The following is a 262500-nucleotide window of genomic DNA, read 5'->3' on the forward strand; positions in this document are numbered from 1 at the left end:
CACTGACTGTAACGTTACCTGGGATGAAGACATTTCACACGCGCCGCCAGAAGAACTCGAAATCCTCTTGCAGTGTTCAGGGGAACTGTTAGTGCTGCACCGACCCGCAGCGCCACTTTTATGAAGTTATTTGGCCGGCACCGCACCACTGTATATATTTTTACAACCCGCCGCGCACCCGCGACCATTAAATAGACATACGGGGTCCGCGGGTTATGAGACGAGCCACGCATCACTAGTTCAGGGCTATCAGGGTTGTCATGTCAACAAATGCACGCGCGATGGCATCCCCTGTTGTAGGATTACAGCGCTTACGACAGTAGTTGAGGACATTATTTTTTCCAAACTGTAGGGGGACCCCGAGAGCAAAAGTAGCCAAGTGGGGCTTTAAGACTCTTGTGATGATAAATCGACTTACAATAGGTTGAATGACACGTCTGCCATAGCCTGATGGGGTCTGTATCGTTTTTAATCGTACTTTTAAACTTCGGGTTTCAGTTAGTAACCTGAGAACAAAAAGAACTACAAAATTCAACTGCTTTACGGCATATACGTCACTTCCACCAACACACACACTTCCTTACATTCGGACGTGCAAGCCCAACTTTGTTCGTCGGATAATATAGTCATGTCCGAAGCAGCAGAGACAAATAAGAAAGAAAAGGTTTTGTTGGAGGAAAGCAATAAGAGGAAATGAGAAAGTGATGTGATTAAAGGCAGGACGAGGATCAACATGTGACCAGCGTTTGCTCGTCGGCGTGAGCTGAAGGAGGCGTGCCCGACCGATGCTGTCATGCTTGTTACGGTGAGCTACCACTCAAACATTGAACTCAAGTATCATAGATTCTGTTAAACGCTAACCAATAGACTACTATAATGACGCTGGCTTGTAAACGTGAGCATCGTGATTATTTGGCGTTTGAAAAAAATAAAACCCATGAAATTATAATCATAAGACATGCTGAAACATATGCCACTGACTGTAACGTTACCTGGGATGAAGACATTTCACACACACCGCCAGAAGAACTTTGAACTCCTCCTGCAGTGTTCAGGGGAACTAGTGCTGCACCAACCCGCAGCGCCACTTTTATGAAGTTATTTGGCCCGGACTGCACCACTGTATATATTTTTACAACCCGCCCGGCACCCGCGACCATTAAATAGACATACGGGGTCCGCGGGTTATGAGACGACCCGCGCATCACTAGTTCAGGGCTATCAGGGTTGTCATGTCAACAAATGCACGCGCGATGGCATCCCCTGTTGTAGGATGACAGCTCTTACGACAGTAGTTGAGGACATTATTTTTTCCAAACTGTAGGGGGACCCCGAGAGCAAAAGTAGCCAAGTGCGGCTTTAATATTTACACCTGAGCAGATGAAACTTGCAATTATGGTAAGGGGCATTTCCTGAACATGCGCTGAGTGGTGCCAATCACAACACACTGGGCCAGCTAACCAATCACAGCATTTTGTTTTTTCAGAAGGACGGGTTTCATCAAAACAGGAACTACATGGCACATTTGATTCAGCCCGGGGAGAGAGAGAGGAGTTGTAAAAATGTAAAATATGTGAAAAAATATGCATGGAAGCATATTGTAAGATACCCCAAAAACTAAATCAAGTCTTACAAAAAATACATTTTTATACATAGTATTTTAAACATTATTAATAGTAATTTGTGTACTATGCATTAGAAACTGCATAAAAGCCTCACATAAATACTTGTAGGCTTATTTCACATGCTCCAATTCCTGTGTGACCACACCTTTATTATTAGAGGGACTACTGGAGAAAAAAAGAAAGAAAGAAGAAACCCAGAAGGAATTTGTACAGTTCATTTTTCCTTGAGATAATTTTGAAATTGATGTTGTTTTATGCGTAGGCTCTGATTCAAACATCAAAAACACCTAGACTCCTTCTGGATTAAACAAGCTACAATGGGCTCCAGTCTTAGACAAAATATACCCATTTTCTTCTCCACTAAGCAACGCTGTGGAACTCCACTGCCCAAGCATTTGACACCCTGCTGCTTGACGCCCAAATCAACACGGCAAGATATACGGCTGGAGGCCAGTGCAAATTTGCATGGAACATCTCTGACTACTTAATTCTGCTTTGATCTCTGTTTCCTGAAGAGGGGATTGTCTGCTCTACTGTGTGGAAACACTTTTGTGTGAGTCAGTGTGCTTTACATCATTCACCCTATGAAGAATCCCAGGCTTTGCCTCTTTTTAGTCACTCTCTTTCCTCCCTCTGCTGCTCTCTTTCACTCGCCTTTCTGCCTCTCACTTTCTCGCTCTTTGACTCCAGCGAGCTTTAATGCCTTTTCTTCAAGGACAAGCATCTACTGCACATCATCTGAATAAGACTTTGAGTCAGCATGCCCTCCTGGGGCTTAAGTCCAGCCAAATGCCCCCGAGGCCTGTTTAAACACCAGGCTACTTTTGTCAATAAATATTAATATTGGAATCAAGTACATCCAGTCCTGCAGCCACATCCATTGAGCTCCTTTCTTGCTGTGACTATGGGAAAAGGCAGTGGCATGGCAATGTCATTTTGTGGCAGTGATAGCAACATTCTCGCATTTAGAAAACGAGTGAACAGTCACTGAAAAAATGTTGCTACACTTTTTTGTCGCTGGAACCATGTTCCACCTTTTTAATTAAAAATGTTGGTTCCACTTTTTTATTAGGCGGCCTTAACTACCATGTACTAACATTAAAATTAATCATTTGATACAATGCACTAATTGTGTACATACATGTTTTTACACTGTACTTATATTTTAAAAAATATCTTCATGTAATTACTTCGGTAATTCATTTCTGTAATAACATTTATAATTACAGTGTTGACACTTCCCTTACACCTAACCCTACCCTTAAACTGACCCATCCCACCCCACATGTCCATAACTTTACCTGTCTCCCACCTCAATATCAGCAAAATTGTTTTGCAATACAATATGAACACAATAAGTACATTGCACTTATTTGTTCGATGTAAGTACATAGCAGTTAAGGCAACTTAATATAACGTGGGACCAAAAGTTTAAAAGTTAAAATGTATCATAATGCTTTCAGTTCATTTTAAGTTATATCAGTTTGGGGGTTTAATGTAATTTATGTTAATCCAGGTTTCAACTTGGCCTGTTGCTGCTACATCACACAATAGCTAACAATAAAAATTATGACTGTAAGAAATATGTTGTTTAACCAAATCACAATTGTGCACTTGCATTTTCAAGTCCACACACTATAATAAAATGCTCAACAATAACACCTATCTAAACAACTAGGCATATTTTAGACATATGTACTATTTTCATTAGCAGTACTTTGATATGCTTTCATAATAAAAATAATAAAAAAAGTACATCAAAAGTTCATTTTATTTTTATTTTTTCATTTTATTTCAAAAGTACATGAATGAAAAAAGGATTACCTTGATTCAGTCAATGATTACCTCCATGTCATTGGCCAGAGTTATTTAACTGGTTGAACGGATTCAAAAAACTTGAGAGTCTGATTCAGTTCAATTTAAAAACTGGTTCAAATCCATTAATGGGTTAGTTCATCCAAAAACTAAAATTCTGTCATTAATTACTTACCCTAATGTCGTTCGACACCTGTAAGACCTCGCACAAAGTTTTGAACCGTTATGAATCAGCGTATTGATTCATGATTCGGATCGCGTGTCAAACTGCCAAACTGCTGAAATCAAGTGACACTGGCGATCCGAATCCTGAATCGCTACACTGATTCATAACCGTTTGAATCTTTGTTTTAAAATCGGCCCATCACTATATAAGTCGTTATTAAGTTGTTGTTTTTTGCACACAAAAACTATTCTCGTCGCTTCATAACATTATTGTAGAGCCACTGTAGTGAGATTGTCTTTGTACCAACGTCTTTAGTGTCTTTTATGGGTCTTGAGAGAGGAAATAACATTGGTGTCAATGGAGGCCTGTCTGAGCCATCGGATTTCAACGAAAATATCTTCATTTGTGTTCCGAAGATGAGCGGAGGTCTTACGGGTGTCAAATGACATTAGGGTAAGTAATTAATGGCAGAATTTTCATTTTTGGGTAAACTAACCCTTTAAGAAGAACCAATCATAATTTTCCCTCACCAATGAGAAATCAAATTGCTCAAAAAGGCTATACAGTGCACCCATTTAAAGGAGGATTTTGATGCTGATACTGATTATGGGTATATGGATTATGGATAAATCGAAGTTAGCACATATACATTTTCCTCAGAGACAACTAGTAGGAATAGTGCCCAAAACATACAAAAAATACACACAGGCAGTGTAGGACAAAGAAAAGCATTAGCGATAATACAAAAAAAAAAAAAAAACACAGAGAGCAGGCACAGATGACACATTACATGAGGAATCAGCCGCTAGCCAGTAAACAAGTGGCCAGTTAGCATCCCTCTCAACCGAGGCACACCTGAGACAGAGCAGCCTCACTGTTCAGCAAGCTGTGGCTGCTGTCCCGGGTCCTGTTTCAGTCTGCTCTCTGAGCCAGATTCATTACCACTTGCAGCAGGGGTATTAAGATATGGCTGTATTAACAAAGTTGTCCAGTATCTTAATTGAATCTATCCCTGCTGCACAGCATCTGGATTATGTTTACCTGAAATATAAGCAGCTCGGCACTGGAACATGGGCCTGCTGATAAAACACTGGGTTATTCGTTCCAATCCTAATCCCAACTATAATTTGTTCCCGCTAAATGTATCAGCTCAGTGTATAAGCTGCCGTTTCGTTTCAGAATGGAAGTATTTGCAGGTAGGTTAATATATTATAAGCTTTGTTTTCTTTTTTTTTCCTTGAGTGTAGATCATTTTCTTCCCACAGACAGAGCAGGTGCTAAAAGACTATATCAAAGGACTACAAAAGGCAACATTGTACCGTCTAGAATGTGTAGGATATGCATTATGTACACAAACACACTTAATAGTGTAAGCAATTTACAATTTCTATAATGTTTTTGTGCACAGGGACCATTTTCAGCAATTCAACTCATTGAGCTGAGCTGTTATGCTGCTTAGATCTGGATATAAGCACCTTGCTCAAGGGCATAGCCCCCCAGGATCTGCACCTATCACCCCTCAAACAGGACCTTTGAGCTGAAGCTGGACTGGGGTGAATGTTCAGGTGCTATTCAAGATGGGGAGGGGGTCTGCATGAAAGATGGCTTTGTGGTGGCTGGGTGTATGGGCTCAGGGCACTGCAATTTTGTCCTTCACGGGGTGACATCCCCTCGCTCAAGATATCTTGTGGAGGGTGGTGCTTATTTCCTATCGGTTGAAGGCTGACGGCTAGTCATGTATTAGGGATTGAACTAAATATGCTATTGTGTGTGGGTCTACCTGCTGTGCCACCACTCTTGAGAACATTTCAGTCAGCAAGTCCTCATGTGTGTCATAAATCATGCCTCAGCAGCCAAGGACACAGTCCTTGCGTGTCACAAGCACACACACAGGCACCATTGAGTTCTTTAGTTTTTTATATTGTGCCAGTAATATTTTGATCCCTAAAACCAAGGGTTTTCAAACAAGGGTGTTCTACATAAAAATAAAAATGTATTGAAATATTTACACATATAATTCTATTATATATGGACTTTATTCATAAAAAAAGGAAAATAACACATACAATATAACACAGGGGATTTCAAACTAGGACCCCTAAATATGATGCACCTTTATGGGGGACCAACCTAGAAAATCATCTATATATTTTTATACATGAAAAAACATTTAAACTGTTAGATAAATAGTAAGTGTGACATTTTAAATACAACCTTGTTTCCAAATTTAAATTGGATATACTTAATGTTGGACGTATAAACCTGAAGAAGGTGTTCAATTAAAAATCACTTTCACAACTTTCACAATAAGTGTATGTAGCGGTAAGCAGCTTACGTACCATATTAAGAATTCTGCTCTATGAACCCAGTGACAGTGCGCATGATAAAGGGGACTATAGTGAGAAAAATTCACTAGCAAGATACAAAGCAAACATATACAATTCTGAAAGGTATGTAGATGCCAAACAAGGTGAGAAACATTTAGAAATTAAAGAGTTAGATTGTTCAGTAGACTTTATCTATTTTTGCTTTGTCTTTTAATTATCTGAATTTTTTCTGGGGACCCCTTAGAACCTTCTGGAGGACCCCTGGGGGTCCCCGGACCCCAGTTTGAAAACCCATGCTATAACACATACACACATAACTCCTTGCTGTCACTCAAAGACCAGTGGACAAATAAATGATGTGATTATGCTCCCTCTCTGTCACTTTCTGTCCCTCTGCTTCTAAACTGAGTTCATATATGCACAGGAAGGCATGTGTGTGTGTGTGTATATCTGTGTTTGAGTGTGTGTGTGTGTGTGTGTGCGGAGTTGCTCGACGGACATGTTCGCTCAGTGCTAGCAGCCTTGCGGTTCTCTCTCTCCCTTTGCCCCGGTTCCCCGGGAACAGATGCCAGGAGTGTGGCATGCGTGTGTGCTGGGGGAGTGGGTTAATTGGGGTAGTAGTGGGGGTTAATTTCAATTAAAATTTCAACTAATGGAGGTCAGGCAAGTGTCTGCAAACACCTGATTAAAACAAATGGTCCTGCCAGTCAAAACTTTATCTTGGTCACCCCCCGGCAGAGCGTCCCAGCAAGGTGGATGCAAGAGAAAGAGATGACTAATGTTGAACGAACGGTGGGGCACTTGTTAGCGTAGCATCTGCTGGTAGCATCTCCGAAAGAGAGAAAGAGAGCGATAATGTGTGTGCGTGTAAGAGGAAGAGATGAGTTTGCAGGGGGGACACGCTTTCATTCCTATCTGATCGTAGGCTTGCTGTGCTGACTGCTGCCGCCATGCTTCTCCATGCGTGCCACAGCAGCTCCTAACATCTGGCAGGGCCCTGGAGGTGTGCACCCGGCCCGGCACCCCGCCGATGCTAAATATGGCGCGGGGTTAACTCAGAGCTCCCTAATCACTTAGCCACTGTCTGGCAGCTCTGCCACCACTGCTTCTTACTCAACTACAGACATCTGTGGCGCCGCCAGCCATTCTCTCACTCGCTTTTACTGTGTTTTCATTCTGTACACTTGAACGTTTGGCTATGGTAGGTTAAGCGTGTTGTGTTAAGGTTGGTGCAATACTTGAAAAGTAAAACAGTAACACTTTACAATAAGGTTTCTTTTGTTAACAATAGTTAATTTATTAACTAACACGAACTGACCATGAGCAATACATTTGTTACTGTTTTTGTTAAAGCAGCAGTCTGTAACTTGGCGCACTAGAGGCTAATAAACAGAACTGCATGGGTCTTGAGAAATAACATTGTAGCCGTATAGCTACTTCTCTATGTTTATGTCTATGGCGAGTTTATGTCTATAACTCCGCAGCGGTGCGATTTGAACCGGACTAAAATAGTCCCAATATAAAACACTTATTATAGGTGTACCGTAGTGATTCATGATAAAACAAAAACATGGTTTGGAAAATGGATTCATGATGTACTCTCTCATTATATGAATTTTGTAAATTAAACCAAAAAAAAAAAAAAAAATACAGCTGTTCATTGTTTGTTCATGTTAGTTCGCAGTGCATTTATGTTAACCAATACACCTTTTGATTTGAATAGTGTATTAGTAAATGTTGAATTTAACATTAACAAAGATTAAATAAATTAGGAAGAAGTGGTTGAATTTTAGTTCAAGTTAACTAATGTAGTTAGCTAATGAAACCTTATTTTAAATTGTTATCAGTAAAACTATGCTATGAGATGAGATAGATGAGATGAGATGAGATGATAAGATGAGATGATAAGATGAGATGAGATAGATGAGATGAGATATATGAGATGATGATAAGATGAGATGATAAGATGAGATGATGAGTTGATGATGAGATGAGATGATGAGATGATGATGAGATGAGATGATGATGAGATGAGGATAAGATGAGATGATGATGAGATGATGATGCGATGAGATGATGAGATGAGATGATGATGAGATGATGATGCGATGAGATGATGATGAGATAATGATGAGATGAGATGAGATGATGATGAGATGAGGATAAGATGAGATGATGATGAGATGATGATGCGATGATGAGATGAGATGATGATGAGATGATGATGCGATGAGATGATGATGAGATGATGATGCGATGAGATGATGAGATGAGATGATGATGAGATGATAATGAGATGATGATGAGATGATGAGGAGATGAGATGATGATGCGATGATGATGAGATGATGATGAGATGATGAGGAGATGAGATGATGATGCGATGATGATGAGATGATGAGATAAGATGATGATGAGATGATAATGAGATGATGATGAGATGATGATAAGATGAGATGATGATGAGATGATGATAAGATGAGATGATGATGAGATGATGATAAGACGATGATGAGATGATGATGAGATGATGATGAGATGATGATGAGATGATGATGAGATGATGATAAGACGATGATGAGATGATAAGATGAGATGATGATGAGATGATGAGATGATGATAAGATTCGATGATGATGAGATGATAAAATGATTATATGATGATGAGATGATGATAAGATTCGATGATGATGAGATGATGATAAGATGATGATAAGATGAGATGATGATAAGATGCGATGATGATGAGATGATGATAAGATGAAATGATGATGAGATGAGATGATGATAAGATGAGATGATAAGATGAGATGAGATGATGATAAGATGATGATAAGATGAGATGATGATGAGATGATGATGAGATGATAAAATGAGATGATGATAAAATGAGATGATGAGATGATGATGATGATGAGATGAGATGATGATGAGATGATGATAAGATGAGATGATGATGAGATGATGATAAGATGATGATGAGATGATGATGAAATGAGATGATGAAATGAGATGATGATAAAATGAGATGATGATGAGATGAGGATGAGATGAGATGATGATAAAATGAGATGATGATGAGATGATGATGAGATGATGATAAGATGAGATGAGATGAGATGAGGATGAGATGAGGATGAGATGAGATGATGATGAGATGAGATGATAAAATGAGATGATGATGAAATGAGATGATGATAAGATGAGATGATGATGAGATGAGGATGAGATGATGATGAGATGATGATGAGATGAGATGATGATGAAATGATGATGATGAGATGATGATGATGAGATGATGATGAGATGAGATGAGATGAGATGAGATGAGATGAGATGAGATGAGATGAGATGAGATGAGATGAGATGAGGATGAGATGATGATGAGATGAGATGAGATGAGATGAGGATGAGATGATGATAAGATGAGATGATGATAAGATGAGATGATGATGAGATGATGATGAGATGATGATAAGATGATGATGATGATGAGATGATGATGAGATGATGATAAGATGATGATGATGATGAGATGAGATGATGATGAAATGATGATGATGAGATGATGATGATGAGATGATGATGATGAGATGATGAGATGAGATGAGATGAGATGAGATGAGGATGAGATGATGATGATGATGATGATGATGAGGAGATGATGATAAGATAAGATGAGATGATGATGATGATGAGATGATGATGAGATGATGATGAGATGAGATGAGATGTGATGAGATGATAAGATGAGATGATGATGAGCTTTCCTGTAGCTCAACCAGTAGAGCGTGGCGCTAGCAACGCCAAGGTCATGGGTTCGATTCCCAGGGAAAGCAAGAACTGATAATAATGTAAAATGTGTACCTTGAATGCAATGTAAGTCGCTTTTGGATAAAAGCGTCTGCCAAATGCATAAATGTAAATGTAAAAAAATGTATGATAAGATGATAATAATATGAGATTATAAAATGAGATGATGATTAGAGGATGATAAGATGATGATGAGATGATGATGAGATGAGATGATGATGTGATGAGATGAGATGATGATAAGATGAGATGATGATGAGATGATGATGAGATATGATGATGAGATGATGATGATGAGATGATGATGAGATGATGATAAAATGAGATGAGGATAAGATGAGATGATGATTAGATGACGATGAGATGCGATGATGATAAAATGAGATGATGAGATGAGATGATGATGAGATGATGACGAGACGATGACGAGACGAGACGAGACAAGATCTGACAGACTTGACGACAGGGCTGGCCACGACCTTAGGGAGCTGGATGGTCTGGGTGATCTTGGTGGAACTGGGTGAGAAGGATCCAGGACGTCATCTCAAGATACCCACGAGTGTTATTTGGGACCATACCCTTCCCAGTCAAATAAGTACTCAAGGTTGGCACCCCAGTCTAAGAAGGTGTGGACTCGGTACTCTAGGTCCTCATCAGCGATATCTGGAGGAGGTACTTTGTCCGTGGTGGCTTCTGTGGAAAAAGAGGACAGAGGTTTGATAGTGAGGTGGAAGGTGATAGTGGAAAATTGAGTCGGCAGGTGATTTTTTTGACCTGCTTCTGCACTGTGTGGGACCAATATAGCGGGGACTCAGCTTGCAACACGGCAGGCGCAGACCCTTTGTCCCTTTGGCTTCAGCTCTTTGGACATCCACTTGCCGTTGATGTCTTCGCACTGCCCGCTGGAAATTCACGTGTGCTGAGTCAGTTCTCCTTAAACCAGGGACTGACGGCTGGAACCTCCAAAGGTTCTCTAGACCAGGCGAAAAGAGGAAGTTGGTAGCCAAAGATACACTGGAACGGAGTAAAGACGAAGCAGTACTCCCAGAACACTTCATTCATATACCCCTGAAATACGGAGGGTGAGTTGGACAGGCCAAACGGCATCACCTGGTACTCGTAGTGGCCTGCCGGACTGAAGAACGGTGTCTTCTATTCATCACCCTTGTGTATGAGGTTATAAGCGATCTGCAGGTCCAGCTCGGAGAAGATGCAAGCCCCACAGAGCTGTTCCAATGCAGCCGGGACCAAATGATAACTGTGCTTAACAATCTGAGGATTCAAGGCACGGTAATCGATACATGGCAGCAAGCTTCCGTCCTTCTTGGCCACGAAGAAGCTAGATGTGGCAGGGGATGTAGACGGATGGATGGAGCATTGGTTGAGAGCCTCCTGAATGGTTGACTGGTGATTATATGATAATTAGGGATGTGACTGTTTAGCTGACTCTTGTCTATTCATAATAAAATAGTAGTTTTAAATAAATTGTATGATATTTATGATGTTTAAATAAATGTCTTTGCTTCCATGTTTAATACCGTATATATATGAAGGAATTTTCCGTATAGTTTTTATTTTTACAGGTTTTTTACCTGTATTTTGAATTACACATTACACATTGCACACAGTATTAATAACTAATAACCGGATAATGTACTGGCAGAAAATTACCAGTACATTTTCTGTTTTTTAGTGTGTGTGTATATATATATATATATATATATATATATATATATATATATATATATATATATATATATATATATATATATATATATATATATATATATATATATATATATATATATATAAAACATGGAAGCAAAGACATGTAGTGTGACCAACAAAATCACCATCCAACTAACATGCAGAAACTTTACTGACCCAGATGCTTTTATCCAAAACAACTTTTAGATGTTAACCAAAAAAAAAAAAAAAAACATATGCAATTGGTAACATGGGAATGGCACCATTTTTGTGAACATCTAGACATTCTTGTGGATATGAAAAAAAAATTATCTCTATAAATGTCCCTTAAAAGTCTTTATAGTTTGATGTGAGGCAAATGCAATTAGCAAAAACACAACTAAAAGAGATATGCGAGGTGATTTCAAGCTGATGCATTAACTGCGAGTCGATGCCATGTGTTTGTACATGTGTGCAGGTGTACTTCCAGGTCCCTGCGCTCATGTGTGGCGGCTGAGCTGTGGTCCCTGCAGAGAGCAGCGAGCCGGGCTCCATGAGAAACCAGAGCTTTATTGTGCTTGGCCCCAGGCAACCCTGTTTACCAAGCCTGCCACACGTCAGCTTTACAATGGCGCAGATGTGTGTAGCAGCGGATTTGGAGCTTGTATTTAGCTGCCAGGAGTGACGGTGATGAAGTAGCAGTGATAAACTGATAGATTGGCTGCCACTGAAATTTTGGGAATGGGTCAGATAAACATGGCAGAGGAAAAGCTCTCTGTGTTCTGGTGATAATAAACTTGTCGTTCTACGGGTGCATTAGATTCCAGACCTGAAGAAATTACAGGAGAAAGAGAGAGGTAGAGGCTGAGAGACAGCAAGAAAAAACAGTAGCCGTTGAAAAAGCGAGAGGGTGAGATAGAAAAAGAGAGAGAGAATGCAATAGCGACTCTGCTTGGAATTACAGCGGCCTGCCAACACTAGGTTTTAAGGGTAGCCCTGCAGACTGATGGGATTTCAGATTGTTGGCTCACAAATCATTAGCTGTTGTCACTGTATAGTGTAGATATGTTTGAGAAACTCTCTCACCTTCAAAATATACAGCGGGGTAGAGGAAGTATGCAGTCCACAGTCGGCTATGAAATAAGGAATGGTAATTTAGACCATGAAGCTAAGTAAAAACAAACACAAAGATTTATTTCTCTGTTTTTCCCCCCAAAAATTAAAAATTCTTGGGTATTATCCACATTGTATTTCCAGCATTATTTTGTCATGATTGGATATTCATCACTGAATGTGTAGTAAATCGCTAATGCTTAAGACGAGAGCAAGAATCCTCCCTAATCTCCGTACGCCTGCATTTCCGATGGCGCGTTCTGTAAGAATAAACACAAGTGTTTGTTCACACCTTCCTCTCCTCAGAGAGCTCCCAAAACAAAAGTGAGAACAGAACCAGATATATCGGCTTCACCTCCTCCGCCCACTTCCCGCCTCTACCCAGCAGCGCCGTAGGCTAAACACCCAAATATAGTAGAACTTATGCAGGCTGGAAGAGGTCACGGGGATGGATAGCATTTGAGGAGAGAGATTTGTTATAAATCAGCTCTATATTTGAAAGAAAACTATGTGTTACCATCTTTATCTGGCCATCAGGCTGTTAATGATATCAGGGCTCTGATAGGGAAAGGAAGTGATTCCTGCATCTTTCCTGTATGAGCAGATTTTTTGGATTCAGATCAGTTCCAAGCTTTTGATTCTATTCGATTCTGATTCCTTTCGACAAATTTCAATTATAATGTTCATTTTAGAAAATTACAAAAAATATTAAAAGGATAGTTCACCAAAAAAAAAATGTAAATAAATATTTACTCACCCTGGTGTTATAATGCCGTATGACCTTTTTCAGGTCACAAAAGGAAAACAAAAACAAAACAAAAAGTCCTGCTCACTCTTGTCTACAATGCAAAAGTATCACAAAGATCCCATGCAAATGTTGTATTTTCCAAGTGTTCTGAGGGCATAAGATAGGGTTTGTAAAACCAAACCAAACCAAAATTATTCTTTAGCAAAAAATCCTGACATTTGCCATTTACTTTGGTTCACCCACACACCATTTTGAGAAATCAAGATTAATCAAATGCAATGCCCAGAATATGCAACTGAACTGCATAGTTGACAGCCAAAAACTGTTCTGTGAACTTTAAATTGCATGTCCTGTGTAAAACTTTGCACAGTGTTCTGTTGATTCACTAAAAAGATCTGATTTAAACAAATCATCACATATCGGACTACATGCACTATATATTTTTGATTTACTAAAAATAGCTGGTTTAAAATAATTAGTGAATCAGACTGTACTGCTCATGTGCAGTCTCAATAGAACTTAACTCAGTAGAAAGACGCAATTTCTTGCCAATACTTTGTGGTATACAGTCTTGTAGGAAACGCTACATCAAGTAAAAAATTGATCTTGGGATTTTAAGAATCTAGATTGTTCAAATCAAGATCGTGAATAATCGGAAAGTTGATATTTTTACATGGCGAGTCGCGTCCTATGCTCGAAACTGCATGGCCACAAAGCTTGACATTAATTTGACAAATACAATTTCAGTTCAGTGTATTAAAATGCATTTTATTCAGCTCAACAGATTATACTGATCTAGGTAGGGGAATGACAGAATGGGAAAACAGTTTATTACTACTCACGCTGTACAGTCAGTCACACATGCGATGGAGAGAAAATGAAGTTGTTCATTTATTAGGAGCGCCAGATAAACACGAGCTGCTAACACTTTATGTACGTTTAATTAAAGGGTAAGCATTGCCACTCAAGGTGAGAAAGAACATTTAAATTCTTTTCCCACGAGCAAGAATTGCTCTTTTAATTTCCCCATCTGAAAGGTCACAGGCAGTGTTCTTGTTTTCCTCCTTAATTGATTCTTAGAATGCATCGCAGTGAATGATGAAGAGTTCAGCAGCTGTGAATCAGGCCCCTTTACCACAAAGGTAAAAGTTGAACGAATCACTAATTGCTGTTACGCAGTTGGGCTACCTTATGAATAATGTTGTTTTGCGGGGGCTCTATGATGTTTCATATGTATGGGAACACGCTTTTATCTTATCAAAGGCTTGGTCACATAAATATCTCTACCCAGCCCTTTAGCAACACTGTTTGTGCACAGATAGGCTACTTAAAGGTTGCATCAGCAAGGGCTGCTATTTTGCCACAAAGTCTGCAAGTATTTGCCATTAATTTCTTGCTCTACCATCACACACAGACATGACCTGATGACACCAATTATGTAAAAAATGATTGGCTGCTATTGCCAACAAGTCTTCAAAAGAAGGTGTAAGAAGTAAACTCTATGGAAAAGTTCTAAGTCAAACTCACATATTAGGCACAATAAGCTATTGGCAATTACTTATATTGGCAATTCCTTCAACAAAAAAATCCAAGCAAAGCCACAACAGAACATGTATCCTACAACACAGTGGTATTCCTGAATGAATCAGTGTTTTAAATGAATAGGTTGAGCAAATCAATAAATCAATCAGGTGAGCAAATGATTCACTCACTAAAAAGACATTTCTTTTTTTTATTTGTGCATTCTTGTTTCCTTTCCTTGTGTCTCAGCTCCACCCCCGTAGGATGCGAGGGAAGGATGCAAGGAAAGCAAATGAGTACGGTGGAATCGAAGGAAAACTGTTTTGTGTATTGGAATATTCTTGATCACTTAAGCCTCACTTAAAAGTGCCATTATTTGCACTCAAGGGATCTGTATATTTGTGATGTTGAAGTTTGGTTATTTAAGAAATTCATAATAATCCTAAAGCAAGAATGCCCTGTTGAAATATGTGAGATGTATGATTTATTTATAGGTAAAAGCAGAGGTGGGTAGAGTAGCCAAAATCTTTACTCAAGTAAAAGTACAAGTACTTACGGAAATATTTACTCAAGTAAAAGTAAAAGTAACAATCGTAATAGTTACTTGAGTAAGAGTAAAAAAGTATTAGATGAAAAAACTACTCAAGTACTTAGTTACTAGTTACTTTCGATCTGATTGATAAGATCCAAAAACCCTGAATTTCAGACTACTTAGAGAGCTTTCACACACCTCCATATATATATATATATATATATATATATATATATATATATATATATATATATATATATATATATATATATGTGTGTGTGTGTGTGTGTGTGTGTGTGTGTGTGTGTGTGTGTGTGTGTGTGTGTGTGTGTGTGTGTGTGTGTGTGTGTGTGTGTGTGTGTGTGTGTGTGTGTGTGTGTGTGTGTGTGTGTGTTTAATGGTTAAACCGTGTAAATTAATGGTGTGCTGGGCTAACCACAGCTCTTTTTAAAACATACTTTGTTCTTATATTTTTATAAGTATATGCATTCTTAAAAATACAGTCCCATTTTTAAATGTATGTATATACTGCAGACTGTTGTCTGTCCGGATATGTGTATAAATGCAAGATGTCACATTAGGCTATTCAATTTGTTTCGTTTTTAGCCTGATCTCATCAGTACCTATGGCAACGTTTATGCAAACCACAAAGTATGTACCAATATGTACATATTGCGACAGTTTCAAAGTGAAATGTCCACTGGGTGGCGCTAAAAGCTTATTTTTTTCCAGAACAGATTTGCGTGAATCTGACATGTTTTGTTACGTTGTGTTTTTAACGTACACCCAAACTAAACCTACCCGAAAGTGTTAACAACAGCAAATGTGACAAAAATAAAATTGTGTCCATGTATTTTTAGCTAGTGTTTAGAACTTGTCTTTGAGCTCTTTTATCATGACTCGTTCTTCATGGGGTTCGTTCTCAAGCTTTTCGCATTGTAAATACAAATCTGTATCAGCTGAGCTATCGAGCAAATCTGGTGAATCAGAAAAGCAGAACATGGAGCTGTGACGCAAAATTCAAAATGTTTTAGTTTACAAACCAGACTAAAAAATGCAGTTTTTCTGCCTATAGTGTTCATTTCTGTTGGAATTCCTGCAGTGTGTATTGGTGCGTATTTTGTGGTTTGCAAAAACATTGCCACAGGTACATTTTGCCAATGAGGTTGCTCGTTTTATATTTAAAAAAAAAAAAGATATGTAAATGTGCAGATGTGAACGTTTGTTTGTGGACGTGTGTTCGGAGGATTCAAACGATTTGTCAATGCTTGCACAAGGGCGCATATGAGGAAAACACTCGGACAGTGTGTGAAATAGTATTACAATAAAGGAAAAGTGCCCATAGTTACCAAATTACCATTAATAGTGTTCAAATATAGGCATCATTGTTACACTTACCGCTGTTTTTTCAGGTTGGAGCTGGAATTATTGTATGCTGAGATGTCAGTTCGTTTTGGTGAACACAGCATGCATTAAATTATGAAACTGTTCTTTTTGACATCTTGGACTGAAAACAGGCTGAACTTGAGGCCACGTACGGGTGATCTGCCGTAGCTCACACATCTCCCTCTGCTTCGGCCATCATCTTCTGACTAAACGCGCGCTTATTTTATGCGGGTGACAATATCCACCTCTCGCGAAGCAGACTCTCCAACGTTTCGCGAGACTTGCGAACAAGTCATAACTTATTTTAAAATATATTAATTATTACCATTGACAGTAGCGGAGGAACGCCACCGAATGTAACGAAGTAAAAGTACAGTTTTTTCACAAGAAATGTACTTGAGTAAAAGTAAAAGTACCCATTTTTAAATATACTCTAAAAGTACAAGTTACCCAAAAAATTTACTCAAGTAAATGTAACGAAGTAAATGTAATTCGTTACTACCCACCTCTGGGTAAAAGCATACAAATTGTATGTGCATTAAGTTTTTCGACAAGAAAGACTTATGCATATGATAAACCTGTGCACCCTCGCTCATCCTCATTTCCGGGTCACAGGCTGGAGGTTGGAGGAGCAAGGAAATGAGGAAGCATCAATTTAAGTATTGAGAGGCATCCTGTTTTTTCCTAGCCTGGATGGCAGTCGAACTCAGCCCTGCCCACAACATTTGAGCTCGGGCAGTTCCGTCTGGACTTGATCCATAGAGGAGTAATTATGCCTGCACAGAAACTGTTCGGACCAATGAAATCATCAGGGCGAGCTTTAGACGATGACGGACAGATGATAAACAGTAACGTCATGCACGTCATCAGAGGCACTTGATTGAATTTGTTCAAATCCTAAACAGAAAACTTATTTGTACATTCGCCTTCACTATTTCTCTCTGAAATGATGATCATGTTGGTAAGTAACTGTGTATTCTTAAAATCTTTTTTTTACAACACCGGCAAAGATTGTTTATTCCATCACACATGCAGACAGTGTTGCCAAGTTTTTACAACAAAACCCGCCAACTACTAGCCCAAAACAATAGCTTCTGGGGTGGGGGGTGGGGGCGTTCTCCGGGAAAATGTGTTATTTTGACAAGGTTACCTGCTAAAATTTGCATTCCTGGGTCTATATATCACATAATTGAGGTCGCTTCAACCCGCGGACATGTTAAACAACCCGTGTAAAAAAAAAAAACGCAGACTTGGCAACAGTGCAGTTGAGTTCTGTTGACATTTGACAACTAACATTATGTATTGCTTCATTGCTTTGTTTGGTTGTAGGTCTATCCAATTGATGTCTTTCCTGGTTCGGTTGAAACTCGAACCATTCTTATATGCTGGGGAGCACCTTGCAATGCACTGTGTCATCCATTAAATGGAATTTGTGCCTCAAGCAACAGGTTCCACGAGGGTGCGTCCCCATAGCGTCAACAGCTGACGCAGCGTAGAAGCTCCCTCAAAAGGGAATCCAAAGTATCCTTGAAGTTACCCAATACAACTGCAGTGACCCCGTTAACAATGTTACTATATACGTTTAAGTGTAATATAAAACACCCAAAAAGTAAATTGTTTCCTGTCAAGAATGAATGCTGTCCATTAGCCCCTTTTCATCTGAAACAGAAACTTCGACGGCAGCTACAGTATGAACTCCCCCTTAGACTCGAGACACTGGAGCTGCACTTCCTGACCAGAGCGGCATGAAGGATAACGGCCGGCGTGAAAGGGATTAATACCGTTCATCAGGCATTCCACCTGCCCCTCTCTTCCACTGACCCATTCCTCAGCCTTCCATCTCTTATCAGATCACCATTCTTCAGTGCTGTCAGTGCTCTGTCACCGCCTCGGTTCACTGTAATTTTTTATACCCCAAAAGATGTCTCTCTATATACTGTACGCTCATTGCTCTGACCCCTCCCTTCCCAGAGTGGACGTGCCTGTTTGTATCTAGGCATGAAGTCAGTGTGCAACTTAGTGGACTCCACAAAATCACCATAGAGGCATATGGATAGTTTTTGTTCTTGAGGATTTCTGCCACTGTTATACCTTACAGGTGAAGGGTACTTATATAATACAAATACCTATGAGCTAATAACCTACATCACAATCAGTGCATGTTTCCTATTCACTATTTTGTTTCTTTCTGGATATAAGAATATTATACAAGAGAGGAAATAATTAAAATCAAAACAGACCTTGTATATAGATGATTTGATTTCGCCAAGAGCCATTGCATTTAGATCAGAGATGAACCTACAACAACACTGTAAGTGGAGTGCAGAAAAGGAACAGTGTCTCTTCATCTGTTACAAAGGAGTCTTGTCTAGAGTCTCTTGTGTTAAGTCTCTATTTCTTCATTTTGGCATCTTATACTGAAAAAAACAACAACTTAAAATCTCTTTTGGGTTTGTTTTCAATCCGCAAACAAAGATTAGAACGGTTATGAATCAGCGGATTGATTCATGATTCGGTTTGGCCAATATCACGTGATTTCAGCAGTTTGATACCCGATCTAAATCATGAATCAATACGCTGATTCATAACCATTCAAATATTTGTTTGAGGATTGAAAACAAACAGTTAATGTTATTTTTGGACCAAAATGTATTTTCGATGCTTCAAGAGATTCCAATTAACCAACTGATGTCACATATGGACTACTTTGAAGATGTTTTTATTACCTTTCTGGAAAGAGACAGTATACCGTACATACATTCAACAGAGGAACAGAAAGCTCTTGGTCTGAATAAAAAATATCTTAAACTGTGTTCCGAAGATGAACGGAGGCCTTACAGGTGTCAAACGACATTAGGTTAAGTTATCGACAGTTTTTTATTTTTGGGTGAACTAACCCTTTAAGACTGGTCAGACTAAGAGACTAGCTAACTAGAACACCAGCCTGGTAAAGCTAAACCAAAAATCCAGAACAATGTTTTAGACTGGTTCAAAACATGCCTTTTGTCAGCCTGGCTATCACAGATGTACCCAACAAAAACAGAAATGAAGGTGCTCAAATCAGTGGCCAATCATTATAGGATTTTCTGTGACAGATTCCTAAAATGTTCTCACATGGTTCTAGTTACCATGTTTGAAGCAATAGTCGTCCATGGGGATGTTTTATAACAAACATGATTTACAGAATTCCAATTAGCCCTGTAATATATTCATAAATCATAGCTGTTGGCATGGCTTTTAATTCACTTTGATTAATAATGACATGTGGTGGAGATAGGCAGCAGTGTTTTGAGGTCTCCTTTTGTCTTGGGTGGCTCAGATGATTTCCAGGGAAATCATACCGGAGGATATGAGAGTATCACGCTAATGGATAGGGTTCTCTGAGCATACTTAAAGACAAACAAATGCACCTGGACACACATGCAGTGCTTAGCTGAACACCTGGACCTCCTTGCTCCACATTCCTCCTTCAGTTATGATACTCTAGAAAAGCTACTAAATTTGTATTTCGTGCCATTCAACCAAACAACAGATACATATTTCCTGCTTTAATGGAGGCTTTTGAGTGGGCGGCTCCACAAAACAGGAAATTCTCTCAAGTGGACTTTTGTTCAAACAAGCACCTCTCATCAGTCTTTCAGGTCCATTGAAAACAGTGTCAGATGTGGTATCATCGCACTCTAACATATAAAGGATCTGTCACGAGCAGTGTGCATTTATAGAGAGAAAACAGGGGGAAATGGACTGAGTGTTTTTCACATGTGCGAGAGAGTTCTGAAATGACTAGAGCATAAAGCTTGCTAGTGTTGACTTAACATAAAACGAAAATAAATATTTTTCTCCACCTGATGAACGTAATAGTCCATTTCGTGCATTGATGTGAATACACTTGGTTGGAGGTTTATTGACGGAGCTATACCAAGTTTCCTCCTGCACAAAAGCTGACAAATTGACAAGTCGCCTTGAACAGTAATATTATATGATTAGAATCAATCATTAATTGTAGGGACAAAACTTTTGCATTCTATGTGAATGCTGATGAGTGATGCTCTAAAAAGTTATATCTGATCCAGATTGCATTATTTATTTTGACATGAATGATGACGAGGCTGATGTTTTTTGTCCACTGAACATTTGAGGACACCCAACTGCATCATTTAAACTTTACAATATTATAATATCGGATTTCATAGTATTGTAATTAATCAAGCAAAATGTAGCAGAAATTCAACCTCTTTCCAGTTATACACTTTATGTAAGGTATATGCACATATATTTTGATATGAATGTTATGCATACAAATTGATACAACTTAAAGGATTAGTATGTCGGATCGTGAAACTTTGAAACTCCATTGATTTGGACCTTCAACCGGTTGCCCTTTAAGTCCATTATATGAAGAAAAATCCTGGAATGTTTTCCTAAAAAAAAAAAAAACGTAATTTCTTTTAGACTCCAGAAAGATAGACAAGAACATCTTGGATGAGACTGGGGTTAGTAAATTACCAGGAAATTTTCATTTTGAAGTGAACATCCTTTAAACAGCTGATTTGCCTTAAAACAAACTATTTTAAATAGACTTTTATATTATTTGGTCTGTCAATACATTGAAAACATCACAATTAATTTAATGTTTTGGTAACATTAACTACATACAAATAATGACATTATAAAATTATTATGATGACTTAATGTAATCTACCCCTTGATGTAAATATGGTTCCATGGAAACCTTTCCTTTTAAAATCCATGGAGCCTTCCCTTTGGAATAAAGATTCTTCTGGGGAATAAAAAGGTTGTGAGGACAAAAAGGTGTAAGTTTTCTCAATATTCTTTATGGTAAAGAAATGTTTTTGTTCTTTTGAAGGGCCAAAACGGTTCTCCTATAGCTTTGCTGTGAAAACCTTATAGAGACAGCCTTATAGCCATGATTTCGCTCTTGTCAAATGAAATATGTCATCTATTCTGACTAAGGTCTATGGTGCCACTACAGCTAACACACATAAATCATTATTGCAAACTTCCTGTCAATGGAAGCAGTTAAGAGATTATGTTATATCCATGCGTGGAACAGAGGATAATGAAGCCGAGGTCTAGGACAGAAAAGTCTTGACTTCAAGATGGAGGGCCACACAAAACAAAAGGCAATAGTTTCAAATTGCCGTGTGATTGATTGAAGTGGGCAGGGGACATTGGTGGCAGACAGTGCCCAGTGCCATGGCAGTAGAGATGGAGTGTTGTTCCCACTGCCTGTGCCCTCTCAGCCAGGCATCTGCTGAGAACAGCACCGACAGGAAATCAACTTCTCTCACACTGCCAGAGCCACTGCGACTTACCACAGAGCCAAAAGATATTTTACACTAGTGGAGCTCATTTACAACAAAAAAAAGGAACAACAAAAAAACCAACAATACCTGTTAAATGACTAGATATATGAGGAAACCGAAGGTAAGGTAATTAGCAACGTAATATATTTTATGTTTATAAAAAGTAAAGATACATTATGTGCATCTTTAAAGTCACCTTATTTTTTATGCAGTATTACAGTTTTGTAATATTTGTATTTAGTATAAAGGATTTATCTTTGTACATCTTTTATTATTATTTTTATGTGCCCTCATAATCTTTAATCAAAATATCTCAGACATGGCAAAATTAATGACTTTCAGTTCAGTAAGTGAGTCAGATTACTTAACTTGAACTGATTCAAAAGGGTTTGTGAATCACTAAAAATAACTGGCGGGGAATTGAACTTCACTAGTCACATGGCATGCTTTTGATACAGACACACAAAAAAAAAACTGGTTCATTTAAGTAATTAGCTTGAAATTAGACTTCACAGACATGCTTCTGAATTTGTATACATAAAAAAAATCTGGTTGATTTGAGTCTTTAGCTTGAGAGTCTGGATTCACTGGCTGTCCTGTAGCCTATACGGTGTATAGGTGATTATCTAAAAAACAACTTATATGAATCATAAGGCCCTAGAAGTGATCTGAGTCACACTGTTTTTGATTCACTAAAAAGAACTGGCTCATAATATAAATTTACTGAAAAATAAGACATCACTAGTCGCGATGCACATCACTGAATAGTTTATTCAGAATATTTTAGTATGAGTAATTTAGAACGCATGCCTGAAAATTTAGAGGAACCGAATGTCATGAAAATCTGGATTTTTTTTAACAGATTCATCAAAATCGTTTCAAAGGCGAAAGCTGTTTGTTGTCCACAAACCTAAATGTAATTATTCAGTATCATTATATATCAATCTACCATTATTACAATCCACCTCTAATGTAAAAGTTGTTAAAGGCAAAGTTATGCCAGACACAAAAAAAAAAAAAAAAAAAAAACAAGAGCTACAGAAGCATGCACTGATAACAATCTCCCTCTATTATGATCTAAGAGATACTGAGCAATATAAATATTAAGCAGAAACAATGCGCCCTGACCTAAAAGATCTTAATCACTGTTTGCATGAACAAATGTGAGATTTCAGCGTCAATGTGTTTGAAGAGCTAAACTGGGAGGCGATAACCCACGTTCAGCATGCAGGGAGGGTGCGAAGCGCTCGCTAACCTCCCTCACTGATCCATGCACAAGGTTAGCCTCATCTGCATACGATCAATACACTACAGTAATAATTGTGATCTATTGCGTAAATATTGCAGCGGTCATTGAACTGTCTGAGTAAGAGCCGGAGCGGGTGACCTGCGGGGTAGCAGCTGGAACCTCTCAGCACAACTCAATGGGAGACGGCATGGAGAATGACACGGCCTACTGGCTCTATGAATGCTAATGTCCAGCCAGGGGACAGGGGACGAGGACACCCAGAGGAGCCTGTGGGATTGCACGGCGAGGAGGTGATGTTCCACCTGGTTGCCGCATGCATACACAAACACGCACACACATAGATGCTCATGCATGAAATACCTCTATCATAGCTCCTCTTTTCTGAACGTGTCAGATATTTGACAGATCGCACTCTCTGTGTCGTGTGCCTCTGGTTGCTGTGGGATCTGAGGACAAGATACAGGAAGAGATTGGGGATGTGAGGATGCCAGTGCTTTGGCCTGAAGGAACATGTCAGTGGGAAAGAAGCCCTAAGTCTATCTGTTTGTCTCTCTTCTTCCTTCAGTCTTTCTCTCTCCTCTTTGATGTGGCCCTCCCTGTCTCCTTCCTCCAGCTCTGTATTCGGGTGGCGGTATGGGGCACTCTGTTGGAATAAGAATGCATGAATTATTTGATAATCAGAGTTTATTGTAATCCTTGACCCTGGCCCTGCATTTCAAACAGGGATTGAGGATTAGATGCATGCTGGCTGGTCCTGACAGCCTGACTCCTGTCTCCTCAGGGCAGCTCTCCTGAGTGTGTGTGTGTGTGTGTGTGTGTGTGTGTGTGTGTGTGTGTGTGTGTGTGTGTGCGCTTGTGTGTGTGATGGCAGGTCTCTTCTGCTTTGAAGTAGCTGACCATAGCACACTGTATTAAAGAGGAAAAACACTGTCCGCTGTGAGTATTTTTATGTCACATATCATTTACAGTGTGTATTTCATATGTTCACATACAGCCTCTTTTTCCATGCAATTCTACAGCCTATGTGCATGAATAATTCAAGTTCAAAGCTACTTGTATGGATAAAACAGGATTCTTGAGGTAAATGCCTTGACACTAGAGAATCACATCACTTAATTGTCTTTAAGACAGTGTCTATAACCTTTGGACACAGCATTAGGAAGGATACATTCAATAAATTACTAATTCAAAATTATAAGATAAGGAGGTGATCTGTGCGCTCTTTTATTATACAATCGATCATAGGTTATTATTTTATATACATAAATATATGGATACAGTGTAATGATGGGTATTTAGCTGCATGCAACAAAAAAAAATCTACAACAAAAACACACATGCAAAGATCTGTCTGTCTTCTTATAGTTTATATGCCTAGTAAAAATATTTAGAAATATATAGATTTAGAAATATATAGATTCTAAATATATTTAGAAATTATAAATGAAGGAAGATGATATGTGCGCTCTTTCATTATACAATCAAATTCAGATCCTAAAAAGGTTATTTAGACAGAGCTAAAGAATATTGTGGATCTTTAGTTCCTTGCAAAAATACAACAACAACAACAATTATTTTTTTAAAATGTTCAATTATATAGACGTTTTATGAAGACTATTATGACATTAATTAAAAAACAATCTTAAGCTACACTGTGTAACTTTTTTAGTTTATTCTTAGCTAAAAACACTTAGTTATTTCAAAAGAACTAAGATATGTGCTCATTAATGTATATTTGCTTCTTTCAAGTAATAAAGTATTCTCATAAGTTTATAATATGCCATTGAAAATACATAAGAGTGAGGGGTTTGAATGCAGGTCGCCATGTTGCCCCTCCATCTTGAAAGTACATTAGCCAAAGAGGGACATACCCGTAAATTCAAGCTTCGCTTTTCACGTTTTAACACTCGATGGCAGTCATGAACGAGGTCGAACTGGAAGCCATGTTAATCTTGGACTAAATAGGCCACCGTAGGAGTTAAAACAAAATCGGAATTGAGAGGAACAGAAACTAATATTCACTGGATTGTCATATATCTTTACACCGCTACATGGGGGAAAATATCACACAGTGTAGCTTTAAGATATATTTGATGTATCTACTTTATCTTCTCATCTTGTACATCCATTTAACTAACAGTAGCTATATCATGTCATATCAAGAGAATGTTAGATTTTGACAATTTTGTAGAAAAACTTTGTTTAAAAACCAGATTAAACCACGTTGGTTTTCTGGTTTTATTTGGTCTCCTGCAGTTTTAGAGAGATCTGGTGCCAGTTGCCCAGCTAAAATAGCTGTGAAGAGATGGCCAGGCTGAGCAGACCAGGGTTTATTTTTTATTTTTTTTAACCCCAGCATATTAACTCACCACCAAGTGGCTGGGATGTTGTGGGTGGTTGCCATGGTGTTGCTATGCAGTTTCTAAGGTGCTTGAGTGGTTTCTATGGCACTGCTAAGGGGGTTGAGTGGTTTTAAGGTGGCTGCTTACTGAAGAAATCTCAAAAGATTCCTCCTATATAGAAAAATATATGGGATTTTTTAAATAAAAGTTTTATCGTCTACTAAACAAAAAAAGAGTTTGATTGTGATTGGGGGGGGGGGCACCTTAGGACATGGGATATGGTGGGGAAAAATACAGCACCTCAGGACATGGAATAAGGTATATATAAAAATAAAGACGACGAAAACCTACTATAGATGCGAAGAGAGGCAGTGAAAGAGTGCTGAAGAGGTGGGTTTGTACTTGTAGTGGAGAATTACAAAGAGCTGTACTAGCCATCGGCTGCTGAGCTGCAGTCTGAGTAGGGTCACTGGGCTCTGGGTGTTATTTAAACCTCAGGCCTGAGCAAGCTGAATAGGCCTGAAAGCCCTTCATCTGACCTCTACTGTGCACAATGTGAGCTAGAGACAACAGAGCAAAAAACAAAGACAGACGGATGGAGAGAAAAAGAAAGAGATCAAGGGAGCCATGCAAGGGAGAGGAAAGCAAAGGCACCTAGAAGAATACCAAGGTCTTAGGTGTTAGCATGCTTTTGTAGTTCAAACGTCTATGTATTTCATTCAAACCTAAACATTTGGGCCACAAAACTTGAGCAGTGCAGCTGCATCAGTGTAACACAATACATAAATAGACAATAAAAGTATTTTTATTAGTTCATGTTATCTGAACAATAGAAGTGTCTGAGAACAGCATTCTCTAATTTGTCTCTCTCCTTTCTCTCTCGCTGCCCATTTGTCTGACATTAATGACTTAAATTATGAAATTCCAATGACTGTTTCGTTTCCACGTCACAGCAGGAGTTTAGTGAAACTCACTCATAAAAACAAATGAGTGTGAAAAGAGCCTTTAAGGCACGCCGGTGTTAATGAGAGCGGCTGAAATATACTTTAACACGTAGAATGAATGTTATATCTATTAACACAAGCCATTTACAGGTTCTTTTATTTTGTGAGAAGAACCCTGTGGCCATGCAGTATAGAATACTTACACGCAGACAAAAGGACCGGGGTTTACAATGCATTAAAAAATTCAGGTGATGAGAACAGCTAAATATTTTCAGTGTTTTTCATTGTCAGTGTATTCATTTGTCTGGACAAAATCACTAATTCAAAATAAGATAAGGAGATAAGGATTTGATTTATGTGCTCTCAAAAATTTCCAAGAAGCCATTTTCTAAGCACAAATAACAAAGCTAGATTAAAGCTGCGAGCAGCGATGACGGGCCCAAGCCGGGGGCACCGCCACCCCGGTGGCATCAGCTTAACTGTGCACAGCAGGCCAATAGGCATTTAATTTGGGAAAAAATAAATAAAGGGACTATGTCAAAGTCAATTGAATTCACCTCATTAACTGCAGCAACTGGTGCTGCTATGACCAGGAACCACAACAGTCACATCTCTGAGATCAATTACATTTTATTATTTAATTTTATGTCAGATAATGTCAAATGTCAATTTCAAATGAGTGCAGAATACTGTCCAAATGCTGAAGTTGTATTATCCTTACACTTCTCTTAAAAATAAATTAAGCCAAATCACAGAGACCGCAACAATGATTTTAATATCAGTGTCAGGTAAGAGTAATATGCGTGCATATAATTTATGGAAGTTTATTATAAACAGCCACTTTAATAAGATCATGTGAAATTAACTTTTTTTATCCATTTGAATTCTATCAATAAATAATTAGTTTAAAGAGGTGTCATCCGTGATCTTTGCAAACACAGCACATGACCTTCTTTAAAGCCCATGTTATAGAAAACAATTAAAAGTATTGGGACATCACTTTCAATTATGTGCAAATATATTTTTTGCAGCTCAAAATTTTGTAAGTTCAGAAGACCAGTATTTAATTAAAGATATAATATATGTTTTAGTTTTTTACTTATTTTTCACAATAAAGTGATAGATATTTGTGATAGCCTATGATATGAAAGGGTTAAATTATGAAAACACAAGAGAAAAGGTGACACACACACAGAGTGAGAGAGACCCCCTCCACACACACACACACACACACAGTGATCCTAAGAGAGGGAGAGGGAGGGGGGAGGGGGAATGACAGACACAAAATCTAAACAGTGAGCGAACATTGTTTTTATTTCACTGTCTGAAAACACTGTTTTGCAATAACAACAATAGTTTTATCTTCAAAACAGTGTTCCCTAGGACATATCCAACCTGGTTACTAAATAAGGCTACACTTCCACCTTCTGGTTATTCTATATACCGGTAGCTCATTGGTTATCATTTTTGTCCTTAAACATTAATCTTCTCATTTTTAAGTTACACACACCAATTACTTTTTGTTGAAAAAGACAATTAAATGTGTTTTTTCCTTTGTTAGTAATTTTTTAAAAATATTTATGTTTTATTAATAATTATTGGTATTAACACAATTATTTAACTAATTATATAAAACAATATTGTCAATGCCCTACAAATAAACTGGTTTTATACATTTATTTTTTTATTCAAACCCAGAATATGTTTTATCATTTAATGCAGGCCAAAGCACAGCATTGAGAGGTAATCTTTTTAGCGCACACGCACACACACACACACACACACACACACACACACACACACACACACACACACACACACACACACACACACACACACACACACACACACACACACACACACACACACACTCATGTCTGGTTCACTATCTTTCTGGGGACTCATAGACGTAATGGTTTTTATGCTTTACAAACCATATATTCTGTCCTCCTGCCCCTACCCCTAAACCTACCCATTTCACAAAACTTTCTGCATTTTTACATTTTCAAAATAACTCATTCTGTATGATTTATAAGCTTTTGTACCCATTGGGACCTCAATTTAGGCCCCTACAGTGACATGTGTCCCCATGAGTCTGTGTGCATTCAGGTTGAAGTCCCCACCAGGCTAGAACAACACACACACACACACACACACACACACACACACACACACACACACACACAGTAGTAATGCTGAAGTATGCTGCAGGCAACTCAAATCAGCTCAGCCCATCCCCCCATCCACAACACCCCCCTTCACCCCCCCGCCCCTGCCCCTCACACACACACACACACACACACACACACACACACACACACACACACACACTCATGTCTGGTTCACTATCTTTTTCTGGGGACTCACCATAGATGTAATGGTTTTTATGCTGTACAAACCATATATTCTGTCCTCATACACTGCTCCTACCCCTAAACCTACCCATCACACAACTTTCTGCATTTTCACCTTTTCAAAGTAACTCATTCTGTTTGATTTATAAGCTTTTGTACCCATTGGGAAGTCCCCATGAGTCTGTGTGCATTCAGGTTTAAGTCCCCACCAGGCTAGAAAACCATTCACACACACACACAGAGGTAAGGTTTTTTTGCTTGAAAACTTATACAATATTGCCCTCTACTGGTCATTTAAGTGAGAGCATAAGTGTTGAAAAAAAACAAAAAAAAAAACAGTGTGCTATATAGAATAACCAGCAGGTGGGAGTATAGCCTTATTTATGAACCAGTTACTTGTGTCTCTCTTTTGTCTTTTTTAGCCTTTTGCTAAGGGAAAACCGTTTGAGATATCCAATAACCGTTCACATTTTAGCATCTTCTGTATATTTGATTCATGTTGTCCGAGTTTGGAGGAGATTGAATGAATCGCTTTTGAGGAGAAGGTAAAAACTCAGAGCTCGCTTTCGACTTCTTGTTATCTTCCAACCAAATTATCTGACTTCCTGTTGGTCAGAGCTAATGACAGTAAATTAGAAAGTTGTCCGGCTCAAAATGTACAATATATATACCGAGTTTGGTGAATGTAGATAAAACTAACCCCCCGCTTTGGACAAAAGATGGCGCTACTGAGCCCCTCTACCACGCCCGTTTCTGAATCTTTGCTTGCATCTTCTGGACAGCATGTCTGATGTGTGTGTTGAGTTTCATGCAATTTCAAGCATGTGAAGAGTCTCAAAAACACCAAAAAAGATTATTGGACTTTGACACATTGCCATGACAACAGTTTTTCTAGAATCAGGAATCCATTCATATGTCTATATCTGCCATGTTTTGACATTATACTGATGAAGTTTGAAGTAAATCGGGTGAAAATAAGATGGGGATTTAAAGCAATTTTGAAAGTGACACACTTCCTGCTGCCAGTTGGTGGCGCTATAACTTTGTCTCACAAAAGTCATATCCATGTGATCGGCCTCTTACAACGAACACACAGCTGAAGTTTCATCAAAATGAATTAATGTATGCAAAAGTTATAACACACTTCCTGTTTCCTTTTTCTCGCCATAAATTCGTCTCTTCGCCACGGCCAAACCGTTTGAGAAATCAGAAAGTTGCTCGCAATTTGGCATCCTCAGTGTCTTGACTTCATGCTGACTGAGTTTGGTGCTGATCGGGTGAATCGTCTAGGAGGAGTATCGCAAATTCCACAGCATGCGTTTTCCGAACAACCCATAATAGCTCACTTCCTGTTGGGCTGACGCATAACTTAGAGCACGAAAGTTGTTCGGCCCGATGAGCTCTATATGTGTACCGAGTTTCATATATGTACGTGCAAGTTGGTTTGATTTATAGACCATGTTTTCAGACCCCACTTTAGGGGGCGCTGTCGAGCCCCCCTGCCACGCCCGGGTCCCAGCCTCAGCCCGGCCCTGATGGCCGCGCAATCTGATGCGTGTGCAAAGTTTCAAGAGTTTTCGAGCATGGGAAGGGCCCCAAAAATGCCCAAATAGTCGCGTAAAAAAATAATAATAATAATAATAATAATAATAATAACAAATAATCCTTAGAAGAACAATAGGGCTCTGCGCCCTTTCAGGGCTTGGGCCCTAATAATAATGCTTGGTCTACCACCAAAAAAAAAGGAAAGAAGAAACACAAATGTCATCAATAATATTAGTTTTTATGAAGGACTTTTGTGACACTGTAAGCTTATTAATGCAAATATATAGAAAATGTATCTGTTTCAATGTTTTAGATTGTGCTTTCAAATGCATCAATAGCAACTTAATAATTTAACAATAATAATATAAATGCATATGTGTAAATAATAATAAATTATTAAAAACATAAAAATACTAATACATAGAAAAATAAAATCAATAATGTAATAGTGTGTGTATCTGATATATGTATCTTAAATGTGCCTGGTATTCACAAACATTTGTTTATATTAACAATATGACAGTAATGGTGGAGCTGTGAGAGCACGTGTGCAACACTGCCATCTAGTGTTCCGATAACAGAGCAAAACTGGTGTTTTGCTCAACAGGGCTTCATTGAGCCTCAGGACACACTATGCACATGCCACAAAGTCTGAGTTTGTTCACATACATGACTGCATACTGTAAGTGCAAGCAGTCTAATTTTAGTATGACATTCATAAGGACAGGTGGTTACCTCTACAACACAGCTATACCATAGGAACAAATATGGTGGGCATTTAGTTTTACCTTTCCGTGGGCAAACTGCAGGTGAGGGATGTCAAGCCCACTGAGACGACTGGAGGTCCAGTGGATTAAAGCAGTGTCACAACATGAGCCACTGACCCGGGCTCAGACAGCCAAATGAAGCCGCCTCTGGACTCTCTGCAGCTGTGGCCATTAGGCAAAATGCTCAGAAAGTTTTAATTAAACGCTCTGTGGACTTTCAACTGACCCAACATCCTAGCACTTTGCTGCTACCTGCTGTGCGTGTGTGTACGAGCGAGTGTGTGTATGCTGGGTTAATTAGGGAGAATGGCCAGGCCGCTGATCTTTGACTTGTGACTAATACTGAGCAAAGAGAGAGAGCGAGTTAATGGGATTTGGTGAAGGTTTCAGAACGAGGAAGTGTCAGCGTGCACCCACAGTCTCGAGACTTTTCTAAAAGCCAAACTGTGAACATTCATTTTTTTTGTTTTACATTCGAAATGTACATGTCCACTTTGAATCAAAGCTGAAAATGCATATTTGCCCTTACTTTAAATTATTTGTTAAGAGTCAAACTGACTGAAGATGCCCCCCTTTAATACATTATAAAGTATGTTATGCTTTCTGTCAATCTTAAACTGTAACGTCACTGATTTCCCACCCGATCTATATTATTACAATGTCAGTATTGTATGTAAATGAACAAAGTTTACTCTCTACTGGACTAAGAAATTCACATTAATTTGTCAGCCAAAGCCATCTGAAAGCTCCAGGGCTAGCCTAAAAACTACAGATTGTAAATTTTTGTATCCCCGCCCACGGATAGTCAGATCGACAGAGGGTTATTAAAAGAACAGTTATTGTAAGCGTAGGCTTATCACTGAAAATTGTATCGTACTATGTCTACTCTTTACTCCCAATATTATATTTCTGCACTCCTGGAGGCTCCAGTTTCAGGACCCTAGTTTTTTTAGGCAATTCCACACCAACATAAGAGACCTGATTAATACTTCAAAAGATGCAAAGACTAGACCATTGGAAATTATAGAAATGTTTTAATTATCTTTCAACCATATACTTTTAACATAAGATTGAGGCTTGTGTCAGCAGTCTCCCGTTATTATATAGCCATGCAAAAACATTTGCTGCTGGATGTTGTAAACTGGTATATGTTTTCAAATATTTTTTATTTATTAAAGTACTAATAAAAACACTAGTTTGTAGTGCAATTGTTTTAACGTTTACCACACTTTGTTAAGTGTGTCACATCAGACGTGAAGCACCATGATGTGCTGCTGCTAATAAATTAAAGTATCCTACTGAAAATAGTCTTTCTTTCCAAGAAAACTGAATTTAAAAACCAGAATTTAAAAACCAGAATAAAATTTGCTGATATATTGAAACAAATTAGTTTAAATATTTCTACCAACAGGTATGTTTAGGGGTTAGGGGATTGGTTAGAATAATATATCAATTACATTTTTACAACTAAACAACTAAGTCTTCCTGAAAAATAATAATAAAAATACAGCATTGAATAGTAAGTGCTATAAAATAGTAGGGCTGTGTATTGTCACAAATTTCCCAATACAATCAATTTTGATTCACAAGCTTGCAATTTGATTCAATTACGATTCGATTCAATGTCGATTATTTTGGATATATATCAGGAACAATACATGGCAAATGTATATTTCTCAAGGAATACAATTCTCTTAAGTAATGCTGTAAACTATGGGAGTCAGTTGTGCTACATTAGCCTACTAGAATACTGAAGGTAAAAATGAACAGATTTCTGTACAAACACTTAAATGACACTCAACAATGTTGTTTTAATAATAATAAAGTTATAAGATTACATAATCCTATTTCTACTCTAATTTGATTTTTTTAATATGTACATTTAAATGGTGGCTGTCATAAAACGGGATTTATTCATACATGCATTAAATATTGAAGAACATTAAAAATGATAATGAATATCTAATATGGTGCATATATTTAGCAAAATGCTCCTCTCTAAAGTATTTTTTCTAGCTGAGTTCATGGACACATTCTGAGGTTTTCTGAGGTAAATGTGACGTTGCATGACATTGTTTACAAACTGTTCTGTTTAGGTCTTTTCCCGGTTGAAACACTGATTGAGGGATTCTATGTGACATGACACGGATTTCGGTAAGTTGTACTGTATCTTTTAACACTCTTTTATTCATGTTTATTTCATGCTGTAACTGGTATTAGGCAGAAGAGAAGATGCCGCTTCTCTTAAGTTTAGCTGTGCCAGAGCGATCTCACGCCACAGCGCCAAAACTGTATTGTTTTGGAATTTCATAATAAAATTGACGTAATTTGAAATCTGAGACTTTGTTTTATATCAATTGTAACAAAGCGCAAAGATTATTTTGGATGGGAGGCGCGTTCATTCATTAAGTACAAACAGCATGACTAATTGATTGATTAATTGTGAAATCTATATTTTTTACCCAGCTGTATAAAAAGCATAAACTGCTACTATATAGGCCTACAAAAAAGCTCGGGTCCTAGAAATGCGAACCTACAGAACTTCAGGATTGCAGGAATACCCTACTCATTTAAATATCTTTATAGTAAAAATGGAACATAGTTATAGTAACTCACTCCTTCTAAATGTTTACTCTTTGTATTACAATTTGAATACAAGTTGAGATAATTATCGATAAAAGTTTGCTAAGTAGGATTTACTACTAAAGTAAGGGGGTATTTGACTTTAAGCGTATATAGCAGACTGGTGGGAGTGACCTTGGACGGCAACTAGCCTAGTGCATTTGGGTATTGAAGTTTTCTTATACCTAGGGAAGACAACCGTGTATTTTTTCTCTGTTATCTCTAGTCAGGTAGCACCAATTATTTTTTTCCACCTTTCTATATAGGCGGGCAAGTTTTATTGAAAGCCCATTTTGCCAGCGGTGAACTACCTCTTTAATGATTTTTCTGCAGTCATTATAGTTGAACAGATTTAACAATAGGCCAGCATGCATGCTTTGCCATAAATTAAGCTACTCATATTATGAATAGTCACTAACAGTGGATGACGAGTAAAAATTCTTAGTGAAATCAAGCTGTTCTATACAGTTTAAATCTCATTTTAAATACTGACACAGATTAAACACAGAACACTGTTTCTGTGTAAGAGACAACAGCCCGATTGTAGACAAAGTAGCAATGCTATAATTTACACCATAATGTTCTAGTGTACTCTTATACACTGATCAGGCATAAATTTATGACCGTATTATACCTAATATTGTGTTGGTCCCCCTTTTTGCTGCCAAAACAGCCCTGACCCACTGGCATGGCACTAGACCTCTGAAGGTGTGCTGTGGTATCTGGCAGCAAGATGTGAACAGCAGATTAAGTCATTTAAGACCCAGTTGCGAGGTGGGGCCTCCATTGATTGGACTTGGGTTTGTTCAGCACATCCCACAGATGCTCGCTTGGATGGAGATCTGGGGAATTTAGATGCTAAGTCAACAACTCAAACTTGTTGTTGTGCTCTTCAAACCATTCCTGAACCATTTTTGCTTTGTGGCAGGGCACATTATTCTGCTGAAAGAGGCCACAGCCACCATCGTTGCAGTAGTCTGGAACGATGCTTAGGTAGGTGGTATATGTCAAAGTAACATCCACATGGATAGCAGGACCCAAAGTTTCCCAGCAAAACATTGCCCAAAGCATCACACTGCCTTTCCGACAGCTGTGTTCCCTAGGAAAGTGACGAACACGCACTCTGCCATCCATGTGATGTAAAAGAAAACATGATTCATCAGACCACCTTCTTCCATTGCTCCATAGTCCAGTTCGGATGCTCACATGTCCACTTTTGCACTTTCGGCAGTGGACAGGGGTCAGCAGGAGTGCATCACAGTTCGTTGTGTATGGGGCTGCTCAGAAGACCAGTCAGGTGCCCAAAGCACTGTGTATTCTGACACCTTTCTATCAGAACCATCATTAACTTCTTGAGCAACAGCTCATCTGTTTAAATGGACCACATGGACCAGTCATCACTCCCCACGTGCATCAATGAGCCTTGGCTGCACATGAACCTGTCGCTGGTTCACCACTGATCCTTCCTTGGACCACTTTTGATAGATACTGACCACTGCAAACCGGGAACACCCCACAAAAGCTGCAGTTTTGGAGATGATCTGAACCAGTCGTCTGGCCATTACAATCTGGCCCTTGTCAAACTCACTCAAATCCTTTCACTTGCCCATTTTTCCTGCTTCTCACATATACTTTTAGGACAAAACTTTGAGGAAAAACTGTAATTCAATTCACTTGTCAGTAGGGCTGGGCGATATGACGAAATATATCGTCTGGACGATAGAAAATGTCTATCGTTTTATATTAGGCTCTATCGCTTACGCCACGATAAGGCGTTTATGGCAGAATTTTACGTCAAGATGCACCTCACGCCACGGCATGCCCATGCAATACATAAACGCGCTCCCTCTGTCTCTCTCTCGCTCTCTCACTCACACACACACACGCGCTGCAGCCTCCCTTCCACTCACGTCACTTTTTAAAAATCCCCCACAGCGCGAAACACGAGTCCCGCAAACGCGCCGCAGAGGAGCTTGTTTGTAATCAGAGGACAAATGGCTCCTTAGTTTCGAAATGGTTTGGGTACAAGGGGATCGCGTTGAAAATAAAGGCGTTTGTCCAGCTTTAGAAGCTCATTTGAATCATTGCCGCGGCTCATTTAAGAAAATGACAGCTCCGAAGAGACGTCGCTTTAGTTCGAGGTAGTGCTAACAATAATAAAGAAAGACGATCAACACCTTATGTGTTACCACTGAAATGAAGATGTAATATATTTCCAAATGTAAGCCCATCTTAAGCGAAATGCACGCTTCATACTGTCGTCTGCTCTGGCTCTAACCTCGAGTGTTTACTTTTTGCAAACCTTGTGAGCGCACAAACCCAAACGCTGTGACCTCGCGCCAAATGTTTTTATTGGTTTATTAAGTACAAACAGGCGAGTTATGAAAAATTGAGTGCAATCACACAAAAAGATTTTGGAATGAGACGGCCAACTGTAGTAGCGTTTAGTCCACTGTCTATAATAGCCTAATTTAGAGATCACTTTTTTATTTATTTTAACCGACAACTTTGATCGGTTAACGTTGATACGGTCAGCCATCGGTCAAACGGTCATCGGTTAACATCCCTAGGCAGGTGTTAACTTACTAACAGTCTTGCTTTAAAAAAGGGTTCTAAATAAAATAAAAATGTAGTCCATACTACCTTTATTTGTTTTGTATATCATTTCAAACTGCATTTCCACATTGCAATTCTGTATAGACTATTCATAAACTGAATTAACAGAAAGGTTGCTATATCGTTATGTATATCGTTATCGGGATATTAAATGAGCTATATCGGGATATGAAATTTTGGCCATATCGCCCAGCCCTACTTGTCAGTGGTCATGATGTTATGCCTGTTCGGTGTGTGTGTGTGTATGTTTGTATGTTAGATATCTTTCCCTGATAATCACAGAAAAAAAAAAAAAAAAAAAAAAACTACAGTTAAAATGAGAACATTTACGTGTTAAGTGATATTTTGGTGTTTTTGAAAAAGAATGAATATTTTCATGTTTTTTTCATGCTGGGATTTCAAATGTTGTTTCTGGCATTCACAAAAAAAGTCTTCTCATTCCTGTACTTGTTGGGTTACTAAGTCACTGGGTTACTCACTCTCATGTATGTAAGTATTTCTTCTGAGTGAGTTTTTCTTCTGCAGAACAGTGAAAAACAAAAAAAAATTGTCCATTCAGTTTCAAAATAACTTCTTTTGTGTTCTGCAGAAGAAAGAAAATCATACAGGTTTGGAACAAAATTAGGGTGATATTGAGGACAGAATTTTCATTTTCAGCTGATCTATCCCTTTTATAAACCACAAACTACTTTCGTGAAAATTCCTCCTGATTAAAATAACTTCATGTATGGCAGGCAGGAAAAGTAGAAGTATTTAGAAATAAACATTACTCCCTGTGAAATGATGTGCTGCCGGGGCCTGACGATGCCCTATCTGAATCCATATTTCCCTGCTTTTATCATGGTCTGACACTTGTGCAGCTTGGGTAATCAGAGAGCCCGTCCGCCATAAAGGAAGCCTGCATTCTAATCTCAACTGTTGCATATCTAATACTAATTAGAATCCTGCAACTGGGTCACTGTCATTGTTTTTCAAGTACTGTCAAGTCGAGGGAAACATATGAAACTGAATGATACCCTGCATGGCGGAGGCGACTGATTGAATCCTCTCTCTACCACTGATGTGCTCTCATCCATCCTATTAAAATATTCAATCTGCTGTCCCCCATTCTGAAGGGCTGAGCTGGGAAGGGCAGCTGCCAAAAGCCCCGTCTCTTTCTCTCTCTGTAGCTCACAACTGCACCAGTGTTCATAGCAGAACCCCACTCCAAAAATCAGGGTGCTTTTTCCTGTCATCTTGGGTCTGATTTTAATTAACGATTCAATCCGTGCACAGACAGATTTGATTCCTTATGTTTGTTTATGCACTTTTGTAGCCCATCTCTCCCAGGGCAATCAGATTACAGATTAAGGAGGGTTGTTTTTCCCTCCCAGGTCCCATCAGCATACATGCGAGCAATTGCACACATACATGCCATTTAATCCACGTTAAAGTTCTGATATGAAGAGAATAGTCTGATGTTTAGCAGCGGTCAGTAATTTTCTTATAGAACACTATGTACATTGTAGGCTACATTTACAAATACCATTTTAAAAACATAAAAACACAAACCGTAAGCAAAACATATATAAAAAAAAGAAAAACGAAAAAGAAAGAAAAGAAGAGCATTTGAGAAGAGAATTATTTCTTTGCAAATGCCCCTTGGTTTGATATTTTGTATCCAGTGCAATTTCAGAAATCTTTAAGTGTGATTTAAGTGTCTAAATACTTTTTTGAGGCCACTGTATGCCTCTGTTGCCATGATATATGGAAGTATATAGGCCTATAAAGCTGCGGATTACGTAGTGACAAGTCAATATGATATTAATGTTTGTTCAATCAGAGTGCACTGATCTGATGTTGGTGATTTAAAGCTGGCTGCAAAACTCTTTAATAAGGTCTCTGATGGGCAGGAGTTATGATGGGACTGCTTGGCCAATTTGCCCACAAATTGAGAGGGAACGCCAGCCAGTGAGTGTAATGTCATATAATGTGATGTCTTCGGAAAATGTCAGATTATAAGAGCATTTTGCATATACATATCAAGATCACGCATGGCTTAAGTGTGCCATTCTCAAATATTTTGTTTACTAAATATTTTAGTTTGGGGTCAGTGAGATTATTTAATGCTTTTAAAAAAGTCAATATATTCAGTTGATCAAAAATACAGTAACAGCAGTTTGTGAATAACACTGTGGAATATTATTACAATTTCAAATAAGTTTTCTATTTCAATATACACTATATTGCCAACAGTTTTGGGACGCCTGCTTTTACATGCATATGAACTTTACTGACATCCCATTCTTAATCCGCAGGGTTTAATATGGAGTTCCACAGTGTTTAGGAGTGTGTTTATGGGAATTTTTGACCATTCTTCTAGAAGCAACCCTGATTTTGGATAAAAGGGCCTGACTCACCTTCTCATTCTAATTCTAGTCTCCTATCTAATTTTTTACCAAAGGTGTTCTTTCGGGTGGAGGTCAGGGCTCTGTGCAGGCCAGTCAAGTTCCTCCATACCAAACCCACTCAGCATGTCTTTATGGACCTTGCTTTGTGCACTGGTGCGCAATCATGTTGTAGCATGAAGGGGCCATCCCAAAACTGTTACCACAAAGTTGGGAGCATGAAATTGTCCAAAATGTCTTGGTATGCTGAAGTATTAAGAAATCCTTTTATGCTGAAGTATTAAGAAAAACCACCCCACAACATAACCCCTCCTCCACCAAACTTTACACTTGTCAAAATGCAGTCAAGCAAGTACCATTCTCCAGGCAACTGCCAAACCCAGACTCTTCCATCAGATTGCCAGACAGAAAAGCGTAATTCATTACTCAAGAGAACATGTCTCCACTGTTTTAGAGTCCAGTGGTGGTGTGCTTTACACCACTGCATCCCACAATTTGCATTGCACTTGGTGATGTAAGGCTTTGATGCAACTGCACGGCCATGGAAACCCATTTCATGAAGCTCTCTACGCACTGTTTTTGAGCTAACCTGAAGGCCACACAAAGTCTGGAGGTCTGTAGCTATTGACTCTGCAGAAAGTTGCCAAATTTTGCGCTCAGTGTGCCTCAGCATGCGCTGACCCCACTCAGTGATTTTACGTGGCCTACCACTTTGTGGCTAAGTTGGTGTTGTTCCTATTGCTTCCACTTTGATATAATACCAGTAACAGATGACTGTAGAATATTTAGTAGTGAGAAAAATATTCACAAATGCACAGGTGGCAACCTATCACAATACCTCACTTGAATTCACTGAGCTCCTTTATTTTTTATACATCCTTTTTATTTTATACATCCCTTGATGAATATAATGTTCAAAAGAATATATTTTATATAAATACATTTTAATATTATAAATGTCTTTACTATCACGTTTGATTACTTGGAAAAGCACTTCTTTCAAAAAAATCTGACCCCAAACTTTTGAGCAGTATTAACATTTTGCATACTGCTGACTTTTCTGAGAACTTTACATGTATACACACATAATAATTAGCTTCATTGCTTTTACAAAAATATGTAAGTATTAATATTAAAATAAACTATAAATAAACTATAGCACATTACTAATATTATTATTCCAAAAAAATATAAATGATGATAAAACGGTCAGCACTTCATGTCTGATAATTACAAAAAGAAACAGATAGACCAAAATGTCCACTATCAAACCATCATTACCATTATTGAATTTCTTTGAAACTACAATAACAAACAAGAAATTGCACAAAAGACACAAACAAACGTGACCACACACACTTTTTTTAGTCTATCTCAGCATGGCCTCTGTTCTTCTCAACACTGAAAATGGTATTTGGAGACAAACAACTTCATTCTGCTGTGCGTCTGTAATTAGCTGTGGAATTAGCGGCACTGACGTGCCTCCGTAGATCAGCAGGGCCCTCCAGGGAGGCTGCCGGGACCGAGCAAGCCGCATTTCCAATTATTGTGTTGAATTGCTAATTTAGTTATTGTGCCTCCCGTAATTGTGATGGGTATTGGGTGTGCGATTCAATTTGTTTTAAATATTTGTGGGCTGGTGGATTGGTAATAGAGCTGACCTATCTAGCGGCCCAGTATAAAAGTAAGAGAGGAAAAACAAAGGGAAGAGACTACAAAGATATTCTCCCTCTCCCCTTCTCTCTCTCATTCTCTTTTTTTTCCTCTCTCATCGTCTTAGTTTGATCTGCCTCATCCCTCTTAAGACCGTTGAAGTTAAAAAGCTTGAAATTTAGAAAATAGTACTTTGATCAGTTGTAGGAGGGAAGCATCAGGCATTAGAGGACAGAACATTGAGGGCTCTGGTTTGAAGATAAGCAGGGAATGCCTGGCTCCCTAAATATTGCGGCAGGAGCTTTTTGTGTGGAGCGCGTGGAGGTACAGCCAGTGCCCGGGCAGGATTAGGCGAGAGGTTTATGCAGCTCTCGGGACGCAAACTCCTGATATACCATGTCACTGCCATGCTCTCATTTCACACCATGGTCTTGCCACAACCTGTATGGCATATTAAATAACGGGGAAAAAAATCTGCTGCAGCACTCAGATAATGATAATGATGCTAAAGTGACAACAAATGCAAATCCAGACATATAATTATTATTTACATATAAAGACAAAACTCCACTAAATTAGTGACAGAGATACAGGTCGGTGAAAAGGAAAATACAGAAGAACCCATGCATTAAATAACACAGCAGTCTATCTACTTTAGACTGTTTCCTGGATTCTCTCTAATAAGCTCATAGAAGCAAATCAGAGACTTTCTTAAACAAAGAAATTGGGAAAACAACGCACATTCCAACAGACTTTTACTAACATTTCATAGACTCTATAAATATGACCTTTTTTTCATACACAGCAATTTATAAATACTTAAACTGTAACTTACTCCCTTACCATAACAGAAAACTCTTTATTATAAATTATCACTGAGTACATCCCCAAAAGGATGTCTCTCACACACACACACACACACACACACACACACACACACACACACACACACACACACACACACACACACACACACACACACACACACACACACACACATTTTGCTAAATAGCTTCAAAAATTTAGATTTTCTTCATAAAATAAAGCATGTAAATCTGATGTGTTTTGAGAAAAAAGCACAAACAAGTCTCACTCACTAATACACTAGAATTTACAGAAAACAAATAAATTAATGACTCAACCTAATGTCGTTCCACACCCGTAACACCTCTGTTCATCTTCGGAACACAGTTTAAGATATTTTATATTTAGTCTTAGAGTGTATGAAAGTGCATGCACACTGTACTGTCCATGTCCAGAAAGGGAATAAAAACATCATCAAAGTAGTCCATATGTGACATCAGTTGGTTGATTAGAGTCTCTTGAAGCATTGAAAATACATTTATGGTCAAAAAATAACAAAAACCACGACTTTATTCAGCATTGTCTTTCGGGTTTGTTTTCAATCCGCAATCAATTGTTATTTTTCAATCAATTGTTATTTTTCAATCAATTGTTATTTTTCAATCAATTGTTATTTTTGGACCAAAATTTATTTTTGATGCTTCAAGAGATTCCAATTAACCAACTGATGTCACATACGGACTACTTTGATGATGTTTTAATTCCCTTTCTGGACATGGACAGTAAAGTGTGCATACTTGCATATGCTCTCGGACTAAATATAAAATATCTTAAACTGTGTTCCGAAGATGAACGGAGGTGTTATGGGTGTGGAGTCATTAATGACATAATTTTCATTTTTGGGGAAACTAACCCTTTTACTAATAATGAACTGCATTTTAACAGCATTTAGTAATCTTTTTAAATGTTAATTTCAACATTTACTAATACATTATAAATTATACAAATCTAAAGTTGTTTTTGATAACATTAGTTAAGGTAACATGAACAATGAACAACTATATTTATATTTACTAACATTAAAGGTGCACTATGTAGTATTTTTGCAGTAAAATATCCAAAAACCACTAGGCCGGTGTTATATATTTTGTTCAGTTGAGTTCTTACAATATCCCAGATGTTTTCAACTATTTGTAAATTGTGAGAAAATTGCTATTTTAACTAAGGACCGGGACATTTCAGCATAGCGTCTGAGGAAGTCGCCTGTCAATTGCGTCATATCTGTGCTACCCTCGGTTTCGGGTTTTATTTGGCAGGAGCGCTTTACTCCTAGCAGTAAATATTGTCAGTTTTGGGTCAGTTATGACTCTGTGTAAACATTGTTTGCATACATAATTTCTGACACTATATGTAATGGTATAATGGAAAAATACACATTTGGAGGTGAAACTGAATAGTACAAAACATTACATGTAAAATTGGTCCAGCACATCCTGCATTTAATTTGGCCGCAATTTTCTTTTATTGTGATGTGCACATTTAAACAAACCACAAAATGTGTTTGTGGAAGGGCAATTTTGTCTCATCTTGGTCCACCAATTGCTATATTTGAACATGTGCAAATGTGTTTTGTGTGCATGTTCGTTGAATGAGGGTGAGTGGGGAGGTGAGAGGTGTCTGTGTGTGTGATTTCAGCCTTTCATGTCTGTTTTGCAGGGTGTGTGTACAGTTGTCCAGTTTTGACCCCAGGGTCATTTTGAAAGGCTTTGCCCTGAATGAGGCCTCTTAAGTTCCTCTCTGTGCTTTGATAGCTCTCACCGTTGCTCACACGCGCACACAAACACTCACACTCGCTCTGAAGCGTGCATGCAACAGCTATTTACACCTGCCGCGTTTGATCATCAATTAAGTACTCCTTCTGAAGATGTTTGAATCCCCCCGCACGCTTCAACCCCCAATCCACAACCCCTGATCAATCCACTGCACTTATTGATGTCTAGATTGCTAACGGCACTCTGAAAGCTGAGCACTTTCTGATAGATGTGAAATGCAATCGCTTCTATCTCGCCCATCTGCACAGTTTGGTCATCGGTGTGAGTTGATTATAAACTTTCTAGTCCATGATATTCCTCCAATGCTGCTAGCCAAAGTTACTCATGAATGTCAAACTTATAATGAGGTTCAATAAGAAGTGCTAAATATTATTTGCATAATAATTTGTTATATAATATGTAATGTTATATCATTTTGTTATATAAAGTACACTTACCTAAAAGATTATTAGTAACACCTGTTCAATTTCTCATTATTTGCAATTATCTAATCAACCAATCACAAGGCAGTTGCTTTAATGCATTTAGGGGTGTGGTCCTGGTGAAGACAATCTCCTGAACTCCAAACTGAATGTCAGAATGGGAAAGAAAGGTGATTTAAGCAATTTTGAGCGTGGCATGGCAGTTGGTGCCAGACAGGACAGTCTGAATATTTCACAATCTGCTCAGTTACTGGGATTTTCATGCACAACCATTTTTGGGTTTACAAAGAATGGTGTGAAAAGGGAAAAACATCCAGTGTGCTGCAGTCCTGTGAGCGAAAAGGCCTTGTTGATGCTGGAGGTCAGAGGAGAATGAGCCGACTGATTCAAGCTGATAGAAGAGCAACTTTGACTGAAATAACCACTCATTACAACCGAGGTATGCAGCAAAGCATTTGTGAAGCAACAACATGCACAACCTTGAGGCGGATGGGCTACAACAGCAGAAGACCCCACCGGGTACCACTCATCTCCACTACAAATAGGAAAAAGAGGCTACAATTTGCAAAAGCTCACCACAATTGGACAGTTGAAGACTGGAAAAAAATTTCCTGGTCTGATGAGTCTCAATTTCTGTTGAGACATTCAGATAGTAGAGTCAGAATTTGGCGTAAACAGAATGAGAACATGGATCCATCATGCCTTGTTACCACTGTGCGGGCTGGTGATGGTGGCCTAAAGTGTGGGGGATGTTTTCTTGGCACACTTTAGGCTACTTAGTGCCAATTGGGCATCATTTAAATGCCACGGCCTACAATGGCATTGTTTCTGACCATGTCTATCCCTTTATGACTTCCAGTAGGATGATGCACCATGTCACAAAGCTCGAATCATTTCAAATTAGTTTCTTGAACATGACAATGAGTTCACTGTACTAAAATGGCCGCCACAGTCACCAGATCTCAACCCAATAGAGCATCTTTGAGATTTGGTGGAACGGGAGCTTCATGCCCTGGATGTGCATCCCACGAATCTCCATCAACTGCAAGATGCTATAATATCAATATGGGCCAACATTTCTAAAGAATGCTTTCAGCACTTTGTTGAAGGCAGTTCTGAAGGCGAAAGGGGGTCAAACACAGTATTAGTATGGGTGTTCCTAATAATACTTTAGGTGAGTGTATATTATAATACAACTGTAATTGTTAAAGAAACACTTGTGAGAAAGTTCATCAAAATATTCTGTCATCATTTACTTTCCTCATGTCAACATAAATTCACAGTATGTCTGTTCATCAGATAAAGCTGTCATATGGCTTCAGAAAAAATGTTTTGAATATACAGTCGTAAATCACTCATGTGGACTTTTGTGATAATTTATTGTGCTTTCTATCCCCTTTGAGGGTTGAAAGGCTATTGTTTTCCACAGAAGAAAGAGCATCATACGACAATTTTCATTTCATTTTCAAGTGAACTATTCCTTTAAGTCTTATATTCAATACAATTCACTACAAATGACTCTCTGGTCTGTAGAGAGGAAGTCTGCCATAGCCATCTGTGTCCCTGGCCTGTGGATCACCTTGAACTTAAAAGGCTGTAAAGCTATATACCAATGGGTGATCCATGTGTTGATATCTGTCATATGGCGGAGCCATTGGAAGAGCACGTGGTTCAAAGAGAGGGTGAGTTCCAGTCCCAGGCAGTAATAATGGAGGGTGAGGATTGGCCCAATGAATGCCCAAACATTCCTTTTCAATGGTGCTGTACCCAGTCTCTCTATTGTAAATCTTTCGACTCAGATACAGCACTGGCTGTTACTCTCCTCCAACCACCTGGGACAGGACAGTCCAGAGCCCCCTGTCCAACACGTCTGTCTGCAACACAAAGGGGAGATCAAATTTAGGAAAATGCAAGGGCAGCCCACCACACAGAGCAGCTTTCACTTTGGTTAGAGCCTGTTGGCACTACTGGACCGGATCCGGTGATTCAGTCGGCGGGTTGGTGAGCTCTGAATAATTAGGCACAAACTATAGTATCCTGCCAGCCCCAGGAACTGTCTAACCTCCATTTTGGTCTTAGGACTTGAGAAGGGTAATAAATTGGTGTAATTGGAACGGCATTGTGAAAGCTGTTCTTTCTTTAGATGGCGATAAGGGGATCTGTTCAGGTTGGAATAAAAGCGAGCCGAATATAACCGATCAAGCAGCTCGTCTACTAGAGGCATTGGATAAGCAAATTTAGACAGGAATCAATGCGGAAATGGATTGAAACGCCTGTTTTGGGTACCAAAACAAGTTTTGCTTTTGACTAATCCTGTACCACCTTTTTGTGTTAAGGTAAACGATAAGGTAGGCTATGCACCACCACCTCTCACTGTAAAAAATGTAGGTATCCAATTGAAAATTGGATCTAAAAATAAAAAAAATGTTGGCTTAATTGATTTTCTGTTAATTAAATTGCATTCATTCACAGAAATTCAATTTAGCCAACTGAAAAATTTAGATGTGATCAGTCACTAGAATTTTTTTTGTTTTGTTTTTTTACAGTTCTGGGACCACATCATAAGGTGCTGTATGAGGTCCGTGCGGTCAAGCAGGGGCTAAAACACATCTGTAAAATCTGTCTGCACCTTGGCTACATCAGTAAGATGAGCCGGCGTGAGGTTATCTCCCCGGGTACTAGCACGAGCAGATTGACTGGTCCGAGATCATCTTGGACCGAAACGGCTGCCGTTAGCTCAACCTCATTCCAGTGTTTTAGGAGGTTGAGGTGATAAAGTTGACGTGTACTGCCCTGTCCACTCGTATCTCATAATCAAAATTCCTGACTCTTCATGTAACCACAAAGGGTCCTTGTCACTTTGCGAGTAATTTATAACTGGATGTTGGAAGTAATACAAGTACTTTGTTTTCCGGTGTGAAATGATGCTGCCCCGTACCTCTGCTGTACAGTCAACTTTGTCCTGTGCCTGGAACAAATTCTCCAAGTAGAGCGCACCAATGTGTGGAGATTTGCTTGGATGTCCAGGACATACTAAATTTCACCACAGCAGTTTGAAGGTCACACATTCCAAGCACTGCTTCCGGATATCGTGCTACATAGTCCACTAGAACTAATGCAAAAAGTCGGCCATGGGACCTTCCTGAGTGGTAATGGATGCAACAGCACTTTTTAACAGTGACAGTATTCAGTGCTGTTAACAGTGAATACTGTTAACAGTGACAGTTAACAGTATTCACCAGCTGACATTCACAACAAGCCACACATCACCGGCAGACATTTAGAAAAATTTAGATGTGATCAGTCACTAGAAAATTTTCAATTGGAGACCTGCATTTTTTTGTGTGTACATTAAACACTTGTTTCTTTGGATAAAAGCGTCCGCCAAATGCATAAATGTAATAGGGGTGTGCACGAATATTCGAATAGTCGAATATTCGATCTGTAATTAACATTCGAAAACTAAAAATACTATTCGAATTTTATTTTGTTAATTGGCTGGCAGTAAATGCAGTTGTAGCAGATATCAAGTGGTACCCTCAGGACAGAAGGACAGCCAAACATGGATGAGATGAAGGACGTGCATTTATTTACTTTAAAGAAAAACTAGGTTGGAGCAAAATTAGTAAACACACACACACTGGAAGGCCTACTGTTTCACTCCGCACTTCCCCCGCTGCATTCAGTCAGACTGAGCGCGAACGCTTAAAGGGGAAGCGGATAACGCATCCTAAGGTGCGCCACTAATTAAGGCCCCACCTACAACAATTGGTAGGAACTCCCGACTGGAACCATTGAAAATTAAACATAAATAACAATGAAAGGGTAACATTAAGTTGTGATGAAGTTAAAACATTTACAAAAATATTTATTTCAACACAAATAAGTTAAGGTAAAATAAAATAATAAAAGTAGGATGACATAAAATAAAAAGTCACAAGCAACTGGCTACACAGTGCATCCATGAGAAATCCCTCTAAATCTCGCAGTTATATCTCAATCCACTGGGTGGCGTTGTGGAGCAGGTTAATAATTTAAGTGCATTTGATCACAATGTCGTCGTCTGCCTCGCAATGTTTGGAATTAACGTTACTTCGATGAAAATTGAAAATGCTGTTTGCACTATGATGAAAATGCACAAAATGGAGTTACTTTTGATGAAATCAATTACTGAAACTGAGTTATAATGATATCACCACCACAAACGAGAATCACATGAAATCCAAACACCAGTGGAATGAGCGATCACTGCTCAGGAGTGCAGGTAAGCTCATCTGTAGCTAAGTTACCCCGAGTGCGAGTGAGAACTTATGATAGCAAAATGATCTCGAGACAAATGCTTCCTTTAAAGTTCTTTGAGGGTTTATGAACAGAAAATACAAAGTTCTTCACTCAGACTTCACTTAACCGATATCTTTGTCTCCGCAACGCCTGTCAGTGGCGCATTTTCTCACCCGAGAATAATATCATAATCCAATAATATTATAGTTTATCCCTACATGAAAATGTGAAACAATACAAAGTAAACACATCAGCCATATCAAACACACGCACACACAGGTCGGTAGGCTATAGCCTATTGACGTTTGTGTGTGTGTGTGTGTGTATACGTCACGCTAACTGACGCGCTCTGCGCTCGTGCTCCTTGAGCTTATAATGCTTTTGTTCTTTAGGCATTTTTTTACACACTGTTTAATGTTTTAAAAACCTTAAGATATAACGTAAGCGTGTTGTGTACATTGCCTAATCATAAGCTTGTTCAGAAATGGTGACGACATGTTTAGAGAAAAAAAGAAAGAAACATCTCTCATTTTCTCAAAATACCTAATTTAAATAAACGAATATTCGAATATTCGATTTTTATGAGCCCAAATATTCGAATACAATATTTTGGGAAAATGCCCATCCCTAAAATGTAATACTAAGAAGGTAGTTAAGAAACAGACATAACAACAAAATATTTTTACTTTGGGTGTGCAGCTGCCATGAAAGTATGTAGGCCAGATTGACCTAAATATAATTTTTTATGGCCATTCCACATCACATTAGTGTGTCAACATTTTCTAGGAATGATCATCTCCATACATGAGAAAAAGTGAGAACAGACAACTTCAAACTGAAGTCTTTATTTAGTCTTGATTTTTTGTTATTCTCTTTTGTGTGTTTTTGTCAAATGAGAGGGAAACAAGACTAGATTGAGATCTGAGTCGGGGCAGGACCTGACAAGACAAAAACTATTGAGTATGCACAGACAGTAATATCTCCAAAACTCCATCCTTACTGGACATGAAAATTCTTCTCCAGATCCACACTGGACAAGCTTGGGCATGCTACCCTTCAGCTCCAGCCAGGCCACGCATGAAGCTGCTTTCATTAAGAACCCCTCTGTTTCATCACACACACATTCACACACACGCGTCTGAACACGCCTCTCAGCCGCAGCCCCCCGTCCATGTGTGTCCATCATTAATCTACAGATGATTGATGACTGGCATTGAAGAGAGAACAAGCTGTGAAGGAGTGAACGCATGAACACCTCCTTCTCACCCCGCCCCCCTCCTTTATGATTTCAAACTTCCTTATAATTCATCAGCTCCTCATTTTTTTCTTTTCCTCACCTTTACTTTCCTTACAAACTAAATTGCGGCTGATAGGAACATAGTCGCTTGGATGAGGAATCCTGAGGGACACCAAGCGGGGAAGAGAGGCTGGAACGGACGGCCGCCGCAGCACACGGGTGACACAAAATGAAATCAATTTGAAAAGCACTCGGGTAATTGGTTTCTAAACAGAATTCTGTCATGACCGTCTGCTACCTGTTTCTATTTGGCACCCGAGTGAAAATAACTCCCGGTACAGAGATGACAATAAAATCAGCTTGTTCATAATTCCTCGGTCCTTTCCCCAATCAGCTGCCTCATACAACAGCACCAGGGGGGATGTGATTTGCATGTCTACACACGCACCCACATAAACTGCATCCACACAAACAAACAAACACGCATATACTTAGTTGCCTACAATCAACAGGATCAAAACACATAAACCCTCAGGTTCTGCAGAAATCGACTTTCTTGGGGTCACAGAAAACATTTCAAAGTAATTTGGAATTCAAACTAATATTTTGTATCAATTTGTCTCTGACTTCAAAATAAAAACTAAATCGTTTGGCATTTTTAACTACCACAGCCAGCAGTGAAAGGGTGCAAAGAGTGTGAAATTCATTACATTTTCATAATTTTGTGGATTTCCTATGAGTCATAAGAGTTTATTAATATTCAGTTTGCAGTTATTATATTTTTTTCAAAGCCCATTTTCAGTGGTCCAATTTCATTAAACACATTTTTGAAAGCCTATCACTGATACACACAGTGTATGCTTGATGTCTGTGTCATTTTATTAAATCCAATCTGCAGAACGCTACATCTTTGTGTACGGCGGCAACATTCTCAGACACACAGCAAACACGCAGACACATATGTGAACGCATGACAACACGGACACGCACAGATACACACATCCCTCCCGAGCCTCCCGCCGTGTGCGGGGCACCTGGTGAGGAGCAGGTTAATGAAGCAGACGGGTTATAAAAGAAATGCAAAAAAATGTCCATATCAAAAGTCAACAAGTTCCACAGTCACCAAACGCCACACCGATGCCTTTTTGACTCGCTGTGATAGAGAAATGCATATGCATGAGGTAAGCAACTTTTGATCCCAAACAAAGTAAAGCTCTGGCTTATGAAGATTGTGAGAGCGTTAATGACTTCTTCGTTTTAAGCCCGCATAAGAAAGGCAGATTCCCCATGCTTGTAGTCCATGAGAATATTTAATACCGTTATTAATCATTTTTAATCCGTTTGCTTTTAATTAAGAAACAGCATGTTGCTGTCCTATCAGCGCGTGCCAGGGTGCAGATTAATTGTAGCTTAAGATAGCTTGCCGTGATTGGTGTAATGTATTAGCTAACAAGACGCCGGCTTCTAAAGATACTTGTACACTACCTTGGGAACTTGGCTCCACTCCAGGGCTTCTCTCTCTCTCCCTCCTTTTTTCCCCCATTCTCCCCTCCTCCCATCATATCTCCTTTCTAGCGCGGCTCCCATTTGAAGGCGAGTCTGGAGTGCTGGGGACGCTTCTATCATCTCAGTGTGCTGCTTTATTTGTGCTTTCATTACCACGCTGCCAGTCACCGCTCCCAAAGTGAGAGCTGGTACCAAGGAAAAGGATTTTTTTTGCTGACAGACAAGTGGGGTGGACCTAGCCAGGTTGGGTTCAGCCCTACCGAGGCCCCTGGGGTGGGACACCTATGGGGATGAGTAGCTGGAGTTCATCTGAGGTGTCAAATCCATCAGTCATTCATCTACACCTCCATAGGGGGTGGGGCTACAGATCTGCAGCCTTAGGGTATGGTGTTAGGGGCTGGTGGGCATCAGCATGATATGTCTGCTGGAGTTAAGAGGCTCCAAGACAGACGGGATAAGGTGCCATGGGTAGAGCTGACTCTCAGGGAGAAGAGAAGGGTCTGTATATGGGGCTAAGAGGCAACTGTTTGCTCTCAGTATAATTTGAAAGTAATGGTTCAATGCACACATTAATTAATCAAGAGCTTTTAAGGAATGTCATTAACACTTATGAGAATGTTTTACATTTCCGGGAGGCATTTACATGATACAGCAGGCAACGTATACTGTAAAGACAGTAAAGGATTGTATCATTATACCACCATACCAATGTATGTTACTGCAGGTATTCAGACAAACAGCAAGATTCCAAACATAATATTGCTTTCATATAACAGTTCAACGAACAAGAGTAATTACTGATTTTACATACAATGGTGCTATTGAGTTTCTCTATTTTTGCTACATCAAACTAAATCAAAGTAGGATCAAATGCCATACTTCTCCAAGCAACAAACAGTGTTCCTGAATGAATCTGCATTTTTGAACAAATCACTTAAGTGAATGATTCAATGACTTATTATTAAAGACTTGATATTCTAATTTCAAAGGTGAAATGCGACTTTGTCAGCTGAATACGGTATGTCAGAGGTTGTCTAAATTTAGTGAAATGAGACAGCCTCAATGACACATTCAGCTGAAAAATGCAATCATTGGAGGATGCAGCCTTCATAAATGAGACAGCAATCTTTAAATCTAAGATCATGTTTGTTGATATTGTGATTTTTGTATATCTGTACATGCCTTGTTGATAACACACACTAAAAGGTCACCAGAGATAACAATCATTCACTATCATCACACCTCTAATAGTTTAAAGATTAATTTACAATATTGTCACAAGGTAGATTGCAAGTTATGATCAACATTTAGAGTCAAGCTAAGATTATTTTCCTCATGTAACAAAGTGCAACAAGTTGTGTAACACTATTGGTGTAGAAAGTGAATTAAAATTAAATAAAAGTCAAAGGTCTCAATTAAAGGAAACATTAATTATTATAATGGTGAACTCTTGGGACAATTATCCTACATTGCAGCATAGTGTTATATTTTTACAGAAATTTTTCTGATAAAAAAAATCTATCTAGCATGTTTTGACGTCAAGGTAAAATTCTAAGCTGTAAGAAGCTACTATAAAATTCTGGCAGTATTTTACAGTGAATACAGTTGGAATCTATAAGCATGTCTGTTTATGTAACACTTGCATCGTCCTCCTTGCAGTTTAGTTTTCATGCCAGCCTCTTCTCTGGAACGTATTCAGGTCAATCTGTGTCGCTCCTACTTCTTACTCCTCCAAAAAAAAGAAGAGTGCAAAGCAGATTTAATGCTCCTTTAAGATGATTGAGGGAGCAAAGAAAAAAAAACATCAGAGCAGTCTATCCCTGTATGCAGACACAGAAAAACAGACAACTAGATGAACACAACACACTTGACTATTCCAAAGCTAAAGTTTGAGTCCAGTAAGGTTCGAGCCTCTGTGATAAATTGAGGTACAATAACCTTGCTTGCCCATACATTCATTTACACTCAAAATTACCCATCTATAGGCCGGTCCCTAGCGAGATCTCTATTGCTTTGGGCAGGCGATGTATCCCTATCACTCTGATCAATCAGAGAGTAAAAGGGCTCGATGAACGCAGACAGGAGGGGGGCCTGTAATTTGGTATATGAATGAATAAATAGATGGATATTTCCAGCGCTAATCTCTCAGATGACTAAAATACTTCTCTCGTCTGAAGAAGCCCATTGTGTGTGATGAGAGTTTGATTGGATGTCTCCCCTGGGGTGCGCTCTCCATTAGCTAAGGTGATATAACAGGTAATCAGGAGATAATTAAAAGGCTTCACTAGTGTGCACGCGGTTGGGAGGTTCAGAGTTTGCCGGGGAGCAAGAATTGCATGATGCGCTCTCAGTGACAGGTCCTGAACCATGGTCTAGAGAACAGAAAACACCCTCTACAAGCTATTTACCAGCTTCTTTAACATACGCTGTTAACGGAGTGTTTTAAGCTACATACTTCATGAATACAATCTCACATAAATACACACTAAAAGGTACAGAACTGGGTGAGCTAAAGTCATGATCACCTTATAGTTGAAGGATGGCAGAAAGACCAGGTTTGGGCTAAAGTAAACTGGATTTGAATGGAATGACAAGATAAATGTATGAATTGCTGTTCACATCCATTCAACCATCCATCTGTCTATGCATCCATAGATACCCAAACATTTTAAACAATCATTTGCTATGTTAGTTTAACCTGAATTCAAATTCAGAAACTGAATTGGAATTCGAAAGTTATTCTCAATACAATTCCAAACAGAGAAAACATCATGAAAGAAGCAAGTAGGGTATAGTCAAGCAGAAACAGGCACAGTTATCATATCTGATGCACAGGACATAAGCTAGGAGGCTGTTTGATTTTGACAAGAGATTTATACAGACATGGGCATAAATACCATGTGATCATGGCCTGATCACTCCAATGATAGTTCATCAGACGAGTCTGACCGATCGAGCCCGTCTGACTGATCAGTCAGATTTTCATCATCTCAGCTCAGTTTACATCATCTCAGCTGCAAAGATTGCCTGTGCTTCTCATGAGGCACAAGTACACACACTTAAGAATGAGAAGCAGCAGGAAAAGCAGGGGGGATTTGTGTGTGTGTGGGGGGTGTTTTAGTGACATAAGAGGACATGCATGTGTATAATGACATGGGTATGACATAGGAATTACAAGGAGAGGGTGAAATATGAGGACATTGGTCATGTCCCCACTTTTCAAAATGCTTATAAATCAAACAGGATGAGTTTTTTTAGAAAGTAAAAATGCAGAATGTTTCCTGTGGGGCAGTGTAAGGGGGATAGAAAATACGGTTTGTACTATATAAAAACCATTACGCCTATGGAATGTCCCCATATGTCAAAAAAGAAAGTAAAACCTAAATTCCTCTACTGTACACTACAGTGTGGAGAGCAGTCATGATTCTCATTAAGAAAATCTCTCAATAAACATACTAAAAATATCTTAATTGCAATCTAAAAATGCAAACATGATTCTGGGTTAGGGAAAGAACATATTTTTGTCTCAATATGAAACAATGTTTTAAATAATAAAAAATAAGTAAATGAAAAGTCTCCATGAAGTATAGTCAGGGGGCACAATATTCATTTGGGCAATATTCACAAATATAAATAAATATGTAAAAAATGATTTAATACAAAATCAGTGTATTGTTAAGAACCCTAAAGGTGTAGAGATGCCTCTTCAGCTATGTAGGCTAACCCATGTTCGTCCAACCAAACACTCCCCTTGGGTTTGAGGCATGTAAGATACTTAAATGCCCTTTAAGTATCTAATCGGCTCAGTAATTACTTAAATGACCCCAGGCCTGAGGATCACTTGAAATAATTATGAATTAGGAGGCAGGAAGAGGGCCCTTCATTGGGGAGATCTTCTAGTTGGAGGCAGTCCTTCACATGGCCCCACTGGGGCCCAGAAGAGCACACAGCCATACTGTCACACAAAACTCTGCTCTCTCTCTTTCAGTGGGTTCGTTTGGTTATGATACAGTGTCTTTGAGCTGTGCTTTATGGTGTGGACACAACACACATGATTTAGACAGTGTTTGTACTGAAAGGCATTGCACAAGCATGTGCATGAGGGGGGTGGGTGGGAAGAAAAAGTGTACTATCAGTAACAGCGTGTGTGTATGTTTGCTATCAGCATTGGTGTCGATGAGGCCGTCTCGCTGTTATGCGGAGCAGGCTGTCAGCTCCCAGAATCCCTGGCCCATCAGCTGTGAGATTGATCTCTGTCAAAAGCAATCCGTCAGCCCGCACACAGTCCGTCGTACACACAGGCCTGACAGCAGATGCCTATTTTCAGCTGAGAATAAAATCAATTGCTGGAGAATGAAGAGCATAATCAGCCGCTGATTGATCTGCGGACGATGAGATTGACATGCTTCCCCGGGGAAGGACCTCTAAAGGGTTACAGACACCACATGGAGGAGATGAGCCAGTTCAAGCCATACACACACACACACACACACACACACACACACACACACACACACACACACACACACACACACACACACACACACACACACACACACACACACACACACACACACACAAAGATACTGTCTCATATATGTATACTGTTTAACGATTATATTGTTTAAAGATGATACAAATTAGTTTTTAAGGCTTAAGCCAAGCATGAGCTGTTTTAAATGAAAGTAACTTGAATTGGTATATCTTAAAATATGTCTGTGCCATTGTTTTGCCTCAAAATGCGCACCAGTTATGTTTTTTTTTTCTAAAGCATGTTTATAAAAGCTACTTAAATGTCGTATTTGAACTAAGGCCTAATCCTAGCTTAATCTAAGCCCTGTGTCTGAAACCGGGCCATTGTGTATTGTATAGTTAACTAATGGTAACAAATGAAACCACTCCAAATATCTTTAATATTTAAAATATTCTCCATGAAAATGTTGTTTTGTTACAATTACATAATACAAAAGCAAACTATTGTTATTTACATGGGACAAAAACACACCAAAAATGTCATTAATACAAAAAAATGGTATCCTCACAAGCGCTTCTCGGTTTGGCTCTCAGTGGCATGCGGAGCTCTGCTAAACTAATCTAAATAAGTCGCAGTGTGTCCATTTAAAGACCTTCACTTGCCTCTGGGTGTGTGGTTACCGGTGGACTGTTTGTGTGCATGCGCTTGTGTATGTGTCTTTGCAATGATAGTGTTTGTTGGGGGAGATGCTAGCGGGATGCTGTTGGAGATGGGAGGGTTAACCTGGTGAGGCCCTCTCTAATGAGTAAGCATTCAGCGGCCGGGGCAAGATAAATGGAGCCGAGGCTCTTCTGCAGCAGTCAGCAGGAACCAGGGCCTGCGGCTTGTTTGTAGCAAATGGAGTGCGCAAAATATCAAAGGCCAGCGATCCAGAAGACGCCCTGGTTTGACAAATTTTAAATTAGCCAGAAAGAGTTGGGGAGGGTTGTAAGAGAGAGAAAACGAGGGAGAAGGGAGAGATGGAGGTAAATGGAGAGAGGAAGAAAAGGGTCCAAATTATGCAATGCTTTGTGTTGCGCGACACAAGTGAAATCTATACTCTCTCTGCCTCCCCCCTATCCCAACCCCGTGTTTTTCCTCCTCTATCTTTTGTAATTGTCTGCTATTATCGCCATTATGAAAACTGTTATTATTCCGACTGCCTAGATACAAGAATTGCTGTGGGTGGCGACGGGACTCTGGGATCACTGGATGTTTACCCCTTCAACTGCTCTGGAAAACATGAACCCTTTTCAGCAGTCCGCCAACACGACCCTTTAGAAAGAGGAAGAAAATGGCAACGGGAGGGAGTTTTGACCATCCTCGCTGCTTGTGCCTACTTCTTTCACTGCGAGAAGCCTTGGTCTTACATAGTCTGTCATAGCATTCATTACCAGAGTTGCTGCTGGCACAGTCGCTTTTCAAGAGATTAAAGCAAACAGAAATTTTCAGTAACGACGGAGCCCAGTGTGGAAACGGTAATGACTGTGGCAAAGCGTCTGCCCTGGAGCCTCTCTTCCTCACATACATGCAGCTCAAATCTTGAACATTTTACACACAATTTCTCTCACAGTCCAACCGCTCGAAACCACACACATTAACCCTCTCAAAACCTTATTGTTCCTCTATCAGGAATGGTCAGACAGATGTTACGATATTCTAGACCAGGGGGTTTCAAACTTTTTTATGCCAAGGATGCTCAAACACTTGCTTCGGACCTTGATAAATGTTTCCATGTTTCATTTAAAATGTGCAAGGAAAAAAAGCAACATATTTCTTCTAAAATTAAATAATTAGCCATACTGACATTACATAAAGTCAAACAAAGTTAAAATTATATCTGGAAAGTATACTTACAACAGTCATGATTAATCTCATGACCAATCTTTAGAAAGCATGACAATACAATAATAAATGTCAAAATCTGTAAGTATTAAACATGAATCTATAGCTCTGTTTCAGAAATGTTGACTATAAAGAGCTAAGAGCGTATACTTCACTCAACATGGAATAGTATTAATTTAAAAAAAAGTCAATGTAATGATTTCAAATTACTGTATTTATTATACCCAACTTTTCAAAGAAGTGTATCTAATGTTTTTAGATTATTGATGTAGTTTTGAAAAAATTCACAGTTTCCAACGGCACAACGGCATTCATTAACCGTATTTTCTATCCCCTTACACTGCTCCTGCCCCTAAACCTACCCATCACAGGAAACATTCTGCATTTTTACTTTCTAAAAAACTCATCCTGTACGATTTATAAGCATTTTAAAAAATGGGGACATGGCCAATGTCCTCATATTTCACCCTCTCCTTGTAATACCTATGTCATACCCATGCCATTTCTTCCAACTTGGGTTGTTTTTAACCCAGCATTTTTTAGAGTATGTGACACTGAAGAGTGGAATAATGATTAAAAATTTAAATAGAAAACAATTATTTAAAATTGTATTAACATTTCATAATATTAGTTTTACTGTATCTTAATCTATGTAATGACTTGTAAAATGTATCTATTTATGCTTAGAATATTATAATGTTAGCTCTGTGTAATTTGTGTAATGACTTGTAATATGTATCTATTTCTGCTTAGAATATTATAAGGTTAGCCAAGCAGTATGTTATTGCCAAACATCTTTTGTGTTTGCCATGATTTAAACTATTTTCTACAGACATAGAGTGTTCCAAATCAGTCAGTTATGAGGTTATATCTTAGCAGTGCTCGTGTAGGCTGTAGACAACTAGGCAACTCACTGGGTTTTGGAACAGAGCTTACTGTTCATCTCTTTCTATAAATACTTTTAGTCAGACACTGAATGTTGAAAACACAATGGGAGAGGAAGTCAATGCACCATGACGCAGTGAGCAGAGCACCTGTGCAGCGGTGCTCAGTTTAAAGCACTTGCAGCGGCCCCATGCAGGGACCTGGGTGTTCATTTCCACTGCATTTCATGCATGACTTCTCCTCTGTTTGGGTCACAGGCAGAGGCAACCCTCACAAATAACACCATGCCAAAACAACACAACAATCTGCTCCTCTCCACGGCTAATCTAATTCCGCATTATGCCGAATAACTTCGTAATAAGATGGAAGTAAAGTCAAGACAAGACACGTTGCATCTAAATTGCACACTCTTTTTTTGTGCATGTTTGTTTTCCCCCTTATTTTCTTTTTTTTTAAGGCTTATTTCCTTTTACCCTCTCTTCTTATGGACTAAATTAGCGCTCCGAGCCCGCCTGGTAAAGAGTTTTCTTTTACTAATGTCAATTTACAGGCTAGCAAGAGCTGCGTCTAATCTTTTCCTACTCATTACACACAATTTCCAAGTCGTTTGGCCGACACAGCGATTGGCTCCTCATGGTGTGTGCAGTGAGGGGTGCTGTGATTGTTTATTATTTATTTACCCCACACCTCCCCTCCCCACTTTCACAAGCCCCCCCAATACAATTTTCTATGAATAATCAAACAGCGCTAGAGAAACCAGATCTTGTAGTCTGTTCCGTCTCCATGCAAATACCGACACAGCGCGAAAACACACACAAACAGAATACGATGTGGCTTTGGTACACTTGCAAACACACACACACGTTTGTTTTTGTGACATATGGGGACATTCCATAGGCATAATGGCTTTTGTACAAACCGTAATTTCTCCCCCCTTACACTGCCCCTACCCCTAAACCTACCCATCACAGGAAATATTCTGCACTTTTACTTTCTAAAAAATTGTATCCTGTATGATTTATAAGCATTTTGAAAAGTGGGGACGTGGCCAATGTCCTCATATTTCACCCTCTCTTTGTAATACCCATGTCATACCCGTGTCATTATACACATTCGTGTCCTCACGTCACAAAAACATGCCCACACACACACACACACACACACACACACACACACACACACACACACACACACACACACACACACACACACATTTGTTTTTGTGACATATGGGGACATTGCATAGACGTAATGTTTTTTATACAGTACAAACCGTATTTTCTATCCCCTTACACTGCCCCTGCCCCTAAACCTACCCGTCACAGGAAACATTCTGCATTTTTACTTTCTAAAAAAACTCATCCTGTAGGGTTTATAAGCATTTTGATGGGGACATGGCCAATGTCCTCATATTTCACCCTCTCCTTGTAATACCTATGTCATACCCATGTCATTATAGCCCCCCCCCCCCCCCAACACACACACACACACACACACACAAACACAAAGTGCACCTGCATCCACTGAGCGCAAACAGGTTACAACTGCACACACAAACAATTCAGCGCTGCATCATAAAGCACAAATATGCACTATAGGATGCACTAGGTCATGCGTGCTTGCCCTCATAAAATAACGCCACAAAATATGCACACACACAGAGTTGCATGAAAAATATTGCAATGCATACACATACAAATATCAAAGTGGCATCTACAAATAAATTATGCCTTTTTGTAGTAATTTTGTGTGTTGTTTTTGATGTATTTGAGACAGTTTCATGACATGAACTCTCACTCTGCGGGTTATTTTCTGCACTAGGAAGGCCGTGACCCTGCAGACAGCACCATTCCCAGTATGCAACAGTTCTACCTTCATTCTGTCTTTTCTACACAACGGGAAGACCCGGCAGCCCGTGACTATCAAAAGCCGCACAGGACAAACAAAATTAATTAAACAGTGGCATGTTTGACACCTAGCTGTCTCCGTTTAAAAAGCCATTAAAGCGTGATCTGACACGCTGTCTCAAAACACACACACTCACACACAATTTCTTTCTCTTCATGTGCCGTCGTCACACCACTGTCCAAAACGCATACGAAGTGAAGGGGAGAGAAAAAGCAGACAACAGGAGCGAGGAAAAATTTCCATGAATATGGCACAATGTCATATTTTATGCGTTGGTATTTTATTTACATTTTATTTTATGATTGTATTATATAGATTTAGTTTGTTTGTTTGTTTTTACATTTCATTTTTGATGTTTAGTTTAATTTTGAATGACAGCTTCATTTAGGATACATTTACAACAATGTTGCCCAGTCTGGTATTTTATTTTGTTAACAAATTGCTATGTTTTCTGATAGAAAATTACACCAAACTGTACAAAATACACAAATCAGGTTTTTATGATGGATTTTGATAACAGGTTTGCAAGCCTAATATGAAGTAGAAAATAAAATCGATAGATTAATATTTGCTGTGACACATCCATGCAGGTTTAGGCCGTATTTTGACCCCATTAATGGAAAGTGTCATTTATGCATAACCTTCAACCTACAAAGGCTGATGAAGATGGTCTGATCCTGGTATTAAGATGCATTTTAGTCGATCGGATCCCGATTAGACAAGGGAGACACATTCCCATTTACATCTGGTGTTTAAATCTGTATCTTCTGTCCACTTTCAACCACTTCTGTCCTGATTTTTTTCAAGGCGAGCTATATAGGTGGATAAATGTACTGGCTTCAGATCTTTTGTTCTAATTACATATGAACGCGAAAGGAGACACGCGAAAAACATACGGAGAGCAGCAGCTTTTATTTCAGCTCTGGCAGCCGCAAGACCACAGCAAACACGTGTTAGAAATCAGGAATGGTGAGAAAACATTGTGCTTGGTAATCAAACCAAAACCAAACTTAGACATTCAGTCGACAAAGTTTAAATCCCATCTGGCTGACGCACTTCCCATGATGTTTATTCATTAGGTCAGTAGATGGAGTGTAGGTGGTGTTTTGTGTCTACACTACAAAAGCGTTTTCAAATACTTTAGGAAGTGGTCAAACGTGAACAAGCTCAAAACGTTTTAGACCCCATTTGACAACAAAAAGACAACAAATAAGCCATTACTCTGGGGTGTTTTGGGGGCTATACAAAGCAGTATCTATCCAGAAGTCTCTTCTTGACCATCTCTTTATGTTCTCGCCATTATTTACAGCACCTGAACACTGCTTCTATACCTATAAGAGGAAAAGGTCAAACTAAAGTCAGAGGGTCCTTAAGAAGTCCATTACAGTGATGCAAAGTGGCAATGCATTACAAAGGAGGTTAGAGTGGCCCCTGCAGCCAGGGTCAGCTGAGACTGATGACTGAAGCGTCAACAAATCTGGTATCCATGGCAACAACATCATGGAGAATTTCAGCGAACCTTAAGATGATGAACACAAGAGTATGATTAGCTCTGTTTCAAAATCCAATGAGCTGCCTGCATAGGAAGCACTTAAAGTTGCCATTAGGTGCAATTCTAATGCAAAGGCTGTTCATAATTATACCACATCTGGGCCAAATTCACAGATAGTATTGTGTGTATCATTCACAGAAAAGGTTATCCCAAAATCCACAAGTGAGAGAAATGTTAAAGGAATGTGAAATGATACACTACCAATCAAAAGTTTGGTGTAATTTTTTTTTATTTAAACAAAAGATTTCTATTTTAGAAATTTTTCTTGAAATGCTTCACCAAATTACTAAATTAAAATGATTTCTGAAGGACCTTAACACAGGATTACTGGACACTAAAGACTGGATTATTGGCTGATGGTAATCAATTATATTTAATTACATTTTAAATTATATTCATTTTACATCAAAGTTGTTTTGTTTTGTAATAATATTTCACAATATTACAGTTTTACTGCACTATAAGGGGAGCATAAAATATTTTTTATTAAAAAATTACCACCCTCAAACTTTTGAACAGTATTGAAATTGCATTCTTATAAGATAGGGTAAGTAGGGTACAATGGGGCTAAAGGCACACATTTAGAAAAAAAAATACTTTATTCCCATAGTGTAAGGTTGCAGAACAAATATACATGTATTGAATGGAGCAACAGATTTTATGTGAAAATAAATCATAAAAGTGGTTCATTTTGTTTCTCTTATATGAGGTGGGCTTTTACCCCACACACCGGGTAATCCAGCATGGGGTAAAAGGCACAATGATACAAATACTTTAATGGTCTTTTAATAATGACTACGGTAATACTTGTTCAAAAAAAGCATTTTAGCAAAGTTTGTACTAGTTTCTCATCATTTCTCATCATCTCATCAAAATCATTTGAGATCCCATAATTTAATATAAATGTACAGTAGTAACATTAAACTATATTTTATTATTAATATATGTTTAGTATGGAGATTATAACTTGGACACCTAACTTGATATCCTCCCAACAGCAGGGGCGCCTTTTACCCAAGAAAACATACTTTTACATATTCTTCGGTTGTTGAAAAATGTTGCTTTAAATAGCTTGAACAAAACTGAAAATCATCAAGAAGACTTTTGTTTTAAAATATATTCAATCAGTTTAACAATTTCCATTCACTACTTAAAGTGTTAGTTCACCCAAAAATGACATTTATGTCATTAATGACTCCTAATGTTGTTCCACACCCGAAAGACATTTTTTTTTTCTTCGATATTTGATATTTAGTCCAACAGCGTGTCTAAGTGTATGCACACTATACTGTCCATGTCCAGAAAGTTAATAAAAACATCATGAAAGTATCATCATCATCAGTTGGTTGATTAGAATCTCATCAATACGCTGATTTATGACCGTTTAAATCTTTATTTGAGGTTTGAAAACAAACGCGGAAGAGAAGACAATGCTGAATAGTCGTAGTTTTTGTTATTTGTGGACCAAAATGTATTTCCGATGCTTCAAGAGATTCTAATCAACCAACTGATGTCACATATGGACTACTTTGATGATGTTTTTAGTCCCTTTCTGGACATGGTAAGTACAGTGTGCATAGACTGCACATGCTCTCGGACTAAAATATAAAATATCTTAAACTGTGTTCCGAAAATGAACAGAGGTCTTATGAGTGTGGAACGACATTAGGGTGAGACATTAATTACATATATTGCATTTTTGGGTGATCTAACCCCTTAAATCTAAATCTAAATGGTTTAAAGGGGAAAAACCCCAAAGGTGCCGACACATTTAGCCTTGTTACCCTATCAATAATTCCAGTATCATATTATTAGTCTAGTAAAGCTAAAGACAAACTGCATTGAAATGAACTAAATTGATTCTCGTATGTGAATCTCATTAAGTATTTCTAGCATTTTTCGACTAAATTCTTATTTTCTGAATGCATTAATAACGGCTTCTGCCATATAGGCCATTCTAAATTGTTCAATACAGGGTTGCATTGAGTGAGCAGGGCAGCGAGGGAGCTCCTATACGTCTCTGTAACAGCCATAGTCACACTTTTAAAATCACTTCTTTAAATTGTTCTACCCATTGCGATGCTAAAAAGAGAGACAAATACAAACATACAGAAGTGGCAATTTTGGTTAAATAAGCAAAGAAACCAATTTGAACCATTTTAAATGAAACAACAAATACTTTTTTCTGACTTTTGAGTTTAAATAGAATTGTCTTAACCAGTTCCTTACAAAAAAGAGACAGAGTCCACCTCTACCCTACCCTACCTTACTAAAAAAAATCATTACCTCAACCAATTCTGAGGGCTATTCAGAGCATTGAGGTAATTGTTGTGTTTTTCATTAAAGGGAAATGAGTATCCGGAGATTAAATGAAATTGGCTCATCAAGACCAGTGAAGTGTTTGTGCTGAGCCAGGACAGTGTCTATGTATGTGTACACACACACACACGCACGCGCACGCACACGCACACGCACACGCACACACACACACACACACACAAATATCCCATACAGGACTAAATTGTCCCTGTTGCTATAACTGCAGGCTCTCCCTTCTGCTATTATGGCAGAACATTGGAAAAGAAACTGTCTGGGAAAGAAAGAAATAGATTATGGGATAAAGGGGGAAAAATGAAGAGACAGGAGATGAAGAAAATGAAAGAGAGGAAGATTCTAAAACGAGGGCTATGATGAGTCTTCAATCCATTCAGTTCGACTGCGAGTAGAAAATAGGAGTGTGGGACGAGTGAAAATACATAGAGAAAGAGGAAGAGAGGCAAGGGGAAATGAGGACATTGAGGGTTGTTGTTTGTGCAGTCCAGGCCAGTGGTCTGATGCGGAAGGGGGACGGAAGGTCACTGGTGTCCAAGTGTGGGGTTCTGGGGCAGATGAGGTGGTGTCAGGAGACAGTGTTGTGGAGTGGAAGACCGAGCTTTACAGGGTCATTTCAGCTGTGGCTGTGAGAGTTTAGTGTTTGGACTAAAAAAAATTGAAGAGATAAAAAGGGGGGGAAAAGGTACAAACTCTGGCCTTCATCAAGAGTCTTTTAAAGGAGTCATTCATCTCTGAAAAGAGAAACATATTTTTTATATTAATATTTTACTTTTACATTTGAAATATATCAGTATGTGTGTATAACACATACTGATATAAATATGTGTTTCACAATTCAGACCACAGGTGCTGGTCATATAATTAAAATATCATCAAAAAGTTGATTTATTTCACTAATTCCATTCAAAAAGTTAAACTTGCAAATTATATTCCTTCATTTCACACATAATGATATATTTTCAAATTTATTTAAATTTTGATGATTTTAACTGACAAAATGAAATCCCAAAATTCAGTATCTCAGAAAATTTGAATATTACTTAAGACCAATACAAAGAAAGGATTTTTAGAAATCTTGGCCAACTGAAAAGTATGAACATGAAAAGTATGAGCATGTACTGCACTCAATACTGGGGCTCATTTTGCCTGAATTACTGCATCAGTGTGGCATGATTGATCACTCTGTGGCACTGCTCAGGTGTTATGAGAGCCCAGGTTGCTCTGATAGAGGCCTTCAGCTCTTATGCATTGTTGTTTTTGGCATATCGCATCTTCCTCTTCACAATACCCCATGGATTTTCTATGGGATTAAGGTCAGGTAAGTTTGCTGGCCAATTAAGAACAGGGATACCACGGTCCTTAAACCAGGTTGCTTTGGCACTGTGTGCAGGTGCCAAGTCCTGTTGGAAAATTAAATCTGCATCTCCATAAAGTTGGTCAGCAGCAGGAAGCATGAAGTGTACTGAAACTTCCTGGTATACGGCAGTGGACCAACAGCAGCAGATGATGGCATCCCAAACCATCACTGACTGTGAAAACTTTACACTGGACCTCAAGCAACGTGGATTGTGTGCCTCTCCTCTCTTCCTCCAGACTCTGGGACCCTGATTTCCAAAGGAAATGCAAAATTGACTTTCATCAGAGGACATAACTTTGGACCGCTCAGCAGCAGTCCAGTCCTTTTTGTCTTTAGCCCAGGCGTTCAAGAGTGGCTTGACACAAGGAATGTGACAGCTGAAACCCATGTCTTGTATACGTCTATGCGTAGTGGTTCTCGAAGCACTGACTACAGTAGCAGTCCACTCTTTGTGAATCTCCCCCACATTTTTGAAAGGGTTTTGTTTCACAATCCTCTCCAGGGTATCCTCTCCCTCTTTTTCAATGACCTTTTGTGTCTTGCCTTGTGTAAGGTGTCAGTGGTTGTCATTTGGAAAACTGTCAAGTCAGCAGTCATGATTGTGTAGCCAACAGAACTAGACTGAGAGACCATTTAAAGGCCTTTGCAGGTGTTTTTAGTTAAATAGCTGATTAAAGTGTGGCACCAGATGTCTTCAATATTGAACCTTTTCTCAATATTCAAATTTTCTGAGATACTAAATTTGGGATTTTCATTAGTTGTCCGTTATAATCATCGAAATTAAAATAAATAAACATTTGAAATATATCAGTCTGTGTGCAATGAATGGATATAATATACAAGTTTCACATTTCGAATGGAATTACTGAAATAAATAAACTTTTTGGTGATATTTATATATAAATATATTTGGTTTTTGGGTCACCAAGTCTTTTAAGTTCACCAAGGCTGTATTTATTTAATAAAAATTTGATGTTTTTTTTTTTTTTTTTTTTCAAGATTCATTGATGAATAAAAGAACAGCTTTTATTTGAAATAGAACTAATAAATAAATTATAAATATACAATAAATAAATAAATAAACAATAAATGTGTGTCATGTTTGATCATTTTAATTTGCACTTGCTAAATAATAATATTTAAAAAAGACTGACCTCAAACAGGTGACATATTTTCAAGATGGCAAAGTAAATCAACTTTGATCGGATATTGATCAATTGTGATTTGTTTTGATATTAGTTTTATATGAATTACAATATGTCAGCAAACACAAACAAAGTTTTATATGTCACTGTTGATGTGCAGACTGCAGAGCAGGCCCGCGCTTTATCAGACACATGGGCAGCACAAGACAAGCAAACAGATGAGTGAACCTCCTCAAAAGCCATGCTCAGCACTTCTCATCTCTCTCTCTCTCACTCTTTCTCTCATGGCTGCGTTAGCACAACACTTCCAGAGGTTACCATTCAATTAAGCTGCCTGCTTGTCTAAGGCCAGACAAAGACCTTTCATCCCCCCTCCCCCCACACCTTTCTTCACATCTCTACCCTCCACCAAACTTGTAATTACAATGTTCAACACTCTGCTCTGCCACGACCCACTGTAAAATATGACCATCAATTCTGCCATTATCTCTGCATCCGGATTCCAGGCCGATGGCCGTGATTGGGCGGCCCGTGCCGGGCGTCCGAATGAAGAATATCACACCACTATCTGCCGTAATGAATTACTTTAACTTTTAACCTCGTGGATCTGTGCTTGAACTTATCACCACAAATCATCACCTTTTTACTCCCCCTCCCCCATTCTTACTCTCTCCCTCACACACACTTTTAACAGCTCACGCTAAATTAAAATATGAAGTCACTCCATAGGAAGATGCTGCTGCAGCATTTGTCTGATGGGTAATATGGATTATGTAGGTAAAATTGGGCAGACATAATAAAAATCATGATAAAAAAAAAAGCCTATACCCTTGAAAAAACAGAAAATTAATAAGAGCTAGGAGATTTTAGGATGTTCAATGCTGCCTGCGAAGAGCACATACATCAAAATTGTGTGTGTACGAGGTCCATTGTGAAAGAATGTGCATGCGAGTCTGAAATCCTTGACCGTGGCTGATTTTTTCCCCTCATCATAAAACAATATGAAGGCATGCTGAGAGGACTGACCATTACTGAAGGTCATTCAGATGGACGTGCAGTATTGTTCAACACATATTCTCCTGCGCCCATGTCCTTGGATCTACACTGCATCCCTAAGAGCTTTAGAGTCATGCATTTAGCAGCTGGAATGCTCACAGATCCCAGGAGTGAGTCGGTCTGAAGCGGCACTTTTTTCTCCCTGTGTAAGCCATATTCTGGATCCTTTTGTTTGCAACAATTTTCTATCCTTGAATGAGCTGACAAGCATTTTAATGGCATGGTAAAAATGCAAGGGCCAGGAGGGTGGCGAGGCCCCCGAATGGAGAGTGATGAATGGGCAGTGGGGCCGGTTGAGCTGCTGGACAGCATCATGACCAGGGCGCTCTGCCAGCACCTGCAGTAAGTTGTACGGTACCTTAGTAGGCACAAATTCTAGCAGACACTTATTAGGGTCTTTGGCATAAGCGATTGGCAGCGGCACGTCTGAACAATTTTGACTTGGACTTGGAAACGCTTTTTACTGAACCATAAAAGATCATTTAAAAGGAGAGTTTACCCCAAAATAAATAACAAATTATAATTATTTTATTATGTCATTCTAAACCTGTGAGACTTTATTTTGTCTGTGGAACACAATGATATTTTGTAAATTGTTTTTGTCCATACACTGTACAAAAATTTTAATGGAAATTGTCAATTAAAAACCATGGAACTCATTATAGAACTATTCAATTATTAAGTTATGAAACTCATTACCTGCATCTAGTAATGCTACATCTCAGACACATCTTTCAAGCTTTTAATTTATAATTTATTGCTGTGTATTTTGCGATATGATGCATTTTTGCTTTGACTGATTAATTTTGTATTGTACATGTTTTAGCGCTTTGAGAAAGGCGCACTACAAATAAAATGTATTAATATTATTTCTTAGATTTTTCTTATCAGTTATGCACATTGGTTTTATGTTGTATCTTATGTTGTTAAATTAATGTTTATTAGTATATAGTATATATATTAGTATGGTGTGTGTCAGCATGATGATTTGTGTTTATGACACCATGCACGTTTTGAATATATTACGATTTACCTCAACTTATGCTACTTATGATGAACTTTGTTCAGTTTTTAAGGTGGTTTTCATTATATTATATAGGTTAAAACAGATGAGTAATTTGGCATATTTACCTTATTTCAGTTAATGAAATATGTTTTTGTTTTTTTTTACAGCAATATGAAGTGCCATCTGTAAAACTTAAAGGAACACACCGACTTTTGGGGTCTTCATTCATTGTTTCTCCCAGAGTTATTAGGTAAGTCCATACCATTCTCATCTCTGTGTGTGCCACTCTGAACTGTTTCTACCTTATTTTATGGTAAAGTTCTGTAAACCATATTTTTCCAGCAATTTCACAGATTTTCTTTTTTACAGTGTAAAATCTAAAACAACCACTGAAATATAGGGGAGAGCGGGGCAACACCTAACGCTTTTTGACTTTCTCAGTTAAATTCACTTGTGGTTCAGAGTATTTATTTTGTCCCACATTAATTTCATTTATTTCTACTACAATTAAGCGGTATTGTTTCATTAAAAAATGTGTATACTTTTTTCTTGATTTCCCCCGAAAGAATAAGTGAAATCTGACAACATGCACCATAGGTGGGTTACATTGTAACATGTGAATGGGCACATTGTAACATGACAGCTTAAAATGTTATCTGATATAATAAACTAAAATATCCATGACAAACTAAAGTATTTTTTAGCATCATTAATATTTACTTTTGTATCATAAAAAAATGTATCATTAAAAATACACTTATTTTTGAGTTTGACAACAAACACATCGCTAAATACTGCTATAGGCTACAGCATAGTTCAAAACGTAATAATAAAAAATAATTTCTGAACATTGACTCTCGGGCATTTACCCTTTTCTCATGGTTTCTCAAAATAATTAATACAAGCATAGAATTAATAGTGCAGTTCTAATAGGGGCTCATTGTAACGCAGTGTTACAACACACCCCATCTGCGCAACTGAGATTTAAACCGGGCTCGTGTCTTCTGCTGGTAAGATCAGCATTAAAGAACAATCTCAACTGTTAAATAACAGATATAGGATTACAATTATATCATATTTGTCTTATAAACACAACAAACAGAGATGGAAAAATTAACTTAAGTAAGAAATGCACTTTTGCTATGGTTAAATAAATGTTCAGTAATATCTTTTACAGAAAAAAAAATATTTTAACTAGTAAATACACAAAGTTTCGTCATGCTGGCATCTGTGAAAAGTTTAAAACCATGAGAGTTACAACTAACCCTGAGTTAGGTTGTACCCTGCACTCCCCTATACATTTTTTTATGGCCATAAATAAACTCAAAAAACACCAAGACATTTTCCAACTAGAAAAGAAAGTAAGCCATACATGTTTTGTATACATGCCATACAAACAACATGTTTTGAGGGTAAGAACTGGATGAACTATGCCTTTAATTATCAGTCAAAGTTATTTATTCTTTCTTGGTGGCACTGAGACTATGGAAGTTATGAGAAAGAGATGCCACACAGGCTTCAAATCGGAAGGGTGACGCTCTCTGGTGGGGTCATTGGGATGGTGGTGGTGTGTGATGGTGGTGTTAGTGCCCCAGTGCCCTCTCAGTGCCGCCCTGAGAGCACAGCTGCTCGGACATGCAGCCTCCATATGCCTGCAGCAGTGGGGAGCCACACACCATCAGCACAGCCAATCAATCACATCAAGAGTTAAGTCCAAACTTTCCAGCTCAGCTCGTGCCCTTAGAGCATGAGGGTTGATGCCATGCCAATCCAAGCAGATGCATTTATAAGATAAGGAAAACGTCACTATTTCCAAGATTGCTGCTTTAAACGACAGCAGATTGGCACCACATTATAATAATAAATAACTAAGAAACACTAAGAAGGAAGTTGTAACATTACAACAATAACATTTAAACATTTTAAGAAAGTCATAACATTATGAGATGAATTAATCTTGAAAATAACATCTGACTGATGAGAATACATTTGTATTATGAAATTAAAGTTATTTAAGTAAAAATAAAAAAAGTTGCAGCATTATGAGATTAAATAAAATCTAAATTATGAAAAACTCATAGCATTATAAGAATAAACTAAAAATAATGAGAAAAAGCTGCAGAATTGTGAGATTAAATAAAATCAAAATTATGAAAATGTAGCCTTTTAAGATTGAAGTTGTATTCAAATATTAATTACAATATTTTTAATATTCATAGAATTTAGTAAAATAGTAATATTTCGCTTAAGTCAAAATTGTAAGAAATAAAGTCATAAAGCAAAGTAAAATTCAAGTCTAGAAACATTTAATGTGAAAAAACTAATAAAGGCCAATGATATTATTCTCAAAACATTGAAACTACACTGATTTTTTTCTTTTCTTCGGATTTACATGATTTAGTCTGTCCCACATGAATCAATTAAGTTATAGAAACATAATTTGTTCATGTAACTTCAACGACTTCAGCAATAGCACATATTAGCATCTTAAGCATTAAACGCTCCTTCAGCTAAGCAGTTTTAGTTGTATTAGTCCACAGCCTAAGCAAATGCTCCACTCTTCCCCACAATGGTAAGTTAAAATTTTAATTGTTCTAATAATTCCAACATAATTAAATATTAAACACAATAGTCTCCCTCACTCATCTTGCTCAAAATACATAAAATAACAACATTTACACTCTCTTGATTTATAGCCATATGCAAAAGCATGCTGGGTACTAACAAACCCTGCCCAGTTTCAGTTAATGCAACACAAATCATTCATGTAACAATACAAACAGATTGCGTTTGACTTCCATTTGGCATACATGTAAGTGGATTGAACACAATCAAATTAAGTTAGAAAAAAATTCATAGCAATTGTGTTGCTTTAGCTCATTTTAATTAAGCAATTTGAACAAGCTGATACATTTTTTTTCAGTCTATAGTTTATTCTCGAAATCTCATGTTTCTTATTGTAAAATAGCTTTAAAACACTGTTGTAGCTTATCAAGGCTGGTGTCAAATTTAAAACTGCAGCTTCCTCTCTTTCTTTCATTAACTCAGCAAGCTATTTTGGATCAAGCAAACCTAACCCAAAACCCAAACCTTCGGGAGCTCACATCAACATTCTACATACTGTAGGCCTGCATCAGGTAATTAGAGATCTTACGCCATCAGTTCCAGAGTGCAACCAGGTGTGTTGGTGCTTGAAATTGAACAAATATATATTGTATGGAGACAGACCTCTGGAGACAGATTTATAAGCAACCAACCCATGTACAGTAGCACAATAAAGAAACTCCCTGTGTCCGAAAAGCCCACCTTCCTATACAGCATCTGAAAAATTGAGTATTATGACTAAATATGCAGTATTTATAAAACAGCAGGCTTATATTGTTCCTTTTCTGTTGATTTACAACATATCATCACTTAAAAAGCCCTCTAATTAGAGCCATGGCGCTTTGGTTGAGCTTATGTAGATGACGCAGGTTTGAGTTTGACTGTGACGCCTCACTCTCCCTAGACTGTCTGATCAATAAATCAAAACCTCAAAAATAACAGGGAAAAGAAGACATCTAATCAAACAGGAAGTCATGCTTGCAGGAGGATCACAATATCACATGTTCATCAGATGAGGTAGTGTGTTGCCCTGCTGGGCACGCTATCTGCCCCCTGTGTTGTAATCCCCTTCTTAATCTGTCTATTATGGAGCAGTGAAACTGTGCATGTCAACAGGGCCTGGGTCTCAGGTCTCTGGATCAATAAAATCATACACAGTGGGTGGTTCCGCAAGCTCTGTGGGCCTCTGTTGGGGAGGGGACGGGGGACGTCGATACTGTCGATTGGGTATTAAAGAGCACTCTGTCAGCTGGCGGTCACAGAGGGCCCCAGTACACAAGGCCCGGGGGGGTGCTGGGTAACCTCCAGTGTGTATTAATACTGGGACCCTTCCTAGCTTGACACACCATCCCTCCTGAGTATCGACAGGTGAGGTGACAAAGAACCTGCAGAGACACAGTGCTAAAGGAAAAGGAGAAAAGGAGACTCACAAGCGAGATTTCCTACACCAAACTCCACTTCTATAGCTCAGAAATGAAGTTGCATTTTGCCTGTCCTTTGTGTCTATAAACTGGCCTAATTACAGCAGTTTAACTGGGCTGTCGGATCGTCTTTATGCACTGCATCCATGAAACATCATGGATTGCCTTAATATACTGTACGTTGAAAATGTTTGGCTATAGGAGGAAAATATATCATCATAGCCAACATCTGTGCATTCAATTAAAAAACTTTTGTCCAAAATGGAAACAAAAAATTATGGACGTTAATAATATGGTATGTGTCTTAATAACAATTAACCTCATTGTTCTTATTATTGAAGTGGTTACACTTGCTCTTACTAAGGGGCATTACTACCATAACATCTAGACTCTAACAATTTAAGTGACACTAAATGAATTTTTTTTTTTTTTTATTAAATAAATTTTTTTTTTAAATTAACGAGCGTGTAACCATTTTTGCAATATGGACAGAAAACTATGCTAAATTACTGATTTGACAATCACAATCTAAATTGACCCCATTCACTTTCTAAATAAAATATCATTGGTCTAGTTATACATTTTGGTAACACTTTAGTTTAGGGTTAAATTCTGACTATTAAGTAGTTGCTTATTAGCATGCATATTAGAATATTGGTAATATTGGTTTATTAATAAAGCACATATTAATAACTTATTCTGCATGACCATATTCTACATCCCTTAATCCTACCCAATACCTAAACTTAACAACTACCTTGCGGCAAAAGTCGTGTTTAGTAGTTAGTTAACAGTGAGAATTACACCATAAAACTAAAGTGTGACCACATTTTTTACTGTTAAAGCAAGTAAACAAATACATTTTTAAAATACTGCAAAACTCTATAGATACAACAAAGGACAAATGCATATTTGAAAAATTAAAAAGTCATAATTTTACTCATTGGCTCAGATATTGCATGAGATGTTTCGCTAAACAGTCTCTGCACAAGCCCTCTTTTCTGGGTACTTACAACTAGGAAACATATCTCTTGTGGGGAAAATGTCTGTGCATTTCTACAACATTCGCTTTGAAGCCTGTCTAAAATCACTATGGCTCTGTTAATGAAGTTGCTGTGTGTGTGCTATCTGAGGGATGTAAGTAAATGCTAGTGAGTGTGTGTGTGCAAGTGAGGTGAGAAAGGTCTGTGAATGATAGCGCTGAGCATGGCTAACTCATTTCCACTCCTGCGTTGACCCCATGGCCTCCAGGGCTCATTAACCCTCTCTTCCCATCATGCCATGCAGCAGAGGCCAAAGGCAGAGTGGCTGGAGGGGGGTGTGGGATGTTGAATGAGGGGAATCTGTGTGGTAAAAGCAGCGGAGGTGGCCATCTCACCCCTTGTTTTAACCTCTTCAACCATCATTTATTCTTTTATTACCTCCATTGGTTATGTGCATGGCTACAAATCTCCGACACGCTCCTAAAGCTGTCAGGGCAGCCCCGGGCCTGTGGCAGCCAGCACGGTCACCTTGACACAAGGGAGCTAGGGCCAGAAGAGACAACACACATTCGGTCACACACAAGAATGCAGATGCACAGGCATGTACTGACACTCACACTCAGGAAACGCATTAATATTCTGACGCATAGAGGAGGGGAAGTGAACCCCTTCATTCTCTTTTGCCTTTAGGACATCTTGTTCTGCTAATCATAAAGTGGTTGTACTGTATGATTAGCTACTGTCATTTCTACAAGTGGATGAAGTCTACCACCCCGGCAGGCTCCCTTATTCCCGGGTGCTATATGCTAGGTATCTGAGAGATGCTGTGATGCTCGTGGGCATAGAAGGGAGAACCTTTGTGTGAGGAGGCAAGGAAGTGGGTATCTTGTCTACCCCAAGAGAGCCTGATGGAGGTATGCACTCCGGTTCATTAGCTCAATGAGACTGACACAAGGTAATGGGCATATTTCCTAATTCAGAGGTGTGTGAAGCATTTCAGAAAACTAACGTTATAATAATTTAATGTTAATGTTTAATTTAAAAAAATAGGAAAGGCAAAAACATCTTATATAGCTCAATATGGTGGCTGAAGTAAAGTTAAAAGTCAAGACTTTTTTGATAAAAGTTTTCAATAGTGCAACGTTCCATATAGTGTAACAATGCCCACCTACTTCTTCAGCCTCCTTAGTTCCAGAAGAGTTCTTCCCATAATTGTTTTCCATAGGGATCTTTAACAAAGTATTTGTTTCAGTCCCATGTCCTTGGTCAGGCATTTACAATAAAACAAATGCTAGATCAATGAATAAAAATGCTCTGTTTCTCTGAATACTGAAGCCTGATTGGATCACGTCCGTGAACCTGCATAGACAAATGGCATTTCAGCCCGCCAAAGCAAGAATCAGAATCTTTCTCCTTCATGTGCTATTAACCTTCCAGACTCAGAATAAGTCCTGCCCATGGCGCTTGGATGTAAGATCAAAGCCAGCCACCCCTCTAAGCCATGCAGAGCCACATAGGCCCTTATAGCCAGAGTATACGCTGTGGCTGGGCAAGTTGGGTGCACTCTACATTAAAATGCCGGTCCTCCAAGTTTACCAAACCAAATTCCTCTGCTCCATGGATGAGCCTGGACCTGACCTGACAGGCTTTAAAGAGCTATGATGCGCAATCAACCTAGCCCTGCACACTATTAAGTCCACAGACCAGGCAATCGGATGAGCAATGGCCAATCTGGTGGTCCTTTAGTGCGTCCTTTGGTTGAATTTAAAGGAAATCAAGGATGCTGACAAGACAGCCCTCATTGACTCCCGTTTCCCCAGCAGGCCTGTTTGGTTCTGCGGTGACTGGCTTCGGTGATAATTTACAGTGTTCCAGAAATCATTTCAAGCCATGCGCCACTTCCTCCTGAAGAGTGCTAGTTCTGCTGCTGCCTCCAGTCGCCCCAAGCTGCCACCAACACACACAGAGCTAAGCTCTACCCTTTTCCAATGTGCCAGGGACCCCGTCCTAAGATAGTGCTGGACCCTGAGCAGCAACATAAGCAGCCCAGATACATCAGGCACAAAGAGTATAAGGCTGAGTACTGCCAAGGTCGGACCACCTAACAAGCGATGGTGTGTTCACCTTCCAACCCCCAGTTCAGTTCCGGAAATTTGGGGCGCTGTGTTGGTTGCCAATGCTGAGTCCGGCCCACCAACAGTGTGCAAACCCAAGCGCCTCACCACTGTTATAGCGAGTCAAAATATAAAACAAACACCTTCACAAAAAGAGCACTTCTCCTCGTTCTTGCACAATCACAATTGTAAGCTCCCCACCACAGCCCAGTGACCGGTCACTCACGACTTTCTAGTCTCTTGCCACCCAAATCCAGGTGTGCATAGCCATTCCGGGTGTTCCATTCCTACTCGCTCCAGTTCTCTTGCTGGGCCCCCAACTTCGGGGGCGAGATTCATGCTTTTGTCTCAGACAACGAGGCTCATGTCATCTGATCTGAAATACACACCTTGCTTGCAAAGGAAGCAGTAGAGAAAGTTCCCATGGCTCACAGAGATACACTAATTCCTCGACCCTGTTCATGCCGTATGGGATGCTTCAATCTTAGGGTGACCCACAGTTGTATCAAGGCCCTGGTTCTGTACCAGTTAGGTGTGGATCAGGGCTTGGTTTCCAAAAGGAATGTAGTTGTGATGGATGCCTCCAAATTGGGTCGGGAAGGGCCTGTACGATGGCAGGCCAGTGTTTGACCTTGTAGATGGGAACGATGCTAAACTGGCACCATGTCCTGGTCCAATCAGACAACATGACAGTGATGGCCTTCATAAATACCTGAGATAATGGGAATGAGCATTGCATAGTTAACGCTTGCTGCTCCTCAGTCAAAAGATTCTGATGATATGGCATCCAGTGCCGATTTATATATGAAATGCCAGGTGCACACACGTGATCCAATTAGGTTTCAAAATTCAGAGAAACAGTTTCCCCATATACTGACGTAATGCTTGTTCCCATTATCTCAGGGAACTGAGGTTACATTAGTAACCAAAATTTTTGTTGTTGTTGTTGGAGTAACATGTTTCGACACTGTGCTGCGTGCTGACACTGTGCATGTTTTGAAACATGCTTTGACACTGTTCACACTGTGAAACATGATTATTTAAGAAAAAATTAAAATAATTAAAAGTTAAAATAATGCGAGTTGATGGGCTCAACCAATGCATAAACCACCAAATAACAACCTTGCAGATTACATTAGGTCTGTCTTTAATGATTTTATAAATAATTATTAAAAGTCCATTTCCCTATGTAGAAAATCTATGGGATTTTTACTTCCAGAACCTAACTATTGTAACTTATGGCATTGGCAAAAATAGAAGTCCCGCCTTACAGCGAAAATAACCAATTGCCTATGTTTACTCTAGAAAGTGTGCACACATTAGTGTGTGTCCGTACGTGCATATGTATGTGTTTTTTCATGAATTAGCTTAATGTTGCGCTGAAACAGAAATAGCAGCAGATTATTTCTTCTGTATTTTGGCATTTAACCAAGTGTAACAAATTATTTAAAAAATATGAACATTTGAATAAAAGTTTGATATCTGCCAAAGGAGAGTCTCTCCTTCTTGTCTTTGTTTCTATCTTACTCTCCCTGTTATTGTCCTCTCTACATAATGGTGCAGGACAGGTCTTGCTGTTGGGTCCTGCTGCGTACAGTGGGGTGTTAGCAGGCTGGATGGCACAAGCGTGCTGATCAAGTGCCAGCAGGTCAGAGGTAGACACTGGCACTGTCTTGGCACGGCGCCCCATGCCCTGTCTAACCATATCAGCCACGCCACTGCTCAAATGCCCAGCATCAGCCCTGCTGGCACAGAAGGAGAAAGTCACACAATGCCAAGGGCACTCTGAGAGAGAGGAGCCACAACATGATAATACGCAAAAACAATCCCACTGATAGAGAAATACTCTGAAAATATTCTAATGTTTATCAGTACAAATATTAACCAACTGATTTCCTAAAACATCCACAAAAAAAGCTATAGACCTTATGAGTCAGAGTACAAGGCATACTTAATGTAATGATGGTCACTATACAGTACAGTCAATATGTTAATATGATTTTTATTAAATAAAAAAAGTAATAAATAAATAAATAAAGTGTAACCGTTGAATTTTCAACCTAAATCACTTTATTAACAGCTCCAGGGCTTTCATTAAAACTACAGATTATACAGCTGCATTTTTGTATCACCGCCCACGGACAGGATTAATAACAAAAAGTTATTGTAAGAGTAAAAATGGAACACTATGCAGCTTTTTTACCTGTATGCGACAGCCTTTTACTTTGAAGAGGTTGGGCCGAACTGACAGAATGGCAGTTTCAGACCCTGTGTCATTTATGGTTTAAAAGTTGATTACAAACAAAGAGCTTTTTCAGATTTTTCCCGTTATTTGCGGGATTCTATCCAAATTTGCAATTCTTTACATCCTTTAGCCACTGTTTACAACGCACAGGATCCTTTACTGGAAACCCACCGCTAAATGTAACAATAAAAATATTCAAGTTTACACCATTATGAAAAACGTTTGTTAAGAAGTTCTTCCTACTAAGAAACGGTGGTATTTGACTCTGGTAAGCATATCTATAACAGACAGGTGGGAGTGGCCTTGGATAGCAACATGGATTATGGGTGTTGAAGTTTGTCCTGTACCTATTTGTCAAAAGGGAAGACAACAGCCTTTCTTTTTTCCCCTTTTTTTAAAAATTCCATTTTGCCAGCAGTGAAGTACCCTTTAAAATCTCTTCATTTATTTTGATGTTTAAATATTTCCACTGGAAAACAAGACAAATATTAAGAAAAAAAATGTTTTTTTTACACTTCTGTTCCTCAACTCTCATTCACAAAAAAAGGTAAAATGTTTTAAGCAAACAATAAAAAATAGAATGGGTTCAAGGCTCTGCTCTTCCTTGATCCTCTGCTCTGTAAAGTAAACTTTGGTGAGAGAAATTTCAGCTATACACAATAAGCCTGTGACCCTAGAGCAGCCGCTGGGTTATTTGGTTTATGTTGTATTTGTGCGTGCGTCTGCATACCAAAACTTTGCGGCCCGTTAACAAAAGCTGAGTACAGTCCACACACACAGTTTTCCTTTCCACAGATCTGTCCTCATTCTGAACCCTTGCTGGGACCGTCGAATAGCCACCCGAATAAAAGCTCTGGCTCATGATGAAGTCTCCGGCCAGCCTGGGCTTTGTCATGCACACAATGGGGAGAAGACTGCACATCCCAGCCCACCGCAGCAGCCTCGCCATTCAGCACGGCCACCACACGCACTTCTATTAGAGCCCGCAAATTGAAATTTACATGTTATTGCATCCTGGCATGCAACGATTTGCGATGTGTCATCTAATTTTATATCGAGCCGCGTTAATTCACCATGGGGGAAAGAGAAGATGGGAGGTGGCAGCGGGGTGTAGTGAAGACTGTATGGGGAGGGGGGTTTATACTGAAGAAAAAGGGGGGGGAAAAATCTCTGCCTCAGCAAAAGTTTTCATTAAAATTTTAGACAAATGATCTCTGTGTCCTTCTCCCAAGCTGCCTGGGGCGTCATGCTATTTCTATGCAAATAACAACCTCACGCCTTCCTCCTATCATTTCTACTGGTGCTGCTGTAACATGACCTAAGAGAGAGAGCGAGAGAGAGCGAGAGAGAGAGAGACTGCACAGGAGAGGAAAGCGAGCAAGACGGAGGGAGAGATATGTTGCAAGCAAGAGCGAGCGAGACAGAGAGTGAGATAGAACAGGAGAAAAGGAGTGACAGAGAGCGAGCATAGCACACAAGAGAAATGAAGTGTGAGAGAGAGAGAGAGAGAGAGAGAGAGAGAGAGAGAGAGAGAGAGAGAGAGAGAGAGAGAGAGAGAGAGAGAGAGAGAGAGAGAGAGAGAGAGAGAGCATGGGGAGGATTCACTGAAGTGTGAAAATATATAACACTAAGAGTGTGAGAGAGAGACAAGAACAACACAAAGACACTGGGATAATTTGTTTCTCTCTGCCTCCCCTTTAATATATTACAGCCCTCCTCCAGCAGGCTGGTTCAGAGACTACTGCTGTTTAACCACTCACACTTTCAACCCCATCAGCCTCCATCTCCTCCACTGCAGTAATTACACACATACACACATATACACACAAATCAAACAAATTTGTTTCCTCCTTGTTGTTGTTAAAGGCAACTAAAGACTGAGTATTGCGCATTCTACTCAGCCAATTGGAAACTCTTAGCCACACCAATACAACAGCATACGTTTTTTGTTGTTTTTTTTTTTACAAAAAATAAGACCAATGGAAGTTCAATAGAACTTTTCAGAGGAAAACGTAAGATTTCACAATTATATATGAGGTTTAAAACTCAAGACCCTGTATTGTCATGTGTAAACAGAAGGGTCATTTTTACAAATCACAAATTAGTTTGCATGATGACATTTATACAGCATATGCAAGTTGCATCAGAGAAAAGAAATCATGATTATATTTTTTAGAGAAATTGAGTTGGAGATGATAGCCTCATAAGAACCTCTCCAAAGTGCAGCGGAACTGCGTTTAAGGTGACCTATGTTTGAATCCCGTCAAATGGTCCTTTCCTGATCCCTCCCACTTTGCTTCCTGTCCTCTCTTTCTCTTCAACTGTACTATGTAACTGTATCTAATTAAAAAATAATAAAAATAAAACATAATAATAATATATATAAATATATAAATATAAACATAAATATATATATATAAATATATATATATATATATATATATATAGAGAGAGAGAGAGAGAGAGAGAGAGAGAGAGAGAGAGAGAGAGAGAGAGAGAGAGAGAGAGAGAGAGAGAGAGAGATTTTGATTTTTAAAAAATCTTTATTTACATCAAATCAAAACAACAAACATCTTTTTACACAAACATCCTAAAAAAATCTATTTTATATATAAAGTGCAAAGTGCAGTTCATTTTCTACAACAGAACATAAAGCACCTCTATGGCACCATATTTCTTCAAACACTGCTACTGAATTCATAGTTTTGTAAAAAAGAAAATCAATTGACAGTCTTGCTTTAATCAAAGCGGCAAATACCTTTTCCACATTACATTCTCTATTGTGCTCAATTTTATCTCTTCTACTGACATAAATAGACATTTTGGCTTGACCTAAAATAAAATTAATCACCTGACATTCTTGCTTTCTTTTTTGTACATATTTAAAACCCAAAATAAAAGTTTGTACAGAAAATTCCTCATTAAAACAATTTAACAGACTTTGTAAAACATAAAACAGAGGCTTCAGTCTTGAACATTGCATAAAAGTGTGAAAAACAGTCTCTCTTTCAAAACAAAAAGGACACTCTTGGCTAACATTTGGATTTAAAACAGAAATAAAAGCATTAACCGCAATAATACCATGAAGAATTCGCCACTGTAAATCTCCAACTCGTTTGGCTAACGGTGGCTTATAAAGTGCTCTCCACTCTGGTTTAACATCTTTACTCATTTTAAAAACATCACGCCAAGGTGAATCAACTCTTCCATGTAAGCCCTTTTTATTAAAAGATTTTACACAAGCTTTATACCATTTTTTACCATTATTTTCACACAGCTCCATATCTGTCAATTTTTCAATGTCCAAAAAAAATCCCATTGTTTCCTCCAACTTGGGTGAAAGAAGCAAGTTTGGAAAAGAGTCTTTTTCATCTGGGATTAACTCCCCTTTCCAAAAACTTTGAAGCATGATTTTTTCCTCTGTTGTAAAAAACGACTGTAATTTTTGAAGTACCTGTGCAACAACTCGACACGATTTAACATTTAACCCATTAGCAACATCATTGACATTTACAAAACTTGGTCCAGCCACTTCCATTAAACATTCAAGTGTTACAATTTTGGCTTTAATAAATGTTGCAGTCATTGCTCCGCATTCGCCCAGAATGTCCAAACGTGAGCCATAGATCAAAGGCTCTTTCAAAAACCAGAATAGAGAGATTTCAGTGTCATCTCTTTTCACGTCAAAAAGGTTCCATACTTTAAAAAGATTTCTGTAGAAGTCTGGCATCCCGGATGTATTTAACTTTCCGGGATCCAACAAGAACAATGATTTGTCCAAACATAGTCCTTCAGCAGTCCTCAAAATCATACAAGCCAAGGGCCTCCAACATAAATTGTCCGGTCCAACAATAAAACGTTGGATAAAATGCAATCTAAAAGCAGCAGTCCGACTTTGCAAATGTATAAGCCCTTGCCCACCTTCTTCTTTAGGCAAATACAAGACATTATGAGGAATCCAATGCATTTTTTCCCAAAAAAAATCAACTAAAAGAGACTGAATTTTTGAAATTAACCAAACAGGCGGATCCATACAAGCCAATCGATGCCACAGTAAAGAGGCTACTAAGTTATTAGTAATCAAAGTACGTCCTCTATATGATAGACTTTTTACAATCCATTTCCACTTCAAGAGACGACTTTTAACTTTTTCAATTAGTCCTTCCCAGTTTTTTTGAACAATTGTATCTTCCCCTAAAAACACTCCCAAATATTTTAAACCATCTCTTTTCCAACTTAAGCCATTTGGGAGTAAAGGTATTTCTCTTTCCCATTTTCCAACCAGCACTGCTTCACTTTTACCCCAGTTAATTCTTGCTGAAGAAATAATTTCGAAGTCACTCAATGTCTTTGATAATAAATGCACATCATTTTGTTTTTTAAGTATTATAATGACGTCGTCCGCGTAGGCTGATAAACAAAAATGACTGGCTTGTAAGGATACCCCTTCTAAAACTCTTCTTAAATTATTTAAAAGTGGTTCTATTGACAATGTATAAAGTATTCCTGATAAAGAACACCCCTGTCTCACACCACGACATACTTTAAAAGGAGCACATAAGCCACCGTTAATTTTCAGTACACTTTCAATATCATTATATAGCGTTTTAACATAACCTATAAAATCAGAATTAAAACCAAAAGCATCTAAGGTCTTCCACAAATAGCCATGTTCTACGCGGTCAAACGCTTTCTCCTGATCTAGGGAAATCAAACCCATATCTACACCCATTAATTTAGAAACATTAAACAAATCTCTTATTAAATGAATGTTGTCAAAAATTGATCTGCCGGGTACACAGTACGACTGACCGGGGTGAATTACTTCCTCCAAAACTCTTCCTAGTCTAGTAGCTAACACTTTTGATAGCACTTTGTAGTCACAGCACAATAAGGACACAGGTCGCCAGTTTTTAATGTCTCTCACGTCACCTTTTTTTGGCAAAAGGGTGAGGACCGCTCTCCTACAGCTCAGCGGCAGAAGTCCTCCGACTAGACTGTCACTGAGAACTGCTAGCAGATCCTCCCCTAACACAGGCCAAAAGACTTTATAGAACTCTACTGGGATTCCATCTATCCCAGGAGCCTTGCCATTCTCCATACTTTGGAGAGCTTCATGCAGTTCACTCAGGCCTATAGCTCTCTTGAGTGTTGCATTAACGTTTTCAGAGACTTTTGGTAGCCCTTCATAAAAAAACTGCTCAACAACCTGATCTTCCTTGTGCTCACAACTATACAGCTCTTCATAAAAACTGATTGCTCTTTTCCGAATTCCAGTAGGATCTGATACAAGAGAACCGGTCTCAGAAAATAAAGAATGAATAAAGCGTTTTTGACCGTTCTTTTTTTCTAGACTAAAGAAGAATTTTGATGGAATATCCATCTGGTCTATATCTTTAAAACGAGATCGAACTAGTGCACCCTGTGCTTTCACTCTTTGTATGTCAGACAACACAGATTTTTTAAAAAAAAGGGATTCAATATGTGTTTGATTTTCACTTGACTGTGCTACTTCTTGAAAATTCAAAATTTCATCTTCTAAAACTTTTATAGATTTAATCATATCTTTTGTGACATTGTAAGTGTACTGTTGACATAATTGCTTTATTTGTACTTTACCAAACTCCCACCACTTTTGTAAAGACTGAAACTGATCTTTTTCCCTCTTAAAGTTGTCCCAAAAAAAATTAAAAGTATCTTTAAAATGTGCGTCACTTAGTAAATTTGTATTAAAATGCCAATAAGCACTTTTTGGCTTTACAGAGTTTAAAGTTACTGTACATATAACAAGACTATGATCAGAAAACCCAATTGGGGTTATGAAACAATTCTTAAAAATACTTAGCTGATGTTTAAAACAATAGAAACGATCCAGTCTTGCCAAAGACAATGTGTTATCACGGGCATGTGCCCATGTGTACTGCTTTAAATTCCCATTTAAACTCCTCCATACATCACATAAATCATTTGTTCCAATCATTTGAATAAGTCGTTTACGAGAAAGTAAATGTGGTTCTACATGATTTCTGTCCATATCACTTTCAACACAATTAAAATCTCCACCTAAAAATAAATGTTCTTCAGACTTACATTTTAACAATGTTTCACACAGAGTATCCAGAAAAACCATTCGTTCTGCTGCTAGAGTTGGCGTATACACACAAATAAAAACAAAGATATGGTTCTCAAACTGGGCTCGAATCTTTAGCAGTCTACCTTTTACAACCTCTTCCATATCACAAGAAAAAGGAGTAAAACTACTTGCAAATAAAATAGCAACACCTCCACTAAGTGAGGTTTTATGACTTAAAAAAGAGAGCCCTTTAAATTCTTTAGTCCATTCAATAGAATTTGTTATATCACTGTGTGTCTCTTGCACAAACAAAACATCAATTTTCTTTTGATTCATGATTTCATATAGAGCAGCACGTTTTATAGAATCTCTGGCTCCATTTACATTCAGAGATGCTATGCGAATGTCACCCATATGAAAAAGAAAAAAAAATAAACTATAAAGAAAAAAGCAGCCAATAAGGGCTAGTGATTTTGGCCAGTTTACTGCCATAAAACATTCAATTGTTGTTGAAGTTTGGTTACAATTTTTTTCAAACGATATACTTCTTTGTTTGAAAAGCATCCCTCACTCATGAAAGTCCTACTGTTTTCTACAAAGCGTTTAATGTCTGGGAAGTATTCAGCTACTTGTACACCCCTCAGGTTTTTTGTCAGTTTTAAAAACTTCTTGATTTCCTCAGTGTCATAATCTTGACATGTCCATTCATTTTGAGAAGAACTAGATGCCCCAGAGTCAGAAAAATCACTGTCATTGCCAATATCATCCATATCAGACTCCTTTTCATTTTCTGTTTTTCTAGCTTGTTTTGATTCTGAAACTTTGTCCTTCTTTTTTCTCTTTAATGGTGTTTTAAAAACGGCCTGCTCTAGATCCATCGTCAAATTATTACTTAGACAAACACTCTCTGAAGGAGACTGTGTGTCTGACACTACTGGGACATGTAAAACATCCATACCCTCCTCAGGTCTGGACTCGTCTCTAACACTGACAGGGACAGCTACCTCAATCTGCCCATTACTTCCAGACATGGTCTGATTTACCTTTTCTGTCTGTAAATCAAGAAATACATCAGATAAGTCACTAGTGGATGGCCCAGGTTCAGTTTGAGAATGTTCCAGAACATTATCTGTTCCTCCACCCACGACTTGCACACCGTTCTCAGCTGAGACCCCCTGCGTGTTTGTGCCGTTACTGTCTGGACACGCACGCACTAAATGGCCAGTTTTGCCGCACGCAAAGCACTTCATTACATCCGTAGACACAAAGACGGTGTAATCAAATTCATCAATCCTGAATTTCAAATTCAGATTAAGTTCAGAACGATTATCCTTCAGAATCATATAAATAAATCTCCTGAAAGACACTACATGTTTAATCAAACCTGATTTACTACCTAGAGCGATTTTTTTCATAGGACTTACTACCTTTCCAAAACGTGACAGTTCTTGTACTAACATTTCGTCTTTAATAAACGGTGGAACATTAGACAAAGTAACTTTTTTCGCGGGGGTAGAAAGAGGAAGCACTGGGGTAAACAAACCACTAATCACTATTCCTTTCTCCACTACTTCGTTTGCTTTTTCAACCGAATTTAAAAACAAAACCATAGCGTTGTTCATTCTCGATGCCGCTAAAACGCACTCATGGCCGACAACATCTCCAACAGCTAGTATACACTCTTCCACATTCACCGCGGACACCACTTTCACTCCGTGGCGCCGTGTGAGAGAATCCAAACAGGTGTTTGTGGTTTGGGCTGCCATGCTTCCAGTGATTCACTGGTTGCCGACACCCGAAAACCCCTCAATGAAAACCTGTTTCACTACACCTCAAAAAAACAAACAACACAAAAAAGAAAAAGGGATAGAAAAGATTTGAAAGAGAAAAACAAATGTTTCAGCCACAGCGGGCCACTCGCACTCACCACGCGCTTCTCGCACTCAATCACACTCACGCATGCGCAGAGAGAGAGAGAGAGAGAGAGAGAGAGAGAGAGAGAGACTCTCTCATTACACTGTTTTACCTTGCCTTATTTTAATGCAATAAGATTAAAAATGCTAATGTGTCATTGCCACTTAGCCACAAGATTTTATCATGGTTTCACACTCATTTTCAGTGTGTGTTACAGTCTCATCCTTTGCTCATGTTGTTTCCTATGACTTTCTCTCTTCTTTGAAAAATAAAAGATACAAATATTAAAAGGTGAAAATAAATGTGGCGAGTTTTAATGGTGTCTACTGCTGTTCCACAGAAGAAAGTCACAGAGTATTGGAACTACAAAGGTGTAAGTTAAAAATGACAGAATTGTAAATTTTGGATGACCTATCATTTAAACATAAGCTAATTACATTTACTATTGAGTAAATAAACATTTGGACATACATCATGAAATAAAACATAAATGTGCATCTTTTTTCTATACTGTACATATTTATTGAAGTAAAAATTTTATAATTAGATTTTTAATATTTAGTATATAAATTAAGCAATTTTTCCTTACAGTCACATCCAGTATTCTTTTTCAACCAGGTTTCCAAACAGGTTTCAGTATTCTTGAGGGGACATTTGATCCCTCCACACACACGCTCTACAATGTTAAAAGCAAACTGTACCAGTTAGTCAAAACAGTAGCCTGGTTAGTGGCTAATTGCAGCCAATTCCATATGGAGGAAAATCAGCACAGACAGCATGAATGGGACTTGCACAGGCAGGTTCAAGTCCAAACACTACAGTGCCGAGGACAGCTCATGACACGACTTCAGTTGTGATCAATCTGTGTGCAAGGCGTAAACAGAAGACCTGCAAATACCCCCCATAGCCAGTACCCTGTCACCTGTCTCGCACACACACAGTCACATCCAGCCCCTCCTTCAAGATTCATTGGGGCCAAGGCGACGGCACTCAATCCATCTGCTCCACATTGTCATTTGCATTTCATGCCTCCCGGCTTTTTTTGAAGTGGCAATACTTTGATGCAGTCAGAGGGACACATTATCATTATTTCAATTTCCGTGGCAACACAACGCAGCATTGTGGAAAGCATCAGAGGGTCCGTGTGACATTGCTGGTGTCTACAGATGCATTGACTGGCAATGGAATCTACACATACGCTACTCACACTGTCCACAAATCTGTGTGCCACAATTCTGTAAAAAACTCTGTGCCATAATGTATGCATGTCTGGAGGCCAGTGTGAGCAAATATGTAGAATTCAAAGAATAGAATATTGCTGTTATGTTAAACAAAATATTGCTCAGGAGTTTGTTTAATGCAGAAATATAATCCACTCAACACACTCGCATGGCAATTTGTAACTATTTTATGTTTTGGCGAATTAGTGGCTGAATCATACAATCTGCTTATTCCCAACTGACAGATTAGTTTAGGGGTGTAACTTAATGTTTTTCCCCCCTGACATTCTAAGAAAATAATAATTCTAACAACTAAAATAGCAATATTTTCTTTTGATATCGGTTTGATATCATTGATATCACCACTAATAAGAAGCCATTTTTCAGCTAAAACACACACACACACACACACACACACACACACACACACACACACACACACACACACACACACACACACACACACACACACACACACACACACACACACACACACACACACACACACACACACACACACACACACACACACACACACACACACACACACACACACACACACACACATGAGGATGGGATCCAAGCTAGAATAGCTTGGACAGGTAGACAATTTTAAACCATCTAAGTCCCGAAAACCAGCTTAGGCTGGTTTAAGAGGTTTCTTCTTTTTTCAAGGGGTGATATTATCTAACTAATTAAAAGCCCAGCAAGCAATTTTGCATTTAAAAGACATTTACTAGTCATCGAAACACAGCCCTGCATCTAGTTTAACACAAGGCAAAATTTGGGCTGTCAGTGAAAATGTAATAGAAGTCTAACCAACTAAATTGAAACAAATACCCTGTAATCACTGTTGAATTTGCTTACATGATGAAATCTCGCAAGTTATTTTGTTATTTAATGTAACCAAATTAAAGGTTATTTTCGCTAGAAGTGGGTCACTCATAGTCTTAGCCTCTGCAGACTGATGCATCTGATGCATATGGCACACTTATCCGGAGTTAAAAACACTTCAGGAGTTTCAAAAGTCATCATGTTCAATTCTACATGATGTCCGTGAGATGTGTGAATTGCGTTCTTTAATGGTCCAACTGGAAACAAAAGCTGTGATGCCAAACTCCCTCATTGAAGAATAACTTTTTATGCCCCTAAACATGACGCGGGACAAAATTTACTTTTCTGACGTTACATGTCAAACATCCTCTTGGGCGGTTCTTGACCAATGAAAGCTGCGATAGAGTCTAGACCTTCTGCCGTCAGTCTGAAGGTCTGGCTAGGAGTAGTTTGACCATATTTTGGGTCTATAGTTAACCGAGACGGTGAAATGACGGTTATTGCTTTCTGGGAAATCTTTTCATAAGCTAACTGAAAGCACAAAGAAAGAGATATATAAGGTTTAATGTGATCATCAAAGTTTAAAATTAACCACTGGCACCACATCTGTTGGTGGCACCGAATTAAGACTCCGGAGGCTGTTCAAAATCTATTTTTGGTGTGATATATCTGAGAGATGCATGAGAAACACAAGAAAGGGAATTATTTTGATGTGCCTCTTTAACATCACTAATATGTGATATATGACATATTTTAAAAGACGTTAAAGGTGCACTATGCAACTTTCCGTCCACTGGAGGGCGCCCATTCAAAACAAATGCTTAGTTTGACGACGCAAAGTTTGAGCGCAGAATCTTGGGACATGTGGTCTTCACCTCACAGCCGGTAGAAAATAGGACTTGGGCAGAAATCACGTTCATGCATGCGGTTATTACATTACAGTAGTGTAAAGTGTTGTGGAGCTGAGCACAGTTGCTGGAGAGATTTTTAAACACATACCCGCCTCGCGAACACCGGGACTTTTATTATGACGGGACACAGTCTCCAGGTGCCTGCACTGATCCGCTCTTCCGGGTATGATTATGAGTTAATGCAGCTCTGTTTATTATAATAGATACATTTAAGTGTGCTGAAAATGATGTTATGACATTGCTCCGTGCGTTCACTTGTTCACACTGCTAAGAGTAAAGCGATCCTGCCAAATAAAACCCGAAACCGAGGGTAGCGCAGATATGACGCAAACGCTATGCTCAAACGCTATGCTGAAACGTCCCCGTCCTTAGTTAAAATAGCAATTTTCTCACAATTTACAAATAATTGGAAACATTTGGGATATTGTAGGTACTCAATTGAACAAAATATATAACACCGGCCTAGTGGTTTTTGGATATTTTACTGCAAAAATACTACATAGTGCACCTTTAATTAACTGATACATTTTCATGATTGGGAATAAATGCAAAATAATCAATTAATTTAGACACAGAATAGAGAACATTTAAAAGGTTTTTGCAATGCATGGGTTTCAAGTGGGAGAGGTCTTGGCATCAGGATATGATTTGCATGACATGGGCACAAGTCACTAGTAGCACCTTAGTGGCTACCCATCCCATTTCCTGAAGAATCTTCTCAGCCAGAGCCTTACACATCTGTACCATCTTAAACCTGCTTCAGTGCCAGGGATAGAAAAGAGCTGTCAAAGTGATTAAAAGGTTTCTTAGGGCTGATTAGCAGGAAAAGATGGCGAGAACATTGGGATCTGCTGATATATCTCACCCAGTCTGTTCCTCAGCTTCTACATTGAGTTTGGTGCTGACACTCACTAAAAGGAGACACATGTACTTGAATTCTGAAGGAGAGACTGCAGGAGGGGGCGGGCATAATAGGACAGATGAGAAGCTTCTTGCCAAAGCAATGCATCAGGAGCACTCGTGTCTTCCCCCCTGCATAAATCCACTCTTCTGAGATAAGCCTGGGCAACCCGCTGCACTCCGCCCACCCTATGTGAAGACTTTGCCACCTTGCCAGGGTTCAGAGGGCATCTGGGCAGCTTCCAGGAGCAAAGCAGCTGACTGGCTGCAGGACAGAATCTGCTATCCCGTCCACCTATGTAATTGGAAAACTGCACAATAGCAGCGCTACTAGGTACTACTGCAGGAGAAGAGGAGGCTGAACTAATTCTTACTCACCTCAGAAAGGAAGAAGAAGTCCAGAAACACAACAGATTCCTTACTGAGGCTCTCCTCTCTAAAAGGGAGAGTTCCCCATAAAATCATAATTTAATCACCCTCATGTCATTCCAAAACCTGTTTCTTCTGTGGAACACGAAATACTTTTTTTTTCTTCTTCCATACGATGGAAGTCAATGGGTGCCAATGTTGTTTTTGATATGATTGATCTGTATTACATGGAAAAAAAACGTTGACATTATTCAGAATATAATTTTTTCTTGGACTTTGAACATTTAAATTAGCCTGTCAATCAGCATGCCATGGAGAAAGAGGACAGGATGGTGCAATGTAGAGTGGAATCAAAAAATGTTGCAAGCCAATTTCAAACTTGTTTTGCCCACAAGAGCACCAAGGCTCAGTGTGTTAAGTCATGTGAACGAACAGTTATACTATGGCCCTAACTGCCACGTGCTGGCTTGATTTGATTATCCACAGCAATGAGGCTTGACGCAGATGAGCTATTAAATAACATTTAAAAAAAAAAAAAAAAACAGTGATGCATACCAGCACAAAACGTTAACACAAGACAAAGCACAGAAGACAACTGAGGGTTTAAATGCACAGTAAGTGTTGTAGTCAAGCCCACCTAAACTGAGACCAAGTCGAGACCAAGACCAGCATATGCCGATACCAAGACAAGACCAAGAATTAGTGGGGTTGAGACCAATACAAGACCAAGACCGGGCGAGACCGAGTCAAGACCAAGACCAGACCAGCACTTCTTAAATTCATCTAAAAGATCCATATTTACTGTCCGAGAAATGACTTAGGTATAGTTAATATATGTAATTGGAATAGTAAGACACTATAGAGCTGTAACCAATCAAACCACTAACAATAAAATGAATGGCACAGAAGTTGCATCTGAATTACACCTTCATAAATAATGTTAAGATTAATTTAACATTGAAACATTATTTAACATTATTTAACATTCACAGAATCATTTATTCAACCAATTTGTTCAAAGCAGCTGATTCATTTAATAACGAAATATTGCTGAATTATCAAAGACAGTTTATTTAATGTGTCATTAAATATTAACTTCTTGTTTATTGAACATCTGTATGAATCAATATCATTTGCAATCGAGCTTATATTCATGAATTATATTCATGAATGTGATACTGCTTAATTATATTCTATTTTAAAAGGTCCTATTCTTTGCGATTCCATCTTTCAAACTTTAGTTAGTGTGTAATGTTGCTGTTAGAGCATAAATAATACCTGTAAAATTATAAAGCTCAACGTTCAATGCCAAGCGAGATATTTTATTTAACAGAAGTTCCCTTTCAAAGCCTACAGCGAACGGCCGGTTTGGACTACAGCAGGAAGTGCAGGGATGTAATGACGTCACTAGAACCGTTTGTTGACTAACCCTCCGCCCACAAGCACACACAAAAAAGGGGGCGTGGTTTTGCTGCTCTCCCACGTGGAGAAGAGCACGCATTCAGCGCTTGCATCTCCCCGTTATGGTAAGAGGCGGGACCTTTCCGGGCGAAGTGCACTAAGCTGCTGTCCAATCACAACACGGGAAGGCCCAATCGAAACTCGTTACGTATTTCTAAAGGAGGGACTACATAGAACAAGGAAATCATCAGGCCGTTTTTAGGACAGAGCTGTACAGATAAGTAAATTGTGTGAAAAATACTGTGTTTTTTTACACGCGAAACATGAACTCATGTTATATTGCACACTGTAAACATAATCAAGGCTTCGACAACATGCGAAGAATGGGGACCTTTAAAAAAAACTACATCTCAGAATTTGTTGGTCATTTATAAAAACTTTAGACATTTTTGATGCATTGCTTTTGAATCCGCCAGCACAGTAACAAAAGAAATCCCATTACAAAGATGTTATTGATTGCATTTTAAACAGTACGTTTTGTGTCAAATCACATTAATGATGTTAAATCAGACAATGCACCAGCAATTCGTTGATATCCTTGCAGTTTTGGTCTTGAGATAAAATCCCGACATTACATTTTGGTCCAAAAATAACAAAAACTACGACTTTATTCAGCATTGTCTTCTCTTCCGGGTTTGTTTTAAAGCCTCAAATAAAGATTTGAACGGTTATGAATCAGTATACTGATTCATGATTCGGATCGCCAATGTCACGTGATTTCAGCAGTTTGACACGGGATCCAAATCACGAACCAATACACTGATTCATGACCGTTCAAATCTTTATTTGAGGATTGAAAACAAACACAGAAGAGAACACAATGCTGAATAAAGTCGTAGCTTTTGTTATTTTTGGACCAAAATGTATTTCCGATGCTTCAAGAGATTCTAACTAACCAACTGATGTCAGAGAAAACAGCTCTGTTTTCTGTTCACCATCAGCTCTGTTTCTGTTCAGTTTTCTGTGTTGGTTGATTGTTTGTAGTATTCTATATTTTTTTCTATATTTTGTTGCACTTTGAGATTTGTTATATTGTTATTATTATTATTAATTAATTAAACAATTAATAACTATGAGAGCCAAGGAAACAGGAACTAAACCGGAAAAGGGAAACTAGGCAAAGTCACAAAACAGACCAAAAACAGCATCTTCAAAAAAAATAAAAAAATTGCAAAAAATAAAAACAGCATGTACATGAAGGTTAAAGCTCCACAAAAACAAAAATAACATTTTATGCCAGTAAGTGTCCTATATAGGCCTGAGCATAATCAACTGAGATGTAGAGGTAAGCTGTTATTTATTATAACTGTCTCGAATCCATTAAAGTGCACAGGATTAACCTTCTGCCATCCCCTCTCACTTTCTGGGGTTAATGTTAATGATGGCCATAAAGAGACGTCCCCTGTTCAATTCTACATTACTTTGCTCTGGGTCTGCAGAATACATTATAGTAAATACAGCTGTGTGTGTCCAGACATAGTGGCAACAGCAATCACCATCAGAGAGAGAAGATGCACTGCTAAACATTAACATACGCTTGTAACATCCTCCAAATTTCAGCTCTCCGCCCAGACGTTGTATTACACCTGTACAGCCTCGCAATTTACCAGAAAATGAGAGCCGCTCGCATCAGTGGACAGACGCGTGCGAGAACGTGCAAGATTGCTCTCATGCACAAGGGACATTATTATGGCCGCCTGTATTTTTTTGTGGCTCACGCCGCCAGATCTCATAGTCCAAAGGGTCTGTGTGCTGAATGACTATAGAGATGGGCTCTGTGCTTTGTAAGATACAGGTTTTCTATTTTCAGAGGAAAAGTGCCGAGGGACTGATACAGTGCAACACTAGGGAAGAAAAAGAGAGACACCTGTGGGTCAGTTTGCAGCACTACATGGAGAGCGCTTTCAGACCTGTTCATCATTCCTCGGGTAAAGGATATAATTGGAATACACAATTAATTCTCAAATGCATTCACTTTTATATTTGGATATGGCAACATATTGCAGGTAAAAGTTAACACTTAATTTAACAGCCAAGGCATTTTACCTGAATGTAATGTTCATTTTGTATTATTAAGCATGTTTACGGTTAAAAAAGGCAAGTACACCTGGTCAGGTGGGAGAAATCAGGAGCAGAAAAATTATATGAAATATAAACACATTCACACATTTCATCCACATCACCACCAAAAAAGGACAATTGCCTTGAACAGTTGGAAGAGTTTATCACTAAATTACACCCATAAAAATGTAATACATTATTTATTTGCATGTAATTCTATTTTTGGTCTTATTAAAATAAAAAATAAAATGTATTTAAATAAAAAGAAGAAGATTTAATCCATTGAAATAATATTTATTTAATTTTTTAAGCTGTTGTAAATTACTCAGACCATACCACAACCATGAGATAAACTTCTGAAATCCAAAAAGACAGAAGTTCTTTCACTCGCACAAGTTACGTAAAAAGAAAGCGTGAAAAAGACTTTTTGACTAGGGAAAAAGGCATCATTGTCCATAAATCCTGCATCCGTAATGGTTCTATTATACAGAGGCAAGAATGAGCTTGCCTTATATCTACTGTGGTAAGTGTTAATTAAGGAGGGTGAATACAGTGCACTGCAACTGCATCCTTATTTAATGCTGTCTGGCAACTCTAAATAGGAAGAAAATGAAATCCTCCCTCTCCTCCCCACCTCCCGCTACAGCCACTTTTCTCTTTATAGAACCAGAATTACAAAATCACATTCCTTTTTCCAAATGCAAATGTGTTATTTTGTAAATGTGATGGCTGTCTGAAATTACACGTGATAACTATATATATGAACTACAAAAGAAAAGCGCAAAAAAGGTGAAAAATAAATGCTGATATCCTTGAGTGTCTTTGTCATAAAACTTGCAAGTAACTTATATTGAGAACCACCTTGAGTATTCTTTAGCATGTAAAAAAAAAACACATGCAGAGTCACCGATCATGATTAGCACCATTTTAAAAGTTGGTTCTGGTGAAGGTTTGACTCACCACATGATATATAACAGCCCATAAAAAGAGAGACCCAAACGGTCACTTCAGAGTGTCTCTTCCTTCTGATACAAGATGGATATTGACTGTTTGAAGGATAAGGAGTTTATTGAGATGGAAAATGGCCACAAGTGGAGCGCCCAGGCCAAGTAAATGAAATAAAGGCCAATCACATCTTATTAAATGGGACTCATTCCTCTTAGCGAGGCAAAGTAATTATAAAGTTCATTACAGTAATGAGTTAGGCTATTCTGGAGGAGCAAACGAAGGCCAAGAAGGAGAGAAAAGCTGCCATTGATCAAAACATCAGGCCACTCAAACTCGCTGAGGCCAAGAAAAGCCTTGGGCAGGATAGTTGAAAGAATGATATTAGGAAGGAAATGACATCCCCTAACACTTTATTTGCATTTTAACACCAAAATTAGAGCTACCTACAGTATGTCCTCAAATGAAAGGCCTTGCTGAATGCAAGTACAGTTTTGATGCACTGTTTCTGATGTGACCTGAAAAGTAGATGTGTCGTGTATGAATTTCTAGCCACTCTAGTTTATACAAATATCTATAATCTTCCATCAGAAAGAACAAATTCAAAAAACTATAGCTGATGATATTGGAACGAAGAAATTAATACACCTTTTAAAATAACTGACACACTTTCTCTCTTCTATTTATTTTTTACCACTAATTTCATTCTCATTACTAATAGACACTTTAAAAAGAAAGTAGGGGAGAAAGACAGAGAGAGCAAGAATGAGAGAAGGAATGAGTGCACCAGGGCAAGTGGGCCCCGCTGGGCAATAATCTGATCAGCGTTATGGAAACAATCACAATAATTCCCTTAAATTAGCCCAATGCGGCACCCCGCCAACCAGGAGATTGGAAAGTGATCGCAGAGAGACTCATCCTAATATGAGCGCTAACTACCCAGCTAGGGCAGAAAATTGGGTGTCTAACAGTGGTGAGTTCCTAATTGGCAAACACACAGAGCACAAATAAAGCACTGTAAATACAAGGGGTGATCTAGCGGAGACCCCCAAAAGATTTTCTTTGTGTGTATGTGTCTTATTTGGCCTAATATGCATTGAAGTGAAGATAATTTTATATAATGTGACACTTTTCATTCATTACTCATGTTAATTCATTACCCATGACAAGAAAACTGCAACTAGTCCATTTTAGAAAATTGTAACAATGCTTTTTTTTTTTTTAAAGTACTCAAATAAAAAAAATTGTTTATATATATATATATATATATATATATATATATATATATATATATATATATATATATATATATATATATATATATATATATAGTCATACATTTACTCTTGAGTGATAGCAGAGAGAAAAGCAACATGCGATTTAAAACTGCATGATTATAAATGATTGGGGATTGGGAAAATTTCTCAGTAACTGGAAGCACAGCTCCTCCCATTTTCTACAGTGATACCAGATTAACTGTGCCGACTAACAGGCGAACTTCATGTTTCTTGTCGGAACGGCAGCAATTGAACTTAAATATGTGGGGTATCCCTGGCACTTTAGGGTCTGTGGCTTTAGGGTCTTGATTTGACAGCACTACAGCAATAACACACTGCAATTTTCATTAGCATGACAAATTCTCTGTTACAAACCCTGTGCATGGACGCCAGCCAATCAACACTTAAAATCCTGCCAAATGTGCGAGGTGTACGAACCCTTTTATTTCTGACTGGCAACAAAATGTGGAGGAGGGGAGGAAAACATAATCCACTTTTCACTCATGGAGGAGGCATATACAGCTAGAATCTTTACACAAGCCAAACAAAAACAACTGCATGGGAGAGTGAAGGCTAATTTAATAGGATTTAATTCAGAAAGAGAGGTGGCAAGGGGAGGGAGGCGAGGGGCAATTGAAGACTGCACCTTTTCTGTGTGCGGCAGGAAGACCTTACAATTGCAGAAGGAGGGACACAATGATGCTGGTGATTACCTTTGAGAGCCACAAAACAAATCTGCCTTTTCGCAATCAAGGCCCAGGGTTGTCTAATCAAATGAAGGCGAAAGGCAGTAATCCTAACATTAAAGAGGGAAAATGAGTCGGTGTTGTCATCCATCCAGATCCATATAGGAGAGCATGAGTAGTACATGTACTCAATGATCCTCCAACAAACGCACACAAATAAGTACCTGCACATGTACATGCTGGCTGAAGCTTACAAACACCTATTTTTTCTGTCTTAGGAAAGAACACACTGACAAAAAAACAACTGAAAAAAGTTAATATACTCTATTCATATGTGTGTGTGTTTGTGTGTGTGTGTGTGTGTGTGTGTGTGTGTGTGTGTGTGTGTGTGTGTATACTGATCAAGCATAACATTATGACTGACAGACAAAGTGAATAACACTGATTTTCTCTTCATCACAGCACCTGTTAGTGGGTGGAATTTATTAGGCAGCAAGTGAAAATTTTTTCCTCAATGTTGATGTGTTAGAAGCAGGAAAAATAAGCAAGCGTAAGGATTTTAGCGAGTTTGACAAGGGCCAAATTGTGATGGCTAGACTACTGGGTCAGAGCATCTCCAAAACTGCAGCTTCTTCGGGGTGTTCCCGGTCTGCAGTGGTCAGTATCTATCAAAAGTGGTCCAAGGAAGGAACAGTGGAGAACCAGCGACAAGGTCATGGGTGGCCAACGCTCACTGATGCATGTGAGGAGTGAAGGCTAGTCCATGTGGTCCGATCAAACAGACAAGCTACTGTAGTTCAAATTGCTCAAGAAGTTAATGCTGGTTCTGATAGAAAGGTGTCAGAATACACAGTGCATTACAGTTTGCTGCGTATGGAACTACATAGCCACATATTTCAATCCAATTGAGCATCTGTGGAATGTGCTGAACAAACAAGTCAAATTCATGGAGGCCCCACCTCACAACTTGCAGGGCTTAAAGGATCTGCTGCTAACATCTTAGTGCCAGATACCACAGCACACCTTCAGGGGTCTAGTGGAGTCCATGCCCTGAGAGGTCAGGGCTGTTTGGGCAGCAAAAGAGGGAACAACATAATGTTGCAATATTAGGGGGGTGGTATTATATAATGTAAGGCATATATAATGTTAATGTTATGTCTGGTCAGTGTATATATACATACACACATATATGCATTATTCATATGTGCATGTTATCCCTTATTCCAAAGAATTCATAATATTTCCACAAATTATTCAAAACAACTTTCCTTTTGGTGTTATGAAAGGAAAACATTCTAATAATTCAAAATGCTCTCTAGGGTGAACTTGACTTTCAGCTTCCAAGTCCCAGTCAATAAGCCTTTCTAGGTGGGTGATGCCAGTGTTTCAGGAGGGCAGACACCTTTTATTCTGGTATGGAATACCAGGAGTAAAATGGGTTGAAAATGTGGTTTAATTTCATGAGGGCGAGTAAACGATGGCAGGATTTTCTTTTTAAGAGTAGCTATTGCTTTAAACCTTTGCTTTTTTAGTTGTGTACTGTGGCAGGAATGCACCCAGAGAGAGGTGTCACCATGAAAGGTGGATGTGTAAGAGAAACATAATAAAGGTAAACTGAATTTGCTCTAAAGGTGTGCTTCAACACTGTGTAGAGGAGTGTTGCAAAGTGGACCACATACGAAGACAAATGCACTGTGAGCATTGACAGGGCCTGCTGTGTTCTTCTAGAGATAATATGGTTCATATAACTGTGAGTGACTCCCTTAGTGTCGTAGCAGACGTAGGATGGGATGGCAACACTGCAGGTAGCTGATGACCTAATCTGGCCCTCAGAACCCAGCCCTTGCTTTCTGAATCAGACACAGATGATAACAACAGGAGAAGACAACCACAGATATATAATAATCAGCCTATTATTGTGTCTTTGTCTACATGCTAACTACAGCTGCAAGTGTAAACTATTTCAATTAATCAGCTTTTCCATTTTCAAAAACTCAAATTCATTTTTTAAGTCAAAATGTACCCACGTGACTCAAAAGGAGAGAAATTGGCTCTTTGGAACGCCCAAATTAAAATTGGATTCTAATATGATTTAGGGCTCTATTTTTACTACTATTACTAATGTTGAAAACAGTGCTGATTATTATTTTTTTGGAATCCATACACTCTCAGAAAATAGGTACAGTGCTGTCACTGGGGCGGTACCCTAAGCTAGGATATAAAAGTGAAAAATGGTAAATGGTACATATTAGTACCTTTACGGTTTTGTACCTTCGGGTACTGCCCCAGTGACAAGCAGCAATGTAGCTTTTTTTCGGACAGTGTATGGTACATATATTTTTTAGGATTCTTTGATAAACAGAAAGAAAAGTATTCAAATACAAATAAATGTATTTGAAATGTATTTGTCTTTTTTATCTGTACTGTCACTTTTTATCAATTTAATGCATCCATGCTGAATAAGAGTATTCTTTTTTTTTTTTTTTTTTTTTTTAAATCTTACTAAAAACAAACTTTTAAATAGTGCATAAAAAAGGCCATTATCATGTTCAAACTTGTGTGCACATGCAGAAGATTCGGCCAAGTCAACTAGATCACAATGTCTGAAAAATACGAGCTGAAGGCATGATTAAAATTCCCAAATGTGTAAACGTTTTTAAGAGGCTGAGACTCCATGATAAAGCGTGATATGTGCTTCTGGAGGAGACACGGACGAGAAAAACACACACAGACTTTGTCAAATTTGGTCCCTTCAGGATGTTCCGGGCAGGGATATACCTTCGGTTTGACTGTTTTCCTTTTTCAGCTGCTGGTAAGCCTTCAATTAAATGACGGCTACCTTTTTCATGTTAGTAATCCTCTTAACATAAAGCCTACCCTTTGCCATGTGCAGTTTCAGCTCCTTGCAGAAAGACATAAACTCTGAGAGCCAAATCATCCTTCTCTGCTTCCTACAGGGTCAAAGCAGGGCCACACATCCATGTGCAACTGCAGACTCAGCACCCAACACACAGATACATAGATACTAACACTGGACATAATGACCCAGGAAACACAGAAACATATCTACTGTATAAAAAATAAAAAAACTTTTGGTTGAACCACAATCTCATACATAACAGACATAAAGGACATATACAGACCAAAACATCACATATACTCTGATGTAAAGCCCCAAAGACATTAAAATGAAAAGAGTGTGTGGGCTATGACTGAAGGGTTTGATGATTGTAAGACAAGTTCACTTGACCATGTTCGGCTTGTGTCATTCGTTTCCTCTTAAAACTATTTCAGTGCCCATCTGCCTCCACTCGAAAGCAGAAAAAGGCCAACCTAAGACTAAATCTCAGCATGCCTGATTGGGAGGGCTCCTGTACTCTGCTTCCCCATTAAATTGCTCCTCCAGCTCCTCTACAATTTAGCAAATTTGAGTAAGGAAAATTACCATTGTTAAATATTTCATTTCCTTCAGTGTTCCAGTCCAAAATTTGGTTCCATTTCCATCTCAAATTCGATTCACAATGGGAAATGGGTGGGACGCAGAAATTACATCAAAACTATACACATGCATCTTTATGTTCTTGAAAATAATGGGGTTTTATCCATGCTGGTCAGGGGCAATCAAGTGGACTTCAGAAATTAAGGAGATAGAATGAGATTGGGTGGCAGAAAAAAACTTTAACCCCCTGTAGTCCAAGAAAGATTTTAGTGAATCGGGGAGAACATGGACAAAACCTCATAACTGTTCCCTCTAAAAAGGGTTTACAAATTGGAGCTCGCAAACTCTGGGGGGTTCATGACCGTGAGGGAACTGCAGGCATTTCGTAAGTTGATGAAAAGCTAATAATTAAAGGTGCACTAAGTAGTATTTTTGCAGTAAAATATCCAAAAACCAGTGTTATATATTTTGTTCAGTTGAGTTCTTACAATATCCTAAATGTTTCCAGCTATTTGTAAATTGTGAGAAAATTGCTATTTTAACCAAGGAGCCGGGACGTCTGAGGGAGTCGCCTGTCAAATGTGTCATATCTGCGTTTCCCTCAGTTTCTGGTTTTATTTGGCAGAAACGCTTTACTCTTAGCAGTGTGAGCAAGTGTCACAGCAGCCGCTGAGCGAACGCAAAGTTACGTCAGAACATCATTGTAAAGACACTTAAATGTATCTAATATGATAAACAAAACTGTATTACCTCATACTCATGCCCGGAAAAGAGGAAATAGTGCCCACAATGGTGTCCCATCATAATAAAAGTCCCGATGATTGCGAGCCGTGTGTTGCTCAACAATCGCTCCAGCGACCTTGCTCAGCTCCTTTAACATTCGGTCCTGCTGTGCTTCATACTAAAGTAATGTTAATAATCGCATTCATGAACATGATTTCTGCCCGAGGTCTATCTCGATTCTTTTCCACCGGCTGTGAGGTGAAGACGTGTCACAAGATTCATCAAACTATGCCTTTGTTTTGAATGGGCGCCCCCTAACCGACGGAAAAATTATAGTGCAGCTTTAAATCCTAAAAAAAATCTTAACATTAAAATAAAATAAAATTTGACATAAAGATATGAAGATACATTAGATTAGGGTCCAATTCTCACTTTTGACTAACTATTAAATATGACTTTTGCCTCAAATGCCTAATTATTGCTTATTAATAATAATAGTTAGTAAGGTTAAGTCTAGGTATTGGGTAGGATTAAGGGATGTAGAATATGGTCATGCAGAATAAGACATTAATATGGGCTTCAAAAGTTCTAATAAATAGCCAATATCCTAATGTTTTGGCTCAAAATATTGGGAATTCCTGATCTAAAGTAAGACAACACAATAAAAAAGGGAGAAAAATCAGATTTATAATGAAAGATAGACGGGCGGGCGGGCGGACGGACGGACGGACGGACGGACGGACGGACGGACGGACGGACGGACGGACGGACGGACGGACGGACGGACGGACGGACGGACGGACGGACGGACGGACGGACGGACAGACAGACAGACAGACAGACAGACAGACAGACAGACAGACAGACAGACAGACAGACAGACAGACAGACAGACAGACAGATAGATAGATAGATAGATAGATAGATAGATAGATAGATAGATAGATAGATAGATAGATAGATAGATAGATATAATTTACTGTTATTATGTAGTAACATGAAACTACGTCACCTTACAATAAAGTGTTACCATAGATGGATAGACAGATAGACAGATCTTATAAACAGTGTCTCTGGATTTACATGACCACATAACGCTCTTGTCTGTTCCTAGGTGTTGATGTCTGACCAAAGGAAGCACCGTAGCATCTACTGTCTTCTCAAAAAATGACTTCTTAAATAAGTTCTGATTGCTACCTTGTCCTGTTTTTGTCAGAAAAAAGACACCACTACAGACATTACCTTCAGACATGTCACTATTGTCCTAGAATCCTGCCAAACTGAGAGCGAGGAGAGCATCTGAAGACTAAATCACTGCAATATTGCCATTGCGAAATGGGCCAAACCACAGTGCCGGCGTGAAGGGGGTGGGACAGGTTAGAGCCGGAGCAACTGATGTACACTATAATCAAAAAACATTTATGCCTTTAGAAAGTTTAGACTTTGTGACAGGCAGGTAGACAAATAAAATCAAATATACTGAAATACTTATGTCCTTTCCATCACAGTGATTGACAGAGAGTGAAAAGAAGGAAGTGGGGGGGTTAAGGAAGTGTGAAAGAGTGTAAATAACAGTAACCAGTGACCTGTGCACATGTGGGAGTGGGGGAACTAGAGATGAAGATTTGAGCAGTGACACCTTCCCAGAACTCCCATTTCCCTCTCAGTGAAGGGCCAAAAAAAAACCCCACTAATGATAAAGGTGATAAAAAAACATCTTCCTGAAAAATAAACCAGCAAATTGTGAATAATGGAAAAGTGATTTCAGAAAATAAACCAATTATTTCAAAAAACATAAGTCTTTACTGCATAGATGACAATGGATATTGGAGGATAATAAAAATAAAGGCTCTGAACGAACCAATCAAGAGAGAAGAAAGCCATTATCAGCCAATATTACTCTCCCTCATGTGCCAGAACAAATATCTTAGAATTTTCTAAATCACTTTTCATTTTCTACATTCCACATATGTATCATTCGAACATGCAGCACATGATTAACACACAACTGCTGTTGCAATTGTTTGCAGTTCACGCATCAGAATCAGCAAAGGACATAACCGCAGACAGATTATGTATACAACTCATTCCCAGCTGTCCACTTTTAATCAAAATCTTATAATAGGGTTGAGATGAGCGTCTCCTTATTTGTTGTGCTAAATCACCTCTGGCCGATACAAATTTAAGTCATAACTCTGGTTTGACTACACAGCAAATACAGCCGAAAAATTACACACATCCATCAAAGTAATCAAATGGAAATAGGCCAGTATTGATTGAATTTAGGCAAGAAATGTTTTTTTAAAAAGCCTCAACTTCTACATAAACTAACTAAAAGGGACTCAAATGCTGCAAACAAAGCAGATTTTCATTTTACCTGTTGACTTAGGAGGATGTAAAAATGACTTAGGAGATGCCATTTAAGCCCATGGCTGTGCTCAATTTACATTAGCACTGTGCATGGAAATTATTAATGTAGTCCCAATGCAAATGGGAAAAGCGAACTGGATGCAATGAAATTGTTACAAAATGCTCAGAATGTATAGCCTAGAAATCTAGACGCACCCTAGCGGCAGCAAATGTAATCTGCCCGCGAGCGTCGTCTAGCAACTCTCAATAAACTTCTAAGCTGTAAACGCCAAGCTCTTGACGGGCTAATCACATCGTGTATAGAGTCGGTGGGCGGGGCTTAACATAATGATGCCAGAGTTGCGCTTGCGTGCTTCTAGTAAACACAGAAACTGGCGAACGGCGGTCTTTAGAATCAGCTTTGGAAGACTTGGAGTTATAGCCTAGAAATCTAGACGCACCCTAGCGGCAGCAAATTTAATCTGCCCGCAAGTGTCTTCTAGGAACTCTCAATACCCTTCTGAGCTGTATTCCTCACAATCTGGACGGGCCAATCACATCGTGTATAGAGTCGGTGGGGCGGGGCCATAATGACGACGGCCGAGTTGCGTTTGCGTGCTTCTGTTGTCTAGTAAATACAGAAACTGGCGAAAGGCGGCGGTCTTTCGAATCAGCTTTGACTGCGATTCTGGAAGACTTGGAGTTAAGCTTTTCTCTGAGAAAAGAACAAAGAACGGCACTGAAGTCATTCTTAAAAAGGGGAAGATGTGTTCGGAGTTTAGCCGACTAGATACGGTGAATGTTTACTCTATCAACAAGCTCTGTTTCACCTTCGTTGCTCTGGTTGGTTGTAGCGCTATCCTATCGTTTGCAGAGGGAGTTTGAAAGACAACTGTTTATCCCGCCCCGCTGATTGAGCCCTGTCTATGGTGAGTTCCCAGACTAAACATCTTGATGTGGGTCTGGCTTGTCAGGCTATTGGAGTTAAGCTTTTCTCTGAGAAAAGGACAAAGAACGGCACTGAAGTCATTCTTAAAAAGGGAAGATGTGTTCAGAGTTTAGCCGACCGGATATGGCGAAAGTTTAATCTTTCAACTAGCTCTGCTTCACCTTCGTTGCTCTGGTTGGTGTAGCGCTATCCTATCGCGTGCAGAGGGAGTTTGAAAGACAACCGTTTATTCCACCCCTTGGATTGAGCCCTGTCTATGGTGAGTTTCCAGACCAAACATCTTGATGTGTGTCTGGCTTGTCAGGCTACAAAATGTATATATTTTACAGTAAACAAAACACCTATTTTTAAAGGTATTACTTCTGTCATCTCTTAAGTATCTGTAATAATTATCCTTAAAGGGATAGTTTATGCCAAAATAAAAATTCTGTTATTAATTACTCAACCTCAAGTCGCTCCAAACCTTTAAGACTTTTATTCATCTTCGAATACAAATTAAGATATTTTTAATAAAATCTGAGAGCTTTCGGTCCAGCTACGCAACTACCACTTTGAAGCTTCCTAGAGAGATGGTAAAACTGATCCTTATGCATCAAGCGGGTTCGTCCAAATTTCCTGAAAGGACACAACCCCTTTATATGATGAACAGATTCAATTTAGGCTTTTATTCACATATAAACACTGACCAGCAAACATAAGAGGCTCAACCGAACTTCATTGGTTCTGGCAAAAGCTCAAACGTGCTGCGTAACACACAATAAAGAACTTCATTTGTTCTTGCAAAAGCTCAAACGTGCTGTGTAACACACAATAATGAACTTCATTTGTACTTGCAAAAGCTCAAACATGCTGTGTAACACACAATAATGAACTTTATTGGTTCTCGCATGTCAAGCAAGCATGCTTGATCTTCCATTTACCACAATTGATGTGCGAGTTGATGAATGTTTATATGTGAATCAATATGGATTAGTTTTACAATCTCTTTGTGAACTTTTTGAAGCATCAACGTGGTAGTTGCATAGCTGGCAATCTCTTTAACTATCCTTGACAAAAAATGGCTAAAAGCAAGAACCAAGCACCAAGGCAACGACAGGTATGACTATGAGGTCATACAATCAGTGCCAGAAATGTGCAAACAGACACCCTAACTGAAACTTTAACACAATGCTGCACCCAGACACAATAATGTCCTCTTATTTACTATTTATGCACTGCTGCACCAATTAGCAGCAATTGACACCAGCTACAGAGCACCTGCATCCTGTTTCTCACTGAGAGTTGGGCCAGAGCATTTGAGGCTGATAGTGAGAAAGCTCCTCAAACAACCCCCACCTCAAACACCATATCTGTCCATGCCTTGCATGCTGGGTACAAGGCAGCCAGGGAGCAGAGGCTAGCCGTGTTTATGTGTTTAGCGTGTTTATCAGTAAACTGATGATCACTCTGGTCTTTGTCAGTAAATGCCGCCGCAGTTGCAAAAGGGCAGGCAGCTAGGTGGAGACTAGGGAGAGTAGGATGGCGCATGTTGGGGTGGGGGGCTACAAGAGTGAGGGAGGAGGACCAGATGAAAGAAACAGCTGTATACAAATGACAAACGTGCATCGCTCACCGCCTCCCACTGAGAGACGGCCTTGTGCGGTCATTGAGCAGCTTCAAAGCACCAGAGCCAGCCGCAATGCACAAAGAAACTCAAACAAGCTCTTTTTTTCTCTCTCTCTCTCTCTCTCTCTCTCTCTCTCACACACACAAACCAACGCACACCGGTGCCAGTCTGCTGCCTCACACTGGAGAGGCTGCATTGAGACAATGTGTGTGTATGCCTGCCTGAGCATGTCAACCTGGCATGAATTTTGGGGAGCAAGTGTGGCGAGTCAGAGGACTTCTGGGAACTACCTGGTGATCACAAAAAGACAATCCAAAATGGGCAGTTTGTGTTAGTCCAATCAGCTTGTTTTGTATTAGAGAGTGTCATTTTATTTCCCCTGCTGACATATAAATAAACAGACAAATGTGTGTGTATACATATATATATATATATATATATATATATATATATATATATATATATATATATATATATATATATATATGCATAATACATTATCCCCCAGTTTCACAGACAAGGCTTAAGCTAGTCCTAGACTAAAATGCACGTTTTAACTGAAAGCAACTAAGGCTGGCATATCTAAAAAAAAAAAAAAATGTATTTGTTTTGACTTAAGATGCACACCAGTTGTGTTTTTCTCTAAGGCATGTTTAGTGACTGTATAATGTATGCTTTTAAAGGGGTGGTTGCATGCAATTTCACTTTTTTGCCTACAAAAACATCCGGTTTGGACTACAACAAGCTTCTTCCCGGATTGGTGACATCATAAACCCTTGCTATTAACATAAACACTGCCCCAGACTTCTGCCTGTAATGGTAAGGGCCGTGGCATTTCCAGACAACCTGTGCTTGGCACTTCAGCCAATAAAAATACATGAAAATTTGGCCATCTAACCAATCTAAGACCATTGCGTTTTTCGGAGGGATGGGCTTCATAGAAGCAGGAAGCAAACAAGCCGTTCAAAGGACAGTGGAGACAGCAGTGTGGAAATAAAGATCAAATATAAGAAAAATACGGCGTAAAAAAAAGAAGTATTAAGACATGTTATACTGCGCCCCATAAACACAACCAAGCCTAGAAAAAAAACATGAAACCACCCCTTTAAACGGATTCAAAAAACATTTTTGAAAAGAAAAAAAAAAATCAGCTACTGCTGGTAGCTAGCTAATATTTGTTTGAAACTAATCAAATTCATTTATATTATATACTAAAAATAAAATAAAAAAGGAAAATAAAATATTGACTATGGATAAATTAAAACATAACTGTATCAACAAAGTCAGATCGGTACAGAGCGGCACATTTTATTCATAGCCATTCCACCTAATGATGGTAAAGCACTTATTGCTTGATGCAAAGTTTAGACGTCTTGTAACCACAAGCAGCCACACAGAAAACTGGCAAATTGTGACAAATAAACAAATTGTAAGTGAAAGTGCATTGCTAACCAGCTGGATGGGGGCCGTGCTGCCATGACATATGGAGAGGGTGTGCTTTGGGATGTCTATCTAAACACCAGACATATTTGGATCTAGTGCCCTCACCTGGGGCAGAAATGAGATGGGGGTGTTACTGAGGGTGAGTGCAGGGAACGTGGGGAGCTGAGAGCCATTGGGGGGGGGGGGGAGAAGGGGGGTGAGTGTTACAAGGAGAAGGAATCGCACCTTCATGACACCCCATAGTAATTACACACTTGAGTGGCTGGACTGTGGAGGAAATTGAAGGCCTGAGCGGGAACCCAGCTGCCTCCTTCTCCCTCCCCATCAGCGTGGTCGTGATTGAGCCTGGCCGTTCGCCCCGCTCGCCCCCTCCCTTCCTCCCTCCTTTACTCCCTCACTCAATCCTCAGAGGAAATGCCGCTTTGTGTCCTGGTAATGAGATTCTCACACACCCAACCTTATTTACCATCCCAAACAGAAGGAGAGGAGAGGAGATGAGAGGAGAGGAACCCAAACACAACCCAACTTTCTCTCATCTACAGAAGTCCTCATCCTCCAAACAGATCCGAGACTCTGGCTCAGGTGCTTGGGACTGGAAAAAGATCAACAGATTATATGATGCTATAAATAGAGCATATGTAATTGAAAATTTTCCACAAATAACAGTATGACTCAAACTATGCTTTTGGTCATTCTACTGCTGATTTGGTGCTTAAGAAACATTTATTTTTATTAGCAATTTTAAAAACGGCTGTGCTGCTGATTTTTATGGAAACCATGATACATTTGTTCTGATGAATAGAAAATAGATAGCATATATTTGAAATAGTTTTTTCTTGCTGATATTTTTTTCTCTTACTGATACCAAACTTTGGAACAGTAGCGCATATGTTTTTACAATTAATTTGGGATTATTATAAATACTTCACTTATAACCATAGCTTCTGCATCCACACCACTAGGTGTCATTATAAAGAGAACCCACCTGTTAAATCATGATAGGAATGTGTTTTGGGGTCCAAGCAAGGGGGTAATCTAGCACTCGGAAAGCCTTCCACCCATAGGGGGCGGCCATTGCTAACCAAGCCATCACCTGCTGTTAGCATCCCATTGACTCCCATTCATTTTTTGAGTCACTTTGACAGTGAATAACTTTACATCTGTGGCGTTTAAAGACTCCATTTGTCCCTTGTTTATTTCTAAAGAAACACGACAATGCATAAAAGGCTCCATTACCTTGTATCTTACACTATCTCCCCGTAGAAGCTGTTTTTGGAAAAATAGGCTAACGATTGCGTCATAACCAACGCGACTCTTTCGCACAGTTGAGAAATTACCGTATAGACAGGAGGAGACGCTCAGAAACAATCTTTTACTGTCTATGAGACAGTCGGGGGGACGTGGAGACAAAGTCTGATAAAATCAAGGTAGAAGAATGGGGAGAAGCCGATAGTGAGCCAAAAGCAACAGGAGAAAATATTTAAACAACGTGATACAGATTTTACTTTCCAAAACTACTAGAAGACCTACAACTGTCAGACAGGTTGCTCACGTCACATCTACGTCGTCAAGCTCAGTCTGAGCCGGCGCAGTTCGCTCAGCCATCAGGAAGTGAGTGCCTCTTGATTGACCTAATTTTCCACCGTTGAAGTCAATGGGATCGCTCTGTCCATTTCTTTTACTGTCTATGGGTCCAAGCCTCTACTCGTTTTCATTGAGAGTCTCAGTGGTTAATGAGCACTATTTATTTATATCACACATTTAAGCTAAGCTTTTAAAAACTCTAACGAACTCTTCAAAAAACTTGGTTTTACACTTCATAAACCATCAAAAATGGTTTACACTTCATATCTCACACCAATATTTTAACAATTCATAAAAGATGAATCACTGTTTGGCCAGTTGAGATTTCAGTGTGGAGATAAAGTTCAGGATCATGATTTTTGGTAGTATTACAGCACACCATGAGTGTATAATACCACCGTTTGTTGTTTGCGTTTGCCGTGATTTGAACAAAAAATTTGGACCCGGAAGTCCATAAAAAGTAGAGGTAGACTAATTTTAATCTGAAAATTAAGACTAAGACTAACTGCTACTTGGGAAAAATAGTTCTTAAGAGTTCATTAACATAATGGTGATTTTTATACAACTGGATCCATACAAATGTGAAACTAATAATAAAAATAATAATAATAACAGTATACACTAAAAATGTAATTAAAATAATAAAATAAAATTAAATAAAAATAAATATGGAAAAAGAAACCATATCAACAACTTTCTCTTATCCAAACAGATGAGACACTCCATCTCAGGAGCTAAGAACTGAAAAAAAGAATGACTGGAAACATGTTACATATCAAGAGGAAGCATATTTAATTGGACGTTTTCCACAACTGTATGACTGTATGACTCAAGCCATTTCTTTGGTATGGTCAGTTGTGCCCAGTTCTTTCGGACCACCTAATAATGTGACAGAACATAGTAGCACATGTTGGCGAGTCTGCCCTTGTTCTCTTGGCACAATGCGAACGTGTACTTGTCATAGCGGACAGGGAACGCACACAATTAAACACGTCAGCATGGGGTACCTGCCCTGGGCCGGCAGGGACACAGCACTCGCTGTCACCAAAAGCAGCGCCTCAGATAAACACACTGCCACAAGACGGCTGTGAATGTGTGTGTGTGAGAGAGGGGGGCAGATGATTAAGAAGTTAGTCTGAGCAGCATACAAAACAAAGCGTGACTGTGACCTCAATTTACACCATGCCGCTGTAGTGACACTAGATGAGGATATTCAGAGAGAGTGAGCGAGCAAGCGGAGAAAGCCTTGCTGTACGGCTCAAATATGCCATTCTTAACAGCCTGACTGGGTCTCAGGAAAATGTGTGCATGAGTGCCAACTACCTACTTCCTATTTCTGTAGGAAATACATTTATTTGCAAAACGATATCATTGTGATAAAATAAGTGCCACATTTAGGCCACAAAACTGCAGTTTGTCTGACAAACTCACTGACAGTGTATACGTCTGTTTGGCTACCATTTGCACTGTTATTCCTGTTTGTGACAGAGGCAGAGACAGAATTACCTCGGTTATGTGCAAAAAGTCAATTAAATTAACTGTGAAAGGCTATTTATTTTAACCCGAGGAAACATTTTTTTCTGTTCTTAGTAATTATAGAAAAACAGCACAACATGTGTTGGCAAGAGAACAAAGAAGGAAGCTCTAGGACTAGTCCTGACATCATACTGCCATCCTGTGGTCAAAGAGAGAGGTTTCAAAACAAGTGAACAAGACAGACACCTTTGCTGCAATGTGTACCAGTATCTGACTGCAGGTATAGTACCATTCAAAGGTCTGGGGTATAATTAATCATTCATGCTTTTATTCAACATTAAATTGATCAAAAGTGACAGTAAAGACACTTATAATGTCACAAAAGATTTATTTAAAGATTTTAAATAAATGCTGTTCTTTTGAACAATCTCTTCATCAAAGAATACAGTTTTTTTCCCCCCAAGTTTCCAAAAAATATTATCTTTAATGAAAACTGCTAAATCGAACCTTTTCCATCAAAGGCATAAATTACATTTTAAAATATATTAAAATAGAAAACAGTTATTTTAAATTGTATGTTTTTTTGTTGCAATATTGGTTTTTACTGTATTATAAACACTAGTATTTAATATATAATAGTGGGAGAGATTGACTATTTATAATGTATTGCACAGAGTGCAATGAGCAGAACCAGTTAGTTGAGAATGTCTGGGATAGAAACTGTACTGAGGCAAAACTGTATATAAAATGGGGTCCTGGATGAAGGAATGTGTGTTTCTACAACAGTGAATTATGTGGGTTTTCTATAATCCTGTCCCATATATTACACTTCTCCAACTCTATGCTTGAGCTTTGCTATATAAGCTACTGTGTTGTGAGCTCAACCCATACCAGGTGACAAGTAGTATAGCCAAAAACGGTGATAGCAGTAGTCATGTAGCAACAGTATAATAACCAGACAATCTTTTTACATTAAATACATTTTTTTACAGATAGTCAAACTTTTCTACTTAATCGAATGAAACTTAATAATTGGGACCATTTGGCTGGTGTCTACATAATAGCATCCAACAAAGACCACAGTGTGTGTAACAGGAAACAGCAGTGTGCAAAAGTACATTTATTCAAAAATGTTAATATGTTTTTTGCATATAAATTATTTGTGTATTAAGAAAAATGTTATAGTGCATATATTTTTACTGTAAGCTATTATTATTTGAGTTATTGTATCAGAAACAAAACAATAATTCAAATGTCTGCATATTAGTTATCTAACACAAAGACAACATCTGCAAAGAGTCAGTTGTAAAAAAAAAAAGGAAAAGTGCAATGGAAGTAAAAAGCCATCAGCCTGCGTGATTCCAACTTATTTTTAAAATTGAACAGAATTTCCAATGAAAACTACATTACCCATGATGCTGTACAGAAAATGACACCAATCAGAAAGTCAAAAAAGCAACACAACCCATGAAGCACTTCAAATTACATAATCCAGACAATCTTCCTATGGTGTCAAACTACATATATTTGTATTTTATATATACATATTTGTATTTATATATATATATATATATATATATATATATATATATATATATATATATATATATATATATATATATATATATATATATATATATATAATAAAACTGCTCATTTAAAAATACGGATTACATCGAAAACGAATTAACGCAACATTGACGTGAAGAAATGTAATATGCCATAGCAAAAACAGTGAGCAGATTTCAATGAACATTGCAGATCAATTCTTACTGCAGTGCTAAAACAAAGGCGCGCACACACCAATCACCTTGGATATCAACACAAGTTGCACAACTGCTCTACTCTAATGGATGTTAACAAATAAAGCAAATTATCTGCATTATTATTATGTATCTTAGGTGATACCACAACATCAACTGGTGGAGCCTTTAGTCATGTACCTGCTGACAGAGGATGAAGGTGATATTGTTGAGTTGACAGCTTGCTATATGTAGGTCATGAGTTCCCATCGGTCCAGCTGGGGTGAAGATAGAATCACTATATTCCCATCAGCCTCTTCTCTTAAATACACACCTGCACATACAAATTAGTCTGAGTGTTATATTTGTCATATCAATTATATTAAATCTGGAGTAGAAACATAATACATCTCAAGCTCAAAGTGAGGGTTATGGCATGTGTTATGTCATTAGGTCAAGAGATTCTAGCGAAATTCTTTGTTTTAACTGTTGGGATTTGCACATGCTGCTTTTTTATGTAATGCCCCAGCCCAACATGCATATACTGCTGCATACTGTCAAACATGCACAAAATAAGTCTTGAGAATTAAACCTCTCATTTTCTCTGAACACCAAACCTGCAGAAATATCACATCTGAAATGCTGAGCGATATGGAAATGAGGTTTACGGCACTCTGAGCATGTTAATAATGCTAATCCTGGGATTACGGGCACATTTTCAAGGTGCAATTACATCACCAAGCATCTTGGGATCACCATAATCACAGATTGTGCATGACGCTTCAGCATAATCCTGCCTCATCCTTATTAGTTGGTGCCATCCAGACTCCTGCTGAAAAACACTGTTATTACAAGACATTGTTTTCCCTGATTCCACCTGACCTCAGATCATAATTCCACAATTTTATATAGAGTTCAAATATAGGCTATATTTAACTTAAGAAAATAATGTCAGCACTGTCAAACATTTTATAAACCAGGAAAAATATAAATTTTGCTTCACCCGGAAGCACGTAAATATATATATATATATATATATATATATATATATATATATATATATATATATATATATATATATATATATATATATATATATATAATGTCACCATCACCTTGATATTTAACAATTTGTCACACTTACAGAGGACTTTATTAACAGCTATAGCAGCACCACTACATCATAAACAAAAAGCTGCTGCTTATTTGGCGACACCGTATTACTTAACGTCACACATTAATTTGTTTATTCATTGAAATTAAGTAAGATTTGTCCATATTTGATAAAACTCAGACATTATTATTTTTGTATCTAATGATGCGGTTGAAGAGGGCCTATAGGCCTATTTAATGACGGAGAGAACCCCAAGATAAAAACCTCGAAAAGAGGTTTCAAAATCCTACTAAAAATTATTCTCGAGCTTTTTAATCTTCTTTGCCCAAGTACTACATTATCAGTGTTTTAATAAAAACAAGATCTGTTTGTGATAACTCTGTGGTGCCCATCTCACCTGTATCAGTGCCGCCTGTTGTATTTACGAAATACTTTTTTGTTTGCACGAATTAATTATTAATGATTAATCCAGATATACTTGTCGTCACACTTAACGTTAAGTTCGGTTAGTTTTAAGTGCACAAGAATAAACACACAGATCTTCCTTGACGTTTAACTGAAACGTTTGTTAATTAGAATTACTTTTATTTTGAAAAATAAAAAGATATTTATAAAATAAAAAAGGTCTGGAAACCTTACTTTAATTTTATTTATATTTATATACTAGTTATATTTATAATTGAATAATAATAAAGTAAGTTATATCTTCCAACAAATTGTAAAATTGCCTTTTAGACTGTGTTTCCCTTTTATAAGTTCTGTCAATTCTAATTATTTTTGCATATTTACAGTAGAACAATTACTGAAAATCTTTTCAATGCCATTATAACATAAACTGCATGAGTAATGTATGAGTTTAGAGATATATTTCACATTGTTTAGTTTTTCATTGCATTATTATATTTTTATTATATATTTATTATATATTTTTATGTCTTATATTCTTTCTTTTTTCAGCGGTTCATATGGAGTTTCAGAAGAATTTAATTATTAAAACATGTAAGATATAAAAAGTCAATGATATTGTAAAATATTTTATATTTATTTCTGAGAGAGAAAAAAATAAAAGGAGAGTGACTTTTATTTTGACCGTGGACGTCACGTTGATGACGTAGGGACGTCTTGTGTTTTGCTGCAGCGCGGGAGTTTCATTTTCTTGCCTCATTTTGTTTAGCTAACTTTACACGGTTATTTTTCATCCGTCAAAATGAATGTTTTCGTTTCGAAGTAATCAATCTGTTATTCCTCTGATTTACATTACTCCTGAGGTAAACCAAGTAACGTGTGTTATTTCCATTCAATAATAATATGACAAACTATCTTGCTACGCAGACAGTTCAGTATTTTATAATAAAACAGTCGTTTATTCTTTTGTTGGCGATTGAATCATGTCTTGTTTTAGATATATTATCAGTCAGGACAAGTGTCGTTTTAAAGCATTACTCGTATAATGAAGGTAAATAGATTTTATAGATAGAAGATGTTAGGCAAATGTTGTGTAAATTTAGTGTTTATCCACAATATGCTTTGATAGGTGGAGTTGAGCTGTCAAACTGTCAAATAAAAACAATTTTCTAGTATCATGAAGCTGTAATGTTTGTCCTCAGACAGTGGCTTCCACTGGACATAGAGAAACACAGAATGGCTGCAGCGCCAGTAAACTACACTATAGGAGGGGTGAACATAAACTTCCCTTGCAAAGCGTATCCCTCTCAGCTGGCCATGATGAATTCAGTAAGCTCTGTTTTGTTGAGTCTAGTGACAGATATGTTCATGTGTTTTACACTGAATGACCGTATATGTAATCCTTTATCATTTGTAACATAAAATAGCCTCTTTACTTTTGATTAATATGTCTGTAATTTTCATGTTTTTAAACATATTTTTAATCTCTCTTAGATCATTCGTGGACTAAACAATGGGAAGCACTGTCTATTGGAGAGTCCTACTGGCAGTGGGAAGAGTCTTGCTTTGCTTTGTTCGGCCCTTGCATGGCAGCAAGCACAGTTTGGTAAGCACAGAAATCTTTTCAATGTGTTGTAATGTTTTTTAACTTTCTGTCAATCTTTCTGGCATCTACACTGACTAAGGACTATCATTTGGATCACTGTGCTTTGCTGTTTGGTGATCATGCAACATCAAACCACATTTACAGTATCAAACTAATGCAAGTAGAGGTAGCTGCAGACTGGAGCATTGGGCGTGCCATGAGGTCGGAAAGGATTGGGGCGTGCCGCGCGAGGTATGGGGCGTGCCGTGAGGTCTTTTTACAGTCTATGACCAGGACGCAAAAAGCTTCCTGATCCGCATAAAAGCGAGCCATAAACTGAATCACTATAATTTTACAAGACAAAATACATTTCTTTCACTGTAAAAAAAAACAATAATGATATTAAGAATACATTCAAAAGTATGTTACCTTCGAAACCTTCTGTATGGCGCGGGTTACGTGCCGTCATCACCACCGCGACTTTTTTTTAGGATCAATCATTCAAAAATATTCATACTGTTTGTGATAAATGCACTTTTTTTAACACATCACTTGAATAAATTAAACATTTATTTTTGTATTGCCCTTCTCTATTTCCTTTTGGACTGACTTTAAAATAGATATTCCTAAAATAAAAATTCCTAGTATTAGAATTTAGAACCTCATGACATTTTACTTTGTTTCCAAAACCCATATTTTTCTGAAAAACAAAATGATATAATTAAATTATTTTGCCAAAGTTTTATATGCATGACACAAATAAAAGAACCCTTCCTATATTACCTTTTATAAGACTGATCTCACAGTATACTTTGAAACATTTTCAAGCATGAGATCACAAAGATATTTGTATTTATTTGTATTATTTATTTTATACTTGTTATTGTTATTCTCTCATTTACAGATTTTGAGCTGTATTTACAATGCTTTGTATTCATCGTTTTTATTGTATTATACTTGAAATGTCTGTACTTGAACTAAATAATAAAGTAAAAAATAATTTAAAAACAAATTATTATTTTAAAGATATACATGTCTCCTGACACTATTAAAGTCGTACTAATTTTGTATTTTCATTTAAAGTACATAAAAACTAAAAGTAATGTTATTTTTATAATAATAGTACAGCAAATGTTTTTCTGTATAAAGGCATACATATATGTGCTTGATCAAACCCTCACCATATAATATTAAATGAAGTAAAACCGGTTTAATAAACTTTGTTTAAGTGACTTTAATCACGTAAGCAAAACAAACAACATTTTATCCAAAAAACATTTATTAAATAGTCATTTTTGCAATTAAGTTTTTTAAAACATCAGTTTAATGTGTCATCAAAGGCTTGTGTTCTCAGTCAAAACTCATTCCTCCACTGATTCATACTATAGTAAAACTATGGTTACTGCTGATTGGCCAACACAGTCGCCAGGAGGAAGCTCCTTTGAGCAATAAAAAACATCTCACCACGCCCCTACCTCTTGCCACGCCCATTACTCAAAGCTGCAGCTACCCCTGTCTCAACTAATGTGTCAAAGGTGAATATATGCAGGTTAAAGCTACACTGTGTAACTTTTTTTGTTTACTTTTAGCTAAAAACACGTAGTTCTTTCAAAAATATATGTGCTCATTACTTTATTACTTGAAAGAAGTAAATATACGTTATTCTCGTAAGTTTATAATATGCCATTGAAAATACATACGGGTGAGGGGTTCGAATGCCGGTCGCCATGTTGGCCCTCCATCAGCCAAAGAGGGACATACCCGTAAATTCAAGCTTTGCCTTTCGCGTTTTAACACTCGTGGCACCGTGTTGAATGTGAAGAGGGGGATTGCCATGTTAATCTTGGACTAAATCGGCCACCGTAGGAGTTAAAACAAAATCAGAATTGAGAGGAACAGAAACTATTATTCACTGGATGGTCATATACCTCTTCACCACTAGATGGGGGAAAATATCACACAGTGTAGCTTTAAAGCTTTTAAGGTTCATCATGCAAGTGCATGTTATCACTTTGAGAAAACTAAGGCAAAAAAGAGAAAATAAATAATATTTACAGATGACTATACACAAAATATAATACTGAAAATAATGCAGTATGAACCATTTTTGTTAAATGTGGTCTGAAAAAAATTATACATAGCTAGCTTTGGAGCCTGGAAAGTATGGAATTTTAAAATCCCATACTTCTCATTTTCAGGGTTCAAAATGAACCCTGAATCCATGACCTATGTGATATTAAACTCCCTTTCTTTATAAAACAATACATTTACAATGCTTTTTATTTTGTTAATTTTGTCATATATTAAGGTAAGGTACAGCCAGATGCAGGCACCAGTTCGGCTGACTGTGAGAAACCAGAAGTGGTTACTCCATGTCAATGTGTGTGCCATAGCCAACATCCCGCTTTCAACAGCACAGCATCTAAACCACCTCTGGTGGATCTTGCTGGTGAAGGTACTTCTACTGAAGCTACAACCCCTCTGTCAAAAGGAGGTGAGCATTTTCTGAAACACTTTTTTTATGGTACCGAAAATATTTACCAGTACATAGTAGGCTATAGCTACTTAATTAACTTCAATTAATAAAAAAAACAACCATATTATTATTTTTTGTTTCTAATTAAATTTCTATGAAAATACTTCCCACAAATTCTATTTTCTGATAATCAAATGAAGACATTTTATTAAACTTTTTTTTTTCAAACAAAGTGCTCCACACCTGAGCTTTATACTGTTAAAATTAAAACATGGTAGAAAAATTGTGATATATTACTTTAAAAAAAAGTTTTGACAGTTTATAGTATTGTATTACGTAGTGTTAGTATTATTATTACACTGAGACATCTCTAAGCTCTACTGTAATATATTTCTCAAGTTAAACCAAACTTATTTTGAAGGGTTGACAAAAATACCTTTGAGTTTCTGTGTGTTTATGACATGATGGTAGTTTTTCTTAAATTAAACGGTAAAATGCTCATGCAGTGACTATGAGCGGCTCTGGAGATGACGGTCATGCGTTTATGTCCTCGTATGAGATGGAAACACGCGATTGTCACTTTGTGTGTGTGTGTGTGTGTGTGTGTGTGTGTGTGAAACTGCAGGTCAGCGTCATTCATTCATTCACACAAACACGCAGGAAATGCAGGGTTCGAGTTTTAATAGTGTTTTTGCTGTTTAATATTCACAGACACTAGTCTATATCACCAGATGCATTCTCAGGTACCGAAATCTGGTACCGATTGAATTAATGTGAATCGGTTTTCTGTAGTACCGACGTAATTTAGTTCGGTACCCAACCCTAATCTTACTATAAGGATATCCTGTAAGTTTCAGAACTGATAACTTCCTTGTTAGTCCAATAAAAGCTTTTATTGACACGAGGGCCAGCAAACGGCAGGTTTTTCAAAGTGGAGCTCTATGACGTCAAAGGGAGGCAAGCACCATCACTGCCTGTTTAACCCCGCCCTCCAATTAGCACATGGCATGATGCAATAGGATAGGTAGCCAAAACTAACATAGGCCTAGTGTTAAACCAGGTCAAGCTACCAAATTACCAAATATTCTCCAGTGCCTGGGGCACAACAGTAATGTAACATGTACCGTATTTTGCGGGCTATAAGTCACACTTTTTTTCCTAGTTTGGCTGAGCCTGCGACTGAAGGCGGGCGTACACTGTGCGAATTTCGACACTCGGGAGGTCGTGAGATATTGCAGGCGCTACGAGTCCGTTAATTTGATAATCGCATCAAATCAGCTGGCAGCCATCAGAAGCTTTTGCATTAAACACAGAAACCGGAGCTTTCAAAGTCGCTGATAGCCTTAGATTCAAAAAATAAAGAAAAGATATGTGTGCAAATGATTTGTTGAAAAGCAGAGAACAGTAGCCATTCCTTTCAACCGAAACAACAAGAGGGAGAGAGACGGTGCGCATGAGAGAGAGAAAGAGAGAGTGTGTGTGTGTACGCTGTATGGTTGCAGCCACTGAGCTATAGCATAATATTACCCATAGAACGAGCCTATGTGACGAGGTTGTGCATGATTTGGCAATAGGGGACAGCCATACACTGGTGAAAATCAGGCTGACTCCCCGAATTTTTTAAACTTCTCAAATTAACGCCCGCTTTTATAGTCAGGTGCGACTTATATATCCAATTCAATTCATATTGACTGACAAGAATAAACATTTAGCTATGTCTACAGCCCTGAGAGGATACTCTATACTTCTCCTTTTGCCTACCCCTGAAGAAAACAACTGAAAACTGAAAAAAAAACCTGTTAACTGAAATGATAACTTAAATACAACAACTGAGAAAGACTGAAAACAAACAAAATGCCTCTCCATAAAGAAAATCCTATTCAGCAATTTACAAACTGCAGGTAGTAAAATATGCAGCCTGAAAACGGTAATCGAGCAGCAGAAAGAAAGTTTGGAGTGAGTGAGAAGCAGAGGTTACTTTAACTCTAATTTTTTGACTGATGCGACTTATACTCCGGAGCGTCTTATAGTCAGGAAAATACGGTAAGTAACTGTGTGAATTCTAATGTCTGATCTGAAATGTAATGATTCATGTACAGTCAGATGTTTTTTGTGTGTCAGTAAATCAAACCAGTGACTAAACGTCAACTTGGATTTAGGGATGCTCATTTCGGTTAATTTTTCTGACTGACAACCAATGCTCATTAATCGATTATTAACGTTTACCTGATAAGATTATAATATTGATTTGGCATTAAATAAAAATATGATTGATTGAGTGTCTGTGACACGTTACAAATACTTTTTTCACAGGTTTATTTTACTGTGCAAAACAACGGATCTGGATTCACATTATCAAATGTTCAGGCACCTGCAGCATTTCTGACAACAGAGAAAAACTGAATAAAATCATATAAATAAAAAGCAGAAATTCAATAGGCCTACACTAAATATTTTCACTAAAAAAATTACCAAATTAATATGACAAAATGAAAATACACTGAATCCGTTGAAGCTTTGAACAACCGGAATAGTTTTCATCAAATAATAATGCCTACCTCAATCCACACCTTCAGTTGTTTTTATTTTGTAAAAAGTAACATGTCTAAGGGATGTGAGTTAGTCTGGAGCACAGCCTGTTGACCGTTAGACTCTCGGCAGAAAGCCTGGTTTATACGTTTGTCTGTCTCCGCAGCACAAGCCTCGGCTGACTGCGCACGCGTTCCTCTGATGACTGTTGGGAATGTTTATACTCTACGCACTCGCCGTTGTGCTGTTCTTTGAAATGACTCAGAGTAATTGTTCTATAAACCATCAAGAAAAAAGCGGCGAGATGAACATATGTGACAGTGTTTACTTTAGTAAACTTGACCAAAATCTATTGTTTTAAATCTATGTGGTAACACAATTATTGTATGTTCATATTTTAATTTATTTGTATTTATTTATTTAAAAAAATGTATTGAGTGTTGTTTAAAAAAAAAAGAAAAAGAAAGAAAGAAATCTATTAAATGTGTCAAACTGGCAAGACAAAACGTGCAAATTATAAACTTTCACTTTGTGATTTAAACTTTGAATTAATCCACAAATCACATGGGTGCCGAACTATGGGACCTGGTCTGTACAGATCATGAATCAACTGCGATCCATTTAACAGATCTTGGAGAAAGAACATCTTGGAGCGCTGCTTGCTGGAAGTACCTTTAAGTAATCCCAGAAGTTGTTCTTTGGTTGGTTTTCAAACTTTTTTTGAAAAGATCTGTAAAAAGTGCCTTGGATCTTTTTTTTCTATTAATTCGATCTGTTTATCCCCTAGTTTTAGGCAATGAAAATGTAGTCAAACTTTCTTTATGCTGCATAATTATTAAACTGATAATCACGATTATTTTGCTCAATTATAAGCACAGTGATTGCTGTAATTTAAAAAGTTTATTTTTGCATTTCATCAGAATTACTGCACTTTCATGTACACTATGAGTACTCCCTAAGCAAACTCAAGAGAACATCAACCCATTTGCATAGTCTATTTTACCTAATTTCTAGGGGCTGTATTTACAAGACATCTTAAAGCTAAAAGTAGCTCCAAACTTTCAGATTTAGAAGAAACTCTTAAAAAAATAATGTCTGTCAGTCCTAAAATTTTGCTTTAAGATTATTTCACAAACATTGTAGCACTAAAACCAGCTCCTAAATCTGTGAGAAGTTATCAGAATTCAAGAGGACTCAAGTAACTTAAACCAAATCACAAACAATCCTAATGGCTGTTGATTGCAGGTCCCAAATACACTACACCATTGAGGCAAAAGGCCCTTGGATGCAATAAATGTTTTGATTTATAGATTTTAATCAACAATGACATAACAGATGAGAATAAAATATTGCGTTCAAGTTCAAAATGTCCCATCGTCTGCGCTGATAGCCTTGTGGGCAGCTCATTTGAGGCTTTTTTAAAGGGGTACTTCAGCACTGGAAAGATGAATCTGCATTTAAACCGGGTCATTAATGTAGTAGAAATGTGATTTTTATTTTATTTTATTTGGTGCCTTCTAGACTGAGAAAAGAAAAAATGAGAAAATGTATTTTTGTCTCATGGAGAGGAAAGACTACAATTCCCAGAATACTTCGCTGCCCTGTGAGGCCATTCCCAAAGCCACCGCTACTGGATTACAGTGGCTGAGTTAGAGAACAGACACTACAATTAAATACTGAACGTGTCTGTTCAATATAACGATCGAGTTGCCTCGTGAGTCTCACAGCACTAACCCAGATTAGGAGTCAAATTACATTTAACGTCATAAATGAGCTTATGAGCTCTCGTGATGAGAGCTGAGGAAATCGCGACCACATTCGCGGCATACATTCACAACGCGTGTTCAGTCTGGCGTGTTTTCAGTTCATGCCTTTGGAAGCTTAAAGGGGTACTTCAGCGCTGGGAAGATGAATCTGTATTTAAACTGGGTCATCAATGTAGTAGAAATGTGAAATTATTTTTGAATTTGGTGTCTTCTAGACTGAGAAAAGACAGAAAATGTATTTTTGTCCCATGGGGATGAAAGACTACAATTCCCAGAATGCTTCGCTGCCCTGTGCCATTCCCAACGCCACCAACTTGATTACTGTGACTGAGTTAGAGAAGCCACTACAATTAAAAACTGAACGTGTCTGTTCAATATATTAGTGAGTCACCGCGCGAGTATCACAGCACTGAGCACTAACTGCAGGAGTGATGAGAGCTGAGGTAATCGCGACTACACTCGCGGCATACATTCACAACGCGAGTTCAGTCTGGCGCGTTTCAGTTCATGCCTTTACAAGCTTAACTTTCATAGAAATTAATTTGAGAAGTTAAAAGACTTACATTGCACACCATAGCTCCGTTTAAATGAGTGCCTGTAGCTGAGCTGAGCTCTCTCTGCAAGCTGAGTGTGACCGCCCATCCCCCATGCGCGGATTCAAAACATGCGGAAATGGCTCCCTCTGCTGGCTGTAGTCTTTAGCCTTTGGGCAAACATTCCTCCTATGATGCAAAAATCGTCAATTAGCATCATAGGAGGAATTTTTCCAGATATAAAATGCATAAATATCTTGTCTCAGGGAGATATGAGGGGGGAAAGCACAATAATTTGAATATACTCCAGGGTTTCTACTGATACAAAGCCATATGCTAATCGCTGAAGTAACCCTTTAACTTTCATAGAAATTAATTTGAGAAGATAAAACACTTACATTGCTTTGCATCAGTTTAAATTAATGCCTGCAGCTGCCAGCTGTGCTGTGAGTGTGATCTCCCATCCACCAGGCGCGGGTTGAAAATATGTGAAAATAGCTTCCTCTGCTGGCTGTAGTCTTTAGCCTCTGGCCAAAGCCATTCCAAAGATGACGCAAACATTGTCAATTTGCGTCACGGGAGGAATTTTTCCAGAAATAAAATGCATAAATCTCTCGTCTCAGGGGGATATGAGGGGGGAAAGCACCATCATTTGATTATACTCCAGGGTTTCTACTGATACAAAGCCATATGCTAATCGCTGAAGTAACCCTTTAAGTTCTGGCTCTTGGACTCTTCCCAATCTCTTTCTCTCTTCCACTTCACTTCCTGTCTCTATCTTATCATGATATAAAAAAGAAAAAAACACCAAAAATAAACCTTTCAAAAAAACCAAATAAAAGAAAATAATGTCAGTTTACTTGTGGCAGTTGTTTTTACAAGTTCAAATAGTTAAATAAAGATATTTCGTGTGCTGTCTAAGTAGAGGCTCCGAGCACAGAATTACCCGGTACCCAGAGTACTCCCCTGTGAGTGAGGAATCGGGGTGTGGAGGGAAAGCTATTGCGGTAACTAGGTGAGTCAACCATACTGTATACAGGGGCTGGTTATATAATTACAATATCATTAAAAAGTTATTTATTTCACTTTATTTTATTTATTTCACTAATTCCATTCAAAAAGTGAAACTTGTATATTCATTCATTACACACAGACTGTTATATTTCAAACGTTTTTTCTTATTTTAATTCATGGAATTAGTGAAATAAATCAACCAAATTACCAGCACCTGTTTAGTTTTAGACATGTTTTAGACCAGCACATGTCCAGTATAGTGTATATACTGTATATGCCTCCTTTCAAGCTGCTTAGACCATTTGAACATGCTCCTCCTAAATTTTGTTAGATGTGTAAAGTTATGTAACAAGACACACCTGCACAAAACAAAAATAGCAGTAGGACTGAATGAAAATGCAAATTCACTCACAGAGTAGATGGCGCATGTATGGAACAGCAGCGGTTTTGTTTCGTTGCTATATTACCCACTTCATGAAAGGTAGATATGAAAAAAAGCATAATAGGGGCACTTTAAATGTAGAGTCAGCACTTTTTAGGAAACACCTGTGATTCATTACTTAAGTGTAATCCATTTTCTCATACAGTATGCATCTTTGTTTCAGCAGTCAAATGTGACCAGCCTAGAATGTCGACTTTGTCTTCCCGTCTCTCTGAGAAAATTCAAGCATCTCTCTCCAATAGAGAACAAGATGATGATTTTAAGATTGACAGGAAGCGCATTCGTACACCAGGCACAGAGCAAAAGGTACCGCTGCCAATAGCTTATATTCCTATGACATTATTGATTGGCTTGTCGAATCTTATCATCACACTTAATTTTTTCTTTCTTTCCACAGGGCAGCAAGCGAAGGTGTCTCGAACAAGGAGTGATTTACATTGATGATGATGAAGAGGGGGAGGATCTGGAGAGCCTGGTACCTGGGGCTCAGAGATGGACCATGGAATTGAACAGTGGTGCCAGAGCTGATAGCTGCCAGTCGCAGCCACAGTGTTTTGTAAGTGCACCTCAGACTCATTTTCTACTCTTATCTCTAATTTGGAGAATATGATGTAATATCTATCAGAGCTATGAATACCAAAATAGCTATGAGGAGCACGGTTTGATGTTTCTCCACATTTCATCATCCAGTAACCATAAAAGGGATAGTTCACCCCCCAAAAATATTTTTTTTTACTGACCCTCATATTCTTCAAAACCTGCATGGATTCTTAGTGTAAAAAACAAAAAGAAGTTATTTTAAAGAATGGTGTTGCCCTAAAAGTTCTGGTAGCCATTGATTTCCATTGTATTGGCATTTCTTAAAATATTCAACTCATAAAAAAACTCATATATAGGTTTGGAACAACATGCGTGGCAGTAAATTATGATAGAAATTATCAATTTATGCCTTTAAGATACCAAGACTGCTTCTGTATTGCTAAGAATGGAAATGAGTATAGGTTTTTTTTAATTAAACAAATAGTATTTGTATTGCTTTATATTATAGGTTGACCACCGGGTGGCACCAGAGGATGGTTCAAAACAGGTTCATGGGGATTTTATTTGATTCATTCATTTTTTCACACTGCTGTGTCCCTAAGCAGGCATTATCTGTTTAACTATTGTAATTTGACTAGAGCTGTGCAACAGGCCACATGACTCTGGTTTAATATACACACACAGTCGCTTATATCCATACAGTGCAATGACTGAATGCAAAAGTGGGTTTTGTTGATGTTTAGGGATGCAAGATTCACTAGATTATAGTAAGTGATCCAGCCTTTCTGCATGGACTTTTATTTGTAATTTGATAACATTAAACAGACAGTTTGTTCTTCATCATTTTCATTAAGCAGCAATCCTTTTACAATTAATTTGGCTTGTTGAGAGAGGCTTACTTGTAGAGTTATAAAATGCAGCTCATCATCTTCATGTACTGCATAAGGAAAATCTGATGCTGTGTAACAAAACACTACAGGTATTCACATGACCAGTGGTGAAAGGAATCTGTGTCAGTGTGAACGCACCGTCACACCGTAGATATATTGCTTACAACACGCACATTGGAAAAGGGAGTGACTTGTCTGAAGTGTTCCTTGTGATTGGTGAACTGTCACCGAAGAGGGCGGCCTGGGCTGGATGGGCGGGTCTATAGGTGTTTTGGGTGGGGGGAAGAGGAGAAAGCAGGCCTTAAGTTTCACTCTCTCACCTGACACCGTTCTTGGCCCCTTCCAGCGCTGACTGACATCTTCAATGGGCCCTTTGAAGCGAGCTCCAGTTTAATTAAGAGGTTTGCCTTGCTTGGCAGTGATCTGTGAAAGCCTGGGATAAATATTGAATGGGGTTCACCTGCTGGTTACGGCGCTCAGGGGATAAACAGGTGCTTTGTAAGATTGGGGATTTGCTAGGTGGGGGCGCTTTAGGGCAGCTATCAGGAGGGCTATAGGGAGTAAAGACCTCACTGAAATACTTCACTCGCTGTCTCTGTCTCTCAACCGCTATCTCCTTCTCTCTCTGTCCATCTGTATGGTAAGGGTGTAGTGGCCCGGGCAGGCGGACAGTGTGAGATTTCAGTCTCTCAGGTGTCAGGCTCTCAGAGCCAGCCTGTTGAAATGCAGTCTCCATTGTTCATGCTCACACTTGGGCCTGCATCTTCCACCACAGGGCTATTGTAGAGTGCAGACAATCTAGCCTCACCATCTCAAACACAGGAGCTGCTCTCTCCACACCTCACCTGGCAAACAGAAATGCCACTGTCTACCAGAACAAACCCAGCTCTTATAATGTTTTTTTTTTGTTAGCAGTAACTGATAAGTACTCTTTAGGATGCTCCGCCTCTTCAAACTAGAATTTAACTTTTCAGGTTCTGATGCTGATTCGTCTTAATGAATCAGGTTAAGGATTCTTTTAAATTTTAGTCAAATTAATTGAGAGTCTGATCCATAAGAGTTTGTAATTCACAAAAATGCCGGCTCATACAATTCATTAGCAGGAGAATAAGACTTCACTAGTTGCTCTGTACATTTTTTAATTCATGAAACCGTTGATAAGTTTGTAAGTCATTTTCACTTGTGAATCTTTTGACTTCATTGACTGTGCTTCTGTTTTTTCTTCACTGGTTGGTAACAGTCATTTAATGCAAATTTACTAGTAGTGCTGTATGATTTTGTTTCTTAAAAAAGTTTTTTTTAGTTTTTAAAAGTTTCAGAAATATAGTTCACTTGGGAATCTTTTGAATTCATTGGTTATACTGTATATGTTTTTCACACAAAAAAAACTGCCTAAAAATAATAATTAGCACAGGAATTGTATGATTTTGAATAATTAAAATAGCCGGTTCATTTGTTCACTTAGGAATCTTATGGTTTCATTGGTCGTGCTGTATTTTTTTCATTCACTAAAAAGGAGTATTGTACAGTATAGGAATGTTTCATTTGAGAATCAGACTTCGTCTGTCGAGTAACACATAGAACACTTTCAAAATCACTTTCATTTTAGTGCAGTGTTCCATGCGCATCAGTGGAAGAATGCTCATGCAGGAACCATTAACAGTACCAACTGGCACAGTTCTGGTTTTGTTAAAAAAAAGTCCAGCAAAAATAAGTATTCCTTACTATACTTTTCATGTATCCATTACCCCTAAAAGACACCACATAGTGACTTGCAGCTTATTTTTTGTATTTGTAGCAAGTGTGCTGGCCCTGAACTGTAACTAGCTGTTAGGTCCCACAGGAGCTGTGAAATCCTGTCATTGTACACCAATGCTGCTACAAACCCCCGAAGACGCTTTCCCAATATCCTTGCTCATTTTTTTGGTTCCAGAACAATGGTTACTTTTTATTAGCAGAGCAATAAGCTGCTAGATGCATCTGCAGGTGTCTGCCCCTGACTGGAACACCATGCTTGGGTTAACGCTCCCACACAATGCCTTGCACTGTTTTATTTGGAGCCGCTGTTGAGGTCTGGAGCGGTCTGAGGTGTAGCTCTCTGCTCCGCTGATATCAGGGCCTCGCTGGAAAGAATGCGCCACTCCGTCTGAATGTGTCTATGGCGGCAGGTCTGGCCAATGGAAGCTGTTATCTGCATTCCAGGGGTGTCTTATTTGCTGTGCGGTAGCGAGAGGGGCCGAAACTGTGGCAGGCTGCATGTAACGGATACCCTTGTGTCAGCTGTTTCCTGCTCGGCTACTGACAAGGCCTCACATTCACAATCGGCCCATTCTCTCCCCCCCCTGCGATGAATAAGTAATTATTCGGTATAGGAGGCAGGATACTTGGACTGGCCTATTGAATGTGGCAGCAGCAGGTAAGGTGATCGGCAGGGCCGTAACTCTTCCTGCGAAGCCGTAACCTTAGCTGCTGCCAGCTCTCTGTTTATTTAGCACGTCGGACCTGGTCTTTGTCCCACCGGGGGACGGTTTGCAAGACAGGCTCACGTTCGCTTCCATTCTATCACTTACTGTAATATTTAATGACAAACAAGGTTTGAGAAGCAGCTCAGGTAACTGGAGCTGGACCTCTTCAGTGGAGTGCAGGCTAAAGGAGAGCTTGATCCCTGATGTGAAGGTGTAACACACGCCGTGACTTAGCAGTTGCTTATGAGGGATAATATTACTGTCACTCTTAGGAAAATAGAAGAAGCTACTGTTTTTTTGAAGGACTAAAGACTGACTGATATAAGAGGTTTTATTTTATAAAATCTTATAATGTTTATTAAATGTTAAATTTTGTATGCTCATTTAGATATCGCCTAAGGTAAATTTGAAACCAAAAATAATCTAATAACAGTGTAATCTTTAGCCTGAATATTCATTTTTTAGACTGTATATTATAATGTCAAGTCAAAGTTTATTTATAGAGCACCAAAGTTCTGTGCAAGCATAATCAAGATGAAATAATCAACACACAACCAAAAAAAAAAAACTTAAATTCCAGGGTGTAAAAATTAGATTTAAGACTTGATTTAAAACCAAAAAATGTTTGGGTCTGCCTAACATGTAGAAGCAAAATATTCCAAAGTTTTGGTGCATGGTCACCCTTGCTTTTTAGCCTTTTTCAAGGGAGAACAAAGAGTAGATGCTCAGCGGCGTGTGTAGCTCTTGATGGAGCTGTATTAAATGTCATAATTCCTAAATTCATTCAAAATTCAAAATTGTATTTATTTACACTAAATAGTATAGAGTTATAATAGATGATTATCTTTCATGCCTGGACAAAATCATGTTGTTGAAAATAAAAAAAATCTAAATTAGTGTAGATTAAAACACTTCACAAGCTATTCTTGTTTTGTGCATGCAGTATTTCAGTACTCTGACAATAACACTGTCTCCCACAGAATGAAGCAATGATTCTCAGTTTGACAGCGACTGTGTAACACATGAGTTGTGTCATTCCCATGAATGGAGGGGACAGTGGAACACTTAAAATGCTCATACCATCCTCAAGATCGGTTTCACCACTAGAGCTGGCTGCAGGCAAACATGGCCCTTTGTGTGAAAGCTGCAATTAAAGAGATCCAATCAGGGGCCCAGTAACACGAACAATGGCACAGTCTAAAATTACAGTCTTGCTTGGGGTCATTCTGTCTTGACTTCTAGCATTTGCCTGTTATTTGAATGATCATCTATATGACTGCTAATACAATAGCCTTTTCATGAGCTGGACAAACAAGGGCTGTAGAATTGCTTGAAGTAGGTTGTTTCTCTTTGTAATGTTTACGCTTGACTTGTTTTTCTCTCTCTCTCTTTGTGTCCAACAGTCTCCTGTGTCTTGTTCTCTCTGTCCTTGCGCCAACCTCAAAGCAGGACAGAAACTGGTTGAAAAGTCCAAGGACAACAAGAAAGACAAAGAGGGAACTGGGAGGAAAAAAATTCCAAAGATCTTTTTCGGCACTCGTACTCATAAGCAGATCACACAGATCGCACGGGAGCTGAAACGGACTCTTTACTCCACTGTGCCCATGACAATACTGTCCAGCCGAGACCACACCTGCGTCCACCCCGAAGTGGTACCTCATGCCAACCGCAACGAGCGCTGCAAGGAGCTGCTGGAGGCCAAGACCGTGAGTCAGCCCCTTCCCAAGTTACACCGTGACATCGCAACCACCTTTGAGCACAGGTTCTTCATTCATCTGTCATCATTAGTCTCTCTGAGAGGGATAAAAGAGAGTAGATTTAGGTTCACTGAGTTCAAGGCCTTTTATGAGATTGAACTCTGAACTCAATATTAGTGTTGTGAGAGAAACCTAAAGATCGACAATGAACCTTTTTTTCTCATAGTCATAAAGCCTCCACTTATATTGCTAAGCTGTAGTGATGCACCGAAATAATTATTTGCAGAAACAAAATTTCTGGGCACACTAGGCATAATGGATCCTTACAAATGCTAATTTTAAATTCAGCGTTTATTTGGAATAACTAAACAAATTGTATTAATATTTTTCTAATATGTATATATTTATGTTTAGAAGATATTCTATGGATATTAGAATATTTTTTGAAAATATAAATAAGATTAAAGGGTTAGTTCACCCAAAAATGAAATTTATGTCATTAATATCCCGTAAGACCTCCGTTCATCTTCGGGACACAGTTTGAGATATTTTATATTTAGTCCCAGAGCCTATGCAAGTGTATGCACACTATACTGTCCATGTCCAGAAAGGAAATAAAAACATCATCAAAGTAATCCATATTTGACATCAGTTGGTTAGTTAGATTCTCTTGAAGCATCAAAAATACATTTTGTTGCAACAATAACAAAAACTACGACTTTATTCAGCATTGTCTCCTCTTTCCTGTTTGTTTTCAATTCTCAAATAAAGATTCAAACGGTTATGAATCAGCGTATTGATTCATGATTTGGATCGCGTGTCAAACTGCTGAACTCACGTGACATTGGCGTGATTCACTGATTCATAACCGTTTGAATCTTTGTTTGAGGATTGAAAACAAACAGGGAAGAGATGACAGTGCTGAAAAAAGTCACAGTTTTTGTGATTTTTGGACCAAAATGTATTTTCGATGCGTCAAAAGGTTCTAATAAACCAACTAATGTCACAAATGGACTACTTCAATGATGTTTTTATTTCCTCTCTGGACATGGACAGTATAGTTTGCATAACACTTGCATACGCTCTCGGACTAAATATAAAATATCTTAAAGGGTTAGTTCACCCAAAAATGAAATTGATGTCATTAATGACTCACCCTAATGTAATAAGACATTCGTTCATCATTGGAACACAGTTTAAAATATTTTATATTTTAGTTCCAGAGCATATGCAGTCTATGCCCACTTTACTGTCCATGTCCAGAAAGGGAATAAAAACATCATCAAAGTCGTCCATATGTGACATCAGTTGGTTGATTAGAGTCTCTTGGAGCTTCGAAAATACATTTTGGTCCAAAAATATCAAAAACTACGATTTTATTCAGCATTGTCTTCTCCTCCATGTGCCTCCAAAAAGAATCAAACGGTTAATGAATCAGTGAATCGATCAATGATTCGGGTCGCCAATGCCACGTGATTTCAGCAGTTTGGCGCTTTATTAATGACATCAATTTCATTTTTGGGTGAACTAACCCTTTAAACTGCGTTCCGAAGATGAACGGAGGTCTTACGGGTGTGGAACGACATTAGGGTGAGTCATTAATGACCATAAATTTCATTTTTATAATCTTGGTTCTAAAAACTTTTTTAAAATATATTTTACCGCTGTATAGAATTCAAAACAGTGCAGTTATGCATGTTGTTCAATGCATGCATGTATGTTGTTGATGACTTCAACTAAACTTACTAGTGTTAAGTAGTAAAGGTGCAAAAGGTCACATTATGATCTTCATAAGTCTTCATTGGGAAATTCCTGATCGTGTGGATTCCTATTAAAATGTCTGGACTTCAAAAACTTACCAAACAACAGTAAATGTGGCTGCATTTTAACAGATTATGTCTGCGTTTTCGATATTTGACCGAACAATTACATTTGTCTTACTCAGAATTGTCATGCATCTTTATGAGAATGGTGTCAGTTTAGATTTATTTTTATAACCAGAGATCACCCTTGCACACACTCTTTCCTCTGACCACCTAAGTGTACAGGTCATGTCCTGTGCCCTGTTATGTCATTGAGTGTTGATGCCTAAGTAGTGATCAGCTCATCATGAATTTGTTTGCCATTGAAAGTCTTAAATTGGATCTTGTGAACGGAGTTTGACCCACTCTTTACTGTGGAACCAAACACCTCATTTCCTGATCTTCACAGTGGCCTGCAGGCCAAACAGCAAGTGTGGCCACTTATTCTGTGAACCCTCTTCTCCTTTCACTGTAATACTGTCGAAGAAGACGAGCTGCCCGCACTGAAATGCAAACCCTCGCTTTAAGGTTTCACAAACTTAATCTCCGTCACCAAAGCTGTGGAAAACAGTTACATGCGATAATATCCCCAATCAGTCATACAGACCTTTTTTGTTGTGCAGCCTTGTCAAAGGCTTCAAACACACTTTGTTCCAGTGGGAGATTCGGTATTGTCTGTGTTACTTAGTCTCTGACCATCGGGCAACCCACATAATGATACCTATTACGCTGTCACCACAGGTGTCTACTCACCTCGCGACTGTGTCGTGCCCCTGCACATGAAAGCAGGGAAGACCGTGCCGACAACCCTGCTCAGCGAGAGGAGAGAATGAGCTGTCATTTTCCTTATCCTCCCTGAGGCCCCTTCTCTTGTGTCCTCTTATGAGCCCCACTCCGAGTCTTTATTCTGCTCTTCTGGCCCTACTGAATGGCTGAAGTGCGTAGGCCTTTCAGACACTTGTCGTTAGGTCGCACACCCCTCAGTGGTGCCACGATCAGATTGACGTTTATCCCATGCTCTCATTGACGATTAATCCCTCATTGAGTATGTATACTGGATGCTGCTATCAGCCTTTCAGCAGCATGTTACAGGTTCCAGTGAATTGAGAAACAATGCACAGATGCTTCCCTTTTCTGCAGTAGGGCAGCTGCCTAAAGAAATATAATCATATAAAAGCACATTAGCAGTTTGTTGTATAAGTTCATGCATTCCCAGGTATTCAAACCCACAACCTTGGTGTTGCTAGCACTACCATTTATGCAAAAGCACCATTTTATGTCAAAATCATCAATCATTATTCATAAAGCAGTGTTATGTGTGTGTGTATTTCCATGTTGTTTCAGGGTCTTTCATGCCGGTACTACCACAATGTGCATAAAATGCGTGATCAGAGCTCTTTACAGTGGGTTCATGGGCTACACCAGGCATGGGACATTGAGGATCTGGTGCGTCTTGGTGGCAAGCTGCGGTCCTGTGCTTACTACGCAGCTCGGGAGCTCATGGAAGAGGCCTGCATTGTGTTCTGTCCTTACAACTACCTGTTGGACCCCCTCATTCGTGAGAGTGTGAGCATCAATCCATAAGTTTCAGTATATACAGAAATTAATAAACTAAATTTGTATTTATATAGATATAATTAGGTTTCTTTATAGATTATTTACATTTACAGATTGATTATAATTGGAATCATTCATGGGAAATGGTTACTCATCTAATTCAATTGATTGCAACAATTTACTGTATATGGTTTCAAAAATGGGTTTAAATTTAATGCTTAATATGTTTTTAATAATAATTTTCATTCAGAAATTACCCCCAAAAGATTATTTAAAGCCATTATTGTGTTAAATAAGAAAAGCATCAAAAAGAATTTATTGCATTAAATAATTTTAATGGAATTATTTGTCCATAACTAATTAATTTTATTAACGCTTTAAAGGCACAATAAGTAATTTTCGCCGCTAGAGGTCACTGATTCAAAACAAAGACATGTTTTTTTGTCTTACCTCTACAGCCGGTGGAAAAGAATCCGACCGGACTCGGGCAGAAATCATATTCACGGATGAGCTAATTTATTAAAATATTTATTAATATTACTGTAGTATGAAGCAGGGTGTGGCTGAAAGTTGTTGGAACGGAACGAGACCACTTGTCATGCCGCAGACGACCTCTTCTGCTTCTTCCGGTCATGCATATGTGGTGTAAAGCAGAGCTGTTTTGTCATTATTGGATGCATTTGAGGGCGTTGAAAGTTATGTTATAATACTACTCTCCATTTGCCTAGTGGCTAATATGAGACACTTGTTGCACAATGCAGTTAGCTAGATGAACGATAAATCGGAAAATCAAGATGACAATATTTAAACAATAAGAATAATGCAGAGTTCATACTGCATGATTTTCAAACTCGTGAGATTACTGCTCTTCACACTGCATGACTATCTGGGGTAGCATTCAGTCACTGCTGTTCACACTGCACGATGGATTGGCGACAGGAGGTTTCACATTGCATGACTTTACGATAGGAAGAATCACTGGCAACTCTCTTTAGTGCGCAAACTACGTTTCACAACCAAACACACGTAAGATTTGACAAGTAAACAACGCAAGTTCTTGCGCGAGACTGAAATTATTTTAAATTAAACTGCAGAAAGTTTGCAATCCAAATTGTCTGTGCGCTGATTTGAAGGAGAAAAAGATTATGGATGAGGAAATGGTTGTGGAGACGCAGCGAGCAAGGGTTGTTTTCTGCAAAGTTTGACGTAAATCAATAATTTTGCAATGAGCAAATGTATGCGCTTTGTTTGATAGAATTGTAAATATATCTATTAAAATACTGATATTCTGGTCATCCTCCCTAAACCTCCAGCTACCCTGTATTTCGCTCTCATTGGCTGTAGTTAATTACCAATATATTTTTCAGTCATAACACATTGTACACAGCAGGAGTTCACTTTGACTCACCAGCAAGTCCAGATATTTAGCATGCCATATCTCACAGGCATCAGCGACTTATCTGAGATTCTCTCAGATCGAGTCTGATAATTCACACTGCGGGATTTTTACCTATTTGCCGATTTGCCTATGATTTAGGGCATCTGTCGGCGAGTCAAAATCGGGCTTAACTTTGTTGCGCTTTATAACAATTCGTTTTCTGTGTATAGATTTATCTAAACAGTTGCTCACCTGTCAAATACAATCGTCAATTGAGAATAACACGGTTTTTGATCTCATTAATATGCGGCTGGACATGGTTTTATAAATCCATTTCTCTGGATTTAAACATTCTTGTAAACATTTGGGATAATGAAAGTACTGAAGTCAACAAAATATATAACATTGTTCTAGTCGTTTTAGGATATTTTAGTTTAAATATATTGCACCAAATCAAAAAAATGACAGCCCTACTAAAAACATTTTAAAAACCAGACAGTTTTGATAACTGTCATTTTGCTCCTCTTTCTAGATGGAAATCAATCTGAAGGAGCAGATTGTGGTGCTGGATGAGGCTCATAATATAGAGGACTGTGCCCGTGAGAGTGCCAGTTTCACCCTGAATCAAGCTCAGCTGTTGCTGGCACGTGATGAGATTGACGGAATGGTGACACATAACATTCGGCGTGATCAACACAGGCCCCTGCTAGCATTCTGCTGCAGCCTTGCCAAGTACAGCCCTTCTTTTGTTCAATAGTTTCAGCTTATAGGCGGTGCTACATCCACATTCTGTTTCATCGTGAAATCTGCTTTTTGAAGATTCCTAATATTTCTTTATGCAGACCAATCTCTAATGTGTGTAAATTGGGTTTTAAATTGTGCCAACTAATTGTCTTTAAAAAAAATTAAATGAAACTAATTATATATTTATGTCCACACTTTTATGTAGCTGGGTGCAGGAAAGCTGCAATGGCTTGGAGGAACGTGAATATGAGTCTTCCTGTAAGGTCTGGACCGGGACGGAGGTTCTTGGTATCTTCCATGGCCTTGGCATCACAGCAGACACCTTCTCTTTGCTACAGGTTTTCTTCCTCTGTGTATATCTTCCTCCCTTTTGCCAGAAGGAGTATACTAACAGTCTCCTCTACTTTTTATCTGATTTCTTTAGAAAAATCTGGCAGCAGTGCTAGAGAAGGAGGAGCGGATTGGGCTAGTGAACGGGAGAGAAGACACGGTGCAGGTTCCCACCATTTGCTCCAACACTCAGTCAATGCTCAAAAGCCTCTTTATGGTGCTGGAATTTCTTTTCAGACAAAATTGCAGGTCATTATCACAAACTACCCATCATTCTTCTTACCTTACTATCTCAAAAGGTTTTTGGCAGTGATTTTTAAAGACCCCTTGAAATTGCAATTGGAGTTTTATGGCTTCTAGTCCATGATAGCTTTGAGGCTATCTTAATGCTAGTCTGTGCCTTAAAGTTGACTATTTAAGCATGAAAGAGAATTTTAAGTGTAAAATTTAGAGCGGAATCATACATTCAAAACAAGCTTCTAGAAGTAAAATAGGGAATTTTAGTTATAAACAATGCTTGTTTCCCATTCATTTTTCCAAAATTTTAATTTAATTTCTAATATTTACCTAATATATAATATTTACCTACATTTATATTTTTACTAAATCTTTTTTTTTCCATTGCATGAAAAGTGCCAATCATTTTTGATACAATTGAATTGCTGAATCTGAGTTGATTAAATAAAATACATTTCACAGATTAGTTTGAAAGGAAAACCAAAAAAGGGTCAGACTTATGGAAACTTAATAGTTGAATAAATAAAGTTTCCTAATTTAATATTGCCAGCTAAATCATCACATATGTATCTTCAAATAATTGACATATCACCCAGCTCTAGTTTAATGCACAAAAAAGTATTCCCAGTGTATTTTAGTGTACTTGATTATCTCTTATCAAGTTAAAAATAACTTTTTAAAAGCGTTGAACAAACTTTGTACTACATGCTCTAGTTAGTCACTTAATACCACAAAAGCCAGTTATTTCACATTCATCTATTGGTTTTACTGAATTTCTATTTGTGAATATGTACAGGTTTGCAGATGATTACCGTGTGGCTCTTCAGCAGTGCTACATGTGGACCACCCAGCAGGACTTGCCTGACGCTCAGGGCTTTTTTGCTCGACCCCAGCGCCGCCGACAGAGTACCCGCACCAAAACTCTGGTGCATACCCTGAGCTTTTGGTGCCTCAACCCTGCTGTGGTGAGAACAACTATGCTTGCTGCAGTACTTTTAAAATCTAATTTGAATGTTGTCAGTATGATAGTTGTCAAAAAGTACTGCCTTCAGTACTAAGTCAATACTGAACATTTTCAAAACAACGCTTTGAGCGTTGTTGAGTGGAATCGCAAACACCTCTGATTGGCCATTGTGCCCACGTGTTCATCTGATATGTCTGATTAGCTACAATGATCAATGCACAGGAGGGTTTGAAAGCACACAGAAGTGTTTGAAAGTGTTTTGAAAATGTGAGCGTTTGAAAGCACAAGCAGGCATATTACCAGCGACGGTTCCCGTGTGTATCTGTGTAAGTGATCTGTGAACATGTTTTTGAATTGCTGATCATTGTAGCCAGAGACAGTAGAGTGCGGATCGGGCCGCATTTTTCTGTCCGAGCCCGACCCGCGTCCGACAGAGCAGTAACCGAACCCGACCCGAGCCCGACAGGCATTAAAATATTTATGTCCGAGCCCGACCCGAGCCCGACAGTTAAAATCAATTTTTTTCCCCTCATATACTAATGACACGCACGTTTGTTTGTGTGGAAAGTCCGCTTTTATTAAGCAACTGTAGGAAGGCATTCTGAAATGTTTAACGTTACAGACGAGCGCATCAGCCCGCGCATGGGGCATCAAACCTCACACAGAGCCCAATCAAATAGCCAACTGAAATTAAATGAACAAAGGTCTGCTAAAAATGGCCCAAGCTAACAGAACAAAACATTAACGTAACACAATTGACATGCTTATTGAAATGAAAGTTATCTTACCAATTTTCTCAAACTGTGTGGTTCCTAAACTGCAACATGGGATCTATTTACATAATCTATCCATCAAAGTTTAGGCTAATCGAGGTTTTATGCAGAAAAAGGATTGCATCAACTGTGGATGGCTTCAAGGCTGTCCTGCTGCCAGCAGCGCTGAAGTTGCGCTCACTGGAATGAGGATGCCGCGGGCAATATGCACGCACGTGTTGCGCGTTGTTGTCACGGCGACATAAACAAATTTCTGCATGCTGGAAGACGGATGTTAGGGTAATATTTTACATTTATTTTAGTCACAGAAACAAACCATTGCATCAAGTTTAACAGGCCCATTGGCTACTTGCATAATAAGCAGTTTTAAATTTAAAAGGTTCAATGCCTTATCACGCTGACGTGACCGAGCCCGACCCGAACCCGAACGTCATTTCTAAATATCTGTCCGAACCCGGCCCGACCCGTCGGGTACCGTCGGAACACGTCGGGCTCGGGTCGGGTATCCATCCTCTAAGAGACAGACATATCTGATGAGCAGGTGAGCACAATGGCCAATCACAGGTGTTTACAGTTCCGCTCAGCAACGCTTAAAGCGTCACATTTTTTAAATTTCAAAACCGACTTGGTACCGAAGTTGGTACTTCTGACAACACTAGTCAGAATGAATATGTATTATAAGCTGTTGTGGTTGGTGGTGTTTCATGGCAGGCATTTTCAGATCTGAGCGATTCAGTGCGGAGTATTGTTCTGACTTCAGGCACCCTCTCTCCCATGGGCTCCTTTTCCTCTGAACTGGGCATCAAATTCTCCATCCAGCTGGAGGCCAATCATGTTATCAACAAGTCACAGGTCATTGGCAAATAGCATTTATCAGGATATGCGAGTTATATTGTGAAAGATTATCAATTATTATTTGAAATCCCTGTAAGAACAAGGCAAAATTTTAGCAGCCATTACTATATTCTTTAGTGTCACATGATCCTTTAGAAATCCTTATAATTTATTGATTTGGTGCTCAAGAATGAATATATTATCATTTTTGAAAATGGTTTTGCTGCTTAATATTTTTGTGGAAACTGTAATAAAAAAAAATCAGGATTCTTTAAGTATAAAGTTTGAGAGAGAAATCTTTTGTAAAATTATTAATGTCTTTTTGATTAATTTAATATGTCCTTGTTAATTCTTAAAGGGATAGTTCACCCTGAAATGAAAATAATTATCTTGTACTCACCCTGCTGTTGTTCTAATGACCTTTCATCTTTTTCGAACCTCAAAAGGAGATATTTTTGGAAAAACGTCCTGCATGCGCTGCTTCATATAATGTGAATGGCTAAAACTTTACAAAAGGATACAGAAGTATCACGCAAAGATACAGTGAGATGCATGCCATATATGGAAAGTGTTCAGGAGGCATACTATGAGTTTTTGCGAGAAATAAACCTTATTCAGTCAAAGCTTGTTGCTCTGTGCACGTTCCAGTGAGTGCGTGCGTGTGAGCCGGCAACAGCTTGCTCATTAGAACGAGCAGGGTGAGTAAAAGATGACTTTATTTTAATTTCAGGGTGAACTATCCCTTTGATAACTCCAAAATTTTGAACAGTACTATAATTTAAATTATCGGTGTGTGTTTATGTTGCAGGTCTGGGTCGGTACAGTTGGTGCAGGGCCTCAGGGTCGTAAACTATGTGCTACATTTCAGCATGCAGAGACATTTGCCTTTCAGGATGAAGTAGGGGCACTGCTTTTGAAAGTGTGCCACACAGTGAGTCGAGGGGTTCTCTGCTTCCTGCCATCCTACAAGGTATGTACAATCAATATTTTCTGCAATATGTGGCATTGGCTAACACAAGCATGACTATTGCTCATACATATGGTTAGGGATTTGAACAAACCTCTATCTCCAAGTATTCAATTTAGTAGCACCATCTGCGCTAAGGATATTAATGATAAACATGATAAAATGCACAATTTAATTTGAAGGGGGACACCTGAAAACATATTTAAGGACCATAGAGACTTGGGGAATGTTCTCTCTGGACTGTTGAGTACCAGCTAACCTAGCAATGGCCTAGCAGCCAACCCAAACATCTTTGCAACTGCACAGACGTACACTGGTAACCTCCCACTTCAATCTAGTACTGTGGCAACAGAAAATATAAAAATCAAGTTAACCATTTAATCCCATTCATATTTATTTGCTTAAAAAAATAATGTTGTCAATGTCAATTTGATACTGCAGCTCTACAAAGTTGCCACTGGGAGGCCTTAGAGACCACAATTTTGCATTTCTGTAAACATGCTACTGTTTTCCTTTAGAACTTCTATAATAATATCATCTGCATGCTGTGTAAAACTGTGGTTGCTGCTGTCTGACATTCCGTAGAGGATCCACAAAGTCATAACAACAGAAGCAGCTGTTTCTAATTTCAATAGCAGCGGTCAGACGATGACCACATGCACTAATACGTAGCTGTAATGTATTATGGATAATGAACAAACCTTTGAGTGCTGGCTCACGGTTTTTCTGTATCCCTTTTCAGGTAACAGGCTCAATTATTAAAAACCATTGAAAAATACTTTGTTCCTCATTGTTTGTTACGTTTAGCTAATGAATAATTCAGCCCTATTCAGGCTGTCTGTCATGATGTACCCTCTCAGGGGATGATTACCATTCTCAAATATCTGTGTGCATGTACATCTTTGTGTTGATGTACTCTTAGTGTACATTTCTAATATATTTCATAGAATATATTTAGCCTACCAGAATCATAGTATGCTACTCGAACTTTAACACAGGAACCAATTTCTTTATAAAGTGACCACATAAATTCCCTGTTGTGTATCATGTCCATGTATGAATGTTCCATGTTGATTAATATTTAATCTAGAAATTGAGCAGTTTAGGGAACTCATTAGAGACTGAAAGTTCTGGAGCCTGTGTGTCCCGTCTGAGGAGAAGCAGATCAGAGCATCTGTAGTCTCCTGACACCTCTCAATTCATGCTTGATCACCATCTCTCCATTCTGTGTGTCTGTTCTGGCCACTTGTCCCCATGGCACCAATTGTGCTATACCACCCTCAAACACCCTAACATTATCATTCATAACTCACACCAGTAGACACACAAGCCCTTTATGGTTCTCAAGATGGGTTTGCAGCTTCCAACCTGTCTCAGTTGGACCCCTGTTAACCACAGCGGCCTGTTTTCTGGCATGACCTCATGACAAGAAGGCTAAACAGTTAAGAGGGTCTGCTTATTAAATGTGGGCTGAGAAAGGTGACAAGATCTTGTAGAAATGCAGGATGCTTTTAAAGCAGATTAAGATAAGGGCCATTAGAACTGACGTCGCCAAGCTGTCTGTGTGAAGAAGAATCTTAGCTGGCGCCTGGTGCTTTAGGTGGGGTGGAAAGGAGGGGTTGGTGGATGTATCTATATAACTTGCATCCTCTCAAAGTCAAAGTGCTTTACAGGGGCTCTGAGCACAGGCTATGAGCCCCTAAGGCCTCTCAGCATACTGTTTGCAGTCTCTTAGGCATAGCCATAAATACAGTTTCAACAGTATTAGAGATGCTGTAGCACATCCAAGGTAATTGTATTACAGAAATACTTTATTTATTTGTTTATTTATTAGTGTTTTTACTTTCTATATTTTCACAATTAATTTTGTCATCATTTACTATATCCAGCAAAGCGCTGGGCGAACTGAATCGAATAGATGAATCTGATAGTATGGATAAGCCAGCAAGACAGACTGGGAAGTGCTAGCCAGGCTTCCAGCGACTGAACAAGTGGGACTTGCATACCCGCAGTGGGGCAGCGAGATGGCATGCAGGGACCCCACTCGGATGGCGGGTGTGAGGAGGTCTCTTGAGTGCATCCTGGGCACAACCAGCAACCCCTGCTGGCGATGGGAAAGGAGCCTGAGGGTAGCTTTATATACCGCTATGCACACTCTCTTGGCGCCCAGATATTTTGGAAATGGCTCTTGAGGATCCTTAGCCTGTGGGCCAGTGGTGGAACAAAAAATAAAATTTGAACAAAAGATTCTCCCACAGAGCTGTCCCCTCCATCTCTGGGCGGGCCGTCTCAGGGTCGCTTGACTTTCTGTTTGCCACTTGGTTTGGTAGCGGTCTGGGCGGCCTTCCACACTGTGAAGGTTGCTGCTGGTCTTTAGCGGGAGCGGGGGGGGCTGCAAGGGGATGTCCTCAGCAACGAGAAGGCAGAGGATCTGCAGCTGGGGGTGGGTGGAGGTAGCAGCGATGTGTTTGATGGCCTCCGTCTGCTTCTGGCTTCTGGATGGCTGAGAACGGCTAGGCAAAGCTCTCAACCGCGTGGCCGAATAGTCCAACATGGGAAATGGGGGAATTTAGGAACTGATGTTTATCGGCATCCCCATATCGGCCAGGTTGAGGCAGAGATGATGCTCTACAGGACCACTATTGTGGACATCGTCTGCCTGAATGCACAAGCTGTGACTTTCGTCCCCTGAAGGAGCTTGTTTTCAGGTCTGCCCCTCTGCATGTCCATGAATGCCTGGTGCACCTGAAGAAACACCATGGGATGCAGGGTGTACACAGCCTGTCCACAGGCTCTGTAGGCTTTGCCTGTTAGATTGAACAAATTTACAGGCCTTGGACGGTGGAGGGTTCCACACAAGTCCAACCTTTTTGGTTGCCTGGAAAACCTTTTCTGCGGCCTGAGAAAACATAGCGATCAACTCTTGGTCTCTCTCCGGCAACGCCATTCTCCCAGAGAGTCTTCATATGTAAACACATACAGTATCGATTGTATAATTATTTCAAATACAGTGGGTACGGATTGTATTCAGACCCCCTTAAATTTTTCACTCTGTTAGGCCATCCTTAAAAATATTTTGGTTTGCAGTAACAGTAAAAATTTTTTAAAAAAGGGTCGGTAGGTAGGTCTATATTTTTTTTTCCAAATTTTAATACAAAAAAAAATGTAAATTTTTGGTGATGGTGATTACGTAGGTATGAATTTAAACAAATTGGCATATCGTGACATCACTGACTGGGTCTTCAAGCCGTGCCTTCGGGCGCATAGGCTAATTGCAGGCTATATAGACCACAAACAAATTGAAATATTTGTTAAAAACATGTTTATTGCATAAATTTCAGGTGCATTCTTTAAGAAAAGTGTCCAACCACCAGCTAGCTGTCATTGACTCAAAGCTGTCAACCCTCCCTTTTTTTCCGGGTTTCTCACGTATTTTAGCTCTTTTCCCACTGTCTTCCCATTTTAGTATTTTCCTGTGATATGTTTCTTATTTTTATGCTCGATTGTGTTAACTCAGAACACGCAACTATCTGTGTCTCTGAAGTGGCTTGCACTTCTTGCCAGACCAACGCATCTGGTGATATAGACTAGTGCATTTGAATATTAAAAAGCAAAAAGTTGTTTTTATGAATTCAATTAATTAAGTAGCTATAACCAGCTATTCAGTCAAGAGCAGTGAGTGAGTCCTTATCTTTTGTTTGACAGACAGCAGTAAAGGCTACTGCTCCTTTAAGACCTAATACAGAGATATGCATCGTCTTTCTCAACTTTATAAAGTTCTCTTAAGGGATATAGACTGTCTGATTGATACTCATCAAGATCGACATGTTGACATACTTTTTGTGTGAGTTTATCCGTTCAAACGCAAGACTTGAAATAACTCAATATTTGCGCGCTGTGAGACGTGCGCGCGCTGCGCACAGAGACAGATCTTCTCACTGCAGAGGGTTCTTCTCATTCGCGTCTTCTGGCGAATATACTGGGTGATGACGGCGAAATGACTGATCATACGGCAGCACTCGCATCCATTGAACACAGTTTACAAAGATAGACCGTTTTGCCCATGTTTTCTTTTATTATCGCTGTTGTAGTGCACGTGTATCCATCGACAGAACCATACATAAAGCATTATTTTTCAAGTTACAACCAGTGCCGCCGCTCCCACCACGCGCTGGGGTCGAGCAGAACACACGCTACCCATAGCAACGCGTTATGACAACGACATTTCAGACTGACAGAGACAAGATAAACGGCTTTTCCGCCATTTGTTACTGTTTTGTACACGTTGTTATATTAATTATAATTCAAAATCTGTTTTATTCGCCACAATATAGTAATGATAAATGTTGAGAGGGGCACTTTTGATTCATTTTCAAAAAGGGCAGGGGCTCAAACTAAGCCCTCCCCTCTGCAGTGCACTTGCCTGGTGTGTGTAACGTGTCCATGGTCCTGACTCCTGTCACACGGCGAAATCTCCGACAGGGCTTTAACAGTCTAACGTTACAGTGAATGAGAGTATGAGCCGAGCCGAAACGAACGCACGTGCAGGCAGTGTGACATCCGTTAACCATAGTGTAAACATAGATGACGTCACGGGTTTTTCTATACACGAAAGAACGTAGCCTTCGTTTGTATGGCCCAGGCAATTTATACATTTATAATACTTACTTAAATATAATTCATATTATTTTATTACTGTTGTATTAGTTGTTTGAAAAGTAAAAAAAGAAATTGGTCGGTCTTAAAGCCAATTTACAACCGGCAAGTCGGTCGGACTAAAAGGAAAAAAAAATAAAAAATTGAGTCGGCCCTAAATTGACAGGGTCGGTCGGGTTACGGCAAACAAGAATATTTTTAAGGATGGCCTTATATTGCAGCCATTTGCTTAAAAAAATTCTCATTAATGTACATACAGCACACCATATTGACAGAAAAACATAATTGTTGACATTTTTGCAGATTTATTAAAAAAGAAAAACTGAAATATCACATGGTCCTAAGTATTCAGACCCTTTGCTGTGACACTCATATATTTAACTCAAGTGCTGTCTTATTTTTTTCGGATCATCCTTGAGATGGTTATACACCTTCATTTGAGTCCAGCTGTGTTTGTTTATACTGATTGGGCTTGATTAGGAAAGCCACACACATGTCTATATAAGACATTACAGCTCACAGTGCATGTCAGAGCAAATGAGAATCAATTCAAATCAAATGAGAACTACCTGAAGAGCTCAGAGACAGAATTGTGGCAAGGCACAGATCTGGCCCAGGTTACAAATTTTTTTTGCTACACTTAAAGTTCCTAAGACCAAAGTGGCCTCCATAATCCTTAAATGGAAAACGTTTGGGACGACCAGAACCCTTCCTAGAGCTGGCTGTCCGGCCAAACTGAGCTATCGGGGGAGAAGAGTACACCTTGGTGAGAGGAGTAAAGAAGAACCCAAAGATCACTGTGGCTGAGATGCAGTCAGGAGATGGGAGAAAGTCGTAGAAAGTCAACCATCATCACTGCAGCCTGCCTGAAGCCTCTCCTCAGTACAAGACACATGAAAGCCCACATTAAAGTTTGCTAAAAAACACCTTAAGGACTCAAAGATGGTTAGAAATAAGATTCTCTGGTCTGATGAGACCAAGATAGAACTTTTTGGCCTTAATTATAAGCAGTATGTGTGGAGAAAATCAGGCACTGCTCATCACCTGTCCAATACAGTCCCAACTGTGAAGCTTGGTGGTGGCTAGGGCTGTGCAATAAATGAAATTATCGAAATATCGGCAATGTACATATTGCAATATGCATATCGCAACGGCATGCAATATCTGAATGATTTTAATAGGCTACATCAACATTGCGTGCAGCAGCAACCACAGCCTCCCAGACACTGTTCAGAGAGGTGTACTGTTTTCCCTCCTTGTAAATCGCACATTTGATGATGGACCACAGGTTCTCAATGGGGTTCAGATCAGGTGAACAAGGAGGCCATATCATTAGATTTTCTTCTTTTATACCCTTTCTTGCCAGCCACGCTGTGGAGGACGCGTGTGATGGAGCATTGTCCTGCATGAAAATCATGTTTTTCTTGAAGGATGCAGACTTCTTCCTGTACCACTGCTTGAAGAAGGTGTCTTCCAGAAACTGGCAGTAGGACTGGGAGTTGAGCTTGACTCCATCCTCAACCCGAAAAGGCCCCACAAGCTCATCTTTGATGATACCAGCCCAAACCAGTACTCCACCTCCACCTTGGTGGCGTCTGAGTCGGACTGGAGCTCTCTGCCCTTTACCAATCCAGCCACGGGCCCATCCATCTGGCCCATCAAGACTCACTCTCATTTCATCAGTCCATAAAACCTTAGAAAAATCAGTCTTGAGATATTTCTTGGCCCAGTCTTGACGTTTCAGCTTGTGTGTCTTGTTCAGTGGTGGTCGACTTTCTGCCTTTCTTACCTTGGCCATGTCTCTGGGTATTGCACACCTTGTGCTTTTGGGCACTCCAGTGATGTTGCAGTTTTGAAATATGGCCAAACTGGTGGCAAGTGGCATCTTGGCAGCTGCACGCTTGACTTTTCTCAGTTCACGGGCAGTTATTTTGCGCCTTGGTTTTTCCACATGCTTCTTGCGACCCTTTTGACTATTTTGAATTAAACGCTTGATTGTTCGATGATCACACTTCATAAGCTTGGCTATTTTAAGACTGCTGCATCCCTCTGCAATATATCTCACTATTTTTGACTTTTCTGAGCCTGTCAAGTCCTTCTTTTGACCCATTTTGCCAAAGGAAAGGAAGTTGCCTAATAATTATGCACACCTGATATAGGGTGTTGATGTCATTAGACCACACCCCTTCTCATTACAGAGATGCACATCACCTAATATGCTTAATTGGTAGTAGGCTTTCCAGCCTATACAGCTTGGAGTAAGACAACAGGCATAACAAGGATGATGTGGTCAAAATACTCATTTGCCTAATAATTCTGCACTCCCTGTATATATCAGTTTGGGTCAACCAATTACAAGCAATGCTTCAATTTGTTCAGTCTGTGGTGTAGATGGTTGCATTAGCAATTAAAGAAAAAAACACTTAAAGCGATAGTTCACTTTAAAATGAAAATTGCCAGTAACCAAACAGTTAACAGAAGAAAAAAATACTATGGAAGTCAATAGCTCCAGTTAACTGTTTGGTTACTGACATTCTTCAAAATATCTTCCCTTGTGTTCAGCTGAAGAAAGAAACTCATACAGGTTTGAAACAACTTGAGGGTGAGTAAAGAATGACAGAATTTTCATTTTAAAGTGAACTATCCCTTTAAGCAAAACGGGTCAAAGTATCTGAATAATTTTTGTCCCAAATGTTTTATATATTTTTCTGGTAGTCCACTGTAGGAATTATGTATATATGTATATTATATATACAGGTCCTTCTAAAAAAAATTGCATATTGTGATAAAGTTCATTAATGATAAAAATTAAACTTTCATATATTTTAGATTCATTGCACACCAACTGAAATATGTCAGGTCCTTTATTGTTTTAATACTGATGATTTTGGCATACAGCTCATGAAAACCCCCCAAAATTCTCAAAATCTCAAAAAAATTGCATATCATAAAAAGGTTCTCTAAACAAGCTTATTAACCTAATCATCTGAATCAACTAATTAACTTTAAACACCTGCAAAAGATTCCTGAGGCTTTTAAAAACTCCCAGCCTGGTTCAGTAGAAACATCCAGAGCCACCGTGCACAGGCGTGTGCAGGAAATGGGCTACAGGTGCCGCTTTTCCCCAGGTCAAGCCACTTTTGGGCTACAGAGAAGCAGCACTGGACTGTTGCTCAGTCCAAAGTACTTTTTTCGTATGAAAGCAAATTTTGCATGTCATTTGGAAATCAAGGTGCCACAGTCTGGAGGAAGACTGGGGAGAAGGAAATGCCAAAATGCGTGAAGTCCAGTGTCAAGTACCCACAGTCAGTGATGGTCTGGGGTGCCATGTCAGCTGCTGGCGTTGGTCCACTGTGTTTTATCAAGGGCGGGGTCAATGCAGGCTATCAGGAGATTTTGGAGCACTTCATGCTTCCATCTGCTGAAAAGCTTTATGGAGGTGAAGATTTTGTTTTTCAGCACGACCTGGCACCTGCTCACAGTGCCAAAACCACTGGTAAATGGTTTACTGACCATGGTATTACTGTGCTCAATTGGCCTGCCAACTCTCCTGACCTGAACCCCATAGAGAATCTGTGGGATATTGTGAAGAGAAAGTTGAGAGACGCAAGACCCAACACTGGATGAGCTTAAGGCCGCTATCGAAGCATCCTGGGCCTCCATAACACCTCAGCAGTGCCACAGGCTGATCGCCTCCATGCCACGCCGCATTGAAGCAGTCATTTCTGCAAAAGAATTCCCGACCAAGTATTGAGTGCATAACTGAACATAATTATTTGAAGGTTGACTTTTTTTGTATTAAAAAGACTTTTCTTTTATTGGTTGGATGAAATATACTAATTTTTTGAGATATATATTTGTAAAATATTTTGTTATATTAACATATTTTAACGACAATATATTTATTGAATAAAAATGAATTATTATATTTATCAAAATAAACAGAAACTAGTACAAACTTTGCTAAAGTGCTTTTTTTGAACAAGTATTACCGTAGTCATTATTAAAAAACCTTAAAAGTATTTGTATCATTGTGCCTTTTACCCCATGCTGGATTACCCGGTGTGTGGGGTAAAAGCCCACCTTGCCACCTCATATAAGAGAAACAAAATGAACCACTTTTATGATTTATTTTCACATTAAATCTGTTGCTGTTTACATGTATATTTGTTCTGCAACCATGCACTATGGGAATAAAGTATTTTTTTTTCTAAATGTGTGCCTTTAGCCCCATTGTACCCTACTTACCCTATCTTATAAGAATGCAATTTCAATACTGTTCAAAAGTTTGAGGGTGGTAATTTTTTTATAAAAAGTATTTTATGCTCCCCTTATAGTGCAGTAAAACTAAGTACTAGTAATAGGGAATTTTGTGTTTTCATGAGCTGTATGCCAAAATCATCAGTATTAAAACAATAAAAGACCTGAAATATTTCAGTTGGTGTGCAATGAATCTAAAATGTATGAAAGTTTAATTTTTATCATTACATTATGGAAAATAATGAACTTTATCACAATATGCAATTTTGTGTGTGTGTGTGTGTGTGTGTGTGTGTGTGTGTGTGTGTGTGTGTGTGTGTGTGTGTGTGTGTGTGTGTGTGTGTGTGTGTGTGTGTGTGTGTGTGTGTGTGTATTTATGTCTGAATAATTTTGGTTTGACTGTAAATTAACCATATTCTGGGGCCTATTAAAGGGTTAGTTCACCCAAAAATGAAATTGATGCCATTAATGACTTAGAAGCCAAGGGTATCCCACCACTAACATCTCTTTTCTCCGATAATTTACAGGTTTTCTTACTGGATGAAGTTTGATTTGTCCACTTGCAACTGTGTCCATTGATCAAATAGTTTCAGAAGTGTATCAAAGTAAATGTTTTTGTACTGCTATTGGGCCATTGTAAAGTATGCAATTCCCTTTCTTTAAGCTGCCCATTAGCAAGGCAATCCTTTTATTCCAGCTATAGCTCTCGATAACAACAAAACAGAACTTGAAGTGATCTTGTTTTTATTTTATGGTGTTTAGTTCTCGCTGTTGGCCTCACTAATGGCCTGGTCCGTGTCAGCACCGAGGAGTGTGGGTGCCTGCAGGCAGGTGGCAGGGGCGTCACTATGCTCTGTCCTTGGCGTGATCATCACTGTGATATTTGCAGCTGAATTATTTACAGCAACTACACAACTTCTTCTGCAGCCACCAGGGCACTATGTTTCATTTATGCCACCCTACAACCAAGTTTGTCCATTATTTATGCCTTTTGCAAAGAAAAAACAGCAATGTGTTGTCACATGACAGAATAGCATCAAGGTTTGAGAAAAGTAGGTAAAGAGTAGTGTAGGTGACAGAAGAAAGGAGAGCGTGAGAGAGAATGCACACAGTTGGGCTTCACAGTGCCACCTCACCTCCATGTCCTCTCAGAGAGCTGTATCCGGTCTACTTAATCTAGCATGGTGACACAAGCTGAGTGATGCATATATTTAGTCAACTAACCACAATGAATTATTCATCTTTTGTTGTGCCTCTGGATGTTTGCTAGATAGTCTTCACTCCACTTTGTTTTATCAACAGCTTCTATGGACGTGTTAACCAGTTCTTGTGTAGACATTTGAGATATGAGCTTTTCTCTTTACTGACAATAACATTTTTACTTTACTACTGACTTTAGTAGTACTACTTTACTACTAAACATATTAAAGGGTTAGTTCACCCAAAAATTAAATTGAATTAATGACTCACCCTAATTTCGTTCCACACCCATAAGACCTTCGTCTTCATAACACAGTTTAAGATATTTTATATTTTAGTCCCAGAGCATATGTAGTCTATGCACACTATACTGTCCATGTCCAGAAAGCTAATAAAAATATCATCAAAGTAGTCCATATGTGACATCAGTTGGTTGATTAGAATCTCTTGAAGCATCGAAAATACATTTTGGTCCAAAAATAACAAAAAACAATGATTTTATTCAGCATCAGTCTTCTCTTCCGCGTTTGTTTTCAAACCTCAAATAAAGATTCAAACGGCCATGAATCAGTGAATCAATCAACCAACTGATGTCACATATGGACTACTTTGATGATGTTTTTATTAGCTTTCTGTGGAATGACATTAGGGTGAGTCATTAATGACATCAATTAAATTTTTGGGTGAACTAACCCTTTAAGAGTAAAAGAAGTTTGTTCAGATACTAGATTAATTAGATTAACTAGATTAATTTACTTAATCATATATTGTTCGATTAATTAATTAATTTACAATATTTTTTTTAACGGATTTTGACCACATATCTGAGAGAATTGAAGAAGTGGGAGTTGTCCGAATGCAGAATAAAAGTATTTCACAGAATAATACAAAGTTTTGTTATTTACTATGGTAACATTCATTATTGACCTTTTAGATAAGTAGAATGTAAAGTTACCTCATTATACAGACCTTTGATTCCCTTCGGTCTCCTATCGATTAACTTCTGCCTTATGTTTTAGGTTTAGGATCATTAGTCACCTCTTAAAACAAGTGTCAGTCAGTAAATACTACTGACTATGTGACCAATGTGTGTGTTGTGGTCTATTGCAGATAATGTTAGTCTGCTGCAGAGTTCTAAAGATGTGAGATTCTGGTCTGCTGTAAAGGGGCCTTGAATAAGGCATGAGACTGGGTCACTGCTGTCGTGAGCTCCCAGCCCTCGGGAGCAGTGTGAGAGACGATGTGTCAGAAGTGGGGCTGCACACACCTTATACACTCATACTAATGGTTAAAGGCTGTCTAGTGCTGTGGTGTTAGACATTCTCATACTTTACTGTAATATTACAGTTGGAAATCATTTTATTGGTCCTTAAACCGTTTTAACCTGAAGTTAAGCAGTGATTGTCATTCTCCAGATGTACACAGTGGAATAAGGATGTGAGGTTAAATGCCTCTTATCATTTGTCGCAGCTTGTTTGGTACTAGTGCGTTCATGTCGTCTTTGAGCACGCCATCTGTTTGATGGCACTGTCACTGACCTCAGAGAGGGATGGTGTAGGGTCACTTCTGCAATGTTTGTGCACCTGAGCCTCAGCCAAGTGTGCAGATTGACATTTTCATTCTGCTGTGTCCTGGTCTAGGCCCCGTGGAAACAGCGCTGCTCTTGTCAGATAATGCCTATGAATTAGGCATGAAGGCCATGTGCTCATCCCATCACCACCACCCCCACAAACTCCCATTCCTTGTCCAAACATCTTAAAACAGAAGTGCACACTTGCAGTTCCTAATTTCCACTGGCAACATTGGATGCTGTCCATTTATTCTATCGTTGATGTTTTTAAAGGCAGGTTAAATTCTTCACGTCTTTTTTTGATATATAAATGAAATGTGGTATTTTCAGTGGTTTTTCTTACTTGCATGAGCATTTTAATTTGTGCAGGATGGTTGGATGGAGGTAGGGCTGAGTATTGACACAAATTTCACAATTCAATTTGATTTCGATTCACAAGCTTGCAACAACAAGCTTTAGACAAATCACTTAACTAATGCTGTAAACTATGGGATTCAGTTGTAGCCTAGGCTACATTAGCCTTCTCTAATACTGAAGGTAAAAGTTAACTGATTTGTTTACAAACTCTTACATAACACTCAATTTTATTTTATTTTTTTATAATACATTTATAATATTATCTTTACAATTACATAATCATATTTCTACTCCAGTTAGTTTTTTAAAATATAAACAATTGAATGGTGGCTGTCATAATAACTTGCCAGATCTATTCATACATGCATTAAATATCGAAGAATATAACAAATTATAATGAATAGCCTATGTAATATGGTGCATATATTTATCAAAATGCTCCTCTAGAGTACATTTTTCTAGCTGACTAATGACTTTATGGACACTGGATGTTTTTTGTGAGGTAAATGTGACATTACAAGCTGTTTTACTGATGTCTTTCCACGGTTGAAACACTGATTGAGCAATTACATGTGACATGATATGGATTTCGGTAAGTTGTACTGTATCTCTTGAGCTAAGCTGCGCACCTGAGCGATCCCATGCCACTGCACCAAAACAGTATTATGGTTTTGAATTTAGTAATAAAATGGACGCAATTTGAAATCTGACGTTTCATATCAATAGTAACAGAGCACAAAGAATATTGCGATTTATTGGATGGGAGGCGCGCTACAATGTTCCTTTTTTATTCATCAACTGAAAAAGTTGATGAATAAAAACCAATGTCTAATTGGTTCTTGGAATTTAAGAATCAATATTGTTGCGTAAAAAATTGAGGAATAAATTTTTTTTTTTAACCAGCCCTAATAGACAGGCTGATTTTGAAAAATATGTAGTTTTGTAAAATATGTGGTTTTGAGTCTAGAATCTTGTTATAATCTTCTATAAGAAACGCCTATATGTTTCCTCCACATTGCTAATAGCTTCTCTTTTGGGTTTTCAAACTATGGCTCTGGTCTGTCAAAATGAGGGATGTGGAAAATCTGCCTGTAATGAAATGACTGAATGGAAGCAGACATAGAGTGATGTTTACTCACAGTGTCTGTGAGATAAAAGCATTAGGACCATTACCCTTTGAGCCAAGGGACTCCTGGAGTGGCACTGTATTGTATTTCGCCCGCTTTTATAAGGCTTTACAAATTACAGCTCTGGGAATATAAACAACAAGCTTATACAAGGAGTCTTTGTGCTTGCATGTGTCCCTGTCTTTTAAGGGGCAGCATTTTATTATCATGTTATGCTCAGGTCATCATCGGGTTATACTTCAGGCCAAGTACAAATTAATAACATTGACCCTTAAGGTGAATTTAAGATGCCAAATATAGCATCAAAACCCATCAGTTGTATTTGTCTAAATGAGTCATATTTTTTTAGTTTCAGATTATTTTCCTTTTTTCCCCTCTTGTCCTCCTCCTCTTGTCATGAACTCTTCTGCAGAAATCAGAATTTCCTCCAAGTACAGTGTGTATTATGGCTGTTTTGTTCCTTGGACAGTCTACTGAGACAATGCTTTAATAATTCACCTTTTATTCATATTGGATTTGCAGTAATTGTTAGTGTTTGAAACAGTGACATTTATGAGTTTGTTGCAGCTTCAGCTGTCATATTTTATTGAAGACAAGTTGCTTGTTTGTTCCAATAAGCACAGACCTGATGAAATTGGTGCTTGCTTCACTTGACTGTCACATTCATGTGTAAAATATTTTTCATGGTGCGGAAGTCTCAGGCACTTCTGAAGGGATTTAATATTTAGTAGTTGTGAATCCAGTGTCTTTGGTAAAGTGTGGGCTTGCATAGTTTTTCTGTCATTTTAGCAACAAAAGTGTAATGATCCTAATACCGAGCCCTGAGGCACTTCTCCATTCCTTATGTTTTGGTTTATCTGAAGTAAGCCACAACTTCCTGCAGTCATGAGAAGTTTTTTTTCTTGCTGATCATGAGAAGTTTTGCTTGACCTTTCTAACACATTTTCAAACCTGTGAAGATTCACTTGGATTGTAAAGGCATGCCTTTTTAAGAGGAAAATGCATACAGCAGAGACAAAAATTACTCTCTGTGAGGGAGATCTTTTAGATCAGTGTTGCTTCTTTGGGAGTCACAGACTTTTTTGCACTAATACAATAACAGTAATTTTTATTATGAACAGAGTTAATACTTGCAATTTATCGATTCTCGTTAATGGAAACTAGAGAAAAGACAAAAAAGAAACGTCCTGTGTCTTGCTGTGAGCTTTCTTTCTCAGGCTTTTAGTTTCTAATGTACATTATTCATTAAAAATACAAAAACAAGGTCCAAACAATGTAAACCAGCAAATTGTTTAAAATGCAAACAGGAGGTCGTATTTATTAAACTATGACTTACAGTGCACACCGGGTTCAGACATTCCTCTTCAACTGAGTCTTGTTTTTTATTTTAATGAGAGCCACATGGATGCTGCAGTTTTGAATCAGACTTTTACATTCCAGAATTTGTTTAATAATTTTCATTGTTTGTTATTAAAAGCATCCTTGTTTACCATTCTAACTCATTTCTTATTATTACTCTAAACTAATTACAAATGTGTTGCACCAGAATAGAATAAAAAAATATATATTTATGGTATACCCCAGTGAATTTACATAATAGATTTAGAATGTAAAATTTAGAATATTATATCCTAATGTAACTACTAAATATTTAATTAAATATTAAAAGTATAGGATAGTCTTGTTTTGCCCTGCAAAGAATATATAATTATTTGTACATTTTTGTGTTTGATAAGATGTTGGATAAACTGAGGGACCGCTGGATGAACACAGGTCTGTGGGACAAGCTTGAGGAGCGAAAGACTGTGATCACTGAGCCACGCGGTGGTGGCAAGGGTGATTTTGATGAGCTACTGCAGACCTACTATAAGGCCATTCAAGGAACAGCAGCCAACAGTGAAAACAGAGGTTAGTGTTGATTTACTCCAAGTACCTAGTTTAAAGGGGGGGGTGAAACACTCAGTTTCAGTCAATCTCATGTCAATCTTGAGTACCTATAGAGTAGTATTGCATCCTTCATATCTCCGAAAAGTCTTTAGTTTTATTATATTTATAAAAGAAAGATAGGCTGTACCGAGTCTTTCCGGAAAAAAACGAGCGGCTGGAGGCGTATCGTGTGGGCGGAGCTAAAGAATGACGATCGCGCTCAAGGCGGTGACGTCCTCGAGCGTGGAGAAACCCATGGCTATCGATCAGATTAAGCTAATACAGATAATGATCCAGAATCAGATCCGGAGGCTGAAATAAATTGAACAAGAGAAACAGCAACAGCAGGACGTCCGTCTCTGTGGTATGTACTGTATTTAGTGGCCTGTCAACATCTGTGTGGGTTTACTCGCAGTTTATGAGGACATGATTCGGTTTATGGACTATTGTATGCGACTAAACCTTAGCAGTAGCAAGCAAAACGGTTTTGCACGTCAAACTAGTGTAGTGTTATACATAGAACAACAATGGAGTAACCGTTAGGGCATCTGAATGACGAAGCACGCGATCGTGTCGTTTACTGATGTTTACTCACGCGACGGTAGCCAATAGCAGAGACATTTGAAGCAGTTTTACTCACCGGCTGCTTCCAAAGCAGGACCGAACCTTTATCGCTGGGACCGCTCCGTCAAAAACACACTTCTTTGGTACGATTTTTGGTACGAATCCACTTTGCGACGCGACTGAAGCGATGTTGTGAAGCTTCCCGTCATTTCTGCCTTCAAATCGGTTCAAATGCAGCGCTGCCTTCCCGGAATGCTGTGCTGAAGCGTTGAAGTCGCTTGATGTCACCCATAGGAATAAAGTGGAGCGCGGCACGGACTATAAGTGTTCACGGACGACTGGATCTGCTGAGCGAGTGTTTATGGGCGTGCATTTCCTCTCTCGTGCACACGCACCCTACCGGGAGAAGAGCCCGTACGGCCCATACAAGGACCTTCCGCTGTATCGATGTCAAGCCGACCCATACTCGAAACCCCCCCCCCTTAGTGTGGTCTCTGTGTTAATTAGGATTTATTTTCCCAGATGGAGCTCTGCTGGTAGCTGTTTGCCGAGGGAAGGTGAGCGAAGGCTTAGACTTTACAGATGACAATGCCAGAGCAGTGGTTACTATTGGTATCCCATTCCCCAATATCAAGGATTTGCAGGTAATGGTCTGAAAAAAAATACCATGCATGTATTTGATCTGTTTTCCAGGTAATTCTTAGTATTATGTGAATAACTCTATGATCTAATGAATGGAACATTTTTCCAACCAATATTCATGGTAAAATCACTGTAATGCCTGGCCTCAAAGTTTATTTAGTAGTTGTTCTAGACAACTTATTTTTTTGGTGGTCATAGGGATGCTCATTTCGGTTCATTTTCCTGACCGACAACCGATGCTCATTAATCGATTATTAACCGTTAACGGATACAATTATAATATTGAATTGGCATTACATAAAAATACAATTGACGTGTCTGTGACCCATTTAAAATACTTTTTCACGTGTTTATTTTATTGTGCAAACAGCTCAACAACAGAACCTAGATTCACACTAGAGCCCTGCATTTATGCCCTAGCCCGACAGGACCCGACTTTTTTACGCTCCTAGGGCCGGGCTTTGGGCCAATTTTTTCTCCTTCGTTTTATATTTATTTGATTAATTAAAAGAAACAATGAGACGTGCTGCACTAGTGGAAACAGCATGATACCATAATAGCTTACGGGACTGTCAAGACATGGCTCGCACAGTGTTAAAGAGCCCAGCAGCAGCAGCACGCGTTTCTTCAGCGCAGCTGTTAGTTATGGCCTTTTTACAACTGGTTCCTTAATTTGTTTCCTCCGACCAGATATCTATCTGATTGTGAAATGATAAGGAGTAGGCCTAAATGCCTCCCGAGATTCTTTTGATTCTGATTACTCAAACAAACGCATTTCAGACAGACCTGAACAAGTGTAAATGTATCTGATTGTTTAAACCACATGTGTAAATTTTACTCATGGCAAATGGTTAAAAAATAAACGTGTGTGAGAGTGTGTTATGTTATAGTCAGATAGATATGATTGTGTTGCAACACGCATCGCCACAAATAAGTAAAGCAAGCCAACACAAATGGCCGTAAATTAAACTTATAATAAGTCATCTTCAATAAAAATTAATAAATTATCTTACCAGTGCTTAGGTCACTCTTTCTCATATTGCTGTCTTTGAATTTGAAATGAGCTGCTGAATAAAATGCATCTTGAATGAATTGCTTTCGTTGCTGTGAACTTGCTTCGCCTGCTTCAGCTCGTCAAAAAAGCCTTTTACTGTGGTGGTAATAGTATGCTAAATTAACTTACATTGTGATGCTTGAAGTGTTATATCTATGGATTTTATTATAGGCAAGAAGTCAAGAATTGATTTGAGAGGCTAAATTGATTAAACATGTGGTTAACTCACTGTCGTCCGCTGGTCGCTTGTTTGTCACTTAAAAAAATTAAAACTTTAATTTAAGAAACAAAAAAATGCTCTAAACATTTTTCTAAATTAACTTAACAAAGAAACAAAATGAAATATAACTACTTTGACATTTAAAAAACAAAACAAAACTATTTTAATGGCTGCAGCAATGTAAGCCAATGTAATTAGCCCAAAAAAACAAAAAACGGCTCCAGTCGGACTCGGGCCGAGATTTTTGATAAGCTGTCGGACAAAACCACACTATGAAAAGCATTAAACAAGGCTTCATATGGCACTGCCTGGTGCCCGGGAGTGCAGATAATCCTCGGGAAGCGACTTTCATTTGCTTTCCTCCACCAGTCAGGAGCTTGTACTACTGCTGTATTAATACCGCATAGCTTATTTTGCACGTACCCTAACTTCGTCACCCTTTCTGTCGAAATAGTACCACACAGTATGCTCCTTCTTTCCCACTGCTTTATTTGGGGAAATATGTCTGTCGGCATGTGTGGTTTGTAATTTACCCGTGTGAGTAAAAAAAAAAAAAAAACGATAGTGTTAATCGGTCAAAATTCTTACTATCGGTTAACGGTTAAACGGTCAATATGAGCATCCCTAGTTGGTCAATATTTGACACATTCCGCGGCGGCAGTGGCTTATTGGTTCATGTAAGGTTGTCTACAAACTGGAAGGTTGGTGGTTCAATCCCTAGTTCCACCAGATCAAGTGTCGAGGTGTCCATGAGCAAGGCTCCTAAGCTCCGCTGCTCCTGATGAGCTGGATGGTGCCTTGCATGGCTGACATTGCCGTCGGTGAATGTGAGGCAATATGTAAAGCCCTTTGGGTGGCCATAGGCCTGTTTAAAGCGCTGTATAAATGCAGTCCATTTACCATTCCAAGAGCCTTAATCAGCTGTGAACTGATGGTAAATATTCCCAGAGAGTATCTTTGCTAGACTATTGTTGTCTTTTTATAATCTGCATAAAAACTTTTTCACTTTTCTTCATACTCAGTTCAATCCTGAAGTATCATTTGTCCTCTCATATGTATTCATATCTTAAAAAGTTACACTGTAGGCAGAACAACAGTTCCCCCTTGCTGTGATCCGTAAATGAATTCAATAGTGATTGTGCTGTGGTTTGCCTGTCCTTAGCAGATATACCTGACCTTTAAGCTTCCCCCTCTGTCTACCTTGCTGTCAGAGTATGTTGAAGCTTTCCTAACTGGGTCTGTCACCGTGGGGATATGTACAGATGATTGACACTTCCGAGCCCTTCACCTTAGCGGAAGCTGTTGGCGTGGTTGTACCCTTACCTCTGGGAAGGCCTTTGATTTTTTTTCACTTCTGCTCCAGTGGAGGTTGATTGAGTTTGCCATTTTGGATGAGTTTTGGAGGGTTCTGAGGTAGGTTTTAATCATGTGGCTTGTTGCGGACAAGCGATGAGTTGATGTGCCAGAGGGGGCGAGGAGCAAGGAAGCGGGGGTTTCTAGTGCACCTGGCCAACCGTAATGCTTCTCCTTGTCTCAAATGCCACATGAAGTGGTTGACAGCACTCAAACGTGTTTGTTTACTGCCCTCGATTTCCCCTCAATTCCTCCCCCTTTGACACAGGTAATGCTTTGTCTCATTTTCCTAGTACAGGTTAAAAAGATAAAGGATGATGAGGGAGTTTTAATGTACTCTTTCTTACCCTAAAGTGATTGACTTGTTTCTTGAGCTAATGCTATTTGCTAAATTAGAATTATTTTTGCAATTGGGAGATATTAAAAAAAACCTGAAAAAAGTTTTGCTCCTTTTTTCAGGGTTCCCATAGTGATAATTTCAAGTAATTGAAATGTCTAAAGTGAATTAGACATCGGACGATTTTTGGTAATGCGATAATCATGATAATGAATATGCACAATATTGTTATCGTGGGCATTTCAAAATATTGTAAATAATAATTTATTAACAATTATTTTTTATTTTTTATAATGCATTCAAGAATACTTTGCCCATCAACCATATAAATACTCAACACCGCTGTATTCTGCGTCAAAAATGGACACGCGCTCAGATGTAAATGAAAAGCACACAAACAAGTTGAGGAGACGCGCTAATGAAGTGCCGCTCAGTGACGGCAGAGTGCGCTGATGAACTGCAGAATGCAGCGATTACCCTGGAAACATATATATGTAAGGGATAATGTACACCCAGCCGGTTGTTATCGCAGAATAAACCCCGACAGAGTGATCAGGACCCCGACGCGAAGCGGAGGAACTGTTTTCCTTCGCGGAAGCTTTGCGTCAGAGCTAATAAAATATTTAATCTCGAGACAATATTTTGTGTCTAATAATTATTTATTTGAGACTAGTAGCCGTGTAATAAGCGGGATTACACGGCTACTAGTCTCAAATAAATAATTATTAGACACAAAATATTGTCTCGAGATTAAATATTTTATTAGCTCTTACGCAAAGCTTCCGCGAAGGAAAACAGTTCCAACCTGCTTTAAGCCTTTATCTATTGCTGCTAAATGTTGAAAATGAATGCTGAAAGGGTTAGTTTACCCAAAAATGAAACCAAGCCTATGATTTACTCACCCTCAAGTTATCGTAGGTGTATATGACATTCTTCTTTCAGACAAATACAATCGGAGTTATATTTAAAAAGTCCAGGCTAACGTTAATCCAAGCAGTTGTTGTAGTTGTGTTTGAAGTCCATAAAAAATGCAGCTGTCCGTCAAATAATGTGCTCCACACGACTCCGATGGGTTAACAGAGCCTTCTGATTCGAATCGATGCTTTTGTGTAAGAAAAAGATCTATATTAAAAACGTTATAAAGGAAACCTGCCTTGAAGTCTTCCATTGTAACCCACGGCTGTTTAAGCCACAAGATGGCGCCAGCGTTAAGCATAGAAGTAGTACCGGTCGCGGGTGTTATATACATACATACATACATACATACATACATACATACATACATACATACATATATGTGTGTGTGTCAAATCCGTTTTCAAAATGATAACTTACTTAATAGCAACTATTTTAATCAATCATTTTATATATATCTATCAATTTGCTCACTCAACAATTAGCAAATAACAACATGACAATCTTGCGTTTACATACACTGACAACCTGCATGCAAAGCTTTTTGAGCATTGATACAAGATGATGCCTCTCCTTTGGTTGAGTGCATGGGGGGGGGGTGGAGATGACCCCTGGGGATATATAGGATATGACCCGATTAATGCAATGTAAAGAGAGTACACTGACACTATTTACTGTCAGAGTGCAATGGTTACTTTGTTCAGAGCTAATTAATGCTTGCATCGACACTCACAGGGCCATTAACTAGCCACAAAGAATATTCTAACAACAATGCACAAAAACTGGTAGTGAGTTTTTTAATGGCTGGTGCAATTTTCTTCAGAAAATGTAAATATCTAGATTTTGTTTGATTACATTTTTTTGAACATTTAGGACTGTACACACATGCTTACATTAATTGTGAGTTGTGGCTTTATTTTCTACTCCCCAGTCAGAGTAGAGGGTCTGTTGAGTGGATGCCTGTACAGTCTTCCCAGATAGACAGAAAAGCTATTAAAGTGCCTCTAAAATGAGAGTATTGCTTTTATTGGGAGCTAGATCAAAGGTGAACTTTAAACAGTCTAAGGCATTGTAAGCCGATGGTGCACACATAAAAATAGCCTCTGGTGAACATAAAAACTGGAGGGAACATGTTTTGTTTCACTAAGAAAAATAATCTCCGATTTAAAAGGCAGTAAAAGGGCTATTCTAGCTGATGCTGTGTCTCGATGCCGAATGAACAGCTTGAACATGGAAAATGTGTTAAATTGTAAAGGTTTGTGTGGAATGTTGTATCTTGTTTCTCTTTGATTTTCCTTTTAATTGAGGAGCCGAGAACTCTTAGTGTGACCTAACACAGACAGACAGCGGGCAACAAGATCTCAGTGACGGGCATAACGGCGGCAGCATTCCGCTCTGCTGCAATGCATGCCTCTTGGTGAAATGTCTGTTTTTAGGGATGAACAGGTAAAGAGGTTGAAGCTGATGTGAGAGTGGGCTATCTCCTGACATTTTACGTAATCCCTTCCAGCTTGCGGTTTCTTGCACATTGAGGAGATTTGGCTAGCAGCGAGAATTGGCTTTTTCACATATGCAAGCTGTCATGTCGGATTGAGTGTTGACATAGTACTTGAAGGTGAAGGCCTTGATAGTGAAATAGACTCTGATTGGATTTAGATGACAGTCCGCCTTGGGGTAACGGCCTTTAGTTGACAACAGGATCTCTATCCAGATGCTTTTAACCCTTCCAGTGGGTTAGAGATTGAGATTGTGCATCAAATGACATGTGTGAATCAAATTCACTCATGCTTAAGTGTTTGTTCTTCTATTCAGCCCCATGTGTATATCAACGTGTCCATGTGTTTCTAAATATTCCTTATTAAGGTGTGTGACAACATCGTGGATGACACAGACTTGATGTATACAGGAGACAGGTCTTACCTGCTACGGTCATGCCCTTGTTCAGGTTTTGGCATCTGAAACACGGTAGCTGTCATAAATAGTTAAAGGCATTTGCTGCCCTGTCCCATCAGACAGGATTTGAACTTTTCAGTTGTCAATTCAAAAAGGTTAGCGTTAAAACCGTGAGGGCGGTGGGTGAAAATTGATGGATGCCTCACTGGCATTTTTATGGCAAAGCAGATGCCTATTGTCTGGTGGCCTCTTTCTTCCGCCTCTTTGCAATGGATCAGCGGGCGTGGGCAGGCAAGTATGAAAGCACTACAGGCCCAGGGTGTCATCTTCAGGGGAGTCTTGCCCTCTGCAGATCACCCCTCACCATTCCTACCTCCTGCCAGTGTTAATCTAATTAGTTATGTATGGGCTGTACGGGATGTTGGTGAACAGCTTTCTGATTTCCAGGTGTGGCCTGTCGTAGCCTTCTGATGTATGTGAAATATATGGGGGGGAAATTGTATACTGTCTACTATGTTTAGAATATAATCGTTGTTTGTACATGACATAAAATCTGCCATAATTTACTGTCATTTTAAACCTGTATGAATTTCTTTCTTCTGTGAAACACAAAAAGGTAAATTTAAGTAGAATGTCCAAAGATTGGCTCTTGAATTGCTCCTTGTGGAGAGTAAACCAACAACCTTCCAGTTATAAAACCTGAAAATGTACCACTTCTCATCACTCAGCGAATTATATGCTGTTTGTTTATTTTTCTCAGCATGGAATCAGTTCATTTTTTTATGCCCACCAAGGCTGCATTTATTTAATAAAAAGGAAAATCATATTGTGAAATAATATTATTACAATTTAAATGATTGTTTTCTGTTTCAATACATTTTAAAATGTGCTTTAATCCTGTGCTAGCGAATCTGAATTTTAAATTACACATTCATTCAATGTCGAAAACCAGTTTAGTTGCACTATAAATGCTTTACTTTCACCTTTGATCAATTTATTGCATCCTTGCAGAAAAAAGTATTTATACCTTTAAATAAATCTTGTTATTCCTAAACCTTTGACTAGTAGTCTATGTTTCATTGTGTTTATGTTAATGCAGCAATTACAAACTTCATCATTTGTTTTCCAAAATCCTACTTTTAAAATGCACTTCTATCCTGTACCCCCTACACCACCTGAAATTCTCTGTAGGGGCTACTTTAGTCCGAGTCATTTATTTTTATTTTTTGCATTGCAGGTTGAACTGAAGATGAAATATAATGACAAACATGCCAAGTCACGAGGACTTCTGCCTGGTGGGCGCTGGTACGAGATTCAAGCTTATCGAGCACTAAACCAGGCACTCGGAAGGTAAAGCCACAGCAATTTCAGGGTTGATATTTATGCAGTTAGTCTAACATGAAAAAAATCTTTTGAGATGTAACAGTTTGATGTAACAATGTTTGCTGACCTCATAGGTGTATACGACATCGGAATGACTGGGGGGCACTCATACTGGTAGACGACCGCTTTAAGACGAACCCAAACAAATACATCACAGGTGGTGTATAATCTCTAAAAAAATGATAATAATACGTTTCCATTGTATCACCCAGCTGTAGTTCCATTTCTGCATCACTAGATGGGGATAATAACCTAGCATAGGGGCTTTGAAATGTTAGACTGTGGGCTGTGGCCAGATAATGTGTACATAAGGTCTTGCTCTTTTACATGTAACAGTGATGGGTTGAAAACATTCATTACTTGAAAATCTACACTGATTGACAGCACTGTGGTAGAGTGTTATGAAAATAGTGGTCATGTAGAGTGGTTAAATGTTTGTCAAACACTGCTGTCCTCTTCTCTCAGGCCTGTCAAAGTGGGTGCGTCAGCTAGTAAGGCACCATGACACCTTCACTGGCGCCATGCAGTCCCTGGAGTCCTTTTCTCAAGGCCAGCGGGGGGCAGTAGAGACCTTCGAAGAGACACAATCTCAGGCTGTCCCTCAATACCTCAGCCCTTCCAATGCTACCTCTTCCCCTCCTGAGATAATCAAGCCCAACAAGCCATTTGACCATCAGTCTCCTCCGCCAAACCTACACACCGAGGTGCAGGCAGCCAACTCTGAGAGCAGGGGTTCTGAATCAGGTATATTGCTTGAGTGTAAACTTAACGAGAATGTTTAACAAATAACTATTAATCATTCTCATTAGTGCTCTAAAGGAAGTCACTGTATTTGGTGATGATGAATAACTGTTGGGCCAACGGTTTCTTACTTCACACCATTAAAACCCCATTACTTCCATGAATTTCTTTTATTAGTGTCTTTTATTATAAGGCCTTTTTAGATTATTTACTACTTGCTTTAAAGGAGCAGTTCACCCAAAAAATTAAAAAGCATTTACTTACCCTGATCTTATTGTAAACAAACATGGTGGTCTTGCTTTTGTGAAACCCAAACCGGAGAAATTAGATATGGCTTCAGAAGATCTTGAAAATGGCACAAGACCATCCCAAATCTCCCATTCACTATATACACTACCATTAACCAAAATTGTGGGGTATAGTTTATAAAAAGTTTATAATGTTACAATGTATATTTAAAATATATGCTGATCTTTTAAACTTAATATTCTTGAAAGATTCTCGAAGAAAAGTTTTATGGTTGCCACAAAAATATGCAACACAACAGTTTTCAGTAATAATAATAATTGTTTTTTGGACACCACATTGGAATGATTATATGGCACTTTTTCTGAAGGATTATATTGCATTTTAAAATAGTAAATAAATGCAGCTTTGTTAAGGATATTAAAAGACTTATAAAATAAAATAAAATAAAATAAAATAAAATTAACCTTACTGACCCAGAACTTTTGAAAGGTAATGTATGCAAACATTCTTCAGCATTTCTTCTTGAGTTTTCCACAGAACTATAAGAAAGTATTTAGAACAACATGAGGGTGAGTAAACAATAAAACCTTTTATTTTTGGGTCAACTATTCCTTTAGCATTGTGGGTATCTTCAGATAAAACCATCTGGCAAGTGAGCGTGCATTTTTTGGTAAGTACAGTACATGTATGCATGTGTACTGTACATGCTCTTCACTCCTCATTGCCCCTGTCAGACTCTGTGGCCCCTGACTGACTGAACATTATTGGGATGAGCAGATGTCTGACTGTTGCTTTTAATGAAATCCCTTTGACTTTTGTTGGCGGTAGATTGACGGAAACATTTTAGAAGAAACTGTGCAGCACCTTAAAACATCAACCTGCAACCTTGACACACTCCCCACTTTTTTTTCAAAATGTGTTTAACAGTTTAGAAGCAGATCTCCTAGAATTGGTAAACTCCTCACTTCGCTATGGGACATTTCCCTTAAAACTGCAGTAGTTAAGCCTCTTCTGAAAAAGAGAAATCTGGTTAACTCCATATTGAGCAACTACAGACCAATCTCAAATCTTCCCATTCATAGGCAAGATCATTGAAAAAGTTTATTTCAATCAGCTGACCAAATTCTTAAGTTTGAACGGATAATTTGACAATTTTCTATTTGGTTTCCGACCGCATCACAGCACAGAGACAGCGCTCAAAAAGATTATAAATAATATTCGCTTAAATACTTCTATAGGCAAAACATCAATTCTGGTACTACTCAACCTCAGGGCTGCATTTGACACACAACATGCTTCTTTACAGGCTGGAAAACTGGGTTGGGCTTTCTGGGATGGTCCTCAAATGGTTCAGGTCATAATTAGAAGAGAGAGGTTTTTTATGTGAGTATAGGTGACCGTAAGTCTGAGTGGCCATCCATGACATGCAGAGTCTTGCAAGGGTCAATTCTTGTATCCCTCCTATACAACCTATGCTGCTACTGAGCCAAATAATGAAAAATAACAAAATTGCTTACCACAGCTTTGCTGACAGCACCCAGATCTGCTTAGCACTATCACATAATGACTACAGCCCCATTGACTCCCTGTCCAAATGCATTGAAGTTGATGAAATTGATGAAAAATCTGCGAATAGTGATTGAAATGGATGTTATGAACTTGTTTGAGAAAGAAATGAATGAAAGGTGTTGTAATTAAGATGGTACATGTATGTAGACTATAAGCGGAAGGATGTTTTATTTTATTTCGGACCACTATTGTGTATTTGAACATTTTTTTGTTTTGTTATTATTCTTACAGGTGGTAATGCAAATTAATTTTAGTGGCACTAATTTTATTAATGCACGATTAATGCAGCTCGCATTTTCTGTTTGATCCATGGTCTGTAGTTGGAGAAATTAAGATCAGCCATAGACATAAAGGATGCAGCAGCAAACATTAATATGGAAAATAAAGGGTTCACAATAATATTACTCTGAAACAAGTGCAGTTATAGCCTACATAAGCTACCATATTTTCTGCTTAACTTTTATTAGACTCCAGGTCAAAAGAAAAGTGTTTTTTTTTTCTCTGCAGTCCAATTGCGATGCATTGCAAGCTCCCTCTTGCTCATCATTAACACCATCACCACTTACAGTTCATGTGTTTTATTGAACTAAACGCATTACAATCAGCTAAAACGAATACGCAGGTTACTTTTCTGAACAAGAGCGCTCCCGAGTCAGTGTTCTTCACACTGTTCATGTGAATCCCGGCACAGTTCGGCACAAACGCACACAAAATACCGTCATTTCAATAGGGAAAAGCATCTCTTAAAGGGGCCACACTATATTCCTACTCGTGGAATATGGACCTCCTCCAGGTATGGTGTGGTACTGGTGCACTCCCAGGTCCGCATGACAGCTTTCACATTACCAATTTTTCATACGAACTGTGCGCTGTTCTGAATTAAACTGCCAGTGTAAAAACTCCCTTTATTTATATTCTTAAAATGTGAGAAATAACTGCTTATTCTGAATTTTTAAGCTTAGGCTTAAGAGACATGAACTAGTTCTTTGAAAAACATCTGTGACCTTTGACAAATGTCTAGTCTTCGTACTCTGTTAGGTATGGTTTCACTAATAATAAACTAATACATATGCATAAAGCATGCATATTTGTTCATACCCATGTTGATTAGAGTATTACAAATTTAAAAACATATTAATTTAATGTACATTTATAACTGATAAAAATGTGCGATTAAATCACAAGTTAACTCATGGCAATGTGCGATGATACAATATTTGAATCGATTGACAACCCTAATTTTGATTAATTTCTATGTAAAGCACTTTTAATTGTCATTGGGTATGAAATGTGCTATACAAATAAACTTGCCTTGCAAGTTTGATCATAAGTATTTGCGCACACTTGAGAACAAACCAGGGTCTACACTCATTCAGACACACAAACCATTTTGAAGACCCAAAACTAAAGCCCACACAATTATGGCCCTATGCTCCACTACTTAATCAAAGTTAGCCACCAAACAAGTTTTGTCTGTGGGACAATGCTAACTATTGTTTTAACCATAGATTCTGCTTTGCTGTGTTCCCAAGAGTTTTAAATAATTGTCAATCCAATGTCTTTGTGTCTGTCTGTTCAATAGGTATCCAAAAAAATATGCAGCATCCATCTGATCCAATCACATTGCCAAGCAGAGAACGTAATGTCCACAGAACGACATGGCCTGCAGGCTTTCTCTTCACCACCACTCCAGTCAGTAGCCAATTCAAGACTTCTATTTTTCAATCTGAGCAGGATAGGAATTCAGTGAACAGCAGGCAAGTTCAGCAGGAACTTATTCCTGTGGTTCCTGTGGCACCAAAGAACCAAAAAAACGACTTAAATGACATGCCACGTGATCCTCAACTTCAGCAGCACTTTGTGATCCCTAACTCTACCTTGAAGCAGAACACCAGTGTAATTGACCTTGATTTCACTGAAGAGAATGAACAAAGTATATTCTACAGCCCTGAGCTGTTTGAAGGAGATGGGGAAGAGAAGGAAGAGACTACTGAGGTGGCAAAATCTCCTGCAGAAGTCAGCCATTCTCCTGCTAACAGCACAACCAGCATTCTTTTGGAGGATCTGTTTGGTTTAGAGGAGGGAAAGAGGACATTGTCTGAAGACCTTGTGAGCAGCACTGTCCCAGACAACACATTATTACAGGGTAGTACAGAGCAGACAGGATTAAACTGTGACTTTGAGAATGTGCCTGCCTCACAAATTGGCAGCAGCAGTAGTCGGTCACGTAGACTATCCAGATCTAGGCAGAAAAGGCCCAGCACATCAGCAGCATCAGGTAAACTCACCAACTATTTTAAATTTGTGCAACCAACCAGCCAACCATGCATCATTACAATTGATGACTGATACAACATTGTGCTTCTTTCTCTTTTTTTTTAATTAATAAGCCTATTGTGTCTTATTTGGTGTAATAATGTGTATTTTATCCAACCCCCAAAAATCAAAACAACATGTCTGCTGATCTGTCTTTAATATGCCCCCAAATATATGTGTCTTTTATAAGAATGATTAAAAATAAGTGACAAGCACATCCTCGACTCTGACACGTGATGTCTTGACCGGGTTGATTTTAATGAGGTGTACTGTGCTATGGCAGCTGAAAACTGGAAAGAGGTGCAGGGGAGGGGTTCACATGGCCGATTTCACGCGGCTGAGAGGTTCTGCATTTTTACTCAGAAATTACAAGCCAGTAAATTTTTATTTGTGTGAACTTTGAATGTAAACGGGGGCAGCTCTGTAGTGCTGGCTGTCTAGGGCGCCAAAGGCAGATGAGTCTGTAAACAGGCACAGGAAGCTGCTTCTTTCTGTCTCCCTCTCACTTACAGCTCAAAGAAATGATAACGTGAATAGTTGTCACATAATCTCCTTGCTATGGAGGTTGGAATGATCTTCTGACCTCCATACACATGACAGAATCACCCACTTTATTCAAAAGACAGGTAAAAACTCATCTCTTCAGTGAGCACTTAATCTAATCATCATCATCATCATCAAAAAAAAAACTTCCTCTATTTTTCTCTTTTCCCTCCCTATTTTAGCTTTTGCTACTCTTGAGTAATATCCAAAACTTTGTATTTAAGGCACTTTTTGCGTTTCTTCGGCTCTTCATGACAGATTGCATACTGTACTCATCAGTTGTACATGTAAATGCACACAATTAACAATTCATTAAACAAGACAATTTAAACAGTAAAATATTTTTAATAAAGTGTTCATTAAAATGTTAATATTGATAGTAATAATATTGACTTGTTAGCAGTAATAATAGCATATAAAATATGGTTTATTGTTTATTCTATTTAATAAATTAAATTGTTTATTTTGCTTACAATTAAAATATTTGTTTAATGTTGTAAAAGTTCAAGGATTTATACTTATTTGTTTTTTCTGATTATTATTATTATAGTTGTTGTTGTTGATGATGCTTTTGTTATTATTATTTATAAAAATATAATTTATATTTTAATTTTCCATAAAAAGCAATTAATTGTTTTTGTATTTATTTTAAACTATTTTAATATTTGACAGTAGCCAATTGGACAAGCATACATTTATAATAAAATTAGTATTTTACTTCTGGCTGTAGTTAGGATGGCTAGAAAAATGTTTTTTTAGTATTTTAATAAATAGGACTTTATGTGGTTACAGTATTTGTTCCACATACAATCACAGCTGAAATATAACACATTAAATAACGCTGCAATATTCTAATACTCTTACTTTGATGATAATGATATTGAATATGTTATTCCTCACATTACGTTCCAAGAAACATTAAATTAGATTTTTTTTTTTCTTAGACTTTGCACAGTTAGGGGTTGGGGGGCTCTGGCAAATTAACCCCCATTAGCCTGACAAGATTTGTCTCATTAGAGGGGCTTAAACAGCAACACCGTTAATGTGGGGGCCATAGAATACATTTTATTAAAGCTCATCCCTCTTCATCTGCCCTGTGCGGAGGCAGCCAGTTCGTTATTGTAATTGCATGGCGGGCTGAGACCGACCCATTAGTATCAATCTGAATAAGGATGCTAAAGGCTAAGGAGTGAGACTGTGTGTAAATCAAGACATCCTAATAAGCTGTCTGCAGCCACGCAAGCCTGCGAAACAGTTGGACCCTGCCCCAGCTAGCCATTTATTAAACTAATAGATTTAATTGAATTAGCCTAATTCAGCCCTTCTCTGTCCACAGTCAGTTTAATGTTTATTTTAATCAGAGCAATGCTCTACAAGAAGGTTTTTTTTCCACTGTTTTAAGCATTATTGTATTCAGGCATTATGATTTCTCAATGCTCATTCTAAAGGTGCATGTGCTTGAATTCAGCAGGTCAAAGTTCAGACATAAGGATCAAGGAGAAAGTGCCAGTGAAGTGCCAAGCTCAAAATCCACACAAAATTAGTTCAAGGCCTCCAAACTCATTCAAACCACAGCTAAACCAGAACATGAGAGGCCATATCCTGAATAGAAAGGTGACAAAGCACACACATAAAGGTAACCAGCAGAAACTAAGGCAAGATGAAGGTTTTGGACTGGAAAGATGTAGCAGTGTACAAAGTGTAGTCCTCCACAACCAATTCAGCCATGCCAGAACAAATGCTATTGTAGTGCCACTACAGGGAGCCAAACGAAGAGATTCAGTAAGACACCCAACCCAGAGACCCTCAGGGCATCATGGGTCATCAGAGCTCTCATCTGCAGAAAGGTTAGAGAGGGAGAGAAGAAACACTTGTATAACAGTCAAACCTCCTACATATGTAGCGGGACAGAAGGACAGCTTAGAGATTCAAATGGGTAGGGAAATATAAATCCTTAAATATGTATCCTTAAATTCTATGTACTAATTAATTTCTTAATATTTAGAGTTGTTTCTATGAACAGGTATTAAAGTGCAGAGATCATATCTGAGGAAGAAAAGAGAGCCAAAGAAGCTTAAAATGGCACACGAGAACAGACATTCTCAAAAGCAGAGGTTAGCCAAATGTTGGCAGTGTGCAGTGGATGCTCAGTGGTTGAATTTTCCCTCTGTGATATGGAGCCTTTCTCTTCCAGCGGTTATCCAGTGCATCTGTTTTTGTGACTGAACTTGAAGTCGAGTTCTTAGACTAAGGTAAGTGAAACTAGGGTATTATGAATATTGCCAAAATCTAACAATCCACTCCAGTAATGGCAAAGCTGATTTTATCAACATTACTCCAGTCTTCAGCGTCACGTGATTCTTCAGAAATCATTCTAATATGCTAATGTGGTACTCAAGAAACATTTTGTATTATTATCAATGTTAAAAACAGTTGTATTACTTAAAGGGGTAATGAATTGAGAAATCAACTTTCCCTTGAGCTTTTGATATGTATAGAAGGTCATGTTCATATAGGAATATCCTCTAAGTTTCAGTGCTGAAAACTTTGTTAGTAAAGAAAAGCTTTTTAGACACCAGGCCCAGAAAACGATCTTTTGCACATCTGAGCCGTTTGGATCAGCCAGCAGCAATAAACATGCTAAAGAAGATGACAAGATATTGCGCTACTCCTGCTTGTGGAAGAACCATAGACAGCACATGATCGCATGTCAAGCCCAGATAACAGAAAATGGGCAAAGAGGCGGGATGTGGGCAGAGCTTATGTGACGCAATGATTCTAGACAGCAGATAAATGGCTATCCACCTATCGCTCAAAGTAACCACACCCTTAATTATGCAGAACTTTAAGGCTTTATATAATGTAAACTAATAAGTTATAAAAAAAAATTCACCCCCCTCACAGTTGTCATGAAGGGCAAAATTAGCCGTATAGACCAAACCTACAATTTGCACCATGTTTTGTTTCTGTTGTAAAGTTGGGCATTTTATCATGGGGCTGAATGATATTCTACTCCCTTCTGAAACAAGTTAAATTGCTGTTTAAATTACTTCTGTATTGGCTTCAAGAGAGGCCATGGGAGGTTGCCACTTGGGAAGAACACAATCGCTGCATAAGCTTCCTTCGGATCATAATATTAGGAATGTGTGATACTTCATTTATTTTTAATGAAGTTCCAGCTTACGTGATGAAGATATGATATGCGTGTTTGCTTCATTTCACTGCGGAATCGTTTGTAAACGTGTTTCAGGTCGAGCTGGATTTCCAAACATTGAGATTAAAGGGGGGGTGAAATACTCAGTTTTAGTCAATCTCATGTCAATCTTGAGTACCGATAGAGTAGTATTGCATCCTTCATATCTCCGAAAAGTCTTTAGTTTTATTTAGTCTTTATAGTTTATACCGCTCCGTCAAAAACACACTTCTTTGGTATGATTTGGTGAAGTCCTTTGACAGTAGTGACTGTGGAGATCCACTTTTGCGACATGACTGAAGTGATGTTGTGAAGCTTCCCGTCATTTCTGCGTTCAAATCGGTTCAAATACAGCGCTGGCTTCCCGGAATGCTCTGCTGAAGCGTTGAAGTCGCTTGATGTCACCCATAGGAATAAAGTGGAGCGTGGCGCGGACAGAGCTGGCCCTGACCAATTTGCTGCCCTAGGCTGGCAAGATTTTACTTGGTGCCCCTTGTATCAAGGTTTTTATATGTTGGTTGTGTTTTTTATAATTTAAAAAATAAACAAACACACACACACACAAACAGATGCACACACACGTCTGGTTCATTATCTTTGTGGGGACTCTCCATGGACGTAATGGTTTTTATACCGTACAAATCGTATTTTCTATCCCCCTACACTGCCCCTAACCCTAACCCTACCCATCACAGGAAACATTCTGCATTTTTACTTTCTCAAAAAAACATATCCTGTATGATTTATAAGCATTTTGAAAAGTGGGGACCGGCTCACTTTTCAATGAGCCAGCTGAAAAGTGACTACTATCAGCTATTACTATCCTTATGGGGACATGTGGTCCCCACAATGTAATATAAACAAGGACACACACACACACATATTATATATACAACAATGTGTGTTTACGTATATCCTCCACTAAACTATGCATGCTCATGTTTTCACCATGAATTAAACTTTTTAAGAAATTTTTATATTTAGTGTGCATTTTATTTTATTTTGTAGCTATTTTAGATAAACCTGTATATAAATATCATTACTAATTTCAGAAAATAAATTTTACAAATGCCATATATTCCCTTACAATTGCACATTAGGCTATAAAAAAATATATATGTTTATAAACAATTGACATGATTTTTTACAGATTCTGATCACCCAGAACAGTTGCTTAAATAAAGTTTAAGATAAAAATAACTGGAATTAATTAGCAAACATTCATATTTAGATAATGCATTTAGATAAACTATTCATTCATGTCATCACTTTACCTCTGTCTTTATCCCCTTATTTATATTCCTGTATCAGAGGGCTTCGGTCTTTTTGACACATTGGCCACCCGTCATAAATAATTAGGCAACTTTCCAACTTTCACTGATGCGAGCAAACAAGCACATTCATGTCTGTTAGATGCGCGAGAGGCGACGCAACAACAAATTCCCAACGTTAAACTGATCGCGCGTTCAATATCGGACACAGTAAAGCACTCGCTGGGCAGGAGGAGATTGATCCGGTGGTCTGGGAAGAGTCTGGGGATTTGTTTAAGGTTTTTTTTTTGTGGTAATATTTCAAATTAATATTAATAAAAAGTAGCAGTAATAAAACCGGAAAAATCACTCATTTTGGCGCCCCTATCGACGAGTGGCGCCCCTAGCATTTGCCTATGCCACGGCGGCCCTGGGCGCGGAATATAACGACAGAAGTGTTGCACGGACGAGTGGATCTGCAGCTAAAGGAGGGTGTTTATGGGTGTGCATTTGCTCTCTCGCCTCTAGTCACGCGCGCACCCTTCCGGGAGAAGAGCCGTATGGCCCATACAAGGACTTTCCACTCTGTCGACGTCAAGTGGATCCATACTCAAAAAAACTCTCCGAAACTTGTGAGAAACCGAAAGGAGTATTTTTGACATCAAACGTCCAACGTTAGTTTTTGAAACTTTGTCTATGTTTAGGATGGGAATCCAAGTCTTTAACAGTGTAAACTGCTCAGTATGCATGAAACTGCAAAACAGGCCAATCACATCGTGTATAGCGTCGTGGGCGGGCTTAACATAATGACAGCAGAGTTGCATGCTACTTGTAAACATAGAAGCTGGCGAACGGTGGTTTTCCAACCGGCTTTGGCCGCGAATCTGGAAGGCTTGGAGTTGAGCTTTTCTTTGAGAAAAGAATATAGAATGGCACTGAAATCATTCTTAAGAAGGGAAGATGTGTTCGGAGTTTTGCCGACCAGGCTAGTCAGGCTAGTTTACGAGCCCTGTGATCGAGATAATTATTCCAGTTGCTGCTTTCAAAACAATCCCTCCCTCATGTGAACTGACAGGGGACCTTAATCTCATTAAATATGCAAATCTTATCCAATCCTATCCGTGGGCGTTTATTTCTACGTCTCCAGTGTGGCACGCCCATCAAAACCCAGAATTCAGGAGAGAGCCTCAAAACCAGTGTAGAAAATAGCCTATTACTTATTAGTTTTGATGTTTTTGAATGTAAAAACCACACGAACATCATTAATTGACCTCAAACAACAGTATAAAAAAATAAAAAGCCAGTTCATGACACCTTTAATATTTTTGTGGAAATATTGCTACATTTTTAAGGATTATATTTTTGTCAAGAAAAGTTCCAAGTTTTGTAGCAGACTGTAAAAGTCTAATTTAATGCATCCTTGCTGAATAACATTTATTCTTTTAAATAGAAAAAGAAAGAAGTCTGCTGGCCCCAAACCAATGAAAAGTAGTCTACATCTTGTAAACAGTTTGGTTTCCTCTGAGATAACCACATCCAAGTGTGACACACCTTTAGTGTCCCATTGGGGTGTGGTCTTTGCTCTTACTTGTGTAAAAGGCTAACACTTATTTGTGTGGCTATTTCAGGTGAAAGCTCTTAGATGAATGCGCACGGCCCTTTTCTCTGTGTTTCATGTTTTTTTGAGCACTATACAGGCATAAATGTCCACAGTGCTCTTGTACGACGCCATATGGAACGAATTCTACAAATTGGGGAAAAATCCTTATTGATTGGAAGTCCTTGAGCCTTAATTAAACCAGAACCAGACATGTACTTAGACACAAAAAGGAAGCCATCGAAAGGAACTTAAAACATGTCATTATAACTTCAATATGTTTTTTTTTTATTAGAGATCTTGTCCGATAATTGAGTAAATCAATTAATACTCTGTGAAGTATTGATCAAAATTATACAAGAAGGGCTTATTGGTGGTGGTGTTATAGGCTGCACCTGTACATGAACATAAGTTTATTGATCCATAAAGTCTGCAGTTAGTCATGGCTTTGAATGTGTGTATAGTGTGTCTGGACTCAGATGACCCATCTATAGAGGACAATATTTAAGTGTCAAACCCCTTTTATTTAAAAAATTTTAATCGGTTGTGGAATATTAAGCAGCATATACATTAACAGTTTTCAGCATTTTGCACCAAATCAATATATTTAAATGATTTTGAAGGATCATGGTATTTAAAAGTCATAAATACTAATCAAATTTAAATGTTTATAAGAAAAAATGCCTTGATCATAAGAGCCAATAACTTTTTTATTTAATAGATGATTATGTGGAAATTCTATGCTATGTTGTCTTAAATTAGAAATTAAACAAAAACAATGATTTTGGGTGCTAACTTTGATGTACTATGCAAATTAAGATTAGCTTTAAATCAACATTTAACAGTGCTAGAAAATGATTTGTGTTTTTAAAAATTAACTTAGCATTAGGCAAAAACAAAGAAAACCTAAATATAGCGATTAATGATGAAAAATATCTCATGTCAGCCGATATCCATTATGGTACTGGTATGATACTACTGTGCAGCCCTACTTTTAAGTATATTTTAGGCAAGTATATTTTAACTATTATTTTAGTGTCACCTTGTTTTGTTAATGCAACTTTTGTTTACGATTGAGAAAGCTAGTTTTGTTTAATGTATGGAAAATTTGCTGCACATGTGGAATATGTCCTATATCCATTTGCATGATTAAGGTCCACCACCTGCTTTAAACTTATGCTGCAGTCAGCTCTCATCACCCTCCTGTCCCCAGCTCATCCTGACAAATTTTCCACCCCTCTGGCCTGACCTCCATCTGGGTGTATACACTGTAGCATGGGGCCGACCCACTCCCCAGAGGTGACATACCATCATTCTCACGGCCACCATCGCACCACGTTAATCACATCTCTCGTTGGTGTGTAATGGAGGTTTTATCTGCTGCTGGCAATGTAATCACCGCTGGCCCATATTTTTTTCCCCTCTTCTAGGTTTTTTTGTCCTTTCCTCAGAGCAGAGCCTGACAGCTCTCAAAGGTGTTAGCATCAGCCGTTACTTCTCAACGCCGTCCAAACTTTAATTTGTAATGGCCGAGGACGTTGAGGGCACATTAAATAATTGCCCATTATTCACAGCCTGTAGGGAGCTTGGTGCACATGGCGTAGTTTGGTGGTTTTTAATGTGGAGAAGAAAGGTTGACAGACCTTGACCCCATTAAAGAGGTTAACGTTATATTTGTAATTAAACTGGATCATTTTGTCTCATGAGAGGAAATTATCATGCTTCACAGAGTATAAAATGCGATCAATCAGAGCAGAGCTTTTCACTTCATTGCTCTTTGGATGAAACAAAAGAAAACACTGCTTAGTTAATTTGCCAAATGACTAGGCCTTTTTCATGTTGTATATTTCTATAACTTTTTAATCAGTTTTTAATATTTTGATGAGGCTTTAGGAATATGTTCTAAACATTAACTTTTATTAACATTAACAGAATACATTTTAATTTATGTGAACAGTGCCTTTGTTAAAGAATCCACATCAACTTCAAGATTGTCTATACAAGATTAGTTTTTCACAATCATCTGTTAGACTCTAATCTTGTTCCGATCTTTAATATGAGAACTACTCTTGGATATGAAAAGGTAAACAATGAACTTCAATACAAAGGTTTTGTGCTGCACTTGAGGCAGCGTGTCCCTAAAGCATCGCATTGCACAGCAAAGAAAGCTGTTAGCCAGAAGCTGTGATAGCATTGTTAGGGACGGAGGGTGGGGTGATGTTATAACTGCTTGTGTTTTGGGTTTGGGTGCTTTAACTAGGAGTGGCTTGTGGACAGGTGGTTGCCTAGTCACTGAATGTTTGTTGCTGCAGCAACAGTCTGCACCAGTCTTGATAAATCGGCTTTTTTTTTTTTTTTAAGTTGGATGCGACTAGGCAGGTGAGGCGTAATCTGTAATGAAATGGATAGTTAATCCTCATTTTGGTTAATCTGTCTGTTATGTTACCATCTTGTGCTGGCTTGGATGCCAGTTTTTACAGCCCAGAATCAGAATAAAAAGTCTTATGGGCTGAAGAGGCTCTGTTAGAGGTTTAGACCTTTAATCTCTGGCAATAATAGGCTCATGAGCAGACAAAGGTATTAAGGAACTCTTGAACAATAAAGCTAACATGCCTCACATCTTTGGTCTTTAAAACTATAACTGTTTAAATTATTATAAATGTTTGTTTTAAGTATGGGCACAAGATATAAATCCGTTTCATTTATAGAAATGTGTTGTTTCCAACATTTAATTGTCAAGTCTTAGGCTATGAAGGCGCTGTTGGCCGGTTGTGGTCATCTTTGTTCCTAAACATCTCCCCCTCAATCTGTCTGCAGACACAGCTGTCAAATCTTGGCTTGTGTTATAGTTTTGGAGCTCCTTGAACTATAAACCCGGATTTCTTTCAGAGATTTATTCAGAATTAAACGCTTAATCTGAATTAACGGTTTGATAAGTAGACTGATCTGAGTATAGACATGCTTTGTTATGGTTCATCCTCTGTTGTTTACTTAAAGCCTTTAAAAGGATTTTAATTTTAATTTATTTTTTTGGGCTGTAATCTGTTAAATCATACAGGCCACTTGTCAGTTAGGTGATTGAGATTTACCTGATTGTGTTATAAAGTATTAATTTATCTATTTGTTGCCAGCTTGACAGAGGTGAAAATTTGGTATAATTTATTTAAGTTTTGCTTTTATTTTTTGTGGTTCTTTTTTTTAATAGACTAATAATATTTCCATTACATGTATCTAATGCTTATTATTTCTGTATATTCGTAAATAGCTCTTTCATATTTTTTAAGTGCTGGTGTGGCCATTAGTTTAATCAATCAAAAGACTTGGGACTGATTTGGTAAATCCCTATTGTCATTTCCCTTTGGCAGAAAATTGATTTCTTAATTATGAGAGGGTAATCATGAGTTGTTTAATTAATAATACAGTTAAACATTGCTGTTGAAACACATCAGTGAATCAATAAAATTGACTTTTTAATAGAGATGCTGATGGACCGTATATTGAACCAGACAGCCTTCTTCAGGGGTTGTGGGGCTACCTGGTCTCTAGCCTGTCAGTGTTTCATTAAGACCCTCTTTACACCTGGTATTGAGATGCATTTTATTCGATTGGATCACAAGTGGATGACACTAAATACAGATGTGAAGGGCGTCTAAAACATTTTGAACTTATCCACTTTCGACCACTTCCTGAGGTAGCTGAAAAAACACTTTCGACTAGATTGCTTTTTCAGAGTGTAGTCACTAATGTTGCCCAATGCATTCAAACAGCCAAAAAAAGACTGCCTACTGACCTAATGCATAAACATCATGAAACACGCTAGCCAAACAAGATTTAAACTTTGTCGGCTGAAGACCCATTTGAGTCTCACCGTGTTTGGTGCTGCTGCTCCGTATGTTTTCCCATCATCTCTGGTCACGTTCTTCTGTAAATGGTGCAAACTTTTGTCCATTAGATTGAAAGATCTGGAAAAAAAACATACATTTTCCCACCCATACCCTTTTCTCAGACATATCAGGAGTTGTTGAAAGTGGACAAAAGAGACTAGTAAAAGACCAGGTGTGTGTCTGCCTCGTCGTCTACCTGTGGTCTGAACCTAATGCTAGGTGTAATCTGGCCTAAGCAAGTTATGTAAATCAGAACCACAAATGTAATACATTTTTAGACTTTAAACTTACATTTTCTTTTCTAGTCACTGTGTGTTAAACCCTTTTGGAACTAACTGATTCTCAATAGGCAGACATTTTTCAAATTCTTTCTGTGCGATTCAGGTACTGTCTGGTAAAGAGCCGCAGACAACAGCAAATCAGCCAGACAATGGATAACAGCCTCTCATTGTCCTGTTCTGCTTTGGTATTGCTAGACTGCTCATATTTTACCTCACATTCCCCTTGTTTTGTGATGTAGGTGCCTATAAAGTTGTCTGATTCCAACATGTGTTTTTGATTTCACTGAAGGCTGAGTGGATGGCTTGTGAAGTTCACTTCTCTGGGAGAACTGTCTGCTCAGTGCTGATCATAGCAGGGATTACCTGAGCTATGAGCCTTTGCGGTCTTCATGCCATGCTATAAGACCCAATGCTGGCTCCTATTGGAGGAAAGAGCACTCCTTCCTGCCCAAGGTGCTAAATAACCATGCTCTTGAGGTTCTGTCTCCTACCTCACAAAAGAATGTTGAGGGGCTAAATGTTATTTCCTTGCTGAGTTTAAAGGTAAATCAGTGACTCTTGGCCTTGTTGGTAGATGTTTCATGCTGTTAGTGATTTGCTTTTGTCTAAATCCTGCAGACAAGCTATTTTGTGTGACAATGTGTGATTAAATTTAATACAAGGCCCATGTTCTTTCTTTCATATTCCACTGTGTGTGTGTATACGTTTGTGTATACGTATCTTGTGTATACGAATCTTTGTTTGTACTGTTCAAAAAATATATATACCAGTGCTTTGTTTTTTGTCTCATTTGTACAGCATTGCTGCCATTTGTTAGTGTAAGTTGCAGTGTACTGTTCTGGATGGTTCCGGAGTACAGTAAAACAAACAAAAAGTTTCAGAGAATTTCTAGTTTAACTGCCAAATGGCTTTATGCACATGCGACTTCCACTGGCTTTGAACACCCATATCAAGTCAAGTTAACTTTATTTATATAGTGCTTTTATTATGATGATTGTTTCAAAGCAGCTTCATAGTGTTAAACAGAAAACTATTGCAACAAAATTTGATTCGGCAGTACAGTCGCTCTGGAGAAACCGGTGATGTCATCAGATTATTTCCATTTATCATATAGTGACAGTGTGGGCAGATCAGTGATATAGTTGATACAGTAATTTAGTATTTAATTTTATTTGACTATTTAGACGTAATTTTAGTGTCCCCAACTGAACAAGTCAACGGCGACAGTGCCAAAGAACCAAAACTCCATTAGGGTATGTTTTTACAACAATTATTAAAACAAACATGTCATAACTTGAAAAATGTGTAAATCTCCATAGGCACTAAATGCAAATAACTATAAATAACATTTACACTAAGTGACAATAACAGAATTTTCTTATTGATTCTATTTACACTACATGATTTAGCGATATAAATACTCAAGCAACACTTTTATTATTATTATTAAACATTTCGTTAGACATTTTCTTTCGCTTTTCAGAACAAAGTAAATGACATGATGACTTGATGGGGAAAAGGAGAAGAGCAAGTTCGACAAAAGGTGGATTTGATAGTGTCAAAAACTAGTTCCATGAGTCTTACACTCTACTTACTACACCATTAAAGACGTTGTTGAAATATGCACATCTTTTTTAATCCTTTTTAAATTGTTGGGTGAAGCAAGTGTAAATAGCGCTTGCCAACAAGGCGTGCTATTTGCTCTTGGTGTAAAATCCCAGTGATATTATATACGCTTTATTTAATTTTGCTGCCTTATGGTCCATATAGGGAACAAGTAATTTAAAAAAATAATAATTTAATTAATTTATATGACTTTTTCACATCTAGCAATCATACTTTTAAAATGGGTTACCTAATTTTTTTTTTCAGGTTTTTCCAAGTCATGTGTTTTGTTTTGTTTTTGTCGGTCTTGAAATACAGAAAACAGTTGTTGAAGAGGTTAATTACAATACAAAAATTTGGTTTATAGTTTTTTTTAATTATTATTATTATTATTATTTTTTACATATTTAACAAGTGGTTGAGAACCAGTTTAGTGCTCTTGGCTTTTGTTGCTTTTTGGCAGTATTTTATTTGTTTAGTTATTAATCCTGGTTAATGTTAATTTCTACATGAATACATTATAATTTCAAGTGGTTTAAATTAATATGTATTATTAACAAACATGAATTAAAGAACACTAATTTATTTATAAGTTAACCTTAAACTTAAACTAGATTAATAAATTCATAAAAAATGTTAGTTCATTGATAACGAATGCATTATGTAATGTAGTGTTATATAATAATATTAATTGCATTGCCCAAATCTCTCCCTATGGATATCCACATATGCAAGGTTTTTTATTTTGACATGCAATGTGCCAGAGCACCATTATGTAAACAGTAAGCATGTTCTTAACAAGTCGATAGCGATTTCATCAGAGAAACCAATCAATCGTCTACTGTTAAATCCAGCTGCCAGACCCCGGAATGATTGATGCTACATCTGTTTGTAAAGGTTTGCGTGAAAAAAAAAAAATCTCCTGGCTGTGAGAGATTGCCCCGCTCCTCCTCTCTCTGGTTAAGTGTCGGAGCTTGCAAATGAGAGAAGGAAACCTAAGTGAAAATTGAATGCTTTAGAAGTGTGTATGCACGCCTGTTAGCGCATTTGTGTGCCTCGCTAGAATGTAGGTGGTCTGTGGTTGTGTAAATATTGGAAGCTCTGAGACACAGTGTGTCAAAACACGCAGGGTTTCAAGTGCCACGCTAATGAATGGGGGCCACATGTGGAGTGCCACGGCGGTTTGTTTAAGCAAATGAACTCTGCTGACAGACATCTGCCCTAATGTGCAGGCAGAGACAGCTCCGATGCAGGATTTATACAGAGACACACATACTAAGACGCACCCTTCCCCTTCATGCCTCTGTGTCTAGAGGCGACTTCAGAGGCCTTTAAAGTGGCAGCCGAACGGCAGAGGCACTCCGTGTGCTGACAGACAGACTCTGTAAGAGACAGGGGGTGGGTGAATTATGCATGCACACTTTCACAACACTCAACACTTGCCCTGACTCATCGTTACACAGTGCATAAGCATCATGAGAAAGGCAACTGTTTATTTAGCCTCTTTTGAACACTTTTATTCCTGTTGCCTTTAATCCAGCTCAGCACGTCCCAAGATCGGTAGTGTTTTCGTTTTCAAATGGATGAAACCGGTTTAAGGCCTTTCAGTGCTGGGAGTTTAGCATGTGGACACAAGCCAATGCTGCTAAATGTCTTACGGTTTTCAAAGGATTCAATACAACAATTATGGAATGAGTTATGAAGAACTAATGAATTGTCATCGGAAGCACGGCTGTGTAAAGAATGGCTTTCAGCTAGAATTTGAAGTGCTTTTTTTTTGCTGAGTCGTTAGTTGACTTTTATCTTTACAACTTTATTAAATCATGTCTTTAAATGTGTTTCTTCTTTCTAAACAAGTTTCTGCTGCAATACATTTTGATGTTATCTTGGCCTGAATAGCTGGTAACATTTTGTGATTAAGTTCAATTTGTTAACATAGGCTAATTCATTAGATAACATGCAACAATCCTTTTAAAGCATTTATTAATCAAGCTAATATTAAATTAATAATTAATAAGAATTTTGTTTTGTGTTAAAGGATCAATACCACATACTTTGCTTCATTTAATAATTCAAAAGTAAAAAAAAAAAATTTGGTAGTTAATTCATTGTATAACACTTCTTTTAAGCATGTATTCTAAATATATGTATTTTTGTCTGTTTTGGCATGAAAGCCATTGCTTATGTATTCCACTATAATAATTATTACAGGATAATAATGTTAATTTATACAAAACTAAATGTTTTCATTTATGTAAATTAACTAAATGAATAAAAGTTGTGTATTGTTAGTTCATGATGTTTAATGCATTAACTAATATAACCTCTGTTATAGAAGTTGTTAGCAAGTTACATTTTCTCAGAGTAAAATCAAAGTTGACCAGAAACAGGTGCGACTCCAAAGTCAAAAAGATAAAATACCGTCACGTTTAATTCAGTATCTTCCGGCATAGTACCAGGAATCACACCCAAAAAAAACAAGATGGTGTCAGAAGAGCCCCAAGCCAGAATCTTTGCAACAACAACAGAGGTGATACCTTAGAAACTGAAAACAAGTCAATGTTGTCATTTTCCAAAAGGATGAAAGACACTTTTGTGGTGAAAGGATATGTGCTCAGAAGTTTGTGTGCTTTAGCAAGCAAGGGATTACTTATGTAAAATAACAAGGGGAGGTGTCGGCACAGGTGCCTCTCACTGTTGAGAAGCTCCACTGGCCAAGGTCCAGACACACTCACGCATCTGCAGCTCCCCTCCCTTCCTCTGCGTGTCAGCGCACAAAGCCTATGGGCTTTCTGACAATGAGAGCATCGCTGTCGCACCAGGAGAACACCTCGAAAGCAAACACAGTCATAGCTGCCCACAAAAGCGACCAGGGAGCACTGTACTTTTATGCCCCTGAGTGCCTTGTTAGGGGCACAATGACTTGCAGACCTGGACAGCAGGTGTTACATTAAAGAGCTGCTCTGATGTATTGTGGCAGTCTATTCTCACTAGGACCTGTGTTTGCTTTCTCTTTGACTTTGCAATCACACCCAACAAAACATTGTTTTTGAGAGCACAGGAAAGTGCAGTGATGGGCTTTTTATTATCAATTATGTTTATAGGATTGAGGTCCTCTTATACTCGGCATCTTTCTGTTTGCTGAAAGCCAATCCACTCAGTTTCTGTTTGTCATTTTTTAATGAGTTTGTTTCAAAGGCATTTCCACTATAGTCAGATATGCACCTACAATATATATATATATATATATATATATATATATATATATATATATATATATATATATATATATATATATATATACTCTTCCGTTCAAATAAATTTTATGATGACCAAGGCTGTTCGTCAATGTTTACAATAATCAAAAATACAGTAAAAACGGTACAACTGCAAAATATTATTCCAATTCATAATTTATAATCATTTATATTTAAAATTAAATTTACTCCATTGATGGCAAAGCTAAATTCAGCATCATTACTCCAGTCTTTAGTGTCACATGATCCTTCAGAAATCATCCAATGTACTGATGAAATTTAATGAATAGAAAGTCCAAATTTCTTTGTGTGTGTGTGCGTGGGTGTGCCTGCGTGCGTGTGTGCGTGCCAAATGTCCCCATAAGGATAGTAAAACCTGAGATCACCTACATTGTGGGGAACAGCCAGCGGTCCCCACTTTTCAAAAGGCTTAAAAAATGCAGAATGTTTCCTGCGATGGGTAGGTTTAGGACCAGGGCCAGTTAAGGGGGATAGAAAATATGGTTTCTACATAAAAAACCATTACATCTATGGAGAGTCCCAACAAGAATAGTGCCAGACATGTATATGTATGTGTGTGTGTATATATATATATATATATATATATATATATATATATATATATATATATATATATATATATATATATATATATATATATATATATATATATATATATATATATATATATATATATATATATATATATATATACAAACATACATACACACACACACACTTTATTTACAGCAATTTATTCCTAATGGGCCTTCAGGGTTACATGAACCTTCAGAAATCATTCTAATATGCTGATTTGCTGCTCAGGAAACATTTATTATTATTATTATTATTATTATTATTATTATTATTATCAATGTTTAAAACAGATTTTGAAATAATTTCTTTTAGCATACTTTGATGAGTAGAAAGTCTTAAAAAAATTCTGCATTTGTCTAAAATATAAATATTTTGTAACATGTCATTACTTCACTTAATCAATGTATTAATGCATTCTTGCTGAATAAGTAAAGTATTATTATGCTTTCTTTAATTTCTTTAAAATACATTCATTCATTCATTGAATGCCAGTAGATGGCAGTATGCTCCACAGCATTGCAGTTCTGCCAGCATAATCTGGTTTATGTGCATAGGTTTATAATATTCTTACCCTGCATGCCTTTCTTAGTAACTTAGACAGCTAAAGATATCTTTAACAGCGGCAGTGGTTTAACCATGTCACAACAAAGATGCAGAACTGTCTTTGTTTGACACAAATATGTGCAAATAAGGTTCTGCACAACTGCCATTTATTGCCTCCTTTTCTGCTCAATCATCTCACACATGGTCATCGATTTAAGCTGTGATGTCAACCATACACCCTTGAACCTTTGAACTCCTCATAGCAGCTCACTGGCTCTGTGCTGCTGGTATGTTTTGACCAGCAGGGTCAGCACATCTTTGCTGTGTACAGCCTCAGAGGGCACATGCTTGGACTGGCTGAAGAACTTAGCTCTCCTAAAATCCCGAGAGGGGTTGTGTGACAACGATTCTGTCATCAAGTGATGAAGCCCTTGCAATCCTCTCTCATGCTTTCCTGTGTTAATGTTTGCGTTTATGCTATTAGCTCAGGCCAGGAGAGACAAGGAACTGCTATTAGAAAAGAGAACGTGTTGATAATTGCCATATGCATATCCTGCAGCACTCCTGAGCTGTATGTCTTTGTGAAGGCTGTTTGGAGAATTAGGAATGAGTCGGAGGCGTTAAAGCTTGGGATAATGAGAAGGCAAACAGGATTATTGACAGAGACACAAAGGGAGCTTTAGAGGTGTCTCCACCAGCTGTGTGAACGTGGTACACACTCCCAGTGCACTGGGAGGTACGTAAGATTAACACAGATACGGTTGAAGCTGTTAACCCTGTCGTGTTCGGACGGATGTTTTTAGAGCTACATCACTATCTTCATCGAGTCATATGACCCAGATATAACCGCTCCTCTCATTTTATGGTGCTTTATTTGAATGCGCCATCATTGTCTGTTAATTGGCTTTCATTCATGACCCACTTTTTGCCCGTGAGGCCTCAGCTTCCCCGTTGTGCATCTCCAGTCATGTGTCCAATTGTGCAGTGAAGGAGGAGGAGGGCCGCTGCATCCCTGAGTTTGCCGATTGGATCGTTGCGCCATCTCTAATTAGCTTCCTCTTTGGAAGTGCCAAGGTGTCACCGGACGTGCTCACTTTAGCCCATCATTCTTTTCCCCATCAGTAAATGTCTTCCCATTCCATTATTTTACATCTCATTTGATTGCAGACAGGGGGTGCTGTTCACCTAACACTTATGCACACCTCTTTATATTTATTCAAATTGATGAGCTTTCCTCTTTACGATTTGGGAGAGCCGTGCAAAGATTTACTTATCTCTAAGTGGATGATATTTAAGCTTGCCTATTTTCTTCACAAATGGTGCATGGACATCTGCTTCTGAATCTCTTCTGATAGAGTACCGGCTGTTCAAACTACTGGAAGCCTCCACCAATCAGCAATGCAAACACAAGCAAATATCTCTCTTTTGTATCAGGCAAATCATTTGTCTGTCCTAGCAGTTTTCACCAAAAATGCTTTGTGTACCAAGGAAAGCTATTGTGGTCTGGTGTACTTGGAAGGATTTTGGAGTTTTAAAGTGTGTAAGGGAAGATTATGAGGACGTCTTGCTGGAGAGGCAAGGAGAATGTAATGAAAGCACACATTACTGACCCCCCAAAACTAATTAAGTGTCTAAAACAACATGGTTTCCTAAGGGGGCTTGACTTGTTGTTTTAGAAGTGTTAGCTAACATCTTCTTGACAGCACACAGTGATCCTTCAGTGCCCATGTCTAGACCAGCATAACTTCTTAGGCCCCCAAATTCATGTCCTGGTATTTTAATCCTGATTATTATTGCAACAGGTTTTTAGTTTGTTCGTTTGTTTATTTGTTTTTGGGGTTTTTTGTGTACAGTTTTTAACATCCACATTTCAGTTTTTATATATATATATATATATATATATATATATATATATATATATATATATATATATATATATATATATTATATGCTTTAAAACTAAGTCAGTCAGCAGTAAGTTATTTGTCAATTCCTGCTCTCTCCTCATCTCCATCACTCCTTATTTTGCCCTGTCTCTTCTCCCTCCTAAAGCATTCAACAAAACATTGGGTAAATTTATAGTTAGAATATTTTTTTATAAATCACTTTCTAAGACGATTTCTAAGATTTGGCTTTTTTTTTATCATTCCCAATATGTACACATTGATTATTAAACTTATGCGTTAGGCCTACTTGAAGAAAACCAATTCATTTAAGGTCCCGTTCTTCGCGATTCCATCTTTCAAACTTTAGTTAGTGTGTAATGTTGCTGTTAGAGCATAAATAATACCTGTAAAATTATAAAGCTCAAAGTTCAATGCCAAGTGAGATATTTTATTTAACAGAAGTTCCCTTTCAAAGCCTACAGCGAACGGCCGGTTTGGACTACAGCAGGAAGTGCAGGGATGTAATGACATCACTAGAACCGTTTGTTGACTAACCCTCCGCCCACAAGAACACGCAAAAAAGAACGGGAGGAATCGCGAAGAACGGGACCTTTAAAGGGTTAGTTCACCCAAAAATGAAATTGATGTCATTAATGACTCACCCTAATGTTGTTCCACACCCGTAAGACCTCCGTTTATCTTCAGAACACAGTTTAAGATATTTTATATTTTAGTCCCAAAGCATATGCAGTCAATGCACACTTTACTGTCCATGTCCAGAAAGGGAATAAAAACATCATCAAAGTAGTCCATATGTGACATCAGTTGGTTGATTAGAATCTCTTGAAGCATCGAAAATACATATTGGTCCAAAAATAACAAAAGCTATGTCTTTATTAAGACGTAGATAAGACATAAAAGATACTATCGATCGCCACTTACACTAAATAAGTGCAGAATCATTCTTGCATTTTGTTGTTTCCCCTTGTTATTTATTATTTCTTTTTATGTTATTGACGTTTTAATCAGGCTACTTATCCCGTCAGGCTAAATAAAATTCTCTTTCACGTTCTCCTTCAAAAAGTGCACTTGTCCCGAACAAGTGTTAATGTCGAACCCTTGATATTATAATGATGAATATATATTTAAAATATATAATATTTTGTATGTTAATTATACACAGTACACACGCATATATTATGTAGACACAAACTTTTATTTTGGATGCGATTAATCGATTGCCCAGCACTAGTTTAAATTTAACTACACTTTTACAGTGAGTTATACTTATATTTTCTGGTAAACAAAATGTATTAAATAAATTGTAATCAGATGTAATTCAAAAAGTATCCTTTTTTCACCATAAATTTTAAAGAGACTTGCAATAATTGTATTGAATTATTTCACTTTTATTTATTTAAACATATTTTAAAAGTTACTTTTTGTAAAATCACTTGCATTTTTCTGTAGTATATTATAGATTTTATTATGTACAGTTTAATTTTTCACTGTGTAAACTTATATGAACGTATAACTTATCATATGTGTATGATAAAAGTGATACAGTAAAAACCTAATAATTGGTAATATCTTTTCTATGAAAATGACAATACTTTTTTTACAATCTGTTTTGTAATAAAAATGAGCCTCAACATCCCAGTTTATTAGTGACAGTAGAGGTGAGATCAGGACCTGATCAGGAGATCAGGTGTTTCCTTCACACGATAAGGCATGTTTGCTTGTCTTTGATTTTCAACAGCAAACATTTATTGTTTTTCTGATGACAAAGGAATAAAAATTATTTTGAGTCACGCAATTCCATGTCATGGATGTCTCCTCCTCTGCTGCGCTCTGAACAATAGCCTATGGCTTGATAACTCCACTTAATCTTGATCAAGAACACAAATTTAATTGCTGACAGTCAATATTTACCTGACTAACAGTTGAGCCACTTTAAAACGTGAAGTTTAGAGTGATGTTTTATATTAGCAATCAGATTGCTAATGGCAGTGAGGGTGTTACTGCTAAAGAACAGAGAAAGCCTAAGGATTCTTCTTCTCACACATGCTGTCACTTGAACAAAAGAGTTGTGTGCTCTCTCACTCTTGTGCTCACAGCGCATAAACAAACACACAGCACAAAGACCAATAGGGGCAGAAGCTATGAGAGTAATCCAAAGAGCAAACAAGGGTGGGGAGCAGGGAGACATGAGTGTAGCTGTGAGTTTGGGGAGAGGCTAGAAATGTATGTTCCTACAGGCTTCACCAAGCCTATATCTAGTCAGATTTTTTTTAAATTCAGGCTTCACCAAGAGTTTTTTCCAGGTCAACGTTTGTTTGACTGATTTAGATGAACACCATTAATAAACAGTTAATTTTGTGTCAATATTTCCTTCTCACTATTAAGCACAAGATAAATATGAATAAGTGATTAATTGCAGAGACTGCCGCCTGTCACTAACTACTTGTAATACTATTAATACTTTTTTCTCACGAAGAGGGACTAAGAGTGTTTATACTATCTCAGTGTCATTCATCCATTTTCAACAGATTACATGATGCTTTCATTTATAAATGATTGTTTTTACAGGAATATTTCTGGTTCATATGGTAATAACTGTCCTCCGTGCACTTGTTCTCAAGGTAAAAGCTTCAACAAGCTAAAACTGACCACTGATGGATTTATTATTTATAGATTTGTGTGTGCTTTGAGTTCACAACATGCTTTTTCAATCATCGTTGTGCACAAACAGATCGTTTGTCATGCATGTTTAGGGCACTGACAGGATGTCAACTAAGCCTGCACTTTAGACACTCTGTGCTAGTCCACTCTTGTGACACAAGGATGTTTTCTGGTTCAATCCGGATGAGAATGAAGAATTGAAAGAGACAAGCTGTTGCGTCAGTTGGGGGATAGAGCAACTTGTTCCTGCCCTTTAGCTAATTTATAAACGAATCACATTGGCATATAGAATGTGACCTAAAAGAACAAGTGATGCATTTTGTGTCATTGTTGTCACACATTTGCACTAGAGCTTTTAAATATAAGAATGAGCGTTTAGTGTTCTGAGCTGTTATGTTTTACTTGATGAATAAGCTGGGATGTCTCTTTGTAGCAGCAAACATGGTGTCGTGGAGGTCATGGGGATGTTGTTCATGGTTGTTTGATTATTAAACTGCTGTATACGACTTTGCTTCAATGACCACTACTTTACAGAAAGACTACCTTGACTCTTGTTTTGGCAATGTTAACTGGCTAACTCACCTGATGGCTTATGAAAGCCAATCCACCCTTTTTAAATGGATGGACACAGCTGTACCCAAGCCCATGCAAATAAGCAAAATGTGTCAACCAGCCACTGTGCATTCAGTAAGTAATGCTGTTTAAAGCTACACTGTGTACTTTTTTTAGTTTATATAGCTAAACACACTTAGTTCTTTCAAAAATATATGTGCTCATTAATGTATATTTACTTCTTTCAAGTAATAAAGTATTCTCATAAGTTTATAATATGCCATTGAAAATACATACGGGTGAGGGGTTCGAATGCTGGTCGCCATGTTGCCCCTCCATCTTGAAAGTACATTAGCCCAAGAGGGACATACCCGTAAATTCAAGCTTCGCTTTTCGCGTTTTAACACTCAATGGCAGTCATGAACGAGGTCGAACTGGAAGCCATGTTAATCTTGGACTAAATCGGCCACCGTAGGAGTTGAATTGAGAGGAACAGAAACTAATATTCACTGGATTGTCATATACCTTTACACCGCTAGATGGGGGAAAACATCACACAGTGTAGCTTTAAAGAGATGAGGAATAAGCTAGCTAAGCAATATAGACTCTGGTGTGGGCCGTTGTTCCATGATTTTTATATTTTGTAACCAATGATTGTGAATTAATAATATTGTAATGCAACATGAATAAAACATGTTTTTTTATGGGATAGTATTCCATTGTTACAGATTGCATTGATTATGTGTATGTGTCTAACAGAACATACCTTAGCACTGTCACAGCCTGGAGAATCACATTGCAATTCAGGATCAGAACAGATCAGATCAGACATGTAATGTTATGGGCCAGGGGGCTCGCAAAGCCCAACGTCCCAGGACTGTGTTTTCCAGACGGGCTACTAAAACGTAAGCACGTCGGCAGGTCGGTGAATCTTAAATAGTGAAATAACATTCATTTCTTGATCTTTTGGTCACTCTGACTTGATATTTTAAGGGTCACATTCTCAGTTGTTCTCAATACGTGTCTGTCTCAGATTTCTAACCACACTGTACCTAACCTGACATGCCTTGTATTGTTGGAATTTGTCTGAAAAATGACAAGATATAGACATGAACCATAAACAAAGGTCACTAAGAGTATAACCTCTTTGAGAACTGACAGTATGACCTTAATAAATGTGGTTTCAGCATGTAAGAATGTTTTCAATGTTGGGTCAGTGATATGGAAACAGTGCCTAATTGGAGAGGAAAAACAACGTAGTTAGCGTGTCTATTAGAAGTAAAGAAATGTATCCAACTACTGTTTAAACCAGCAGGAATTTACAAGGAAAGTTGGAAACTAAAGACCATGTGAAAAAACATGTTATTATGCTGTATGCATTCCTGTTTGCTCGCTGTCACTCTCACTCTGTAGTGTTTTTTGCTTGAATAAGTGGGTGTTATTTCTTTTGTCCTAAGAGTCTTTGTTAATTAATGGTGAAGAGGTTGTGTAATTGGATTTCCTTGTCATTTGTCTATGCAAAGGGTTGACATAATGCTGTTTATTTAGCTTAGATGGTTTGTCTTATGCCATGTCAATGATGAAATATACTGACACATTGAAGTTCAGTTTCACTTTCAGAAGTAAGTGTCATGGTTGATTTCACTACTAAGTAACATTCTTCTTTAGGGAGGAATGTGTTTTCATGCTTTCTTCAGCCTGTCAAAGGGTCAGATTTTCTATAAGATATGGAAGCATGTTGGCAAAACATGTCACATTTGATGCAATATTAACCTCTTAACCTCTTATGGAAAGTTATTTTTTTTAACACTTTATCATTTTATCACTCTTCGTTGAGTTGAAGTGGTACCATACCTTATCATATGTGCATATTTCATATATTGTCTTTTAAAAATATTTATATTTTTAAATAAAATGAATCATTTATATGCAAATTGTTTATCCGTCCAGAATTCCCTCCACGTGTTAGTTAAAGGGTTAGTTCACCCAAAAATGAAATTGATGTCATTAATTACTCACCCTAATGTCCTGCCACACCCGTAAGACCTCCGTTCATCTTCAGAACACAGTTTAAGATATTGTAGATTTAGTCCGAGAGCGTATCTAAGTGTATGCACACTATACTGTCCATGTCCAGAAAGAGAATAAAAACATCATCAAAGTAGTCCATATGTGACATCAGTTGGTTAGTTAGAATCTCTTGAAGCATCAAAAATACATTTTGGTCAAAAAAAACTAAACAAAACTATGACTTTATTCAGCATTGTCTTCTCTTCCCTGTTTTTTTTTTCCAAACCTTAAATAAAGATTCAAATGGTCATGAATCAGCGTATTGATTCATGATTAGGATCGCCAATGTAACGGTTTGACAGTTTGACGAATCAATACGCTGATTCATGACCGTTTGAATCTTTATTTAAGGTTTGAAAACAAACACGGAAGAGAAGACGATGCTGAATAAAGTCGTAGTTTTTGTTATTTTTGGACCAAAATGTATTTTCGATGCTTCAAGAGATTCTAATTAACTAACTGATGTCACATATGGACTACTTTGATGATGTTTTTATTCCCTTTCTGGACATGGACAGTATAGTGTGCATACACTTGGATATGCTCTCTGTAACATTAGGGTTTAGAACACTCATCAATGACAATAGTCATCAATTACATAAATTTCATTTTTAGGCGAACTAACCCGTTAAGAATGGCATGCTTTGGCCCTAAATTTATTAATATGGTTAAGATGCTTTATAGCCACCCAACAGCGGCCATTCAGACCAATGGTGAGATCTCGACTCTGTTCCCCTTGGGGCGGGGCACGAGACAGGGCTGCCCACTGTCTCCCCTCTTATTTGCTCTAGCAATAGAGCCATTAGCTATTGCAATTCGCTCACATGATGTCATTGGTGGATTTACAATCCACCAATCTCAGCATGTAATCTCACTATACGCGGACGATATCATGCTGTATTTGACCAATGTAGACACATCTATACCAGCCTTAACAGCTCTATTACAGGATTATGGGAACATATCTGGTTATAAAATTAATATGAATAAGAGTGTTTCTATGCCAATTAATATAGCTGCTACTCGATTGCCTCGTACAAATTTCCCCTTTGCTTGGAATATAGATAAGTTTCAGTATTTAGGATTACAAATACCCAGAGATCTGTCTCAGCTTTACAATCTAAACTATTATCCTCTGCTTAAAAGTGTAGAAATGGACTTAGATAGATGGAAATCTCTTCCTATTTCGTTGATTGGCAGAGTAAATTCCATCAAAATGACTGTTCTACCAAAATTTTTATATCTGTTTCAGGCACTCCCTCCTGTGTTGCCAAAGTCTTTTTTTAAGGACCTCCACAGAATCATCTCAAGGTTCTTATGGAAAGGGAAAGTACCGCGGGTCAAGCTAAATTCACTATTTATGACATTCCGAAAAGGAGGACTCAAGTTGCCTAACTTTTATCTATATTACTGTGCAGCTCAGCTGCGTTCGGTGTGGATTTGGCGATCAAATTGCATTTCTCCCCCTGCCTGGCGACAAATAGAGGAAGTACAAATACAAGGCATAGCTCTCGCTGCAATACCTTTTGTTCCTATAAATTGCGTAAAGAGATTGACTTCTAATCCACTGATTGTTGGTACTTGTAAAATTTTCGCAGACCTAAGAAAAAAGACAAACTGCGAACAGACTTTGTTCAGATCCACTGCATTTCATTATAATCTTTTCCTACCCCCAGCTCTTAAAGACGGCATAACCAAACAGTGGTACGAGTGTGGTATTCAAACTTTCGGTAAGCTTTATGAGGGGGATACACTCATGTCCTTCGAGCAGCTACAACAAAATTTTTACTTCCCCCCTAAATTTTTCTTTAAATACCTTCAAATCCGACATTACATTCAGACTCAGCAAGGTGGCCGTTTATCAGACCTCTCCCTTTCCCCTCTGGAGGCAATCCTATCTGGAAAAACAGACCATAAGAGTCTTGTCTCATTTATCTATGGCAAGCTGTCCCAGCTGACTGCTAATAATCTTTGCAATGTTAAATCTAAATGGGAAAAAGACCTGGAATGCACGTTTGATGAAGAGGATTGGGAAATCATATGTAAGAATGCTCAGACTTTGTCTCTTAACAGTCGTCATAAACTCATCCAATTTAATGTAATCCATAGAGTCTACTATACTCCAGTAAGACTACACACTTTTAAAAGTACCTACTCAGAGCTCTGTCCTAGATGTAAAGATGACAGAGGGACTCTTTTACACATGCTGTGGTCGTGCCCTATCCTAGAGGGATACTGGGATGGGGTCTTGGAGATCATTAGTAAAGTTGTTGGCAATAATATACCCAGGGAGCCCAGGCTTACCCTATTAGGGGACACTTCTTTGCTGGATAAGCAAAAGGGTTTCAGTTTGAGGTTTGTTAGATTAGCTCTTTTAGCAGCTGTAAAGTGTGTAACATTGAGGTGGAAGGATCCTAATCCTCCGTCGTCTTCTATGTGGACTACAGAAGTATCATCCTATGTACCACTGGAAAAAATAGCATTTCGTTTGAAGAAACGTCAAGATTTGTTTGTAAAACATTGGGGCAACTTTCTCTCGTATCTTGGTATAACAACAGGACAAAGTACTTAAATTTCAAACAACTTTCCATGTCTTTTGTTCAGTGTGTCTATGGTTTATTTGTGGCACTGGGTGGGGATTGGGGTATGTTATAGGGTTTTGTACAAGGGAAGATCTGTACAGTCTATCCTGTATTTTGTACTGAAATGTAATATTAAAACCCAATAAATACAATGTTAAAAAAAAAAATTAAAAAAAAAAGAATGGCATGCTGAATAATTCTCTACTTGTTAATTAGCCAAAATAGTTTTTTAGCTAGTTACCTGACCATACTGCCCCAGTACAAATACCCTTTGATTTTTGTCTCATTGTTTTTAACATGATTTGAACACCCAGAACATCTAAGAGAAGCTACCAGCTGCAGAAACAGAATCCAGACTGTCTTTTTGTGTTTGTTACAAAGTAATCAGCTGTGCTGTCTTGGGTGGCAGACAGTTATCTGTGCCATCAGAGAACATTCTGTAAACTGGCATTTCATTCGCATTGCTGATTCCACTCCCTGCAGCATATTTGCCTTTTCATACAGCCATCTGATGTTTTACACTTCTAAAAAGTCTTCAGAGGTACTGTATTTTGTAAAATTAGTAAAAAAAGAAGGGGAAAAAAAGAAAGAAAGTTAGATCTTCTGGTCTTATTTCCCTGTCTGTTTACATATATATTATACTAAGCAACTGCCTGTAAATAGAGGTCTTCATGAATTGGGGAAAAGCTTCCATCAGGAAGCATTTGAGACTACTTGTAACCAACCATGTTGTTTTAGACACTAAATTATCATAATTATAATTATCTTCATAACAAGGCATATCTACCCAGCCAATTATGTTCTTTTTTGTATGTGGCTGTTTTTCATTAAGTCAGCGAGAACTTGGATTTTTTCTTTTAACTATAATTATGCCCATTGAAGTGCAGCATTTTAGGAGACGTGTGGGCAACTGAAGCAGTTGAGCAGTTTAAGAAATAATGAACTGAATAGCACTTATTATAAACATGTTTGTGACAGAGAATTTTTTTGCTTTTAAGCCTTTTCCAACTTAATTAGAGTGGTCTTACCCTGGCAGCTTTGTTTGTGTAGCCCTTCTACTTAAATACAGCCACCGACCATACTGAATTTGAGACCTATTGAGCTATAGAAGCATTAGAAAGATAATGTGTACACTGGCACTTATCATGACAGAGACAGCATGACCTGACTCTAATCTTGTGACCTTTCGTGCGTTCTTCACATACCCACCATTCCTGCAGTGTTTCAGTGGTGTCCAAGCACAACAGGTAAAAGGTGCATCACCCTTCATTCCGAGCCTAAGTGCAGACGTCTGTGTGAATTGACACTTTATCGGTTTTGCTTGGCTGCTCAACAAAGGTAGAAACATTTGATGCAGGTGTAATATAGTGTGCTTCCCTTATCCTCTGAATGTTACCTGTATTTATAATCTTACCTTGTTTTCCCCTTGTTACATCTATAAGGGAGTCAAAACTGAAATTGAGGGCATAAAAAGGGCACCTCCAAAAGACTGACCAGAAAATCCTCAGATGAGATTCAGGTTTGATGTTGAACATTAATGTCTCAGAAAACACTGGCTTTGAGAAATGAGTAAATATCAGTTTAACTAGTGAGTGAATAGCACTTTAACTGTACTTTATTGTATTCAATTCCATTCGTTTTTATGATATAGAAAAAAAGGAATTAATCCTGTGACATTTAGAGCATGTGATTTTCCTGTTCCTGTTTCTCCACAGACCAAGATTTTAGTTAGCTTGTCAACATAAAGCAGTAAACACCTGTTCTGTCCAAGTTGCCATATCAGCTCAGAACAGCTTTATGTAAGCCAGCAAGGATGAGCTTGAAATCACCTGTAAAGACTCGTTGAGCCTTAACTGAGGACCTTAATCCTCTAGTTTGCCTTCCATCTCAGGCTTAGGGCACTTACAGCGCCACAAGTTGGCATCGGTTTTGGCCAGTGGCCCCTGGAAAGTCCATTGTCCTTTGGCAAATTCAAATTTTGTTTTGTGCTCAACTCATACTCTTAATCTCCCAGTTTTTTATATACAGGCATTGAAGATAATTTTGTACATTGAGACATCTAGTCTCTATTGTTTTTGAAAGAATGTTAGAAATTGCTATCTGTAATGAGTATCTAATGCCATTTTATGCTAAATGTTGTGCTAAGAGTTTCTCTGCCATAATTAACTAGTTTAGTATATGTAATATAAGATTTTATTTCCATAATGGTCTATCTGAATAATTTTTATTTGCACTCTGCATCTACTTAGATTCCAGAACATAGTCCTTGCTCCATTTTTTAGTTAGATTTGGTGACAAAACTGTTTGCATATGCTGCTGTCCTGAACCTGTGAGTTTTCTAGTAAGCCCACAAGTGGACGTGGCAGATGACTCACAAATACAATCTGCTTTAGTTTTATTTTTATCTGCCCAGTGTATCTGGCTAATTAGCATTACAGGCTTTGCTTGGCAAAGTGTGTAAAATGACAAACAAGGTTGTATTGTGCTCCTCCTCCTTCTCCTTTAGCCAGGTAATCACTTTTCGAAAGTCTTATCTCCTCTGCCTGCTCTGTCAGTCACTGGTGGCCTGATCTTCCGTAAGCTGTATTTGTCAAACTAAACACTTGATCTGTGCGCAGGCATTAACCGGAGGTGAGGTCTCTGGAGGCAGAGAATCTCCATTGGGTTTAAAAGAGGACAAATTAATTAGCCTGAGGCTTTGCAGTTGCTTTTTCCAGGCTAATCCCAAATCTTACCTCGCAGTCTATGGGATTGCCAACCTCTCCTGGCATTAAAGTGACAAAAGAGATTCTGGAAGACACAATCCTCTGTTTCTGACATTATTTACTCCCCGTCATCTTGTTCCAAACCTGTATTACTTACTTTCTTCTGCGTAACAAAATAACATTCTGAAGAATGTTTTGCCTATTTTTGTCAGTTCAATGAAAGACATTGGGGCCCAAAACAGCATTGGATCCCAGTTTTCAAATTTGGATGAAGTATCCACTTAAACTTAACCTTTCATTTGCACTTTATTATGGATAGTCTTTGACTTTAAAGATTGTTAGCCACATAAACACTTATTAAATTATGATTTTAGAGAAAAGTTATGATTATTTCTCTAATACCTCCATGGTTCTGCAGTAACAGTGTTCAGCCAGTAGAGGGGATTGGCACTCTAGATGGTTGAAAACTGGCAGCCATTCTCCTCTCCTTATACACAATACCATGTCTACTTGAATAGACCTGTCCCTATTCATTAAAGCAAAGTACTATCCACTCCAGACAGCCCCTGTTGAGTCTTTTCTGTCAAGTCTTGACTTCATTCATTTGTTATTTTGGTCAAATAAACTGAATATGTGCTGTAGTAACAGAACTAGTACAAGTGAGGTAAGCATAAACAGTGCCTCAAGCTTAAACAAATTGGTTTTCCACTTCCTTAAATGACTAATGCCTTTAAAGGAGTGCTGATGTGGGAGTCAAAGACTTGTGGAAGGAAGGAATCCGCTGTTGTAAACTCAATCTCATCACTAAGATGCAATGTACTCAAGGAGGTCCTCTCAAGACCAAATGCTACACCTTACCCTCCAAAAAAAAAACAATGCCTAATTGTGGTCATGTGATTGCAGAATCTGATCTCTTTCCTTTGACCTATAAAGTTGCTCTACTGCAAATAAAATACAGAGGTAGGCTGACTCGTTTACTTTAATCATTGATTGGTTGCTGCAAAACCCCTCTCGTTGGTTGGTTTATTCAGTGTAACACTTCCTTCATTCCCTCGTTCTTGTGCACACACTCTAGGATGCCGTGTTAAGATTGGAGGCTTGTGAAAGGGGCAGCTCTTGGTGTATTAACATCTGATTGGTTGTCTAGACCCAACAAATACTGTTGAGAGCGAAGAGGTGGAGTATTGAAGTGCACGGAAGCATATCACGCATTCAAACACTTATTTGCCATCCAGAACTCGCTCTTTCCTTTACTACACACGCACAGGCTCGCATGCTAAACAATTAGATAAATGTGATGAAACAATGAGGTAATGTGAAGTCTATGCATATGGAGTCCTCAAATCTAACCCCAACAGTTTTTATGATCCTGGTTTCATCATATCCTGCTTTGTCTTTTTATTTCAGTGAAGAATGCATTTGGATACGGATCAACATTGTTCACTTTGTGAAGCACTGTTGTGATTGGTTAAACAGCCTTTTATAAAAAATTAGCCTTAAATTTAAGCTTGTTTGTTGTCTGTGTTCTTCTGCCATCATGGCACACTATATATCAGACTCACAAGCCTTCATATAATCCGATGGATAAAAGATTAATCCATCCACCATTTCTTTAGCAAACTCTAATCCGCAGTATGTATATAATACAATTATTAATTTTTATTGGTCCTTTTATCCAAAGCCACTCAGTAATGTCGGACCCCAATTTTCTACAGTTGGGTTTGTGTTTTATTGGAGTCGACCAGATGTACCTTTTGATCAAGGGATGCCGCCTTGAGTTGGACCTCTGAATCTCCCAATTTGGCCCTCCTCCCGAAGCCCACCCTCTTGTGTAAGATCAGTCAACCCCCCTCCATTCCAATGCAGCAAGACCACAAACAACTCCAGCTTGAGGGATTATGATTTTGTTTTTATTCCAAAATCACTGAAAGTGCAAAAAGCAACTTAGCATAGACTTGACAGCATTTATGTCTGCTGCAATGGGCAGGTGAGGAAAAAAAAGGACTCCATGTGGTGCCCCTCCCATTTCAGTCGCCCCCTTTTTTTCATCCCGAGAGTGTTGGCGGGGCCCACTGAATGCAAAGCTGTCCGGTCGCCCCAGCGGATCTGGCCGCATGTGGATCGAATCAGAATTATCCACTAATTGACTATTTACTGGGCTCCAGAAAGGCCATAATGGACTTGATATTAAATCTCCTCAAAGTATTTAAAGTGTGCTTCTGAGTGCTCCTTCGAAGAGCCGATTCCAACATTTTACAAGGAAGAGTGACTTAAGCTGCTGGGTCAGAGAGTTGCCTTGCCAAGGCGGCTCTCAGAAGGGATTTAGGGACGACAGTGGGAAGCTGCAAGTGGAGGGCAAGGGAGATCTCCTCCAATGAGTTCCAGATGCCCCTCAGTTCCAACTTAGATAGATACTACAAGCTGGAGTATTCTATGTGAGGCTTAAACCTGGCTCTATTTTAATGGAGATAGACGGCTTTTTATGTGGAAAGTTAAATCGCATGAATCTTATAGGTCCAGTTTGTCTTTTTATGTGCTACCAAAGCTTTGGTTTGAAAAAAAAGGCCGGCTAAGTTTTGATCAGATGACAATGAGGGCTCTTTTTAAGTGATCCTAGATTTATCAGATGGGATTTGGTAAAGGAGCGTTTCAGTTTTTAAAAGCATATTAAAATACCAAATGACACTTCCTGTACTTGAACCCAGTCAAAAGCAGAACCATACACCATTGAAGTTATGTATAATATAATTTACTTCATGCTCATGTGTCCCATTGTATACTATTGGCACTTTATGGGATTCATTCTTAGATGTTGTATCACTAATGTAAATCAAACTTTTCAAAGACCCAGAATCTGATGTTCTCATTTCCTCCCTTGCCTTAGATCTGCTTGGTTTCATCAGCAGTTGAGGTCTTCTCTACAATCAATACCCTGGGACCCATTCAGAGGGATCAACTCCATTCCCCATTTGTCTTTAAATGTCCCTTTTATTTTTAGCACAAAAAGGTAATATTTTTTGTTATGACTGTTTTCCCTTATGTTCTTAAAAAAACCTGCATTATACAAATCAACTAAATTTTACTTGTTTGTAGTTAAATAAAGTTTAAAAAAATCCAATCACCTAGCACTTCTGTTTATCAGTGAACCTTAGATTAAAACAGACACTGTTATCTAATGTGACTTTAAAGAAGTCCTCAGGTCTTTACATGTGAAAACATTATAGCCTATAAAGCGTACATTCAGTATAGCATAAAAATTCTTGCATATTTCTGGATGCATCGTTATACAATTTATTATCTTTGTTATGGCTGATAACTGATATATTAAAATTAACATTATTTTGTAATTATTCCTAAATAATTATTTCAATCTGGTTATGAGTGACAGCTAGACAAAAAGTCAAATGTACTTCATTAACACAACCAAAAAAATCAACCCACAGTTCACAAAAACCACACCTGGAATTTTACCATGTTTCAATCCTTCAGGATGAGACATTAAACCGAGGTCCTGACTCTCTATGGTCATTAAAAATCTCGTTATATCCTTCGGAAAAAGAGTAGGGGTGTAACCCCAAACCCCAAACCCCCATCCTTGCCAAATTTGCCTATTGGTCTCTGTCCATAATTGCCTACTAATAATCCCCATATATCGATTGGCTTCATCACTCAGGGCGCGTCTCAATCAGCTTCCTAGTTCAGTAGTGAGGAAACTGATGAGTGAGTCAGCCCATTGGTTTATGTCCTAAGCAGTGCCTGCCTGCCCCCCCCCCCCCCCCCCCCCCCTATTTAGTTGCTATGGTCTGTTCAAACTGGAGGTCTTGGAAATGATGCTACATAATTTCATCATGGGAGACTAAAAAGGTACAGGTCATTCAACATGTGCAAATAACTGAAATATCTATGGAGAAAATGTGTTACATGCTCAATTAACTGTCAAACAAAAGAGTTACATATATGCACCACTATAGATGTTCCCTTAACACATCCTGTTTTCTTTCATTAGAACTAAAGTACTTACCAGTGATACCCCATCCTTTTTTAATTTGACTTGTGGCTGCCTGCCCACGAAGGCTGTTTTACATTGTCGATTTCTTAAGGATTTTCCAACCCAGCCAATGATGCTAAACTCTGTTTTGCACTATTCTTCTCTTAATGATCATTCTTTAGGCTTCCATCTGGTTGCAAGGAGCTTTTCTGATGTCCCATTGCACTAATTGAACAAACTTAAACAATGATTTGGTGCCAAACGCATAACTCAAACATTTCGCTTCTAGCACATATTGTTCAATCCATTTCCAGATACAGTCCAGCAAAAATGGAGAGAAAGTATAGGAGCCAATCCAAGACAACTTAGATGATTTTTCAAAGGTATTTTCTCAGTGAGTTTTAATTTGAGCTGTAGGTCTGATCTGCATTTAGTTTTTTAGTTTTTTGCCACAAATATAATTTTTATAATTTGATTATGAAAAGGTGTTATAATATTTAATAACTTCATTGTTGTGATTGCATTACAACGATATAGTAGCAATTGAATATCATCAGTACATTAGCCATTCCAAATAAATGTAATATATACAATAGAAAAATACATTTTTGTTTAAAACTTTATTGCAGTATTAGGAAATAATAAGGATCACCCAGTAAATAACTCCAACCAGTCTTTGGCACAGCTTTTGCACACTCACACATTTCAAGAGGAAAAGGCAGCCTCAATAACTAAGTCTGTTTAGGTTAACTAGCAACTAAACTTCTCAATATAATCCACTGACGTTTTTGCACCCAATACAAAAAGTCTCCCAAGTGTAGCAAAATTTAGTTGGCACATACACATTTTGTGCTTTTATACAAAAATTCAACACTGAAAAATGTCTTCTTAAAGGGACAGTTCGCCATGAAATGAAACTTCTGTCATCATTTACTTTCCCTCGTCATTCCAAAGTTGTATGACTTTCTTCCCAAAAAATATATATTTAGAAAAATAATCTCATGATTTGTGCAAGTCAATGGGATCCAATGTTGCATTCGCTAAAGTATTGACAAAAACGGCTGAGCCATTATTTTCTTTTGTGTTCCACAGAAGAACAGCTTTGGATTGAGAGTGAGAATTTTCATTTTTAGGTGAACTATCCCTTTAATGCCAACAACAGTGCATTAAGTAGGCTGTTTATGCTTGGCTTCACCACCTGTGCATGAACTACAACTCTGATCATATCTCAAATTCAAATAAATATACAGTGCCACATATTGTAGGCTTCCTATACTATGAGGCTAAATAGATTTATGGCTTTGCTTTACAATTTAGCATCATGGCTGTACAAATAATCTCATTGCAATTGTTCAGAGAGAGTTTGTTTCTCTAAGCTAAAGAGAAATATAGTTGTAGATGGTGGCTCTTTTAACTGTCAGTCCAGTGAGGCCCAACACTGCTCAGCCCGGTTTGGTACTGATAGGCTGGTTCTCGTGTTGAAGTAGGGCTATGGTTTGGATAGCCTGTGAAATCCCTTTGTGAGCGTAATGGCGACCCAGGCTTCCTATGAAACACCGAGGAATGTGCTCTGTCACGGGGGGAGGGGGAGGAGGATGCTGAAGATGCCGTCGGTGGCAACACCCGCTGTGTGGTAAACGTGACTAGGTCAGGAGGAGCTGGATGTGAACGCTGCATAGATGATGAGTGGTGGGGAACCGGGGAAGCTGTGCTGTTGAAGTGGGCAGTGAAGGGCTGGTATTGCATAGACTCCACCGTTTGCATGCCGTAGCGAGGATACGGCTGCACTGACGCCCACATATTGCAGTTCAGTGACGGGGCCGGGAGGTCATCGGTACCCATTGTGCCCCCTGCCTCTCCTTCCATTCCCCCATACATGCATGCCTCTCTAGAACCTAAAGCCTCACTGCAGTATGGATGGGACAGCAGAGGTGGATCGTAGGAAGGAGGAGAGCGGAAGTAGTGCTCCTCAGAAACCGCAGAGGCTGTTGTGTCAAGATAGGGTCGTTTGCATCCCAGGTCCAGATGCCTTGTGTTATCTAAAAGAATATATCATATTTGAGTCCACAAAGTTTGGAAATGCAACAGATTTTGAAAACTGCACTTTGTTATGTTTTATTCATTAAAATACAAAAATAAATGTGATCTTATTTCACTTGTAGCATTTACATTTTTTAATCATTTTAAATGCTACAAGTGAATTTAGGCATCACTACATACTTTGTGTTTTTTGTTGATTATATTATTCATTAAAATACAAAAAAGTGATTGATTTTTAACTCTTTCCCAGCCAGCATATATATAGTCCATTAACACCCTCAAAGCTTCACAGTCCTATAGCCTTTTTTACATATGCTATGGCTAGTTTCTGCTTCTTTTTCATCTGCGTTTTGATCCAGAAATTCTGTACTCTTTCAGATGATGTCATAACGCCCACTACCATATAACAGTGCAAACATAGAACGCTGGAAATGACCTCAATGCATGGCAGAGAAAGAGTTAATATTTAATGCTTTTAATTTAAACCTTAAATTAGTGAACGTTAGATGACAGCACAGGTAAAAACTTTTTTTTTTAATACCAATATGCTACCAATATTTTGTATTCTAATTTTAGGATTAACAAGTCTTTGGTAAATGAGGTGGTTGCCCCAGCCCTGTACCTCTGTGCTTGAAGCAGTGGTAAAGAAGGCTAGATTCCCTGCTAGATGGGAAGGAGTTGGAGAGCGCTTCCTGGGAATCAGAATTAGGCAGGGTGACGCCACTGTCATACTGATAGTGAGAAACCATCTGTGGGTGGCTACTCAGCACACCTGTACCCAGTTTTCCTGACAGATGGCCATGTGATGAGATAAGCCGCTGCCGGACCATGTTCTTAGAAATCACAGGGTAATCTTTCCTAGGAAAATGGGCACTTGATCAGTAAGATATCTACTATCTTTTGTACATTATGCAGCATATTTTAAATGATAATCTTACCCTTGAAGTCTGGACACACGCAAATCACCCTCGTCGCTGCCACGGAAACCTTTGGCAAAAGGATTGTTCTCAATTTTTAACTGGGTGATCTATAAAGAAACAAACAAGTTGGCAATTGTAGTGTGTTTTAAAAAATAACTGAGACTATTGTGTTATGGGTAAGTTCTGCTGGTACCTTATGGTTCTGATAGGATGTAACAGAGATGAAAGCTGTCTCATGGAAGACATGAGTACAGTATGCTGTGTTCTTAGAGCCAAAGGCGTTGTTCTCGTCGGCTTTCACAATGTGTAATCTGGGCTGGTATTTGTGCATTGAGTTTAAGATGATCTGGGAACAGACATGCAATCCTACATTAGGATAGTTTATTGAGAAAAAGAGACATTTTCCATTTCCATTTTGTGAATACAAATGCATAGTTAATCATTTCAGCCTGATCTCATTAGTAATCATATTTGCATGAAAATTGTAGTTCTAGCAAATTAATGTTTTCATATGTTTGAAAATTGCATTAATAATAGACTGACAGCACTTTACATATGAGCAACTGTAGACATACAAATGTTAACAAATCCTTTTACACTCACATAATACTAAATTAATAAGTTGAATGTGATTTGTAAAACATTAAAATAGAGCTATACAAATATATAATATAAATATGTATTTTGAAATATCATTGTAATTTAATATTTTTATACAATATTATTTAATATTATTTAAAATATATATATTTAAGGATTATTAATGATGAATATATAGATTATGAATTTTCAGCAGCCATTATTCCAGTCGTCAGAGTCACATGATCCTTCAGAAATCATTGTAATAGGCTGATTAAGTAATATTTCGTCTTAGACCATTCTTATTGTCATTGATGATAATATGTAAATATGTAATACATTTATAATAGATTCATCAAATTGTCTAAATTTCTAAAAGTACATACTTTAATACCTGTATGTTTGATCTGGTCAATATTTTCAGAACATATCCAAATGTACAAAAAACGAATGTACTTTGAACACTAATGAAGCTGTTGATGTACAGTATATGTTAATGTGACAGCATCAATACATGTGTCAATAGGTTTCGTTCTGTGTTGTGTGCAAGTAATCCAATTGGATCCTTTGTGTATGTGTGTTTGATCATAGTGTTCTAGCACCAGTCTGCTCAGTGTGTCCATGTGTTTGGTGTTCAGTGAAGCGTTTAGTTAGGGTCATCCCCAACACAGATCTGTCAGGGCCAATGAGCATCAGGGCCTTTCCCTTTGTTATGTCCAGTCTCAGACAGAGAGTGAGGCAGCTCTCCTCCTTGCTGAACTTTTTTAAGAGGGGTTAGGAGCACTAGTGCACAAAGGGCAACCCCAGGTCAATCCCCCCCCCCCCCCCCCCCCCAAATCACAGACACAGACAGTAGCCCCAGCCAAATGAATGGTTCGAGCGCTTCATTTGGTGAGTGCAGACACATGTGACCTTTGCCTGGTTGGCTGGCTGGCGTCTTGAGGTAATACCATGTGATACGAGCTGCACTGATGATTCAGATACAGGGATGTGTGCTGTCCAAGTATATTAATCAAGCACCTTTGTCAGATCAATGCAGACTCCGAGGCTGCCTTTCATCTCCCTGTTTTCTTTTAATGCAAGATCTATATTTGGGGATTGTGTCATGTGACTTGAAAGCTAGATGGCACTGCATTGAAAAAAATCCTGCGCGTTCAGTCTGCAGAGAGGTGCTTATAAATATCTTTGGCCGTTGCGTGAAGTGAAGACATCAATAAATCACAATTTAAGAGCGGCTATATAGTTGAGTATCCTACACTAAACAGTATTTGAATTTGGTCATGTGATGCTTGATAGATACTTTTTTGTTGTTTGACGCACTTTTTATTTCAGGTTATGTATCAGCTTTGGTCAATTAAAAAGAACTGTTTTCTATTTCAATATATTTTGAAAAGAATAATTAATTTATAAATAATTTATAATGTATTCCTGATGAATTTTCCTGAATTTTGAGCAGCCATTACTCCAGCCTTCAGTGGCACATGATCTGTCAGAAATCTTTCTATTCTGCAGAAAAATATGTTTTCACCACTGATAATAGAAGTTTCTGATAATAGAAAGATTTCTGACAGATCATGTGCCACTGAAAGCTGAAGTGTAGTGTATGGAGTGGAGCATATCTGTACACACACACACACACACACACACACACACATATATATGTGTGTGTGTGTGTGTGTGTGTGTGTGTGTACAGATATGTACGTTTTTAATTTACTTTTTGTAACACAACTGTACATACAAATCTTTTTTTATTTTTAACGGGTAACTTATCCATACTTTGAAAGGTAATCTTTCATGGTTTTCACAAAAATATTAAGCAACAAAAAGTCAAGTCAACTTTATTTATATAGTGCTTTAATGCAGATTGTATCAAATCAGCTTTACAGTGAAACATAATTATCACTGATGAACACATCTTCCATGTATTGTTGTCATTCATAACATTAAAAATAATTATCAGCAATTTTAATATCTGTTCATTCCTAGCTTTAGTAGTGTATATGTTTTGACTGTGGCTTGTGTTGTGTGCACTAGTATGGCTACAGTGGCAGCCTGTATTGGGGCTCTCGGCCAGCCATGGTGTCCCTGCTGTTGTGGGCGTCAGTAGAGCTTAGCAACCTCTTCCCCTGCTCATTACTCGCCCTTATCACTTCCTAGGCATTCAACTAATCCTGACAGGCTAACTTTGTGCCGTTCTGACAGGTTATGAACCTAATGAGCTTGCTTCTGATGTTATTGCATCAGACAAGCTAGGTCCACAGGCTCTATTGGGCCAGCGCTGCCACAGTCAGACTCCTCACCTCTGCGCCACTGTTTCTCTTCTCTTTTCTCCTACTTTCTCAAGATGACTAATACCATAGCTCTCACGTGAGGTGTATTCATTCTGAACCAAACCAGACTTTGCAAGTGCAGTTTAATTTTAAGGAAGTTTAATTAAAATGAACTGAAATTGTGTACATTTTTCAGGATTACCTTAAACTTGTTGGCTTGACAGCCTTGCTTGAATGTTTAAAAAAACTGGAAATATGTTACGGAAAAGTACTTAATTTCCAAGAACTTCATTACCTGTTGAACTTCTTTGAATTGCAGTTCTGTAAATTCCACTTCCTGTATTCCAGTTCAACTTCCTTTGGGCTATGGTTAATTCAGTTGAAATTTCAGCTCATTTCAATTTAGGGTTTTGCCCAACCCTGCTTATTAAGAACGAAAAGGCTTTTTATGTTTTAAAGCAAGAGCACAATATTTATTTCCAGTGAGAATTAATCTAATGTCTATATTTAAAGTCAGCATGAAATAGAAAATCATCCTATTTTTTTTCTTAATACATATTATTGATCTTATTGTAAAAATGTGGAGTGCAACATTTATAATTATATGTCATTGCTAATTTTGTAGACTTAAACGGTAGTGTACATTTTTGTTTGTATTCAGTTCTGCCTCTATCCAATCAAACACTAATGGATTAAACCAAAATATGTTCCTACTTCTGCTACATCACAATTTTAAGAAAAAAAAGTATACACTCTAAAAACTGCTGGATTAAAAACAACCTAAGTTGGGTTGAATATGGACAAACCCAGCAATTGGGTTGTTTGAACCCAGCATTTGGGTTAAATGTCTGCTTAAAACAACCCATTCACTGGGTTAAAACAACCCAAATCCTTGGTTTTTCCATATTCAACCCAATTTGGCTTGTTTTTAACCCAGAATTTTAGAGTGTAGTCTAGCACCTAGTCTATCTTGTAAGTCTCTCTTCTGCACATTGCAAATCACAGATTTTAATATCAAATCTTAGATTTTGGACACTCACATGCCCAAAAGGATCAAGGTGGTTGTTTGTGAGCTTCAACTTTTGAAAGGAGACCAGCTGTCTCATCCAATGGGCCCCTGTTGCAGGAGAGTCTGGGTGGACGTAGAGTCTTCCAGGCATGGCAGGCTCTGCTTTTCCTGCCACCATCCTATGGAGAACAACAATAAGAGTGTTTTTTTTTTAAGGCCGCTAGCAACATTTTCAAAAGACCTATAGCTTAGTTGTTGGTTTGGTGTGGCGAATTAGGCTAATTTCCAAAGAGTTTCTTTTAGTACTACGTAGCTTGCCAGCACCTCTGACATCATGCCATAGCACTTTTAAAAGGAAAACAGTTTTTCACTGTTTCGCAAATTCTATAGCATATAGCTACAGAAAGGCTTTATGCAGAACATCTGTGCATTAATGATCAGCGTATGAGTGGTTATGTCCATGACATTTTGGGAGTATTTCCCAAAGACTGGTGGCTGCTTTGACCATAACATCACTGCTAACCCGAAGGTGTCGCTGAAGATCTCCAGAACCGATGCTGGCAAATGGTGGAATTCCAGTCTATCCCACAGATTTTAAAAATGCTCATAAAATACTTGCTCTCGTGACAAAACATGCAATTCATTGAGATTTGCGTGCCATCGTTATGTTGGTTTCATTCCATGCCAGATACATGTAGATCTGCCTTATTTGTGGTGCCGATTGTTGCATGGGTGAATGGTGTCCATATCTAGTGGCATTGCCAGAGGTACAGGGTCAAAAAGAGGACAGCATGCATAACCCAGCTGTTTTAAGCCCATTGGTTTTGACAGACTGCCTGCTGTGGTCTACAGTAATTAACTGTGTGCTAATGACAATCCACAGCCAGAACTAGCATTGCACGGAAAAACTGATATAGGCAGTATATTGTTTGCTACTAAATATGGCTGTAATTTGAGTTTCCTTCAGTGTGGGCCTTTGCAAAAGTGTTTTATTGGATGAATCATTTTATGAAAAGACTGTTGGAAACCAGGCCAATGCATTCTTTTGTGATGGGATTTATTTACCAACATTATATATTCAGAATCGCAAAAAAATAGTAAACCTTTGGCAATAATCATTACTTCTATAAAAAAGTTTGTTAGCAATTGACTTTAAGTGTGTTAGTGTATCTGTACTTTGCAGATAAACTAAATTGTGGCATTTGTCAGCATACTAAAGCTTGGCGTACACTTTGTGATTTTCGTCCGATTTCGAGCCAAATTCTCGACCTGTTCAACTCTGTGTTTTTTTTTTTTTTTTTTTGGGGGGGGGGGGGGTCGGCCTGATTTTCAGCTATGTCATGCATCATTTATCGTGAGGTGTTCGTGCAGTGTACAGGGCGAAACGAGAGGCGAGAGACCTCTCCCGATTGGCAATCAGATGGGCGGATGAATTTCTGATATGTCAGAAATTCTGCTCGCCCCTCATGAGGGTATCGCACAGCTGAAGCAGAGCAACGAACTGACTGCCCTATTTCTCCTCACTAGCCCTGGGGAAAAGCAGAAGTTGAATAATTTCATCTTTAATGCAGGAAGAAAGAAAACGAAAAGAGGGTCCTCTAAGGGATTTTTAAGTTCTGTAGGCAGCTATCAAATAGCAGCAATTTAGCAAACTGTTGCATGCCTCCAGTTCGTGTAATAAAATGAATAATCAAAGTCTTCCAAATCAACATGTAGCCTATCCAGCACCTCTTTTTAAAATTCAGCTACTTGATTTACTTGATTCAATTTACTTGTTTCACTCTCTACTTGATTTACTCATTTATTTAATATATACTTCATTTTATTATCACCAGAAATGTGAACCGTTGTCCATCATTTGACTATTGGTGATAAAGAAAAATATCACTGAAATAAATATTGGAAATAATGATTTCATTTTAAATCATGAAGGCGAGTCAGTGGATATCACGCTGTGTGCCAACTTTGCACTAGAGTTATGTTGGTAAAATCTCAATCCCAGGCAATTATTCAATACAGAAAGTGAAAGTGAAATATAACAAGCATTCGACGCATATTCTCACAGGGACAACGACATTTAAACTACTTCAACTGTCTTAAATTATTTTCTTAATATTTCTCTTGTGGCCCATATAGCCAATAGTGAAAAAAAATACCAAAAAAAAAAAAGTAGGCCTATTTCAGGTTAAAAAAGTTGTTTTTGAATGAAAGCTGCTCTTACTTTTCATTGAGACTGATATTGTACTGTTCGGACATTAAAAACTGTTAATCATTTTAATTATATGCCTATAATTCATTATATAATCTAAATGTTTTTTTAAATAACTTTTTAATGAGGAGTAAGCTAATCTAATGTTTTATTATGCAGTGTAGTGGTTATGCAATGATGCATTATGAAATTGTTGCGAAAAATTAAATGTAAAATCAATTTAATAATGAAAGTAGGCCTACCCTAATAATAATAATGATAATAATTGAATGCATAAATTGAAAATACTAAATCCCCAATGCATTGATAACTGAAGCATTCAAATATAGGCTATCGCTCTATAGTATGCCATTCCGTATGCTCTATCCATGCAACCTGGCATGGGGGTTTATCGTGCATATTTCACACGTACAGTTGGTAACCAAATCGCAACGAAATCAAACAGTGTATTCCTGCCTTTAGAAACATAGACTGAAGGAGACAGCAGAATATAAAACAAGCTCTTTTTTTGTTTCTTCGCAATGTAATCTGGATAAGTGTTTGTCCAGATGCCTCAAGCAGACGGTCACTTTTCTGATCCAGTCTCTTTTGCTATTGCATGTTACAGCTGAATTTCCAAAAGCCTTAGAAATTCCTCAAACCACTTTCCAAAATGTGGTCGTTCTAATTATGCTGTTGTGAGTCAGAATGAATGTCTTGGAGAAACATTAAAGATGGACAGAAGGATTTTAAACTCACCACTTGTTGTCACAGAACTTGTACCGATGGTCATCTGCTGGAATGATGTCAGTTAATAGGATGTATTTGGTCTTTGGATTCATTCCTGTGACTTTAACTTTGTAGCCGGGGAACATCCGCCTAAAGAGAGGGCAAATGATAAAAGATGATGACACAGAAAAACTTAATCTCTTAAATAAAGTATTTTATTTGTTTTTATAACAGCAAACAAGTTGTTTTTATATACGTAGTACTGTGCTTTTGTCCTTAAATGCCATTTAGATTTAACTTGAAAACTTGGTGTTAATGCGCTTTTGTGCTCAGAGGTCATTCTCTTTCAATCGCATCTACGCAAGCTTATCCCATTTGTGTCATCCAGGTATCTCAATGCTTCCTTTACAGGAACAGCTTTTTCCTCTGAACGACTTAGGGCCGAGGTGCATGTGCAACAGCTGAGCACTGACAGTAAGCATGGATGAGACTGTCTTATCGGCTCTTTCGAGGGTTTTAAAAGGCCTTAAGTGCAAGAGAATCGCGGGAAGTGTTTGTTTTGGGTGGATGAGTACACGATTAGTGATCAGATAACAGCTTAACCTGTTTTTAGGACAGATTAGTTGTTTAAGAAACGCAAAAGGTCACCTAAATCTCAAAGAAGGCTGCGTGCTCAAGCATCCCAGACAATCCTCTGCAAGGCATCTCACGAAAACAGCTCTACTATAAAAGGCTACACTTCAAAAAAAATCATAAAACCTAAAGCATAAAATTTAACTGTTATCCTCGACAAGCCCATATAAGGAATCGTGATCTGTACCTGGTACTGATTTGCTTTTGGACATATATATATATATATATATATATATATATATATATATATATATATATATATATATATATATATATATATAGACTCTGTTTTGAAAGAGTCGCTCTATAAAATGTGGGATCTCCCTTTTGTTCAGATACAGAGATGATAGACAGAATATGCTAATATATCAGACGATTTTTTAGCTAATATAGCAAATCAATGGAGCTACCTTCAGTAACGTCTTCACATGAAAAATCCAAAAAGGCTCTCTCATCTGCAAAGTTGCAAAAAGATTGATTCTCCTTATAAACTCTTGAGTGCTTTTTTAGTGGCAGGTCTTTTAAACAGCGGGCAGCTAAACAGCCCCATTGCACCACCCCACTCCTTCAGAAAAGTTCCACCGCAAAGTTCATTACTTTTTTGGGGTTTCACCAGCAGTCATACATATATTACAGCAAATAAATGTGCCCTGAGCTGAATCATTTCATTGCATTTGCAAATGCAGAACTGCTCAGGCCTGCACTATGTAAAAAGTGTCCCTGAAAGCTCTAGCTCTAATACTCAGGGAGAGGTAAAGCTCTATGTCTGGCCCAGGCCCACAATCCAATCAATGTAAATCACACTGGGCAAGACACTGGTAAAGAGGTGCTTTAAGCCATCAGGAACGTCTTAAACAAACCTGGCCGTCAGGCTGCACTCTTTCCCTATATCCTTCCGTGTCAGTAATTACAAAAATGTACAAAATCTTATTTTTTTTTAAAATCTTTTGTTTTTGGTTCCGACATTGTTTCTACACTCCAAAACACTTTACAATAAGATTCAATTAGGTAACATTTTCTAATGTTATTGGTATTATGCACTAACAATGGAATTGTTTTTATTTTAATAATTTTCTGGCTTACTTTTATAAATATATTCATATTTGCTTATATTTAGTGCTGTCAAAATTATTGTATATTATTATTTTTCAGGTTAACACACAAATATTTAACGCAGTTGGCAAAACATCTGTTTTTCTATCATCCTATGGCTATAGCATAACTATGATCACGCTGTTATTCATACAAATGCTTTCAAACCATTTAATCAGGACAAGACAAAAGAGAACACATTGCCTATAAATGTCCTGTCTGTGTGACACACACACACGATGCACAGGAAGATGTGCACCAGAATTGAGTTCTCTTTCGTGCTTGAACAAACAATAACACACACATTATGCCAAAATGCCTGTTTAGAGTATTGTCATAAGAGCATTCTTAAATTAGTTACATCTTAATGGTGCAGGTTGTGAATTTTAGGTTGTGAATTGCAATCACTCAGCGCTCACTCAGCTACGGTGGCTGACACAGGACAAAAATGTTGTCGCCAGAGAGAGCAGAGCACTCTGTAGCAGAGTCCTGCACGGGTCCATTTTTGAAGACCTGCCCCCGCCCGTACCCGCAAGGTTTAGCACCAGATTCGACCCGTAACCCGTGAAAATATCAAAATTGAATCCGCACCTGCCAAGACACGTTAACATTTGGCCCGTTACCTGACCCGTGCCAGCGATAAATCACGCTAAAATCATTCCAATTAAAATGCTTTATTTTTTTTTAATCTTGCACCTCTCTCAACATCACAACAGCGTCATAAATGGGCTACTAAAACAGACTAAAGTGCCTTTAAATACTCGTTGTCAACAATTTTATATACTCCACTCACTAACTTTACTTTTACTTCATCCAATGCTATTCCTGCAACGCTCGCTCCATCTGGGATACGAGAGGCATCAACAAAAGTTGCGTTGTTGTAGTGGTGGTGACGTGATGGGTCAAATGGCATATCGGTGTTGTGTGTATGTGTAATGGTAATTTGGACGTAGAAATTGTAATACAGTATGTTCAGGGGGCAAGAAAGAGGCAGGAACCGGCGAACATTTAAAAGACTTTAACCAAACAAAACGAAAGTAACGTGGGAAGCCCCTCACAGACAACTGCCACGCACACACACATAATAAATGTAAACACAACTCGACGTCAAATCCAGGTCTGGTGATCTCTCTTCCTTTATTGACTCTCGTCCGTTTTTCCGCCGCTGTAGAAACATTGCGACGCAAAATGCTGATTTCACTGTGAGGCTCATTCTAAGCAAATAACATAACAGTACATTTTGTAAGGTCTTTATATACCACTGCAAACATAGTTGTATGTACGCATTTCTGTCAATAGATCCTCATAAATACCACACACTGCACCTTTAAATGACCTTAAAGAAAATAAGATGCATGTGACAGCAAGTCCGATCCACGCCATGTTCGCGTCAATATGATCTATATTTACTTTAGAGTTCATACAGTTAATAATGGTGTTTGATAACTTTGTTCAATTTCTGTAGATAAATAACAGGTAGAAAGAAAATGGGTAAATATGACATTTATTATAATGGTTTTGAACTTAAAGATGGTTTTAAGTTCACTTGAATTAAACTATTTTTGGAAGCTTAATAAATGTTGAAATTGATAGTTTTCAATTATACTGTAATGTTAAATGTCTATCATTACTATTTTGTACAATATATATATATATATATATCATTTTCATAGAGACATCAGTAGCAGTTTTAGTATCAGAGATACTGGCCTTCATTTATAAAAAGATGCCATCAAAAACAAAAAAATACTGTCTTTAAGTTGTTTATACATTAATTTGGGGGAGTAACTGTGAAATTATTACAATATAAAAATAATGTAATGTTTTTAATCGTGATTAATTTCAGAAAAACGTGCAATTAGATTTTTTATCAAATGCCAGCTCTAATTAATAAACATGCTATTCTTCATTGTTTATGTTCTTTCATAATAAATGTATACAACTTTAAAACTGTATTGGTATATGTAGAAATGAACAGACTCAAATCATACATCACAGAAAAAAAATAAAGGAAACGTGAATACCTTTTAAAATGCTTAGTGCATTAACTAAATACAGCTTACTGTAAAATATTACTTTAGTATTACATTAAACATTCTTGTATGGACTTTTATGTAAGCCTACGGAACATTTTAGACATTTTCAAAATATGTAAATATATCTAAAATAAATATATCTCCAGTTAGGAAAAATTAACAGTATTTACAGTACCAACAGTGAGGATGTAATAAATCTTGAGTAAAACGCATTTACTCAAGACTCACATGTAAACACCTGAGGGATGTGTAATGCTCTTTCCATTTATGCAACGCTTTGACATAATGGCTGCCACAGTAGATCACATGGCACATGCCTAAAGGGGCCTTACAGTGGCTCTGTGACAGTATTCTGTTGCTGTAGGTAGTCATGTTGGAGCGCTGTCCTTGGCATGGGAACAGCTGTGTGCACCATTTACTTTACTGTATAGTCGTCATCTTGTGGCTTAAGGGGATAGATCACCCAAAAAATTAAATTGTCATTATTTATTCACCCTCATGTCATTGCTTATGACTTTCTTCTATAAATGTTTCTTTTTTTGATTTTGTCGGTTCAGTGAAAGTCAATGGGGTCCAATGTTGATTCTTCCAAATACATTTTTGTGTGTTTTCCACAGAAGAAAGTCAGACATGCTTGGAATTATATGAGGGTTATTACAATTCTTTTAAGTGCTATGATTATTTTTCTTAGTTATCTTAGTAAAAGCACTGTTTATGGGCGGGCCAGCGCTTCAGTGTATATGTGCGAGCACGACAGTGAGAAATGGCAATGTATGAAAGTGTATCATATCGGTGTCAACGTGCATTATGGCAGCTGTTTCTTTTAGCGCTCTTGCACGCCTGCTCTTTCAGTGATTCATGCTATCTAAAAGAGTCGGCAGAGAGCCTAGATCAAAAGAAACTAGATGATGAAGCAATAGGGGTCCTTTAGGGCCTGGGAGATGCGATCGAACAGGGCACCGTGCTTCACTCATCACCCTCACTGATGCTTACTTTGACGGGCTGTGTACAAGAAACACCAGCCGGCTGCTTTCAATAGTCATGTTTAGTGCTTAGTACAGGGCCACAGACGTGCACAATAACAAGATGAGTTGTAGCAGAGTTCAGCTCAGTTTCATCACTTTTTCTTCAGAGAAATAATACAAGTCAAGCTCAATCGACAGCATTTGTAGCATAATGTTGATGTTGTACCACAAATTTTTTTTGACTTGCTACAATGAATCACTTACATTGAAATACATTAGTGCAATTTTTGAAAGGATTTAAAAGCAGAAATGTAACGTTTAAAATTTTATTAATGCACATAATTTTTGGGGGGGGTTCAGCCGTGAGATGTTAAATCACTTTTAAAAGCCTTGTAGTGTTTATTCTATGATGATGTCATGTTAACCAAGTTCTTATTTTCACACAAAAAATGTTTTTAACACATTGTGTTTATGTCTTGTGGCTAAACTATGAAACTTTGTGCTTTTTAATTATTTGAAAAAATTGCCCACTGTAACCTAGATTTTGGCTTTTTTTAAAGGGGTAAATTCATATTCATGGTAATCAACATTATACCACAAATGCTGTTGTTGACTCAGCTTAGTTTGTACTGAAGCAAGAATATTCCTTTAACACCATGAGTGACCCACTTTCCCCACTTAGCAAGTAGTCGCATGACTGGGGGATTGTTTAGCGTTGTTTATGCTAAGCTAAATCACTTTTTGATTACAAATCTGATTTTTGTGCAATTCACATACATCCAATGAATTTCATATAAGAGTGTATTCTTCTTCAGGGTGAACCTATACTGTCAAACGGCATATACCGTACAGACATGGCTCAAGCCTGCTATGTAACACAAGACCACGATGAGAATCATTGCATGAAATTGGCCCCAATTTTGTGTAATGGGAGCCATCGTGAAGAAACCTGGCGAGTTTTCTCAAGATTTACAGTTCAATGAATGACTGTCTAATGTCCTACAAGTCATATCCCCCCCCCCAAAATAAAATGAAACGGTTGAAGCTCTTCCTACTTCATGGCTCGATTGACATATTGAGCATCTTTAACAGAGCCTGGTGTCCATTATACACTAAAGTATGTAAAATGAAATGAGCCCATCTGTTGTTGGAACTATGTGGAAGTACAGTCTCCTGTTCTGTGCACAGCTGTCTGACTGAACAGTGCTTGGCTCTTCAAAGGGTTTAAGGATTCTTGGAGCACTTTATCAGTTGGACAGGGGGAAGCCCATCCCTCACAATGTTACAGCATTAAAGAAAAATTGTGGTGACCTTTTGCATTTTCCACAGAGAAGCGCTGAGAAACTGCTGGCTAAGACTGGCAGAGAGCATTGACTCATTCTCTGCTTAATATCCAGGGTCCTGCTCTTAATCCACAGGGCACATTAAATCTAACACACGGGCAGCCGTTTGTGTTTTCAATTAGATATTTGTAGGCACAGGAATTCAGCCTTGCTTTACCTTGGTTGTGTAGTATTTTATAAATATTCCATTAGAAGCACTTTATCATTTCATGCGACTGAGCCTCTTGGTAAAACAAGGTTTCACATTTGCATTTCTTACTAGAAGCGAGATGGCCTAGTTATGTTTTCGTTTCGCTGTTGCAACACTACTTTTCTCTGTGTGTGCATTGTAAGCTGTGTGTGCGCTATGTCGGGTGGAAGGAAATAACGCTCTTCTTGCCTGCCTGCTTTGGTGATGATCATCTCGGTTCCGGCTTCGTGGAACTTCTTCCACAGTTCCCTGTCGTGAAGAACCACTTTGATGTTTTCAATGTTCTAAAAGTTCAGGCACAAAAAAGATACATGATAAGGAAAATGGCTATTATTTTTGCTCAATTTTTTAAAATAAAAATAGAATGTGATCCTTGACCACGAAACAGTCATAAGTCGCACGGGTATTTGTGGCAATAGCCAAAAAAACATTGTATGGGTCAAAATTATCGATTTTTCTTTTATGCCAAAAATCATTAGGATATTAAGTAAAGATCATGTTCCGTGAAGATATTTTTTCAATTTCCTACCATAAATATATCAACTTTTTATTATTAGTATTAATATGCCTTGCTAAGGACTTCATGTAGACATCTTTAAAAACAAATTTCTCAACATTTCGATTTTTTTGCACCCTCAGATTCCAGATTTTCAAATAGGTGTTTCTCGTCCAAATATTTTCCTATCCTAACAAACATAAATAGATGGAAAGCTTATTCATAATTCAGATGATGTATAAATCTTCAAAAATAAATAAAAAGTAACCATATGACTGGCTTTGTGGTCCAGGGTCACAAATATGGTATTAACATTTCATTTTGTGTTTTATCATTAAAAGGGTTAGTTCACCCAAAAATGAAAATTATCTAATTACTCATCCTCATGCCATTCCAGACCCGTTCATCTTCAGAACACAAATGAAGATATTTTTGTTGAAATCCGATGGCTCAGAAAGGCCTCCATTGGCCACAATGTCATTTCCTCTCTCAAGACCCATAAAAGGCACTGAAGACATCGTTAAAAGCCTATCTCACTACAGTGGCTCTACAATCATTTTATGAAGTGATGAGAATTAGTTTTTGTGGGCGAAAAAATAACTAAATAACGACTTATATAGTGATGGCTGATTTCAAAACACTACTTCCTAAAGCTTTGGAGCGTTATGAATCAGTATCGATTAATGATTCGGATCGCGTGTCAAACTGCTGAAATAACGTGACTTTGGCGATCCGAAATGCTGATTCATTACACTGATTCATAAGATTCCGAAGCTTCAGGAAGCATTGTTTTGAAATTAACCATTACTATATAAGTCGTTATTTAGTTGTTGTTTTATAAATGATTGTAGAGCCACTGCAGTGAGATGGGCTTTGTAACTGCGCCTTTAGTGCCTTTTATGGGTCTTGAGAGAGAAAATGTCATTTCGGCCAATGGAGGCCTTTCTGAGCCATCGGATTTTAACAAAGATATCTTAATTTGTGTCCCGAAGATGAACAGGGGTCTTGAACAACATGAGGGTGAGTAATTAATGACAGAATTTTTATTTGGGGGTAAACTAACCCTTTAAATCTATGTTATGTTACAATACATCTCTTCGCAGAGGTGAAGACCTACAAATACGGAGTCATTAAAAGGATGTAGCTGATCGGCTACCTGATCAGGATCATTGTTCTGGGGAATGCTGGGAGTTGTAGGCAGACCCAAATGTGAGGAATCACTGGCAAGCTCAGGACGCCCACCCAGCTGGGCCACGGTCGTACCTTCATCAGCCACAGCTGAGGCCTTCTCCTGTAGCATTTCTGTAAATTCACAGAAATATTAGTTAAGTGATGGATTTACAATTCCAGGATAGGAAAAAAATATATAAACCAGGGGTTTGTCACTTTTTTGACAAACAAATCATACAAAATAAAATGAAAAACACTCACTGTTTAATTTATTTTCCCTCTGCTAAAAACTACCATAAAATATAATATGAGATTATGATGCTAAGAAAATATTTAATTAAAAAATAACGTGTTTTTTATTTAATTTAATTTTTTATTAATTCGTATTGTTTCCCAAGAAACGCATAAAAAGCATGGAGTTTGTTTGGGTTTTGTATCTTGATTTATTTCCAGTATTTTAGCCAATGCAAATATAAAATATTGTTTACATATTTGACAATAATATTATATTTTTTACATTTGTTATTGTCTTATAAGCGAGCCAACGATGCAACCTAAACTTATGCCGTGTTTTTAACACAAGTTAAAAAGAACCTAATGATATATGTATAATGAAAATACCACAGATGCCATAGTTCCTCTTTGTTCTCTCATAGCCTGCTGTAATTGATTATACACACACACAGACAAGACATGAGCTGCAAAATTTGAGAAATAACGTACATTAACATTTACATTTCATGAGGGAAAGTCTGTCCTCAAAACATGGCCTGGCCAATTCATTTCAAGGAAAAGGGTCGAGATCCGTTTGTTCTGAAGTATTGCAAGATTAAATATTTACACTTCCAGCATTCGGGCACCTCGGTTTTATGGAAGCGTGCTAAACACTGCTGATTCCATTAAGAGAGGTCACAAACTTAGCCCCGCTCTCACGCCCCTTCTCTGCTCACGCTCAGACATCACAGCCAGTGGCGGCTTGTCAATAGAGGGCGCTGGGGCGCCGCCCCATCACAATTCCAGAAATATACATGTATACAAAAATTATATAAAAATGAAATAAAAATAAAATAGTTTACTCATATGATGTATGAGTGGGTAATTAAGAGCCTCGGCATTTAATAAAAAAAACTATTTTATATGTTTTTTAATGTTTCATGCGGTTTCATGGGCGAGGGACGCCGGACAAATGGATGTCTATCTCAGTCCATAAATCGTCGGGCAGCATGTGACCTGAAGCTGGTCTCTAATTGGTTTCTTAAAGATTCTCCTCCGGGCGCAGGTCGCTGCGTCCCTGGCGAATCAGAATTGCATACATGTTTTTGGATCCAATCTGATTGGTTCTCGTCAACTGTCATTCAATGTTACGCTCTTGGCCACTACTGCGAGAGAGCGTTGGTGACAACGTCACTCCGACCCCGCCCGCCTAAACATTCGTAGAGATGGCAGCAGTCAAACTAAATTCTGTGATTGATTTACAAAAAAATCCTTTCACAAGGCGTTCGCTGGAAGAAAAAATAAGAATTAAGGATCTCGGACCGGACCAGCCCGATTTACAAATTCAGCAGCAGTCCAGTGACAGAGGACGAAGCTACACTCGGAGCTTCACCTGCTCTCGTTATGAGAAAAGGAGGTGGCTGACTGGATGTGACGGTAGCATTGCCCCTTTTTTGCTTTCACTGTCTCTTATTTCAAAGTGAGTGAGAGGTGTTTTTCGACCTTGAAAAGAATAAAAACTTTTCTCAGAAACACCATGACCCAGGAGAGGCTGAATGCACTTGCATTGCTGTCCATGGAAAAGAGACTTGTCACTGAGATGACTGACTTTAATCAGAGAGTAATTGAGAAATTTACTGGCCAGAAAGAAAGGAGAGCAAAATTTATGTTCAAGTAGTCAACATGCCAGTCTGTTGTTGCTACTTTTGTTTTTTCCTTTCCTTGTTCAATTATATATGGGAAATAAATATGTAAAAAGATAAAAAGTGCAGACACTGTTTTCTCTTTAATGCTTGAATTTAGTCAACATGCTTCTTGGTACTGCTTTGTATTTATTTTACTTATTTGATTTATAAATAAGTAAAATAATTTATAAGTAATTATACTTATATACTTATTATTATTATAATTTATAAGTAAATTATACTTAAATTAACATAATTATACTTAAATATACGCAATTATTCTTAAATATACGTAAATCCCCCCCCCCCCCCCCCCCCCAAAAAAACCCGCGCCCCCCCCAAAAAAAATATCACCAGCCGCCACTGCATCACACCAAAGGTATGTCTCATTACTGTACTATGCCTCCAGAATGCTGCCTATCTGCACGGCGGACACCAAACCGCTCTCATGGTGAAAGCCACCTCCTCCCACCCGCTCCTAATCTCACGCATGTAAACAATGTGAGTGTGCGCCCTTCAGATAAAAGGAGAAGAGCGGGATTCCGTGTAAACTCGGGCAGGCATTTGCCAAAGCTAATAAAGATAAAGTCTGACAGGCACAGTGAGGCTACAGCAAGTCAACCCTGGACTTTTCCAGTCCAAAATGTGCCTTTCACTTACACTGTTTAACTAAGCCCAGTGAGCGAGAGATCTGTTTACATCTCTGTCACCCCAGACATATAATCCACTAAACTATTCCTGGCAGATTCTGCTCTGTGCACACTAGGGTTTGCTGCCTATTTCCAGTGTGTTGTCCAAAATGTTTGACACCAACCAAATTTCAACTTATCCCGTCTTACAAATTTTTTAAAGGTTATTATAATACAATTGTTTGTGGGTGGACTGCACTATATTGGCCATGCTTTTGTGGTCAGAATTCACCCAGTTCCCTGAAATACCTTTTGGAAACCTGGAATAATATCTTGCCTGCGAAGGGGGGTTTATACAGTTTTGATGCACGTTATAATAGCGGCCCAGTATGTTTTGGTCTTCCATTTTGTTCTGTACCAGAGTGGATATAATGCGTGTTAGAGAACAGGCCTGTTCTCTACTAATACAGCCATGCTTTCTTTCCTACGTCAATATGGTGGTAAACTCAAAGAGCAACTCAAACATGCATTTAACTCTGGGACTAGGGGAATGTTTAGTAAAGTACACTCAAACTATTTTGGCTGTAGATTACTTAAGTTGGAAATATAATTCTTTGGATATTACAAATGTCTGTTTCTAAGTTCTTTAAAGCACATGTAGATGGTTTTAAAAACCCCAAATTGTTTTCTGAGTTAAAAATGTTGTTTAGAACATTTATCTTTTTAACATTTGTAGGCTATGTTATCTCATGACTGTTTGAATATTGTCACCATCATATTGACATAAACACAATGTAAAAATGAAAAATGCTGGAAATGTGCTTGCCCCATCCGTGTCCTTTAACCATTTGGATTAAATAGGATTTGATAGTTGGGAAAAAAAAGTTTAGAATTGGGTTAATTTCTAACACAAATGATTCTGATGAATGTATAGGCCTACTGTAGTTTCCCTTTCCATTGTTTTTTTGGATTGTTTAAGAATTAGTGTGGGGAAGAATATAAAGTAGTATAAGAGATAATAATTATTTCTGTCTGTCAATTAAATAATTTTATTATAGATGTTCTTTGAGTTTTCCTTGTGATATAAAAGAGTGCAACTAATTGTACATTTGTTATTATCATAATGCTATCATTAATATACCCTATTGAATATTTCAGTCTGTGTAATAATACGTGTTTTTCTTGATTTGTTTCATTTAACCCCCCGAAAAACAATAAAAGTGCATTTCACCGGCCTAAAATTTTAAATATTATTTAAACATATTATAATTGTTTTAAAACGAAAATTCTGCTGTGTAAATACTGTATGACAGGCAGGCTGAGCTATGTATATATATATATATATATATATATATATATATATATATATATATATATATATATATATATATTATATATATATATATATATATATATATATATATATATATATATATATATATATATATATATATATATATATATATATATATATATGTTCTTTTGCATTTATGTCACTCTTCTGTTTATTTGCGATTAACCGGACCTTCTTAACACCTTATTTTAGCGTTTAAAATATTAAGACCGTTGTCATCGTATTGTTTACCAGGAAACTATGTTGTTGCCATCTGAATGAACTAAGCTGCTGCTTTAAGGCCTTAGGTGTACTCCATTTTTTCGCGACAAAAGGATGGATCGGGGATTGACACGAACATGATAAATAGATGTTCAAATCTGTGCTCCAAACAATTCATTTAAAATATTAAGCAAGGATAGCATACAGACCGCAGCTGCTTTCTTTTGATAAAGATTACATTCACACGCAGTATTAAATGCTGAAAAAGCATATAGCCTACATCAAATGATGTACAAGATCACGTCACATTGTAGGCACTATTACATATAGCCTACTACTGCAAAGAAATCAATATGGTATTTTAAGCGTCATATAAGCACAATAAAAAGACTAAACCACATGCTAAGCCGATCTTCAGATATTGTTAAAGAAAAGTCTTAGCCAGGGTTTTATTTATGAAGGACTGACGCCTTCTCGTTGATCACTTAATTTGATAAAGAAGGACAGATCAACTGCGTCTAATCGCATTACCGCCCCCCATGCACATATAAGAGAAGGTCCAGTGCGGTACAAGGATTTCAGAGCAGCATTAAATGACCTACTGAGAACAAATGTAATGTTACCTCATAAAATATTATGTTCTGAAATCCTCCATATCATTCCAAACCGCAATAATCTGTCCACTGCAACATTACAGCAGGAAGTTGCGTCCCGGTGTCGTTGAGTCCTGTGCACTAGCTCAGCATCCCCTGAATCTGATCATGAGCAGATTGAGCTGTCTCTTCCCCAGAGTCTGCTTCTGTTCAAATAGCGCCGCGAGCCTCGTGGTAACACCGGTGAGTGTTCGTCTCAGAGGCAAATGGTCACTACGTGAGGTTTTCTTGCAAACACTGAGTATCCGTAGGACAGCTTGAATTGTTAAAACACTGGGGTGAATATCTTGGCTCGTTCACTCATTCCCTCCTTCCCCCCGCGCCTCATCGCTGACGTTGCTCTCAATAACACCAAACCCCAAACAGCCCGATGCGCAGGGTCCACTCACACGACTCCAAACGAACGGTCCTCTCACGAAGAAAGCAAGTCTACTCATCGTAAAACATGACTTGTAGACTCGTCTCCTCGTTCTCTCCCCCACAATAATAGTTTAACATGCAGGTATTCAAAATACCTCAAGGATGCGGACAAAAAAAGTAGCCTATGCCTATAGGCTTATACATTAAGGACATTTGAAATATTGAAATTTCACTTTATTGAAAAAAATAAGTTTTCTGTCCTCTGTGATTATTTTGATGGGGGAAATATTTTTTTATTTATTTATTTATTTTAATGTTGCGCGGTCATTTTTATATGGGCTAGTTACCCGCCCAGACTTCCCCATTATAATAAAGATAGGCCTATTTCAATTATAATAGTTCGTCTTTGTTTTTGTCCCCCCCTAAAAAACTTATAACCCGTTTTTAAGCTTGGTATTTAGGCTTCATGGATAATTTCTCATGCTTTCAGTGTCCATGCTGCTATTGCCATCACGCCAAACATTTTAGAAAATAAGTTAATAAAAAAAAATATTCTCATTTCAATTGGATTTGCCTTTATTGGAAATTAGAGCTAGAATTAGAGTTATTAGAGTAAAACAGCTCAACTCTCAAAACTCAGACAGCACAGTGACCGCTGAAAAAGACTGAAGATCATAGGCTAAATATAGCCTAATTAATTTTAAGATTTTTACATCATGGTCTAAGAAAAGCTTTAGCCTATTCTGTCATACCAGTTTCTTTTACCAGTCATTGTTTAAGAAATTCAGAAATAATGTTTTCTTTTTCATAGTTACTTTACTATTATGTAACTTGGTGTATTAGCCCAATGCTTTTCTCCAAAAAAAAAAAACTAGATCAACAGCATCACACATTATACCAGAATGCACCTGAAAGCTGATCAAGCCTATCATAAGATCTGTATTCAATGTGTAAGTAGAGATTAAGCATTGTTTGAAGAACAAGATCATTACTCAAGATTCTAAGTTAGACAAAAGTGCTTCTAATTAAAGAATCAACCATTTATGCTCGTGCACAAACAGGCTGAACGTTAGCCATGTCTATATAACATAATGCAATTTTGTCTGGTCTTACATGTCATGAGCTTTCTATCAATTTCACAGTTTAACATTGTTCCATTTTCTCATATTTGTTCCGCTTATAGGCTCGCTTGTTTGAATTTGAAATCTGCTGAGAATTTCGCTTAAACATTTCCAGTGAAATATGGTTGCGGTTTTAGAGTAAATGGGTCGAAGCACGAGGCTGAAAGATCAATAAATCACCTAGAGAAGTTCGAGGGCCGTGGGAGCCTTGACTTATATCTCCTGGTGACATGACCAAATGAATGGCAACAGCCAGAATATGTCCTTCTCAGACCCGTTTGTCATTCAAGCCAGTGTGATTTTCCAAACAGGTCATGTTATCAAATGATAATAAACGCGGGAATAAGGAAAGCCGTTTTTCTGTTTTAGGAGATGAGCCTCAGTCATGGGTGTAATGATACAGGCTAGGTTTGTTTGTTTTAGCCTCAGTGGCTGCAGTGATAGCAACTCGGGACCACACAGGCCTATTTTGCATGTTTCGTCTGGACAAACGGGTTTGGTTTATTTAAAAAAAAAAATCTTCATAGTCCATCCTCCTGAATTTAAGCTAAAAAAAGTTTGCCGCTGTGTGTGATTAAATATGTTTTCTTTAATTAAATAAATATTGCAACCTGATGCTTATAAAAAAGCGTTGTCTTCTTTCAATATATAGCCTAGCCTAGCGCTTAATTTTTTAAGCTGTTACGTCAAGCTAATCCTTCCAAACAGCTTACTATAAAATATAATAATAGCATAATACTATTACTACTAATAATAATCATATAAGAGACAGTGCAGGTTTGCATTTTATTGAATATTACCGGTATTACCACGTTTTCCACTGTAGGATGGGACTGTCTCTTTGCTTTTTTTCTTTGCTTTTTTGTCAAATAGCCTAATGAGGACCCTCTTTCCATAAAATACTACTGTAAATACAATATTTCATCAAACAGTTAGTCATCTCTTAAAGGCAATGGATATCCGCAACAAATGTAGCTCAATTAGGCTTCACGTTTACCAAACGTCAAAATGTTCACGTGAAGGCCCACCTGCTTTATTTGATGCATCACTCAAATAAGTCAAACAATACACAATTTTTTGCCAATAGACTTAGGCCTGTATTAAAATAGAATCGGCTATAGCCTACCGTTAAAAGGCGTTATATCCTATTTGACAAAAATATTAAATATGACCTAGATACACAAGTCATTAATTGTTCAGTAATCTCATGAAATGTAATTCTCGTAATACTTTTCGTAAAGTTAATAATCCAATTAGGCCTCTATTTTTACTGAAAATAAAATAAAAAGCTGTTAATATTTCACAACTAAATAAAGTTATAATGCCGTCGCATCTGGTAGCACGAAATATTCTCGTGAGGAATATAATATTAGGCAGAAATGATTTGCTAAAACCCCCCCATGTATTCCCGTTATCACACGTGATTGAAAATAATTGGTCTTACCTCCACCTCACTGATCTTGACGCACTTTCTGTGTGTGTGAACCTCAGGATGAGACTCGCTCAAGATGGGCGCTTTCTTGGGGATCCTCAAGTAGGCGAGTTATACCTTAGCGTGCTATATAAGATGTCGCTATAAAAGGGATGATTTTTTATAGGGGATGAATTGAGCTGCCTCTCTGAAAGGGAATTTAAACTTCACTCACTCCCACCGTCACGTGGTCTTGAAATTAGGAACAGCAGTAGGGTTAGTTTATGTACTGAGGGCAGGGTGTTACCGAATGGACACTGAGCGATGCTCTCAAAACTTACACGTTACAGTTGATTCCTCTCCGCCGGACCTTTGGTTTTTCGTTTACCCTGCCTCACGGTAAATGTTGGACGTTAACAACATCTATTTTGGATGTCGAAAATAAAGAGATATATAGGCTAGGCTACTATATAAAAAAGTCCTCTCCTTTAAAAATTAATTATTATTATCATTCAAAATTCACGTAGAAACCTTGAGAAAACTATAGCCTATCAATATCGTTCTGCGATTTTGTTTTGCGCTGCTCATCTGAGCTTTACAGATACAGACTTTAGTTAAACTCTTTTTATTAATATTTTTCAATCAGAGAGTTGCTATAAAAGGAAACTTAAGGGTCAAGAAATCCAGGTAGAATTAAGCAAGAACATTCCTTACTCTGGATTAGATACAGACTTTAACATGAGGATGTTAACATGTTTAATCGAATTTAGGATCAATAGTTGCAGATTCACCATCGGGGAAAAAAACTACATTTACACACCTTATGACTAATTTATTTTAGCTTTAAACGTGCAAAATGACGAATAGCCTACATATAGGCTATCTATTGTCTTATAGAGAGCCTTTTCTATACAGTCATTTAGAAGGAGAGAATAGTAGTGTTATTATTATTATTCTTTTTGATATATATTCTTTTTGTACTCACCATACAGTCCTGATTAACTTTTTTTTATAAATTATAATTATTATTGCAATCATTTATATTATATTACAGTTATATTCGCCTATTGTTAGTTATATTTACACAATTAGGCAACTTTTTTTTGTTAATATTGTAAATCATAAATTACAAACTTTATTGTATATTTTGTCGTAATTCTTCTATTATCCTATATCCTATTATAGGCTCTTTTTATTTATTTATTTATTTTTACTGCAGTTAAGTCAGTATGTTTTTTTCTGTCTATTTTTTAGTTAATTATTTATTTATTTTTTCCATTCTTTGTTTCTACCATTAAAATTGCCTGTCTAGAGATTTTAGGGATACTGCTGGATTTCTGTCAGCGGAATGAGAATCCTTGTGGAAGCATCAGTGAGTGATTAATGTGTATGGGAGTGCAGGCTCTTTTTCCTTAGAAAAACATTTGCCTGTATAATTGGTCATGGGCAAGAGGGGTCTCTGCTAATAAACAACAAAGGGTAAGGAGGCTGATGGGAGGTGGGGGGGGGGGTGTCCTACATTTCCCTATCATTTTTTCCCTTCTCATACCTGACATCTTCATTCAATCCTGTGCGTTATCGTCTCAAATATTTCCAAAATCCTCCTAATGTCTGCTTATCCTGCGTGGATCCAGTCTTTTCACACTGCTTAACTGGTCTATACTGTGGTAACTCAGTGCCCAGTATAGTGTCTTTGGCATGAAATTATCGGGTGAGGATGCTCTCATCTCTACTCAGCTTGCTGTATTTCTCAGAAGGGCATTATGTGCAGTTGGCTCTACACTAGGACATTGTCTGTGCCCGGCGGCAGATAGTCAGTACAGAGCAGTGACATCACAATAGCTTCATAGTAAAACCTCAGACCGACCCGCCACCCTGGAACCAGCATAACCCCATACTGCCACAGTCATTAGCTCAGATGTCTGTGTGCAGTCAGAGTGTTTAGTGTGCATGCTGTGTCTTTTCTTCCACCATTAGCCCTCTTCCCATAAGCACCCTTCCTGTGTGTAGAGCAGTGAAAGCTTTGGGAAGATTTTCACAGTACAGCAAGCTGGACGAGGTGCAAAATTATGTTGTTGCTGGTCAGGGACTGTCTCTTTCAAAAAATAGGAAAATGAATGCATGTTTTTGGAAGAGATTTTAATGTTTAGATATAGCAGCCATGTGTTTTGAATGATCACCTTTAAGTAAGTAATTTCACTGGCTATAGTTTTAGTTTTATCAATTTGTTTAGATTTTGAAAAGGTTAGAAGACTGGTTTCTCAGACAGGTCTTAAATTAAGCCAGAATTAGGCCTTAGTTTAATTAGGACATTTACTGGTGGTGTGCATCTTGAGAAAAAACAATGACTTATTTTAAGATATGTCAGTGCAAGTTGCTTTCTGTTAAAACAGCTCGAACATGTATTTTAGTCTGGGATTAAGCCTTGTCTCTGGAAACCGGGCACTAGTGTTCGAATGTGTTTGTTTAACTGGCCAGTATTAATCTTATCACTATTTAATGTAAGCCAGTGGGTTTTGCCAGGTATTATCAAATATTTATTAATTCTCTCATGAGCTGCACAGTATTTGCACAGTGATGTGAACCATCTGATCAGTCTTTTATCATTGATATATCAGCAGAATTAATCAGTGTTATAGGCCTTTGGTATACCAAAGTATAAATAATATCTGTTACTGTAGTTTTGTGTGCCTTATAATCTTGCCCTTTTAATATATATATATATATATATATATATATATATATATATATATATATATATATATATATATATATATATATATATATATATATATATTAAACTTGATTTAACAAACATTAAGGAATCATATAATTAAGATAATTATATTCAGTGTATATTTTATGTATTCTCTTTGGTATTCAAGACATCAAACGTCATGGCATACTGATAAATATTCTGTTACAGAGGACTAGATAAATTGCCTCTCCGTCATTAGACTAATGCAGCACTGATCAGTGAGATAAACCATCTAACCACAGATGGTTTGGTTTTGCCTTTGACACAAAATATGGTCTGCAAATATATTTATATAGTCCTGGAAATTTCTAGAACAGGTTTTTTTTAACACACAAAGAAATACAAAATGTCCAATTATGGGAAAGTAACTGTATCTGATTATGCTGGAGAAACAGTGTGGTTGGATGCATTTCTGCACTCGTTTTGGTTAGTTGTGGTATTTTATGTAATTGAAAACATTTGAAAATTGCCTTTTATTTGAGTTATTAAAAGTTATGATGCAAGAACTGTTATAAATGTTTTTTTCAGCCTAAATGTTCAAGATTAATTTACACAACCGACAGATGTTATCGAGGCTACTTTACCATTATACATTTATAAATGTATACATTTGCCTCAAAAGGCTATATCAACTTTTTTGAGAACATATTGTGCTCACAAGTAGAGTTATTTGTGACATTTAAACCTGAGAGGTAAAAGATAATAGGCGGAAAATGACCCATGCAACTTTGGGCCGTACTGTAACTCTGGTTATACATGTAGTCACATGGCGGCATTTCATCATGAAAAACAGTCCGTTTATACACAGGATTTGGTGTAGAACAAAACATCGACCCAAGGCTGTCATCGAGTAAAGGTGCTGTAGTACAAATCTTTTTAAAAATTAAAATGGTTTATTTAGCTTAACACCCATGTCAACCTCATGGTCACAAGCACTAGGCCTATCTATACACGGATTGATCTTACAGTAGGTTACATGATCTCATGCTTGCAATATGATGTAGCACAGATGGTCGCGGTGAAAAGAGAGCAGTACAAATCTGAGGTTTAGGGAAAGCAAATCTGAACTTGTTGCCACAGTTCACAAATACACCACCCGCGGCTCGTCATCTGTATGCTAATGCAGCCAAAATATTCAAAGACCTCTGTAAACTGAATCGAAAATAAAAATGACAAATATGTTCAGCATTCTGAAACCAGGATTTTCTAGAGTATTTTAAGTCGTAAAGTGATCAGAATGTATTAAGATTTAGCGTATGGCTTCGGCAGGCATGTATAAGATTTGCATCACTCCCTCCCTTCCTCCCCTCCCCACCTCAGCTCTACAGCGCCCCTCAAATTTCCTATGTAAATGTGTGGTGGAAAATGGAACTGCAGCGTCCTGTATTTTATAGCCATTGGAGCATTTCAGACTGCCCCATTTATTTTCATGTTACCTTACGTAAACCTTGCTCTGAATAATGCAACCTCTGCCAAAACTTTGTCTGCATGTGTTCAGCGATTGTAATATAAAACGTACCCGATATTTATCATAAACTACAGCTAAGAATTACCTAAATTGCAAACATGTTAGCACACAACAATATATACATTTAGAAAATATACATTCCCTTCAGTTCCCCTCTTATTTCTACATACAATCCTTAGAGATCTCATGTGGTTTGCACAAGAGTCACTCTCAAATGTTTCGGCACCTGTCAGCTAAGACAGAGTCATTTATCTTCTGCCTGAGGATTTGAATACAGCCTTGAGGAAAGGCCTGCACATGGCCCATAAGCACCGTTGCTTTCAAACAACAAACATTTGTGTATTGTTGCAGTATTGATTTGCAAAGTGGAAATTATGAATATGGAAAGCTGGGAAGGGAATCATTGTAAAGACTCGACACGAACGACATCATGGGTCATTAGTTTGAATTGTTTGTTAGGGTCACAATATCACAGCCTTCTAAAAAAAAAAATTCTGTTTTTATTGTATTGTAGAAATGCTTAATTTATAGCTATAATACACATGCAAAATCAAAATTTCATGAGTTCAAATCCAACAGTTGTAGCTATATTGTATAACCCTGGAGTAATATATGTAAATGTCAGACAAATAAATAAATAAATACATGCATGCATTTGTGTTGCAATAAACCGGAGATCAAAAATGTGTCCGTTAGAAGTTGCTGTGTTAGCAGTTAGCTGCAGCAGACTGATTTCAACTGTTTATTATGCTTGTCATTGCGAATGGGTTGTTTAGTCATTTAGTGTCTTCATTACTTAGGCTATTAAACATCACATGGCTCGTGGGCAGTCATGCTTCATGCTAATCACAGACATCACCGCTGCTCTCTGACCTCTGTCCATGTGACGCAGGGCACGGGATGAAGTTTCGCAGTACTGCAGTAGCTAATAAGTGTGGTCCTCACATTGCACATTCAGTACCCCAAAAATCCCAGAAATCTTTCGGCTTCACAAAGATTGACACAAAAAGTTTTGTCATTTTAGATAAACATACATTTGAATGTGGTTCTTGGTGTTTGGGCCAAACAAAGCTAAAATTGTAGCCTGGTAATGGCATTTTCATTTCAATTTTATATTCAAGACTTCTTTAAATCTAAAAGAAAATAAATGTAAGAGAAAAATGAATGGTAACACTTTATTTAGACCTACTAACTATAAGTAACTTTGAAGCTACATATCAACTAACTATCATTAGAGTATTTGTAGAATATTTGTCTGCTTAATATCTGCTAACTCTTTATTTTAATGCTCCCCCAGCAGACATTCTACTAAAAGTAACTTTACAACTACATGACAACTTACTCTTACTTGACTTTCTCTCACTACAACTTAATTGAGAGTTAGTTGACATGTAGTTGCAAAGTAAGGCTACTTAGTAGACTGTCTAAAGTATATCATCAAAATAAAGTGTAACATGTAAAATTAAGATTAATATAAATGTCACTGTTCTATATATTTTTATAGCCTGCATCTACCATTAATGTTCCTAGTCCAGTTTTAGCTCACACAATAATTGACTTAACTTAAGTCAAGTTATTAATCTTAAATAATTACTAATTTTTGTATGCTAATATATTTGCTGTTTCTGCTCTGTTTTAATGGAATGTTTCTCTGGATGAATGCTGGCATAGAGTGCATCTCAATCAGCTCCCTTGTTCAATTGTCAGGGCACTGTTCGGGGAGTCAGCCATTTTAAGGGCTGCCTAAAACGTCTGACAATGCTAACTCACTACACGTAACAACACATGCTAGATGTTTTTAAAAATACAAACCATTATTTAATTATATTTCAGCATCACAAGACAGGTAATGAACTATAGCTAACATTTATAATTTATTTACGGATGAAATGTTGCACGTAACAAGCAACGTATTTATTATAATGTACTTTAAATAACATTTAAAAAGTAATGTCAGAAAGATATAAGCTCTGCTGTTGTTCATAAATCCAGTATTGTGTGCAGTGAGGACCGTCCGTGTCCCAATGTGTAGTGAGCCAGCGTCCTTTAGTGTACTTACCTCAATTCATGATCACGATATACTGATTGACGAGCTAGGGAGATGATTGAGACACATCCATAGTTTATCACTTGGGTTTATAATATCGCTTACAAACAGTCATATTAGAAGATATTATTCAAAAATACCCAAAGACCCTTAAAATGACCCTTGACCTCTGGATTTGCCTGGCTGATGATTTCAAACTAAAGTCAAAGGCGCAAATGCAAAAAAGTCATAATGTATAAAATTGAAATGTTTGCGGTAGAGTGGTATTTAAAAATTAAAAAAAAAAAAAAATATATATATATATATATATATATATATATATATATATATATATATATATATATATATATATATATATATATATATATATATATATATATATATATATATATATATATATATATATATATATCCAGGCACTTGAGGCTTAAGTGTGAGAGGATTGTATGTTTTGAGAAGGCCTGACTATAGTTTAGTCTCAGACCCTCCCTGGCCTGACGCTTCGTTCATCATGATCAACTGTTAGTCTTTAGTAATCTCTCGTGTTCATCTCTGTGGCAGGATCTGAGCTTGTGAGTAGACGAGTACGGGTCAGGCACACAAATCCCTCTTTAACTTCATCTATTGTAATGGGATTTTGGAGACGCCTGTTGCCTGAGCCGCTCCGGTGACTTAGAGGTGATATTCATTTCTCTCTTTATATTACCTGTTGCAGCACTGACCGATTCAATAACTAAATGAAAGTAGATCGAAGTGTAGATGACAGCCGACTGCTGTCTAATAACTAACTTTACTTACCCTAATTGTTCGAGGTTAGGGTAAGTAAAGTTAGTTCTTTGAAAATTATTTAAAGGCAGAATTCTTTGATTTGCACAGAAATGAAGGAAAATATTAGAAGGTTATTGTGACACCTAGTGGTTGTGTTTTGTACTGCAAAAAGGGAGGTTTTTATTTTTAAAAATTACACGTGACAGTCCACTGATACATGAGGAAGGCCTTTCGTAGTTTATGTTCACTGAATGATATACTTTGCTTGCCTTGAACAATTTATTCATGCAAAAAAAGTTAAAACATTAAAGTTATATATAAGTTGATATTAGTGTCGATATGATGAATCAGTATTGGGTTTTATAATATAAATACACTTTCAAAGGCACAATAATTGGCACCTGTCTTCTTTCCTTCACTAAGGCCTGGTTTCGCTGACAGGGTTTAGATTATGTCAGGATTAGACTTTAGTTCAATTAGGACATTTAGGAAGCTTTTATCTTAGAAAAAAACATGCTGTGCATCTTGAGACAAAACAACAGTGGTAACATCGGTAAGATCTGTCAGTGCAAGTTTCTTTCAGTTTAAACTACCCAAAATTGCATTTTAGTCTGGGAATAGACTTAATAAATAAAAAAAATAATGTATTTTTCTTCATTCTTTGAATTGTACTTGAGTAGTGTTTACTTGCAGTGCAGTATTCTTGTGTATTGTGTATTCTCATCTACCTGTCCTGGTAAATTGCCACTGAATATGTGATAATCTGTACACCATTATAAACTGTTTTGTAAGAAATCCTTCACTAAAAATAAATGTAGACTTAATATTAACAATCACTTCCTTTCATTAATATGTCCAGAAGGTGGCGACGGACTACTGGTTCAGATTTTTATGCTGATTCTGATTGATCAAAAAGTTATTTTTGTGGCGTGTGACATTTAACAAAACAAATACACAAGAACAGAGAAACTCACCATCAAGCTTTCTAAATGCACAACTTGTGTGAGAATGAGGCTCCTGCCCAGGATCTACACAGATTCTGACAGCTTCACTCAAGCTTGAAAGCTTCAACGAGGAGGTGTGTGAGAATTACACATTTGTCTTGTGCACTGTAATATTTTAATATTTCCATCAAACCACTTTTTATTTATTTATTATGAAAGCAGCTGCTCCTCACCATCCACATTCAGATTGGTTCTTTATAGGTTTATCAGGCTAGTTATCACTTACTGGAGTGAATATTTTTATATGCTTATTGCTTGTTTACATTTCCAACTGTTATTGCCTGCACTTAAAAAAAAATATATATATATCTGGTTTTCCTTAAAATATTGAGTTCATTTAAATAAAAAAATGAGTTAATACAATGAACTTTTTTTTTTGACGATCGACAACCTTTATTCAAATATTATTAAACTTTTTTTTTTTTTAAAAGAAGCATATTGTGTTAATTTATTGTGTTTTATTTGTGATGACGCAGTGAAACATGCCAAATGTTGTTATTTTCATGCTTTATCACATTGTTTATGTTGTTCAGATACAATAATATTTTGAGTTTCTATTTTTTAAACCAGTTTCCTTCATTGTATCAACTCAATTTTTTTATTTCAATAAACTCTAAAATTTATGGGAACCAGGTTACTTACGTTTTAAGTTAAACCAACAATTTTTTTTAAAGTGTAGAAAAAAGAGATAAAGATCCACTGAACGCATGTTGTCACGGGGTAAGATGTCTCTATGGAACCTGCCATTATTATAGGCTTTTCAGCAAAAACAGTGAAATAATTCAACAACAAATGTAAGTGTAAATGTACAGAATTAACTAAATATTTTTCTTTGGCTAGCAAATATTGTAATTAATTGTATCAATTTAAACATTTAAAATAGGACAACTTGTCTTAGCCCGACCTTTGTGGCTTCATTGTGTTCACTTGTTTACCCGAGTATAGTAAAATGTGATAGAAGAATTTAGCAAAGTTTTAAAAACAGGTTTAAAAATTAATAGGTGAATGTTTCCCCTCATCTTTATTGATTTAATATAAATTATAAAGTTAATTTCAGAGTAATTTTAGGTGTTGAAAAGTGCTTCAACAGCCAAATATTAGTGTATAAATGGACTGACATGAAAATACACCTGTGTGTCATACAAAATGAACCTAGAGATTGATCAAGTGCATGTGAGCTATAATTTGAATGTAATTTAAAATAGCAATAATCCTGGAGTCTTTCTCGTTCTGTTCTTTACAGGGTATGTCTGAGGTTCATAGAATTGAATGATATCAGCATCAAGTCATCGCAAACCCTCAGTGCCTTCATAGATTTTCAAGCTTCTCAGTGTTCAGTTTCAGCTTCTGCAGATCAGATAAAAAACTCACCCAGACGGCTGTGAGAAACCACTTGTTGTCAATGGTCCTTTTGTCTGATTTTTTCATTAATATATAAAGAAACAACTGATAATTGGCTTCTACGCTTAATGTCACTTTCAGGCTGTGTAGCTACTAAAGATTTACTCCTTCTCGATTTCCGATTTGGTTGACTTAAAGCTAAATATGTAAACACTTGGCTGGTTTCTGTCGAGTACCAGGACTGTAATTGCTTGTCATCGCAGTCTATTGATTGGTCATTGACTGATTAGTTTGGACAAAGAGTTAGGTTGCGTTGTTCGGTCTGTTAATTGAATATAACAGCTTTTAACAATGGCCCCTCGATGAAAACGAGGGCTTGAGGTTATTGCACGAAAAAGAATAGAAGAGAAACAAGGGGTATCTCTAATTAGGAGCTGTAACTCTCGGGAACTGTCCCTTTGTGCGCGGGTGTGGGGAAGCTGCATGGCCGGCAGGCAGGCGACAGGCGCCGGTTGCTGGACAAAGGGCTGTCTGCTGCCAAAGTGGCTGGGCGTCCAAACTCTCATCCTCCCTAACCTCCTATCCGCAACACTTAACCCTTTCGCTATAACATGAGAGTATTTCCCCCCCAATATTTCTTCTCTGCTGTGCAGCTTATCTACTCTTTACGGCTCGGGCTCGACAGCCTAAACTATGTTCTGGGCGCGCTCACACCATTAATGATTGGTGCCAAAAAGCGCACAGCATATCTGGGTCGTTGAAAGAGAATGAAGGAAAGGAGGTGGGGAGAGTGGAGCGTAGTTCTGCTTCCGAGTCAAGCTTTGTCTATAAATAATCGTGCATATGACTATAAATAGGCTTAAAACAACACAATAGGTGGCATTGTACTCGAAAGGAAACACTGGAAACGATAAAGGATTCAAATTTAGACCCCTGGTTTTTGTACCATTTTTTAGTCTATTTATTATTATTATTATTATTATTATTATTATTATATAAATTAGATTATAAATCAGTCATGGTGCATTTCGAACATAAAACGGGTTCGCTCAGGAGGTAGGCCTAACCATAGCAATAGTGGGCTATACTTTTTGTAAGGATCATCATCAAAGAGAACATTATAAAACGTTCACACTACTGTCATTATTTAATTTGGTTATTGATTTGCTTATCGCAAATACATCACAAAAAAGTATGTTTTGTCTACAAAGATACCTTACAAAAATCCGAAAAGACTGTTCGGATTTCGCTAGATGAGGTCAAATTTCCAGAAATGTGTAATTCGCACATTATTATTTTTTTTTTTTTTATTATTATTATTATTATTATTATGATTGGAGAGTATTATTATAGAGATAGTATCTAGATTATAGAGTAGGCTAGCATATGTGTTGCTATTTTGCCATTAATATTTTTATTTTAGGCCTGCATTTTAGGCTATATTTGTATTTTTACAATAGTAGCCTACCCTTTTCTCATGTAAAACAATAATATTACTAATCAAATAACTAAACTAAAATTGTTTGCACATGCCTATAAAGGCCTAAAAATACAACTACCATTGTAGCGGTAAAATCACATTGATGTTGATGAGGGGTAAAATGATCCGGAACGTGAGCCTACGACAGAGGGCGCAGTAGCTTTTGCTATAGGCTGCTATGCTACGTTTTTGAAAACCCCTTTAAAAATGATTATGAACTTATAAATATTTCTACGTATAATTTTCCACATATGGTTTCTTTTAAAAGATTACGTTTATGATTATTACATGACCCCTAATCACAAATAGTGAGGGTGTGGCTGACCCTAAATCTTGTTTTCTGCTTGTATGGTGCACTTCGTTTGTTTGTGTTTTCCCATAGGTTTTTATGTCATCGTTTTACCTCATAAGGTATAGGCTCCCTTATAGCCTACATTTATACTTTTGGTCTGACATTAGTAGGTGTGCAACTTATCATTAAGGTAACGTAGTGCCATAAATGTCAAATATTTAAACACGTTGATTTTTTTATTGAAATCGTGAAAGAATCCTACAACAACATCAACAACAACAACAGAAAAATCCGGACAGCCAGCACAACGGGACACTTTCATATATTTCTTTATATAAACTCATCTCAAGAAGAGGAATGTCGATCTCTTCTGTTGGAGTACATTAACCTGAGGCTTCCCAAACCTTGTGAGTCCCGCAGCGTGATAAGTGTTTTTACAGCGACTGCTACAATGCATCGATGGCACACGCGTTCATAACGTGTCACAGGCAGATTAAACAGCAACGCATCACAGATAGGAACACCTTCTGTCTCCAAACAACAAACGCTATAGCTTTCATTTACAACAACCATAGTGAAAAATGAACAGGGAAAAAAAATGCAATGAGTTAAACTCTAAATATTATATACACGCAAATGCACAGCTTTGAATAAATTAATACCAATTTGCATATTCTTAGGTCCTTGTAGCTTATTTACAGAATTAGGTTTCTTTTATTAATAATTACATTAAATAGTTCAGGTATAACTGTGTGTCGGATTTAACTATCGGTCCAACTGTCATTTCAATCCCTTTTGAAATATCCATTTTAATTCATTTTTCTTCAGTTTTTTCTCTCTCTGTATTTTATTTTTCTTGTTCTTTTTTTGTTTAATGTAGCTTGGTTGTTTTTATATGAATAACCATTTAGATATTGCAACCAACCAGCCGTGATTCTACTGACGTTACGCAAATAAAAATGTTTTTTAATTAAAAATTCCTTTTTTCAATAGATTGGTGTGGTCTTGTCAGCATGTTCTACACAGAGTCAATTAGGCTATACCGTAGATTGTCTTCGCAGCACTATGTAGATCTTCACCACCAAGAGAGCCATGTCCAACGTTTTCTTGTATTATTTTGTATTTTACTTGTTTACTGCTGTTTGCTTTTTTCCCACTCCAGTCATCCATGCGCAAAAACAGTACTTGATGAAATGTCTCGCAGAGAACCACTTAATAAAATCCTCTGGCAATTCAAGTCATGCCCTGGATAGGTTTGGGGACGCTTGATCACTTGGGGGAATCCCTAGGTGAGGAAGCCTCCCGCTGACTCTCTAGACCGCTCACTAGTCTCTGAATGTTCTGAAGTTCATTGATGGATTCCTTCATTGTTGTTTTAGGTGAGCCGTTTCTCTGAGTCGCCCCCGACTTATGATCAGGCACAGGACTCGTTTCCCTGCTACCGCATTTAGACGATTCAGATGAGGGGTTTAGGCCGCTTGGCAATCCGGTGGTAAGCAGGTTTGTGCTTTGAGGGATCGACACGGGGAGCTGGTAAGGGTTGAACCGCAGTCGAGGGCGAGCGGAGCTGCTCAAGAACGGGTTCCTGGAGAGCGAGGAGGCCGTGCTGCTCGCGGGGAGGGCGGAGGCCGCTGCAGCTGCCGCGGCCATGTAGGTGTAGGGGTATGGGAAAAGTCCACCGAAGGTTGGCATCGGAATGCCCTGTAATAAGAGACATTCGTTAGCGCACACCGAACATGCAATAGTTTGAAAGGTGAGGATCTGCTACATGGCGATTTGTTTTTAGAGAGCCAGTATTTGCACAGATTAGTGGCACCTGTTCACAGTACATCAGATTTCAATAGCAGGCGAATTTAGTGACTTTTAGTGCATTTTAGAAATAAATACTAGCCTATCATCGCTGATTATGAACGGAAAGAAAATATGTGACATTCAATAGCTTTTGTATGCAAAAAAATAATAATAATAATAATAATAATAATAATATATATATATATATATATATATATATATATATATATATATATATATATATATATATATATATATATATATATATATATATATATGATATAAAATATATATATATGTTCGACATGTAACCAACAACTAGATGTAGGCTTGCGCTTTCATTCACGTGCTTCCATAACAGACAGCTCGTATCATGACATAGTTTTAAATTTTAATGGCGAGAGTTTTCTTACCTGAGAGGCAAGCATGTGTTGAGAAAGATGAAAGGGAAAGGGACTCGTGGTGCTCCCAGTACCCTGGGCCGACAGGCTTCCATTATCCAAACCACCAGCTCCTGAAACGGAAGCCAATAGATGTCCCATACCCATGGCTGAAAACGCCCCAGGTGCCATTGCAAATTGTCCAGGGTGGAATAATAGAGGTTGTCCGGTGTTTAGTGGGTTAAAGAACTGTTGACTGTGTAGACCGGAGAGCGCCAAACTCTGAAGGTGATGTGCCCCAAAATGCGACGGACTCTCTGTCTGTACCATCAGAGGAGAGAAACTGTCTTTACTGCTGCTAAGACCACCGTTTTCCGTGTCTTTCTTTGACGAGTCTGTGTCTTTCCTCGGCCTGCTCTCTAGTTTGTCTTTCTCCAAGTTTCTTATGCTAAATATAGAATCGCTTGATTTTCGAGAGTCCGGATAATCGTCTTTCTTCTCCACAACAGGCCTCTCCCGCCCCCGGTCCTCACATCTCGACCTGAATGGAGATGGAGGCTCTGGTCCAGGACTGCTGGAGCCTCCACACCGCTCATCTTGATGGTCCAGTTCGTGCTCACTGTCAGTGCATGTTTTGTCATCTGTGATAAAGAGAAAAAAAATGTGTATCCACATTTGCGATATAGGCTATGGCAAAATGAGGCCACTCATATGATTTTTGCTGAGAGCATTTTACAGTTTTTTTTGTTTGTTTTTTCGTAATATATTTTCTACACAATCTATAATTTTGCATTTGTTACTGAATTAATAGCTTAGTAGGTAAACTCTCGAAATGAAATTTCGTCCAATGAAAATAAATGCGATGAAATAATTATCCTTTGAAAAAAAAAAAAAAAATATGTAGGCTAGTTTTCTCCACGCAGAACTTTAACGAAATGTAGCCTTAGTTCGGGACTATAACCCAGCTATGTTTCTTCTTATAATGTGTTTGAGAAATTTACTTTATCAGCACATTTGTTCCATCAGAAATGCTTTATTAAAATGACTTTGTCAATTATTTAAAAACTCTTGAAAAACGCAGAAGGCATAATACAACGTCTTGTAAATGATACGACACTTAGGCTTGTTTCCTCTCAGTGATCGTGAAGCATAGTATATATAATTTATTCATAGTTTTAGACCTACCTCTGCTGCCCCGACTTAATCTAAGTGGGCTGGAAACCGGTCCAGGTGAATGACCAGCATCTCTGCCGGTTGTAGGTTCGCTTGAGGAAGCATCAGAGTCCGCGCCATCACGGTCCACTTTACACTGATCTTCATACATGCGTAATGATGGAAGGGTCAGTTGTTTCCTTTAACATACATAAAATAAAATAAAAAATGTAAGAAATAAAGGAAATATGACATGAGTTGACCCACACTGCACATAAGAAGAAGAAGAAAAAAACCTTGCAATACTTTTTACTTGGCCTTCAGTCTGCAATTTCTCGGCCATTTTGCATTGCGTAACAATGGATGTGAACCTTCAAAGGTTCCAAAACCTACCTTTTTTCCCTCCTTCCATTCCCTGTGTCTCTGAAGCCTTTGGCAAAGGGATTATTATCAATCTTCAGTTGTGTTATCTGAATACAAATAAAACAAATAAAGGTGTAAGCCTATATTATATTATTCATTATTTGTTTTTATAGGCCTATGATTATTAGCAGTAGTATAGCTATTAGTAGCCTATTAATAACATTATGATTCGCAGTTTGTTGTTAGTGTTCAACTACGTTTCACGAATTCATCATTTACAAGTAAACTTATTCACACATCATTTAAATGCATAAAAAGAAAAGCCTTAATATGTGGTGTGATCACCCATTATTATCCCAACACTGTTAAACACGCTACGCAGACTACTTTAGAGATAATTGAATTATTACAAATGTTTAATGAAAAAGATCACGACCCCCCTGAGAAAATTCCTCGAATAAACATTTTCCATTTGTCAAATTGTTATTCTCTATAGCACAACAGAGAGAACAAGAGAGGCGAACTAGATGAGTGACGCCGACCTGCTATCAATAATTAATAGTGTGGTTTGAATCATTGCCAGTTTTACAAGTTCCATGAAAATACAGAGCGATGTAACAGAACGATTTTCGTTGTGCCCAAGTGATTTAGACGCTGTAGGCTATAAATTCAGGAGAAACCAGGGCCTTAAAGTTCATAGATTGCTAAGCTAGATGGCCTCTACTTTTTGCGTTAGAAACTGACACGCTTTGATTGCTCTGCCTCAGCGAGTGTAGCTCCCGGACAAACCGGCGAGCTTAAGTGCCTGCTAATCGATTGTGACTCTATGTCATAAATTTTACGATACCGACAAGCTCACCAGGCCCCTCGGACACAGACGACAATTAACATGAGCAGTAGCTGAAAGTAGCACTGGACACACGAGGAATTGGAAATGTTTTAAAGATACAATTTTGCGTTCACATATCTTACTACTAACTACTCCTCTCGATGAAGATGTAAACAATAAAACCAATAAAACGTCGGGTGAGGAAGCATGCAAACGCACCATAGAACTAAAGTATGAAGAAGAAAAAAATACGATTAGTAAAGTTGTACATTATATAGGCCTGGCCCAGATATTCATCAAAATATGGGTACATACCTTGTCGTTCTGATAAGCTGTGACAGCAATAAAATCAGTCTCGGGGAAAACATAAGTCCTGAAAGTGCTGTACGGGAGCTTCAGAATATCGTTGGCTCTCACAATATGAAACCTGGGCTGGTATTTATGCATTGAATTCAGGATGGTCTAACAAGAAGGAGAGGAATGGATGGAAGACATTAGTGCTTGTCACAATAATTATTCATTTCAAGTAATTATTATTTAAAATCGTTTTAGACAATACATACCACAATATATTTAGTAATAATGGTAATATTGTTCTTGGGTCAAATCACATAACAATAGGCCTGTGCCAGTGGCAGGTAGACAGAAACCAGCCACACGAACATGTAACATGAGTTATTTTGTGGGGCTATCATTATAACACAAATTAATTCTGAAATAATTAAATAAAATAATTGTACCGTTTAAGTTTACAACAACACATTGTGATGCTACACAGGTAAAATATAGGCTACATGTATATATTTTCTATTTGACCATCAAATATCAGATGGCTGTGCCATGCATGTAAATGTTCCATTTGTTTCCAGTCGATTTGTTTGCAAGTCGCGTAAGGGAGCATGGCACACACTGTATTTGACTGCTCATGTAGAGTATTGTTCAGCATCGTTGCATCTGTCTCAACATTGCTCACTGAAACTAACACATTCGAGACTGCACAGGTCGCTGTATCTATATGCAATTTGTTGCTGCGCTCACTCAAAACAGCCCAAATTACACTTTCACTGTAAACTCATTTACTGTAGCGTGATTTGACCTCATTTTTGGTCACTTCCACCCCCTCATAAATGTTTTAACGCTCTGCGCCTATCATAAACAATAGAAGTAGCAGTGGCCAAGAAAAAACTCAGGATGAAGTAGGAATATTTACATTACATAACCGAGCTGACAATGCCATCATTACAACGAATACAACAATGACTTAAACCCCCATATGTGGTTTGTAAACAAAAAGGGGGGAATGAATGTACATGGGCCGAACACATTAATTAGGTTAAGTTAAATTTGATATTTTGGAGCATTCATAATTCTCATCACATTTAGGAAAAAAACAGCGATATTGAAAGCAGGAATACCCATTTCGATAAGCATTATACATGACAGAAAACGTATTTTAATAAATTACACAGTAACACACAATTATAATAGGCCTGGGCTACTCGAAACACACAATAAAAAAGGTAAGAAAACGGGTTACTTACAAATCCATGTTTGTCCGAAATGTTGTTGGTTAACTTCAGTTTATGAAAAGCAACAGGCTTAGCCATCCATTGTTCCCCAGTAGCTGGGCTATCCGGATGTATATACATTCGCTTTGGCATCTCCGGGTCGGCCTTCCCCGCTACCATCCAGCGAGAGTTGTGGAACTTGTAACGGCAGTCGTCGGCAGCCACAATATCCATTAATAAAATATACTTGGCTTTTTTATCGAGTCCATTAATGCGGACTTTAAAAGGTGGAAACATTCTCCTGTAGAAAAAGGAAATGTCCATAGATCAAAATCTTTTAATTGTATTTTTTATGCAAATGTGGTCAAATGCAAGCTTAACGTTTTAACAACAAAACCAAATAATAACTCCGGGCTTTCAGTGCTATGTCTAGCTTAACTCGATATTCAATGAAACAACGGAATTAAATGTATTTTAACATTTTACTCGGCTGCAGATAATTTAGCTCGCCGCAAGGCTTAAATCTTCCATGAAAGTGGCAGGTTATTTACATAAAATATTGTCACCTCAGAACATAGGCAGACCACGAAATAAATTAAAGCACGATTTAACTGTGCCACACCGTGCCTTGAAAGTCAATATTTGTTGATATTAATATAAGCAACACAAAGCCTCAGCTATTTTCATTTTGCTTAGCCACAGAATACGCATCGCTTGTAAGCTACTTTCCCTATTTCGTTCATAAATCAACTGAAATGATGATTCGTTCAGGTAGGCTACACATGTTCTGACAGTAAGACATTCATTTCTATAGTCTCTTTGACATAATAATTAGGTCAGCTAGTTCAGGGCGCGAGATATTTAACGCCTTGCGAGAGCGATGTGCAAAAGACAGAGATTTAGTCGTGAATTTACTGGGCCTGCTGAACTAGCTACAAAGCCATCGAACGGAACAGTCTTTTTTTTTTTAGTTTTTAATCCGTGCAATACAAGGCGGAATATATGTGAAACGTGGAGTGCATCATAACATTCAGACGTATAAACACTGGAACAAAAGACAAAAAAAAATAAAAAAAAAAATAGAGCAACTCGGAACTCACCTGCCAGATTTCGTAATAACCATTTCGGTTCCTATTTTGTGGAACTGGTCCCATAGATCCTTCGCTTCTAGTGTGACTTTGGGATCGTCTTCAACCTCTTCCTCAGGCTCCAGGCTCTTGAGACTGCGAAGATGAGCTGCCTGATGATGGTGACTCAGAGCCGGATGGAGCCCAGCCTCCGCGGCTCCGGCCAGGGCATGGTCCGGGATCGGCTTTGTGAGAGCCCCGGGAGGCAAGGTCAGCGCCGGGAAGAAGGAGGGTTGCGCGGCCGCGAGAAAAGCTGACATAGGAAAGTCGGTCGGCCGGTGAGCGTGGAAAGGGTGGTAAGCCATCGCAGTCCCTGTAAAAACTGGATCTCTCATCGGTGCATCCAACAATCGTAGTGGAAAATATATTTAGTGGTGTTCTCTGACAAAAAGGAGCGCGTATCCAGAAGATAGACTGTCTCACTACGAGAAGGAAAAGCGCAGCAAGGCAATTTTGGCGAAATGTGAATCGCGAAAAGGCGAGCAAAGACAGTGGTAGGGATCTTCCACTTTAACTCCTGTAGCTGCTAGTTTCCACGAAGTCCCCGTAATAATATCAGTCAAAGTGAGCGCAGCGACGCTTTGAAGGCGGAATTGGGGAATCCTGTTCTCCAACAGCTCTCATAAAAAGATTACTCTTTCGATGCGGATGTCCATTCAAGCGCAGTCATTCTACGCAGACACGGAGTTGAAATGGTTAGATCTTGCTCTGTCCACTGTACAACTGTAACTATCTCACATGTCCTTCCTGCTCTGATCCCAGCACTAATGAACCAAGCCCCCTTGATTGCTGATTTTACGCTTTCTGGACCAATTGTGGGCCTCCATAGGCGTGGTTTTGACAGCTCCGGCCAGGCTCAAGGAGAGGGGGTGGACAAGAAGGTGTCGGAAGCATTAGCAGTAAGAAAACATGTCAACAGAATAAAATATTAACCAATGACAGAAAAGATCGGGAAATCCCACCCCCGTCTCCAAGCCAAGCGGCGGGTCAGCCCTCAGTGCTTAGCCGGTGGTGACTGCACCTCCGTCGGCTTACGCTTTATAATTACGATGCCTCCTTGTTCCGAGGAACAAAACTCACTCTCCGGTACACTGAAAAGTAGGAATTAGGACTACTGACGTGTAAATGAAAAAAAGCGCAACTTGTTGTGCAGAATCAGCGCAAATATAGTATGTTTTCTCTTGGTAGCACATTTAAAAAAAATATAAATTGATGATGACTATAAAGACATCAGGAACACAGCAAATAGCGTTTATCTTTTCGCTGTAGGCTACATGTAAAAGTGACGCGTACGAGTATTTTGTTCATAACATAGCACTGCACACACACAGATCACTATGCGTTACTGTGTGAATAACTATTTCCGTACTTGATGCGTGTGTCGCCGTGCACTGACTTCATGTGAGGAACAGCAGCCAATAACCGGACATTGGTGCTTTAAATTCTGCCCCGGGTCATTCAAAGCGCACAGCCACGCGCTATACTGAAGAAAGAGAAAGAGGAAGAGGGTTGATGGAACCTAAAGACCAATGTAAAGATAATTTTGGTGAGTGTTGCATTACTCTTGACTGTTAACTCTTAACAAGCATCTGCAGTTCACTTTTAATTTAATCTGCCTCTATGCATGTGTTATACTACTTAGACAACTGTGTAGGGAATGTAAATGTTTTTTATTCACATCTTAGGCTATATATTTTGCAGATGATCTGAATGTTTAGATGAGCTGAAAAAGCATATGCTTTAAATGTTACTACCACTATACTAAATGTAACTACCGTCTACTTTCGACCTGTAGTTTAAGCAGTGGGTCGAGCCATGAGTGTAGTCTATACCTTTAAGAAATCCACTCGTGGACTCTAGATTTACTTGGATTGGGTTTGTTAGATAGCCGCTTGGCGCCAGTCGGCTGACGCACCGCAGTAAGAACCGTCTCTTGTCAGTTCATATTTACTCCAAAATCCTCTAACAGTGCACTCCAATCTCTTTAGCATTTACGCCAAACTTTTGGCTTGCGCTTGCCTCCTTTGTCTCTAAATGACCTGTGATCACTATAAGTTAGCAAGTCAACTTTCCATCAGATGTCGCCTTTACATAGTTCCAATATTTTCAACACGCATCAATGTCCATCTATGTTTTCGAGCGGACGGATTCAACCGGTTGCGGAATGTTGTCACCTTTACACTTCGATACAAATCAGCAGAACACGATGACAGGCTGTATGTTTAACCCCTACTGCGCCAGAGAGGACCTGATAGACTCATTAAACATTGCTTATTATAGCCTACTGAAATGTTAAAGATAAGCGTGTATTTCTCAACAGATGTCCAGAAACGTGATGTGTTTGCAGCTCTTCTTTAAAATGTCGACGACGAAGTTTAATTGCTATAGGCTTTTTAGAAAAACTGTATTTAGTGTACAAAGTGGTTTAGATGCATATGTTTCTATTAAAGAGTATATTGCGGATTGCCAATTACGTCGTCATGGCATTAAAACAGAAAAACGAACATGTGTAAAAAATGTTTCTTATCGAGTTATCGAACAGGGTTTTAAATATTAATTAAAAATAACACGTATATTTGGCAATTTCATTATTAGTCTATTGGTAAGTTTAATTTCACATTTACACCACAACAATATAAGAATAGCTAAATCTTCACCGTAAACAGAAACCCGAGATAAAGTAGGCAGACACTTGTTGCCGACGCCACGAGTGAACAGACACACAGCTATAGCGGGATTTATTCAAACTGACACTAAATTATGGGATATGCACGCTCCTGCCATAAATATATGCTAATTACTCAAATAGGACACAATTTTCTTTTAAAACTTGTGGAAATAATAATAATAATTAAAAAAAAGATATAGAATGAAATTAAATAAATTAGCCTTATTACTAAACATGTTCAATATTTATTGTACAACAAAATAGCTAGCCTACATATACAGGTATATTGATTAAATAATTAATTTTATAATGCAAGATGTTCAAATGTCCAAACGAAATGACAAAAAAAGTTTAAAAAAAGTTTTCTCCTGAAATAAAACATTTTAAGCTCAAATTAAGAGGCATACATAATGTCAAATGTCTGATGAGAATAAAACAAGCCAACATCTCTCATGTGCTGAGAGTCATTGTCATTTACAGTACTTAGCTGTGTAGCAATATTGTTTTAAAATGTAATAAATAGGCTACAAAATCTATAAAAAATATCTATATTTAACAAATAATTAGGAGTGAAAATATATGGCATTAGGCCTATATGATCAATATCTCCTGGTTTGGTGATTAATCCTGACATGCCTAGTGGATTTTAAATATTAAATATTACACAATTTTGATGTATGTAGTGTTTTTTTTTTTACCTACAATAAGTTGTTGAAATAGGACTAATCAATAGCCATTGTGTGATCTCTGGGCTTCGAGAGTGATTTAGATTGAGAAGTGATTAACCACACATGGAAATGGTAATGGTTTTCTATGTATATACTTAAGGAAGTAATTACATCAACAATGTTTCTGCAATTAGGCCAGATTTATTTTTTCCCCGGTGTACACATCTAAACTGACAAGAATGTAGGCTAATCATGCGCTGAGCTCTTATCACACATAATTTAAAAAGCGTTCATGCTGAAAAAGTTTTCACGGCCCCGCCACTGTTTTACTGCCAAAACAACGAGGCGTCGAAAAAGCAATGATGAGCGTGATGATGAAAAACAAGGTTAAAGGTTTGACAGGAGATGTAGAGCCGCGTCTGTCTGCATAAGCTTCGATCAGAGAACATTTTCATTAGTTAAAAATAGCCTGATGCCAAACTTTTATGCTTGATCTGCTTCTGTCAGCTTGTGTGTCCTTGAGACGGTGTCCGCTGTTAAGACAATGTGTCTAATTGTGTTTCCAGGCTTCTGAGGAAATGAATATGTTCCTGCAGAAAGATAACGCAAACCTTTGCAATACCTTCACATATATGAAACCAGATGATCCTCTAGGGCTGATCATTAAATGACCGTTGCTCCTTTTTCTGCTTTTACATTGTTGCTCCTTCTTTTCATCTTTTCATCATCTCTCTGCATCATCTCTCCTGCTATATTTAGCCGGTAGACTGAGGCCTTGGCGCCAGACCGTTTAAGACCTGTCAAAGTCCCTCATATTTCCCCTTGTCACATGTATACCCAGCGCCTCCACCAGCTAGCAGCCCCCTCTCTCCTCCTCCCTTCCGTCCAGCTCTCTCCTCCATTCTTACTACCCATCCACACACACCCTGTATACGTTTTCCCATGTCTCCTCTTTTTCATTAGGACAGTGTATTTGATATGTTCGTGCTTTTTTGCCAAGTCGTACAATTTGCTCTTCGCGTGGTCCATTTTGCATCAACCAACCTGATTCAGCAGAACCTCGTCAGGACATCGACTGGAGCCTACCTGATAGATGCGAAACAACAATTTTATAGACAGCTCTGGTGCTCTGCTTCTTCTCTCCCACATGCCTAAAAGTAAATAGGCAACTCCACAAAAGCACAAGTACAATGTCGCTTTCACTAGTGAGGACATCTCAAAGAAACGACAGTCTTTATTCCGCGGTGATGCTATTGCTAAACCTTAATCCTCACACAACCTGTTGATATAGATTCAAAAAAAAAAAAAAAAAAAAAAAAAAAATCAGGTCTATGAATGAAAATAATGTCCTGTTTTCAATGTTTTGCCGTTTATAAGAATATTATTTTCAAGACATTTGGCTGGAGATACAGATTATAACTTTAAAAAAAACAGTCGAATTCAGAATAGCTTAAATAGCCTACAATGAAATAAAAAAAATATTATTATTATTTCTGCCTATATATATATATATATATATATATATATATATATATATATATATATATATATTTATATATATATATATATTTATATATATATATATATATATATATATATATATATATATATATATATATATATATATATATATATATATATATATATAAAACCTAGGCTATATATAAAATGTAGGCTATATTGCATGTTACACTTTTACAAATGGTAGGCTATAGCCTATGTTTGAAAGCGCCTGTTAGCTAGGTCTATATATTATAGAAATATAATAGCCTAATGATAAAAACATTATTTTCTGTGTGGATCCGGACAAATCTGGTGTCAGGCATTAAGGGATGAAGCATGATTCGAAGACATGAATATGCACCGGTCTCAGTGACCAAAAACCGGCAATCGCTGCAAAACAATCAATACATAATTATTTGGGTTTAATACTTTTGGTGAAAATGGTAAAACATTTATGCAATGTTGTGGAGCATAGCCAATTCAGTAGGCTAGTATCAAGAAATAATAAAATATTTCCCTCATAATGTTTTGACAATTCCGAACTTTTCGAACACAATCGAAATGAATGCACCTGCTTTGTAAATGACGCTTAAATCGATTTGGATATAACACGACTGCTGATTATTTGAAGTTAGACCTTTTTCAGGTAACAGGTGGGGGCGCTCTAATGACCTCAGGGAATCAGTGTACCTGGTTCGGCCGTCTGTAGCCTATACTGTGCCGTGTACTGTCATCATCCCAGACTAAAACAAGACTTAAAATGCGTCTATGGAAACTATGTTTTCTTAACTGTGTTACTATTTTTTTTCTGAATTTAACTGAGTTTAATCTGAATCTTTTCTGAGTTTAACACACAGAACGCCTTTAGTAGCCCATATTACACATTTTGAATTGTTTTGCAAACATTACATCCAGAGCCCCTTAAAATAATAACAGGCTATGTATTATGCTTGCGTCGTAAAAACAATAACCTGTTGATTGCATACAGCCATAGATTGCGTAACCGAAAACACATTTAAAATGTTACAATCAAGAACCTATTTAAAATACACACACACACACACACACACACACACACACACACACACACACACGCACACACGCACACACGCACGCACGCACGCACGCACGCACGCACACACAAAATTACATTAGCACACGTATAAGTCTGGTAGGCTAACAGAAATGTTACACCTCTAAATGTCACACTGTTATAGTAGCCTAATTAAAATCAGACTGTTTGTTTCCTTTATGATCTCTCTCTCTCTCTCTCTCTCTCTCTCTCTCTCTCTCTCTCTCTCTCTCTCTCTCTCTCTCTCTCTCTCTCTCTCTCTCTCTCTCTCTCTCTCTCTCTCTCTCTCACACACACACACACACACACACACACACACACACACACACACACACACACACACACACACACACACACACACACACACACACACACACACACACACACACACACACACACACACACACACACACACACACACACACACACACACGATGGACTTTCTCGGTCCCCTGAGCGTTTGTCTGGTGTGATGCTGAACCCATCATTTCCCCTTTAGCGTTTCAATCTCGCGTTACATCTATATGCAACAAGTGTTCTACCATTTTGACATTTTGAGTTATTTGTGTTTAAGTAAATTTGCATTACCTCCGAAATATATGTAGCGATACATCAATATACACTAAAGACTTGATAGGCTACACTAAACTTTTTTTTATCATGTTAAAAAACATTTGTTTCCATTTATTTAACTTTTAGGATATTCCGTTTGTTACTCGACTAGGTAATTTCGTATAGGCTAAAATAGTTTTAATAATCGGCTACATGTTTTTTTTTATTATTTTAAAAAATATATTATTATTGAAAATATATAAAATTAGACGTAGCATATGGTTAAATGGCCATTTTATTTTCCATAATTTTTCTTTCTTTCTTTTTGTGGCACGTGGAATTATTCTGTTATTTTAAAACCGCATTAAGAATACTATTGTTCGTTCTTTATTGCTCTTTTTAATGTCACACAAATCTAAGAAATTATCTTTGTTATATCGGTTCAGCTCTTAGACTTTTGGTAATTCAACACGACACAATAAGCAAAAAAAAAAATTCAAATGTAATTACGGGCATTACTAGCATTCGAAGTAATTGTATTACCTCAAATCAGAAATGTCTCGAATATAGCCTACTGTGAAAAATAAACTAAATATGTGTTTCCGACTTTATATTTGGTTAAATATAGCCTACTTTTACTAAATCATGTTCACATAATAAAGTTTGGAACAGGAAAGTTAACTTTTCATTTAATCAGGATGGTAGCCTAAATTGAGGGATGAGGGGCCACCCTCACACAATCAATCCGGCGCTATTGACTGAGAATGACTTCAAGATAAAAGAAGATTGTTCTTACTGTAGGCTATGTGTTAGCATGAAGCCTGTAAATCATCGTTTCGATCAGGACACTGATGAGATGCGCGTCCAGGTGTGGGGATCCTACAGATAAGTTGATCTAATCGAGGCTATTCAGCAGCTAATTGAAAAATAGTGTGTGTGTCACACGTCAATGTCAACACTGGCCCTCTTAAATCACCAGGAGCTGTCAGTTATTATCCAGTTTACTGTCTCTCAAACAGTTGCGGAGATGAGTGCTTTATAACGATTGATAAATAACAAATTACAACACGAAGAGATTACACAACTGTGATACGGTTTACTGGAAGGCAGCAGCCAACTTCCAATCAGCTTTATTTATTTATTTATTTATTTTGTTTATAACTATCGAAGTCGTAAATAGGCCTATATAGCATAGCCTACATCAAATACATTATATGGAGAACACTTTAGCTCATAAACCGCGCAAATAGATTGTCATAAGTTGTTTATTCCATTTTAAAAATCGATTTGTAATGTTAAATTATTAGCGAACATTCCAGAATGTCTATAAATGGCAGGAACAGGATTGACAGTTTCAGCATTGGATATATTTAAGATTTCCCCCTACTGAACTAAATATTGTATGGTCATAATTGTAAATTATTGTAAATATTATGGTCACAATTTCAAATCAGAGCATTCACAAGGCTGATGTGTTTTTAATTCAACAGGTCCACTAACATCTAAAAACATACATATATATATCTCCACATATTTTTTCATCAAAATTGTGTTTTTCTGCAAGGGTAAGTTGGAAAATCACATCACAAATTCGACATCTAGTGATGCCAAACTATTTTTTCATGAAGATAGATCAAACAAGTTTAATGTGTTAAGAAAAATACCTACAGGAAAACAGTAAAATAAACTTTAATATACTTTATTCTAAGGTGGTTAAGATACTTCATGGTTTTCTCTACTTTTATCCCCTTAAAGACATCTTAAGTTTTCTGGAGGGACATTAGTTCAGATAGTAGTTAAGAGATGAACGACCTCCGGAAGGGGGAAAGACCAGTAGCCGTGCCAGAAAACAGCTGAATTACTGAATGGAGACCGTTCCCATTGGGATACATGGAGTGTGGAGGAGTGTTTTGGAACAAACAGCCACAAAATCTTACATGGATTGCCAACAAGCCTTGACAGATTGACTCAGTAGATTGTGTATCAGTGGCACAGCGGCTAAACGGCAGACTGTTTATAGATTAATGCTTCTTCGACTAAATGTACAAAATTTCACAGCAGCCTTGTGACCCCGCAGAGAGGAGGAAACCTGTGACACCCCTCACTGAAATGCCTGCTATCTTCTGTTGGTATTTATAGGCTGTCGCTCCAGTGATAAGGTGGCACTGGCAGTCTGGAGGGAGACAGAGAGAAACGTGGACTGACCTTCTCAGACGGAGAGTGTGAGCTCTGCCACTATCCTCCACACCATCTAGATGACTGCTTCACGTCGCCTTTGGGACACTGTGCGCAGCGTTTCTGTTTAAGGGTGATTGTGTGTGTGTGTGTAAGGTGAGAGTGTTGAAAAGGCACCTAAAGATGCTTAAGAGTTCAGTAGTAATAGTGGAAAAAATTACCTTTTGCTTCTTTGCATGCAATATATCTCTGCCTATCTGACTCCGCACAATAAAGATCACTGTGATGACACAACAATGGCTCTGTTAGTGGTTTTGTCTGTCTGCTGGATATCAGGTTAAGTTGCATAATAAAAGAATTGTGTTTTTATAAGAACATGACATATATTGTTTCCTATCTACGCATTTCAATATTTCAAGAGCACATTTATAACATTGATACTTTCCTGATAAAGAATTGTAATGACACACAGCTATTGCAAATAAGCCTTTCATTATAATATAATGAAACAAAGCTTACACACATGCAATTAAAGCAGCGAAGGAGGAAATCTCGGCCCGTGGACTTCACTGCAGGGAAAAGTTTCATGATGACAAAAAAAAACTGTGCATGGATTGAGATTTGTACCTCGAGCCCAGACCTGTATCTCATCATTTAAATGCATTTATTCGTTTTTTTGTATAACAAATATATTCAGGAGAAAGCAAGGTAAGTTAACAAGGGAAAAGAACTGAAATTCAAAATGCATATACTGTATTAAGCAAACACACAAGTGTATAGAAGACCTTCTAAATTTACTTGCATAAATTCCTATTTCAAGATAACATTGCGTAAGCATTATTACAAAAAATATTGTAGTCCATTCAAAGCATGTGCGCTGCATTCAGACTGAAAATCATGCCAACTTGAATGCCGTTATGAATTATGCTGAATTACCTCGTTGTTTCCTCTCCATGCACAGAGCCGTCAGCCAACAGCAGCTCTTTAGGACTGTGTATTCACAGTTCTTATATCAGTTTAATTGGTATATATCAATAGTATTGTTTGTGTGTAAAATATTACATCCAGTTAAGCAAGTTAAAATACATTCCTCAAACAGAGCAATTTAAAAGAGTTAAATAAACAAGCGAATACAAAATGATATATAGATGATAATGATGATTATAATAATGGAACTACTTTATTCTTTTCTTTTTTGGGGGGTAGTGTCTAAATCACCTGAGCTGAATGAAACTCACTGTGGATCCTCAATAGCGCCGCTGCTAAACATCAGCCTCGCACACATCCTATAAATCCAACCAAACGTGGAAGCATTAGCAATCAAACTAGCAAACATCCCTTTTGAAAGAATCAATACGTTTCACATTTACCCATACATTCAAAGCTATTCGAATCCACTCAATTTATAAAGCCAAGAAGAAAAAAATAGAATCAAATATACAGGGGAAAAATGTGTGGAATAATGAACACTATAATGTAACACAAGATTAAATTGTAAACATAACCGATTTGAATTATCTATACGTCAAATTATCTATAAGTCAAATCAATTCAAATGTTAACTACAGTACATCTACTTATTTGTCTAATAATAGCAACATATGTGTTGATTGAAAAAAAAAAAAAAAAAACGTCTTTCTGATGAACACACACTATAATACAATGCTCGCACATGCTCTGCAAACATACACACTGGAAGTTCGATTGATAATGATATTGGTAATATGACACGTCTGTGTGAAAAGTGGCAACCCCAACCGATTCCTTCTACAGTACATCCGACCCATCAATGTGCGCACATGTACATTAACATGAATCTGCAAGGGAAGTGAATGACACAGGACTTTAACTCCAGGCCTCATCGAACAAGGTTTTCCTGCATGCCAAGTCTGATTAAAGGAAAATCCAGATTTCAAAGAGCAGAGAAAAGATGTAGTGGAGCTGGATGGTAGGAAAACACACACAAAGAGAGAGAGGGAGAGAGAGAGAGAGAAAGAGAGGCTTCACTCATGGGGTGATGTGCTGTGGTTGTACTGTCAAGATTGTCGAAAGGCGACAGAGAGGTTTCCTTGGGTGGGACATCTGGTCTTAGGGAAATGCGGTGGGGTAGAGGCTGAGGGGCTGGCTTTCATTGGTGGGGAGAGGGGATCGGTAGCCCTCGAAGTTCCGGGGAATGCTGCCACTGGTGGAGCCAGAACTATTGCTGAGCGTCTCGATGCTTCCCTCCCTCTGCAACTCTGCTGCATTAAAAAGAGGGAAAGAGAGAGAGAAAGAGAGAGAGAGAGAGAGAGAGAGAGAGAGAAGAAAAAGAAGATGAATCAAATAACAACATAAACACGACTCGCAACTGTTCTGCAAGAACACTGCAGTGCTTGATGACAGGAAAAATGTGAAGTAATTCACTGTATTACTGTAAGTGTATTGACCTTAAAGGGTTAGTTCACCCAAAAATGTCATTAATGACTCTTCGACCTTTGACTAATTGACCCTAATGTCGTTCCACACCCGTAAGACCTCCGTTCATCCTCAGAACACAGTTTAAGATATTTTATATTTAGTCTTAGAGCATATCCAAGTGTATGCACACTATACGGTCCATGTCCAGAAAGAGAATAAAAACATCATCAAAGTAGTCCATATGTGACATCAGTTAGTTAATAAGAATCTCTTGAAGCATTGAAAATACATTTTAGTCCAAAAATAACAAAAACTACGACTTTATTCAGCATTGTCTTCTCTTCCAGGTTTGTTTTCAATCCGCGAACAAAGATTTGAACGGTTATGAATCAGCGTATTGATTTGTTTCGGACAGCGAGTCAAACTGTCAAACTGCTGAAATCATGTGTCACTGGAGATCCGAATCATGAATCAATACGCTGATTCATAACCATACTGTCAAACTGTAACGTTACTGTACAAACAACATATTTGCGTGCTACCCAGTTCAGATCGTGATTCAAAGTAAAGAAGCTATCATTGTAAACTCATTTCCATGACGGATGGAATAGTTAGCTGTCACTGCGCTGCGCAGTGAAACAGCCAATCAAAGCAGAACTCAACTTTAATATTCATGACCCTTCCAAATAAGGCAAAAACAATTTCTAGGGTTGTAAATGGACCTGTAAAACCGCATCTGGACAATTTTTGACCTTAAATAAGCCACATACCCTCTATTTAGATATCAGAGAACAATTTTAAATATTGTTTCAAATCATTCTAGGGCACCATGTCGATCTTTAACTTTTTTATGGTTTATTTAAAGTGAATAATGAGATAAATTGTTTAAAAAATGTTAAAAAGTGACAAGACTTTTATGCTGTTACAAAAGATTTCTATTTCACATAAAATAGTTGTTTCAACCTTCTATTAAGAATCCTGTAAAAATGTATCACGGTCTCCACAAAAATATTAAGCAATGCAACTGTTTGCAACATTAAATCAGCAAATCATAATATTAGGTTTTCTGAAGGATCATGTGACCCTGAAAACTGGAGTAATGATATTGAAAATTCAGCTTTGCCATCACAGGAATAAATTACATTTTAAAATATATAAAAAATAAAACAGTAATATTTCAAATTACTTCTGTATTTTTGATCAATTGAAATAAATGTAGCCTTGGCGAGCATAAGAGACTCAATAAGGTCAATAAATACTTGTGCACATTAATGGTCTGCCACTGAAGAAGTAACCATAGCAACAGGTCACTCAGGTACTTTTCATTAGAACCATCATTGGATGAACTATGATTATAACTTGATTAAAAAAACGTACATATTACAAATATATACCAAAACTATCAAAAAATCTATCTATCTATCTATCTATCTATCTATCTATCTATCTATCTATCTATCTATCTATCTATCTATCTATCTATCTATCTATCTATCTATCTATCTATCTATCTATCTATCTATCTATCTATCTATCTATCTATCTATCTATCTATCTATCTATCTATCTATCTATCTATCTATCTATCTATCTATCTATCTATCCTGTGTGTGTATATACAGTGCCTTGCGAAAGTATTCGGCCCACTTGAACTTTGCGACCTTTTGCCACATTTCAGGCTTCAAACATAAAGATATAAAACTGTAATTTTTTGTGAAGAATCAACAACAAGTGGGACACAATCATGAAGTGAAACAAAATTTATTGGATATTTCAAACCTTTTTTAACAAATCAAAAACTGAAAAATTGGGTGTGCAAAATTATTCGGCCCCCTTAAGTTAATGCTTTGTTGCGCCACCTTTTTCGCTTGGGGTATGTCTCTATCAGTTTTGCCCACTCCTCCTTGCAGAACAGCTCGAGCTCAGTGAGGTTGGATGGAGAGCGTTTGTGAACATCAGTTTTCAGTTCTTTCCACAGATTCTCGATTGGATTCAGGTCTGGACTTTGACTTGGCCATTCTAACACCTGGATGTTTTTTTTGAACCATTCTATTGTAGATTTTGCTTTATGTTTTGGATCATTGTCGTGTTGGAAGACAAATCTCCATCCCAGTCTCAGGTCTTTTGCAGACTCCATCAGGTTTTCTTCCAGAATGGTCCTGTATTTGGCTCCATCCATCTTCTCATCAATTTTAACCATCTTCCCCGTCCCTGCTGAAGAAAAGCAGGCCCAAACCATGATGCTGCCACCACCATGTTTGACAGTGGGGACGGTGTGTTCAGGGTGATGAGCTGTGTTGCTTTTATGCCCAACATAACGTTTTGCATTGTTGCCATAAAGTTTAATTTTGGTTTCATCTGACCAGAGCACCTTCTTCCACGTTTGGTGCATCTCCCAGGTGGCTTGTGGCAAACTTTAAACGACACTTTTTATGGATATCTCTAAGAAATGGCTTTCTTCTTGCCACTCTTCCATAAAGGCCAGATTTGTGCAGTACAGTCCCTGACAAAAGTCTTGTCGCTTATCTATTTTCTAGAAATACCTGATATTAACTTGACTTTTAATTAATTAATTGGTGTTAGAAATAGCTCATATGAAAAGCTAAAACCCTCCCAAATGATGTTTAATGCACTGAAATAAATAATTTTCATAGAAAAAAATATTTATCATTTAATCAAGACAGAAAGGTCAAATTTTGGCAAGACAAAAGTTTTGTCGCCTATACAGAAATTGAACAAATTTACTGCAAATACAAAAATATGTCAGCAAATTAAGTTGTGGTGCTGTGAGATCCAAATTTAATATCTTGTATGACTTCCATGAGCTTGAAGGACTGCATCCATGCGGTTTAGCAAGGATTCATACAATTTATTGATGAAGTCATCAGGAATAGCCAAGAAAGCAGTCTTGCATGCCTCCCAGAGTTCATCAATATTCTTTGGTTTCATCTTCCATGCGTCCTCTTTCATCCTACCCCACATATGCTCAATGATGTTCATGTCTGGTGACTGGGCTGGCCAATCCTGGAGCATCTTGATCTTCTTCGCCTTGAGGAACTTTGATGTGGAGATGGAAGTATGCGATGGAGCACCGTCCTGCTGCAGAATTTGGCCTCTTTTATGGTTGGGAATAAGAGGTAGCTAAGATTTCTTGGTATTTTAGACTACTGATGTTGCCTTCCACCCTGCAGATCTCTCGCACACCCCCATACTGGATGTAACCCCAGACCATGATTTTTCCGCCACCAAACTTCACTGTTTTCTGGGTGAATCTCGGATCCATTCGGGCACCAGTAGGTCTCCTGCAATATTTGCGGCGACTGTGGTGTAATTCAACAGAAGATTCATCTGAAAAATCCACCTTCTGCCACTTTTCCAGCATCCATCCTTTTAGCAGGCTGTGGGCCTTGGCAAATGCCACACGGTTTTTCAATTGTCTTTTGTTTAGTGCTGGCTTCTGGGCACTGATTCGACCATGGAGGCCATTTCGAGACAGAATCCGACAAACAGTTCTGGTTGACACAGGGACTTCAGGTGACCAGGTCTCGTGGAGCTCTGCTGCAGTGGAAAATGGGCTGGCCGTGGATTTTCGAGCCAACAAACGGTCCTCTCGAGCAGTTGTGGTGTCTGCCTGACTTGGGCTTGTCAAAAACGTCTCCAGTCTCTTCAAATCTTTTTTTATCCTCTGTACTTGACGCTGAGACACATTGAAGGTGTCTGCCACATCAGCAGTGGATCTGGTCTTTAGCCTCTTGATAATCAAAACTTTAGTCTCAGGGTGAATCTTAGGCATGTTTGCAGAGGTCTAGTTGCAGTTGATGTGAAGGTCTAGCGTACTGGGGTTCTTTTTATACACACTTGAGACCTAATTGATCCATTATTAGTCACAGGTGAAGCTCATATGACAAGGTGACAACACTTATGTCTTTGCAAAAATTGACTCAATGGGCTTTACCAAGCTGTGAATATTAGAATACTTTTTGAAAGTTTAGTTTTTCACTGAAACATTATCACAAAAGATGGTGGGATTAAAATGAGCCATTTCTTGTAAAAAAAATCTTGATTAGAAATATATTTCAGCGGCACTTTAGGTCAATTTGTACACAAGCAACAAGACTTTTTTCAGGGACTGTATACGACTGATTGTTGTCCTATGGACAGAGTCTCCCACCTCAGCTGTAGATCTCTGCAGTTCATCCAGAGTGATCATGCGCCTCTTGGCTGCATCTCTGCTCTATATATATATATATATATATATATATATATATATATATATATATATATATATATATATATATATATATATATATATATATATATATATAGAGCATATATATATATATATGCTCTATATATATATATATATATATATATATATATATATATATATATATATATATATATATATATATATATATATATATATATATATATATATATATATATACACCAATGGTGCGCACCAATGGTGTGAGGACCAACTTTACATATATATATATATATATATATATATATATATATATATATATATATATATATATATATATATATATATATATATATATATTATAATATTTTAATTATTATATATATATAATATAATATATAATATATAATATATATATAAGTTGGTCCTCACACCATTGGTGCCCAGGCCCTAAATATTTGTGGATATAAAGGACAAAGACTGTGTTTTGGCACCTTGTGGAGAGTGTTATTCTCAGCATGATTTGTACTGTATATGTTGTGGATGTTACATGTTGTTAAACTTTGTCTATTGTATACACAGTCACCGACAGCAGGGACTCATAACCGTGGAGATATATGCTGTGTTTTGAACATACATCACATGCAGAATGGTTGTGTCCATAATTTTTCCGTTTTTATCTGGTGTGTATACAGAACATCTCAAGCACACACACTGTATGGTGCTAAAATGATAGCAGGGACTGGGTGGCCACATTCCCCCTGATGATTTGCGCTCGTGGGGGAGGAGAGAGAGCTGTTTGTTTGCTTTGGTGCACATAGTCCTGTGACAGGTGCTCGTAAATCCTGTTCTCCAGGCTCAAAGCTAAAGAAGCGTGCCAGGGAAGAGACGGTGACTGTGCTTTTCCTCCTGTGCCCAGCAGATAGCACAGGCATACAACAGTGTGGCAGAGCCGGAACCCGCTCGCGCCACTCTGAGCAAATAAACACCGGTTGAATGATGCCACGCTGCGCTGTACTAATTACAGGCAGGGCGCAGATGGTCAGGGCCCACACCTGGACCGGAGAAATGTACTGTTGTGGACCGCAGGCGGCGCGTGTTTGTTTGTGAATCTGCATGTAAGGGAGAGAGCCAGCGGTGATATGTTTCCGCTGGAAACTGTGATCTGGGCCTTAGTGCAGTGTAAATAATGACGTCACACACACCCTTAAAAATAAAGGTGCCAGGAAGAGCCAAAAATGGGTTTTCACAGTGATGCTATAGAGAGAAAAAAAATTCTAACCATTTTATAGTCTAAAGAAACTCTTTACACTACAAAGAACCTTTTGGGCAATGGAAAGGTTCTTTGGATATTAAAGGTCCTTCATGGAACCATACACCCTGCCAAAAAAAACCTGTTTAAGAACCTTTATTTTTAAGAGTGCAATGGGGTGAGTATGAGTAACTTTATATCACAATTTTCTTGTTTTCACTGGAACGTCCTTGTTACACGTTACATAGTTACTGTAGTAATAACAGTAAATGATGCATAATTACATGGAACTAACCCTCAGACAAACCCTAATCCTACCCTAAAATTTAATAAATTAAAAATGTACAAGTACTATAAATTTAGATTTAAATCATTTTAATTTGATCAATTATAAGACATACCATTAATTTGCAAAAAATGTAATTAATAGTAATATCTTGTAAATTAAATACTTTACAAAATGAATGGTATTTTATAAAATTATATAATTATTTTTCTGTTTTTATTTATATTTTAGTTGATAGATGCAAATCAAAGAATCTTTGTCTTAATTCTATATAAAATGATGTATAATAAATTATAATAGATAAATATAAGCAGTAGCACAAAACACAGCCACTTCTTATATGCATACAGTACATTATAATTGGTTGAGTCACAAGTTGTAAAACATACTGTATCCTTCTCTTTTATATTAAACACACAAAACTCTTTCGTTGACTGTACGCATGTCACACGCGCTGTGAAATTGGTTCTGTTTCTATTCCCCGTCTCTGCATCACTGCAGGCATGCCTGGTCGTTGTGGGGCCCCTGCGGCTGCACCACGAGTGCCTGGTCCCCAGAAACCAGGCTCCAGCAGAATATTGTCAAACAGGCAGTAAACACCAGTCCAGCGTGGCACAGACATTTCTAGATTCTAGAACGCTGTTTGCTGTGGGTAACCAGTGCATGCTTACACATTAGACTCACTCAGGGCAGAACACAACTCAGTGGCAGAGAACAGGCGGCTTGAGCGCAGCTCTCTGAGGGAGAGACAGCTGATCATTAGACACAAACCAAACAGGATCAAAGCACATTAAGAGCCCTTCATCAGACTGCTGTGCCAGTGTAAATGCCAATGAGAGAGTGGACCCAATTTGTGCCCTGGGGGCTGTAAGCGGGACAGAGGGTCTCTCATGTAAACCCTTAAGAGTTTGGTTTCTTGTCTGCACTTTAATCGTGGCGTGGATGCAGCTGCAGTTGATTAGCACTCTCTTGTCATTCTTCTCTCCAGGTCATGTTTCTGTGCCTGACTTGATGAATGCATGTGCAGTGGGGCAGGGCAGATCCACTGGGGTGGCAACTACCATTTCAGTATATAGCATTAATACAGTATATGCGCTTTAAAGGGGTACCCCTTGTGATTTTTTTTTTGTCTTCCAAGTAGGCGGTTGCCTGACTTCATCATAATCCGATTCTAGTCAGAATATGAGTCTGCTACTGCTCCATTGAGCTGTGATTATGGGGTGTTTCAACTGAACCAGGAAAGAAAAATCAATTGGATAGACCTACAACTAATCAGAGCAACGGAGTAGGTGACGTATGTTGAGTGACGCACAGTTGTCAGCAGAACTCAACTGCAGAAGAAGAAGATGAGTGTAAACAAACTTTGCCGGTGTTGTAAAAATAATTTAAGGATACACGGAGTACTTACCAACACAATCACTATTTTTGAGAGAAAAGGTAAAGGTGAATGTATATACGAGCAAGTTCTCAGTTTAGGATCAGAACAAATTAAACCCAAGCACTCTTTGGTGATGTGGATGATTACGTTACGTCATCTGTCCATCATCGCATAAAAAAATTGAATTGTGAATATGAGTCCACAATTGCACCTAATAATTTATGTACTGTACGAGTAAGTAGAAGAAGAGGCTCAGTTGCCCTTTTGACACCTGTGTGTTACTGTTACCCGTTTCATCAAACTAACTCTCAGTGAAGATTAAAGATGGACTTTTCCAACTTGATCAAAGCCACATCATAAGATACATTTCAAATAGATCGCTAATCATTCACACATTGGTGCTTAGACCAGATGACTGGCATTTGAGACTATATTTTGTTTCCTTTCAGTTGGTCACCTTCAGGGAACGAGGGTTACCATACGTAACGAAGACGTTTTTAATGATAGTATACATGTAGAATAGATGATAGAGCACGGATTAAGTATGGATGATTGAATGCTTGCTAGCTTTGGTGTAGCCACCCCTATAAATTATTTTCTAGATGT

The 262500-nt window shown here is 38.0% G+C and overlaps 4 protein-coding genes, 1 long non-coding RNA gene and 1 other non-coding gene across 16 annotated transcripts in view; 3 read left to right on the forward strand and 3 right to left on the reverse strand.

Moving 5' to 3' along the window:
* Positions 1–9697: 9697 nt before the first annotated feature.
* Positions 9698–9772, forward strand: trnaa-agc (transfer RNA alanine (anticodon AGC)). The gene has a single exon. It is a non-coding gene; the product is annotated as a tRNA-Ala (tRNA).
* Positions 9773–113782: 104010 nt separating this feature from the next.
* On the forward strand, positions 113783–199190 carry brip1 (BRCA1 interacting helicase 1). Of its 7 annotated transcripts, none has more exons than XR_010906750.1 (24): positions 113783–113932; positions 114276–114398; positions 114564–114675; positions 116963–117148; positions 123578–123720; positions 123812–123970; positions 128713–129015; positions 132153–132374; positions 134276–134475; positions 134693–134825; positions 134912–135066; positions 135851–136019; positions 137503–137643; positions 138434–138595; positions 153499–153670; positions 154775–154896; positions 161904–162016; positions 162124–162206; positions 162515–162793; positions 166191–166886; positions 168936–169081; positions 169491–169581; positions 169662–169719; positions 199036–199114. XR_010906750.1 is itself a non-coding variant. In XM_067450571.1 (24 exons), exons 2-23 carry the CDS (start codon positions 114306–114308, stop codon positions 169687–169689), a joined length of 4230 nt encoding a protein of 1409 aa, XP_067306672.1. In that variant the 5' UTR covers positions 113783–113932; positions 114272–114305; the 3' UTR covers positions 169690–169719; positions 199036–199133. The 7 variants fall into 7 exon arrangements, 6 of the variants coding, with proteins under 6 accessions (XP_067306672.1, XP_067306670.1, XP_067306671.1 ...); XM_067450571.1 differs by having other exon boundaries at positions 114272–114398; positions 168936–169403; positions 199036–199133; XM_067450569.1 differs by having other exon boundaries at positions 168936–169403; positions 199036–199133.
* Positions 199191–200830: 1640 nt separating this feature from the next.
* tbx4 (T-box transcription factor 4) lies at positions 200831–222753 on the reverse strand. The gene is made up of 9 exons (XM_067451728.1): positions 222507–222753; positions 217788–217933; positions 216325–216419; positions 209907–210026; positions 206991–207138; positions 203293–203445; positions 203118–203206; positions 202802–203037; positions 200831–202178 (listed from the first exon to the last, which is right to left on the reverse strand). Exons 2-9 carry the CDS (start codon positions 217929–217931, stop codon positions 201550–201552), a joined length of 1614 nt encoding a protein of 537 aa, XP_067307829.1. The 5' UTR covers positions 217932–217933; positions 222507–222753; the 3' UTR covers positions 200831–201549.
* A 14050-nt stretch (positions 222754–236803) lies between these two features.
* Positions 236804–244469, reverse strand: tbx2b (T-box transcription factor 2b). Its single transcript, XM_067450575.1, has 7 exons — positions 243710–244469; positions 242643–242910; positions 241417–241563; positions 240303–240379; positions 239943–240109; positions 238791–239398; positions 236804–238287 (listed from the first exon to the last, which is right to left on the reverse strand). The coding sequence occupies exons 1-7, from the start codon at positions 244069–244071 to the stop codon at positions 237856–237858; spliced, it is 2061 nt and encodes a 686-aa protein (XP_067306676.1). The 5' UTR covers positions 244072–244469; the 3' UTR covers positions 236804–237855.
* A 261-nt stretch (positions 244470–244730) lies between these two features.
* Positions 244731–252671, forward strand: LOC137084364 (uncharacterized). The gene is made up of 2 exons (XR_010906751.1): positions 244731–245282; positions 252339–252671. It is a non-coding gene; the product is annotated as an uncharacterized lncRNA (long non-coding RNA).
* A 348-nt stretch (positions 252672–253019) lies between these two features.
* Positions 253020–262500, reverse strand: part of bcas3 (BCAS3 microtubule associated cell migration factor) — a 268620-nt gene continuing 259139 nt past the window's right edge. For 3 of the 5 annotated variants that reach the window (XM_067450578.1, XM_067450577.1, XM_067450580.1), the window contains one exon: positions 253020–254614. In XM_067450578.1, the coding sequence (XP_067306679.1) occupies positions 254463–254614 (152 nt within the window). In that variant the 3' untranslated portion in view covers positions 253020–254462. The remainder of the gene's footprint in view (positions 254615–262500) is intronic. The other 2 variants (XM_067450579.1, XM_067450581.1) reach the window with 1 other exon arrangement.

Source organism: Pseudorasbora parva, chromosome 8, assembly GCF_024679245.1.
Source record: "Pseudorasbora parva isolate DD20220531a chromosome 8, ASM2467924v1, whole genome shotgun sequence".
Taxonomy (NCBI): Eukaryota; Metazoa; Chordata; class Actinopteri; order Cypriniformes; family Gobionidae; genus Pseudorasbora; species Pseudorasbora parva.

Excerpts from the sequence above, each read along its gene's own strand:
- brip1 (XM_067450569.1), top strand. The coding sequence starts at position 113,876 with ATGTTTTCGTTTCGAAGTAATCAATCTGTTATTCCTCTGATTTACATT. Across the intron at positions 123,721-123,811 it reads CACCAGGCACAGAGCAAAAG|GGCAGCAAGCGAAGGTGTCT; the intron begins GTACCGCTGCCA and ends TTCTTTCCACAG. Across the intron at positions 166,887-168,935 it reads CAGCACATCAGCAGCATCAG|CAGGTCAAAGTTCAGACATA; the intron begins GTAAACTCACCA and ends GCTTGAATTCAG.
- tbx2b (XM_067450575.1), bottom strand. The coding sequence starts at position 244,071 with ATGAGAGATCCAGTTTTTACAGGGACTGCGATGGCTTACCACCCTTTC. Across the intron at positions 242,911-243,709 it reads GTTATTACGAAATCTGGCAG|GAGAATGTTTCCACCTTTTA; the intron begins GTGAGTTCCGAG and ends CTTTTTCTACAG. Across the intron at positions 240,110-240,302 it reads AATGGAAGGAGGGAAAAAAG|GAAACAACTGACCCTTCCAT; the intron begins GTAGGTTTTGGA and ends TGTATGTTAAAG.
- tbx4 (XM_067451728.1), bottom strand. The coding sequence starts at position 217,931 with ATGCTACAGGAGAAGGCCTCAGCTGTGGCTGATGAAGGTACGACCGTG. Across the intron at positions 216,420-217,787 it reads AGAACAATGATCCTGATCAG|AACATTGAAAACATCAAAGT; the intron begins GTAGCCGATCAG and ends CTGAACTTTTAG. Across the intron at positions 207,139-209,906 it reads AAGTTCTGTGACAACAAGTG|GATGGTGGCAGGAAAAGCAG; the intron begins GTGAGTTTAAAA and ends TGTTCTCCATAG.